Source organism: Dermacentor andersoni, chromosome 1, assembly GCF_023375885.2.
Source record: "Dermacentor andersoni chromosome 1, qqDerAnde1_hic_scaffold, whole genome shotgun sequence".
Taxonomy (NCBI): domain Eukaryota; kingdom Metazoa; phylum Arthropoda; class Arachnida; order Ixodida; family Ixodidae; genus Dermacentor; species Dermacentor andersoni.
The window spans coordinates 43,014,260-43,253,553 of NC_092814.1; the positions used below are offsets into that span (position 1 = coordinate 43,014,260).

The 239,294-nt window shown below is 43.1% G+C and overlaps 7 protein-coding genes across 28 annotated transcripts; 4 read left to right on the plus strand and 3 right to left on the minus strand.

The window, feature by feature from the left end:
- Positions 1–5,192: 5,192 nt before the first annotated feature.
- Positions 5,193–23,073, minus strand: LOC126546163 (uncharacterized). Of its 5 annotated transcripts, XR_008608471.2 has the most exons (8): positions 22,799–23,073; positions 22,196–22,700; positions 19,610–19,787; positions 19,397–19,483; positions 16,179–16,230; positions 8,898–8,945; positions 7,871–8,033; positions 7,049–7,138 (listed from the first exon to the last, which is right to left on the minus strand). XR_008608471.2 is itself a non-coding variant. In XM_055061383.2 (7 exons), the coding sequence occupies exons 1-7, from the start codon at positions 22,905–22,907 to the stop codon at positions 6,873–6,875; spliced, it is 1,245 nt and encodes a 414-aa protein (XP_054917358.1). In that variant the 5' UTR covers positions 22,908–23,073; the 3' UTR covers positions 5,193–6,872. The 5 variants fall into 5 exon arrangements, 4 of the variants coding, with proteins under 4 accessions (XP_054917358.1, XP_050050244.1, XP_054917359.1 ...); XM_055061383.2 differs by lacking the exon at positions 7,871–8,033 and having other exon boundaries at positions 5,193–7,138; XM_055061384.2 differs by having other exon boundaries at positions 7,095–8,033.
- Positions 23,074–23,165: 92 nt separating this feature from the next.
- Positions 23,166–61,021, plus strand: LOC126546165 (ras-related protein Rab-24-like). 8 transcript variants are annotated; one of them, XM_050194296.3, is made up of 8 exons: positions 23,166–23,700; positions 23,799–23,940; positions 24,023–24,091; positions 26,802–26,948; positions 36,910–37,060; positions 44,989–45,005; positions 46,521–46,583; positions 60,381–60,548. In XM_050194296.3, the coding sequence occupies exons 2-7, from the start codon at positions 23,827–23,829 to the stop codon at positions 46,554–46,556; spliced, it is 534 nt and encodes a 177-aa protein (XP_050050253.1). In that variant the 5' UTR covers positions 23,166–23,700; positions 23,799–23,826; the 3' UTR covers positions 46,557–46,583; positions 60,381–60,548. The 8 variants fall into 8 exon arrangements, with proteins under 8 accessions (XP_050050253.1, XP_050050254.1, XP_054917363.1 ...); XM_050194297.3 differs by having other exon boundaries at positions 60,384–60,548; XM_055061388.2 differs by lacking the exon at positions 44,989–45,005 and having other exon boundaries at positions 23,166–23,408; positions 23,649–23,700.
- A 90-nt stretch (positions 61,022–61,111) lies between these two features.
- 5PtaseI (inositol polyphosphate-5-phosphatase A) lies at positions 61,112–80,859 on the plus strand. 6 transcript variants are annotated; one of them, XR_007602525.3, is made up of 17 exons: positions 61,112–61,695; positions 62,429–62,470; positions 62,550–62,650; positions 63,928–64,015; positions 65,116–65,179; positions 65,268–65,371; positions 68,351–68,467; positions 68,564–68,619; positions 69,708–69,792; positions 69,969–70,064; positions 73,250–73,327; positions 75,054–75,127; positions 75,206–75,317; positions 76,272–76,346; positions 76,454–76,608; positions 76,811–76,920; positions 79,671–79,758. XR_007602525.3 is itself a non-coding variant. In XM_050194284.3 (16 exons), the coding sequence occupies exons 1-16, from the start codon at positions 61,636–61,638 to the stop codon at positions 79,769–79,771; spliced, it is 1,290 nt and encodes a 429-aa protein (XP_050050241.1). In that variant the 5' UTR covers positions 61,112–61,635; the 3' UTR covers positions 79,772–80,859. The 6 variants fall into 6 exon arrangements, 5 of the variants coding, with proteins under 5 accessions (XP_050050241.1, XP_050050236.1, XP_050050240.1 ...); XM_050194284.3 differs by lacking the exons at positions 76,454–76,608; positions 76,811–76,920 and adding an exon at positions 76,417–76,453 and having other exon boundaries at positions 79,671–80,859; XM_050194279.3 differs by lacking the exon at positions 76,811–76,920 and having other exon boundaries at positions 79,671–80,859.
- Positions 80,860–81,177: 318 nt separating this feature from the next.
- On the plus strand, positions 81,178–139,105 carry Pdcd4 (Programmed cell death 4). The gene is made up of 10 exons (XM_050194285.3): positions 81,178–81,886; positions 82,449–82,561; positions 82,772–82,885; positions 90,365–90,586; positions 90,939–91,036; positions 91,149–91,263; positions 104,118–104,225; positions 119,799–119,909; positions 124,195–124,334; positions 138,805–139,105. The coding sequence occupies exons 1-10, from the start codon at positions 81,598–81,600 to the stop codon at positions 138,863–138,865; spliced, it is 1,371 nt and encodes a 456-aa protein (XP_050050242.1). The 5' UTR covers positions 81,178–81,597; the 3' UTR covers positions 138,866–139,105.
- A 2,708-nt stretch (positions 139,106–141,813) lies between these two features.
- Positions 141,814–161,509, minus strand: LOC126546164 (mitoferrin-2). Of its 3 annotated transcripts, XM_055061387.2 has the most exons (6): positions 160,642–160,731; positions 160,192–160,250; positions 159,770–159,995; positions 148,763–148,819; positions 148,280–148,680; positions 141,814–146,688 (listed from the first exon to the last, which is right to left on the minus strand). In XM_055061387.2, the coding sequence occupies exons 3-6, from the start codon at positions 159,987–159,989 to the stop codon at positions 146,512–146,514; spliced, it is 855 nt and encodes a 284-aa protein (XP_054917362.1). In that variant the 5' UTR covers positions 159,990–159,995; positions 160,192–160,250; positions 160,642–160,731; the 3' UTR covers positions 141,814–146,511. The 3 variants fall into 3 exon arrangements, with proteins under 3 accessions (XP_054917362.1, XP_054917361.1, XP_050050247.1); XM_055061386.2 differs by lacking the exons at positions 160,192–160,250; positions 160,642–160,731 and adding an exon at positions 161,419–161,509; XM_050194290.3 differs by lacking the exon at positions 160,192–160,250 and having other exon boundaries at positions 160,642–160,934.
- On the plus strand, positions 161,045–197,677 carry LOC126546157 (uncharacterized). 4 transcript variants are annotated; one of them, XM_055061376.2, is made up of 10 exons: positions 161,045–162,569; positions 165,079–165,294; positions 165,881–165,964; positions 166,547–166,684; positions 180,624–180,745; positions 189,632–189,745; positions 189,814–189,919; positions 190,023–190,194; positions 191,711–191,931; positions 192,301–197,677. In XM_055061376.2, the coding sequence occupies exons 1-10, from the start codon at positions 161,318–161,320 to the stop codon at positions 192,372–192,374; spliced, it is 2,499 nt and encodes an 832-aa protein (XP_054917351.1). In that variant the 5' UTR covers positions 161,045–161,317; the 3' UTR covers positions 192,375–197,677. The 4 variants fall into 4 exon arrangements, with proteins under 4 accessions (XP_054917351.1, XP_054917353.1, XP_072142506.1 ...); XM_055061378.2 differs by lacking the exon at positions 191,711–191,931; XM_072286405.1 differs by lacking the exon at positions 192,301–197,677 and having other exon boundaries at positions 190,028–190,194; positions 191,711–191,796.
- LOC126545318 (TBC1 domain family member 12-like) lies at positions 197,457–227,117 on the minus strand. The gene is made up of 7 exons (XM_050193123.3): positions 226,714–227,117; positions 222,648–222,730; positions 216,337–216,788; positions 199,621–199,749; positions 199,194–199,303; positions 199,032–199,135; positions 197,457–198,976 (listed from the first exon to the last, which is right to left on the minus strand). Exons 1-7 carry the CDS (start codon positions 227,115–227,117, stop codon positions 198,789–198,791), a joined length of 1,470 nt encoding a protein of 489 aa, XP_050049080.2. The 3' UTR covers positions 197,457–198,788.
- Positions 227,118–239,294: the final 12,177 nt, after the last annotated feature.

Here is a 239,294-nt window from a genome sequence, read left to right on the forward strand (position 1 = left end):
ATGTGCTGTGACTCCAGTAGGGTGCTTCAATGTGCGAGACTCTGGGTACGGCACATTGAGGCACCCTCCCATCCTCCCTTGCTCACGCGATATTGACTCCGGGTGTGGCACATTGAGGCACCCTAGCCTCCAGGATCGGTAGCAGTGCCAGTCACTCCGAATGTTCGTCTTAACCGAAGAGTATGTCTGAGGCGGTTCGTCTTGAGCTTATATTTAAAAAATTTGGGTATGGAAAACCAATCAAACATTCCCATGTTTGTTATGTAAGAATTCGGCTTAACCGAGTTATTGTTAACGAAAGTTCACTGTATTTGCCCTTTTTCTGCAAGGAAGACCTAGTGAGGCTGCCAACCAGGATGGCATTTGCTTACTTTCAAATACATTTTTTTTTTTTTGTAAACAAAGACTGCCATGAGCAATGGAGTTAGTCATAGAAGACTTAGAGCATTATAAGGAAATTTGCAGAATAAAGATGTCTCTGAGGACATATGGGGCACTCCTATATGATGACTGGAAGCTTACTGTTGTCCTTGAAAAGTGCACAATCGTTGCAATCCCAGGGTTTGTACGCCGCCTTGAAATCCTTGAAAACTCTTGAACTTGAAGAAAGAGAAGGGCCCTTACAAATCCTTGAAAATAAATGAAGATCCTTGAAAATGGGTTGGGGACAACATCTGAACGTTCAAAGTAACAAATTGCATTAGCGGGGAAACAATGCTATATATTGCCTTTTGAGAATTTTGATAAGCCATTGTGGTGTTAGATGGAGCGGTTCAAGCCGTACTGCCATTTTCATTTCGCTGTACTTGGTTGCGGCCATCAAGGCTTCGTTTTTAAAGGCCTGGGCTCTAAAATTATATGGAGGAAAATAAGTTTCAGCCATTTGGCTTTTACATGATGTGTATTTTTAGGTGAAACTGGGCATACTATCCCTCACCGGGAAAAGTGTGTGATAGGCCACAAGGTGATTGACATCATTACTATGGGAAAGTAGACTTTGAAAAGCCACCTGAAGAGCTTGAAGCATGTGTGCAAATCAGCAGCTGCTTAGGTATAAAGATTTGAATGTCTTTTTAGCTTTTGTATAACTTAAGTTTGTTTTAAACTTCCTTGAATTATGGCCTTCAGCAACCTGGAAATCTGAATTGTCCTTGAATTTTGTGTCTGATATTGTGTACAAACTTTGCATTCTACTGGTACACAAACTATGGGGCACAAACTTGGAGAGCAACATTGAAGCTAAGGGCCATGGAATGAGGGAGGGAATTAAAAATGATCTATATACTGTTAGGAGGGAGGAAGTCTGATGTGGAATAGAGCAAACGAGGGTAGCCAATATTCTTGTAAGAGCAAGAAATGAAGTTGGGCAAACCATGTGATGTGTATAGCAGGTAACCAATTGTCTAAACAGAACTGGTGCCAAGGAAAAGGAAATGCAGTCGAGGACAGCAAAGGATGACTAGGTACATTGGTGAAATTGGTAAACTTGCAGGCATAAAGTGGAGACTGCTTACACAAGACGGGTAATTAAAATTTTTGGAGGACGCTTAAGCTTTGCCTTTAAGTGGAACGCAGTAGCATTCAAAGATCCCTGACTATTTGTTACGCTTCCCGGCAACTGCAGCATATGAAACCGTAATGTTTACCGGGAAACGCTATGCACAAAAATGGGCTTTCTGGTAGAAACGCGGCCTCTTGCGTGAACCACATTGCGGCGGAGGCGGACACCACGTGGAGGTCTTTCAAGGAACCGGGCGCACTACTCCGTCGCCTGCTGTGATTTGACGATTTGCATGCGCGAATGGCAGATGCCGTGGCCGGTCTATGAATTGTAAAAATGCTGGAAAAGGGGTCTTAGTTCTCGCGTAACAGAATTAAGTTTTCTCGTATATTCAAACTACAATCCGACGCTATCATGTCTGTAAGCTGTGTGTAAGTCATAGTTTACGAGTTTTCTATATATTTTAGCTTAAAAAGTTCAATTCAGTAACTTCCTTGCACCACATGGAGGGCCTGGGTATGCGTGGTTCGAAATTCTTTTTGCCAAAACGACACTGGACACTGGAATTTCTCTGACAAGGGGCCCTTAACGCTATCGCGTTAATATCAGTGGAACATGCCTCTGCAATGCAGTGGACGTAAATTAGGCTGATGATGATATCTTGATTAACCTTTGACAACAATCAGCATTGCAGTTGTGGAATAGCTGCGCCAAACTACGCTGAGAAGTCCTTAGCGCCATCCTGCGCTAAAATGGCATTTTAGCGGAAAATTGCGCTGAGCCTGTGTTACTTGCGTCAAAGCATGTATAAGAGCGAAACCCTTCTTCCATTGATGCTTTGCAGCTAGCAAAGCTCAAATCAAAACCAGCAGCACTATCATGTATCATCACCATAGAAGGAAGCAGAGGCCAGTCCTGTTTGCGAGTTTCTGTGAGCAGAAACTATGGGCCCATCAGAGTCGCCCAGTTCGTCACTCGCATATTTTTCTCTGACTGACATACAGTGTAGTGCCACTGTACCATTTTGCTGGCGCTTTATTTCGGTGTTCATCGAACCTGCCCGTGCGGTACTGCGGAGTTTGCCGAAGGAGGAGGTCACATTTTTGGATTAAAAGAAAGCTTTTTCTATGTTTATGGGTGATAACGGAGCTTTGCAATAGAACCGGTACAATAAGAATTGCACGTGGTGCATAGTTAAGAATGGTATTAGCTAATGAGGTCAAATGTGGTACACCGTGAGAGCCGGCACTTTGATGGGTGCCGCCATTTTCACAGACACAAAATTTTTGCAGAGCTTGGTTCGCTGTGCTATTTCGGTGAAGTAGCATCGTAGACACAAACGCAAAACGCTATTTACGTCTCGCGCATGCGCAGTGGCACTGGCATTTTTTTTTTCCGGCCCCTATTCAAGAAGTACCTATGTGCATGACATGAGTAGGTTGCATGATCAGTGATCAGTGCAGACTCGATCGGTCTTGTGGTGACCCTCTGCCCACAGGCCATGACTGTCGCACTGTGTTGCATCCTGCGTTAATAAACGTGTGTGCTGATGATCTGTCTGTGGTGCCTTCTCTGTGTCGTATTGACGAAGCCAGCTTTAGCACCCTTTGAGCGTCGCGGTGTGCAGGAGCATCGCATCCTTTCTTGATCGCGCTTGCAGGGTAAGCCTCGCGCAAACCTATCTCCACAACATATTGACTATATCAGTTAAAATTTGCTGGGTATATGGTAAGTGCACATGTGTTGGACCCCACCCCAAATTGGCATATTTGCCTGCGCCAGGCGCATTTCTGTCGTTGCCGTGATGTTCTGTATAAAGTCCAAGGGTGATAAACTTGTCACCGCGCACTGTATCTGCGAGTGAAAATGTGCGAGGGTGAGCCAGCGATTGCGACTCAGTCTCGTGTACGCGAGAGGAAAGCGGGAGGCAGAGTCTTTTGTTGCGAGCGAGGCTTTGGGGTGGGGGGGCACATTCTACTCTGTGCCACTGTATCTTGAAAGTCGTCTGTGACAGGGACAGAGTCCACCGCGTGCTGTCTTCTCGCGGCTTCGTTCGCGTTGATGCAAGACACAGCACGAAGGTCAATTAGCTCACTCCTGCTACCGCGCTTCCTCACTCCAGCGTTTCGACAGCGAGATTCCGCTGTTATCGAGTGAGATGTGTTCATGTTTGCTTGTGTGCACATGCCACCATGCTTGTTAATTGTTAGTATGCCTATGCTTACGTGTTTATACGGCCAATAAAGCTACTACCTTTACTTATAGCTGTCCACTAATTTGCTATCGCAATCGATGCTTCACCTTTCGGGCTTGCCAAGCCCCGTTTTGCAACCAGACGGGCCCATTTCTAAATTGTGTGAAATATGAAGTGAAATTGGGTGAGCTGACGTACATTAATTGCACAGCCACAAGTCTACACTTGTGCATATTTGTCTCAGTGTGGTTTGCCTTCATCATGCTATTGTTTCACGCTGATTTATGAATCTAGTTGATTAGACTGCTAATACATTATTTAGAATTTATTTGCCAGAAACGGGTTAGTTACCAGCAGTGGAAATTTAGGCCACACAGTCCAACAAGCAGACGCTTAGTAACATCTATCGACTAAATGAGGAATTGAGGTGGCATTCTTTTTTCTGGCTAGCAGCCTTTGTTCATTGCAAGTCTTTTCTCGTTTTTAATCCCAGAAGCATAGTTTGCCAATGCAGCATGACATTGTACTTCTCTTTAGTGCCCATTTGACATGAATTTATAACATAGCCAATTCACTCTACACTGTGAATGGGACATCTAGCAATTCAGTACAGCCGAGTTATATGGCATCCAGTTTAAGAAAACTGGCCATTCGTTACACTCAAAACTCGTCGTAACAAAGTTGCCTCAAACACAAAAATAGTTGTTATATCCAATATTTGTTATAAGGACGTATTCATTACACCAGTATCGGTGAGAGAGAGAGTGAACTTTAATGAGCACCAGCAGTTCAGTCGGCTGGGCCTAGGCCTCCCACAATGGGACGTTGAGGTCTTGCCTCTTCGCCGCTTCGTAGGCCTGTTGGGTCGCCCAGAGTTGGTCGTCGAGATGGGAGCTGCGCAGGGCGGCGTGCCATCTCGATGAGAGGGTCACGGGATTAAGGTCTGGGTATTGACGTTTGCACTCCCATAACATGTAGGGGAGTGTTGCTGATTCAGTTTTACAGACCTTGCACATCTGGCTCGGGTAGATGTCGGGGTATATAGTGTGATAGTGTGTGAGGGAGGGGTATGTATTCGTCTGTAACAGGCGAAGGGTGGTTGCCTGTGCCCTGTTTAACTTGCGGTGAGGGGTTGGGGAAATTTTTTTTAAATTTGTTTATTTTATCGAGGTATGACTGCATTGCGTGGACCCACCTTATGATTTATAAAGCTTTTTTGGCTAATAGCAGATGAGTGCAAGCCCATGGTGCAAGTATAACAGTGCACAAGGTTTAGTAGCAATGGCAATGGGGCAGACAGATGGAGAAGTAAACTGCTGCTTTGAAAGACAGATGAAAGCCATAGCAACCGAGTTACATGGTCACAGATAACAGAACACTTAAACATACAATTGGTGTTTTACTGGTACCATCTCTGCCCTTGTCCCATGGCAGCTGCAGCAAGCACATTCTACAGGGTAAACGAAGGTGAGTACACTTTAGACATTCTAGAGTGGGTAACTTGCTTGTACAGATTTTATTCACAACCACAGTTTCATTTTCGGAACAGAAAAACAAGTTCATGAAGTAATGCTACTAAAAAAATCTTCAAATATAGTGACTGTGTACAGCTTCACAGCATTTTACAAAACTTGGAAGAACCCAAATGGATAACTAGAAGCTTCTGGCTTGTAATGTGTGCATAATACAGTCAAAGTCTGTTATAATAAAGGCTGTTGTACTGCATACAACACTTTTGTCAGTTGTAACAAATTTTAACTGTACTGCTTATTCAGCAAGCAAACTTGCACAAATTTGATTTACCACGCAAGTGCCAAGGTCAAGAACTCCAATAAAACCATTTTTAAGGCTTTACAGCTTGCAAAGCAATGTGTTTCTTTCAATAAATATAGAAAAAACTAGGCAAAAGATGTGCCTCAAGACCATCCATATGGTCCTTAGTGGAAATAATTTGTACAAAAAGCAACACAGACCGCAACAAGCAATAGTAGCAGCCTGCATGCTATGAATGACACTTTGTTCACAAATTATTTAACCAAATGTGCAACTCTTTGCAACAGTTCACTAATAATAAACTGTAAACTATAAGCTTTCCTTGAAAGTAGCAACGGAAAAAACAAATGACAGCGACATTACTGGGGAACTTGTGCAGTTCAAGCATGCCAACTTGGATGCATATTTGTCACATAGGGCTTCAAACAGGTGTTGAAGAGACATTGGCACAGCATATTTACTCATGCCGAAGAGGTGCGCATTTGTTTCAGTGTACCTACAGAAAAGTGACATCAGTGCATGAAGACATGCACAGTATATAGAAGTTGGCGATATTTGTGTACATAACTAGTCTGGCTGATGGTCATGCAGCCAGACACAAGTCAACCTGTACAACACAATGGCACAGATGCATTACACAAGTCTGGCAGGCACGCAAACGCCTCTCAGCATTGGGTAAAAAATAAAGTGGATTGTCTGCACTGCATCCTGCTGAATGCTTGCATGAGATAATCTGCATTGCACACTGATTCATTTATACACAGTGCTGTGTATGTCTCTTCTATGTTTACCCCTGGTTATTGATGTGCTGGTACTTGGCAATTATGCACTATGTTTGGTTACATATATCAAAATACAAATAACAATTAATTGAATGTTAATACCGAAATATTCTTATGGGAATTTTACATTCTGCTTCAGAAACACGTTAGAGATAGAAGGTGTTACAGCATGCTTCTTCCTCCCTTAGCAATTTCTGAAAATGCCTGCCTTTTAATATGCTTGTTTGCAGGCCTACGGCATGCTCATTAATGCAAATTTTATTTTTTCAATGCCCGTTTTAAAAAATAACTTAAGGCTAGCAAATATGCTGTAGCATCAAGACAAGAACTTTTTCTATATGGCAGCAACTATATTCACATGTGTACAAATGTACAAAAGGCAAGGCTGTAAGAATGTTCTGAACTATCAACTCAGAAAGAGCTCTTCCTAGGTGGCAACTATATTCACATGTGTACAAAAGGCCAGGCAGCTAGCACTGCATATCTTGTGGACAATACTGAATCGGCTCTAGGTGGTGATATGGCATGCCATAGCATTTCTCTTGGCTGCGACACAGTCCCTGTAGTTAAGCCTGTGAGCCCAACACTGTTGAGCCCAAAGCAGAATGTTGCCTTCTTCTGTCTAAGCAACACCACAATACTCCTTTGGTGGCGGTCGTAGAGGTATCTTTCCAGGTGTGAAATGTTCAGCCAAAAACTGTTCTTTTTCCTCAGGTGCCAGATTTTCCACAAGTGAGTAAACATAATCAGTCTCTGCAACTTTCTGGGCACTTTTTGTACTCGTTGGCCTCGTGCTTTGCTGCGTTGAAACTTGCGACTGGGGTTGTGATGTGAAAGGGGGAAGTGCTGCTGTCAAGGCTGCAGAAGTTTGTAGCAGGCCAGCTGGAGCTGTCAAGGCAGCGAAAAAGTGAATACTGTCAATTCCTAAAAAGTACAGTACAATTTAAGCTAAGTTTCCAGCAAAATGGTTGCATGTTCCAACAAAGAAACACACAGACTTGTTCTTGCAGTTGTATGGATAAACTTCAGAACAGATGACTTAAATCAGACAACCCCACATAAAATTTCTCTGCCAGTGCATGTCTTTCCCCTACTGGAGCAAGGAGAACTCAGACGGGCGCGCGTGCACGCCTGACCTTTCCGCTCCTTGCTTCCCTAGCTACACCACGTTCGCGTTCAACGTGGCAGCTTCATTGGGCCTGTTGGTAAAACATCTGTTCTCTCTTCCGTCCCTTCTGGTGTTCTTGCACTGTTAATCAAACTTTAAGGTTGACTTATTTAATTCACTTGGAGTGATCAACAGTGGTTGAACAAGGGGTGTCGCTCAAGCCAGCATTTTGACAACGGGACTAGTCTTTATCGAGGCAACTGGCAAGGCCGATGATGAAAGCGCACAGCTAAGAAATTGATTTCCTTTGCAGAGTTTATTATTCTCCCCCACCCACAATGGCAAAATAGAATAGGTGAGAGCATAAAGCATGATGATGAGAAGTCGAAATATTAAAAAAAGGAGGTTGCTTACCGCACTTACTCGAATCTAACGCGCACTTTTTTTCCGATAAAACGGGTCCAAAAATTGCATGCACGCTAGAATCGAGTACGACCCTAAATCTGCGTTACCATATCTCCATCGGCACTTCAAAATGGCCGCCTCACATGCACTTCGAGCCTAGCTGCCGTAGCTTCCTCCATGTGCTGTAGTATGTGCGCTTAGGTTAGTGCACCGTCCGTCTTCCCGGTCTTCCCGTTTTCCACATTTGCTCTATCAGCATGGAAGTGCCGACTGCAAAGATATTGCAAGTTCATCACAATGCTGCAATTAAAAGGAAAGTGATCACATGTGCGGAGGTGGAAAGAAATGGCGCGGCATCACGGACGTTCGGAGTTCCCGAAACTTGTGCGCAGGAATGACGCAAACAGGAGGAGCTTTCTACTCTGGCGGCTGCTATGTACGGTGCGGCCGCACGGTCTCTATCTTGAAAGCAATCTGCGATGGAGACAGAGTCTACGCATCCAGGCGCACCGCACTGTGTTCTCATCGCTTAGTGCGCGGTTAAGCGAGAGGCCGCACAAAGGTCAATTCGCTCACTCCTGCTACCGCACTTCCCCACTCCAGCATTTTGATAAAGAGTTTCCACGGTCATTGCGTGAGACGTGTTCATATTTGCTTGTGCGCACGTGACACCATGCTTGTCAATTTTGCTTGTCAAGCGAATCTTTAAAAGTTTATACAGCCAATAATTTTCATATAGCTGTCTACTAATTTGCTATCGTAATCGATGCTTCGCCTTTCGGGCAAAACTGACTTTTTTTATTTATTGCAAGTTTAGTGTATTGGGAGTACCTAAATCTTTGTTTTTCCAAATGAGAGAAAGCTGTATTCCTGTATGAAAGAATGAGGTGCACGGTACTGTGAAGGATTTTACTTTTTTAGGTCACGGCAAACGGGTGCGCGTAACAATCAAGGCCGATCTTTTTTTTCCATTTTTTTTTTGTCACGTAGAACTGATGCGCATTACAACTGAGAGAACGTTAGAATCAAGTAAATACGGTAGTTGTATTAGCAAAGAGGTGCTGATTCTTCAAGTGGTAGCAAAAATGGTCGAGAATCTTTATGCATGAGGAAGTGTCAAATCTGGGGACCTACTTTTCCAAGAAAACAGGAGGTACAGTTGAAGGACAAGCAATAATGAAACTAGAAAGAAATGAAGAAGAAAAAGAAGGTTAACAGAAACTCAGTTGTATTGATAGGTTAGTAAAAATATACTAGATGTGTATTCAAAGTCGTTGCCTTCATTTAACATTTGCACTACTTGCCCAATCCGCCTAGGTGGCTATGTGGATAAGATGTGCTGCTGAGCATAAGGTCGTGAGTTTTATTCCGGGCCATGGCGACCGCATTCTGATAGAGGCACAATGCGAAAATGCTTGTGTAGCATGCTTTGGGTACAGTTAACTCCAGGAATTCAAAATTAATGCAGACCTCTCCACTATGGCATCCCTTATCTACTTTTCAGCTTCTGGGCAATAAATCCCGCAATTTATTATAACCGAATACTTTTCACACTGCTATGCACTGAAATAACAGCACAGTTTTATGGATATTTATCACATGCAGAGACAGGATAACATAGAAAAATAAAGTGAATGGTGTGTTGACTTTCTGTTGACACATACAATATCGTAAAAACAAACTCAACATAACAGAGTGAGAATAGTTAAATCACAGCCTTCTGACACTGAAAGTTGGGCATGTAAATGCAACAGACAGCACATCAGATCAATAAATACCCACAGTCTACGCAGACTCCTAAAATGAATGTGTCTCCTGCTTACACAACGGGTTCCTTTTTGAAGAACTAAGTAACCACAATTCTTCATGCTTGCCTTCATTAGGCCACAATTTCAGTTGTTTCATTAGCTGAAAGAAAAAAACTTGACTTCATGCTAAGGAATGTTTTGGTGGAAAGTGACTGTATTGGAGCACCTTTTGCCTTAGAGACATTCAAAATGTGCTAAGATAATTCAGGCTGAAAGAAGCTAAACGAAGATGTGCATGTCTCTCGTACCAGCACATATCTTTTTTTTTTTTTTCTTACCTACTCACTTCATGCCATCAAGGTGATGATGCAGGAGCTGTGCTTTCAGTGACGTATGAACCATGAAAATAATTGTCTGCGTTTTATACAGATCATATTTTGCAACAAAGCAGGTGTGGCAAACCATGCGTCATAACCTTTACGCATCCAGCCCGATGTGAAAGAAAATCAAGTTTGCACAGTGCAGCGAAACGGAGGGGGACCGTGTGCTGCACGCCGGGGCGTTTAAAATGTTTTGCTGTAAGTGGTGTTCACGACTGATGCTGTAGCGCCCCCTTGCCATGCTGTGGCTGTCCATTAAACTTGGAACAGTTGTTTATAATGCAAAGTGGAAGGCAGAGATACTGGCTGAGATAAGCAATTAATTTCTTGCAAAAAGTATGCATGTAAAAATATTCACTAGAAAATTTCAAGCTCCATCTGCCTAATAAAGCAATCCTGCTTGCCACATGTTTCGATATCGCCAGAAGTAGCTATGACGACAAGAAGCCAAGAAAAGCATATGGATAATTAAGTTCTTTTAATTGAAATGTATAAATAACCTATAAAAAGGCAAATTAGAGGTGTACCTGGTGGGAGCTGTATCCACAGCCTCTACATGACATGTGTGATGCTCTATCATTAAGAGAAAGCTTTAGCTCGGGTGCTACTTTCTAAAGACATGTAAAAGGATCATTCGTTTTTCTTGGCAACCACTGCGCGAAACTTGACGAGATTTGTTGCATTTAAAAGAAAAACATTAAATCTAGGGACTGGTGGTTTTGAATTTCTGATTTAGGTCGTCAATATTTTACTAAAAATTGGCAAAAATTGCTAATTTTCAGAAAACGGAACTATCAAGCTTATAACTCCGCAACTCAGCAATGAAAAATGACACCAAAGTTCTATGAATTGCATGTCATAGTACATCTAAAGCAGACAAAACTGATATGCCATACATGATTCTCAAAAAATTTAGAAATGTGTAAATGCAGCTCTCGCAATACCCTTGTATCCAACGTAACAAATTCACGTAATACATAAATTGACATATCGAATTTGTCCGCTTTGAATAATCTAATGGATGCCGTTGACAGAACCGCGATATCTGTTCTTGATGGAGAGCTATTAACTTGTAAACTTCGTGTTTCTATTTCTTTTTCGAACTTTAAAATTTTTGAAAATTCTTTGAATAAAATTCGCATCCTAAATCGAAATTCCGCTTCCGACAGTCACTAAAATTTAACTTTCTCTCTCAAATGCAACAAATTTCACTAAAATTAGTCCAGGGGTTATCTCAGAAAAACATTTTTGCGTTTTCCATGTATTTGAATAGGCCGCGTTGGAGTTGGGCCCCAGCTAAAGCTTCCTCTTAAGAGGAGTAAGACTTTTTTGAGATAACCGCTGGACCAATTTAATGAAATTTGCGGCATTTAAAAGAGAAAGTTAAATTCTAGTGACTGTTGAAAGCAGAATTTCGATTTAAAGCCTGAATTTTAAGAGAAGGATTTTCAAAAATTGGAAAGCTTGAAAAAAATAGAAGCAGGAAGTTTATAAATTAATAGCCCTGCATCAAAAACAGATACAGTGGTTCTGTAAACGGCATTCATTAGATCATTCACACAAGGAAATTCGATATGTCAATTTATATGTTACGTGAATTTGTTACGTTGTGTACAAGGGTTCTGTAAAAGCTGTATTTCCATATTACTCAAATTTTTTTAGATTCATGTGTAACATAAATTTTGTCCGCTTTAGATGTACTATCAGATGCAATTCACAGAATTGTGATGTCACTTTTGACAGTTAGAGAGTTGTAAACTTCATAGTTTCGTTTTCTGAAAATTTTCCATTTTTGCCAATATTTATAAAAAATTGACATTCTAAATAAAAAATTGGAAACCAACAGTCACTAGATTTTAAGTTTCTTTTTTATATGCAACAACTCGTCAAATTTAGTGCAGTGGTTGCCGAGAAAAACGAATTCTCCTTTAACATGTATTTAGATGGGAGCACCCTAGCTAAAGCTTCCTCTTAAGCTATGGCGGTGGCTGTCCCCTGTCTACTTTCTTGCGTGTATCATGTAGAAAACTTAGCCCAGGGAGTGTCAGCCAGTGCCACTCATGGCAATGGCAGCGGAACATCCTGTCAACAACAGGCGTCACATAGTACAAGAAGCAGGAAATTAGTAGGAGGAAGCTAGCCAATAAGGCATCAAGGGTGCCAGGGTCGAGGCCCTCGTTATGTGATGAGTTCTTTCTAGTCATTAATATGTCATACCAGTAAACCTCACTGGCAATTGAGTGCAAGATCATACGCACAGGCAAAACTTAAGTCCATAGTAGCAGAGTTTAAGTCTGTGTGCAGCACCCATGTCCGAAAAATCGATTGGCGACTGTACTGAGCAAAATCAACTTGAAATGGCACGTTCTTGACGTGCATGCGTATTTTGCTTAGCGGCCTGGCATGGCTGGATGGCAGCCAGCAAGCCAACATGCCAATACCGTGTGATGACAACCATTGTATGGTTGTGAATTAGTGACAGAGAAAAACACATATATGAAAATTATTGTCATTTCCGTGACACATATCAGCACAGCAAGCTGTTAATTGGCTAGCAAATCCGCATGAGACCCTTTCTTAATCTGTCAGAGGTGTTTCTTCCACATTTCTTTCCCCTAATGAAATCAGTACGTCTGCCTGTAACAAGTATCGCACATAAAGAAGGTATTTTCATGTTGAATATCGCTTGATTATAAAAACTTCACCTGTAGTTCCAGGTGGCTGATTCAATATTCAGGTTTTCTGTGCACAATGATATTATATACCAGTACTATGTGATGGCTTTACATCCTCCTGCAGAGCCTCTGCATCCTAAGAGTGGCTAGTTGCAAACTTGCATAACCAATGAACACCCATCACAGCCTTCTAGTTCCTAAGATTTAAACCCTCTAGACTGCTATGCATGGAGTGTCACTAAGGGAAAAAAATAAATAGCCACACAACCCGAAAATCTCATCCAAGGCTGATATTGTTGAAGAAAAATGGTAGACATCAACATGCACCACTTGATCTGAGCATGCAGCCATCTTTATTTATTGCGCTTAGTTGATTACTGAGGTTGAAGGTGGTTTTACTGAACAGCTTTTGAAAACAGCAGTGCAAAAAGCAGTCTATAAAGTTTTTTGCACGTAAAGCTAATTTTTTCTACAACATTGCTACTTTTTCAGAAGATGTCATTATGTTTTCAAATATCTCACGCAGCAGGTAAGTCCAATGTTGCATTACTGCAACAGTGAAGGTAGATAAAGTGAAATTGTTTCATCGAAGCAACACAAAAAATTAATATTAGAAACTACATTCACTTTATAAAATTGTGAAACATTACACTTAAACTGGCACAGCAATCACCTAGATAATATATAGGCACTTGCACATTTCAATGTAAAAATTATTACACTACATTTGATGTTCAGTGAAGCTACTACAAGTATGTGAAGTCGGGTTGTAGAAAGATGGGCAGCTGGGCCGGGTTCATTAAGATTAATTTTGCTTGCAGCACCACTGGGGACAAACACCAGAGAAAAGCACAGAGGACAAATGCTGGCCTCTGTGCTGCTCTCATGTTTTGTCCCTCTTTGTGCCACAAAGGAAATGAAGATAGGTTGTGCCACTACTTCTTTTTGTGCTACAAAAATAATAAAAAATAGAAGTTCTGGGGTTTTATGAGCCAGAACTATATGATTATGAGGCACACTGTTGTGGGCAACTCTGGATTAACCTCCTGGGGTTCTTTATCATGCTCCTAAATACAAGTATATGAGCGTTTTTGCATTTCACCCTCAACGAATTGTGGCAGCCGCAGCTGAGATCGAACATGCAACCTTGAGCTCAGTAGCGCAATACCATAACTACTAATCTACCGAGGCTAGTCTCTGTGTGCTAGCCAGCAAACACAGCAGTCGAGTATTGATAATGGCAACATATGGCAAGCTGTGTTTGGAAGTATGAACCCCTTCTAGAACAGATATTTACAAACGAACATCAATTCCCTAAAGGGCCCCTCACCAGGCCTGGCCATTCTGAGCTGACAAGCGCAGAGCATACATTGTGCGATAACGATCGTGTCTGCGAAGTATTACATTGCTACACGCCGCGGAAAGATCCGAAATTTCAAACTGAACGCCGTTTTTCCTTTTCCTCATGGCTGCTGTGCTCCAAGCCGGACAGTGACATAGTCGTGCCCCTGCGCCTACGTAGTCGTGTCCGCAGTGTGACGTCGCTGGTGGTGCCACGTGACTTCGAGAATTATTTAAGACAACATCTGTTATTTGTGTAGTATGTTGCTTCAACAGACAAATTAAAGCTTAGAGAAATAATAAAACACACAAACTGAATGTCTGCACGTTTTTGTTTTACTTCGCACCACAGCAATGGAGATGTACTTCCGTTTCGTCTACTTGTTCCCACGTCGTGCAGTTGTGCGCGCAGACACCGAAACTATGCCATTTTCTACCATGTTCCAGCGCGTGATCATGCTCTGCGATCTGCTTGTTTTGCCTCAGTCTTTGTGTAGCACTGAATTATACCACTAGTCATGTTTCCTTGTGCACAGCATGCAAAATCGTGTGCTGTGCGAACGAGACAACAGCTCGCACGCGACACCGTTGGCAGAAGTGCGTAGCTCCCCCCCCCCCCCCTCCCCCGAGGGGAAAAAAAAAAAGAAGGCGGGGCTTTTGATGTATGCGTCAAGCGATCCTCGAGGCCTGGTATGGGAGAACGCGGGGAACAACTCTCGCTTGCGTAGGCTAGACGGGGCGGGTGGATAGAGCGTCTTACTTGACAGTGGAGTGCGCCTGCTGAAATCCTGGATTCGCGGCACTGAAATATTTCAATCTCGGCTATTAATGAGCTGATTTGAAAAATTTTTGCGGCAGTACGCTCCCTAGAGGACACGTAACAACTTCCAGCTTATAACCAAAATTTGCCTGATGAGGGGCCCTTTAAGAGAAATGCAGTTGAGATTATATAAGCAAAATTTGTTGCTTATCATATATGATACACCATATAGTTACAGGGATATTTTATGACCAAACAGAAGGGCATTCAAATTGCAGAAAACTTGAAAAAGATATCTGAGCCAGTTAAAAAACTTGACACTTAGTGGTAAATAATGGAGCACATTTCTCGCAGTTTTATCTAGTAAAATTATTTAAAATTTGATGACATCATCCTTCATTGACTAATTAGTAACCCTAATATCTAGGCCAGAACTTTTAGAGCGCTTACTTTTTTAAAATTAATTTTGCTTATTGTAGCCTTTAAGAGACTCACACAAGCCTCCTTCCTACCTCTTCTTCCACATGCTCTTTGTTGCTGCTGTTTCCGTTAGCTCTTGGCACAGAGCACTTCCCATGCTATGTTTATCATAACAGTGGTAGCATTTTTATTTTCTGACATATTAACAATACTGATGCTACCAAGCAGCATAAGCTTGTAAAAACATTATGTCTTGCCATCAAATTTGTTCTCTCACGAACAAACAAATCTCGGCTGTTCTCGACAAAATAACTTATAATTGAGTGCTGTATTATATATGACACAGCAATTAATGCTTGCCTCACAGAACACAACTTGAAAGTATTTCTCATTCAAAACATTACAGTAGGTTAACAAAGAGCAAATAAACACTGCGGTATTTTTGTGCATTAATTTCGAGTGTTAAAATTGCCCAAATAACTAATTTATTATGCAAGTTGTGTGACGAACTGCTGCCATGCATTTTTCAAGAAAGAAATAACTCAAAAATCATTTCCATGGTTATGGTCACGATGTATTTCAATGCTAGACATGACACAGATTCTGGGGAAATATGTTACCTTTTGAATTTTTCTTTTTTCTGTTATGTTTGCAGGAGTTGTTCTATGTGTACCATAATGATACACCATGCGATAAGGGGTTAACACATATTAAGACAATGCAACATTTAGTAAGGGGTTGACACATTAATACAATTGAAGGAAGTTACTGCTGCTTCACACAGAAGTTAGATACACCTGATGACACTTTTCAGAAAAAGTCATTAATTTGGTGTAACTATGTGGCTAGCTCTGCTTTTGCCTGGACATAGAATTTGGGGGCACAGAGTATTCACAATGTCAAAAACCTAGGACGTGCAACATTGATGGATTAATTACGCTTCAGTTAAAGATGCCTAAAATATCTTAAAATTGACTTCATCTCTAAACAAGCAAAGCACATAAGTGGTTGGTGTTTTGACATCTGTGTTACATGCATATGGAACATGCAGTCACCAGAAAGAAAGAAAAAAATACTAAGAAATGGATTACCTGTACTAAAAGATGGTGGACCTGCTGTGGCTTGATCATTACGAAGGTTTTTCTACGAAAATAAAATGGGCAGTACAGTACAGTAAGCAGATAAACAGTACAGTAGACATCCGTTAATTCCATTTTTCAGTGAATTGAATCCTGATCGAAGGCCCCGGCCGGCACCCGTACGTTTATACGGGCCCAAACTTCTGTTATTTCGATCTCGAAATTGGCCTTCACCGGATAATTCGAACTTGACGGATCAGCTTCGCCGCAATACAGCCATGTTATGCGGTGAAGCGTACCAAGCCTAGAAAAGGGCCACTGTTACGGGACACAGTACGCGTTAGTATTACACAGGCACGCATGCGCCATCTCCAATCATAGTACGAGCACCACGACGCCTACTAAGCATACTGGCAGCCATTCAGAGCTGTTTCTGACGTTGCTGTGGCGATTTGAGTCATCGTCTTGCCCGCGATGCGTGCCTCGTATATGAGACCGTTAACGGTGCCTAGTTCCTTAATTACACGCGCGTGCGCGCACCGAGAAGAGGAAAAAAAGAAAACATCCGTGTTTTGGGAAAGCTAGCGAAAAGAAAGGCAATAAGATGAAATAACTCCGAAAGTCGAGAGATCACTTAGAGCCAAAAAAAGAGCGGGGGTCTATCTAAAAGTCTTAAGGCCTGCCAGTAAACAGTCTCGGTACTCGTACTGTGACCGAAGATAGTTCATGTGGGTGTGTAAATGAAGGAACAACATGTGCTATGCTCCGTAATAGTGGCACATTCACCCGCATGATATAATTCCTCGCACTCAAGCTTGTATTGCGGCGCAGCTAACTTTAAAGTCAAACACTGCCTAGTGGATCAACGGCGTGTGTCGGTGTTTTTTTCCGCCTCTTGTTTAATTCCACCCGCCGAAAAATTCTACCAGTTTCGACGGTCCTGTCAGGATCGAATTAACGGAAGGCGACTGTATTATTATAATTACAATAGAAAGAGAAGCGAGGAAAGGCAGGAAGGTTATTCAGATGCAACAAAAGAAATTATGTAGAAATAGCTATCCTGTACATAAACTAGTATGTCTAAGGCCAGCTGGAATAGCCTTCAGATACAGAAGTTGCAGTGATGACATGGAAGTCAACGAGGTAACAAAGAATGAAGTTACAAAGGATTTGCAAGCAACGTTCTGGGGGGAAAGACGATTGAATAAAAGTGGACATTGAAGAATAGCAGGAATATTGTGCTTGAGAAGCTTACAAACATTTATGCACAATGCTTCGCAATCTAAATTGTGGGGTTTTAATGTCTTAAAGCAACTCGCATTCTCAAAAAAAAATTCACAGTGGGGGGGCTTCGGATTAATTTCGACCACCTGGGGTTCATTCAGTGCCTCATAACCTCAGAAATACTAGACATTGATGAATGTTACAAAAAAATCGGACCTATCAGCTTACTGTCTGTACAGTACAAGATGTTCAATAAGCAATTCCTAAATAAGAATAGCGATGTGGGTGAGTTGGTTTAGGTCCATGACGCAAAATTCCTGCAGCGCAAAAAGAAAAGAAAAGAAGAAAGGACGAAGGAAGGATTGCAAGAGGATATGAGTGTTCGTGTTGTCCTCTTGCAATCCTTCTTCCTTCGTCCATTCTTGTTCTTTTTTCTGCACTTCAGTGCTTTACACTGCAGAAATTTTGCACCACGAAGCAATTCCTAATAGCATTGGGGAAATGCCCAACTACAATCAATCAATGGAACAGGCTGGTCTTTGGAAAACATATTTAATGGCATAACATGTTCATGTCACTAATCGAATTACTGAGAGTCAGAAATGTGCAGTTGATAGGTGGCCAGTGTGTTGTTTAAAGTTTGGAAACTACTTGCATCAAATTACAGAGGACTAGCACCATCAAAGTTTAGGTATAAGTTTCAAGACTACTGTGCCAAAAACTAAGGTAATGTACAATAGCCTGTCAAGGAAACAAGAGCTTATGATTGGTAGCCAGCCTCCTGTAGCAGTGATGAGCACATTTACATAGTGTTTATGCGAGACCAAAGTTGTGAGAAGGAAGTCTGAAGAAGAATAAAAAGAGAGCACATTTAGCTCTCTCAAGCTTTGAACGACAGCTCACTAATATCGTTGAAAAGTGCGCCGAGTCTTCCAAAGTTATACCTTGCCAGAGTTTAATAAAAACATGGGCTATGCAAATGCTGCTTTTGTGGAAGCTTTATGCTTTTTGGTGGACATTATGCCATGCAGACGGCAGCAACCATCAGCCAAGTAATTAAAGATTTGCACGTAAACTTTTCAATTATTTTAGGGCATGTATTGCAGTCGCAGACTTGAAGCTAGTTGGAGCTCTAGGCATTGCTGCTTAGTACGAAGCTTATCGAGTGAGAGTTTTGACAAATATATCAGCAAAACCTGTGGCAATATGCACTGCTGTTCCAGTTAATACTTATCAGCACTAAAAAAATGCAGTGCTAATAAGTGTTAACTGAAGCAGCAAATACACATAGCTGCTCATTCTGAGGACACATTTAACAGTGGTGCTAGGCACAGGATTTCTAGCAAATGGGTATGTTTTGAATACTGGCTATCTTCCTTTTGCAAATTCCATGTCCTCCATTGTTAAACATTATTTGCGAATTTAGTTATGGACTTGACGAGTGAAACTGTTTGCACACCTTATGTCTACCAAGGACCATAAAGCATAAATAAAAGCAACATGTGTGCAATTTGTAAAGCTTTCTCATTAAAAATACAATTTTGGAGGTATAGTATAGATGTTGCATTGCACCAGTACTAACTTACCGGCCCACAACTTAGAGCCTGAGAAAATTGAGAGGCCACTAAGGAGTGCACAACAAGCGATAGAAAAGAAAATTACAGGTGTAATGTTAAGAATTAGAAATCAAACTAATCTGGGATCAAATGCAAGTAGATAATATTTTATTTGAGATTAAAAGGAAGTGGAATTTAGCAGGTCATGTAATGCAGTTAATGAGTGCTTTATCAGGGTGATAGGATGGCTGTGAAGGGAAGAAAAATGCAAAGGCAGCAGAGAAGATGACATTATAAAATTTATGGTCATAAAATATGTTCGGTTCATGCATCAAAGGGCTAAATGAACTTTCCTCTGTTGAAGAGGCCTGCACTTTGCAGTGGGCTTAATTAGGCCGATGAAAATCTAGAGCACAGGTCATTTTAGGATGCAATGGGTACAGCACTTACCAAGCAGGTCCTTACATCTGGAGGCATTAACAGCAAGTGTTGAATATTCTGCTGCACATTTGTAGCAGCTTGTTTCACGTGATTGGACTGAAAAAATGCGGGACATATTTTAAAGGAAGAATACTGTGGAAAATGTGCTTTCATGTATAGTCCCCGAGTGCTCCTGCTTTAAATGCGTTAAACAAGTCTAGCAATCAATAAGCTTTCACTTACATAGTCACCAACTGCTCCTGCTTGAAATGCATTATAGAAGTCAAGCCGCAACTCTTCCATTGAAACATCACAAAATCCAGGGTACGATGCTGAATTTCCAAATGGCCCATAGCATGTGAACAGCCACTGCCCACTTGCCTGCCACTGTTTCATGTCTGATACAACAGCAGCTTCATCACTGGAAAAAAAAATATGATAAGAAAACTAACAAGCTGCATCCCAGGAGGTAGTGCTGTATGTACCAGATATGTACAGTCGACAGATTCTTCAACAGTACCGCATGAATGGCGACTGGCTGTTACAGTTAGTCAAGTGATAAGATCAGCAAGAGTAGCAGCACATGCACACCAAGTTCACTGAAAGCTGTTATCTCCAATAAGTCTGGGAGCTTGCGCAAAGTTAATCATGTCAGGGGCTGTGTCATGCTGGTGGAAAGAGCCTAGCAGACGAAACTTGCACTTCCAGTGAACTCAATGCACATGTGCTACTCTTGCTTATCTTGTCGCTTCGCGCTGTTAGAAGGCACTGACCGGCCGGCCAGTCTACGCTCGTGCACTACTATCAAGATAAAATACTAAATTCTGAGCAAAAAATGTACTCAATAGAGTACTAAATACCCAAATTGCTAAAGTATCTGAGCAGAGTACAAAACATAGACAAAAGTATTTAATTACTTTAAGATAGTGTCAAAATGCAACATACTGCACAAACAAAATAATGTTTACGCCGTTTACTTTGTCAAAGAAAGCAAAGGGTCAAATTACAAAAACATTTGCTCGCCCTCAGAAAGAGCTGCTATTAAAAGTTTGCGTAAGACAGCCTGCCTTCTTTTTGAAGATATAGCTGGCGATACTGAAAGCCACTCTTCAGCATAGCAGCATTGTGGTTTAGAAAAAAAAAATGCTGAAAGGGAGGAGTAATGCAATACCAATGTCGCATTGTGGTCCCACTGTCATAATCAAATTAGGAGTGCAGTTGCTGTGCAGCTGCACTTTCTTATGTATGCTGGCGAGTTATGGAAGGAAAGTTCTCGCCATGTGTTTTGTTTAGTGCAGAGGAAGTTGGCTGCAGAGCAAATCTTGCTGCTTTGCCCAAAACACGGTCATGCCAACACGTTCGCAAGCAGCCATCATAAAGAGCAGTGTGCCTGCTTTTCGTGTACCAATTTGTGAAACCTTTCAGACAATAGGTGCACAATGACATCACAGTGATAGTTCCTAAAATGCCTGAACACGCCACGAATAAAGTAGCAAAGCAATGCATTCCTGCATCTGCAACCAGTCAATTTTGGTTGAAGTGTATTTTAAATAAAGAGTACAAAATGCCACTAATAAGTACTTAAGTTACTGTAGTAAACACTTTACGAAAGTATTTCTGAAATACTAAAATACCCACAGAAGTATTAAAAATACAGAAATACAGTATCTTGAGTAGAGTAAATTAGGTACACACAAGACAAATCTAGTCAGCCACAAAAGCTTACAGATCGCAGGATCTGAAGAAAAAAAAAAAGGAAAGCTGAAAATCTCAGCAGCCTCGACATGCAGCCCGTTATCTGGATTTTTAGACTGTAGTTGTGCATAGGAATAACAAGGTGTTGTGGGGTTTTATTGACTATGGTCGCCAAACTGCTCATAAATTTATTATTTTCTCCGATTGTGCAGTCCATAAACTTTTGTGGTCGACTATACACAAAAGCTTAACAGAAGCCGAGACTTTGGGTGAATAAAAATGTACCAAAAGATACACAATGGTTTACGTAAATGCAATGGCACTAAAATGAAGCGATCTTATGTGCCAAATTCTCACACAAGCTTTATTTGAGCACTTCAGCAATATGGATGCAAGAGCCACGCCCCTGCGTAAAATGAGAAAGTGGCAGGACAAGTTAAATTATCAAGATGTTTTCATAGGTTGCCAGGATAAGTGGATACTCACTCATACTCATTAACCAATATTTAATATTTGTGTGGGCCATGTAGTTACTCGCACTCACACTCCTATTCATGCTCACCAACACCAACAGTAGCTTGCACTCACACTTACCGGCACCCACAAATGCTCATACATGCATCTACTCCTATTCACCAGCACTCACTCACATACATACGTTAGTGCACGCTCACGTTGAACGACACTCATTTCTGTACATACTCACCCTTAATTACTCACTAACACTCTATCTCATGCCTGTAAAATGAGTGTGAAGTATGAGTCATTGTACTCATGACTGAGATGTCGACCCATGGGTGTCTTATAGCAGAAATACAGAGAGACAACTTTATTGATACTATGAACTCTAATAACGCCAAGCGAGTTTTTTCCCGATGGCTGTTTAGTTTTTCAATAGTTTCTCCTAGCGCACTGGCCATGTGCATTAAATATATTGGCAAATCAAGCACACCAGTGGGGATCTTGTCAATTTATATATACTGCTGCAACACTCAAATCGAGATCAGTTGGGAGTTTGCATATTCCTGCGTTCTAGCCTTCGTTTATTTAGAAGACAGATGCCAACTAGTTTAAATCACATTTCTTTATCCACACGAAGCACCGAGAAATTAAATTCAGCAGCGCTTTCCTTACCTGGACAGTTCACTTGGATTCTTACGTTCTTCGGCTTTGGTCACCTCCTGGAGTGCTTTATTGAAGTCGAACTCCACTGCTGGAGCCTTCCGACTGCGGTCATTTCTTTCGGTGTTCCGAACCAACTGAAACCGGTTTTGTTGCTGTTGCTGCTGCTGCTGACTGTAATGGCTACTATCCGAGTACCGATGAGTGTTTCTTTCGGTCTCGCGAAGGGCTTGAAACCGATTTTGTTGCTGCGGCTGGTAACTGTAATAACTACTGTCCGAGTACCGACTGGAGTTTCTTTCGGTGTCGCGAAGGGCTTGAAACCTATTTTGTTGCTGCGGTTGGTAGCTGTAGTAGCTACTGTGCGTCTGCCGATTCGCCTGCGGCGAGTGGTAAGTATCAGCATATCTCCTTTGGAAGCTTTCGCTGCGGTACTGCTTCGCCTGCTCTTGCCGGCGCACATTTTGAAGAGTGGCGTTAAAATCGAAGTTATCCGCTCTTCCACCGCTTGAAGTATCTGAAATAAATACAGTAGTGACGTACTGCGCGACAAGACAATCTATTTGTAATACACTTCTACAACGAAAACGCGCAGTCAAACATAAAAACCCTTACGTGGTTCCTCGTATTCGTCGTCGTAGTCATATTCCAAAGAAGGATGCGCGTTACGGCAGCGATCGCCATAGCGGCACCTCCCTTGCATATAGTACCAGCAGACTGACATCTCTGAACCCCTCGACGAAATGCGCACTAAAGCATGAAAGTTAACTTTGAACACAATTTACAAGCTGCACCAGAAGCACTACTAAAACTGGGACGCGAAAACACGGTCCATTTGGTTTAGTTCATCCACGGCGTAAGATACTTTACCCGCCGTCACCGAATCCAAATCGACTGAAGCATTGAAGCCATAAAGCCAAGACGAAATCGAAATTAAGCCAGTAAGTTTGATGATGATAACTTATTTTGTTTGCAAGCGCAAAAGAGCCATCCGCAGCTGGAGCTGCAGCTGCAAGGAACGTCTGTAGCGTTTCTTCGCGTAATCGAGGTGTTCCGCACAGAAATAGCGGCGAAGTTTTGGAAACGGACGCGAACTGTAGCAGGGATAATTAAAATAACGTTTTTCTTGAAGGAGTTGCGTCTGGATGCAGAGATGTTTCACCTCCCGTCATTTCTTGTGAACCGATGTATCCTGGGGGTTACCACATAACCATAAGTTTCACAAGTAAGTTTTTGGTCGCGGCCGGACTTGCGGGCATGTAAACTGAGAGGGATTCAGAGTGACAACTGATATCTTGGACAGAGATGAAATAGGTGCCGTCGCTCGTGTGTGCAAACCATTGTTTTCGTTCATCGAAGCATCAGAACCGTATTTGACACCTGTCGACGTTTTCTGTCTGTTCTTTATTTCACTACACAAGTTTCGTAAGTGCGCGTTTGTTTGGTTGACTTGTCTGACATGCAGCCAAGCTAAGTTGCCATCAGTGAAAACTAGCTCGGCCACACCTTTATGTCAGGTACGCTTGCTTTCTCTTTTATTTTTCGTTCAGCAGATTGCGACATCATGCGCTCTTGTATGAAGGAGAACCTTTGCTGAGCTGACAGTGTGTTACAGGTGGCTCTCCAACCAAAGTACCATAGCCATGAGTCATGTGGATCTGAAAGTGGTTCTTCTAGGCAAAGAATACGGTGGCAAGACCAGCCTAGTCGAACGCTACCTCTACGACCGTTTCGATGCATCTACCCCGTATCAGAATGTAAGTGAATAGATTTTAGTGGGGCACAGTGGTGGCACGCAGACCGAATACTGTAGCTAAATACACGTTTTGAATTTTTCAGACAATAGGCGCTGCTTATGGTGCAAAGCAGATCGCCGTGCGCAATCGAAGGATTACCCTTGGAATCTGGGTAAGTGCACTGTGCTGTGTTGCATTTTTATGAAGTAACGTTGTTTCTGTCAACACTGTTAAGTGCGATTTCTTTAAACTTCATTGACCATTTATTTGGAATATATATATACATATATATATACACGTTGTAGTGACGGTGACAAACATAGTAGCAAAACTGTTAATAACGAAACGAACTTTATTGGGCGAACCTGCGCCCGCAAAAGCGAGTGACACTCGGGCACAACGATAGCGGCGAGCAAATTCCGCGATCGTCGCAAATCTGATCTGCGGGTCAAGCGCATCAGATTTTATATGTATACATATGACTCGTCGAACGTTCCAGCGTAATCACTGGTGCCCGCGTGCTTTCCACAAAGCACTACACAATTCGTGTCGCGCATGCAATCTGATTGCACCAAGTTCGGCGAGACCACACACAATAGAAAGAATCAGTGATAACATTAAAGTGCCAAATCATGCAATCATAAATTAGTGGAAATGAAAGTGGATGAAAAGACAACTTACCACAGGTGGGGAACAATCCCACATCTTCACATTATGTGTGCGATGCTCTACCACTTGAGCTACCGCAGTGCTGTTTTCCCATCCACTTTCTGGGTTATTTATGTGTTACTAGGAGAACTAACCCTGGGTGTGTTAGCCAGTGCCACCACCCACAAACCATGGTGGCAGACATCCTTTCTTGCGCAGGCGTCTGGACTATATATATATATATGACGCTTCAAAGCTATCATTGTTAACACATCTACACCATGTGGCAATTTTGTTGAAGTTTATGACCTCAGTGTGCACGTCTAGCCAAGAGTTGAATATTTGTACAAAGATCCAGAGCATGTGTAGTAGTGTTTCTAATTTGATACGAGGGCGAATCAGAAAGTCTTTGCCTCTATATTTTATTAGCCAAAATGAGGTACATACAGGTAATTACAAATATACGTACTATTCTACGTACCTTGTGCTATTTTCCCACGTAGTCCTCATACCAGTTCAGACCATTTGTCCCATCGCAGCACTAAATTTGAGATGCCCCTCTGGTAGAACTGCGGTGCTTGCCTCCCTGAACGCTCATTGTCATGCAAGTCCTCACAGCCTTTTGCGAACTCGCAACACCACCACCTCACACTTCTCGCAGCGAGACACCTTTCCCCATACATGGGCTGCATTTCCCTGTAGATTTCAATGGGCATTCATCTCTTGCTCCATAGAAAACAAATTGCACGTCCTTGCTCGTAAGGCGCGGACGTGGGAAGCACAGCTGCCATCTTCAACAACTGACAGCAGCGCCGTGCCGCAGAGCTACCGGCAGATAAGGCCGGGACGGTCCAAGGAAGGTCCACCGCTGGGAATGGATATGTTGGCTTCACATTTACGGCCTTCATTTGGCTTTAAAAAAAAATGGGCGAAGTCTCTTTGATTCTCCCTTGTGCATTCATTGCACATGGATCTGAAGATGTGTTTTCTTTGGTGAAATGCGATTCTGCATGGCCCTGTTGCAAAATTTTTACCATCTAAAAATTTGTCTGGCAAACGTGCTCATTTTAGAAAGGAAATGTGTCACGAGTACAGTCGAACAGCTTTATAATGTAGTGCTTGGGGCCTCCGAAATCATTCATTATACAGGTCACTTCGTTGTAGAGGGGCTCCATTGTATTAGTTTAGTGGGGGGGGGGCAAGCTCATGGAAGCTTTTCATTGATGTAATTACTTTTATACAGGGCTTTGTATCAAAGATGCTGCGCCGACTAAGCAACATTAAAATTGAGATTGCTGGGTCCTTTCAAAGTTTACCATTGTTGTGATGCGCAGTCTCACTTCGCTGTCACTGGAAAGATGCATTCCTGAGTCCGAATTGCACTTGCAACTTTTATGTCTGCACAGAAATGGGAAGTTGGCCCAGTGTGGTGTTTGTGTTCAATGCGACAAACAATGCTGACACATCGCTGATTTCATCATTGTATTATCAGACTTAGTGGTTTTGAACTATTCTGTTCTCTTGCATTGGAACTTTCTAACTGATGCTTGTTACCACTACATTTGTGTTTTGTATGTTTCAGAGCATGCACCGAAAAAATAGCGCTCATTATTTGTTAATGTCCTCATTTTAATGTACAAAAGAATGGTACTGTCAACCACACTAGACTCTGGTCTTGATGTCATCTTTGCGAGGGGCTTTAAATGCCCTGTTGGGGCTTTATTTCAGAGTATGCGACTGATTGTGACTGCATTAAACTGTAACACTTTGACAATGCAGGACCTGTAGGGCAGTGTGGGAATGTAGCACTTTTAACATGTGCAAGAATAGTTCCTCACTTCATTCTTTTTTCCTTCATCTATTCTACCCCTTTCTCTTTGTACAGGGTAACCAGATAGAGAGATGTTCTCATTTGACATCTCTGTTTGCTTGCTATTCGTCTTCCCTAATATTTTTTATGTAAACTATTGAGGACTTGCACAACTGCTTGGCCACATGCTCTTATTCCTCCCATTATTATATTGCCAAATGTGATGTTTTGGGTATCTAATGAATAATATAATTCATATTTTTGTGGACAGGTGCATACTTTTAATGCCTGCACTTATAATGTAGTACTGTTTTGATAGCTAGTAGAACATCTTGTGTTCATATCTATTGTGGTCTGTGTTGTGTTGGTGTTTTCTTCTTTCTAAAGAGGCAGTGCTGTGATGGCAGTCTTTCTGATTTACCAGGATACTGCTGGCAGTGAGAGGTACGAGGCCATGAGTCGAATCTACTATCGGGGGGCTGGTGCTGCTATTGTGTGCTTTGACCTCACTGACAGGGAAAGCTACCAGAAGGCAAAGTTCTGGGTGAATGAGCTGCGCAAGCATGAAGAGGTGAGCATTGCCTTTTTTTTTTCTTGCATTCACAATGTTAAAGGGATCTTCACATGGAGGACTTCACCTGGGGATAAGGTATGGATTCAACATTTCCAGTGAGCTTCCTCTCTCTCCCCCACAAGCAGCACATTGCACCGTCAAGTCCACTTATGAGAATCTCGGCTGTTACAAGCAGAAATGCTGTGACCGTCACAATTCTTGTGCTAGCAGTGACCATTTGTCCTCAGTATAGTGAACATGTGTGGATGCAAAAAATTTGATCTGCTCGTGCATTCATTATAGCAAATTACAAGCACACTAGACTTGCCCGGGCAGCTTCACATGAAGCCATGCTGCTTTATTTTGACGACATTCTTCAGTTGTTTCACTGTACACAACACGCTAGGTCACAGTGTTATGGGGTAGCATACTTACAAAAGTGTTAACTAAGTTATCCACATAACATAGCTACCATTTGCAACTTTTGCTTTATCTTTTTTTTTTTAACACTTGCTTACTTTCTTGCGTTTGTTAGGAATTGTTGACTGAATTCACCATCTTATTCACCTGCCTGGCACCACAGCGTACGTCTATCCTATTTTTGCCACCTAATGCAACGTCAGACTACAACTACTGGATGTCAATATTACCCACGCATGCATTCAAGGTGACTTATTGTCGTTGTGCCATTAAGCACGCACTTGCAGCAATGGAGCAACTGATTCTCACCAGCGGCCTCTGCAATGAACATATATCCTCTCTAAACTGCCTAGAAACAGCATAAATTGGTCCACACTAAAGATGTTAGCTACCCTTATTGACCGCTTTTCGGCATAAACGTTCATCTTATTTTCCGGCTTATTTTTAAGCAGGCCACCTTAGTACAAAAACTCAGATATAGGAGACACATTCTGCATTGCGGTAATGTTAATTAAAAAGCAGGCGTGACTGTGTGTGGTGTTCATTGTCTGTTTTTGTTCATGATCACTAATGAGATGGAGCAATTGTCATCTACCCGAGCAATTCCTCCACCTTGGCGGCTTCCGCAGAACTTATTTACCATAATTGCAATATATGTGTGTGTATATGGGGGGGAGGGGTTACATTTAGCTTGGCGGAATTGAAGAGTTGCTTCTTCTGTGTGGGCTCTTTTAACTTGTCCGGGTCTTTTCTTTCATGAACCAGGTGATGCTCTTAATTTGACTTCCAGATCCCAATATGGGTTGCACAGCCTTTTTTTTGTTTGTTTGCTTACAGTGCTATCGCAGCTGTCATGTACATATCGGTGAAGTTGTTGCCAGCTCTTATAGACTAAATTTTATTGTTCTTGTAACCCATGCTCACTGAGACCATCATCATCCTATTTATGCCCACTGTAGGACAAAGGTGACTCTCAGTGATCTCAGTTACCCTGTTTTGTGCCATTTGACCTCACTTCATACATGTGAAATTGCTAATTTCATCACACCATCTAATTCTCTGCCGTCTTCGACTGCAGATACTTTCTCTTGTCACCCGTTCTGCAACTCTAATAGACCGCTGGTTATCTGCCCTATATATTACATGGCCTGCTCATCTCTGTTTCTTCCTCCTAATGTCCACTAAAATATTGGCTATCCCCAGTTGCTTTCTAATCCACACTGCTGTCTTCCTGTCTCTTAACGTTATGCCTATCATTTTTCATCTCATCGCTCATTGCACAGTCCTCAACTTTTCTATCTTTGTTAACACCCGCCGTGGTTGCTCAGTGGCTATGGTGTTGGGCTGCTGAGCACGAGGTCGCGGGATCGAATCCCGGCCACAGCGGCCGCATTTCGATGGGGGCGAAATGCGAAAACACCCGTGTACTTAGATTTAGGTGCACGTTAAAGAACCCCAGGTGGTCGAAATTTCCGGAGCCCTCCACTGCAGCGTGCCTCATAATCAGAAAGTGGTTTTGGCACATGAAACCCCATAATTTAATTTAATTTTATCTTTCTTAACCTCCAAGTTTCTGCCCCATTGGTAGAATGTAGTGAATGTACACTTTTCTTTTTAAGAATAATGGTAAACTGCTGGTCATGACTTGGTAATGCCTGCTGTATATGCTCCAACTCATCTTGATTCTTCCGTAAGTTTCCTTCTCATAATCAGGGTCCCCTGTAAGTAATTAGCCTATATAAACATACTCTGGCACAGATTCTAGAAATTGACTGCCAGTTGTGAATTCTGGTTCTGCATTTTAATCTTCAGACCTACTTTTACACTTTGTTGGCTGAAGTCCTGAATCATTTGTTGCAAGTCATTTCCATTATCGCTGAACAGGACAGTGCCATCTACAAACTGCAGGTTGCTGAGGTGTTCCCCACTGATCCTTATTCATAAACCTTCCCAGTCTAAAAACTTCTAAGCATTCAGTGAGTAGCATTGGAGAGATTGTGTCTCCTTTCTTGACCCCTTTCTTGATAAGTGTTGTTCTACTTTTCTTGTGGAGAACCAAGGTAGCTGTGAAATCTCTGTAGATATATTTCAAGATATTCACGTATGCTCCCTGTACTCCTTGATTACACAATGCCTCCTCCATGACTGCTGGTATCTCTATTGAATCCAATGCCTTTTCATAATCTATGAAAGATATATAGAGAGGCTGGTTGTACTCTGAAGATTTCTCAATTACTTTTTTAGTGACATAGATGTGATTCATTGTCTTGATGCCAGCCTGTTTTCTGGGTTGGCTGAAGTGAACTGTTGTCCTTATTGCAGAAACGAGGCAGCAGTGTTCAATGCGAACGAAACGAAGATTCTTCTTTTTATTGCTTTTTTAGTGCGCGTGCCTTTTGAGCCCGCTGTCTTCTTCTTTCTTGTCTTGTCCGCTCCTATGAGTTTCAATAGCTTCCGGCCGCGAGAAGTTTTCTTCTCATCAGTGGAAGCAACCTTCAAGTGTGTAAAGATGTTGTACAGGTCTCCGAACGAGTCTTCCTTTCATTTTTAAGAGACAGGAGCGCGGCTTCGTGCCAACTCCAGAATATACTTCAATGACCTTAGCCAGGTTCCAGAAGGGTCTAGGAGTGCATGCACCGATCAAAACAATATATCCTTGGTTCACTGTCATTTATTGCTTTCTTGCGTTACACTGTTCTCTCAGTTCTTTCAGATATTCCCTGTTCCATCTTTTCCACCAATCTTTCATGATGTTTTCCTTATTTCTCCACATTTCTTCTATGCTGGCCTTTTTTTCACCTTCGGTAATGTCTCCTATGCTTTCCACCTACTATATCAGCCGGCACAATAGGTAGAGGCTCATCTGGTTCGCTGTATACATAGGTCAACGGTCTGTTATTGAGGACAGCTTCAACTTCAGTTGTTATTGTTTGTATCTCTTCTCTTGATAACAGTCTTTTTCCAATAACTTTCCTCATTGCTGATTTCATGCTTCGTACCATCCTTTCATAAAAGCCTCCCCACCAAGGTGCTTGTTCTGCGATGTACTTCCATTTGATTTGATCTCCTTGGCATGCTCTTTTGGAGACTTCTTCCTGTAGTTCTTTAATCATACGATTGATGTCTCTGTTGGCCTTCTTGAATGTCCTTGCGTTGTCACTGTAAATGGTGCAACATAGCCCTCGTCTCGCTGTAAATCTTCGGAATGCATGTAAGAATGCTTGTGTCGTCGTGTTGTCCACAAATTCGAGATGTACAGCTCGTGTAGTAGCACATACAAATATTGCAACGTACGGTGTTTTAGTGCCTTTCATCGCGTCTTTTATAAGTAACAAACCCACGAAATCCACACCGATCACTTCAAATGGTTGTCGTTCGTTGACTCTGTCAGCAGGAAGTGGGGCTGTTTCTTGGTGCAGTGGTCTGGCGTCAAACCGTTGGCAGTTGGCACTTTAGGCATCCATGAATTATCTTCTTCACCATCTGTCTTCCTTGTATTATCCAGTACTTAGTTCGAAGCTGTGATAAAGTGACGCTTATTCCTCCATGCAGCGTGAGTTGATGAATGTGGCTTTCCAGCAGCTTTGAAGTAGCAGACCTTTGTGTCTTGTCAGACCTTGCTTGTCTTCAAAGAGTTCCGTACCATGAAGAAACATCCTTGTTGTCTTCGTAGGAATGCTCTTGCTCTGTACGATGTTTTTTCTAGTGTGTAGTTGTTGTAGTTTTATTATTGTCTTCTCAGCATTCTTCAGTTCCTCAAAACTCAGATCTCCGATGATCGGTCTCTTTTTTCATATATTCCGGATATACCTGAGAACCCAAGCTGTGACTCTGAGTAATCGTATGTATGTGCCATACTTCTCCGCGTTAATCACAGCCGCGTTTGACGTGCATGTGTTAATCGAATAACTTTCACCATGCTCAGTGTCTTCTTCTGCTTCGATTTGTTCTGTAGTTTTCTTGTTCTGAAATGACCATTTTGGACCATGCCACCATAGTTCTGAGTTTATCAGACTCTCTGCGCTTACACCTCTAGTCATCAAATCAGCTGGGTTTTTTTCACTTGCAACATAATTTCACTCTGACAATTTCGTTTTTTTCCTTTATCTCCTTCACTCTGTTTTTGACAAAATTGTCACATTTTTTTCTTTCCGTGTAACCAACTTAGAACAATGGTCGACTTCTGACCCACTTCTGATATATTCAGAGAGGCGTGCAGATAACGTTGCAGCCATTAGCGCGAGTCTTGGCAAAGACATTTCTTTCATTGGAGCTATTCATCCTTTTGCTTTGAGTATCTCAGACTGTTTTTGGTTTTCCTAGGTATTTATCAAGTAGGCTGCTGTTCCGTAAGCGTACGGGCTTGCGTCGGAAAACAAATAAAGATCCGTGGGAAGAGGCTGGCTGCCTTGGTTAATATCAAACCATCTAGGTATGCTGAAGTCTTGTATTAATCTTAGCTCTTGAATCCAGTTCCTCCACGATGCCGTTTCATCTACTGGTAGTGGGTCGTCCCAAGATGTTCCTTTCCTCCACATGTTTTGTATTTCTCGCTTAGCGGTCACTGTGAATGGAGTGAGGACACCCAGTGTATCGTATATCCTCGCTGTTAGCTGTAACATTTGCCTCTTTGTAATTGGACCACTCGTATTGATGTCCTTTGTGTCAAAATATGGGAGGTACAGTCTATCTTCTTCGTAATTCCATCTGATGCCAAGTACCTTTATCTAGGTGGAGGTTTCCATGTCTCTGTTTTTCTCTTGTATGTTTACAGTTAGCTGTAATCGAGGCTCATTCGTTTTGAACTTTCTGAGTGTCATTGACGCCTCTTGTAAAATGTTTTTTTACTCTTTATAAAGTTTTCGGCTTCTTCTGTTGAGTTGGCTCCCAGTATCACGTCATCGACGTAAATGTTGTTCTTCAGCTGCTTAATCGTTTCCGGAAAGCTATCTTCCAACTTGCTTAGGTGGTTTTGCATATTTGCTGCAAGTAAGAAAGTACTTGGAGCTATTCCAAACGTTACTCTTGACATTCTCCATGTCATAACTTTTGCGTCGTTACCACTTGTAATTCTGTCCCACCAAAGAAAACACAATGCGTCTCTATCCTCCTCCTGTATTGAAATCTGCAGAAATGCTTTCTCTAGATCAACTATCATTGCTATGTGATGGTGTCGGAAGTTCACCAGCATATGAACCAAATCGCAATTGAGATTCGGTCCTGTTTCGAGGTTATTGTTTAAAGAAAACACTTTTGTTGACAATGAAGACGCGTCAAATGCAATTCTTATCTTTGTGGTTTGTCGATCTTCCCTTATTACTGCCTGATGTGGCATGTAGTAGCAGTGTGTCATCGGTCTACTTTTTTCTTCGGCCACTTCCGCTACTCCACTATTTAAATCATCTCTACACTGTCGTAACGCCGGAGTATACTTTCGCCCTTCTGTAGCCGTCGACTGAGTTGTCGTAATCTGTTCATAGCTACATTCTTGTTTTCATCAAGTTCCACGTTCTCTTTCCATGGAAATCTGACAGAATATCGCTTCTCTTCAAATTTTAAGTGCCTCTTGAAGTGCTGAATTACTTCCTCTTCTCTCTTGGTTTCTATTTCAGGGCACTTTATGCCTAGACTTTTAATATCCCAGAAATGTCCCAGTTCTGTCTGTATTTCAGAGTTATCCACGTTGACGTCAAGTACCATTGCGGTTGACTTCTCCATTATTGTTGCTGATATCTTAGCTTGACCTTGTACTGTCCAGCCAAATATGGTTTCTGTTACTGTCAACCTTTCTTCTAGTCTTCGGATCCCACCTGTCATTACTTGCTAATACTGGTCTGATCCAATAAGTAGTCCAATTTCTATGCATGACGTGCTTCTACATAAACCGTCAGCCAGCTTGAATCCGTCCTCTTCATACTTCTTTTGCAGTGATACGCTAATCTTTCTTTTGAAATTACGTCTACCTCCAGTGCTTCCAATAATACTTCTTCAATACTGTAGGCACTTTTCAGTTTAACTTCAACCGAACTCATGACTCTTTCATCTTGACCTCCTTCGAATGAGCCTACGTGAGTCTCTCTTTTCCTTTAACTTTACAGCCAAGTTTCTGAGATAGGCTTTTCAGTATGAATGATCTTTGGCTGCCAGTATACAGCAGAACACGACAATGACATGACTGCCTTCTACCTTCTGCTAATGCAACTTCAGTCTGCAGAAAAACACTTGATGAGAGGTTCATAAACTGGCAAGTAGATGTTTTCTCTTCCTGATTTTCAATTTCATCAGGAGTAGATGCTGTACACTGTGCTGTCAGTTCTTTGCTTTGGCACATAGCCGTTGCATGCCGTTTTTGACATATCTTGCTCCTAATGTTTGCCTTACATATTTTAGCAGTATGGCAAGGCCTGGTACAGCAGAAACATCTGTTTGCTTCTTCGAGCTTCATTTTCTTATCTTCATAAGGCATCGTTTTCCTACAATCATCGGTATAATGAGTACTAGTCTCGCAAAATATTCAAAACTTTGCAGCTCTGCTTTGAAAATTAACAGTTCTTGTCTGCTGCTGACTCTCGGTTCTGTTGCCGTAGCTTCCTCTCCTTTCTGTCGACAATTCTTCTCTGCACTCTGCTTGATCTTCTATGTATTTCATCAAGCATCTAAGAATATCTTCTTGACGTAAAGCCACATTCTGATCTTGTGCTGAAGATCTACTGATCACTTCTCTTTGTTTTAACTGGAATCTAATGTACATATCCACTGGCAAAGCTCTTTTCAGGATCGGAAGCAATATCGATGCATAGGACTCGCTTTTCAATCCTAAGGATTCCAATCCACGTATGTGCACTTGCACCTTTTGTGGCAGCTTTCTTAAACCGTCATGGCCGTTGCAGCTTGCCACTGTATTCAAGTTAGTCCTTTCATATGCATTTTTACCAGCACGTCATCTTTTCCGTACTTCTGCTTGAGTAGATTAATGGCATTACCATAGTTACTGTCGGAAAACTGTAGTCCCTCCATGGGGGGGCAGCGGCCGCTTTTCTGGTTAGTGATGACAGAAGGTACGTAAATTTCTGATTCTCGTTCAAGTCGATTCTTTCATGTACAGCTGTTTCAAATTACCACCAGAATGTCTGCCATTTCATTTTATCGCCGTCAAACTTCATTATTTCTAGCTTTGGTAGCTTCACTATTGTTGCTTGCTGCGATTGTCTAGCTTCGCCATTAAAGTTGGTTTGCTCCCTCGCTGTCTCCCGTATTTCTTGTCGAGAAAGGTACGCGTTGATGCTGTGCAGAGCACTTATTATCTTTAACTCGTACTCAGTGGTTTTCGCAAACTCCGAGTTAGCTGTTTCGGCTGTTATGAACTGCTCCAGCTGCTTGTCTGCTTTCTTTGGCGAGTCTGCAATACCATTAATCTGGCTGGCTATCAGCAACATCGCTGTAGGATCCTGATTTTCCTCCAGTTTCTTTTCAGCAGCGCCCACTAAGTTTGTTATTTGTGTCCTCAGCATTTTTCGCTTTTTCAGAATCACTTCTCTGTTCGTCTTGAATAACTGAGGAAACTGCTGGTCGCTTACAGATTCCAGCGGTGAGACGTCATCTGAGTCTTGGTTGCCCTCTGTGTCTGTGCCGCTCCTTGCTGTCGATGTCTCGCCTTGCTGCCATTGGTTTGCCTTCAAGCCTCCTCTTTGTCCATCTTCTGTGGCCAGTCTGTCATTCTGGTAGTCCGTGGCCAGTCGGAAGAGGAGTAGCCGCTATCCTGGTCACGGCACCATGTCGCAGAAACGAGACGAGACAGCAGCGTTTGATGCAAATGAAACCAAGCTTCTTCTTTCTATTGCTTTTTTAGTGCGCGCACCTTTTGAGCCCGCCATCTTCTTCTTTCTTGTTTGTCCGCTCCTATGAGTTTCAATAGTCCTGGTTCTATTGGAAATTACTTTGGGGAATATATTTTACCATACTTAAAGCAAGGTAATGGACCCACAATTCTGCAATTATTTAATGTCTCCCTTATGGAACTAGTACGATGTTGCCATTCTTACAAATCTCTGGTACACTTGAAGTCTTGAGGCAGTGCAACTAAAGGGTCATAAGCTTTTCGAGTAGAATGTATCCCCTCCATCTTTGATCAAGTAGAGTGTTATTCCATCTTCTCCTGCAACCTTTCCTTGCCTTGCAAAGCCTTTCTAACCTTATTGTTAGTTACACATGGAACTGAGACCTTCAGTGCAAAGTAAACATTTCTCAGCTTTTTGTGGCTGTTATTGATAGTGACAAATGGACAAAAGTGTTCCAAACAGTCCCTCACTAGCCACTGCAGTGACTAGTGTGTGACTATGGAATTTTGTTGCTTTGTGTGAGGCTGCGGGTTTCAAAGACACATTTCAATGGGAGTGGAATGCAAAAATGCTGGTGTGCTTAAACTTATGACCTCTTAAGTAGCTCCCAAATGGTCAATATTAATCTGGAACCCTTCGCAATAGTGTCTTTCACAGCCATGAAATTGCTATTGGATGCTAAACGCACTTAATCAATTGAAATTATTGCTACAGTATAATCTAGGCATACACACTATGGAAAATACATCAGAGAGGAGCAGTCTAGGTCTCCTCGGTCTGGCTTATGATCTTGTCTTGTTGTTGTTGACACTTCTTGCAAGCTGGTTCTGCTCTGGGGGACTTGGATTGCTTCCACAATGCTTGTACTGGCACCAGCAGCCTCTAGTGTATTGGGTGGGGGTCTACCCAGCATAAATTTTCATACTAAGAATACTAGAGGAAAACATGCGTGTGCCACTGGTTTGGCTGTTCATCCAGCATGGGAATAATCAGCAGTCATATATTTGCTCAAACTTAGTTCTCCTGGTTTCGAACAACATTGTGGATGCTTGTATTAACATTTTTCAAGTTCATTTTTCATAGGAAATTTTTGTATGGCAACATTTCGTCTCATTTGATCTCTTACTTTCTGCCATTCAATGGTTTCAGAACATCATGTCCATAAATAGACACTTTAAACATAAAAAATAACTGTGCATGCTGAAGGCTACTTATCTAGATTTACTGTCATGCATACTCAAAAGTTCTGTGATCTGTTTGTGCTAGATATTACACAGTGAAATGGAGTATTGGTAAAGACATTTAACTGCTTTAAACAAATGTTGTGAAGCTAGTATGCAACACAATGGAAGCACACACACACACACACACACACACACACACACGCACACACACGCACACACGCACACGCACGCACGCACACACACACACACACAAAAGCTGCCGTGTGTTATGCACATGGATTCATGCCAGCTGGTAGAAAAAAATGTTCTGTCACGATTCTCATTGTGGTTGAACAATTGCAGTGCCAAATTTTCTTCTATTAAACTTAGCAGAATACTGTGTTTACCCTGCACTTCCAATAATATGCTGTCACAGGAAAAGCCTAAAGAGGCCACTTAGTATGAATGAAATGACTGCTTTAGCTAAAATCATCATCATCATCATCATGCTGCAAACTATTCAAGTGTAGCAATTAAAATATCATTTCTTTTTTTCAGAAGTGCCAAATTTTTCTTTGTGGCACGAAGAATGATTTAATCAAAGAAGAAGGAAAGTACAGGGCAATCAATTACCATGATGTGCTCGATTATGCAGATGAAATTGGGGCCAAAATGTTTGAAACATCTAGTAAGACAGGAGAAGGCATTGGTAAGTTATGATTCTTTAGTGGGTTATTTTCCTTCTATAACTTTTTTTCTTGATTTTTCTTTTTGCATTACATTTTGAGTTTGAAGGCTCTTTGCATTCCCATAATGGAGCCAGGCAAATACAAGATTGGCTTACAGTTGACCCTTGCATTGAATTGCTGTGAAGGGGAATTAGCTCTAAAGGAAAGATGGACAACTCGAAATTTGTATTTTTACAAGATGTGCAGATTGTATATCTGTATGCCATGCATACCTTGGGCCCGAGAAGGCTGAAAGCAGTGTATTAAATGTAAGTTTTTGATATTTAGTAACAATAGATTTGGTATAATGATATCTGTGCCATAGAGATTACGAGCCAAAGCAGCCATACATTAATTTACCCACCTATTTGGCGTGCGCACAGTCATGCAATAACAGACACAGATGAACTGGACACACTAATTCAGTAAAACTTAAGCTCTGGGGAAGAGTTTTGAATTGAATAGCTAGAGCTCTTGAAACTCCATTTTCATTTTATTTGTATGGCAGGCCTCTGAACTCGGTGAACTTGCTCATTTGACTCATCAGCAAAAGATTGCCAAAACTATCCTGCACTTCAATTTATTTTCATGTTTCAATACCATACTGGGTGAAAGCTAAAAGGCTTCCTTATTGGCTGCTTGACAAGCTACAATAATTGTTATAATTTTGTTTTAAAACAAAGTAAGTTTTGAACATTTGTTGACATACTAGCGCCCAACACTACAGAATACTACTGGAAATAAAAAAGAAAAAAAATATCTTGCACATGGTGTCTGTAGAGTGGACCTGTTAACCAAACTGATTTTTTTTTTAGTTTGGGATCCCAGAACATGTGCGTAGAAAAAAATTGTACCTAATGCCCTAAATTAGTTACCATGTTTGTAGTACAAACAGAGTTCGTGTCGACGTTCCAGATATTAATCTTTTGCTCAAAACATGACTGTCTTGATGACTTCTGAGCACCTACACTAAATTGCAGTGCAGTGTATTGTGGGGGAACATGGGCAGATGGGCAAAGGTAATGGGTAACGATCACAGAGTTGCACTCAAGCATAGCAACCAAGAGCTCATATTGCCAATGGCTATGTAGCTTATTATTATTTATTATTTTCACATACTGCTGCCTTTTATGGGGCGATCACAGCTAAATGCACATGTGCACAGGCACACACACTTCCACACAAAATTACAAGCGATAAACGAAAACAGTAGAAAACATTAAAATACAAGGCTAATAAAAAAATAGCTCCTCAGGGAAGCAATTTGTGGGGAGCATTCAGCCGCATTCAGGGATTCTTTCAGGGTTAAACATCTGGTAGTACTACCAGGCAGATTGTTCCAATGTTCAAGAGTCCTAGGGAAAAACTGTATTAAGTGCATTGATGCAAGCGTAAAAGGTAATTAAATTAAGATCATGACTTTTTTTTGTAGCTAGTGGCTTTGTACATTACAGGCAGATGTTGGACAAGGTGTAGTATTGTGAGCAAAGCAGGGAGGGCAGAAGCTTTAGCGACGCGATCATTCTCATTGAGTCTCCAAAGCTGGTGGAATCTCTCTGCTAGTGAAGGAGTTAAGCCAAGAACAGCCATATGAATGAGATGATGGTGAAAAGTTTCTATCAGAATGGGATTATATGAAATGAATAGCTTTTTTCTGAGCAGAGTCTATCTTGTTAATATAGGAAATTGTGTAGGAGATTCAGATACCGGTAGTATCAGCATATTCAATCAAACATGGGTTTTATGAGAGTATAATAAGTTATGAGTGTAGGTCCTGTGGAACTACGAATAAGCCACTCTTTGCTTGTTTCTTTTTCTTGTGTGTGAATTACAATAAAGCATTGCTATAATAAAGTTGAAGAGGGAGTAAAATTACTTAGTTTTAGCCTTTCAACATTGGCTGAGGAGCAAGGAGACGGAGGCTAGTTATTATTGGGTATGCTGAAACAACTTCTGTGCACTTTCAAAAGGCTGCAGCTGGAATGGAAATAAGAGCATTTGTGTCAATTTATTCTTGTGGCATAGGTAAACAATTCATTTTGACGGTTATAGGGGATGTCGTGCTGACTGACTGACTGTTGCAATAAATTACTGCACAAGTGCAGTCAAGGAGTTTGTGGCTTTGCGTCCTGCTCTTATGTTCTTGGTGATCACCCAGCTTGTCAGGGTTGTGTAAACATTCAGGCAGAGCATTGCAGTCCTCCAATTTCATTCCACACCAATCACTGGATGTGAGAAGACGCTTCTAAACAAATTTTAAGCGGGGCATCTAGTGATGAGCGTCATATGAAAATCAGAGGCTTTTTGCACTCTGCCTGCATACTCATGAAATGCTGATGTGCTGCTGAACGATTGGTGAGAACATAAGAGCAAGTGAAAATTTGCAAACCCCTTAATTTGACTGTGTATGTGCAGCAGTTAATGACAGCCGCACTTAGGGGTTGCAGCATGTGCCGCAAGGCACACGCTCTGCTGTACGTGTTTGATTCCTGAATTGGTATGTGACATTGAATATCAACGCACTGCTTGTCTTGTGCACAGAGCGCGGGAGTCGATGTCGGTGGTACTGTGCTGTGATGAGGCAGAAGCGATAGAGTGTATAATGTGGCGGTATAGTGTGAGAGCAACCACCAACTTTTCACCTTGGCCATTTTGGTGCCTTGCCAGTTGGCCAACAGCTTTTTGCACTGCTGAATCAAGCGAGTTACTGGCAACGTTGTGTATCACCAGATTTACATCTAGTCAGTGTGAAATTAACGGTAAATCACTGTTCTGAAATAAGAAAGAAAGTTCATTCATTTTACCCATTTGTAGAAAACCTTAACTCCATTAAAATTAAATTCTAAATGCATGTGTTTCTACGGGTATTTCAAGGGGAATTGCGTTATCTTCGTGATATTCATTACTTTGTTATAAATTTTGAATTTGTCAAGCCATTATGAAAAGGCAAATTGACTTACATGAAACAATATTTTCTTGACTGAAAGGAGCTTTACTGTCACAGTTGACAAGAAATAACCGGGGGGGGGGGGGGGGTATACTGTAAGAGTCCACCTAATGGACTGTCCATTTCGGCTTCTGCTGAAGTGCTGATTGGCTGTGAGAAGGAAGCACGCACCCCCAGCCACTCTCCTCCTCGCTGGTACAGCTCCAGCCAATCAGTGGCGGCTGAAATAGACAGTCCACTAGGTGGACGCTTACGGAATAACCCCTTGGTGTCATCTGCATAAATATGTATATCACAAAGCAAACTACTTGTGTTGTCATTTACAGATGTTAGCAGAAATTGGGCCACAATGTTTCACCTTGGAGAACAGCAAATGATGTCTTTCAACTAATAATGAAGTTTTGTTGAATGATGCATATTTTTGGCTGTTTTCAAGATATTATGTGTCTATATTTAGTGCCAAACATGTATATCAAATTATTCAGACTTTTGCAGCACTAAGCTGCAAATATTGTATCAGTAGTTTTTTTTAAATCAATGACTATGCCCAATACAGAGTGATTTTGTTCAAGGTTTTGTAAACTAAACTTTTTCGTTCAGTTCAGCAAAATCTAGAGTGATCTTTTCTAAAACCACATAGTGAGTCCATTACTAAATATGATTGTCTATAGAAATGCAACATGTGAAAGAATTGCGTTTTCTTGAAGTTTTGAAATGTAGGCAATACTATATAGAAATTGGGCAGCCTGTAGTTATCTAATTTTTTTTTCACCTTTCTTTAAAAGCAACATTGACTCAATTCATAATTAAGCAGAAAAGATACTATTTGTGAAACAAAAATTAAAGGTGTAGATGAGTGGGCTGTCAATAATCTGCACTACAAATTGAACTGGCTCAGCCTTTGCACCTAAAGAAATAACAAAAGCTGCTACTCTTTAGCTTCCTAATCATCGAAAGAGCCTTTAACTCGGATAAGAAAATTAAAGAAAACAATTCCGTGCACGGAGGTTTGATGTGTCATATAATGTCATCTACTGTCATTCATGACAGGTGGGAAACGTAGAGGGAATTGCCAAATGATATTGACAGTTCACTTGCTGTGATGTTTCTACAGTGAATACTCACGTCTATGATTAACATTTCTGCATCGCTGGTGCTGAAAAGGGATCTTTTTTTTTTGTTTTTGTTTTAATTGACTTGTCATAAACGCATGGTTAGCATAATCATTCTTAGCACATTTTTGTTACTGTGTTCAGGTGAATTAGGACTGCTTAAACTTCTTTAATAGCTCTGGATAACAATGGGCAAGGAATATGATCTGCAGTGAATACTTCATCCTACTTTCCTTTTGTAGATTTTTATAGTGTATCCATAGTTTTCTAGCTTTCCAAGATTGCTTATACTGCTCCTGGTGAATTGCTTTTCATATGTAGATTTAAATTTGGTAAGGAACACATTGAAAGCTATGTTTGCAATTTGGTATAAAGGGACACTAAAGATTATTTTGTGCTTTGTTTATTAATTTCCAAAGATTTTAATCCACGGTCCATCTATAAAGCATCAGATTTGATGGTTCCTATTCTTATTTTTTGTAAAAACACCAGTTGAAAGAAGAAGAGAAACAGTCTATTTTGCAATCTTCTACCAAGACAGGAATTACACTAAATCGTGCACAGGATGCTAGTAATATTTACTACAGTGGGTGCTAAAACAGTACCAATATGTATCTTTGCCTTGACGCAGCTTCATTATGTTTCCTTAGCTAGCTAGTGTCACCCAAAATACAAGTGAATGAGGAGACCCCTGCATGCTGAGTATTCAACACACAGCTCTTTCCTTGAGCAAGATCTCTCCTTGGGTGCATATAGGAAGCCAGCATTGGAGTCTAAGTGCTGTTTATGCATGCCTAGAAAGATTCCACTTAGCAAACTGTTTCATTGTACCATATACAAATGCAGGCTCTCATGTGCATACCTCCCTGCCGTGGCTCATCACATGGTTTCGAATTCACTTCAAAGCGCTGACTAGAGGCATTATCTAGGGTTTGCATTGTATACCACAGATATAAGCGGGGGCCGATTCTGTTGAAGAGTGTGCTGGTGCTGTCACCTGTTTATTCTTGCTGCCTTTTTTGAAGCATCACAGATAAAAATACGGTACGATATAAATACACCATCGAAATGGAATGGAATTAAATAAGATTTCCCTGAATGTTGGTGTGGTCAACAAAAATGTGAAGATATCAACCAGTCAACTACCCAATGTGAAATTGATCGCTTAGATTACGTGATAAAACTTCAGTTTTATGTGGAGCTTGTAAGCAAATGCTAAATAATATAGATGGTTGGGCAGTTATTCTTGTAGGTTTATTAATAGTGCTCATTAAGCTTAAGGTTTAGATGGCGAATTTACCTGACTTGCCATGGAGGAATTTACCATAATATCAATTTTTACATCACTGCCACAAACCACGTTTAACTTGTTAATGCCTGCTGTAGTGAAAAATACCTTCAAAATAATGTACGAAAAATTACATTTCGGAGGGTGATATACTACTGATTTAAAGTAGTTGTTCAGAATAACAGACAATATCTTATACTTGTTGTCAAACTGAGTGAGTGCTAATGTCATTCAATAACTGCTCTTCCCTGGCTATGACACCTTGCAATGTGCTATTTGGGTGAATTAAATAAAATACATTTATCTAGGCAAACTACTGAAACGCTTTTGTTGTCATATCATGTACAGAATATCATAGTCATCGTAAAGGTTAGTTGTAGTAAAACATAAAAGCCCAAGAAAGTGGATGGGGAAACAGCACCGTGGTAGCTTAATTAGTTAGAGCATCGCACGCTTAATGTGAAGACATGAGATTGTTCCCCCCCTGCGGCAAGTTTTTTCATCCACTTTCAATTCCATTAATTCATCATTTCTTTAAATAAATTAGTGAGTACAAGTAATTTTCTTATGTTGTCCTTGGCGTCTTTGTTTGTTGGCTTCTCATGATATACAGTATGTATAGTACTTCAAAATGACCAAGCTATCGCAAGCTTTTTGGTAGTTCACAGGATTTCTTATGGAGTGACATGTCATAACACTGCATTTTCTCACTCTCTTCACTTCCATGCCTGTACTGGCTGTGACAATTTTAAGCATGCTTCTTACCAGACTCTCCACATCAGTTGCTTCCTTGTTTCCACTCCTGTGTCTGTGTTTCTGGTTCCTTGCCTTTTCCTCCACTTATGACTTTTCAGGGAAACCGTCCGAAGTATGCTTTTTACTGTCTGACACCTAAGAGTCTTTAAGAGATAGGTGCAACAAGCACAAACATGTGCATGCAACTTTATGGGCAAGATTGGAAGTTGAAGTTCAAGGTCTGTCTGGTCAGGATGGAATGTGGCAGAAGCAGCTACAATGATTTATTTTGAACAAGGCTCCCATAACGAAGCTTTTTGTTTTCATTAGTGTTGTATGCACTAACCATGCCACATGGGTGAAGTTAATGCCATTTAATGTCTCTAACCTTAAAGGCCAACTGTAACGAAATTTCACTTTGTATTATGCAAGCAATTGTGGCAAAGCTGCAGGGCTAGTAGTTGTCGGATTTTTGTATTACCAGCTTTTAAGTACCAGCTTAGCAGGCAATGCGTGCACCTGGTGCTTAGAGAACCCAACACAAATCCCACCACCGTGCCTCCGCAATTTTCATTGGTCTGCAGTCGCTGTCTAATCTTGGAGGTCATGCTGAGGAGCTGCACTGGTTCTCAGCATTTTATGTTCTGTCATTTCCTGCGAGTGGTAATGGTGCTACCTTGTTCTTTAAATTTTTTTATCAGAAATGTTTATTTTTGTAAGCTTTTCACGATGCATTCACAGAGACTGTTATATTTCCATACTATCTGCAACTAGGCTTTGATGCCATCCAAATTTTTGTTGCAGTTGACCTTTAAGTTACTTAATTCCATTAGATATAATGTTGGTGCTGCATGCACATTTTTAACAAAATTACGTGACACGATAATAGTAGCAGGAGTGCCCACCGTAAGCTTGTTTGCAATTGTAAATTTAAAAAAATGTAGCACGTAAAAGTGCTAGAAATATCGCTCAAAATATTAATATTCACATTTTATGTAGGATAATTTCAGTTTATTTCAGTTATGTTTTTTTTTGTGTGGAGTTGGAACTGTTAACAAATGGTCACAGTATGCATTTGACAGCAACCGAATGAGTTGTGAGAATTAAGTTATAAGTTATAAGCTCATTATGGTATGTTTGTGGGGCACAGCAGAAATATACCCGCCGTGGTTGCTCAGTGGCTATGGCGTTGGGCTGCTGAGCACGAGGTCGCGGGATCGAATCCCGGCCACGGCGGCCGCATTTCGGTGGGGCCGAAATGCGAAAACACCCCTGTACTTAGATTTAGGTGCACGTTAAAGAACCCCAGGTGGTCGAAATTTCCGGAATCCTCCACTACGGCGTGCCTCATAATCAGAAAGTGGTTTTGGCACGTTAAACCCCATAATTTCATTTAATTTTTTTTTAACAACAGAAATAGCATTAAACTTTAAGGCATTGAGTAGTAAGGTCATATCTTGTGCCCTATTACATGAGTATTATCTGTTAAGAAGATCTTTGCTTCCCTAAAATAGTACTATTTGGCTTAGATGTTCACCATTGTGCAACCATGGGAGTGGAGAGGTTCCGTTAGTATTTTCAAAAAATATTGTGGTTTACTCTAAAGTAAATACTCATACAGTGGAGTAGTTACTTTCAACTTTGTCATGCTGTTTCATTGCAGGAGTCTGCTGAGGGGAATAAACACAGAACTGTACACCATGGTCTTTTCTATAGTCGAGCTTTGCTCTGGCGCTTACCTCGCTTAACTAACATTTCTGCAAAATAATTGTATTCTTGAAAGTTTTATGATCTTTTCTTTCTCCTAAAAATGCTGTCCTTCCATAGGAATGAATGGACTGCAGGTTAGTTGGCACTGCATGAAATAATGTGCTTGAATTAGTATAGTTGCATTGTTCTTTAATTGAGTAGAGTGAGTTTTGCTAAAGCTATGCTTGTATGGCATGTAACATTCTTGCACGAATATAACTTTTTAATTACCAGCCTTAGGAACTACCTTGCTTTGTATTTGGAACTATGCTTTGAATATGACACAGTCCCCCTCTTCCAATGTGAAAGGACACTAGAGATCACCACTAAATCTCTTTGTAAGGTATTCTTTAAAAGATCTAATTTATTTTGGGGCAGGAGGCTGATCACTAGTGGAGAAAATGAAGGCCAAACAATTTCATGTTTTCATTGAGTTTCATGTCAAAACCTCAAGTGCATCAGTGTGATGTGCTAAGCTTCAAGGTACTTTATCATACTTGGGTCATTTCGGTGCAGGAAACAATCTCGAATTGTGCTAGGTTGTGTCCTTGGTTATTTTCTTTTAATGCAATGTAGTCCTCCCTTACCGATAAACAATAAACTAGACTTCACTATAGACACTTTCTAAATTCATGATGTCACAACACACTGGTACAAGAACATCGGGGTATTGTTGCCACCTCTCTTGGTCAGAGCAGCCATTTTTCTACTTCAGAATTGTGGTTTAGTAGTACTGCTCAACTTCATATTTCTCTTTAGTGTCTTTTTAATGTTTCAACTTGCAGCGAGCTCGGACAGTGGCATTTTATCTCTATGAGCCTAACTAATGATGGCAGGAGGAATGTCTGTGAACATTGAGAGGCACCAATGAGAATGGTGGGGCAGGATGCAAAGGGGTACAACTGTAGTAAGAAAGCCTACCTGGGGACTTCAGATCTAGCGGCGCAATCCTCTCGTATGATCAGCTTCCACCTCTCAGTGTAGAGGATATATAGTCATACCATGTAAACAAAGCTGCTCAGGCATATGCAATATCAGTTCAATGCAACATGCTTCTCGTAGAATGTTTGAAGAATGGCATGATAGGTGATTTCATTACTGTGATGTGCATTCCATTGGGCCTTGGCTTGTGCAGATATGTTAAGGTTATGTATTGTCCACTGCACTATCCTAAAAGGCTGTGCAACATGAATGCAATGGCGCTGCATGTCCTTAGTTCACTTTATTAGTTTAAAAATTTTCAGTCAGAAATCTTGTGTCACATTATATTGACTGCCACATTACGTTAGCGTAGTTATTGTAACTTTTATGCCTGATTATGTGAACATCATGTTGGAACTTACAGCAGCAATACTATAAATGCATGATCTCTAAAAACAAAGCCAGCACATGAACTCCTATGAAATACTTAAAACCTATGAATAAATGATTGCTATATATATATATATATATATATATATATATATATATATGTGTGTGTGTGTGTTTTCATGCAAAAAGGAAGGATATAGCTAAAATAACTGTTTACGATAGGCCAATATCTGTTATTAGTATTGCAGGTCTGTTGGTTGTACTCTTTCATAAAACACTATATTACACTTCTTTTGCAGCTGAACTCTTTTGTCAAATTGCTAAGGACCATATAGAGGCCATGTCCACGTCAAGGAACAAACGTAAGATTTTTGGAAAGTGTGAATTTAACTGTCCCCTTGCTATACTTATTTCCTTCCTGACTGCCTGACTACTGTTGTTTTCCTTGCTAGGTGAATCTCCTACACATTGGTTTGATCATGCCTCCCACAGGAAATTAAAGAAATATGGTCCCCGCAGGGGCGTCTGTGTCAGCAGGCGTTTGGTGTGTTGCGACACCACGGACCTGAGCACATGAGGATTGGAACTTCCTGCGTGTAGCCATAAATGGCTTAGCTGTGTCTTGGGAAAATGGGATCCTGGGTGTTTAGCCGATGCCGGTTGTCCAAACCATTAAGGCCCCCCCCCCCCCCCCCTTTCCCCGGCAGAGGTAACACACCTTTCTGGCCTCTGCTTCACATAGACGATGCCTCCAGACTGACCTACCTGGAGGAAATCGGCAGACCTTTTCCTGTCCTCTTCTTCAATCTTTTTTCCTTTCTCTACTGCCTTTTCATCTTTCCTATCTTTTATTCACTTCTCACTTCCGAATTTCCGGGCGGCAAGGGTTAACCTTGTCTGCGTAGCCAACCTTGGGTATACGATATTTGTTTATAGTAGTGGTGTACAGCTGGCCTTTCCAGGTGCTGCAGCGTCCCCTCGTTGGGCTCCATGGTGGGTGGCTACCATTGCTGCCGAAAAATTAACCTTTACATATGGCAAGTTCCTTTCCCCTACTCCCTGAATGCCCTTCAAAACGAGGGTGCACTGAAGAAGTTTTCAAGTTTGTTGGCTGACATGGTGACAATTTTCCCCGATTTCATGTGACACATTGTGAGAAAACAGAAAAGGCAGCGAGAATGATCTCACTTTTCCGGATTGCAAAAACACTTGACTGAAACTTTTGGCCCCGTTCATTAAGTCTCCAAGTTGGCAAGCAGTGATCTCCTTCTGGACCTACACAACAAGAAGCAACTAAAAAAACTGCCTAATATAGTTTCATTCAGGGATCTCCCAGTGACAGTGACCCAGCACTGCCTTATGAACACCATCCTTGGTGTCGTTTCTGATGCTTATTTGATGGAGCAGACCAAAGCTGAACTACTAGAGGGCTGAAGTGATCAGAATGGGATAAATGCCAAGAGAATTTAGAGGAGGCGTGATGGCAAAGAGATTGAAATAAAGCACTTAATTTTAACTTTTGGATCAAGTATGCAGCCCGAGACCATTGAGGCAGGGTACATAAAGATACGGTTCAGACCGTACATCCCCAATCCTCTCCGATGCTTTAATTGCCAAAGATTTGGCCACAGCTCACAGAACTGCCAAGGCTGCAAGACTGGTGCTAAATGTAGTGCCCAAGAACACCCATGTGACAATTGCGAGAATGCTCCACATTGCACGAATTGTGATAGGTTGCACGCCGCATACTCATGGTCCTGCCCATCCTGGAAAAAGGAAAAAAAAAATAGCAACAATTAAAGTGAAGGAAAACATATTCAAGGAGGCAGGTAGCGTACCTGCCAAAGAAGTGCCTTGTCAAAGTGGTGCGTCAGGGGGCAGTGCCACAACGGCCTCCGGCAACTGTCCTGCCCACACATAGTGAGCCGGCAGCTCACTATTTGAGCTGCCGGCTTGCCCTTTCCCCCATCCACCTTGCCCCCCCCCCCTTGCGGCTGTCGTGCTGGGGGGGGGCGTGGCATTGACTTCCGGCCAGAAGTGACAATGGCCAGAAAGGGCCATTGACCTCCGGGCTGGTGGCCTCAAGGGTCTCCTCCCCTGAGACGAGGCCTTCTTTTGAAACACACCGCTCGCAAGAGCATGTGTCCAGCACCTCGGAAGAGGCAATGGACAAAACACCCACCTAGACGACGGTGCCCTTAGCACCTAAGGACTGGCACAAATCTCTGCTCCAGAAGAAACAAACCTCGCATCACGGTGCCCAGGAAGGGCTCTGTGAGCTTACTCGTTTCTCTTACATACACAGCACAAAAACGTCGCAGGACTCTTCCACAAGCTTGATAACATTAAAGAAATCCTACACTGGTTTAATCTAAAGGTGCTGTATGTTCAAGAGATGCACCTTAAATCTTCACAAGCGAACTTTCTCCCCCAATACAAAATTTTCCGGAAAGATAGAGATGACGCTGTGGTGTCGTCTGGTTGTGTAGCAATAATTCCAGACAAGTCTGTAGCGTGTCAACATATGGCCCTTCAGATAGCCCGTGGGGCAGGCATTGTCAGTTTGGGCAATGCGTTTTAATAAATTGTAAATTGTTCACTGTATGTTTCATATATATATATATATATATATATATATATATATATATATATATATATATATATATATATATATATATATATATATATATATATATACATACACAAAGTCTATGCTTGTTAAAACAGACCCACGTAAAACAGACTTTCGAATATAACTGACCATATTTCAGCCTTAGTTTGTTCTACCTATTTTATTAATGCAACAAAGTTCACATTTAACGGACTGCAATACAACGGACTATCGACTACAGCAGACAAAATTAGAGACAATTTTTGTCAGAATCGAGCGTATAAAACGGAATTTTGCCGTGACGACACGGGGAGCTGGCAACTGTCTTATGAGGGTCAACCAACGATCGTGGCTCAATATCTTGCGTGCGAGGAAGGGAGGAAAGCAGGGTGGAAGCGCGCCGTCTTTCACGCACAAGGCACGGGAGCAGGGGGGGGGGGCTGTTGTTAATGACGTGGCCGCGCGGGTGCCCTGTCTTGAAAGCGATCTGTGGTGTGGGCAAAGTGTTTTCAAGCATGGGCGCAGTATCTTGAAAGCGATCTGCGATGTGAACAAAGTGCGCATCCATTTGGGCCTCTTCATCAAAGCGATCTGTGATGTGGACAAGGTACGCCCAGTGCCGGCAGCTCCGTATGCGCTGTGCTTTTGACATTTAGTTCGTGTAGAAGCGACAGAGAGCATAAAGGTCAATTCGCTCGCTGCTGCTGCTGCTGCTGCTGCTGCTGCTGCTGCTGCTGCTGCTGTGCTGCTGCTGCTGTGCTTATCTTGCTTAATTTCCTACTGCAATCGATGCTTCGCCTTTCAGACGAAACTGCGACTTTTTGTTTGTTTTTTTACTTTGGATGTTCATCACGCACTCTGCAATAAAGTTGTTAGACATCGCGACGAAAGTTTTGGAAGTGAGGCGTTTCGGATATTACGGACTTCGGATAAAACTGATGTTTTTGGCCGAATTATCAGGGTCCATTGTGACGAGAGTCGACTGTACTCCCAAATAATCATCTTGGTAAAACAGATTTTTATAACCTCGCTGATCAGCTTCCAGAACCCTGCATACTTGTGGGCGATTTTAATGCTCACAGCATGTGGGGAGATTCGCGATGTGATGCAAGGTATCGGCTTGTAGAAAACATCCTTGTGAACTATGGTGTGTGCCTCTTCAATAAGACGCACCAGAGGGTTCTGAGAATCTCTGGATCCGGACAGGCCGCCAATGGAAACTTACCCTGTCAACCTTCAATACCCGAACTCTGTCAAGTGAGGCTAGCTTAGCAGGACTCTTTGAGGAACTATCAGACATTGTTTGGAATATCATCAGCCTTAGTGAGATTAGAAGAACTGGAGAGGGTCAGACAGTGCTGACTAATGGCCATGTCCTCTTCTATAGAGGTCTCCCAGATAAGAAGCAGTACGGGGTAGGATTGCTAATCCATAAGGACATAGTGGGCAACATTGACGAATTGTATAGCAATAATGAGAGGGTAGCAGTAGTCGTAATCAAACTTAATACGAGGTATAGATTAAAGGTAGTACAAGCTTACGGTCCAACATCCACTCATGATGATTATGAAGTAGTTAAATTTTATGAAGATGTTGAATTAGCGATGAGAAAAATGCAAACTCAGTATACTGTAGTAATGGGCGACTTCAATGCAAAAGTGGGGGAAAAGCAGGCTGGTGAACAAACGCTTGGCAACTAAGGCGTCGATTCTAGGAACACTCGAGGAGAGATGCTGGTAGAATTTGCAAAAAGGAATAAGCTGCAAATAATGAACACCTGCTTCGGGAAGCATTGGAACAAAAAGTGGACCTGGAAAGGCCCTAATGATGAAACAAAAAATGAAATTGATTTCCTACTTTCTGCCAATCCCAGTAGAGTGCAGGATGTATAAGTGTTAGGTAGGGTAAAGTGCAGTGATCATAAGTTGGGATTCGCCTCAATTCGAAGAGAGAAAAAGTAAAATTGGTCAAGAAGAAACAGGCCAACCTAGGCGCAGTAAGGGTAAAACCAGTCCATTTCAGGTTCGCTCTTGCAAACAAATATGCATCCTTAGAACAGAGAGATAAAGATAACATAGAGGCAATGAATGAAACCGTAACTAGGCTGGCTTCAGAAGCAGCAGTTGAAGTGGGAGGCAAGGCACCAAGGCAACCAGTAGGTAAGCACTCCCAAGTAACAAAGGACCTAATAAAGAAACGACAAAGAAGGAAAGTGTCCAGCTCACGAGATTAGACAGAATTTGCGGAACTGTCAAAACTGATCAACCAGGCAAAATTAAAGGATATTTAAAATTATAATGTGAGAAAGACTGAGGAAGCTGTAAAAAAATGGACGCAGCCTGAAACCAGTGAGAAGGAAACTTGAGATAGGACAAACCAAGTTCTATGCACTGAAAGATAAGCAGGGTAATATCATCAGCAATCTCGAAGGTATAGTAAAAGCAGCAGAAGAATTCTATACTGACCTGTACAGTACCCAGAGGAGCCACAATACCTCCATTCAAAGCAGTAATGAACAGGTTGCAGAGGCTCCTCCTATAGCTAGTGATGAGGTGAGAAGGGCCTTGCAAGACATGAAACAGAGAAAAGTGGCAGTAGAAGATGGAATAACAGTCGAGTTAATCAAATATGGAGGAGACATAATGATTCAAAACTGGTGGCTCTCTATACGAAGTGTCTATCTTCTTCAAGGGTCCCAGAAAACTGGAAGAATGCAAACATTATACTCATCCACAAAAAGAGAGATAATAAAGAATTGAAAAATTATAGGCCCATTAGCTTACTCCCCATATTATATAAAATATTCATCAAGATAAATTGCAATAGAATGAGGGCAACACTGGACTTTGGTCACTTAAGGGTACAGGCTGGCTTCAGGAAGGGATACTCTACAATCGATCACAGCCATGTCATCAATCAGGTAATCGAGAAGTCCGCAGAGTACAATCAGCCTCTTTATATAGCTTTCATAGATTATGAAAAGGCATTTGATTCAGTAGAGATGCCAGCAGTCATAGCGGCATTACATAATCAAGGAGTACAGGCTGCTTACGTAAATATCTTTGAAAATATCTAAAGAGATTTCACAGTTACCATAATTCTCCACAAGCAAAGTAGGACAATACCTATGAAGAAAGGGGTCAGACAAGGCGACACAATCTCTCCAATGCTATTCACTGTGTGCTTGGAAGAAGTATTCAAGCTTCTAAACTGGGAAGGCTTAGGAAAAAGGATCGACGGTGAATATCTTGACAAGGCAACCTTCGGTTTGCCGATGACATTGTTCTATTCAGCAATACTGCAGACGAGTTGCAACAAATGATTCAGGACCTTAACAGAGAGCGCTTAAGAGTGGGGTTGAAGATTAATATACAGAAGACAAAGATAATGGTGAATAACCGGGCAAGGGAACAAGAGTTTAGGATTGCCAGTCAGCCTCTAGAGTCTGTGAAGGAGTACATTTACCTAGGTGAATTAATCGAAGGGAACCCTGACCATGAGAAGGAAATTCACAGAAGAATAAAAATGGGTTGGAGCGCGCATGGCAGACATACTCAGCTCCTGACCGGATGCTTACCATTATCATTCAAAAGGAAGGTGTACAATCAGTGCATTTTACCAGTGCTGACATATGGGGCAGAAACTTAGAGACTGACAAAGAAGCTTGAGAAGAAGTTAAGGACCGCGCAAAGAGCAATGGAACGAAGAATGCTAGGCATAGCATTAAGACACAAGAAGAGAGTAGTTTGGATCGGAGAGCAAACGGGTATAGCCAATATTCTAATTGACATTAAGAGAAAAAGATGGGCCTGGGCAGGTCATGTAGATAACAGGTGGACGATTAGGGCAGAATAAGTACCAAGAGAAGGGAAGTGCAGTCGGGGACAGCAGAAGACTAGGTGGGGTGATGAAATTAGGAAATTCGCGGGCACTAGCTGGAATTGGCTGGTGCAGGACAGGGATAATTAGGGATTGCAGGGAGAGGCCTTTGTCCTGCAGTGGACATAAAATAGGCTGATGATGATGATGACTGTTCAGCTTCCAGTACTCTGCATACTTGTGGGCGATTTTAATGCTTATAACACTTTGCGGGGAAATTAGCAATGTGATGCAAGAGATCGACTTGTAGAAAACTTCCTTGTGAACACTGGTGTGTGCCTCTTCAATGAGAAGGAAGCAACATATTACAATATTCATCATAATTCATATTTATCAATAGACCTGTTGATTGCCTCTGCTTTTCTTATCCCTGATTTAGAATAGCATGTAATCAAAAATGCATTTGATAGTGTCCTCTTCCCAGTAACTCTAATCTTAGTAACACAATGTAACTCCCCTCCACATGTCCCTCGCTAGAAACTAACCTTGGCTCATAGAAATGTTTTAAAGAATCCACCTGCTTATCACGAGATTTTATAAATAAATTTAGTATAGATCATGCTGTATCATATTGTACCGTTTTTATTATTCATGCAGCAGAAAAGTTCATCCCTCAAACAAAAGGTCATTCAAGTGGAAGACGAGCTTGTCTGGAGTCATCATTCCCTGGTGGAATGATGACTCCAGACAAGCTCGAAAGGAACAAAACACTGCGTGGGGCATTCTGTGCTGATACCCAACTGCAGAAAACCTTGTTGAAGTACAGCCTAAATCACAGGAAAGGCACATGTGACGGCAGGTTAGGAAAGCAAGCTGGGAGCGATTACTTTTGGAAATCAGTTTGTAGAGCCAAGAAACAAAAGTGTGAAATGCACTCGGAAGACTAGAGGTGCAGCAACGGCATTTGCTGCCCTTGGTAAATAATCAAGGAAACAGGTTGGAAGACCAGGCAGACGCTCTTGGTAAACATTGTGACCCATCCTTGGTAACAAGCTACCACCCCATAGCGCTATAAGCTGCCTATGCAAGCTTTTCTAAAATATGCTTGATCCCGATACCAATGTGGTTTTTGCGAAGGCCAGTCCACAACAGACCATCTTGTGCACATTGAGGCAAACATCCACGATGCATTTGCCCATAAGCAATACTTGTCAGTTTTTCTAGGTATGGAAAAGGCCTACGACACCACATGGTGCTACGACATTATCAGATACCTATTGGGAATGGGTATTCATGGCAACATGCTTAGCATAATTGAAAGCTATCTCTCACTCTGTATTTAACGTGTTAGAATTAGTAATGCTCTGTCTTGGTAATTTACACAGAAAACTGGGGTACCTCAGGCTGGCGTACTTAGCTGTGCCCCTTTTTGTTGTTAAAATGAGTGCTTTACGTCCATGTATTCCACTTGGTATGTTTTATTCAGCATATGTTGATGATGTGCAGATTGGATTTAAATTGTGTAACTTTACAGTCTGCGAGCGACACATTCAGTTCGGGTTGAACAATGTCTCAACATGGGCAAATCAGAACGGCTTTAAGCTGAACCCCCTGAAAAGCTCCTGTGTTGTCTTTACAAGGAAGAGGAGGCCTTGTGCCAGAGCTGAGCATCCAGCTCCATGGTCAGTGCTTATTTTGAACACACAGCACAAATTTCATGGTGTCATACTTGACTTTAAACTTGCATTCATGTCACATGTAAAGTACCTGAAAGCCAAATTTTGAAAAACAATGAACATTCTTTGATTTCTTGCACTCGTGGTATGGGGCAGTGACAAGGTTTGCTTAATGAACCTGTACAAGAGCCTCATATGGTTACATCTGGATTATGGTTCCGTGGTGTATCACTCTGCTGCTCCAAGTACATTGAAGATTTTGGATCCCATTCACCATTTAGGTATTTACTTGGCCATAGATGCCTTCAGAACAAGCCCTACCTATACAGATTTTATATGTAACATTTAATTAGTGGTCACCCCACCTGCAAAGAACATACATAGATTCGCATCTTTCCTCAAGTGCACTCTAATCCTGAACACCTGTGTTATACAACCATTAACATTTGAGATCTGCCACACTATTTCAAAACCGTCCTTCAATGAGAAAGCATTTCTTACTACATGTGAGGAACCTGAATGAAGAAATGAATGTACCACTGCATGTGCATCCACTAATGGCTCCAACAAGCCTGTTGCCACCATGGCTGTGGCAACTGATATAATGCGGCACATCATTTGTTGAAGTTGCAAAGCATGCTCCAAAGATGCACATTCGTATGCACTTTCTAGAACTCCAGTTGAAGTACTTCTGTCCTGAATTTTATACCGACGCATCAAAGTCACCAAATGGCATATCCTGCATGGTATTTGAGCGATACTTTTCAGAATGCAATGTTCTGCATGCAGAGACGAGCATCTTTATGGTAGAGGCTTATGCATTACTCTCAGCTATAAAACACAGAAAGACATTAAAACTACAAAAAGCTGTCGTATTTACAGTAAGAGTTTTAGTGTCTCTATGAAAACATAAGAATCTAGTAGTCAATGACTTTTACTCATCTTTGTGTAATATGTGTGCATCTAACCAATATATCATAATATGTTGGGTGCCAGGGCACAGAGGCATAGTGGGCAATATGCTTTCAGACGAACTCGCTACGTCCGTAACGAGAGCCTGCAACTCTGCCGATGCTATCCCTCCCACAGACTTGAAGCCTTTCTTGTGCATAAAGCTTAGAAATTTTTGGAAATCCATCTGGGACCATGAAGCCTCTAATAAACTTCATTTAATTAAGTCGCATCTATGAAATTGGCCTTCGGTAACAAAAGCGCGACGAACTGATGTCATGTTCTGTTGACTGAGAATAGGACAAGCATACAGTACTCATTGTCACATGCTGACTGGTGGTGAACCTTCCTTTTGTGGTAGGTGGAGTGAAAGGCTGACCGTTCTCCACGTCTTGGTGGACTGTTGGGAAGCAAAACTGAACGAAAAAGCACTTTCCTCTAGCATACTGATGCCGCATTCCCCTTCATCCAGTATTGTTTCTTGGAGCAGAACCAATTTTTGACCATGAATCACTTTGACATTTTTTACAAGATGTTGATTTATTGGGCACTATAAGCCCACGAGATTCATAGCACATCCTTTCACCAGAGGCTGCTGCTGTGATAGTAGTGGTCTGTATGGCACATTCCTCCAGGCATTTGTGCCTATGGGCCCTGGTGAGGTAGTTGTGCTACTTATAGCAACATATTTTAGTACATCACCTTTTTGTAGTACTACATCGTTTCTTCATAGCATATGTCATGTATCATTGTGTAGTTTTAATGCATATGTATTACGCACTTTTCAATGAATATTTTTCTAGGCCTATATACGGCTGTGTTTCATCCACGTCTCGTTATTCATGATTCATATACCAATGACAGCTTATTATCATGGCCTTGGCGCTCTTTGACCACATCTGGCCCTTGTGCCAATAAACTCCAATAGTCTTCGTCATCAAAGAAATATGGCTGCCACAACAGACAGGCTGACTACCTATCTGTTGCTGCTTTCACTTATGCCAGGAATTGCTCTCTATCCCTTTTTCTTTGTTGTCCACCCATCATGTTTGTTTGCGCACTAATTTTTCTCTGCATGGTGGCTATGGCATTGTGCTGCTGAGCTCGAGGTCACGGTTTCAGGCTTGGCCGTGGTGGCTGCTTTCCGCTAGGGGCGGAATGCAAAAACACTTTTATTTATTTATTTATTTATTTATTTTACCCTCAGGGTTTCCACATTACAGAGGAGAGGGGCATATTACAGATCAAAATTAGAAATAAAAAAAACAGTTGATACTGAATAAGGTGCATGAACAATCGACAAATTAATAAAAAAAATTTACAGTTGCAACTAAGAAAAGCATAGTAATTTCGAGGTCTAAAAAAAAAACTTGCTAAAAAAGAAGAACTATTTGAGTCCAAATAATTAAGCAATGTTAAGCTTGTTATTCAAAAAACTCTTAAAGCGCAATGTATCCGTAATTGAAGTAGCTGCTTCTGGCAGCTGATTCTATTCGGAGGTGGTTCAAGGTAAAAGTGTATGTGAATAGGTCACAGTTCTGCAACGAGGAACATCAACTTTTTGGAAGTGGTAAATTCTAGCTGATATGAAAGTAGGAGTTTTAATGAACTGTTCACGAAGATGATTGTTATCCTAGTAAAGTTTATGAAAGAGAGTGACTATTTTACGCCGAATGGTAAGTTCCAGAAGGTTAAGCAGTGACTTCATGGTAACACTGGTTGTGCAGTCATAATTGGATAAGATAAAGTGAATGGAACGATTCTGCACTCTTTCAAGTTCGTTTATCAGTGTAGTACCACTGGGATCCCAGATAGATGATGCGTATTCAAGTGATGGACTCATGTGAGTGATGTAGAGAAGTTTTTTAAGTAATGGGGGTGCCATATAAAAATTTCTTCGAAAGTGCCCAAGTGAACGGTTAACTTTGGGGATGATGTACCTTACATGATGCTTCCATGATAGTATACTACAGATATGAACAACGAGGTATTTGTAAGATGAAACAGACTCGAGAGACGTATTAGCAAGGTGATAGTGTGGACATGCTAATGATATACGAGATATGCACATTGGTTCGCATTTTGAAATGTTTAATACCATGGTCCACATTTGACACCAGGCAAGTATGTTATTTAAGTTGGTCTGGAGTAAGGCAACATCATCTTGGTTATCTACTTTCTGGTAAATTACAGTCATCTGCAAAAAGGTAAACCTTTGATGAAATGTTACTGGGTAGGTGATTTATGAAAATTAAGAAAAGGGTCCCAATACAATATTGGGTGTTCCCCATGGGAACACCCGATAGTACTGGTTGGACTGGGATATCAACAGTATTAGCAGAAATAAACTGAGTACGGTTAGGTGGTGTACTTTGCATTGGGTGCACATTGCAGAACGCCAAGTGGTTAAAATTAATACAAAGTTACCCACTACGGCTTGCTTCATAATCTGATTGATGTTTTGGTATGTAAAACTCCAATATTAATTAAAAATTACATAACTTTTTCCCATCTTTTGTACTTGTGTTCAGTAGAAATGCTGCATTGAAGGAGCTCTTTTACCCTAAAGGCAACGTAGCTGTGTGTGCACACATCAGCCACCATAAAATAATTTGACCTGTGCCATTTATAGGATTAAAATAATGAAAGATTTGACTTGTAAAAATGTGTTGGCTGCTGGCAGCGACTGTCCCATTGGCATCGAATAAATTGAATTACCCACAACCAGTTTAACAGATGTCTGTTGTATCTTGGTTCAACACTGGATGGGTGTGGCAATAGAAATTAACAGTGTAGTCCAAGCAAAACAGAAGAACTGGAGGGATGTTTTGAGGCAAAATACCCAGATGTCAGAAATAGGAATGCTAAGATGGACGCATGGAGTGAGAAGGAAAAATAAATATTTGAATGGCATCATCTGAAACAGAGTAAATCTGACCATATATAATTGAGTAAGGACCACACACTCGTATGAGCCACCCCCCAACCTTGGAAACCAAAAATTAAAAATAATAATAATAATAAAGTAAAAAAAAAGATAAAAGAACTGGAAGCTTGTCTGCTATTGCATTCCGAGCACATTGTTATGAAAAACTTTAAAATTACAGGCATATCTAGCGCTATGTATGACACTGAGGACAACTGAATCCATGAGTGTGCTGCCGAACCAAGCCTGAGCAGTGGTGAAAGTGACTGTAAAATTAGATGAACATTTGCCTGCATGAAAAAAAAAGTAAAGGAAGAAAAAAGAAAAGCATTAGAGGAACAATAGCATTCACTCTTTTGGTAAAAAAGTATCACGGAGATTAAGCATGGCTAGAAAAATTTAGCGGGAAAAAAGACTGCACCTCATCAAGATTGCAAAAAAAAAAAAAAAAGGTCTGTTGCATGAGCGTATACTGTATTTTAAGAGCCTTGGTGCAGTCATCTGAGTATGGTCAAAGACAGATATCAATGTGAAGGTTTAAAGAAGACTAGAGTGGGACAGCTGTCTTATGGGAAGACACAGGAGTTACATTCATAGGATTAGGGAGCTTTTCATTTGAAGAGGCGGAAAGCAAGGTAGCATTAATCTCGCTGCCAAGACGATGATGGAGTAAATGAGGGGACAAAGTGCAAGAGAAATGCAAAGCAATCATTCTATGTATAAGTAGTGTTGTGCTATGAAAGCGGCTTAGAGGGAGGGAAAACTCTGAAACAGAAGGAAACGTTACTGCAAAGTAACGTTTCCAAATAATGAAGGAAAAGGTGTACGTGCAATGCACGTGTATATATGTGTTTCCTCTGACATGGCATGAAATGAGAGCTAAGGAAGAGAAACAAAAAGCATCTTGCTTTCTGAAGTGTTCTTACAGAAAAGTGAATTTGCAGTTATGTCATTATTTTTAGGGTTTGGCAGGGTACTTTTTTTTTCTGGGATGAAATCGCTTAGTTATTTTCTGTTTTCTCCAGTAATTTGGTTGTTAAAGTTATGGCATTACGAAACACAGACGAACAGAGTCACAGCTAGAGTACCATAGCCAAAACAAATTCATTGAGGCTCTGTAAAAAACCATGGTGGTCCTCATTTTGTGCAAAAGTAGAGTATGTCGTAGCTCGAAAAGTATTGCTGAAATGTGTAACATTGGTGTACTGCTATGAGGTCTCCTGCGACACGCTTTTGAACACAAATGATTGCTGTCCAAAGTGTTCTTCATGTGGTGCCAAGTCAATCCAGGATTAGGTAAAGCAGTTGACAAGTCCGTACTAAAGTCATTGTCAGGCCTTTCGTCTATGTCTGTGGTCATCTTGTTTTGCTTCTTTGTGCCATAAGCTCTTACAACAAAATTAATGGAATATCAACTAGCTCAATTTGCCAGCCTTCTTTGGACATAACATACAATTGAGTAAATGTCCTCTCATCATCACAGTTACAATTCACAATGCAGAGCAACATCAGCGCTGCATTTGCTTCCTAGAACATTACCACTATTTGTGTGTATGTGACGTGTGGGAAATGCGATGTCATGGGACATTGTTGTATTTATATAAATGTGGCTGCTAACAAAGCAATAAGCTTTCATTCACTCAAGGCCAGCAGGCTCGGAGTGTAGCTTTGTAACTGTTGTACTTTTTTATTTCTGTTCTAGAAATTAAACTTGTCATTCTTGTATGACTGTTGCATCCACATATTTAATAGAGGAATGTTGCTGATATGAATGTACCAATGTGATATGTGAAGTGAAGTGAAGTGAAGTTTATTTCCAACACCGAGTCGGAGGTTCTTGGGCGAAAAGATGTCGCAGACGTCTTGAGAGTGCCCAAGGACCCCCCCCCCCCCTCTTCCTGCCTCTCTCACAGGAGGGAGAGTGAACTATGATCCACACACATGTATGTCCTTTGATGTGCATACTGTTGGTATTTTTTACCCATATTTGAAGTGTAACTTGTAAAGACTAAGCACAGCTTTTTATATTTGTTGTGGCAGTATGGCAGATACATACTGATTGCTTCATATATTGTTGGTTAGTGCGACATTTTGTTGATCAGGTGGTGTGGATGCAGGAATTGTAATTACATTTTTGAAAACATGTTTGCGCATTGTGGCACCATTTCTTTTCCAGCAGGCACAAACTTTAGGCTTGAAGAACCAGCTTCACAAGGCGGAGGCTGCTGTTGAGCTCTGGTTTCCTGAAGGTCTATCAATTGGTGCAAAGAGTGGAGGTCATTCATCAAGCACTATAAACATCGCCCCCCTGCACTGGTCTAGTCACAGTGGGCTCAGCAAAGGTCATTTGTGTCCTTACTCATCCCTCATGTGACTTTCTGGAGTGCCTTGATCAAATGTAGGTGTTGTTTAAGAAGTATTGCAAGAATCTTCTCGTTTAAATAGTTCTTTGTGTGTTTTGTAAAGCAGCATATCTCTGCTATGTAATTGATGTTGCATACAAAGATATGCCTTTATATTGTGTAGGTATGTATAATTGACATTATCTGCCAATAAGCCAGTAGAATTTCGAAAGTGGCATAGCTAAGCAGGAGGAAACTTTCGGATGTGGGAAGCTTTGTGATGCTGTGCATGGTTTCAATATTTGTAGGGATGACCGAAAAGTTCAAGCGCAGTGATTTTATTTTGAGCGCATGCACTTCGCTCACTATGATGTGTAGCAGTGTACGTGCATGGAAGTGCGTTTTTAATGTTCTGTACAATGAATGTATCTGTTCTTGTGAAACGGCGCAATAAATTGCACACTGTTTCGTCCGACTTGTGCTCCTTACTGGGCGTTCACGTATTGGCTGGCGGAGAGAATTCGCCACAAACAAGTGATGCGAGCAGTGCTCACGCCAGCTGAGTAGCCCAGGTACAGCGGAAAGTGCGCTTTGCGCCTTGTCAGCGAGCGGCGAGGAATGTGTGCGTGTCTGAGGCGCCGTGGCTTTGACGCGCTACGAGGCCGCGGCGCTTCATCCCGCTTCGCATAGTTGCAATCTTTCGTGAGCTACACGCTCATGCCCAATATTTCATTTACAACTTGTATCTTCTATATAAGGACTTGGTCCGGTGAAAAAAAAAAAAACGAAAGAAAAAGGTAGATCGAGTCGGTGTTTAATGCACTCTGTTTACAGCGCGATTTTGGCACAAGCCACCATAGCGTAGCGAAAGCAGACGCAGGCGCATAGTTGCCCAAACAGTCGTTGACGTCAGGAGCGGTGGGCGGGCTTGATTGTGCGCTTCCGCTAGGAAGAGGACTGTGATCATGGACGAATTCGCTCTGGGCTGATCGGCAGGCTCAACATGGGAGCTTCTAGGGGCCTCCCGTAAGCGCACCTTGTTTTCCTCTGTCCACACGGCCATACCAGGAAAGGTGAACAAGGACAGTAATGGGCGAGCACATACCGGTGCTTCTAGTCACGGCCAACGTAGGATCCATCTTTGAAGAGGTAAGGAAGGCCTGCGTGCATTTTTCCAGCTTCCAGCGCTCCGTGAAAGAGCAGCAGGGAAAAGAAGAGAATCGTTTTTGCTGATAATTTTTTTTTTTGTATTACTAAAGTGCGGAATAGTGCGTGCCTGCTGCTTCCGTAACGCTATTGCGTGCGTCGTACTGTATTCCCGTACGAGTTGCACGGATTCACGCAACCGATCGAACTGCCGCTAGTGCAGCTGAAACAGTCTGTACTAAACGTATTAGCGGGTGGACAAGGGGACCTTGTCCACCTGCGCGAAAACGCACGCTCGTCGAAAATGCGGGCAATTAAGCCAGTCCTTGCACTAGTCGACGTCTGTTGTCGGTGGGACGCCTGATCTCCCGCAGAGCAGCACAAATAAATATATGCGACTCAGTCATGCTTGCATCGTCTGAGAGCGTAGCACCCCGCCCCAGATCGTGAGATAAAAATACACTGTTGATAGCACGCATTATTATGGTCGTCAGATGGGAGAAACTCTCAACCGGTGATATTGGTTGTAGCTGCTCGTGCACCAGTAATTGTTTGCTGTCTTGCTGGTAGCATAAACACACACTGCATGCTCTTTCCTGGCATTTCGCTCCACGCGGGAATGGTCGCTAGAAACTTTGTCTTTCCCGTGTGCGGCCAAACGTCATAGCGGTAGAGCTAAAATATACCATTTCTTGCTCCTTTGCCCCCTCTGATTGCTTTCCACGTCCATTCGCAGCCTCGAACGCTTTTGCCGGGATGGATAGGCGAGTTCCTTCGGGTAGGTAATGTACTGTATAGTTAGGATGTAAAGTCATGTTTTTGAATACAAACAGTGTCCCTTGCTAAATGATATGCAGACGGTGAAGCAGTATCAGCCCAGTTTTTTGGCTCTACATTGTCAAGAAGTAGGTGGGAAAAACTACGAAAGGACCATGCCCCACGTTTCCGACTTCATCAGGTGAGAAGTGTACCACAGTAAGTGTGCTGAAAAATTTTGTTTAATGCCTCTGCTCTGGTCTGGGGGGTTCTTATGTCAAAAAACTTGTGAGCACGTTAGCTGTCTCACAACAAGGTTAGCAACAGTCTTCCTAATACTGCTCTGAAAGACATGAATTGCAAAAGCATATCAGGCTCATGTTGAGGATATCAAAAGCAAACTGACTGTTCTGACTTTTGTCAGTATTAGTTGTTTAGAGCAGCCATGAATGGAGGCCCCGAGGGAACAGCAAATCTTCAGACTTAAGTGTGTACAAACTTAATCGTATGCAAATCAGATCATTTGTAAACTAAACTACACTGTTTCAGTTTTGCGTATGATTTAAGGCTTGTTCAGTGCTTTTATAACAATGCATAAAATTTCTCTCCTTGCTGTCAGAAATCTTTACAATTCCAGCATGCAGTCCCTTGCTATCCCTCTTGGCGTTACTGTGTCATGCACTTAGAAACGAAAAAGGAATGCAAAAGAGCAGTACAGTGTGACTAGTATTGAAAAAATGCCGTGGATGTGTGTGCATGGGGTAATGTTCTTGCATAAACGAAGAAATCGAAAGGCATCTGACATCAGTGCATGCAACAATACACAAAATCAATTATCATTTACTCGTCTAATCTGTAAACATATTTAAGCACCTCAGCCTTTTTCTCGTAGATTTGTACAGTGGGTATCAGTATGTATGATGGAATGTACAAATACTCCATGCTTTCTATAGTTTCTTTTTCTGCTGTCGGAATTCTAATATTATGCTTTGTATTATGTTATTACATTGCACATATCTGCTCTCGTATTGTTGTTTTTCTTGAATATTAATCACATATACCTTACTCAACAGCAACACCAGCTCCATTCTATGTTGTTTTTTTAGACAAACCACTATTTATCTCTCAGTATTCATGACCCTCTTGGAATTCAATTCACAGAAAAATAAAAATGTAGAGAAAATGCATAGGTATTGTTGAAGTTATATTACTGGGGGATCTTTGTCCTGGAAACCTGTTGCGGAAATGGTTTTGGTTGGAATATGGTGTGTTTTTAATGATGTTATCCCAATCATGTTAGCTTTAGGGTATGAATCTCATCTGTAGAAACAGGCTTTCTATTTTCCACGTAAGGCTCTGTCAAGGCACTGTTTTCATCACTTCAAACTCAAGAAATGTACTTATATTCTATTCTGTCAAGAAATTATAGTGCTGGCAAGACTAAATTTGCAGCCTTAGATAGGTATGTTCTTTGCACAGAACTCTCATGGGCAGCGAGGAGCTCTCAAGTTACACAGCAGTCCAAGTGTTCTTGGACGAAGACTTCTCCTGTGTAGAAAAATTTACGGTGAGTTCCTTGCTGGAGAATCATGCATATGGAGCAGGCCTAAAAGCCAGGCATGTCAGTATTGAACTGAATCTAATGTTGAATTTTTCAGTGTCCTGGGAATGGAGTCTGTATTATCCAGCAGTGTGTGCTAGCTCTGTGTTTCATGTGTGTTCAGTGTTAACAAAATTAGCTTTTGATTTGAAAACACTGCACAGAATATAGACTTAAACCCCCAAAAGAGAATGATAAATTTAGCCAATTTTTGGTACAATAAGCGAGTTCAAATGAACGGGCATATTAAAAACCATGCATTATTGAAAAACTTCAGAAGAATATCCCATCTGGCAGACTAATATATTTGGAGAAGAATATACTATTTAGTGGTGTTGATGCTCCTTTTGTGGTGTTTACAAAATGGGCAGCAACATGTTGATAGGTGGAGGAAACCAAGAGAGTGGTAGAAAAAAGTACATAAAAAAAATGGAACTGAAAAAAAAAATATAATTCACATTTTCTTTTTTTTTTATAGTGTGGGGAAATGCCATGCAGCAAGGAAATCTGAAATGCTTGATTAAGGCAATAAGAAGTTGCGTTATGTACATGTTGAGAATCAACGAGCTTCAGGTTGGAGCAGGGGAACTTTAATAGTGTTGGACATGGTTAGTAGCTGTGAGGTGGCATTGTTTCTCACTAAAAATTTTGTTTTGCAGCATAAATGCTGTGCGTACCCGTTGAGTAGCAGCTGTACATTGCAGTTGTTCCAGTGGTACTGTTCCTAAAGCACACTCTCTAAAGTGTTATGTTGTGCTGCTTTTGAAGGTAAACTGTAAAAAATTTTTTTCACCAATACATAATTTTTGCAGTTAATCTTTTGCCGTCTGGGGAGGATTAGTTGTGTTAACAACCTGAACTGTGTGTCACACTTTGTTCATTGACACTGTGCCTTAACACTGCACAAAGCTCATTGCAGTTGAATAATATTAGGAATTTGTATAGGGCTATAAATGCAAGGTACTGATTTTGCAAATTAAACATTGTTTGCACTATTCAATGAATGAAAAGTACTGATATGTTATTTCAATTCACCCATGACATACTGCATTGTATCTTCTTGGTAGGCCTTGGGCAACTTGTACTTTGTCCATCAGTCATTGAGAAACCCCCAGATCTGGGATTTTCAAGGTGAGCCATCTGGTGTGCCTAGAAGATTGTTATCTTGGCTTTCATTTTGTACTGGGCTCTTATTTTTCTGCTCTCAATGCATCATCAGAGTGCTGCTTTCGACCAGTCATGGCAAAGGAGATTCATTCTGGAAACATAGAGAAGGTGTTCACCAAAGAAAAGGTTAAGTTTCCCCAGGAACTGTTTCCAGAGGTAAGTTTTTCATATAGCTTTATAGCTGCATCAGCTTGAAATTCTATTGTATTGTTGTTAAGCTGTTTATTTATCTCCTGAGCATTTACTTTTGTTTTCTATCATACTCAATTAGTGCAGCAATGAACATGCTAGCATTTCAAATAGTTGACGTAACCAATTCAATTATTAACGAAGCTGAATGTTTTTTCTTATGATAATATTATTTTGTTCGTTATTCACTGAGTGCCCTGCTTTGCCAAAAAGACGTTACAGCAGGGGGGTTACAGACTTAAATAAAACACTTCTTCATCTATACAGCACATTTGCGTCTCTTGCAACTGGTTCCAATCCCTGATATTCATCACAAAGAAGGAATTTGTAAAACATAGTTGTCCTTGCATGGTACTCTTCCACTTTGTGTCGGTGGTCATTTCGACTGGATATGTAATTGGGTTCATCAAGGTAGTTATTACAAGCAATTCCAGTGTTGCCATGAAACACACAAAAGAAAAACTTCAACCGCAGTTTTTTTCTGCGCAAAGAAAGCGATTCACAACCCAATTCCGTTTTTATAGCAGTACAGCTGTCTGTCCGCTTGTATCGCCCTAAAGCGAACCGCGCAGCTCTATTCTGAATTTTTTAAGCTTATCTATAGGCCTGGCTTGCATCCGGTCCCATACAGAGCATGCATATTCCAAAATTGGCCTAATGCATGTGAGGTAGGCTGTGTTCTTTAAATTCTGGGGTGCCCATCTTAGGTTCCACTGGATAAAGTTAAGAGCCCTTGCTGCTTTACCAACAACATAATCAATATTAGCATTTCATGAATAATCATGTGATAAAACAACACCAAGATATTTGCATGTTGGTTCGGTAGTAATCACATACATATTTATGGTGTAAGCTGTTTCTATTTGTTTCTTTTTTTTGGAAACACACATGTGCACACACTTTTTTGGATTCAACGTCATTTGCCACTTCTGGCACCACCTTGTAATACGATCCAAATCGTCCTGCAGAGAAATGCCGTCACTTGCGTTCCTAATCTTCTGATATAAAACACGATCGTCGGCAAATAAACGTATACGCGATGAAATACCCACAGAAATATCATTAACAAAAATAAGGAATAAGAGCGGTCCAAGGACGGAGCCTTGTGGCACGCCTGATGATATAATTTCATTCAGTGATTGAAGTGTATTGTGGTCAGAGTTCGGTGGTCGGTAAAATGCACCTATGGCGAATGAAGAATTATCATCTAGGGTAACTGTGCGCCAAACATATTCGACATCACATGGGATGTCAGGCGGCAGATTTCAGGGAACTTCGCACAGGTAAAAATACACCCCCCCCACGGCTCGGCCTATCTCTATGATACGCGACAAATTCGCTTGGAAACACCTCACGATCACCGATAACATGGTTCAGCCACGATTCCGTACCAATAACTATGTCAGCTCTCACCGACTCAATTAGTCCTGCCAATTCTTCCGTCTTATTCGTTACACTTCTACAGTTTATTAAAACGGTGACCAGGTTGGTGCCGTGTTACCTTTTTTCTGGCACGCATCAGTTTTTTTCTTTGTAGTGAAGGAACTACCTTCTTTTCATCATCCCATACGTAAGTTTTTTCACCAAGAGTAAGCCTATCAAAATTCAGTTTAACTTTTGTTTTCTCACCTTTGTGCACCTTACTGTATTCTCATAATTGCTTTCGCACTTCCTGAGTAGCTGGTGCATAATCCTGATCAGCTCTGAACTCTGACCCCCTAAGTTTTTTTGCGTTGGACAAAATTTCTTCTTTTTCTTTATACGAAGAGAGGTTTACGATAATCGGCCTCTTTTTTTTTTTATTCTTGGTATACGCGAATCCCATGTGCCCTTTTGTAGTGATGTAACTTCAATTCCTAGCTTGTCGCCAACGATCTTTTTAATCAATTCCTCTGATTGTCCTATGTCTCCGCCCTGTTGTCATCCACTCCGTAAAACAAAAGTTTTTGTCTCCGACCTCTGTTTTCTAAGTCAATATTCTTAACCTGCAAATCCCTGAGTACTTTCTGAAGAGTCTCAAGTTCATCCTTATGTTCTGCAACTACTCTATCAAGGTCCTGAACTTGTTTCTTAGTTGCTCCAAGGCTGCCTTTTATGTCCTCTATCATTCCTTCATGTATGGTGATCCTGGATTCAATAGAATCTAGCTTATTCAAGATTGCAGTCTGCCCTTTTTGCAGGCTCTCCAATATTTCCATTTCGACAGGAACCGGATTAAGTTTGATATCGCCAGAAAGTAACAAAAGCAGGAACATGTACACAAATCTGTTGACAAATAGAAAAGACCTACTTCGAGGCGCCCGGGCTCGTTTACGACAATAATCATCAGCAACCACCATAGTAGAAGGAGCCGACAATGCACACAATAGCCGTGAGACTCGAATAGGGTAATGCAAACCAACCTGCGTGAACAACAGGGAAATCAGCTGCATGTCTGCCAGCGTGCCGGCTCCCAATCCCACGAGGCAGAAGCGTTGCTCATCTATATAGTGTCCACTTTGGTCACGTAGGCTTCAATTTCCAGCGGCGATTAGTCGATAGTAATCACTCAAATTCCACCACGCGGCGAGCGCTGCACTGAAGATAAGGGCATTGAATTGTCGATGTGGCTTGACAAGTTGTGGGATGTGACACCCGCCGAAGATGAAAGTACCACTGAAGTTTGGTTTTGGTCATGATAAAATTATGTGCAGCCGACAACCACACCGAGCCAGAAAGTGATTCCAAGACTTGCGAAAATCTGCATGAACAACAGGGGAATCAGCTGCATGTCTGCCAGCATGCCAGCTCTATATCCCTAGAATTGCTAGACGAGTCACTTAATTTACCATTGTAGATCATAATGCAGTATTACTGAAGATGTCCACTGAAGAGAAGAACATTTTAATTGAGAGCAATCCCTTAATTTCTTTCTTAGGATGGCAGAACTTTTTTTTTTTTTTGCAGTGCAAGTGGTCAAGAAAAGGCTTTATGCGAACAAGGTGGAGCTTGCAAGGCACAATATTTGACCTAGTCAATATCCATCTTTTCCATGATGAATCAAACTTCATAGCCATGGAATGTGTGAGTTTAGAGCACATGTGGCCTGCCAATTGAAGCTTCACTTGAAATTGAAAGTTTCCTTTTTGTCAAATCTCTTTTTTTTTCTTTTTTTTTCAGTTCCCGTCTTCTTACACAAAAAATAGACAAGGAGCACTTGACTACACTCTGAACAGGTAAAGTGTATCTCATATTTCATATTTATCTTAATCAAACTGTTATATGCCCAAGTTTTTTATTTTATAAGATTTAGTAAGTAACACCTTATACCATGTTCCTATGTATCACATACAGCCCTTCCTGTTGCAATCCCTGATGGGACTCACAGTATCAATAAATGAATGAATGAAAAAAAATATTTGATTGTATTGCATTGTTATAAGATTGAACAAAAAATCAAGTTTTATGGCATATTGCAAAACTCGTGTATTGCAAAATACTAAAATCTAGTAGGCAATGTAAAGCAGAAACCTGCTTTATTGAACAATGCTGATTTTTGGACATTTTGTTCTTAGATTTCAAAAACGTTGCTCTGCACGAGGACACATACAAAGAAAGAAGATAAAAACACTCTTTCTGATGTGTGTGTGTGTGCTTGCCCCTCTTTCTTTTGTTCTCATCTGAGGCAGTGCAGTTTGACTTAGCCAAACCCCCATGGCTACATTTTCCTACAACTGTCCACAATGGCAGCTGGTACAGTACCTTTGTTGCAATCTACCAAAGTCTCTAGGGATATGGCGATCCCATTTTATGTGAATAACACAAGAATGCAGCCAGTGAAAAGGTGGAAAGAAAAATGGAGTAGCATTGTTAAATTTGCAGTGATTTCATGAAAAATATGTAAGAAGGAAAGCATACAGGATGAAACGTGGGGCTGCTAACATGTAGCGTGAACTAACCAAAGCACCCCAGTCGGCTTTCTTGCATTTTGCATCACTCTGGCACAATTTCAGCTGGTTCACTTGCTTTTTATAGCTTTACTCTTTCTTATTCATGACTTCATTGGAAAACTGCACAATTAAACACTCAAGTTCCTGGAGTTTCTGTTTATGAAGGCTGCTTTTGCCGAATGTGCATTACCATTGCATGTATTCAAGAAACACACTGTGGATTAGCCTTATGAACTTTCTTGGTTATTTTCAATTTTTCATCGAAAAAAAGGGAAAGGACTTAGCCTAACAGTAGTGCCATGTCATGCTGATCTGGTTATTGCTTGCATATTTGCATATTCATTAGACTGAGGATAAGTGTGCTTTATTTCAAGGATCCAGAATGACAAGTATGAAAATGTTCCATTCTTCATCTTTGGAGACTTCAATTTTAGACTTGACACGCAGGCCGTCATAGAGGTGATGTACTCCTCTCATATTTTATTACTCTTTATTTTACTCGTTCTTATTGCAGTGTCTGCTGCTTTTTATAACCCTGAAAGTCGCATTCACTTCATACCTTTTCTAGCTGGCATGTTTTTCCTTTGAAAAAACATGCACACTACTTCTTCTGAATGAATGTATTGTTCTTGCAGAAAGTTACTGATAAGGCCCCTCCAGTTCAAGTGAAAAGTGCCAAAAATGGAGATGTCACAAAAGTTCTCTTCAGGGATCCTAAAGATGAGAATAAGGTGGGATTGTTGTGACACATGCGTTGCCTTATTGGGCTGCTCCTGCAAATAGCTGCATTGTGATTCTGGTTCTGTTTGTTGGAAATTATACCAGAAGCACATATTAAAGGTGCCATGACATGGTTGCAAAATCAGTCACTCTGAGCTTGAAACTTTTCCTGCCGGTAGTTGAGATTCCATGTTGAGATGCAGAACATAATGCTACAAACCACAGCCCATGGGCATGTTGTCTGCAATAAACAGGCTACAATATATTGCTGATTTAAAACAGGGAGCACAATTAAGAATCACTGCTGAGCACATTCCCAGAAGCTTCAAGGAGTACTCAAGTTATGTGTTAGGTAAACATGGGACCAATGCTGCCTGAATGATTGGTCAAGTTGGCAGTACACAGCATTGCTGAAATGTTTTTTTCTTTCTTGCTGAACTGCACAGATTATGACTCCACTGCGGCTGACTCTAGTGGCAGTTTGACCAGCTTTTGTGCTGATGATTCCCACAAAAAATTTATTTGCATGGATTACACAAATGTGGTGTCAGCCATATCTGTTCTCACCATGACACAACCTAAATGCCTTGATGCCTCTTGACATATTTCAAGACTGGTACCACTTTGAACTTGTCTCATGTTGTTGCCACACTAGTTTAACCTATGACAGCATTTTGCAAGTGCATTCTTTTTTCTGCATGTTTTGATGTGTCTGTGCATGATATACACCTGTAATATGTTTATTATATGTTACCATGTCTTATGCTTACTAACGAGATGCGATGTTTTCATTAGCCTTGTAAAAGATATTACAAGAGGATCCAGTAGTGCTTGCATTTAAAGCAACAGACATGGTTGTTACACTATGACAATGAAACAGCCCTAAATGGCACCAGTAAGACAGTACGCATTGTGTTTCTGGAGTGAAAACTTCCCACCAGCAAGAAATCTGCCCTGGCACTTGACTTGTATCTATTCCACTTGGGCTCTGAATTATTTGAAATTAGTTTCCAGTGTTAAAACATGCAAACTTCAGCACTCGTAAGCTACCTGCATATAATAGATTTCTGTTGTAAGAAGTTGGGGCCTTATGTATTAATGCATGAAGTGTTACATTAGTGCAACAGTGTTACATTAGTGCAACAGTAATGACCATAGAATAAGTGATTTATTTCAGTGGAGTTGAGAACTTTTGAAGTTAAATTATAGTAATGGTAATTTGAAATAAGCCAACCCGCCGTGGTTGCTCAGTGGCTATGGTGTTGGGCTGCTGAGCATGAGGTCGCGGGATCGAATCCCGGCCATGGCGGCCGCATTTCGATGGAGGCGAAATGCGAAAACACCCATGTGCTTAAATTTAGGTGCGCGTTAAAGAACCCCAGGTGGTCTAAATTTCCGGAGCCCTCCACTACGGCGTGCCTCATAATCAGAAAGTGGTTTTGGCACGTAAAACCCCACATTTTTTTTTTAATTTGAAATAAGTTGTATATTGCATTGCAGGGGGGTACAGAAAAGGCACAAAATGTCAATACTGCGCAGTGTCACTAGCCGGTCTGTCATAGTGTTGAACCTTTATATAATGATCACAAATATAATGAAGTAAATTTAAAATTTGGTTCGCCATCCTTTATTTGGATTAGTATTCTACTGCTATAACAAAGCCGAAAATGCAAGATCCGAGACAGTTTTGGTTACAGCGAAGCAAGCATTTGTTTTCTCGGAGCTCAAAATGCATATTTTGGTAGTACGAATGTAATATACTTGGCCAGATCAACTTAAAATAGCATATTTTGGACATGTGTGCATATCTTGGTGAACAGCTTGGCTTTGCTCCATTGCAGTTATCAAGCCAATTCACACGGATCACACCAATTGCGTGGTTGCACACAAATTAACGACTTAGCAAAGCGCATTTGCAATTTAGCATTGTTCACATGTAAAGTATCTGCATGCCTCCATGCCATGCCGATATGTGGCAGCGTATTTGCAGGCCACCAAAGTTGCAAGGAGACTCTGTGCTGTCCCATTAGAGGCATCACACTCTCTTTTTCTCTTTTCTTCACATACCTGACCGTGAATTTTTTGCTGATGTCAGCTCATATGCTTATGACGAATATGAAATATAACGAAGGTATTTTCATGTCAGATGAAGTTTTGTTATATTGAGGTGTACTGCTATTGAATCTTGTTCTTTGAGTGACATGACGTCAAGCAGATGAGGGGATTTGCCGGTATTAACAAGCTGTCTCATTTTAAGTGAAGAATAGTTTTATTAATGTGAATCAGAGCTTCAAGCAGTGACCCCTTCAATACAGCTTGGGAATGTAGTTGCGAATGCTGCGAGAGCACTAAATATTATTCAGCAAAATTTGAAATCTTCACCTTTTGCCCGAAAAAATACTGCTTATATTTCATTCGTTCGTCTGATCTTGGAGTATGCGTGTTGTGTTTTGGACCCTCGCCAGAAAACCTTGATCGATCAAATCGAGAGAATACAAAACAAAGCGGCAAGGTTCGTTCTTGGGCGATACAAAGAAAGAGGAGAGCTGCACTGCAATGAAAAGTGAGCTCGGACGGGAAGCGCTCTCGTCTCGCCGAAGAAAACTGCGTCTAAAATTGCTATTTAGCGTATATAATAACAAAACCGGAATTAATAGAGACACTTATATTAAACCACCGTACTATGTATCTAAGAGAACAGATGATGACTTTAAAATTCGAGAATACCGAACTAGAACGAACCTTTCTGCTAATTCATTTTTTGCCCAAACTGTAACAGAGTGGAATCGATTATCTTGTGACCAAGTGTGCTGTACGAATAAAAATGTGTTTTTTTTTCGAAGTTGTAACCCCCCTGCTTGCACACACGCAGGTAAAGCGGGGTATCTCTGAATAAAGAATAAAGAAGCAAACCTCAACAGCCATTGCAGCAGGTGATGCATAGAATAGGTCACGGTTTACTTCAGTCACAGAAAATATGCAGCGAGTTACCAGGCTACCAAGTTGTCTACGAGTAAATAAAAAATTTCAGTTTAAAACTGTCTAACCTGTGAAAGTGACTCGAGTTAGGATGAACGAAGAAGCAGTGAGACAAAGAGCATCTGTTTGAAAATATGGTGTCATGGATGTGAAAGGGAAGGTTCACACTAAGTGCAGTGTCACTTTCTTGGGTAGTAAATTGGCTGGTGCATTGCAGGTGGTGCTTACAGTGGAAAGAAAAGTGTTCTCTCTTCAAGACCATGAGGAGGCTTTCTACCGAAATGATGGAAAATGGGTGTGTGCTCCTTCTCAGATGTATTTTGTGTCTGGTTAGTTTTACAAAAAGCAGCTGAGAGGCGGACATGACTAGAAAGTGTAAGCTTGCAATAGCATTTCATGTGCTTGTTTGTTGTTGTCTACCATAACCATATATTGAAACATGAAAAGGAAATAAGTGAGCAGTATTCCTGTTCCATGTCATTACATGAAAGTATCTGTGATCGCTCTGTAGCCGGTTTCTAAACATGGAGTACTCACAAGTATACATTTAGGAGCCTGAATTAAGCTACCGTTATAAAATCAGGTAAACCTGGAAGCAAAACGATGCATTAAAGTTATTTCCAGCTTGTTCACGTTTGAAGGTATGCTGATAGTATACCTTGCTTTTGCCTTCACATATTTTTTTGCTGAAGTGCTCTGAAAGTGAAAACTACCATGGTGTTTAGGGGAAGTATTAGAGTTTTAAGCAGTAGTATGCCTTAGCGTATCACGGTTTTAAAACATATTCCGAAGTAAATGAATGAAGTTGCCCTATTTTTACGTTGATACAAAACAGTGTGAGCTAATTAACGGCATGTTCAGTCAACAAAAAATTAGTTTTTGCTTTCATGTTTGTAAAACAAGCCAAAAAGAAACTTGGAGGGTGCTTAAGCTTTGCCTTTAATAGGTGTAATGCACAAAAAATTTTGAATTTTTAAGGAATAATTAATTTTATTAAAGTTAAAGTTTAGTTAGTAAAAGTATAGATATACATATTTTATCCTATCAAGATAATAACCTTTACTCGGGGAGTAGAATGTGATAGCATTCAGAGATCCTAGACAGCTTCGCATGCTTCCTGGCAACTGCAGCTTATGTAGCCATAACGTTTTCCTGGAAACGCTGGCGGTGAACGCTATGCACGAAGACAAGCTTTCTGGTTATTTATTTTTTCTTCCCCCAATCGCGGGCACCACGGATATGCGGAGGTGAACACCACCTGGATGGTGTTGCAAGGCACCGAGCGGGGCATGCCACTCCTACTAAGACAGACCTCAACTGGCAGTTGGAAAAGGGGTTTGTGTTTGATGGTTTCTGCGTAACAAAATGATGTTCTCTCGCATATTCAAATTACAATCTGACACTATCATATTTGTAGGTTGTGTGTAAACGCACTTCACAAATTTTCATGTGCATTTTACTTTGAGAAATTCAATTCGTTTAGTAATGCCTATGTGCCACGTGGAGGGCCTGCTTGGTTCGGGATGTTTTTACTCTAATGGACAATGCCACCGCCGCCACCAACACCCAATTTTTTGCAATGCGGGACCTTTAACGCTATTGCGTTAGTAAATGTATGTGCAAACATTATCTCTTACAAGGGTGGCGATGTAGGCTTGTTGGTGCATCTTGTCCTCGTGTTTCCCTGTGCTCAGCCACCTTTGGTCATTATCTTTGAATCAATGAAAATTTTAAGGGACTGGTTGTATTGCTAAGTCCATAGCTGTGGCACTAATTTTGCTCTGCAAATTGCTGGTTTGACAAATGAATGCAATGCATTTTCGTTACTACTTCCACATGGCTTCTCATTGTGGAGGCATGATGGAGCATGTGCGTGACGTGCAAGAAACGTCATTAAATCCAAACTGCAAAGCAAAATTGCTTACTACTAAAGGAAGTAAAACATTTGCTACTCCAAAGTTTTGTTTACTTGAAGTTTGCTAAAGACATTACCACAACGCTTGAGATTTTTGTTTTCACAGCTCCAAGAGCATGACAAAGAACCGAGCCTGTTCCAGGACCGTCTTTTTGAATTTGACATTGCCTTCCCGCCAAGGTGGGTCAGATGTGGCACTTGCACATAGCTGTACCTTGTATTGTGTGTTGTGAGCATGCCTTGAATGGTGTTTTGCAGCTATCCATTCAAAGAGGAGTCCTCGGGTCCCCGCAGTTACATGCGGACACGCTGTCCTGCCTGGTGTGACCGCATTTTGCTCAGCAAATCGGCCAAGACCCTGGTGTACACGGTGAGAAACCTATTTCTGATTTCTTTATTGGTTTGCAGTTTGTATCATTTTTGGTGCACAGTAGCCATTGACCTTATGAATTTGTGTGCTTGCTATAAAATCGTATCCATGCAAGTTTTCGTAAGTACGGTTTCGTGACATATGTAGTTGAGTGTATGAGTCTCCATGTGTAAGTTTCTGTTTAATGCCGTTCGTGACTGCCTGTCTTTTCATATCTGCACACATCCACATTGGCTTAAGTTGTGTTTGTATTGTTTTTGCAAGGGTTTCTTGTAAGTATGGCATCATGATCTGTCATATCATAAGAAGCCAACACTGACACCAAGGACAACATAGGGAAAATTACTTGTGCTTAATAAATGAAATAAAGAAATGATAAATTAATGGAAATTAAAGTGGATGAAAAAACAACTTGCCGCAGGTGGGAACCGAACCCACAACCTTCGCATTTCGCGTGCGATGCTCCACCAATTGAGCTACCACGGCGTCGTTTTTCCATCCACTTTCTTGGGTATTTATGTTTCCTAGTAGAACCCTGGGAGTGTTGGCCAGCGCCACCACTCGCAGACCTTGGCGGCGGACGTGGAACGTCCTTTTTTGCCACAGGCGTCACGAGAATGTGATCTTTTTGGGTGAAGGCAACCGGTCAATAACCCCACACATGTTACTTGAAGGCATCAATGTAGTCATTCAGATGAAGTAAGGGAAGTTCCCTGAAGTTCCCTGGAGTGTATGAGTCCCAATATCTTAGTTTCTGTTTCATGCCATTCATGACTGCCTGTATATCTGCACACATCCACATTGATTTAGTTTATACAAAATTGTGTTTGTATGATTTTTGCAAGGGTTTCTGACAAGTATGGCTTTGTGCTCCATATTCATTCCGATCAAGTAAGGGAAGTTTCTTGAAACCAGTGGGGCACTAACAGAGCAAACTTGTTTCCTGTGGTGCAGGGCCCTGACGAAGGTGGCAAGGCATCTGTGGTGTACCACATAATGGGGCCGAATGTGTGCATGGGCGACCACAAGGTAAGCGGCGGCTGCCGCTGGAGGAGCAGCCGGCCCACTGCAGTGGCGATCGTCTTCTCTTGTGTTGCAGCCTGTGGTGCTGTGGTTCCGCATGGTCCCTGCTGCAGGTACGTGCCCCCCGGGCTGTGTTGCTAAAGGCGAGGCGCACAAGGGTGCCAGCCCGCACCGGTCCTCGAGGTTGCTTAGGGGCTGCCCAGCTGGGTGCCGCCTCCTGTGACCACTTCCCACATGTGCATGGCTCCCCCGTTCTGTTGTGCATGGTGTAAGTGGATGCCCCCATTTTTTGTCGCTGGCTGCCAGCTACCGCATGCTGACGGGGGGATTCTCCTTTGTTTGCAAGACCCTGCTCTTTTCCATTTGTGTATTCAAAAAGTGGTTTTGTTTAGCCTGTTTTGAGTTCAGCACCACTCCGTAGCTGCAGAAAGCCTGACCACTTTTCTTGTTTTTGTTTTTATCTTTTACAGCATTGTGTTTGCATTAAACGTGGTAGTCGGAGTTTTTCGTCGTGTCTAGGTGCATGAGGCCTCTAGTCAACAACCCAGTCAGAACAGGTTTGACATGCCCTTTTGTGTTGGTGAGTTTATTTTTGCTCCCTTTGTAGTATACTAAAATCTAGTTGAGGTGGTGTGGTTTTGCTTGCCAAGGCTAAGCTCACAGTTGTGTTGCTTCTCTTCTAAAAGATTTATGCTCGATTCGGCTCACTGCCATTAGTAGATTATTGTCACGGCTTGTTGTCTTCTTGGGATCCTGCATAGACAATAGCCATTGGGGTTACCTGCAGCATATGCTTAGGCATGCTTTGTCATCAAGATGTGCTTAGGGATCACAACATTGTGAGTTGTCTTGCAGAAAGATGTGACCTTGGAATGGAGCTTTACATTGGCATTGTAAGGTGCTGAATTATGTTAGCCACAGTACGAAGAGTTATCTAAAGAGTTATGTGTAATACCATTAAGGAAAGATTTTGACAGAAGCATCCTAATTTTCTAACATTACCATTTTACCCTCCTTACAAGGAAGTGCTTCATTTGAAAAGTTAGCACTACTTTAAAAAAAAATGGACCCATGCGTGTCTGGTTTGCCTGCGACTATAGTCAAGTGATGTTTTAACAGTGGAGTTTTTCAGCTTTTAGTTCCGCCGTGGAGCATTACCAGAAAACTCAGCCCAGCTGTGCGCCGCCTCACGTTGCCTAGTAACCACCTGCGAGAGCACCGAGCCATGTAACCTCCTTGCACCCCACATGTGTGGGGTGGAGTTGTGAGGTCACAGGCAAGTAAAAGATTGGAACTGCTGGCACAACGACACCTCTCGCCTCTGTACTCCGTGCATACGTGCTGCCATGGGAAGACCAAAGAAAGTCTGAACGCGGGAAAAAGAAGTGGCTTACCAGAAAGAGCACCGTACGGCCAAACGAGAAGTGATGTGTCGATGCAAAGCTAATCTGGAACACCGCGCCAAAGCTGCGGCTGAGAAGAGGCAATGCTGAGTCGAGGATCCCGAGTTTCAGTCCAGGGAACGCGAGAGTTGGCGCCGGAACGCTTGACATCGCCGAGAAAGTGATCCCGGCCTGCGACTGCTTGAAAACTTATAGCGTCAAGCCCGCTGAGAGAACAACTTAGCAAAACCTAGCATAACCTCGCAAAACTTAGAAACAACTTAGCCAATCCTACCATAACCTCGCAAAACCTACAAACAACTTAGGCAAGCCATGTAAAAGCTAGGTGATCACAAGCTCCACTGTTGACTCCAGCCTTGCACCAGTAGTGCAAGCTGCGCACATTTTTTATCTACCATTGGCGTTCCACTTCATCATTGCTGCTGCCAAGTCATAGCTCTGCAGGGTTTTTATAGCTCCAACAGTGGGCAGTAAACTCCTCTCATTGTTGCTGCGTTTTTTTTTCTCACCTCAACTATTTTATAGCTTTAGATGCCTTGATCAGCACTGCTTTTTTTTTTTTTCGTACTTTTACATATTATAATTGTATTTTACAGTGTCAGCTATTAAGAGCTCATCCATGGATCTTGTTTGTACATGCAAATTTCAATTATTGCTCCAGGCAGACATGAAGACATTTTTATGTGAAACTTGGCAGGAACAGAGTATACCTTGTTAAGATGCTGGTGAGAGCCCTAAAGAATGTGTGGTGAAATCCTAAAGAACCGTAATTAATTACCAAAGTGTCAATAAACAATGGTTGCTGGAGCCTACAGGCTATTTTCAAAAATATTGTTTCAGGTAGAGTACAATATGTATCAGGATGAAACTTTCCAGGTACCATGTTGACTAAAAAGACATTTTCTCCTAAAAGGCAGCATACAAAATGGAGTATGCGCTAAAAGCTAAGAAAAAGATGACAAATATGCAGATTTGATTGCCCATATCGTGCCGTGTGGTTGCAAGGCACAATTTTGTGAGACCACCATCTTGGCCAAGTCTGCAAACCACACAACTTGAGTGTCTTTAGAAGCATTCTTCATCCATAAGAATTCATGTATCTGTATAAGCAAAGCGTCTATTCTTTTGCACAGTGCCAAACTGGACTTCTTGAACTCTATTATTTGAAAAAGGTAGCAGTATTGCTAACTTTTTTTAGATTTGTTTGTCACCTGCGCATTGGCAAGGGGGCGTGGCATTTGTACGTCGCTCACATTATAAAATTGAAGGATGTGTTGATCAAAATAAACAGTTGGTAGTAGCGCGTCTCCTTGTCTGTCTTGTCTTCTTCGTGTGTGTGTGTATTGTTTTACGCTTTATCTGGAAGTAACTATGATAGACCAACTAGCCCAACAGATGGTCCTTCTGAAGCATACAAAAAGGTGGAAGCATTGACGATGACACCTGCCTACCTTTATCTTTTTATGTGTGCTCTTAGTTTGCAAATATATATTTTAGCAAATATATTCCATGTTACAATGAAGTCACATCTGCCTTGAAAATACCTCATTATATGTTATACCTGATATTCATTGTAAGTATATAGTATTCCTTATGTGGGTAATATTGAAAAGAAACATTTTCAATACTTCGTTATGTACAATGATTCATTAGATCTGTGAGCACTATTACAAGTTTGACTGTACCAACTAGACTAAGAAGCAGTTGTCATGAACCATTAAGGCCTTTTGTAGATACTTATGAAAGCTTAGTTTTGTGTGGTAAAATTTGTAAGTGCGTAATTAATCATTAAAGTTTCACTGAACCTTGGTTGAGCGGACGGCCGGTGCATCAGCTAGCCTTTGAGCACAAGTTGCACATGTGGCCATCTGTGTGTTCTCCGTGGTGGACGTACATTTCCTCATGTGCACCTCTTTCATTGTGGCAGAGCCGTGTCAGAAGCCGGCCCTGGAGGAAGCAGCCACCCGCTACATCCAGGTCAAGGTTCCAGGCTCACCTGTGCGCATCTTCCGAGAAACCACCGTGTGAACTTGCCACTCGATAGCATAATTCCGTTTTGTTAGTGCATCTGTGACATGGCTGCAATGCTAACAGTGTGTAAAGACTGTGCAAGGTGCTGTCGAGCTGGGATTTTCTTTAAGCCATTTTAATTTTAGATCTGACATTACATGTGCCAGTTCGCTAATTCGTAACCCCAGCACTGTAGCATTGAAAGTGGTAGTAATGCTGCGCATTTTATACCAGTTTTAGTGCCACACTTTGATGTGGGGTAGTTAATTATTTTAATTCTTGACGTGCACCCTTGATTGCAAAAATACACTGACATGTACACACACAAATTTATATATACATAAATATATGTCTAATGCCACCTCGCATCTGCACATCCGCTTATGTTCACTCGTTCTCCACACAAAGCTGGCACACTTTGTTTTTAATTAAGAGCGGGCACAATATCAGTGGGGCAGACATTGCGTGCACTTAAATGGTTATGACAAGGAAAGTGATGTCTGGCAGGGTGTGTCAAAGCATGCCATTTTTCTGCAGCATTTTTCACCATCGTGGAGACTACATCAAGTCCCCCCCCCCACCCCCCCCACCCCTTTTTTTCTGCACAGGAGTATACAAAGTCATTCTACAATCTCCCGAAGTATCGTTTATTGTAGGAAGGCTGCTATTTAAGCCTCTCCCTCAGGGCCCTTTGAGATTATGCGTGTATTATCACCAATTTCCACTTCACACTTATTTACTATTTATGATCCATTTGTTGTGCCAAAATTGTTTGGTGTGCATGTGACCTTGTGTTGTGCAATGTTTGTATGGTTGATCCACTTGTGCTACACCCCATTGCAGGTGATATTCTCGTTATTTAATGCGGTGACGCGCGTTGGGCGTCGCGACTGCCGGTCGCCGCGTCGCACAAAGTGTTACACAGTGCAGTGTTCCGTCCAGTGGTCTCGAGGGCCGCGCCGTGATGCTGTACGATCGTCACAAAGTCAAGTTATGTTTTTAGCGTTGTTGCATATGTGCACATTTTTCGGTAGTCTCTAAGCATCGGCTTCTTGGACGTCACCTGCCATCGTCGATCCGATTGCAATAAATGGTGCAAACCTTTTTTTGTGTGTGCGCTGTTTTTTTTTTCTTTTTTTTTAAATCCCAACTAACCAAGTTGCGCGCCTTTGACGGCTTGCGCAACTCTGGTTCAAACACGCCTTGCAAGTTTCCGCCAGTATCGCTCTAAGCGCGCGGCGATATAGCATCGCCGTGGCGGACAGAGCGACGTGGCCATGCGAGGTAAAATAAAGACATACCATGCATGTTCGATACGCTAGCGAACTGAAATTTTGCATGCGAGAAAATATTATGAAATGCTTCAATATGTTTGTAAACAAGTCGAGACCGGGCGCCACGTGAGGGACAGGGAAGTGCTAGAAAACGTGATGCAACAAGGGCACCAGCAAGTGGCAGCACCGATGGCATCGCTTGCGCTCGCATACATCTTATTTTGCAAATAGTGTTTCGAGATTCATTCACGTGCCGAGTTTCGCGTAGCGCTCGCTAGCCTCGAAATTATCGGGACGGGAGCAATTTCCAGTTTCCGTTATACTCTGCCGTATCGATTTGTCTTCTGTTACTCTTAGCACTGTGCTCTCGGCATGCTCTCAGCTTTTCTCTCCCGCATCAGGTTTTCGTAAGGCATAAGTTTGGCTGCTGCTCGTGTTTGGACATCGTGAGAGCTCTTGAGCGTTTGTTGCACGTTTGCATCTCTTGTTGGAGGTTTGAGTAAAAGAGAGGGGCGCTGCACTAAAGCTTAAGTCAACAGTTTCAGTTTCAGTCTGACATTAAGGAGTGCCATGTCGAACGGAGGCGATATTTTCAACAACGAAGTCGTTCCCCGTGTGCACGAAGCTCCGCAGTTGATCGTGGAAGATGGGGAGTCTGTAGCGTCTGCTGATATGGACAGCGACATCAAAAACCCTTTCGACGATGGAAGGATCAAGAAGAAGGCTAAACGGCCTTCCAAGCTGATTGCGTCCGGGGATGTGAGCCCGGTCTTGCCAGCAGCCACCAGGACGCACCCCCAGTACCGCAAAAACAGCCGAAGGCCTAGGAATGGCCACGGACGCGGACAGCCGAAGAAAGGTGAAGTGCATTGGTATCGCTTCTTGACAACATATTCGAGTCCGACGTGCCGACTGAATGTGCCTGCAAGTTGTTGCAATTGCGTCCTTTCTATTGCGTCTGCGTTCCTAAGGCATGTTAATATAAATATGGCGGCTATCCAGTGGACATACTTTTTTGTTTGTTTGTTTTGTCAACTGATGCGCGTTGGATTTCTGTTACCTGCGTTCGCGTTGTTTTGGTAAATTGACTTTGTAATAATTTGCTGTCAGCAGAAACCGCAAGAAATCGTAAAGTGGTAGAACGGAAGGAGCATTGTTTTTTTCCCGTCGTTGTTTTTGAACTTTCGAGTAGTTCAGCGAACAACGTGCTTGTAGTATTCCACTTGGACCGTGGTTCGGCGTGACTGACGGGCTAGAATAGGAATTAATAGTAGCTATATTGAAACAGGCATATTAGCTCAATTTCCTGGCTGAGACATAAATTAACGGTACATTCTCGTGCCTGGATCTGCTATGTAGCAACTAGCCATAAACTAGCGTCTGTTTCGTGCTGGCAGCATCTTTTTTTGTGAATTCCGCAGGTGGTGCAGGCGGAAAGGGAACTTGGGGCAAACCTGGGAGCGAAATTTCGCTCGAGGACGATGATATCTCGGCGTCAGACGTCCGCGACCCAAACTACGATTCGGACAACCAGGTAATAGCCGGAGGCACAATTTGCAGCTTCTTTCGAGCGCTAGGATCCGTGTCACTTCTGCAATTGAACCTTGTCGCTGCTATTCCGAAGGAGCAGTAATGCACTTTTGCTGGCCTGTTAGTGCGTTACTTACCCTTCAAATCACAAAATCGTGCCTTCCCGATGCAGATTTTGCACGTTTAACCGTGAACCTGAGTTTACCCTTTGCAGGAGAACTGCGAATTTGAGTCCATTACGCCCGAGCTTACAGAAGATGAGTTTGAGACTACAGTCTACCCGTTGTTGCTGGAATACTTTGAGCATGGAGACACCAACGAAGTTGTTGTAAGTAACCAGCTTGAAATGTTTTGAATTTGCTAAGTGGTAAATCCCAAGCGCTGCATGCTTCAGTTAAATTGCACATTTGCTTGTGTACAGGTTTGTGTAGGGACATTAGATCTTTCCAGTATTGTTTAGTTGTTTTGCACAACTAGAAAATAGTTATGTATTGTGGTTAGCAAGACCATTTAGCTTACTCTTTAAGGCTTTCACATTTTGGCCTCGTTTTTATATGTTACTTCTGCTAAGCACAAGGCTGTGGATGTTGCATTCTGATATGGGGAGAATGCAAAAACACAAGTACTTATGTTTAAGTGCGCATTAGCTGCAGATGGTTGAAATTAATCTGGAGCTTCCCACTACGGTGTTTGTCATAGCCCACTGTGAGCTTCAGGCTGTTAACACAATTTTTTTGCCCCACACTTGCATTTGATCATCATTGCAAACATCAGATTCCATTGCTTTCACTGCTCTGAGAGCATTTCTTTTACACGAATGAGCAGATACACTGAGGGGCACAATTTCTGTTAGTCACAATAGTATGAAGCCAACAGACAACGAAACCGAAGGGGTGCTGATGTGATGGTGTAAGCTGAACCTATGTACACAACTTCATGATACCACTAAGCTATCTTTGAGAATTTGTTTATTTACTGAGTACTGCAACCTATGGTTTATATACCCAGCTCTAGAGGTGAGGCTCCCTATAGTGCTCATGCATTGAAATCTGTTGCCGCAAGACCGCTGATATGTTGCTACGCTATGCAGGCGCAGACAAGATAGGATTCAGACGAGACACACAATCAACGCCATGCCGAGCCTCCATCGGTATGGTGCGGCTACTAGTTCAGGTGCCTTCATACGCAGCCTCTCACGTACCATGAATTGTACATATAAATTTTATAATAGCTATGAGATCTTCCACAAAAACGTATGATATAGTCCCCCTTATAACTAGCAATGAGGTCAGAAGGGCCTTGCAAGACATGAAAAGGGGAAGAGCAGCAGGAGAAGATGGAATAACGGTCGATTCAATCAAAGATGGAGGAGACATAATGCTTGGAAAACTGGCAGCTCTCCACGAAGTGTCTATAGACTTCAAGGGTCGTAGAGAACAGGAAGAATTGAAACATTATACTAATACACAAAAAGGGAGACATTAAAGAAAATAAAAATTGTAGGCCCATTAGCTTACTCCCAGTATTATATAAAAATATTCACCAAGATAAATTCCAATAGAATAAGGGCAACACTGGACTTTAGTCAACCAACGGAGCAGGCAGGTTTCAGGAAGGGATACTCTGCAGTGGATCACATCTATGTTATCAATCGGGTAATCGAGAAATCTGCAGAGTACAATCAACCTCTATATATGGCTTTCATAGATTATGAAAAGGCATTTGGTTCAGTAGAGATACCAGCAGTCATAGAGGCATTACATAATCAAGTAGTACAGACTCCTTACATAGATATCTACAGAGATTCCACAGCTACGTTAATTCTCCACAAGAAAAAGTAGGAAGATACCTATAAAGAAATGGGTCAGACAAGGGGACACAATCTCTCCAATGCTATTCACTGCGTGCTTGGAAGAAATATTCAAGCTATTAAACTGGGAAGGCTTAGGAGTAAGGATCGATGGCGAATACCTCGGCAACCTTCGGTTTGCCGATGACGTTCTATTCAGCAACACTGCAGACTAGTTACAACAAATGATTGAGGACCTTAACAGGCAGAGTGTAAGAGTGGGGTTGAAGATTAATATACAGAAGACAAAGATAATGATGAATAACCGGACAAAGGAACAAGAGTTCAGGATCGCCAGTCAGCCTCGAGAGTCTGTGAAGGAGTACATTTACCTAGGTCAATTAATCAGTCAACCCTGATCCCATGAGAGGAAATTCATAGAATAAAAAAAAATGGGTTGGATTGCATACGGCACACATTTTCAGCGCCTGACTGGAAGCTTACCATTATTATTGAAAAGGAAGGTGTATAATCAGTGCATTTTACCGGTGCTGACATATCGGGCAGAGACTAGGAGACTGACAAAGAAGCTTGAGAAGAAGATAAGGACTGCGTAAAGAGCGATGGAACGAAGAATGCTAGGCATAACGTTAAGAGGCAAAAAGAGAGCGGTTTGGATCGGAGAGCAAATGGGTATAGCCGATATTCTAATTGACATTAAGAGAAAGGAATGGTACTAGGCAGGTCATGTAATGTGCAGGTTAGATAACTGTTGGACCATTAGGGTTACAGAATGGGTACCAAGAGAAGGGAAGCGCAGTAGAGGACGGCAGAAGACTAGGTAGTACGATGAAATTAGGAAATTCGCTGGTGCTAGCTGGAATCGGTTGGCACAGGACAGGGGTAATTGCAAATCGCAGGGAGAGGCCTTTGCCCTAAAGGGGACATAAAATAGGCTGATGATGATGATAGTTCATGCATACCTGCTATGTGTAAATGCTTGTTTTTGCATCATTCGACATGCATTCTTGTTTATCTTTACTGGTGACCGCATTTTCATTGGCTAACATTTGTTAGTGAAACACGGTCACCAGTAACGATAAACAAGTATGCGTGCCAATATTTAGATTATTCTAACGTTGCAAAAATGAGAGGTAGCAATATGATGCTGTTTTTGTGATTGTCACTTCTTTTGCCCACCTTTCCTTCTGGAGTTTGTATACTGACTGTACTGCAGACCCATCTAGGCCCAAGCAGGTGGAGTAAAAGTACAAAACAAGAAATTTTCCTATTCCAAATGTGACATCAGCACCGCTTAGCAAGAACAGGGAAGCCATTGTGAATGCTTGGTGCCCACCAACACTGGGAGCCCTTTTGCTTTGATAAATATTGCAATGTAAGCTTAGTTTCACACATAGGCTAAATACTGCAATCTACTTTTAGTGTCCCTATCATGGGTGTTGCACAGGAGGTCTACATCAGTCTTTGACCCTGGGACTTCCTCCTGTATCTGTTTTACATGTGTGTGTTTTTTACAAAGCTTGATTGTTTGATTAAATGTTTGAATGGGGATGCAGGGCAAGGCAGAGTGCTCTGTTAATTCATTTTTAAATGAAGGTATTTATGCCATGGTAGATCAATCTGCTGCCATGCAGTAAACGTTAGCCTTTGTGGGCTTCCTGCATGAAAAAAGAACACTGTGGTTCAAGCATTTTAATGTTTGCAGTGACGCTGTGCAAATTTCTCATTAATAGTATGCTGAAAAGTGAGTGGTTAAAAGGTTAGCTAATTTTAACTAATCATTAAAATGTAACAGTAGTTTGTGTTGTTAAAAGTGACTGAACATGCCCCAGTGTAGTAGCACTTAATTTAAAGGCTTATATGTAACCTTTATAATATCTGCTGGAATCAAGTTGGAGGAACTGCTGCATCATTTGCTGTTCGGTGCTGCTTTTAAAATTTTGTGCCAGCTGCTTCACAATACATGAACTGTTGCATAAGTTATTGGTAGCATCATGATGCACCTGTATCAAAGCTGGGGAACAAATAGTACAATTTATTCCCCATCCATCTATAATTTGTTCTGTCTAGCAGTCTGCCCTGGCAGGTGGATATGGTTGTTCAGGGAAATGAAGTGTAAAAATAATGGAATAAGATAGTTTGCTCTGGCATCTGGAAATGTGTTTTCTATTTAAATTTATATCTTGTTTGCTTTCTACTTGAGTGTAGCTTGGTTCTGGGCTCAGGCAGCAGAGGTAGCCTGATGCAGGGCTTCCTCCTTGGTGTCCAGGAAGCCTAAGGCACGACAGCCTTATGCAAGGTTGCCTGAATCGTTGAACAATAAGGTGTCCGTGCAGCTGTCAGTGGGAAATGAGCAGACTTCTTTGTATTGCAGAAATATTGTTTTGAAAGCAAACCTCATAGAAGAAAATTAAATTCATAGGCTTTGCGTGCCAAAACAATGATATGATTATGAAGCACGCCATGGTGGGAGATGCTGGAATAATTTTTAACAGCTGGGGTTCTTTAGTACACCCAATGCAGGATACTGTACACGGGTGTTTTTAAACATGAAATGCTTTTAGCTCCCGTTGTCGGCGACCTTCAAGCGGCCTTGAGCCAAAAGCCAGAGCTGTTATCCGGGCACTCGAATGAGAACATCCGGGCAAGTTGCGAGAACAAAACGAGATGATCCGGGCAACCAGTCAAAGCTTAAGAAAATGCGGTTTCTGGCCCCCGACCCTTTGTACATGACTGCATTACGTACGCTAGTTATTGCACGAACAAGTTGCAAGAAATATTGCTTCCGAGTTCTTCCTAATGTTTGTTCACAATTTCACTCAAGCTGTGACTTCTAGTACGCTGAAGTTTTATTTGTCATTTCCAATAGCGATGTTAAAGGCAGATACCGAGCACCATGCACTTCATTGTCATCTTTAGGTGCGAAGATAGGGTTGCCTGTGCTCTTTTGAACTCCGCAAGTTCTTTGGTGCGGGTTTTGCGTTGCCTCGAGAAATGGTGCCATGCTGCGTGGCGCCTCCTTCAGGCAATGGGCAGTGCACTGTCTCCCTGGCATCTTTCGCTGCCTGTCGTGCCGCCTTCAGCCGGTTTTCTTCTAGCTGGGCAGCGTCCATATGGACCAATGCACAGTATGGTGTGGTGGTGTGTGCTGTTGCGATTATGTAGTACACCCATTTTAAGATTGTGGCTAGTATTGGCTCCAACCGATCTGCTTTGCCAGTTGCCATTTCGTGCTTACATTTGCTCACAATTATGTGAGAGCCAGCAATTTTGCATTTCATCCCCGTCAAAATGCGGCTGCTGCCGAAATTTGATCCAGTGCCCTCGGGCTTAACAGTGTAATGCCATAGCCACCACGGCTAGAAAAACACTCACAATGGCAGTGCACATACTAAAGAGACACTTGCATGATTAAGTTGCTTCTGCTGCTTGAAGAAGTTATGCTTCCATGGTGAAAAAGTGTGTTCTGTTGTCTTGAACATTCAGAATTGGCACTTTAAAAAAATTTAAACTTTAAAGGGACCCTGAAACGATTTTGACGATTTTGTACGAATGTGAGTCGTTAGGGTAGGTACTTCTGATCATTAAGTGACATTTAAGGACTTTATGCAAAGCAGGTAATTTATCACAAGGTTTTGAAAATGTGCATCGCTACTGAACACAGTACTAGTACTGCTCCGGTGAGTTTCAGCTTCCCCATTGCCATCTACGTAGCGGGTGTGTGTGATGTTAGTTGGGTGAGCTATCCAATTGGCTGCCCACATTGCATCATCGATAACTTTTCCAACTTTATAGTCAACGTGTTGGTTAATTATTATATAAAAATAACAAAGAGAAAACACGACGGTGATTTATCACTGCACCCCCCACTTCAGCACACGGCAAGTGTATGCTTGTGTTACAACGTGCTCCATGTTGACGCGAGCCATAGAGTTAATATAGCAATCTCTAGAGGAAAAGCTCCCTGTAGCACCCATGCAAATAGCCATTTGATGTTTCCGAAAAATATAGGAATGAACTTTGGGCCTTGTCCATACGTACATGCTAAGTATAGATGCTTGTTCTTGCATAATATTATGAAAATTTTTTGGATTAAAAAAATGTTTTGTAGCAAAGTGGCAGTGCCTTTGCAGTTGCCACTTTTTTTTTTTTTTTTTTTTTGCCCAGCTTTTTCTCTACAGTTAGTCTACTAACTCTATGATGCAAGCTACATGGTCAGGGTCTGTCTCAAGGTTTCTTTTTAAGCGGACCATGAATTGCCTTGTTGCATTGTGGTCTGCAAATCTTGCGATTGGCGGCATGGGAAGCTGCGGCATCGTGTCCCTCCGCAAGGCAGCAGGTGAGACGAGTGGCTGCAGTGCATCAGGGTGTCAGTATCCAATCAGTGGCAGGATCTACGTGTTTGCGGCCGTGGCTTCACGCTGGAAGATTTACTGCCACAATAGAGTTTTAGCATGTCCGGTATTCCGGTAAACGCAGGCGGACTGGGCGGAGGCGCAAACGTGAGCAGCCTGCAGGGTGCAGCCACCTGGTGGCGCAGAGCTCAACCAGACAAATGCAGCTCCAAGACACTGGAATTGGACGACCCACGTCGCATCATGACGCAGAGCCATTGAAGGCGGGAGCTTAGCCTCGATCGCTCAGCAAACGAGTTGAGGAGGAAAAGCATGGCTAGGGAGGAGGGTAACTTGTAATCGTCTGTAGCTCTTAATATGAACAGCTTCACTTAAATTGTGGCGCAAATGTTTTACTGTAGCTGCACCCTACGCGTATACAAAATCTGTCTAAACCGTTTCAGGGACCCTTTAGACTATTTGTGTGGTGCGTGTGCACTTAAGTTTGCAGTGATTTTAGGCTTGTAGGTGTTTTATGGCACACATAAACGGAGGATGGGCATGCTGAGAAATCAAACAGCACATTGTGCTACTGCTGTAAAAGCTTTCAGTTTTGGTGTTCTTGCGTCGGGACAAGTTGTGTATTGATATGTATTACCCAGTGTTTCTCGTTTCTTCATTCATAAGTAAAATGCAAATCCAGGTGCACGGAGTAAATGTTGATGCATGCTATTAAGCCTTCGTGTTTTCTATTCTTGTGTACAGAAAATTAATTAGAAGTGCTTACTATAAGTGCCGTGTATGTGTTGCAAGAAAGTGTCGTTTAGCTGGTAGCTTCAAGGTTTAGTGGCCACTGCGTGCTGACAATTGCATATGATGACCATGTGTGCACCTGCCTTGCAATAGAAGTAGTCAGTGTTACACAATGTTAATTTATTTTTTGGGTTACCACAGAAGGAATATTCAGAATATTCTGCGGAGCTCTATGCTCTGTCAATGAGGGTTACGATTGCCACTGCAGGTGGCAAGTTATGTCATGGGCAACCCAAAAAACGACAGGAAACCGAAGCTTTACAGTGGGTGAGGGTATGCATAGCAGAACATGGTGCCTGGTGCACAGCTGTGCGAAATGGCCTGAAAATACTGCGACTCTAATTATCTCTTATGTGTCAAAATTCTTCAAAAATTTTCACTAATATTTGCCCTATAAACCACCCATATGCAACTTTGCATTACAAGTGCTTTGAGCTCCTGCTACTTGTTTCAGCAACATTATTAAGCAGTGCCCATATTTTGAAACAAGCCATTTCGTCATCCATTTTTTGCACTCTGTGATTGGCGCCTATGGCATTGTGCTGCCATTGTTGCTGAGATTGGCCACTTGGTGTGATGCGCAATAAGAACAGGATGGAAAATAAAATGCAAAGTTGTTAAGTACAGGCTGCTACATGGGATAAAGGATAAATTGTGTGCACAACATTTTGTATTTGATTAAAAAAATTTCAAGTGCCAGTATACTGACAAGATCTGCTATTTGGTAAGAGATGTTCGCTATAATTTTGTATTTGAAATGGCTTGCCATATTCTTCTAGAATATTTTTTTTTGTTTTATGTGTGTATGCTTGCCTCTGATGCTTTTTTTTTTTTTTTCATTATGTTGCAGTTGTCTTTGGAGGAATTCAACCTGCGCCAAATTCGGCCCAACCTTGTGTGCTTGGCCATATCTCTGGCTATGGAGCGTAAACCATCGCACAGAGAGATGACATCTGTGCTGCTGTCTGACATGTATGGTCGTACCCTGTCGGAGCCAGACTTCGAGAAGGGCTTTCAGTTATTGCTCAAGAGCTTGCCGGATCTGGTGCTTGACACACCAGACGCCACAACAGTAGGTTTCATACTGTACGATTATTGCACTGATACCGTTCAAAAATTCTCGGAGAGGGCTTGGCATTGGCTGATGCTCGCCCACCTTTAGTTCTTGCCATTCTCCATCTTTGACCTGTTCTTATTTGCCTTTGAAAGTGACTAGTGCCTTGCACTTTACTGCTGTCACTGACTTTTGCCGAGGGTGCTCATATAAGATATATGCACATTTGTGCCATTCGGACCTTCTTCATCATTATTTATTTTTTCATTTATGTGGTCATTTCACATCAACAGTCAGTGTTTAAAAAGCGCTATTCAGTGCTGATATCTTTAACTCTAAACACCTCATGACTGTTGCATATCTCTCATAGGTGCTTGGGAACTTTTTGGCACGTGCTGTGGCAGATGACTGTGTGCCGCCAAAATATGTGCAACTCAACCTTGAGGAAACGGATTGCCCGCTGTCCAAGTATGTAATGTATTATTAGTGGTTTATGGGAAGATTTCTCGCAAGCTTCCTGCTTATTAAATGTCAACCCCCACCCCACTTTCCCTACCCTTTCTTTTTTGCTATTGAACAGGCAGACCCTGCAACATGCCTGCACATTGTTGAGCATGAAACATGGACTGGTTCGTTTGGATAATGTGTGGGGCATGGGAGGAGGCATGCGTCCTGTCAAATATCTTGTAAAGAAGGTGTGTAGACATTGCTTGTCTCTTTGGGTAAAATGGCAGTCATATATGGTAATACGCTCGTCACAACTGACCGTACTAATACAACGAGAAAGGTCCACTACATCCAAAGTCCGTTGTATGCAAAATAAGGGCCACGGTGCATTGAGGAAATGGCAGAACTTTGCATGTACCATTGTCTAGTGCTTGCTTAATTGAACCCGGAAGTGATCGCAAGCACAAGGGAAAAAATAGAAAGTAAAAGAACGGATTTACCCAGTAATCATATAAACACTACCAGCTGTGCCTTGAGTTTGCCAGTTTATCAGACACTGGCTGCTGAAAAATGGTAGTTTCTTTGTTCAGCTGCAAATTTTTGTTGTCGGCAAAAAAGGGTTAAAATATTTCTGCCTTGACGGCCAGCTCCCTGTTGTGCTGGCCAGCCAGCCCGAGTGTGCCGCCACCATTGATGACACAAACATTGACTCCAATTAGTTTTTCACGCGAAACAAGTCTAGTATGAGCTGATGCCTTAATTTTATCTTTCATGACAAGCGATGATCACTGTCAAACCTCCACCACAAACAAGAGCTGCGATAATGTGGCAAATTCAGCTTGGAGCATGCATGTTCGGCCGATGCTGCACTGCATGCGAGACGACTCGACTCCGTCGCATGTTTTGCAGCCTGGTCGCTGCAAATAGCAGCCCTAGTTTATGTGAATTGATGGGATGAGAAAGAAAGTGTTCTCAAAACGACGCCTTTTGTGATCGTGAGCGGTTGTTTTAGAAGCGCTGTACACTGCAACTACGGAGTGAAACAGGTTAGGCCTAGTAGCACTTGTCAACACCTGCTCATCAGTGCATTTACTGAGCCGATAATAGTAGGCGGCTGTGAGAAGTTTGTTTAGTTATCCTGAAAACTCGAGCGTCACTCGGCATGGTGTTGCTGGGCGCTTGCCGCTAGTGTGTTTGTATTTTCCCACTGTCCGCTAGTGGATGGAAAAAGTTGCATGCAGTGCACTGCTTTAACAAAACATAAATTAGTCACTGACCCAGTCAAAAATATTAGACGTTTTGGTACCCTTACAGCTTCATTGTTCACTGTGAGCAAGGAACCCATATGAGTTCCGAAACGTCTAGTAGTTTTGTCTTGGTCAGGGACCATAATCTTTGTTTTGTTAAACATGCTACTGGACCAGATGAGGTTTCGTCCAATTCTTGACTAGTGGACTGCTCTACGCACACATTGCCACAGCAAGGCAAAACTTGCCCAAAATTTTGTTCATTGTAGTTGATAATCTGTTAAGTGCACAATTTCTTGCAGTAATAATATAGGTATAGATTATATATTGGTGTTATGTGAGGTTTGAATTACTTTTATCATGATTGGTCATTTTCCATCTTTTCTGGCTTGCACAGCCTCCTCTGACGGTAAGAGTGGTAGTTCTGCTATTACAGTCATAATTCACTAATACTTCTCAACTTAGTAATCCTTTTTGAGGCCTTTTTTAGATAACTTGCTAAATTTAGCAGGTAAGAAGATACACAGGTTGCTGTAGTCCGTTGGTGCAGGGTACCTCAACTGTCAATAATTTAGCACTGCGTGAAATCACAGCTTTGTATGCGAATTTATTTTGAACTACATTATAAATTATACACTATCTAAAGGGATGAGTAAACCCTCATTAACTTGAACTCTGATATCTCGAAATATCGGTGAAGTTAAAATTTTTTCTTAGCTAGGTGTCAACCCCATGCACTTTTCATCTCTTATCTCGAAATGCTTTTGTGCTTGTACTCCAGATATCTCAAAACTTCCACTGCGAGAATGTCTGGAAAATACCCAAAGGTTTCCGTACTTTGTGTGCAGCTGCAATATTCGAAAAAAAATGTCCGGACAGCAAATTTGTAACGACTTCCGCTTAATTTTGTGCCTTAACCACCGTTCATGGCTGCCTGCGATCTCCTTGATATGGCAAATCAGTTCTGTGGAAGTCCGCAAGGTGGATTAAAGTACATGAAAGGGAAAAGAATTGGTGTCCTCAGAATTATAGCATGAAGCTACAAAGGAAACCCATACGGGTTTCTCGGAAAGAAAGCCTCGCAGTTGAAAAAAAATTAATCCTGGTGCGAAGCTACAAAGGAACCTGTACGCGTTTCCTTTGTAGCTTTGTGTTACAATTCGGGTGGATGCCAATTTTTTCCTTTTATGATCTGCTTCATGTGGGTGGAATGTCACTTTGACCCCCTAGCTAGAATGTACTAGACAATGGTCGAGTGGGCCAGATGGAGCTCTCCTGCTGATGCGCCACTGCGTGTGGAAAAATTGTGCGAGGGCTTCATTGGGGTCTCAGTCCAATCAAGCAAGTCTTGGCCCCAGCTGGATTGGGGCTGAGACTTGCTTCACGGCTTATCCAACGTAATTCCGCTGCGGGCACCCACACAGACTGCACGTATACCCTCTTGTGATGGTGCTTTATTTCAACTGCAAACCTTTATTGACACCTTTTTGCTACGAATACGTATTTAAGGTATGGGTTAGACAACATGACATCTTCAATTTTGCTACCGTCAAGTGCATCGTCTGCAAGCGAGCACGCATTTGTTGCGTGGATGCTGGCGGATGCCCAGTTTTTCTCGCAGTAAGTCTGTGTAGTACAATTTTTATGGTTTTACTTGCTTTTGTACAGCCACGACTCCTCTCGGCCGGTACCAAATACAGTAAAACATAGTTAAACCGTACCTGCTTAAACAGTAGTTTCGTTTTAAAAGTAGCAAAGTCAGATCCCCGACTCAGCGACCATTGAACATAAGGTGTTTTGTATCCGCATAAACCATACCAGCTTATTGCGTACGTATCGGTTAACGTGTAGTGTTTCCACTTTTCGTCACGCAAGCACGGCGGTGCTTCGTCTCCATCAGGCGGCCCTGCAGAACAACAAGCCTCAGAGATCTGAACAACTGCCTCCAAGCGCCCTGTGCGTTTGTGCGTGAAGCCACATCAACATCAACATCATTTTCAGTTCGAGTTCACGAGGTTTTACTGTAGAGTGAAATAAACCAGGTTTATAAACTGCATGGCTCCAAGAGACACAGATGAACAATGCACTTCTAGGTAAATCTAAGGGTGCATAGATATGATATATATCAAAAACATACATGTATGAGAAAAATCAAATATTCTAAATGCACCGATTGAAAAAGTGAAAACTCTCGACAGGAATAAGCATGTTTTGGAAATCATGTGCATCTTTTAAAAGCTGTGCCAACCTCGGATGAACCGACAGACTTTCTGAGAAAAGGAATAGAGGCAATTACTGGACATTAATATGAACAACAGTGTTAGGGAAAAGGTATTGCCTATACACTCGGACTGAATTGGGGAGACTGGGAAGTCTTTGCCAATGTAATCTCCGTGGCTTGTCTGGTGATCTCCTTCAACCTTGCCAGCAGGCGAAATGAAGTAACATATAGTCTAATCGAATGGTATTTGCTTTCAGATCATATTCAACTTCAGAATTCACTATTAAAAATTATCGAATAGGCATTTCCGTTTGAATGTAATGCATAACAGCACTTTTGCAAGTCCAGAAGGTGAGGGGCCGATGCAAGTGAGGGCCCTTTATTCCTAATTATTGTGCTGTTAGAGAGTCGTGGCTGTTGTGCAGAGGTGCATCAGTTCCCGAGAGAATTAACGCACGGGTGCTAATCGGTTCTGCTTAAGTTCCTAGCTGTCATTCAATATAAACACCCCATTTTTGAGCAGCCTGTAAATCTGCTAACTTGATTCAGGCAAGGAAAAAATTTTTTTTTTACTCTCACCCTGTGTGCAACCCGTTAAAACTGGGTGCCCAATGTGGTACCACACTTCTTCAACGAACACAGCAGATCTACAAACATCTCTACGTGTATGTAAGGCGTGCTGTTCCTTTTATTGCTTCATTATTGTCCTTATGATAGTGCACTGGATAACTTAAAGCAGCTGTTCATAGTATACAGCTGCTTAGTTGAGTGTACGTACAGTTAGGAATGACATTACATTTAGGTATGAAATATAAGATAAGCATAACATGTTTTTCTCGGAAATCAGACTCTAGAATAATTTCTCTTGTTAACACCCCAGAAAAAAAGCTGAAGGTTGGAGCTACCGTCTTTTTTGTTTGTTTAATTAAATAGCAATTTACATCTGGCATTTTACATCTGGCGATGTGATTGCGAGGCTCCCTGTTCAGTTCTCGCCACCCGGGGTTGTTTAGCATGCACCTAAGCAGAAGTACACGACTGTTTTTCAATTTGGTTTCCATCTAATTCTGCGACCTGGTCTGAAACCGTGAGCTCGAGTTCAGCAGCGCAACGCCATGTCTGGTATATAGCCACTAATTAGGCTACCACGCCACTTGTTGTTGTCGTTTCTTTTCTTTTTTTTTTCGCGAGATAGCGCGTCGCAAAAAATCTGGCATCCAGCGTTGAGTCTTTGAGCGAAAAAATGCATACCCAACCACGCAGGCCCTCTGTGTAGCACAAAGATGTTACTGAACTAATTGCATTTCTGAAAGTAAAATGCATTAAAGAAATGGTAAAGTATGACTTACAACTTACAGACATGATAGCGTCCAATTGTAATTTTATATAAGAGAAAACATAATTTTGCTATGTGGAAACCCAAACATAAACCCCTTTTCCAGCATTTCTACCATTCATAGAGCGGCGTGCCGAGCTCGGTTCCTTGCAACAACACCATCCAGATGGCCCGTGCAAGAGGCCTCGTTTCTACCAGAAAGCTTGCCTTCGTGTATAGCGTTCACCGCCAGCGTTTCCCGGTAAACATTAAGCCTGCATAAGCTGCAGTTACAAGCAAGCGTGTGAAGCAGTCGTGGATCATTGAATGCTCTCGCATTCCACACCTAAAGGAGAAGCTTGAGCATCCTCCAAATTTTTTTAAGCATGGACTGTACAAAAAATTTCGCGCAGCTTAAGGGCCAAAGATTAGCATATATAAATTAAAATTAAATTGTGGGTTTTACGTGCCAAAACCACTTTCTGATTATGAGGCACGCCATAGTGGAGGACTCCGGAAATTTAGACCACCTGGGGTTCTTTAATGTGCACCTAAATCCAAGTACATAGGTGTTTTCGCCTCCATCGAAATGCGGTCGCCATGGCCGGGATTCGATCCCGCAACCTGGTGCTCAGCAGCCCAACACCATAGCCATTGAGCCATCATGGTGAGTATTAGCGTATATAGTAGATACCTAAAACTGTCTTCGACGCCCAAGGTCCGACTGCGCTAAAATAACCTGTACGAATTACTCTGCATTCTGTTACGTAAAGAAGGCAGAAACATGAATGAAAGGTTGCGTTGCAGTTTTTTTTTTTTCTTTTTTTTTTTCTATAAGAATACTTACAGTAAGTCTGAGCACAGGGTGCCAGATGGGGCAGGTATGTTTTATTTGTGTGAAGCGGCAAGCAGGAAGGTTACATATGTTTTTCTGTCTGCGTTTCGCAAGGCCTACTGATGGAAAACTATATGCACGAAAATACACATGAGAGAAAGATGCTGCTTAAAGAAAAAGAAAAATATTTGTTCTCCAAAGGGAACCATGCAATAACGTAGTAGAATGAAAGCCGACACTGCGGCCACAGTACACGTGCAATCACCAAGCAGCATTAAAAAAAAATGAAGTAAAGAAAAGAAAGAAAGCGTCTACTCCTAAGGCATAAATACATGTCATATGCAATTCTGGACACTGTTCAAGCGTCCTGAACACATTTACCAGCGTGTGAAGTAGTATGAATGACCCTTCTGAGAAATATTGCCAGAAGTTTCCAATGGCGCAACCTTCATGCGGCCCAAACCACTTTTAATCGCTGTGCTGCCGCAGTATCTTTGTTGCACGCATCATTGCAAAGCATGCGCTGCCCCAGCTGGTCGTCCCTCCAGCGCCTCCTCTATATTTTAAATGCTTGTCAGGTCGTGCGCCGAACAATGGGAGCTTGTGGGACGCCACGCTTTGCACTCTTGCTGCAGTATGGCACTACCGGCTGACACTATTGCCGGCCCGTCAGCCGGCCCGTCATCTGCTCTGGCTGTACAGACTGCTGTCGTGATAATGCTCGTGCTACTTTTTTTTTGAATATGAAAACTGCGAATTATTTTTGTATGTCGCAAGCAGGCATATTTTACGACCTATGATGAGCTGGCTCATTTGCTGGCTCACCTTTATTTCAAGAAAGGCATTCTAATGCACATTCTTTCAAGCAATACCATTTAACTCTTGACAATGATTCTGTGTGAGGTGTTGCTTTCCCCTTTTCTCGGAGCATGAGGGAGCTGATCTAACTGTGCATTGTGGGAGGCACACAGAATAAGGAGTCGTGATTAAAATTGGGAAGTTAATTTACACATGGTTCGTTCCAGCACTACGATAGTAAGTCCAGAGAAAAATGCAGCCAGTAATTGGAGTGGCCTAAGGCATGTTGTTGGTGACGGGGGGGGGGGGGTGCGAGAGCATCCTCCCCTCACCTATAATGTATGCCCATGTTTCGATATTTCTCAGGTTCATTAATGACAAATGACTTGAATGCATATTCGAAGGGAGGATTGTGTATATATTTTGCACAATTCACAAAACATTAAATGTTTCAAAAACATTTGAATAGCACCTGCTACAATTTCAGAACTTTACACTACAGTGGCTTCTTCGCGTACATTTTCATCAGAGTTCTTGTCCGTGATACTCGTGGCATGATTGCTTAGCAGTGGCTTGATAAACTTGCAGCACAAAAACACTAGGAACTATTTCCTGTGAACTGGGTCATCATTTTTGCACTTCAAGACTGTAATGTCCACCGGTACACCGACAGCATGCTCCATGGTGGTTTCCAGTGGCCTATCAATTGCTTTCTCGTAGTGGACAACAATATCCACAAACCTTTTGAGGCTTATCAGAAATGAGACGCGTTCATTTGTAGGATACTTCAGTCCCCCTTGTCCTGATAAGCAGTGATCCACAGGCGCATTGCCTTCAGGCTTTTCAACAATTTCAATGCAGCGCTGCCAGTTCAGCTTCTTCGTCATGACACAGGCTATGTACCATCCAATCAGGGCTATGCTAGCAATCTCTGGATTGGGAACCCATTGCCTGGGCACTGGTGCAGTCCTTGCGCAGCCTATTTTCTACTGCCAGTGGAAAAAATTCCTTATCTGTGCAATTAACATTCTCGGTGCCAGTGCGCGAAGCTGCTGTGGCAGCACAGAACAGCGTTGAGGCATCGACATTGCTTTGTTGCAACAAAGAAACAATGCCAGTCTTCAACATTTTTTCGGGCCCACAGAGCACACTTATTTGCATAGCATCATTCCATCCTGCTGTTCGACGAAAGCCAAATGGGGCCTTGGTTGGGTTACTAGAAAATTTTTGTGTCAGAACGATGGAACATTTTTCATTCAGTAGTAACATGATGTACATGACGTTTGAGGTTGTGGTAAGTACCAGTGCATTGTACATCTGCTTTCTCAAGAAACTGTCAGGGTGGCTTTAATTCTTAAACTTGAGGTTGTCCGAGAAAGGTTTCTCAAGCCATTCCAACGTTGAGTCATATGGGTCACTGAAATGTCAGGTGTCGGGATCATTCTTATGGATGTGTTGCTGCGTGTTACTAACATCCATAAGAACAAACCACTTGCGCATCGCTGTGATGAATTCCACAGTAGGACCCACTGTTGTAAACTCAACATCACAGGTGTGGCCAGTCTGGTGCTTCACACACTGCAGTGCAGCTGTGACAGGTGGTTAGAAAATCTGCATCCCATGCCTGACGCTCGTCTTTTCTGTTTTGTGGGTACAAATGCTTACGTGCCGGCAACATTATTTGCTTTACTGTTGACCCTTTCTGGATCCTGTAAAGCTCTTTTAAAGGACCTGATGAAATCTTTTTCCACCCATACATTTTGCAAGAAACCGAGATCTCGCATTTTTCATGATGTGGCATTGATCATATGCCATAAATAGGCGTCTTGAGGGGTCTGCAGGGTGCGGTGCTGATGTGCTTTCCTGCTATTTGCACAAAATTTCCATTGCTGAGACATTCACTTTATGATTGTCAGGTGCAAGACGAACAATTTTAAAACCCACTTCTTCAGTTTATTTCACAACATGAATGATGGTTGGAGCAAGATCAGGTTTTGTTCATGCCTTAGTTAAAAAAAATACCCATCTGGTATTTTAAAATGTGCAGCCAAGCCACAAAGAAAGAAGTATAGCGGGGAGTTCGCCAGGTGGTCATTTGTATCACTTGGCACCAGTTGATGTAAATCAGGAGTCATGTTGATGATCCTATTAAGGTGTCTCATTGCTTATTCAAGCTTCTGTCTTATGTGCATTTTATCAACAATCAGGCTGCACACTTTTGATTGATCTGTAGCTAAGCCCTCAAGCTCCGTTTTCAGTCTCAAATGCACCAAAGGACTGAAGCCAACTTCGCCAGTGCATGGTCCAGTGTACTTATTCAAAGTATTTCTGCATGGCAAGTGCAAAAGCACTTTGGAACGGATGTACTCATACGCTTTGGCAGACAAGTTCCTTAGAACTATGCAGTACTTCACAGCTGTTTCACCCCATGTAGCCCTCTTGGTGTACTTACTTGATTTTGTCCACAATGAATACAGCCTTCACACTATTTTGCTCAGCATCAGTGGCAACATCAAGGAAGATACTTGCAGTTGTCCTTCAGCTTCAGCAGTTCTTTATTTTACTATCTGCTTCAGCCTTGCAACCTGAAGCCGAAGCGCGCGCTCCTTTTCTGTGCACTTCATGTGGTGCTGAAATGAACTCGAGCTCATTCAGGCTTTGTCCGTCTGCTTACCAAATGCTCGTCTCGGAAAAACAAGTTCATTGCGAACCGTTGCCATAAACACAGACTGTTCTTTGGAGATCGTGCTACTTGAAAGCTGTGCAGATGCCATGGACGATTGATTGTTACCTGGAACAGTGTTGCTGCAGGTTACTCCGCTGGCTGGCCCCACAACACCAGTAGGGGTCTCATGAGGCTCCATGATGTTGTCGATCAGTTTTGGGTCACCAATCTGTGATGAATTTGATGTTGCACGTCTTTTTTTGGCGCTGCTGTGAATTTTGTCTGGCATGCGTTTGAGACCTCTTGGACCACTGCGCACCTTACTAGGGGCAGGCTGCTTGTACAAAGGATAACGTCGGAACACAATAGGCACTGCTCCCTTAGCTGGCGGATCTTTGAGTTTTCTTTGAAATATCATTGAACGAAGTGTTTACTGCACACAACTGAATAGTTGGATGTAGAATTAGGCTCCCAATCCTTGCGTGAAGTCACCTTGATCCACTTTTGACGCAGTTCAAGATCTGCAGGGATTTTGTGGAACGAAACACCTAGGTCCTTCTTTCTCGCACTTGACGTGCACGTAGGTATACAGCAGTACCACATGATGAAAACTGTTCATCAGAAACACCGAGGTCGACAAGTAGATGCTTTTTGTACACAGTAACCACTGCAAAACAAAGAGCACGAAGCCTTGGCTTGGCAAACAACATTGATAAACACACTCAGACGGTTGGAACGGCCGGTAAATTCAAGCGAATGGGAGAGGGGACAGGAGAGGGCTTTTGGAGCCAGCTGCAGCCTTTCTGACGGGTATCTAAAAATTGGATGCGCTGGTCCCACTGAATGTTATTCTAGTACACTCTACCCCTGACGAAGTGCAAAAAGGTACATGTGACCTCTGCAACATGTGTGTTCATATGTGTGCGGAGCATCTTCAGTTTCCGTATTCACTATGCTCTGCGTTTCTGTTTGTGTATAAAAAGTTCAGTGCCATTATTCTGTAGTGATTGTTTTTCCATACCATTTATTATCATGCTTTGTCAATGATCATAGCAATGCTCTGCCTGCGTTATCAGTAAGATAAGCCAACCGAGAATGGTGAAGGGAAGAGTGGCATATAATTGAGCAGAAAACGTGGCTGCAAAATTGTGGCCCCTGGGGTGGCATTCCTGGTCGATTACTTTTTTGGTATGCAAGCACTTTTGCAATATTTTCTTAAAGTGCTCTGTGCAAGGATTGCTGTTGCCTGTAGACACCTGATGTGTCGGGTGCCGAGTCGTAATATAAATCTCGCAAAAGTAATCTACCATAAATACCTCTCCTGGTATATTGCGCTTCTCTAGGAAATTTAGTGACTACTGGCGCCTATTTCAGAAGGCATGGCCAGAGGCTTACATATTCATGAATTCACTCACCCTGAAACACGGCGCATCTTAAAATTTTTCCTGGTTTTTACAACTTGAGAGGAAGCTTTAGCTCCAGTGCTCCTGTCTAAGCCACTGCACCACATATGATGAGGGTTGTTGGATTTAAAAGAAAAAGAAAAAAATCTAATGAATGTTGGAAGCGATTTTTTTATTAAGGCTGCCAAATCTTTAATAAAAAGGGTTAAAAATTGCAAATTTTAGAAAACGTCAATCAAGTATACTACTCTTACTCGGCGCTTAAGTGTGATATCACAAATCTGTCAATAGCATATAATAGTACATCTAAAGTGGTCAAAACTGATGTATTATACATGGCTCTTAAAGTACACCCCCCTAATATGAGAGTATGAATTTTGCAAAGCCCGTATAAAAATTGTTACAAATATGCTTATGCTGTAAATTGATATATCAAATTTGTCTGCTTTGAATATTCTAACGAATGCAGTTTATGTAACAGTGATGTGTTCTTGGTGCAGAGTTATGGATTTTTAAACTTTGCACTTCTATTATTTTTATTGCTATAGCAACTATATGGACACTCCAGGCGCATTTCTGCTGTTGACGTCGCCGTGAGGTTCCATATAAAGTCCGAGGGTGATAAAATTGTTGCTGCGCGCTGTATGAGTTGACGCAGTTGATCCTGCGTCAACTCGGTGCCAACTTCTGGCTTAGCGGTGATGGTTAGGCCTAGCAGTCTAGGCAGTGCTGCTTTAAACATGCTGACAGCTGGTGAGCTGGTGGCAAGCTGTCGCAGAACTTTGCCATCAATAAGCTCTAACCAGTAGATTACATTGGCGATCAAGCAGGAAATCACACGCAAAGACTCATTTGACAGCCATATAGGGAAGTACGGTGACTGAACTCCGCAAGAAAAACTTCAAATAGCACATTCTGCACTCTTATACATGTTTTGCCTAGCAGCTTTTTGCTTGGAGTGCAGCAAGCAAGCCCATTGTTCCTATCCCATGTGATCACACCAATCGCACTGCTGCGTATTAGTGATAATCGAAATCATTGTTCCTGTGCCATGATTTGGCACAGAAAGCTGCTGATAGGGCATCAAAATCTGCAGGAGGCACTTCGCTGACTTGTCAGAAGCATCACACTACTGTTCTTTTGCATAGACCCGATAGCATTTTCCCCCACCAAATCGGCGTGTATGCTCGTAACAAATATCAAATATAGAAAATATATTCTCACGTCAGATGCAGTTTTGTTACAATGAGGTTCAACTGTAGTATTTCAACCAGGAAATGTTTGGTGCACCCACTGCAATGGTTCAGTGGCTATGGTGCTACGCTGATTAGCACAAGGTCACGTTTTTTATTCCTGCTGTGGTGGCCGCATTCTGGCAAGAGTGGAATGCAAAAACAGTAGTGTATCGGGCTTTGGGTGCACGTTAAAATAACCCCCAGGTGGTCAAAATTAATCCGGTGTCTTCCACTACAGCATCCTTCTTAACCCACTGTGCAGAATGTTAAACCCTACAATTTACTTATTACAGTCAAACCGCGATATATAGAACACAGATATGCATACCGTATTATTGTGTATATAGAACACTTTCTATATCACCTGGAAAATCGCATGCATTTCTTATTTATTTCGAATGTAGTCTAGACGTAAAATGGATATATCGAACTCTGCTGCCCCAGACCACCTGCACTCTTTTAACAGGTGGCAAGCTTTCCCGCAACACCCTCGAAGGTAGCAGTGGTGCGACGGGCGTTCTCGTCTGCTGCGCACTATAGCTGTACACATCGATTGTGCCGAGGGAATCATTTGAACGTAGCGGCGTACGCACGCGATGCCTTGATACGCACGCGGCGGTTTGGCTAGTTCGACAACCTCAATGATGTATTGCATTTGTCGCACTAGTGTTTGTATGTAGGCTCCCTAGTCGCACCGACTCCTCCTCAGTGCTGTGCCCGGCGCCTGCCACGCCTCGCGAGGAATGGTAGTTTGCATCCACAGAGACATGCGACAGCGCGCGCTCACTGGGCTCACTCATAGATGCCTTGGCAGACGCCACTTCATACTTTCGTGTTGACAGTGTTTCAAAATGCTTCGATCGATTGATGTGGAGATCGCACCGGAAGTAGCGGCCAAATGAAGACTTTGCCGAGGTTGATCATCCCGCAAGCATCGATGTTGCCCCGCTTCCGGCTTCAGCTGAGGCTGTAGCTGCTTTGGCCCTTCTATGCCGCTAGTGCGGCACAATAGAACGCACCGGCCTATAGCTTGTAGATCGTTTAGACTATGTTGAGGACGCCGTGGTTAAGCATGCGGCTGCCTATAAGCAGCAGGCTACGCTGCTGCAGTAATTTTACCGAAGAAATATTTACTTTGTGCGAAGCTTAAAGTGAGTATTTACTGTGTCACGATTGGTTCATTGATTGATTTGTACACGTTTTTGATACATTTTTGAAGTGATTTTATATATTGAATTCTGGCTATATAGAACAGTTTCGTGATCATTGCACTGTTCGATATATCGAGGTTCGACTGTACATTAAGTTTGGTGCTCGTGTGTTTGGCTTTGTTTTCTCCACTTGTAAAGTAATCATTTGAAAACATTGGCAAATATTTTCCAGATTCAAATGTTGCTCAAGGAGTATTTGTGCTCCGGAGACGTTAACGAAGCCATTCGCTGCTTGCAAGACTTGGAAGTTCCACACTTCCACCATGAGCTGGTCTATGAGGTGAGGTAAAAACAGATTTATTGAAATAGAACAGCACTAAACTAGTAGGCACAAAAGACAGGTGGAAACAAAATGAGTGCTCATCCTGTTTTCTGTGCTTTGTTGTTTTGCGCTGTACCATTTCACTATGCCTGCATACCAACTAGTGTCACTGTTCATATGTTGCTACATCTCGTGTAGCTGGGCCTTCCCTACGTCAGGTTGCATGCAGATTAGGCTTTCTGGGTGTGTTGACACTTTCAGCATCAAGTAAAATGTTCATTCATTGCCTAATGTAATTATAATTTTACATTTGTAAGATCCGTTATGTGCTCATTTGGTGTGGGCTGTGATCTCAATATTACAAATTTGGGTTGCAATTTTAGTATACACAGTGTGATTGATAGCATTTGTTTATTGAGTTTTGGTGATAAATGATCTTGTTTTTACTATAGCATATTCTACAGTAAAACCTCGTTTATATGTACCTGCTAAATAAGTAATTCCAGTTTAATATAATCACAATGAAAGCTCTGCCCTGTTGCCATTCAACCTAATGTATTAGCTCACCGCTTAAGCTGTAGTCGGTTAGCGCATGCCAAACAGTTAGTGCGTAGTATTGAGAGTTTTAGTGTGTCTGGTATTCGGGTAAACGTAAGCGGGCTGTTGTTGATGAGCGGAGGCATAAACGGGAACAGCTTGCATGTTGCAGCCACCTTTTGATGCAGAGCTCAAGCAGACAAACACGGCTAACATTGCAGTAACCAGGTGTATTTTACTTCGCTGCTGGTGTAAATTTTTGGCCGCAACAAGATTATGCAGCTGCTCAAAATTTACACCAGCAGTGAAGTAAAATACGCTTGATATTAGCTCTATGTTGAGCTCTGCACCACCAGGTGGCTGCACCATGCAGATCCTTCATGATTGCGTTTACTGGAATACTGGACTTGCTAAAACTTGATTTACTTCATTTTTTTGGCGAAGACAAGCATGGAATTAGCTAAATGTTGCGCGCACAGATCATGGTGAAATTGCGGCGCGTGGGCCTTTCCCACACTGCAGTCACTGCTGATAGTGAGATAAAAATATGGTAGCCATGGCGTGTTTCCTGCTCCCATAGCTTGTAGCACTGCCAGATCGTTGTCATGAATGACGATGTAGATGATGGCTTTTCCATATCTGACGCAGCTAGTGTGTTGACCGTCATGAGGGCGTTCGCAGAGATGTGTGGTTTGATGGAAAAACTGGCTTGCGGCCTTGCTGAGTTTGAGGATGCCTCTGTCACTGCAAGGCCATCATGGCGGCAAGTGAAAATCGGATTTCTTGCTGCCTGCTTGCAAATAAACTTGTCTGCGTTTGTGTTTGAGTGAGAATTACATGTTTTTTAGGTCGGTAAATCTATAGCCACTCATCTGACGCTCAACATACAGTAGACCCTCGTTGATACGATCCCTTTTCGTACGATTTCCTGACACCAATGTTTGTGATTGAGAAAGCAAAATATGACCCAATTCAGTTGTGCGTCTATTTTACGGATTTAATACATTCCCGGAAAACACTTTCGGCACCAACATTCAGTATATCGCCAAACTACGGTCTTATGACACATTTTCAGCTGCAGCCGAATTCTACTGAAACCAAATGTGAATTCTACCAAAACCCATGTGAACCACAAAAGGTTTTGCGAGGCACTTGTGATCGAGAGCAATAGGCACCCCCCAATGTCAACTTCCTTGCAGTACTCGCATGCCCATGTCGCATGAAATTTGAGCTCCTATTCTGGTACAACCAAATTTCCACGCGTGTCATTGCATACAGTCGAACCCACTTATAACAGTACTCAAGTGCCACGATAATTCCATTGTTATAACTGATAATTGTTACAATCGGTTTGCATGAAAAAAAAGAAATCAAAATGTGGGAAGGCATGACTGTTCGAGAAAACTATAATAGCGGGGAGGCCAGTTCTCCTCCCCATCACCTTCCTCCATCTGGCTTCCGATTTTGTTGACTTGTTCAACTGTTTAACTCTGCTTGCTGCGATCACATGTTGTTAACCTTTTCAGGGTCAATGACGTAAATATACGGCGCCGCAAACAATTCCAAAATGGTCGATGCCGTATATTTACGCCGCCGTCTGTACGTTTAAAAAGCGTGCCAATTTCCTAACTTTTTTTGGCATGTGCTGCCACTATGCGGGAATACAGGGAAGTCTTTGCTTGCACCCCCCCCCCCCCCCTCGTCAGTTTCTGTTGCATCGATTGTTTTAGAGCTATTTTGTTTGCTCCGGTGCGCCTATACACTACTGCTTGCGCATTGGCACGTGGGCGGGCAGCGGTTACCGTAGTTTGGGTTTTGTTCCACAGGCGGTTTCGGCTTCTTGCACTTGCAAAACTGATGGCTATCTTGTTACTAATTGCTCATAGGGCGGCCGCCTGTTACTCATCGTTTATTGCTCACAGGGTGCGCATACGAAAGATGCCACCGTGCACGTGTTTCCTTTTGGGGGGGGGGGGGGGATACTTGCAAAAACTAATTGCTGATAAGATGAAGATTAGGAGAAGTTTGTCACGTTTTGTTTTTTGATGCGCACACAGCCACACAGTTTGCTTGAGTGTGCTCACCTACGCTGTTCGATTACGCTATGGACGTACAGTGGAACCCCGTTCATACGTTTTTCAGCGGACCGAGGAAAAGAAACGTAACAGCCGGGAAAACGCAACAGTGAGGAAAGCTCCGAAAATGAATGAAAAAAGTGCAGCTTCAACTATAGACAATTTATTTCCACAGAGTGCGCTTAGAACTTTAAAAGGTCTAAAATTGTGGCTTGCCGTTTCCTTCGCTCGCTAGAAATCAGCACACGTTTCTCAACAGCCTGGAAGGCCGCATTGCTGTCAGCGTCGCTGTGAGGTGCGACGTACCTGCGGAGGTCCAGAGCCGCGACGGCTTTTCCAAAGCTAGGATTTGGTAACTCCCCGGCATCATGCGGCTCGTGCTCCTCGTCGTCACCGCACCACGGCAATGGCAACGGACGAAGGAATATCCGCGGGAAATTTTGCCCTCTTGGGCGTAATCATGCTAACGTGCTAACGATTGTTTAGTATTGCTGCGCAGCGCGCGCGTCCGAGCAGCCCGGCTGCGCGCAGCGCGGCGTGGTTTCGCGAGAAATGTAAACAAGAGAGGAGAGCTGGCCCAATAGGCGGAGCAACGCCATGAGCAACGCCAACATCCGGCTTCCCTTTAGCTATAGCTTCACAAAGCGTGATGTGGGGGCCTCTCCCGAGTTTCCTTCCTCCGTGAGTCGACCCGTCCAACAAACCATGCGATGACCGTAATCACAGTGATGATAGTGAGAGCATTTTTCGCAAATGGCCATCTAGTGGTGGCCTCTCGAACTGGCGTGCGGCTTCTTGCAGCCAGTTCCATAGCCAAGCCCGGTCAAAACTCGTCAAAAGCCAAAATGGCGGTTGGAGCGTGTTGCCTACTTTAGCCCAGGCGGGCTCGGCTTGCGACGCATCATGCGGGAACGTTTTCACAGCTACGACGTAACAGCGAGGTTTCTTATACATTGGATCCTATGGAAGCTGTGCCGGGACCGGATGAAAACGACGTAGCAGCCGGGAAAACGCAGCAGTGAGGAACGTAACAGCGGGGTTCTACTGTAAGTATTACTGTAAGAGGAGGAACATTTGAGACTTACGAAATACAGTCAACGACTGAATTTTCGGACTCCCAAATTTTCAGACATGCCTGATATTTCGGACGTCTTCGCGGCACCGCCACGAGCCCCATAGAATCAATGTTTAAGGAAATCTGAAGTTTCGGACGCTCGAACCGCCCGCCGTCCAATTTTCCGGACTTTTTGACGGATGGAAGGTCTTTTGGCTCCTCGCGCAGCGCCCTTGAGAAGGAAATCCACTTGCAGCCGAAGCATATCACCGCTTTGAACCACAACTAGCCGAATCTAGTCGTCACACACCGATTTGGTCTAGCCACGCTGGCTATGTTCATCGCCGCACTTCCGCCTCCGGCGGAGTTTCCAGAGCGGCGCCATTTTGTTTGTTTGCGCAGGCCACGTTTTGGCTAGCGTGGTGTGTGGTTGTCTGTTGTGTCAAGTGTGCTCTGCGACGCTAGGCCTAGGTGCTTCGACGCTCGTCAGCGAACTCCACTGTTCGCAACTTGATTTCGCTTGCCTTCGATGGCGCCCACTCCGTCTTCGTCGTCCTCGCCGATGGCATCGAAGTGCGGAAAACAGTACCGTCGGACGACGTGATCAACGACCTCCGCTCTGCTGGGGTTTCCATACCCACGGAAATAACTTTTGAACAGTTTGTTGACACTGACAACGAGCTCGACTTCCGCCCAGAACTGACTGACGAGGAAATAGTCCGTCGGGTTGTGGGGGATTCAGAAGACTCCGATGTTGAAAATGAGCCAATGCCTGCGCCACCTACAAGCACCGAGTTGACGCGAGCACTGTTGACTCATCGGTGTACAGTGCTGACATGACCCTTGCTCAGATCGAGGCGAATATGATCGCATGCAACCGGAACGCCGTCAAAACAACAATCAACAAGTTCTTCAAGCCACTGCAGCAATAACACCGGCTGCCCGACGATGCACATGTACATAATAAACCGGCAGTCGGCTGCATACAGAGTTTTTGAACGCCTCTTTTTATAGCCACTTCACTGATGCTGTGGCAGGGTTTCGGAAGCCTGTTACTTCGCCCTTTACCTCTAGATCTGAGAAAAAAAATAAAAAGGGTGCGTTTTTTTGCATGCATTCATTTTTTCGGACTGCCTGAATTTTCGGATGTTTTTACGTTCCCTAGAGGGTCCGAAAAATCGCTCGTTGACTGTATTCTCGTGTGTGCAATTTCTAAGCCATGAACGATGTGTATAAGAATGCATCAAATTTTTCATTCTTAAAGCTTATTTCCTGCTTTTATTGTTCTTATTCATGAATTCATGAACACAGACGGAAGATGCTATTTACACGCTATTTACACTGGAGCTCTCACGTCGTTCTCGCGGCGGCTTGTCTCTTGAGCATCGTTCGATGATATCGTAATAATATATACCAATGCAAAATATTTTTTTCTCACTTTATAGTCACCCTAGAAAATTCAGGTAAATTTTTTTGGAAATAGGTCCCTCTGAAGAATTTAAATCTGCAATAAAAAAATTTACCCTGGGCGGTTGCATATCGCGAAAAAAATAGAACCTGAAAGGGTTAACAAGCCGCAGCTGTCGGCGTTCAAGAATGGCACTGTTATAGTATGTGACATATGTGCTTCGCTGAGACATTCGGGGCCACCAAAGCTGAGACATCGCCTTGGTGGCCCCAAAAGGTGCCTTTTAAGAAATGTGGGAAGGTTGCCATGGCAGTGTCTCAGCTTGAAAAATTCAGAACAAACGCTGGAGCGAGATCGCCACAAGCACCTCACCACGTACTTCCCACTGGCTTGCATTAGAAAACCGTATGTCCGTCAGCCTTGCTTGCTTTACGCAAAACTTGCCGACATCCTTCTCCAAGGCATCCAGGTGCTCCACACAGTGAAGTGGAAGGTCCCTTGCGGAAACAAGTGCATGAAGGACTGAATAATCTACAGGACCTCCTGCGGGGACAATGTTGAGGCAGCCTGCCCTACCGCATCAGCGCTGCAATCGTGGCCATCAATGTCACTATCCAGTGCAAGCACAGAAGAGTACGGATTTGAGCTGGTTGGTTAATGATTACGAGCAGTAAACAGCGCTAAAAAACTGGACAAAGAGAGGGACACAGCGTTGTTGTCTGTGTTCCTCTCTTTGTCCTGTTGTTTAGTGCTGTTTACTGCTCGTAACAATGCAAGCACGTTCACGATGATTGCTTAGAAGCACTTCGTTTCCAAATATATAGTAGTGCGCTTTCTTTTCACTGGCAACGTCGTGCATTGCAAATGGTCAGCGGGCAGATCTGCCATGTTCCGTTTTCGTGGCGAGTCGAAAGAGGCTGATAAACTGTGGCCAGGAACGACTTCGACGCAACGAACAAAGACAAATAAAAACTAATTGATTAGTTAGCATAATTGTGCAGAATAAGGGCCCAGCAAGCAATCTGGGAGCAGCGGTGTCAGCACAGTTGGGACGGTCCATTCATGTTTCGGAGGCTGGCGCGGCACAGAGCTATGGGCGCAGCCCATTCGTGCTTGGAGGGTAGAAGGGTGACGGCAGAGATGCGCGTGAGGCTTGCTTGGATCTCATGGAGAGGAGTGCGCGGCAGCAGTTGGCGTGGCAGGTGATCATGCAGCGGCTTGCATTTCACTTTTCTTCTTTCTTTTCAAGGATTTTGCACTCCATTACCTTTCGGCACGGACACCCAGCAGCCGGACTTTATTGCTATAACCGATAATGCAGCATGGGAGCATTTAAGTAAGAGGGTTATTTCTCCATAGAAAACATACAGAAGTTGACGGTGCAGCAGCTTTTCATTGTTATAACCAATATATTGTTCAAACCGGTATCGTTAGGAGTGGGTTCGTCTGTATTGCCATTTATAGCTATCGCTGCCAACTCTGTTGCTGTAAGCATCATGACTTATCTGTTTCACTGCACGCGTGGTGTTGGAAGCGCACTGCACGTGCAAAGACCCTTTAACTGCTGGCAAAAGATCCAGAACTGTATTAGGAAAATAATTTTTTATGGCACATCTGGATAGCAAATTTTTTGCAGATTCGTAATGTATGCGACATGAGAGTAGCAAATTCACAATTTTATAAATACACAAATTTAGGCAGTAGCAGAAGGTTCCATTCATCTAACTACGTTCACTACTGCACTGTACAGAACTATCGTCTACTATTCAGCAACATCAGTCGCTAGATGTGTCTATAGCACAGAAAGCACTGCCATCACTGTCAATGCTTTCATATAGAAGTGAACAATCTTTGGAGCTTGGTGGCTCAAAATCTGCACTTTTGTGACAGGCGCGGCAAGTCGCGACTGACAGCCACCATCACTATCGGACGAACAGTCTGTAGGCCCCCTAGTGGCCAAAGAGGGAACTCGCCTGAACGGCAAAATGGGTTGGAGCAGTGTGGCCTGTTACTAGCACTTAGAAAGAGCTCCCGAAGACATGTACAAAACACTCTCCCTTGGCATCGAATGCAAAAAGAAAAAAAGAAATTGTAACCGAGGAAGACTTGTTCCCAACACTTAAAGGCTTAATAGGCGATGACTCAGAGGCCACCATTTCCTGCTGTAGGCAGTGGGAAGTGTGCGACGTGCTTTGGTCTGGCAGCATCATTGCATGTTACTCACCAGCTCGATTTCGTTTGTTTCCCATCGCTTTCTTAAAACGCCGATGTGCATCTCCGGCTGCTCAGGCCCCATCAGCTTGACAAGTGTCAGCGTCTCGTCTCATGCCGCAACAATTTTTGCCGAGTGGACATGTCAAAACTTCTCGTGAAAATGCTCCACCCGAAAAAAACTGTTACCTCAGGCCAAATTCAAGGGTCGGGAACGCAAGTTTGCCGAACAGACAGACAGACAAAGAACTTTTATTTTGGTCCTGAGAAGACGATGAGTGTCCCCATTAGGGGGCAGCATCTCCGGGCCGCACCCACGACGGAGCTGGGAGGTTGAGACTATTGGCGATATCGCTGGCTCTCTGGACAGCCCTGAGTTGCTCTTCCTTGGCGGAGCTGGTGACGAGCCGGAGCCAGTCTTCCTCAGAAGAGGGAAACCCTGAGCCCCTGCTCAAGTCGAGGCACTGCCAGAGCATGTGCTTAAGAGTGCATCTGGGATGTCCACGGCGCGGAAAACCCGGGTTGATGCCACCTAGGAATTTTGAGCAAATAAATGGAGACGGATACGTCTCCGTCTGCAGCATTCGCAGGGTGATTGCCTGTGGTCTGTTTAAGTGTGGGAGTGGAAACTTCCGATGCCCTAGTTGATAGTGCTTGCAGACCTTGTTAAAAGTAAGGAGAGGGTCCCTGTGCCGTTGCCATATCCCGGCCTCCGATTGCCCACTTCCACCGCAGCAGGTGAGATCTCGCACCTGGGAGTGCGCAAGTTCATTGGCGTTCAGGATGGCTTCATGAGCATCGCTGCCCATGTGACCGGGGAACCAGATTAAGTGCCTTTTGTCTGTCCAAGATGCTCCAGAGAGAAAGCGAGCGGCTTCCTTGCATACCGAGCCTTTCATGAATGCTCTAACGGCAGCTTGCGAATCTGTGAAGATAGTGAAGTGGTTCGTGGTGGCCATAACGATGGCTACAGCCACCTGTTTGGCTTTGTCGGTGTTCACATTTTGATGCGTAAGCGACGTCAGCAGCTCCACCCGCAGCGAGTTAGCCACCAAAACAAAATGATTGGAAACTGCGTATTGCGCAGCGTCGATGAAGGCGACATTGTCCTCGATCCTAGCCGCCAGGCTAAGAAGGGCCCTGGCCTTCGCTTTACATCTGCCGTAATTGTGCTCCGGGTGCATATTTATATGTATCTGGGATACCGAATACATTTCTCTGGCTTTGACAAGGAGTGCGCACTCCCTCTGGTGAAGCTCGAACCTTGACCGATATGCGCTAGTAGCCGTCTGCCGGCTTCTGTGGAAGCCAGTCTTGCAACTTGTGCCATCTGTTGCGCCTCGACTATCTCTTAAAAGGTGTTGTGGACGCCTAGCTCCAACAGTCTTTCGGTACTGGGGCTCTGTGGGAAACCCAGTGCCTTTTTTATGCTCTTGCGAATGATTGTTTCTAGCTTAGTCTTTTGAAAACAGTATTTTCGTAATTTCCAACTATTATTCTACCACTTCGCCAAATTTTGCGCATTCTAAATCAATATTTTAGCCGTAATATAAATTTTTGGCAGCAGTGTGGGCCAAATATGAGCCAATGTTTCCGTAAAAAAAGTGCTTTTTCTACGGTGCATGACGGCCCCCGCAGTCGTTCGTTCACGCCGACCTCTATATCGTTTGAAAGAACAGTCTCTCGTATTCATTTTCCCGCCACCACCGGCTCCGTCCGCACATTGGCAGTCAAGAAATTCTGCTTCAAAAAGAACACCCAATGCGTGCTGTCATTGGTCGACAAAGGCACGTGACCCTCAGCTAGCCACGCCATTGGCTAGACTAGCGTCGTCTGCATCACTCCGCGGCCGCTCTGCACATGCCATGCGTGCCAAAGAGGTTTCCCACGCTAACAGCCATGCGGACCTTAACTCCGAAGTTCGCTAAGAAGGAAGAGGAAGTTGGCATACTGCGTTGAGAAACGACATATAGATTCCATTTTTTACAAGCACTGCTCCAGGAGGGCACATGTAACCGGCAAACCGAGGCCTCAGGAGAGCACCTGAGGTTATATTAAAGCAGGCGGCGCAGGATCTCCGGGGCACCTTAGCAGTAGCGGGGGGATCAAAGCTGGAAGCAGGGCGGCCCGTGCGTTGAGGCCACGGAGGCCGAAGCGTGCCCGGGGGTGTTCACATAAAAAATTGGCTGTCCGCGATAGCGGACAGCCGATCTTATACTCTCCTGGCACACGCAGGTCTCTGCAAGCCCCAAACCACGGACCAGTCCGGCTTCTAGCTTTGATGTCCCCGTTACCGCTTTGTTGTCCTGGAGGCGCTGCCAATAATGCGAAATAGTGACATGTTTTCTTTAGCAACCAGCACGATTGAGTAAATAAAATTGCGTCGTGCCGTCAACTTGCAATGCAAGGTTCAGCACTACCACGCCCCCCGACTTATGCCGGGCGCGCCTAGGGACAAGCGCATACAACTCGCGCTAAGAAACTCCTCCGTAGTGCCTAGGCAGAGTCGTATATTCAAGGAGCAAAAGTCCCCACATTTCCTCTCTCGCACCTGCTCTTACTTGTGCATGCGCGCAAACGTTGCGTCGTCTCCGCAAGTACCACGCCCCGCTTTACCTACTAGTAATTGGAAATACGCTGCCGGGACAACCGAGCTGCTGGCTACGTCTGCTGAGCATAGCATCTGCTGAAAGCTTTCACTGGGTGCTGTTGCGTACTCCAGGGTAGTGTATCGTACTGCTGCCGAGTTGTAGCGGCACCTGCCTATCGAAGCTCGACCGACGTTACTTATTGGGTAGCGTGGCGTTGTCGGCGGGCTGCAGGCATCCGGTAGACCATGGCGACCAAGCAAGGGCGAGACGATTTCTGGTGCGAAACTTGCGCGGTTTATTCAAAGGTTGTTGAAAGAAGATGAAGATGAGAATGAAGTGATCAAAAGTACATTTCGGAGCCCCTTAAATAGACTCTCTACAATCGTGGGCGGGATCTTGCTTCCGTGAACGTCATGGGACCGGCACAGAAAGAGGGCCCCTCCTCCTCTGGTTATACCGAGCCTGCTGAAGGGAAGAGGTCGTCCCGCTTCCTGGAATTGTAGACGCCTGTCCGCCTCTTCTGTGCGTTGCGGGTTCATGGTAGTTCTCCTCTAGGTCCAATTCGAGAAAAGGGTCTCTCTAAACTCGCACACATACATACACATACACACACAAAAGAGGCCTGTACACTGCGGGGCTTCCGGCAGACAGGCAGACACTTGAAATGGTCATGGCGAATTAGAAAGTCGCGCTCCATTTCGACGAGGCCTGGTGGAAGAAGGTCGGGTGAGAGAAAGTTCTTTCTGCACGTGGAGCGGGACGGTAACAATAGCAGGCGAAGTCACGTCTCATTTCGACGAGGCAGGGTGAGATGGTTGGTTTAAATTCCTTTCAACACGTGGTGCCAGACGCCAACCCTAACAGCATCTCCGCGGGGGAGGAAGATCCCGACGTGTAGGGGCCAGCAGCCGCTGTACGAGGGATCGGCGTTTCGGTAGCAGAATTCCCCTTAGAGGTGACGAACCCTTAGTTCGTAGCAGGTAGATTCCTGGGAGTGGTCATCAGTCCTCGTGGCGCTCTTGTGACTTTTCTCCCTGGTCTGGTCCGGTGAAATTGGTCTTGCAAGCAGGTCTCGCAACTTTTCGTCTCCTGCGTGGGCAAGCAATCACCCCAGAACAGTGCCGGTCCCACAACCACAAAGCAGCCACCCTCCCCCAAGGCCACCCTCCCCCAAGACACACCCGGCTTTAAAAAAAAAAGAAAACCCGCTACACCTTTCCCATTCCCTATGCGCGTCCTCCCCCCTGAACACTAAAAACAGCCATTTCTTGAAAGCGTTACGACGTGGTTATTAAAATTAGCTAACAATCGGCTTCACTTCGGAAAAACGTATGAATTCGGAAAAACGTATGAACGAACGTAAAAATGCCACGGAAACCTGGGTGAGCATGAGGCTTTCGTTACTCTAGGAGCAATGACTCAAACCGTCGACATTGCCGTTAAGCTTACCCTTCTTGTAGCGAATATCGAAGGTGCACTGTTGAAGAGCCAAGCTCCAGCGACCGTTTTTCGTAGACATGGATTGCAGCCATGTGAGGGGAGAGTGGTCAGTCTCTATGGTGAACTTTGAACCAGCGATATAGCAAGCTAGCTTCTGCACCGCCCATACTACGCAGGCGCATTCCTTTTCCGATGCACTGTATGCTTCCTCACGAATTGAAAGCTTTCTACTGGCGTACAGTACAGGGTGTTCGTTCTTGTCATCTCTTTTGACAGAGCACCACCCCTATACCCCCTGTCGCTGGCATCATACTGAAGAATGAATGGCTTAGAGTAGCCGGGCGCATTCAACACTGGCTGACTCGTTAGTGCGTTCTTCAGCATACTAAAAGCGTTTTCTTTTGCGTCATCCCACTTTACCGTTTGTGGTTCTGTTTTTCAGAGAGCATCCGTTTAAGGACTCGCAATCTCAGAATACCGCGGGATATATCTTTGGTAATAACCTGCCAAGCCAAGGAATGATCTGATGTCCCGCTTGGTGCATGGTTGCGGGAAGTTGTTTATTGCGGTCAGTCGGAAGGTTGACGATGACCTTGTCCTATTGCGTGACCTAGATAAGCTCCGCGCGCCCTAATTGGCATTTGGGAGCCTTAACAGTTAAGTTGGCCTCTCGTAGACGACACAGCACGGTTCGCAGGTGTTGCATATGGTCGGCCCATGATGAAGAAAAGATTGCTATGTCATCGAGATACAGAAGTGCAAAGTCCTCCATTCCTCGTAGCACCTGGTCCATAAGGATAGAGAAGCAATACGGCGCATTCTTCAATCCAAAGCTCAGGACTTTCGAACGAAAGGTTCCCATCGGGGAAATAAACACCGCAAGCCTGCTTGCCCTCTTGGTCAACGAAACCTGCCAATACCCTCTGACTAAATCGAGCGTAGAGATGAAATTAGCACTGCTCACTTTCTCAAGCCTTTCCTCGATATGCGGTATTAGATAAGTCTGGTCCTTCGAGATTAAATTGAGCCTGCGGTAGTTGATACATAGTCGCGGCTCCTTTCCTGGGACCTCAACCAAGATAAGAGGCGAGGTATAATCACTCTCTCCTGGCTCGATTACACCTAGCTCTAACATCGTTTATTTCAGCGGTCATGACTTCATGTTGATGAGGCGAAACGCGATAAGCTTTCGAAAGAACTGGGTCCGACGAGGTTAACTCGATATCGTGAACGATCGCAGTGGTCCTGCCCGGTGTGTCTGAAAATATGTTTTTAAATTCAAACACAAGTTCCTTCAGTTCGGCCCTTTGATTGGGATTCAACTCCGCCTGTTCTACTAACTTGTCAATGGTCTCGTGAATGTCTTTTGCCTCCGTCACTGCTGTTAACTCTGGAAAGTCGACAGGCATTTCCTCAGGTTGGTTATTCAACGAGGGTTTTAGGATCATTACCTTTCCCCAACTTCAAAGCGTCGCGTGCGAGCCATCCTGTCATAGTAATGCTCAGCATTGCTTTGTGCCTTACGCATTTCCTGCTCGGCGATCATTGTGGCAGGGCTTACGTTCAATAACTTTCTGCATTCTGCCTCGTGAGACATTTCAGGCTCCGCTGCTTTCCTCACCTTTTCTTTAGCTGGTGCACTTTCCGCATTATCCCCTATAGGGCTTTCCTGTTTGATGCTGGTTGACGAATCCTCCGTCAAACCTATTTTCGCCACCACAGGACATTCGTACACTGCCGTTGCCACGAGCTCCCTTGCCTTGGAACGAGTTAGGGATTGCTCTGTTCCCTCGCTAAACCCGATTCCCTTGCATCATAGCAAATCCTCTGATTTGTGAGAAAACAAATACAGATACTGTGGCGGGAGGTGTGCCGAGACGGTGGCTTCAGTGTCCACTACTCCAAAAGGGCCTTCGATACGAATCTTGGCCACAGGGAGACAAACACTGGAGGCCTCTATGGCTTGCCTTATCGAAGCGCATTCTCCTGTGAATTGGCCTTCCTCTACGTACGACGGATGCACTACGTACGACGGATGCACTACGTCCATTGTGGCTGCCGAGTCGCAAAGCACTCTGCACGGTTTGCCGTTTACCACGAGGTCTCGAATGTATGGTTCTAGCAAGTTCAGATTTTCTACGTTACTACTTAGTGACATCAATACTAGCTTGGGATTTCTGCACCCTACGGAGATATGCCCCGTTTGCTGGCAGTTGTAGCAAACTACTGGTTTCTTTGCCTCGAAAGTTTTTTCCTTCTGCCTTTCTGCACTCCGTTCGGGTGATCCTTCTCTCCCTCGCTGTCTTCGTCACTATTTTTCACCGAATCTGACGTTTCCATTGTTCTATACCGACTCGACTTTGACCATTGCTTTGGCTTGTCGGGTCTGTATTTATTCATCTTCTTCTTGGGATTAGGGAAAGTTTGTTATACGTTTAGCTTTTTTGACGGGCATACAACCACACAATTTTCTTGAGTGCGTGCACCTACGCAGTTCGATCACGCTATGGATGTACAGTCACCCGCAAAAGTTTACGAGATACAGGATTTGCGAAAGAGGCAAATTTCCGCGAAGCCTGTGCATGTAGCCTCTAATTAAAAGCTTTGATTCGTAGCAGATCTTGTGAACTACACTGTGATCCATTAAATTAGAAGTGCTGCGCCTTAACAGAGCAGAAATTCACATTTGTCGTGAAACCCGTGCCCCGTAAGCTTTTGCGGGTTACTGTACGTATTAGTGTAAGAGCAGGAACATTTGAGTCTTGCGAAATATTCTCGTTTGCGCATTTTCAAAGCCTTGCAACATTGCATCAAATTTTTTATTCGTATAAGTTTATTTCCTTTTTTATTGCTGCTATTCATGAATGAAGAGTACATATATTGACGCAAAATATTTTTTTCTCACTTTACAGTGATCCTAGAAAAATTACGGTCAATTTTTTTTTAAATAGGTCCCTATGAAGAATTAGAATCAGCAATAAAAAAATCAACCCTCAAAGGGTTAATGGCCGCATGCGATTACAGTCGCCATAAATTCCTGCTAGAAGACTTCAATCTCAGAGTAGCTGAGGTTGCTCAAGTACAAGCTTTGGAAACTGCTTCATTCAACAGGGTCCGTCATTTTATTATGGTGTTCCCTGCTATCCTACCCTAACAGAGTGGCTAATCAAAAGAAGAAGCAATTAACACACGAGAAGTCGGGTTTGCTAACTTGCAAGCATATCAGGTTCCAGCCGACTTATTGAATGACCCAAGGCGCGACGTGCAGTGGTCGCAATTAGAAAGCGTTCGAAGTGTCGACGGATCGCTCAGCTTCCACAGAATTTTAATGGTTATGCTGGGTATTTTCCCCGTTCCCTACAGCATTGCTGAATGTGTGAGAATATTCAGCACTGTGAACAAAACTTGGAGTTTCACTCATCTGTGTTAAGAAAACATTCGAAAGTCTGCTGATGGTCAAGGGGAACCAGAGTGGTACTTGGTTTGAGGAAACCTACACGAACAAGGATCTGAAGCAGGCAAATTCGGCAACAGCAAAATCATCGCAAGAGTAAATTGTGCCCCAGAGGTGTTTTATGAATTTCCAGATGTTCACGTTGGCAGGTATGCTTTCATATAATTTTAACCAAAACTTGTGGTTGGCACAAAGGTCATATTAATGAGTCTATTGTATTCCATTTTTTTCACTATACCACGACTTCGTGTCCATGTTTCATAGGCAGTGATACCGCAGCAGGCTGCCACTTTCAGGCCTAATGACACCACCACCTGCGAGCATGAAATCCATTGAAAATTTGCAGCACCTGCCAATTTCAAATGCAGGTGTCATCTAATGAATTCTTGTAATCACATTTTGTAACATTCGATGGCATACAAGGGCACCTTTCTGATGTGGCTGGTACAGCTGTTCCTTTCCTGCAATGATACGCAGTGTGAGAGAGAAATGCTTGGGCATGTGCATGTGCGTTCACATGCTATGTATGTGCTCGGCATTTATAGCTTAGTTTTGACAACGGTGCAATGCACGTATTCAATTATGTAAAATAAGTTTTATTGTAGTCATGCAAATATGGTCATTTTTTACATCTGAACCAAGAGTGCTAGGTTTGAGCTAGACAGCTTGGGCTGTAATCTTCATAACCTTTGAAATGTAGGTTTTGTGCAATGCATCCTGAATCATATTGTTTGGAGTGAAAGCTCTGATCATGTAAAACAGGTTGCTGCTGGCAACTGTAAACTGCGTACCTTAAATGACCAGAATGTTTTCTTTTCTAGGCTGTGGTTATGGTGATTGAAGACATGGGTGATATGGCCATGGAACTCGTGTGTAAGCTGCTTAGGGTTCTTGACGAGAGTGTGATTGTTACTCCTGAACAGATGAAGCGAGTAAGTAGAAGTTCTAGTTCAAAATTTGAAAAGAAATTCAAGCTTTTATTTGTACTGTGCTCTCTCACTAGTCTGGCACAGGTTATGCTGTAAACTAACGCCCCCCACCCTTTTCCTTCTTCTTCTTCTTCTTCTTCTCTTTTTTTTTTTTTTTTTTTTTTTACAACTGAGGTGTGCACTTCAAAAGGTCTGAACATGTGCAGAGCAGTGCTACCAACCATAGGGATATGTTCCTACCCTTAGGGAATAATGGGGAATGCTCACTTCAAGGCAAACTTTCTTATTTAGGAAAAGATTTATGAAAAGAGGGCAGGTTGATACGTCTCCTTCTTTAGCACGGCCGTGGCAGCACATTGCTGTTGGTGCAGCTGAGCGCATACGCAGACTGTGTGCCCTGTTATAGAGGCAGTCTGCCGTGTGTGCAAATAGTGGGCATGCTGAGATTGCGTGGCATCATGCTTGTTCTCTTCCTGTGCATGTAGTACTGGAGGTTGCGTAATATAGAATTTCGGAGGTTCGCTGAAGCGAGCGGCAGACCAAGCATTCGCACCTCGCTGCCAGCGCTGTTCATGGTTCCAGTGCGGGCGATATTATCAGTAGCAGGGACGGAGTGGATGTGAAAGCGTGGATGGCTTCACTTGATGCGTACCGCCGATGTGAGGATGTTGTTGACATGCCACGAAACCACATCTTTCGTTGCTGACTATCAAATTTAACAAAATAAATGTTTTTTCTCATTCAACTTTGCTTTTTTTGATTGCTCAATAATTTGGAAAATCTTGGGCATGTTGCTTACAAAGAAACATCGATTGGCGAATACTTATTTGCATAAAAGGCTGAATTTCAGTACAACGAAATTTTGATATAACAAAGAAAATTGCCAGTTTTACCAACTACGCTATGTCGAGGTTTAACTGTTATATAGAATGTCTGAGGTATAAACCAGTGTACGGTATTAGGTCAATTTGAACTAGTTAGACCTCATCAATGTTGCCTGAAAAGAATGCCATCTTGAAGGTGAAACTATGACTCATTAGAAAAATTTTGTGAAAGAAATAGTAAACTAAAATTGGGCGTACATACACTCCATGCATTTTTCTTTCATCAAAATTGTTTTGAAAATTCAAGGAAACACATATGAAAGCATGTTTATTGGGACACAACATATCAGATCCTATGTACTGAGTCTTATTTAAATGTAGGGTCTAAAACTCGAAAATGACAAAACTGAAAGTGTGATCTTTGGGCCAATTTATATTTTGCAGCTTCCCCCACTAAAGGTGCCTTTTTCATTCTGTAAGAAAGAGTTGGCATTTTTGCCCTTAGGCTGGGATATTGAAAACTCTTGCCATTATTAGATACCAAATGTGTGCCTGACATGCTACCTGAAACAACCTCATGAAGTTCATTCTCATCAGTTTCATTGAAGGTGCTCTTCTGTACCTAAAAGCTACAGGGCTTATTATTTTTGGGAAATGTTATATGTAGTACAGTCGAGTTCCGTTAATTTGATTCTGATGGGACCGACGAAATTGATCTAATTATACGGCGGGATTTAATCAAACAAAAGGCAGAAAAAGACTCGTAGACACGCCATTAATCCACTTTGGCAGTATTTGCCTTTAAAGTTATGTTCCTTAGAGAACTGTTATGGTATTGAAGCTCAACAAGGGGGGGGGGGAAGGTGCCAGTGTTGGCACCTTGCGTTGGCACAGCTTTTGTTCCATAATTTGCACACACATCGTCTTCGGTCACAGTACGAGTACCGATACCCCTAATAAGTTTACTGGTAGGCCTTCAACGTTTTAGCAGAACCCCGCTCTTTTGTTGGCTTAAACTCTCGCTACTGCACCTATAGAAATCGTTCAGTTTGATCGACTTTTTCCATGCGTTGCTATGCATTTCTGTTTGAATTTTTCTACTAGCAGCATTATGCACACTCTGAAATGACTGAACATTGGGTACTTGTTAGATTTCACAATTTTTGGCAGATCGGGGAGTCTGGAAAAATAAAACTTCAACGGGAGGTATCGCCAAAATTAGCCTCCAATGCTCCTGGTACACGTTCAATAAGAAGACCTCAGAATTTGTGCTTTGGTCAACTCGGCAACATATCTTTTAAATAACAGCAGCAGTGAAGCCACAGAAGCTCTTGAGTTGTCTTTTTTTTTTTTTTCCAGATCAGATGTATTAGATGTCTCAAATGGTAGATGTCACGAGTGCATGTTATTTTAATGATTGTGTTCAACTAAAGTAAAGTGAACTTCATTTTACCCCCATGGTTTGCTTTTATGCATCAGAACTTCGACAGCTTATCCACAAATTATTACAAGCAATCTTTCCCATCCTGTGGGGTTTTCCCCCACACAAAAGCATGCATTTGATTAGAGACCGACCTTTGGCCAAAACTTGACTAGCTGTCTGAGCTCTTACATTTTGAACACCGCCCATTCAAGTGCCCTTATTCATTGCTGTACAATATTGTGCATTACTCCACATTACTGTACAGGAACTGAGCAATGCATGTTGTGGCTCCAGCACCAGTTAGTGCACTTTCGACCACCTTGCTTACTCAGAAAAGGTGATTGAACAAAATATTCAAGCATGAGGAGACATGTGCATGCTCCGTGAACTGACAACCATTACTTGGTGAGCCTAAAGAATTTAGCAAAAGACAAACAAGGTGCCTGCTGCAATGAGTAACAAGTGCTCCCTGTACAATAGAACTTACCCATTTTAACCTTTGCGAAGCTACTGCTTTCCTGCATAGCATAGTCATCACTATGGCTAGTATTCATGCCAGTAAATCTTCATAATGTTTTTAAATGATCTGACTTACATTAATTGGGAACTAGGGAAAGGGTGCATATTTTGTATATTCCAATTTTTTTTTTACTCTCAGTACTTAAGTAAAAATAGGAAATTATTACTTTCATTTGTTACCTTATGTACTCCTTTTGAAGTTTCATGTAGGAATTTGCAAAAAGTTTCTGAGCAATTATTACTATGATATATCCATTCAATACACCAGTGATCAGGCTATAATTTTATGTATCGCAGTATACGTTGCGACTGCTACGTCTTGAAATGAAATGTTAAATCGTAACAGCACCAAAAATGCGCACACTTTTGTGGTAACGAGAAAGTTAAACGACCCCTTGACTTTTCGAGTTTTTTCGTCTTACTGCCTTCCTTTTTGCTAGCTTTCTCAAAACACAGATGGTTTTTCTATGCTTTGCGGTGCACGGCATGTGCACACGTAAAAATTAAGTAACGCATACTAGTCCCCATTTAACAGTCTCGTATACGAGACACACATGGTGGCGAAAAGAGGGCTTATATCGCCACAACATAAATGGCTCTGAACGTCTGCCAGTATGCTTATTAAGCATCTAGGAGCTCATACCGTGACCAGAGATGGCATGTGCGTGCCTCTATAATTCTGGAATGGTTACTATTGCCTGGGGTAATAATCTCTTTCCATTATTGGTATGCTTCACCGCGTGACGCAGCTGTACTGCAGTGAAATTGACCAGTAAAGTTCGAATAATTTGGCAAAGGTCAATTTTGAGATATAAATAATGAAAGTTTGGGCCCAGAGGAATGTATGGGTGCCAAACAGGACATTTGGTCAGGTTCGAATTAACGGATGTTTACTGTATCACAAGGCTTACATGATAACATAGTTGAAGCTCATAAGGAAAGGGAATCTTTAAAATGTTCCTTTGCAGTTTACTACATAATAATTTCATTCATTGAAGTCTTAAAGATGGGCAGATATCTGTTTTTCTACAAATGGGGTAAGAAGGTCTGTTGCTGGCCTGATACTTTGCTGCTGGGCATCAATATAGTGAAAGAAGTGTTACAATGCTCTTTGTCATGTTAGTAGCTCAGTTTGGCTTGAAGAGCCCAGCTAGTCCTCTTTCCCACCATTGATAGCCTTGGTAGATTTTTATGTAGTGTTTGACATTATATAAGCTATGGCCAGTTGTTGAACAGTTCATTTCTGAAATTTTGCCGTACTTCCTTGGTGAAATGTGCCCATTCATCCATCCACATTTGCGGAAGCATCCACTGTTATTCACCTGAACAAAATTGTTGCTTACAATTATAGACTTTCATGTTCCAGCTGTCCATTTGGTCAGCGACTATACTGCATTCAGTAAGAAAGGATTGGTAATGCATTCTGTTTTTTAGGAATTTGTGAAAGTGAACATACTAAGGGGAAAATGTAGTAGTAAAAAGTAATTTTGACTTTTCTTTACATGAGTATTTTTTGTTTCAGGGTTTTGACAGGGTTTTCCAGGAAATGCCAGATATTTGTATTGATGTGCCTCCTGCTTATACAGTCTTAGAGAAGTTTATAGGCAAGTGCTCGTGCACAGGCTTCCTGTCTCCAGATATTGCCAAGGCAATGCCTTCAAGGTAGGTGTTTTCACTAACAAGTTTTCTCGCACACCACAACACTATTGAGTGCCATATCTCATCACGGCACTTTTGAGTGCTGTGTCTTGTACTCTCGTCTCAATAATGCTTCAAAGGCACTAGTTGCGGTCGACAATTCGGACTTGACGGAGATTGCCTAAAAGTCTGAAATATTGGAATTGCCAGACAAGTGACTTTATTCTACAAGTGGCCAAGAGAGGTGTGTTCTGCAATGATCACGTTTGGGGATACCTTGACTTACGCGTGACTAGCATCAGAAATATCGGCGTCTATGAGCGATGCCACTCTTGGCACAGTGGCAATCATGCTGTCTAATCACATCAGGAAAGCCTTCATCCTTTGACGTACCTGATGCCATTCACATGAAATGTCAAAAGAAGTGTTTTCGAAGGTGATAGTCCAAGAATACAGCCCAAGTTTTTCAACGTGTTGCTGCGCATGTATGCTTGCCTGCGACCAGGTCAGTCTGTATCTTGACCATTGTCCTACTGTTGCTACAGATAGACGAAAGTACAGTCAATTTATATGCCGAACCTTGATCCTTTGGCAACTTAACAAAAGTCATAATCGCTTTTTTTTTTTTTTTGCACTGCCCACAATGTCGTTGACATAAAGATTGGTGTTGGCGCCACATGAAATTGCTTGAAAAAGTATTTAGTACTGTGTCGCTATTAACAGACTAATGAAGAAATGGTGGACTCATGGAACAAACACCGGCTAACTCTCATAACAAAGGTGCAACTTTTATCTCAGTAGCTTGGCCTGGCTTTTCATGTGGTGCTGTTGTGCGGTCGGTGCTGAATTGGTTAGGCCTTGCTCATTCTGGTTTTGAGGAAGCGCTGGCAAAATGGTGGCAATATATCAAAGCCAAAATATTGCTATTTCTGCTCAATTCTGGTCAAATTAGCATGCGGTTTTGGAGGCGGAGCTCAAATTACCGAATTACGTGCCAAAAGGTGCCCGAAATATAGGCCGTCCTTGCACAATAAGTCTATGAAGCTCGTGGTGGTGCCGCGAAGTTGTCCAAATGATCGCAACCTCTGAATTTCGTCGTCAAAATTATATAACTGCAAGCTGCACGTAATCTTTCAAGACCCTGTTGAAACGTTCCACCTGTCCGTTACTTTGAGGGTGATAAATCGATGAGCAGGAGTGCTTAATTCCGCGCTTTCTGAGAAAATCCTCGAACTGGGTAGACTTCAGTTGCGGTCCATGATCTGTTAATATCTCATCTGGGTACCCCTCTCTGCTGAACACTGCTATCAAGAATCCGATTACAGCATTACTTGTCACACTTGAGACAAAGGATACCTCAGGCCACTTGGAATAAAGGTCAATCAACGTTATTGCAAACTTGCAGCTCTCCCTAGCTCTTGTAAAAGGACCGACAATGTCCAGCGCTAGTTTCTGCCAAGCACGCTCAGGTAGCGGAATGGGTTCCAGTGGTGCTACTGCGGGCTTCGCTGACTTATCTGCCGCTTGACAGACACTGCAAGACGAGATTGCCTGCTCTACTTGTTTGTCGAGTCCTGGCCACCAATACTGCTCGCGAAGCCTCTGCTTTGTGCGCACAATTCCTTGGTGACCTTCATGCGCCGATTCCAGGAGCGTTGATGTCAATGCAGCTGGTATGACCAGGCGCTCATCCCGCAATAGAAGGCTGTCCATAACTGCCAACTCATCCCGTACGTAGAAAAAGGGCCGCAACTCAGGCTGAAGACTGCATTTCGCCGGCCACCTAGTTGTTACGTAAGTCATCACCTGCTGTAGCAGCAAGTCGGATTGAACAGCTTCCTGAAGTTGTGCCTTTGTGATGCAGGTGGAAACAAGAGACACAACTTCTTCCTCTTGTTCTTGTACGTTTGACAGAGGCAATCGTGATAGAGCATCCGCCACCTTGTTATCACTTCCACGGTGATATAGTACATCAAAATTGTAGTACAGTAAACGTGCCGACCATCTTGCAATTCGGGTAGACCGGCGGCCTGTGCCCCGGGATGAGAGGAGAGTAACCAGAGCTTGGTGATCAGTTCGTAGCTCGAACTTCCTTCCCCAAAGAAAAACGTGCCAGTGTTCACACGCCCATACGCATGCGAGTGCCTCCTTTTCTCCCACCGAGTACTTGCGCTCTGCTTGCGACAGCGTTCGAGATGCGAAGGCAACGGTGCGGAGTTCATTTCCGTACCTCTGTTGTAGCACTGCTCCCAGACCGTGGTCGGAAGCATCTGTAGTCACTACCGGAAGTAGCGAGGGGTTAAACATGTGCACGGCCTTGCTTGTTGCGAGTAGTTTCTTCACCGCACGGAAGCTTTGAGCAGCCTTGTCGCCCCAGGAAAAAGAAGCTCCTTGACGAAGTAACTCGCGAATAGGCTCCACGACGTCAGCAAAGTGAGGAACAAACTTGGCATAATAGCTGACAAGTCCAAGGAACGAACGTAGCTCTGTGGTGTTCGTGGGCGCTGGGGCATGAACAATAGCTTCAACTTTCGATTTCAAGGGTGACAAGCCGTTGTGGCTGACGACATGTCCCAAGAATGTCAGTTCTTGCACATTGAACAAGCACTTTTCGTTAAGCCGCAGGCCAGCCGCTGAGATGCACTGAAGAACATCATGAAGGTTTGCAGAGTGCTCAGCCGCAGATTTACCGTAGACGATAATATCGTCTATGTAGCAAAGTACACCCTTGCAGCCTCTCAGGATTGAAGTCATCATCTTCTGGAAAGCGGCTGGTGCAGAGGCGAGGCGAGGCCGAAACACACTCGACGGAACCGAAAAAGACCGTCATGCGTAATGAATGTCGTCAGATTGCGGCTTTCAGGCGTTAATTCCACTTGATGGTAGGCTGATGCCAAGTCGATTTTTGAAAAGTGTGTTGCCCCTGCTAGCTGATGTAGTAGGTCGTCACTATGTGGAAGAGGAAATCCGTCAACGATGATAGCTTTGTTGGCTTCCCGAAGGTCCACACAAAGCCGAATGCTGCTGTTCTTCTTTCGGACCACTACCACCGGAGAAATCCATTCAGAAGCATCCACTTTCTCGATTATGCCTGCTTGCTCAAGCCGCTGCACTTCAGCAGAAACTTGTTCCCGAAGGGCCAGAGGAAGTCGACGTAGCTTAGCGGCCACTGGGGTCACATTCACCTTGCGGTTGATGTGATGAGCAAAGCCTTTTACTAGTCCTGTCTCATCTGAGAACAAGTGGCTGAATTTCTTGCGAAATTCCAGAGGTAGAAGGTCGGAAGCAACACTTTTCATTTGCAGGCATTTCAACTCAGCCCCATGTATATGCAAGTCCAGGCTGCTGATGGCGTCCATTCCAAGTACTGCGGTTCCCTGCTGTACAACATACAGGAGAATAGGGACAGTGCGTTGCTTGTAAGCAACGGTAGCGGAGAAACATCCCTTCACTGTGATCTTCCCGTTAGAGTAATCCAATAAAGCAACAGCAGGTGGTAGCAACGCTTTCCTACTTTGAAAATGCTTCATGTAAATGTCCTCCGTTATTATGGATACCGACGACCCTGTATCTACTAAAAAGTTCACAGGAACGCGTTCAACTTGCAGTTCGATGAAAATGCTGAGGCGCGAAACGCCGGTCGAGACATGTAGCAGCGTCACACGATGCTCGGCGTCCGCTTGCACTTGCGTTACGCGTTGCTCGGCGTCCTCTTGCACTTCCCTCACGCTCTCCTTAAATTCTGAACTGCGGCACATAACCTGAAAGTGACCTGCTTTTCCGCACCCAGAGCATTTCTTATGTTTAGCCTTGCAATTCGGCGAATTTGCCAAATGTCGAGTAGACCAACAGCGGTAGCAACGACGCTGATTCGTATCCCTTGCAGACGCCGGCTGCGTCTGTTGGCGTTTCCGCGGCGAGGGCATGAACTCATTACGGCGACCGTCACGCGACTTCGACGCCGAAGCGCCTGAATGTCGTACATACTTCACCTCCTCCGCTGCGCCGAACTCTCGAAGGCTCTTCAATGTTGCTTCGTAATGTTCTGCTATTGTAACTGCCCTGTCCAAGGTCAGCGTTGCGCCTTCGAAAAGGAAACGCTCACGAAGCCTGTCCGATGCGATACCAGAAATGAGTTGGTCGCGGACAGCTATGTCGGAGGATCCCTCGAACTCACAGTTCTTTGCTAGTTCGCGTAAATTAGCAATGTAGACATCAGTAGGCTCACCCGGATTTTGTATCCTCTGTTTGAAGCGGTGCCGTTCGACAAGCACATTCGTCGTGGTTGAGAACAGGCGGTCACAAATGCACAGCGCGTCTTGAAATGAGTCTTCCGCCGCTGTAACTTGACTTGTAGAAGTAGTATGCTGATCTGGGACTGGCACCGTGGGAGTAGTAGCAGACAGAGTAGTAGCAGCGTTCATCGACGCGTTGCGGAAGTTACGTTGCCCCTCGACGCCAAGCGAATGCAGAAGTATGGCTCTCCGCCGAGAAGCAGCAAACTCGGTGGCACCCGACGCTTCCAAGTAGGTAGAAAATAGTTCCTTCCACTGCTTCCATGGTATGGGTGGCTGACCGGGGGTTTCCAGAAATGCAGGCGGAGGCGTAAGTCCCGCGAAAGTCATCGTAAGGCCTAGCTCGTCGCCAATATGTTGTATCGTAGGTGTAGAGTAGCTGGGTCAGGTGGCCAGGCGCACCGAGCCACACTCGGGGGGGCCCTCCGTCCCAAAAAGAACAACCACGACTTCAAACGTCTGCGATCACATCCCTCGCTTCTCTGTGTGTGTCCCTTGACAGCACCAGCCTTTTTATTGCCATTATGACGTCACGTATGACGTAACAACAAAACCGAAACTAGAAACAAAACCAACTGCACAACAACACAACACCGTGTAATGATCGCACCTCGATTTTGCCGCAGCGATATGTCGTGTGCCAAGTCTAGCTAATATTGATCGCGCTTACCATCTGTCGAATGCTATGTGAACGACTCTTCAAGAAAACCAAGCGGTCTGCACGCACCAAACATTTTAAGTGGATGCCTCATTTCATTACTTTCATCACTTTCCGCACTTCCATGACTAAAAGAAAGCTGCAACTAAACTTGCTTTTATTATGTGTAGGCTTTATAATGGTTGTGGTCAACAACAACAAAAAAGGCGCCTTTCGATTCTTCTCATCTGCACTCGTGGGCACGTAACAAATCGCGAGCGGCAACCATAGTAGCCATGTTTACACTGATACGTTAAAAGTGTGCCCTATTCATACGCCGACGCTTCTAACACAGCTAAGATATTCACCCACCCTTAGCGGAAACGTGCCGTATTAGGATAGTAGTGAAGACAGATGCCACAGTTTCCGCAGCATGCCGGCCATATGTTTCTATGTCACTGGCAGCTAAGTGTGCCCATCTGTTTCTGTCCCCTCAAAGTGGACATGGCTACGATATTAACGATATTATTCATTACTGATACCGAAGAAACTGTTTCAATGTAGTAATGTACTCGCAAGAATAAAAAAAAAATCTCGTTCGGCGCGTTTGGCTTGCTCCGCCAGCCACCATTTTTGTTTTGGTGTCCCGCAGCAAACGGGGGACGAAAAAAATTTTTTTTCTTTTCGCAGTAAATTTAACCCGCGTAATGATCGCACCCCTGATTTTGCTTCAATTTTTCTGACAGAAAAGTGCAATCATTATGCGAGTAAATATGGTAATATGTCCGAATTGTTAGTAAGCGACTGTGTAGGATATGTTGAAATAAGTGGCTAAATAGAAGAAATTGCATGTGTAGTTGTCATGTGCAGTTCTCCAACAGGCTCATTGTGTCGTGGGTCACATGTGGGATGTCGCAGGTATAACTGCAGTGCGAGAGTGATATGCCAAAAAAAAAAGAAGAAAAAAATTGAGGTGGGAAGTTGTCACATTGGCTTTCATATTGCATGAAGAGCACTTAGGTCTGATAAACATTGTACAGCTTATCAGTAACGAATTGTACAACATGTGAAATCCTAAATAATTTTGCTCTTGAAGTTTAGAAGATGCATCATATGCTTAATGACCCAGGTGAAATATGCTCAAGGAAAGCACCACTTGCCATTTGCGTGGGTGGTGGTGTTGTGGTCTGCATAACCAGAGCTTCATACAATGAGAGCCTCAAGTATATCAGTATTTTCTAATACCCCAGCGCTAACTGCTAGAGTGCTGGCGCCTCTTCTTTTTGGCTGTTGACTGTACTCCATTTCATACTTGGCGTGCAACGCTGTGGCATTTATGTATGAAGTTTAGTCATCAAAGTGTCTCATGCCGTGCGTTTCGTGGTCAAGTGGCTTAGACATCCAGTTCTCAATCAGAAGTATGTGGTTGCAACAACTTTGTATAATTTTTTCATTTTTCTTACGGCTGATGGAAATTTGCTTCACAGGAACATTGCTCTGCATCTGTTGATTATTGTATTGGGTTTCTGAGATTGGTACGTGCAACATCACAAAACAGGTGCAGCTATCGGTCTGTCTATGCTTTGCTGCGCACCAACTACGTGTGCTCACACGAGCGTGTGCGTGAGGTTGCTGCAATGGCCTGAAAATGAAATACTTTATTTACTCGCATAATGAATGCGCTTATTTTCCCAATATACCAAAGCAAAGTTGGGAGGTGCATTTGTTATACGGAGTAAATATCATGGAAACGTTTTCAAAACAACAAAAATTGCAAGTCTGCAATGTTTTGGAGCATGCATAAGATCACCTTTCTTTGCAGTAAAAATATATGGACACTGAAACCTCGTTAAACCGTAGTTGGCCAGAGCTCGGAAAAAGTATGTACTAAACGGTAGTACTGCTTAACCGAAATAGCATGAGTGGGCGACACTTACCAGCCAAAAATGGAACTCTGAAAGAGTGCGATGAATGGGCAAAAACATGCAGTATTTATTCACTTTGCATGACAAAAGTCTTTTCGTTTGATGCCGTGGTGGCCTAGCAGCGACGACAACGGGCTCAAACTTTCCGATTGTGATTGTCTAATTGATTTTGCACGCTGTGCACAAGGACACCTGACTAACGGTATAAGTCAGTGCTACACAAGTACTGAGGCTGACACAAGCGAATCGCAGAGCATGATCGCATGCTTGAACACGGTAGAAAATTACATAGTTATGATGTCTGCGCGGTTGACTGCATGACGTGGGAACAAGCAGACTAAATGGAAGTACATTTCTATTTCTGCGATGCGAAGTAAAACAAAAACATGCAGACATTCAGTTTGTGTGTTTTATTATTTCTCTAAGCTTTAATTCATCTGTTGAAGCAACATATTGTAGAAGTAACAGATGTTGCTTTGAATAATTGTCGAAGTCATGTGTCAGCACGAGCGATGTCACAGCACAAACACGTGTACGTAGGTGCAGTGGCACACTAACGTCGCCCTCCGGCTTGGAGCACGGTGGCCATGAGGAGAAGGGCAAACGGCATTCGGTTTGAAATTTCAGATCTTTCTGCGGTGTGTAGAGATATACTTTGCAGGCACAATGATTATTGCACATTGTATGCTCTACACTTGTCAGCTCAAAATGGCCAGGCCTGGTGAGGGGCCCTTTAAAAGGGTCCGGAACCACCCCTTGGGCTTAGAAAAAAAAACAGTCTGTGGATAGCCTACCCTACTGTGAACACCTCACCCAAATTTCACATTTATGCGCAGTGCGTGGAGCTCACAAGTGGAGTTCAAAGTCTCATTTCTCAAACTCTTTTCAAATGAGGCCTTGTCCCCGCCCTCTTCGAAGCTGGGGTGGTTTGCATGTGTCTTCATATGCAATATTCCCGTAGAGGGCTGCTATTGGCTGATAGCTGACACCAATCGAGAAGGGTTTTTGGATCAGACTTTTCCTTTCTACGGTTGCTGTGTATGTTTATTGATGCAGTTTATAAACAGGCTTAATAAGCTAAAATCTGCTTTCGAATTTTGATAAGAATAACATACTTCAGGATGAAGCTATCCTCTGCTCACACTTGGCTGCACCTGCCTGCGTAGAAAGTAAACTTTGACCACCCTGCTTTTCGGTGTTGTAGCCATTAGGTCTCACTGATTTCCATTGGTTTCGAACACTCAACTAGCCTGGAACCATGCGAAACTTGAGGTCAAACCACACATACGCTTGCCAGCGTTTGCTCACTCCTGCAGGCCGCTCCTGGGTCTGCCTTTGGTAGGCATCGCTTCGTGTTGAGCTATTGACAGCACTTCAAAATGCAAAAGTTGGACGCAGCTACTATCCGTTGGTCAAGCTGGTGCAGGACAAAGCCAGTCCACACCATGTAGCATGGCCAGACTGGAGCACACGAGTATGAGCGCGGACTCCCGTCCTGTTCTGCACTAAGCAAATGCGGCACATATGCACTACAGTTGCATGTAGCTGCAGTCTGCTAGGTAGCAATAGATACTGTGGCTGCTGCGACAAACCTGCTCGATGAGGACAACAGCGTTTGGCGTGTTGTAAACACCATAATCGAGCATAGTAGCATCTGCGTGAACATCCAAAATGAAATACAGTATGAACTTTGCATAACAGTGACGCTCAGTAGGCGGATGGTGTGGGCAAACCTCGCTCCACTGTAGCCTTCGCAGTGCAAGGCATTCAAGAAGGAACAGGAGCACCGTAAAGGGGGATCATAGGCAATTTTTGGTTACCAGTAATTCCGCTTCTGCAGAACCTATTGAAATACTTTTTGCGGCAAAGTATTTCTGAAACAGTCTACTTTAACTTTATCATTTCTCAACTTCAATAAAGTGTGGTTCAGGGCTTCCTTAAAGGGGCCCTGAATCACCCCTTGAGCGTGGTAAGCAAACACATTTCTGCAAGTACATGACAGCTGTGAACATTTCACCCAAGTTTCGTAGTTATACATGGCACGTGGAGCAGCCCATAGACAGCAGTGATTAGGCAATCATTTTTGTCACAAATTACTTGCACACACACCCTGCTAAATCTGTCAAAAATAATTGTGAAACAGGGAGCGAAAGTTCTTAGTATGTCTCTCCCATCCTGTTATTGCTCTAAGGAACGGACCTTTGTCAGACTCCCATGCAAACGAAACAAATGGGGAAGGTGTGGCATGGCCTTTGAGAAATAATAATTTAGGAGGTGCAACTTAACTCCTTCCCGCGTCCTCATAATGTAACGCAGGAGCGTGGCAGCAGAGGCCATGACTGTGCCGTGCTGGACACTTGACATATGGTCACATGACGGTTCGTTGAAGCGATACAGCAGATGCGTGGAAAGTGGGAAGCGCAGGGCGCGCTCTTGTCATCTGCTCTTGCGGGGCTGTTTGATGCCAAAACGCTGCCCTTGCATTAGGTAGCTATAGTTCGAGCACACTAGCTCCTAATAGTACTCTTAACAAGTACTGTCCATCTTCGCTCGTTTGACGCTGCTTTCGCGGGAAGCCTGTTCGGAGCTCATTTTGCAACCATTCTGCTCACAAAATGCTTTTCGCAGACTTAGTCGCTTTTTCTCAGTTCTCAATCCTCTCTTCCAATACCTCTCGCCTATTCTTGTAGTCGTTAAGGGTCATTTGGAGCTTTGAAAGTTAGAATGTGTTCCGCACAATACTTATATCCACTGTTGCACTTTGGGATGAAGCATTGACGTTCCATTGTCGATTATTAGAGAAGTTAACATAGTGAACACTTACATTGTAGTGGAAGCAGTAGAGAAACTGCAGAACTTGCGAAGTGATCATTCTGTTCTGCTGGTCCGTCTATCCATGTCTGCCAAATTGTGTGCAGGAATATAACTACATTTTGTTTCCCTGCACAGTAGGTATGTATCGCATACTCTGAGCGGCATTTTTTAATGGCACATGTTAACTAGAACAAATTCTCATCTTTCGTTAAGTTTAAAAATTTAAAAAGCATTAAGCGTAGTTTTCTATGCACCTGGCTATGATTGCATATTGTCCGCTCTTTCAAGTGTGCTAGTTTCTTGCTCTCATTGGAACATGAAAAAAATGTGATCGTAAATATTGACCCTTTTCACGGTGATCCCGTGGGCACTGTCATGTTTGATTGTGGTGACGCGTCCATTGCTTGCCTCGGCTGTCTCCGTTGCCTCTTTGTTTACAATGGATGTACATGACGCCGGTGAGGCTCTGCAAACCTCTGCTTCGGCGGATATCGTAGAGGGTGACTGGGTAGACGACACATGAAGATTTGGCTACAGCTTCAAAGGACATGTAAGCGCTTTCAGAGCTCATCACACTTCGTACAAATGGTACGAGAAGCATAAATTGAGCTTGCGATAAAAGTGGGACTAAAGATCTATTCCAAGCTATCCTAACTTTCCATTTATGAATTGAATCAGTATCACTAAGTTAAGGTTTGTTCTTTATTTATTTAGCTTGTCACATTTCTGACTCAGTAAAGTTCCCCGGGTGGTCACTATCAGATTGTTTATTTTCTGCCTGATTGCTCGCGGGTGTGCTCAGTTGTAATAGATTTATTCTTACTGGTCATAAGGCTTGTAACGTAGATGTTCTGTATGTTGTAATAGCTTGTAGCAAATACGTATTATCGCTAGTCACTAGCTTACTCTGATGACCATTACGAAACATTCAGCTTCAAACATTCATGTTTTGTCGGTGTAGTAGCCGTTGCTCATGCTTTGGCACATTGATTCAAGTGTGCACCCACCGACTCATTCTTGATATGTTGACAATGGAGTGGGCGTAGGTTTTGTGTGATTTTAGTTCGCGTGCGAGTACTATGCCAGTAAGCGGCGGCGCTACTTCCTATTGTAACAAGCGGTACTTGGTTTTAATTTTAATTGCCGACGTTCCAGGGTTGAAGTCCTTTCTTTGGAGTTTAGCAATACAGCACCGGTGTATGAGTGATCCTTTTTTCTTTTTTTTTTTTTTTTTAAAGAGAAAATATGTGCATTGCAAAAGGCTGCACAGGCAGTTCTTGTGTAGCAGTGGCCACACAGATTGATTTCCCTTTAACATACCACATTTTGCAGCGTGAATTATGCACAGTACATTAGCGAACACCCAGTTTGCATTTCCGACAGCTTGATCACACAGAAGCAGGGCAGAAGAGGTAATGTTTTCGTATTCGTGCGCTTTCGCTGAGGCAACATGCAGCACGCCGCTGAAAGTGCCATCTCGTTCCTCTAGAGCAAACTGCTTCGTGAAAAGGGACAATAAATCTTGAGGACAAATACTGGTACATAAGTGGTCTATAAGTTTTTTTAATTCCTCATGCACAAACCATGCTAATGTTAAACTTTTTTGGCGGCGTCTGACAACCTAACGCAAGCGGCCAATAGCAGACGATGCTGTGCGCCGGCAGAGACCGCAGCCACCTGCGCACTGCTTAAACCGGGAGGGACAACAAAAGTAGTTCCTTGCAGCACTGCAAGCGGCACTGCACCTCTGTTTGCCGACCCGTGATACCATGTCTGAAGCTCCGCACCTCCTCCTCACCTACTGTGACATTATCGCGACTCATGCTGGCACCTGCCCATAGTTTTGCCTCCTGTTATTCTTTGTCCGTGGGTATGGCATTGTTAGCTGCATCACCTCCACTGAGGAGAACAGATGAGTTGAAGAAGGTAAATACTGCACTCCCAATTTCTCTGTTAAAGGGGCCATGAACCACTTTTTGTCAAAGTGGAGAAAGGTATGTGAATTAAAAATATGCTATTTCAGAAAACTTTGCTGCAAAAGGTACTTCAATGCGTTCAGCAGAAGCGGAGTTCTTGGCAGTCACACACAACCTCTGCTCTGCCTTGCACTGTGAAGGCTACGGCGCAGTGGGGTGTGCCCACAACGCTCCACCTTTTATATGTCACTGTGGCGCGCAGTTCAACTTTTATTTTGGATGTTGACGTAGACACCATGACTTCCGATTTTGGCACCTACTACATGCCAAACGTAAGCCAAATGTGGTTGTCCTCAGCGAGCCGCAGTGCACTTAGCCAGTGGACCGCAGCTACCAATGGTAGTCACGTATGGGAATCCGCTTTATTACGAAATAAAGTGTAAGCCTGCCTGCAGTGAATGTGTTAATGGGACACTCAAGACCATGTTATACTTAATTTGCTTCAGAAAACTTGCATAGGATATGTTACACTATGTTGCTCAGGTTCTATATGATTTTAAGCACATGCTACCAAAGTAAAATGGGGTTTTAATGAAGGTGTAAAATGAATTTTTACATCCTGCACTTACAATGGCATACCAAGTGTTTCATGTATTAATTTGAACCAAACTTCTCAAAATAGTGTACACTTTAGAAAAATAAGAGCAGTTGCATATTTTTCGTAGTCTTCTTAAGTTACTCACACTATTTTTGAAGTATGACTTAGCTAATTATTTATGCAAATTGACCATTTGTTTTAGGGCCTAAATTTTATCTGCAATGTCAGTGCTTGGAAACACAGTTAGGTTCTTTCCATGATATCTTTTTCGCGGTTCTTTTTTCTGGGCTCTGAAGAGAGGTCATGAAATATGGAGAGAGCAAAAAAAAAAATCAATACTCTGTCACGTCTAAATTGCAGAGCTCTTAATAGGGCTTCCAAAGAACAAAACTGGCATGTGTGCCGAAAGCTGACAAGTGTGTTTGCATCCATGTTCAATGCTAGCCAATCTCATCATTTAGGTTTGTGGCCAATAAAACCCATTTATCATCATCATTAGGTTCGTGGCGGATTTTGATCTTCACAACAAAGGTGCTTAGGTATGCAAGTCACCATTACTGATCGCTTGTTTTGCGATGGACATGCAGGCTTCATTTCTTCACAGCATTATTGATAGTACTGCCATCCAGCTGCAGATAACTTCGCGCAAACAACTTTATTTGGTATTTCTGAGCGTGCTATATAGTTTTTGAAATATGACTTATTCCGTAAAATGTGCACTAAAATTTTGCATGATTAAACATAATTGGCTAACCAGTCACTTCAAAACATACTCTGAGGAACCGAAGACAATTACAAACAGTATACTGTTGGTGTCATTCGTCTAAGGTGTACCACTCTATTTTTAAAGTTTGATTCAAGTTACATGAAATGCATGATATAAGCCATTCATGAGCAAGATACTGGTGATGTTGCACTGGATGCTACCTGAGCAATTCGCCCTTCGACTTGGATCTTGCTTCGTTATGTTGGCTAGCTAGCTAGGCATCAAACAGAATATAGGTGGGCGGGGAGGCACCTTCATGAAAAGCACTTGACATGGCTCATCTGTTTACTGAAGTCTGTCACGAGTGCGCATAGGAGACCAGTTTCAGAGATGGCGCATTGTTTATTTGTGCCAAGAAAGATACAGCTCTTAAACTATTTCATTTGGCACATATAAATGCATGTCCATCCCTCCACGTTGAGACTTTGTTACAAGGTTTCAAATCCAATTCTCAGTGCAGAGTTGAGGTCTCGTCTAGCGTCCAGATTATGCACCACGGGAGACCCCATTAAAAAGGTTGGGCATCAGGTCATTCATCAGCATGCTGCTTGCAGGGACTTGTGCAGTGACTTCTTACGAGTACGAATATGACAAAGTATGTTTTCTGTGATAACCGAATTGGAAACGGTTGCATTGAATGTTGGCACAGTCAACAAAACTAAAGTATCAACCTTAGGGTATCATACTCGTACAAGCTTCTGCACTTCTAAGGTGTCAACCAGCCAGATGTGTGTTCCATTGCAACAGTTCTTAGTAGCACCAATGGAGTCCTTAGCTGTTGACTCTTTCCGGATTTTATAGACTTGGCTCTCCAATATTGAAATTCACTTTAGTGTCCCTTTAATAGTGAATTGATGAAGGGCACAGCACTAGAAGCTAATCACACGCCTGTTAGACACAGCCAGTGGTTCATACTATGTTGTGATATGCAGTTTTTTTTCTCTCCCCCTCTTTGATTTTCTTAGCTTGTGTTGGTGTTTTTTGCCTGGATTCTTTTGTGGGGAAGCAGTCCTTTATCACAAGCTGTTTACACTGTCTTTGTATCTTAAATGCAGGAAAAAATTTTGCAAGTCTAAGGTATACGTCCTAGAACAAAGAGATGCAATCTGCAATGAAGGAAACGTGATAATCTTAGGGCATAGCAAGTCTTGACTTGCTGTTAAACTTGTTCTACAGGGATAGTTTAAGATGAAAAGTTCTCAAAGTACATGTGCTGCTTACATCTATCTAACATCGAACATACTTTTCACCATTGCATAATTGTACTGGAAGCCACTTGCTGAAGTATCATGTATTCTGGACTGTACACGCAAATGTTGCATGCAGATGGCTCAGTTTGATGTGTTCACCAATGTCATGGCGTAGATACTCTCCGTAGGTTTTTGTCGCTGATAATGTATAGTTTATAGCTTATTTATGGATCTCAGTGCAGATAAACATCAAAACTTGCCATATTTCTTGTATGGGAAGCAAATTACAGAAAATTGAAAAACAGTCTTTTGTGGTGATGGCATAGGAACATTTTTGAACTTTCTCTTTTCAGGGGACGCAAACGGTTTGTTTCAGAGGGAGATGGAGGTCGCCTCAAAGAGGATGCTTACTGAAGAGGACCCATGGTCCCATTTGCAGTGTACAATACCCTCTGGAGATGTCCCCCCCCCCCCCCTTTCTTTTTTCTCTTGCATGTTGTTTTGCCTCCGGCTAGAGGTGTTTAGAAATCATTTCATGGCACCATTCTTCATACACTGCTGTGTTGGACAACACTTGTTACTGGATGGGCTTCTGTGCCATGTTGTACCCTCTCTGTACCTGCAGGCGTTTTCCATTAAACGTCTACCAAGTCACCGAGTGTCTTGTCAGTGCACAGTTGAGGCTATGAAGTTTCATGTAGATTAAGAAGTTAGCATGTATAATTTCAAGTTGGCTGCCCTCCCCGTTCTTGTACTTGTAGAACACATGTGAGCAAACTGCTTAATCAACTGGCTATGGTATTGCACTCCTGAGCTCAAGTTTACGAGTTAGATCCTAGCCACAGAGGCTGTGTTTTGACGGGGGTGGAATGCAAAACACTTGTGTGCTGTGTATTGGATGCATGTTAGAGAACCTCAGGTGGTCAAAATTAATCTGGAGTCCGATGGCGTGCCTCATAATGTCATTGTGGCTTTGACACATAAAACACTAGGTTTTAGTTGTTTCTAAACTAATGAATACATGGGGGCGAAATGCGAAAACACCTGTGTACTTAGATTTAGGTGCACGTTAAAGAACCTCAGGCGGTCGAAATTTCCGGAGTCCTCCACTACGGCGTGCCTCATAATGAAAAAGTGGTTTTGGCACGTAAAACCCCATAATTAAAAAAAAACACTAATGAATACACAATTAACACAGCAAGCTGGGCGAGTTAGTAACTGAACATATTCCTAGGGGTGGGCAGTGCAACCCGTACGAAGGACAAAAGGAAGTGCAACTGTGCTCGTATCGTGCACTTCCTTTTGTCCTTTGTCCGGGTCGCACTGCCCACCCCTAGGAATATGTTAATGAATACAATTGGCATTATCTTGTAACAAATATAGACTGTATGAAATTGTTCCAAATTCAAATGCCTATTTTCTGTCCTGTGTAAAAAAAAAATAAAAAAGTTGATGAAAGCCATTTTTGATTGTTGAAATCATTGAGAAAGAAAAAAACTACGTATATGAAGGGCCATGGCATGTATTGATTGGTGGGGTTAAATGATCCCAAAGTGATAAGTTATGAGATGCTGTAGTGGAGGGCCTTGGAATTTTAGCCACCTGGATTTTCTTAGTGTGCACACATAGCTCACTACACAAATGTTTTTGCATTCCAATCTTGTCAAAATAGCTGCAGCTTATTGAACATGCAAGCTTGTGCTTGGTAATGTAACGCCCTAGCCACTGAGCCAGCACAACAGCTTGGCATGAATAAATAGAATACTTACTTTTTAGGATTGTATTTGCTGCAAGATTTCGTGCCATAATTTTCAACCATGCAGAAGAAATAAGGTGGACAAGAAAAACGGAATCTTACTTCTGTTCAGTGAATAAAGTGCTAGCTAGTTTTGGAATTTTATTGCAAAGCAAAGTGGCCTCTGCGAATAGCTGGTGTCCGAAACATGGTGGCCATGACGTCACTTCCAACGCCTGCAGTACTCAAATATATGGCCTTCAAGATAAGTTTCCATTACTCCCGAGGGATTGACACCTGGGGGCTGAAATGTGGGCACCACCTATTCGTGAGCACTTCACCATACAGTGGCTTCAGCTGCAAACCAATGTCAAGCAACCAGCATGTCACCAGCAAAAAAGGGATGGTGATGTCCTGTTGCACTCTTGAACATTTTTTTAATGTACACGTTTCTTATGCAAAAACTGAGACTACTAACTGGGACAAACATATCCTCTCACTTCGACATTTTTGCGATTCTCAAGTTGCATAAACCTTAGTTTTCTTGTTTTTTTTCCAGTTCTGTTAGCTTTAAGTGGTTGTGGAGTCGTTTGTGGTTGCCGGGGTGTTAGTTGTGCAGCAATGGCTTACAATGGAACATGCTCCTATGACGTGACAGAGGTGAAGTCTTGAAAATGGCAAAAGTTCTGCTTTGATATCCTTATATAACCATGTCACTTCAAAAAAGTTTTGTGGAAATTCACTGGATTAATTTTCGGCCTTGCCCTTAGATTGTATTCATATGTTTTGAACCACAGTTGGTAACAACTATGTTAAAGTAACCATTTGAAAATTGGTGTGCCAGAGCTTTCATCCATGAGCACATGCATTGCAGAAGACAGGACAGTATGTGGCCACACAGCGAGCCAGCCCTGAGCACTGGCATCTCTGCTGCCAGTGAGCTCTGGTTTGAATACAGGAAGGACCAAACTGAGCAGGAGCAGGCAAGTGTGTGGCTCGAGCTTTGTTAAATGCCAATGGTGGTGGCATTACTAGAAGCCCAGGAAGAGCTGCGTCTGTCCGCTGCGACACCAGATGCTGTCCGACTTGCCAAATATGTGCATTCATTTTTGCATGCTGAAAACTGCTGGTCCTATGTGTTCCTACCCTTCAAGAACTGTACGTTGTGTGCAGAGGTAATATTTATTCTCTAGGAATTACTAAGTAGCTCTGCTCTTGAGCTGCTTCAGCAAAGCTTTCTGCTCATTGGGCTACATGTCACCTGGCACAGTAGAAAATAACTCTCCAGAAGCAGTACGTCTGTTCGATTTGTCTGCACCATATGGAGTAGTTCATAAGGTGGTGCACCCTGCCATTTGTTTCAGCAGCATAGCCTGCTGCCCTCTTGAATCTGCTATTCATTTTGAAAAGTGCAGGACAGGTTAGCAATTTTCTGAACGCTTTCTGATGGCAGAGCAGACTTGGTGCAGGTGTACAGTTGTTGAGCAGCAGTGCACTGAATTGTACAGCACACTGGCACAAGTGCTGTGGAAGCCCTGCTTATGCTGGTTTGCTGCATTCATGCAACGCTTGCTGGTGAGAATGTGCATCTTGCATCTAAACGACACGTCGCATTGCGTATTTGCCCATGATATAGCTGTCTGCGTTCGTCAAACCAATCCTACTTCAGATTAAGCATGCCCCGGAAAACAGAGAAAAAAAAAGGAAAAGCGGTATGTTCACTAATAAAGGCACGACAAGTTTACAAGGTGATGTTCTACAGCATGTTGTGTTTAGAGGTATGCTGTCCTATAGTCCATGGCACAAGGATGGTTAGCCGTTAATGGCGTGTTAATAAATATTTCTCACTGGCAGAGCCCATGTAGTTCTGTGCCCATTTGTGTGCGTTCATTGTTGCTTCTAGCACAAAAGGGACATTGCTGTCTGTAGCCTTTAAGGTCAAACACCTAGTTGGCATACCTGCAGGTGCGGGGCATTATCTGCCTCATACCTGCAGTACGGGTGCCATATGTGCAGTGTATGTACTGTGCCACTACTGGTGCCTGCATCGGGCATGAGACTGAGCTTAAGCCATGTGCTTGTCTGTGCTTGCCAAGTTTGGTCACCATGTATGCAAGAGACTTGGCTTTGGTAGGCATTCTAGGTCGGTTCAATTTACCTGCACGACCGGAACCAGTTCAGGTGGTGCTGCACCCTGTCATTAGTTTCAGCAGTGCAGCAATGGCGCCATCTCGGGTCTGCCATTTTTATACTAGCACAGGCAGAACGATGGGGATACAGAAAGGCACATCAGACAAACATGTTTGTTTGAAAGAGTGCAGGGCTTCATGATTTTGCTGCACCCTCTCTACTAGTAGTCAGTGCAGACATACAGGCTGTGGTACAGATGCAAAGCAATAGACACGGTACACGACCTGTTGAAACCCTTTATGCGCGTCTTCTGTGTCTACGCAAGTGTGGGGTTTATATTTACACCTTGGAAGCTGATCATACCAGCGGTTCAGGACCTCAAAATTTACGCACTCGGTGCACATTAGTTGAACAAAACGTAACACCTCCCACGGCAGCTGGATTAAAAAAAAGTGTGGCCTGCCACATGCATCATGGGAAACGTCATCGTCCGCCATGGCGCCACCAGTCTGGGACTGTTGCCTGGGGTTGGCATAGAAAATGCGTGAGGAACGCGCTATGAACGCTGTCGCCTGTGGAAACAGACGCGCCCTGTCCCCGACTGTTAGCGACCGAGAATGCAACTATGGCCGAGGCATTTGCTCCCATTGTAAGCCCGCCTGACATGGCAGGCCGCACATTTTTTTTTTACCATCGGCCCTGCACCTGCGCTGTGTTTGCACTTTGGCACTTGTTTCTAGTGTCGCGCTGTGCCTGCACCACAGAAATTGAGCTGCACAATTTCTGAACTCTGTGAACCCTCGTGAACTGGCTCACAGTGGTGCAGGCGAATCAAATGGACTTCATGTGAGCAAGGCTCAAATAATGCCCATGAAGACCACGTGGGCACAGGTGAGTGTCATTGTTGCTCAAGGATAAGAATGTGTTAGTTCTGGAAAAATGCTAACAAGCATGTGTACTCGAGAAAAAATATTTCTGTAGATCATACAGAACTGATAAATATATCAGATGTTACAACGGTGAAAGGGACAGTATCCAATGTTCATGTATGCAGTCAGCACAAGAGAGTTTCCGCAGTGTTCGACTTGAATGGGTCCAGTCCTCTAGCTAGCTATAGGCAGTTCTCTTGAGGATAGTGGGAATTCCTAATTTTGTGCTGGAATTGAGCCGACTGAATCGGCTTTTATATTTTCACTTTTTTTTTTGAAGCATAGAAAAACATGGAAGATTTCCGCACATAATTATATCTCTTAAGGTGCACTAAATCTTGTAAATGTTGGCACAAAAGATGTATACTTAAGCTTGCAACATAGTTCGTTTCGTATTATTCACATAGCGCACCTTGGCTTTGAAAACTTAAGCAAGCCACGAGTCGGTTGGACAGCTGTGTGCATTTTATCGATGTAGACCACTACTGTGGAAATTTCTGCGATATTGGATTGAAATGGGACAATTGCAATGTTTGCTTGAAAAGTCCTGGTCGTGAAAATGCTTTGGTGCATTTCACTGTTGGAGCAAACAGGAGCTTCATTTATATGGCAATATAGAGTTTTCAGTTTTTATACAGTGGGTATTATAACTGAGGCAAAGACCCGTGCTGTAAAGACACTGATGTATACAATTGGGTGTTTCAGTGACATCTGTGTTGGGAATGCTTATAAAATGTATTGCTTTACGAAAGTCTCCATGACATTGCATATCATTTTCGTCAGCACAGTAAACTCTGGCTACCCTGCACCATTACTGTCTAGCCATGACGGGGACATATTCCCATGTAGACACAACTAGTTTGGATTTGTTTACAACCCACTGCAGTGGCTATGATATCCTGCTGCTGAGCACAAGGTTTTGAATTTGTTTCCCTGCTGCAGTCTCTGCATTCCAATTGGTGCAAAATACATACTTGTGATGTAGATTCAGGTGCACAAGTACCCCAGGTGGTTTTGACTAAGTTTATTGACCTAAATAAATGTACTCCTGCATAGACTCTAGAGGCTGAATGGCAGTCCTGAATTCTTGTTCCCTTGCCAGGTTATTGAACATTGTCTTCTGCATATTAATCTTCAACCCCACTCTTACACTTTCTCTGTTAATGTCCGCAATCATTTGTGGTAATTCGTCCCGTGTTGCTGAACAGGACAATGTCATCAGCAAACCGAAGGTTGCAAAGATATTCACTGTTGATCCTCGCTCCTAAGCCTTCCTATTCTAATGGCTTGAATATTTCTTCTAAGCATGCAGTGAATAGCATTTGAGAGATTGCCTGGCCCTTCTTTATTGTTTCTGCTTGGGAGAAGCAAGGTAACTGTGCAATTTTTGTAGATATTTCCGAAGATATTCATGTATGCCTCCTATACACCTTGATTATGCAATGCCTCTGCAACTGTTGGTATCGCTACTCAATCAAATGCTTTTTCATAATCTATGAAAGCCATATAGAGAGGTTGATTGTACTCTGCACGTTTCTCGATCACCTGATTGATGCATGGATATGATCCATTGTAGAATATCCTGAAGCCAGCCTGTTCTCATGGTTGATTGAAGGCAAGTGTTGCCCTAATTCTATAGGAAATGAAATCTTGGTGAATATTTTATACAATATTGAAAGCATGCTAACGGACCTATAAAGGACTTGTGTTTGTGTACATGTGCAGTAAACTTGGCAGACGGAGGTTCTTGTCACTACGATTAAAAAAAAGCTTGCAAGACTATTTTATGGTCTTTGTGCACAAAAAATTTTCCCCCTTTGTTAGCCTTGCACAAGGGAACTCATTCATGGATTTCCTTAAAACATTTCATGTGTTGCATTTCTTCAGAGGGCATGCGACCAAGTCATTCAAGAAAATGGGAATCTGCGCTTCCAGAAAGCACCACCAGAAAATCCGACTTCCTTTGATATTGTCACAGTACATCTGTCTCGTTTCCAGAAGTCATATGGGCGATGTTCTTAAACTCTTTTCTGTTTTAAACCCTCAAATTCATAAACACAAATTATATATGTGATGTTTCATATATTTTCATGAGGGTTCTTTGTGAGAACATTTGACTAACAATTTATGGACCATTTCTAGTGCAAATATTCTTACCAGAGAAATTGTCTGCTCTTCCATACTCATTTCAAAGGTGGAATGTGCTAATGTTGCTGTGAAAACGAGGCATGGGAGCAATAACTGCCTCTGGTCAAACTGATCATAGTCGTCATCTATCTTCAGAAAAGAGGCCTTTGGTTTACACGGAATCTTTTGATTACAGAAAGAGGTTGTAGAACTTTCTCCATATTTTGATCCCACAATGCCTATCAGCCATTAGAAAAATATGACTAGCCATTAACTAAGGTCATAAAACTTGTGTAAGAATGCAAACATCCTTTGATTCAACTTGCAACAGCCCAAAGCTATGTCAAAGTAGCACAAGGGCATGTTATGAGCTTTGTTACAAAACATACTACCTGTACAGGCAGCACCAATATAACACACTACTGGAAGCATTTATTGTTGATATGTACACGTGGCACCATTTATATCAGCTTCTCATGTCTGTTTTCGCCATAGGTATGATTACAAATATCACTGGCAAGCCTTAACTTGGCCTGAACAATGGTAGTAACAGAAGCATGTGTATGCGTTCATCGGCAATATGCAGGGCAATTATACTCCACTAAATTTGCAGCACGGCGAACAGTATGGTTCCTTTAAAAACTCAACTACTGAATTTACTTTATTACTGTTTTCACAATCTCAACATCTGTACATAACATGTCTCGCTTAAAGCTGCTCCACAACAGGGAGGCTTAGCTACTGGAATCACTTCTCTCTTGCCCCCTTTTGATATTTCAAACAACCTAATAGGGATGAAATGTTAAGCAGCACCACAGTCTCTGGAGTCCATATCGTGACCAAGTGTCTTGGCAAAAGCCAAGCACCACACTGCAGCTTAACTGCTGCACCCAAGCAGTCTGATCCTTGTTTTGAAAGACGAAGGCGTTGAGCTTGTTCTTCATCTTCAAAGGTTGCTTCCTTGCTTATCTCGGCTGGAATGAGATAAGCACCACTCCTGTGGCAGGCTCGAACACTTTTGCCCAAGGCTTGCTGCCATGTGACTAGCTCTTCCGGGCGAGGCACAGCTGTGGTCACGAATTGTAATTCTAGCAGCCAACTGACTGCATGCAGCTCCATGTCCACGGGTCACTTGTTTCCTAGATGGTGCCAGAACGACCTATGGACACACTAGCAACGGCAGTGTCTATACTGGTTGCAGAGCCAAATTCACTTTCTCTTGGATTATGCCTGTTCAAGTTGGCTTTGAAGAACTCGTAGACAGACCAAGAGATTGCTGTACCAGGCATCTGGAACAACACTCGGGCGTGCATTCCCTGCAAATGAGCAGAGCACAAGACGTTTACAATTGCAGTCCAAGCACACACTAAAATGCTAAAGGGTCACTTCATGCATATGAACTTCACATGAGTAGCAGCACTTATACAGTAATAATTCATTAATGAGACATAATCTTCACTGATGTCATACATTACCCACAAGTTGCTTTTAGCAATTTCAGAAGGGAATGCATCCACAGCTGTAGCTCCCTTTCAAAAATAAAAGGTTTCTGTCCATGGCGAAATCAAGTTCAAGTAATGCCCAAGCTCATTGGGTAGAGGCAAAAGGTTTCCCCATACAGTTCCATTTCAAATAAAAATTTGCAACTCTAATTTTTCCTATTTATAATCAACTGGCTAATTGATAGAAAGCATATAATTTAAAACAAATATCCATTTTGCAACCACTGAACACAAATGTGAATTGTAATATGAAATGCACAAATGACCAAAGGCCTCGATTTTACCAGTGGCATGTTATAGAAAGGCTGAAGGTAGAATTGGATCTATTTTTGACAAGACTTCTCAATTTTCAGCACATTTACAAGTCTTGAAAATAAAACTTCGGGAGGAGGTATAATTGAAAATGACCTCTAGTGAGCATCAATCTCCCCAAATCAAGTAAAGCAAAATGTGCACTTTGGCTGACTTGGTTGTACAAGTTTTAATTGAAAGCAGTAGCGGAGACTTTGCATGCAAATACTCTTGGAGTGCCTGATTTACTGCTGCGACAGCTACGCTTATTTAATTAATAGAGCGTTTTACCGAATGAGTGGAGGCACTAACGTGAATGACCTGCATGGTGCAGCCATCTGGTGGTGTAGAGTTCAGCCAGACAAACGCAGAACTAATACTAATAAGATTGTAGCACCATGTGCATAGTTGGTGCTGCCATCTCTTCATAGGCCCCATTAAAGGAACTAAAGTACACAACTCCCTAGTGAATTGCAGCTTGCTCGAGGTATGCGTCATGAGGTGGGACTCCAATGAAAGAGCTATTCTGTTCATGTAGCCCTGGTAACTTCCTTCGGACTGCCACTATGCATATATGACTACCTCAGCATAATGTACAGGAAACTATAGATGGCATACCCATTAAAATACCACAGCCACATGAACTGCAAGAAATGTGCAGCCAGGTGCCATTCTGCAGTTCAAGATGTCCTGGTGAGACAACATGTCTAAAGACACATTACATTCTACTAATTAGCTCACTTTACTGTATTTTACTACTCAGTTTATTCAAGTGAACCTTCATTGCACTTTTTCCATCAGTGCTTTGGCAAAGCTTTTGAAAACATTTAAATTTTTTAGGTGGAACAAATAAAGTTGTTAAACTTCTGCATGCTTTGTCACACCTGCCCTTTTCTTTACAATTCTTAATGCCTTAATGAAGTCTTGACTAAATAGCAGTCTCACAGTAAACAATTTCTTTTTCCAATAAAATGGTCATACCTAGTCGAGTGAAACATGTCCCAATTTATTGAGCTAGAAAAGGGCCAATAATATTTGCACATTCTTTACATGTTTGTGTGAAAATTTCTCAAACAAGAAGCCAAATAACTAGATTAACTTTAGAATGACCTACCCGAAAGTAACCCTTGATGCCACAACAGCTGTAGATGGTGGTTGCTGCATTAATTAGGCCGCTGATCTGAGACTGATGGGTAGTTTTTAGTAGAGAGGTCTCTTGTGTGTTTAGCAATGTCTTGCACACATCCAGCGGTGTGGTGACAGCTGCAGCAAATGCACCAGCCACACCACCAGACACCATGTGTGCCATTGGGTTGTAGGTGCGTCGTTTGTTAGTCACCACCTGCATGAACTCATAGGTGACAAAGTGGACACACTGGAAGGGAATGTTCATGGACAGCTGTGTTGTGTAGCTCCGGTAGAAGGCACGTGCTCCCTCGTGCTGCCATATGTGCAAAAAGCAATCTGTGCATCGCCTGAACTGGCTGTTGTACATCTGCATTCGCTGCTTCACCACTGCAGGAAAAAAAATGTCATTCAAGGCATTGCCAGTTGAATAGAGAGAAAGCGCGAAAAGGCACTTGCTTTGCAAACTCACCTTCGGCTGGGTTCATTATGCTGTCGTGCATCACTGTGGCCAAGCACCCTGCAAGACCTGAAATAAAACATAAGGCCTAAATTGGCAATAGAATTTAGAGCAAAACAGAAAAAGGAATGTGCCTGTTTGTGCTGCTGGGAAGTGAGTGAGCCTAACAATGATGCCAGCAACTAGAACAAGTAATATGTGCCTGCACTTCAGTTTTATAAATAGAATATGCAGCCATGTTCACAAAGCCCAATTCACAATCCCTCCTGTTATTGACTGCTATGACACACTGTTGTAACAATGTACATGCATCAGCGTATCATAGTGCAACATTCATCCCGCCCACATGTGTAAAACAATTACTTATGTGCAACTTGTCAAGAAAAACAGTTTGTTGTTAGCAAACAATGCATCCTATTCAAACCACTGAAGACAATGATTGTGAAACTTATTCCATTTCCACCTCTTCCTCAGCACCACAGTTCACATGTAGTTTGTTTTTCAGCATTTAAGGTATTCACTGTTCATTACAATGTGCAGTCCCAAACTATTATGGATTCAGGTGTCTTAATTTTGTTGCTTGTGAAAAATTATAATTGGAATTGTGTTGATGGCAGCACTGGAAAATTTGGGGGGAAAATCCATACAAAACATTGGAGTGCCTCAAGGCTTCATGTTAGCTCTGCTTTTATTTACTTGGATGCATTACTTTTAAAGTAAAGCTTTCTTTGCCTCTTCCCCAGGGTTTGGCATTCATCATCATTTCCTCGCCTATACTTGTAGACAACTTATGTGGCAATAACAGGAAGGCTACAGAGATAAAGCGCTCTTAAATATAAGTCCCACATTCTCATTCATGTTAGCTTAAGCTGGGGAAGAGAAAACATTACTATCTTGTTAACTTACTTACAACAGCAAAATAAGACAGAATTAATGAAGGAGTGTTAAATTTAACATATCTCTTTGGTTTTTTCTTTCACGTTTGGGCAAATATGAAACTGTCCTACGTTAAGCTACACTGATTCAGTATCTGCTCCAACCAAAGGCACTGTCAAATGCTGCCGGACTACTTCGCGCAGTAACACAGTGTAGAAGCTCCGCCTCTCAAGCTATCCCTTCATTGACAGGGAAAGTTGTTCACAAGTATAGTAGGCAACAACTTGGGCTGCTTGGCATGTGCCTTTGGGTATGTGCATGAATAGACAACTTAGACTACCGGGTATCTGCCCATTTTTGGCCAATTATCTAGAAGTGGTGTGCACCACTGGGACAAAATGGGTATAAAAGCCTTAAATATATTTATGTATCTGTCGTACTTCGCTGTGCATACGCCTCTCACTGACATTCCACCCTTGACAAGCATCTTTGATGGCCTTCGTCTTGGTGACACAGAGGACTAACAGCTACAGGTGACGAGGCCTTGTGCATGCCATCTACTGTCCCCCCCCCCCCCCCCCCCCCCAAGTGCTTCCTCAATAATTTAAACAAACTTCGCTTCAATTCCAGCAGTGCGTTGAAGTGCACCACATGAATCTATGCAAAGTTTAAACTTTGAGCACTCTCCTCTAGGTTAAAGGTCCAGGACTTGGCGAGGAAGTTGGGGAGTGGGATGCCTAAATTAGGTTTAAAGCTAGGTAATAATAGTTAGCAATAATAATATACTATCCCAACAGCAATCTTTTAACACCTTAAAAATTTGATTATGTTCACAATGCCTCATTCTTCTGCATGATATTGTTACGGAAGGATGAACCAAGAGAGAGGAAGAAGATCGGAGACGCTGGCTGCTGCGTGTTGTTGGTGGTCAGCCATCTTAACTACTCTGACTCATGCTGTATATATATTGTAAATATAGTCTTTCTATACTCACAACATCCCCATAAAATCATGCAAGAATAATCAGCTCATGATGTAATGACCATCAGCAACATCAATTTGTTCACAATCTCAGAGTAAGACAATGTCACCATCTCCTATAAAAAGTACCTGAGCAAATAAAGATGGTTCACATATCTTCCAAATGTCCTCTCACTGTGTACAGCACAGTGAACACTTGTGGCACAAAGAAGCCTCTCTATGCACTGTGAAACAGGCTTCATTAGTATTTTTACACTGCTGTGTCAGAGACTTCAACACATGCTTAGTTCAGAAATAGAGGTGGCACTAGTACCTTTCTAGCCCTTGACCATATTTTTTACAGAAGAATGTACAACATTTCTCAAAATTCTTTCTATTTAGCCCAATTTTTTTGCACATATATTAATTCTAAGCATACATACATGTATGTTTTACATTTTATTGGCAGCCAAACTATAGCAACCTGAAACTTGTGCTCGAAAAATTGGCTTTCACTCATAAACAAGCACATTTTATATATAAGTGCCTGAGCATGTGATAAGAAGAATGTGAATTGCCAAATGAAATGCACTAGTACAGAAACTCGCATGTGTTACCAGAAAAAGTTGACAAGTGTGGTTAATTTCTTGAAAGTGAAGCGATGCGCAGAATGGACGATTAAGTACGTTTGTATATTATTAAACAAATCATTATCATCATCTGTTCTTCCACAGGATTGTAAATCTGCAAAAGTTGTCCCAATACATAAATCAGGCTGCAAGTACGACCCGTCCAACTTTCGGCCGATTTCGCTTATGAGCACCGTGTGCAAACTTCTGGAACACATCATCCTAAAACATATAACCGTTTTCTTAGAAAAGGAGAATATCATATCACAAAATCAACATGGCTTTCGCAGAGGCCTTTCTACAATCACTCAACTACTGGAATTAACCCACGACATATCATTTAATATCGACCAACACAATCAAACAGACCTCATCCTACTCGATTTCTCGAAGGCATTTGATCGGGTATCACACAAAAAGCTCATGAGGAAACTTGACATTACATTAGGTACAGGCCCCATAAGTGACTGCATTTTGCGACTACCTTACTAAGCATACCCAATTTGTGGAAGTGAACGGACAGATTTCCCAGACAGCCCGGGTAACATCGGGAGTCCCCCAAGGAGGCATTCTGGCTCCCCTTTTATTTCTAATTTTTATGAATGACCTACCTGCAAAAATCACAGGAAACATTAGACTATTTGCAGACGACTGCATTCTTTATCGAAATATTAACTCACATGATGACCACATAACATTAAATGACTTGAAAGCTGTGTCTAACTGGTGTGCTCACTGGCAGATGACCATCAATACTAAGAAATCTGCTGTTCTTTCAATCACCAGAAAAAAAAAGTAACTAGAGCTTTATGTATACTGTTGACGACGTGCCACTACTACGAGTTCATGAACACAAGTACCTCGGATTAACGTTAACACATGACTTCAGATGGAACTCCGATATAAATAATGTTACAGTGACTGCAATGAAATGCCTTTTCTTTCTTGGAAGACACCTCCAACTAGCACCACCCGATACAAAACTTCTGGCTTACAAAACTTTCGTCAGGTCAGTCCTTGAGTACACAAATGTTATCTGGTTCCTATACACTAAACAACTAATTAAAAAACTAGAAGGTGCACAAAGGAAAGCTCTACGGTACATATACAATAAACATAAGTTAACAGACGCGCCCACCGAACTACTTAACAAAGCCGGAATCCTAACAGTACAAAACCGAGCTGTACTAGCCCGTTCTAAACTTATGTACCAGCACCTACACAACAAGCTTAATATTGATGCCTCTAGATACATCTCCAGAAACGAAACACGGCCGACGCGACATAAACACACACAAACACTCTATGAGTTATTTTTTCATACCAATTGCTTTAAGAATTCATTCTTTCCTTTAGCGATAAGAGATTGGAATAAACTGAGTGAATCCATTAGTAACAGCTCCTCATTAGATACATTTCCTAATTCAGTGGAAAAACATCTCCTCGCCTTACAGCTCTGATTTACATACTCAGGTTTGTTACCGATCTTCATAGCCTAACACTTTAATCTACGAGTTCTTTTTGTATGATGCATTATACGCATGACTGCATCCTGTTTGTCATGTTCATTAGGTGTTTTATATCACGTGTTTTCAGGTGCTTTTTTTTTCTTTCTTGTTTGGTTTCTTCTTTTCTCAGATTATTCTTCGTTATAGTATATTGTACCCAAATATTGCATTTGTGATGAAGTATTTAATTCTTTTGTTTAGCAAAGCCAAAACCTTTGCAATAACACACTCGTGATTATATAATGTATTTATATTCTTTGTTCGCAAATACTACCATATGTACTTGCCCTTTCTGTTATAATTCCACGAGGGATTGACAGTATGTGAAATAAACAAATAAATCAAAAAAGGAACTGTGTCCTGAAGGCCACAGTTGCGTAGTAGCCATGATGTTGTGCTGCTAAGCACGAGGTCGCGGGATCGAATCCCGGTCACAGTGGCTGCATTTCGATGGGGGCAAAATGCGAAAACACCCGTGTACTTAGATTTAGGTGCACGTTAAAGAACCCTAGGTGGTCCAAATTGCTAGAGTCCCCCGCTACAGCGTGCCTCATAATCAGATAGTGGTTTTGGCACGTAAAACCACATAATTTAATTTTAATACTGAGTCGTGAAGACAAATAAGGCTTGCCTGTGGCAAATATTGGTATTATTTGATAGGGAAACTACAGCACAGGTTTGGGAATTAAAGGTTGAAGAATTTTTTCTCCCTTGGCCACACACTCTGTTATTCAAAAAGACTATTGACTGAAGCCGTATTCTGAATTAATTAGTTTAGGAGATGCTTTAACTTCTGCATGATGTAGCATCCTTCCTAATGCTTCATTGGAGCAATGGGTGTTACAGCCAATCAGCATCTACTAAAAAGTATATGACTGAAAATGAAATCAAATTATGGCATTTAACATTCTGAAACTTGTAGCCTAAGAGACACATTGTGTTGGGAAGGGCTCTAGATTAATTTTGACCACCCGGAGTTCTTTAACATGCACCTAAATGTGAGAACACAAGCATTTTCACATTCACCTCTCATTAGAATGTTGCCGCTTGCAATTAAACCCACAATGCTCAGCAGCGCAACACCGTAGCCACTGAACCACCACAGCACATAAAGTCCGCAGTCCAGAATTTGACCTCCGTCCAATGCATTTTATAGCTTGCCGAACTACAGCTCTTCCTGTTAAATGGAAGCTCCGACTAATCAAATACATGTAAAACATGGAAATGCCTTTTTGATATAACCCCTGCATTAATTTTAATGAATTTTGTTGCATTTCTGAGAAAAAGTTATACTCTAGTGAGTGTTAAAAGCAGAGTTCCAATTTATGTCCTGAATTTTTTTACAAGAATAGACGAAAACTGATAAGTTTGAAAAATTAAAGTACAAAGTTTAGAAATCCTTAAGTGCACGAAGGACAGACATCACAGTTCTGTAAATTGCATCTATCAATACATCCAAAGCATACAAATTTAATTAATTCGTATCTTAGATGACTTTGCTACAAGGTGCACAAAGGTTTCACAAAGGTCCAACTCTCATATTAGTGGTGCATTTGAGAGCCATGTATAATACATCAAATTTGTCTGCTTTAGATGTACTATTAGTTGCAAATTAAATAATTGCAATACACTTTTCATTGTTGAGTTATAGAGTTGTAAAACTTTATAGTTTCATTTTCTTAAAATTTACGATTTTCCATTTTTATGAAGAAGTTGACGGTCTACATCAAAAATCCACTTCCAACAGTCACTAGTTTAAAATTTTTCTTTTAAATGCGAGAAGGCTCACCAGATTTGATGCTGTGTTTGCAGAGAAAATTATTTCTTCTTTCCCATGTATTTAGATAGGAGCTCCCAAGCTAAAGCTTCCTCTTAATTTCAACTAGAACATCTACAAGTTGGAGGATTTGGAAGTATGTACCCAATTATGCTTAAACGACATATTTATTCTCTTGTAGATTTCCTTTTTGACAATACAGGTCTCTTTTGACTACTTCACCTAGATAAACACTCTTTCACAGCTTCATGAGGCTGTCTACCAAACATGAAGTGTTGTACTCTAACAAGACTACTCAACTTTAGTTTTCTTCAAGTAATCTTCAAGCTTATCCTTGCACTTTGCCACCTCAGGTCCTGAAACATTTGTCGTAAGTTGTCTACTGCATTGCTTAATAGGTCAACTTCATCTGCAAACTCGGGTCACCGAGATATTTACTATTGATCCTTACACCTAGTGCTTCACAATGGGCATCATGAATACTTATCATGGACATGCAGTGAATAACTGAGAGATTGCATCCTCTTACCTGACACCCTTCTTAACCAGTATTTTCCCACTTTTTTGTGAAGATTATGGCATCTATGGAATGTCTGTAAATATTTTCTGATATTCACATATGCTTTTATAACAAAATACCTTTGTTATGGAAGGGCATCCCCTCACAGGTATGCCCTCACAAGAATTTTTCCAAAATATTTTCAATCAGCAAAGTTACAACAAGCCAGAAGTTACATTTTGTCATTTCCATAGCTTCCCCTCTCCCTCTCTGTTTGTAATTCCTAGCATGCTAAAAGCTGTTGCTCTCTACTGGTGACAGTGATGCTACATCTAGTGAGAAGTCACTGGCAGAAAGGCAAAGTCATACATTGTCTGTACTTTGCAGCTAATTTGACTATAGCCAGTTTTAAGTGCGGAAATTGCCATGGTGATTATGCCGCTCTGCATTTTTTTTTTTTTCAGCTGTCCGCTACCTTCTGCACTGCTCTGCTTGGGGTTGGCCACATTTTTTGTTTTTTTCAGCTGTTTGCTGCTCTGATTGGTGTTCATGACTTGCTGTTAGTGCACTGGTTCGCAGTGGCACCAGCTCCAGCTCATGCAGCCAATGAACTATTGTGCTGCAATTTCTTACCCACACACACTCCAAGGATCGTGAGGATTCAACAAAAAATGGAGGAAGGAACAAGCAAGTTTTTTGAGAGAAAAAGCAGGTTTTTCCCGCTGCAACATGTTTATGAGCTAAGTTAGTTACAGCCTCTTGAGTACAAAGTAAAAACAATATGCAAGTTCAATATTACCATTTGTTTGTTACCAGTCATTCGCTTGAAACATGGTGGAAAGCAGTGCAATATGATAGTGCATGAGCGCAAGCACGTTATTTTTTGTGTGTGTGTGTGTGTGTGTGCATATTTTGCGGGCTTTCTTTAAATTCTGGAAAAAGGCACCACATGGGAGATACTTTGTGACAAAAGACTGGATCGGTTGTTTCTGAACCCCCTCTACAATGTAACGAAATGCACTTGACCCTAAACTGAATATTAAAATTGCTTTCATAATTCATCTAAGTTAATTAACTAATTAAGCCAAACATGAAAAAATACTCTGAAAAGCGTGACATGTTGGTAAACAATATGTTGTTGGTTGCAGCCAGCTATGGTTTACCGTCTTCTCATTTTAAATTCTTGGCTCAAGTTACATGGAACATCCAGTATTGTAGCAGTACAGTAGTCAGCAAGGTTAGTTTACACAACTGCTTTAACAGCTGTGCACAAAAATGCATGGCTGGAACACATCTGTGCAGCAGACATGCCTCATGAACATATGAAAACAGTCATTTTTAAAGAAATAAAGTAATATAAAAAATATTGAGCTCATCACTGCCACAACACCCCTTCTTAAAGGAATTAGTCATACCATGCACATGAAATTTTGCCCAAGGAATAGCCAGAGAGGGTAAGAAGAGCAGAAGCGGATTCAAAGCCTGAGGCAACATGGCACCATACATCTTCAATGTTGGTGCCCGGAGGTCATCCTCCTTCCATTTTCTCTCCATATTGTATGTATGGTTGAAATGGTTGAGCATCCATTTGGTATATGCTGGATGGTTCAAATCCCAGTATGACCACTGATTTTTCTTATGGGTAGAGATATCCCCTGGCCCGATGCTCAACCATATTTTTTTTATTTATTATAATACCTACAGCGCCATTGTCTAGCATTACAGTGTGTGTGTGTGTGGGGGGGGGGGGGGGGGGGGGAATGAAAAGGTACACAAAATACCATCGTGTGCTGGTGGCAAGAAAAATAACATTGCGATAGGAAAAACACAAACTCCTTTTACATAAAAATGTCACAGAAAGGAAGAAAATGAAATGTTTGATGTTATGAACACTAGCTCCTCAGGCACTCTGTTCCAGTCGAAAATTGTTTTGGGGAAAGAAGACATTTTAAAGAGGTCAGTCCAGCACCTATTTATAGAGGTTCTCATCTCAAAAGGGGGCCCTATAGAGTGGTTGGCATCAGGAGGTTGTTCTCCTATCAGTTTCTCTCCATCTCGCATATAATGTAAAGAGGAGTTGTTTCGCAGTGTTAAACTCTACTAGAGTGACTTTGCAACAGTGTGCAATGCACATGACAGGCAAGGGTGGCTTTGAGTGTGCACTGTGAGGCAACTATTGAGCAATGTCTCAAAAGTTCCTTGCTTAAAATTTAACAAATGTCTATAGACAATTATGCTCTGTAATTTATAGCTAATCAGAAGCTGTCTGCTTAAAAAATATTCATGAAAAGATACAACAGGGGCAGCCACCAGGGTCAGTTAGTCAGTACGTAAATAAGTTCATCGAAGTACTTAATTCATTCACTACACCTACAATCTTTGCGCACTAAAGACATTAATTACAATCCATATTCTGCCACTAGGGGTGTTTAAATAGTTGAATTTCCAACTGAATCAAATCCAAATATTCGAGATAAATACATTCGAATATGAAATTGAATACCAAAAACGTTCCAATTTTTAAATAAACTGAAATATAAAGTTTATGTGGAGTCCATGTGGTAAAAAAGGGTTATTTACATCATTTAATACCAGTGTCACATGTACACTTCTGATTGCGATCAACAATGGTCGCTGCAACAAGATTTGATCCAGATCGAGTTATTAATGTCTGCTGTTAGTTGGCAACTCTCAGAAGTGCATAATGCTTTGGTTACAAATTCAGATTTGCAAAATATGGTTAAATTTGGACAATATTTCAATGTTACAACTTACTATAGCTGATAATGCGGTTTTTAAATGTATTTTATTAAGATGACTTCACTTTTTGTTTTTAGTGTTTTCAGAATACTGCGCTAGAGGGCGCAGACACCAGCCTGCGATTGTGATTCAAGGATCACAATTGCCAGGATTCGGATACCGCAAGATCACAATTGCAAATGATTGTGTAGCAGCACTGGATCCGGATCAAGCTCAATCTGGACAGGCCCCAATTGCGATCAGAAAGTACCTGTGACACCAGTATGATACATGCACGTAATGCCATTCATAACTTGACATCTGGTCAACTGAGGACCATTTAAGTTATGTACTTCTTTCAGTTATCTAGTGCACCATGGCAATGACAGCAATGAAAGAAGAGAACAGCCTGTCACCATGTGCACATAGAGTGCTGTGTTCTTTGGTGGAGCAATGCTACGGCACTGCACGTCATTTTAAGAAGCACCTGGGAATGAGATTTGCCAAATAAAACATTACTTTATGAATAAAACGGAGGAATAAAACAAATACACAGGCTGCCTAAAGGCGTCGCATTGTCAGTGAATTACTAGCAGTTATTCTACAGGAGTTATCTGCTCCATGCATTCCCTGAGGAACTAGTGCCTCTATGTAGCATCAACGGCTGGCATTCAGCTGAATCATATGGTATTAACAGTCCCCGATTGTGTCAGTCGTCCTCCTCTGAAACTCCAATGCGTGCTATTATTAGGTGCATGTGAATATTTGAAATATTGTAATACAAAGAAAATAGCAAAGACTATTCAATTCGTATCCGAAATATTGAATATTCACACACCCCCTACCTGAGCTTCCAGTGCATTTTAAATTGTGTCACACTTTCACACTTTTCATCGTAAGCCAAAATAAGATTTGCCAATCTGGCTGCATATGCTAGGGGAAAAAAATATAAGAATCCTCCAGAAATTAAATGTATGATTGGTCTTAAAATGTGCACAGTCATGGTGAAATTCTAAAAACGACATGCAAGACTGCTTTGCTCTTGCGCATTAAAAATAAAACACGTGGGAAAACTATATGGGCAATGACTATGCAGTGTTCTTAAGAATTGACAACCACAGTTGTTAATTTTCACCAACGACAAGCACCTGCATTGCTACACAATGCGTCAAATGACACAGAAGGATAAGTTCTACAACCAAGCCCTACAACCTGACAAGTCGCCACAGTTAAGATATTATTACGATATCATCGAGCGATGCTCAAGGAACGAGTCGCCGCGAGAACGATGACGAAGTGGGTCTGTGCCCTTGGCGTGAGCGAGTGTCGGTCTGGCTCCTGTGTAAATAACCTGTATATAGCCTCTTTCATCTGTGTCTTTCCACACGTAACATTCTGGTGGAGGTCAGCGATTCCCGTCCTCATCACGAAACTCTGGAGTGGTCGGTACATCGAGCTTGTCACTATGCCTCCCGGTGACGAGACCGCCTCTGCAACGGCTTCGGCTTGTCCGACTGCTCCAAACATCACGGTTGCCCAACATCGCGACCCTGGTGTATTCTCTGGCCTGGAGGGAGAGGACGTTGACAATATGGATCAAGCTCTATGAACACGCCAGTGCTAATAACAGGCGGGACCCAACGATCATGCTCGCCAATGTCATCTTTTATCTCGGCGGCACCCCACGCGTGTGGCACCAAACGCATGACGACGAGATAACCAGTTGGGACTGTTTCAAAGAAAAGCTCAGGGAACTGTTCAGCGACCCCATTGGGCACAAGGCTGCCGCAAGAAAGGCTCTTGCGTCTCGTGTTCAGACATCTACAGAGCCGTACGTTTCATACATCCTCGACGTCTTGGCTGTATGCCGCAAAGCTGACGGTACTATGTCTGAAGCAGATAAAGTGTCGCATGTGCTAAAAGGCATCGCCGACGATGCTTTCGATTTGCTTGTTTTTGGCCATGTCTCGACTATCGACTATCACTATATTATGTTTGCTATTGTGCAGGCTCACGATAATGTCCACGCACCTTGAGAAATCGGACTGTTCGTTCCATGTTCCGTGCCACTGATGGTTCGCTTCAGCTTTTCGTAACAGGAGAAGTACAGGGCATGGGCTGGGCCGGCACCGACAACCACTGCACTCATGCCCCGGACGGGCCGGAGTGCGCCTTCGTGCCGCACCATCTTGTAGAAAGCATCAGGGATTGAGGTGTACCTGCCACCGGGACTGGGCCGCAGGCTTTGCATTCTAGTCTGCAAAAAGGTAGTCATCGAAACGTAAATAAATGGCGAAACTTTGATCACTCCTTCGAACGCATTATAGAAATGCAGTTTTCAAACGTTTTAAGCGCAATAACTCAACTATAAGCCATATGCAGAAATGTCACAGGTCAGGAATAGGTGTTGTGAACACAAAGTAGTGAACAGCTGACTTCCGAGAAGGGCTCACCTGTATAACTCGGTGCTCTCGGCGGACTCAAGTGGAGTCCACTTATATGTACTTCACGGCTGCATTGTCAATTTTGTGTCCGTGTTTGCAAAGAAAACAATAAACTTCGATTACGAGAATCAACAGAAATAGACAAACGCGAACGATGCCCTGTACCTGTGGGCAGGACATCAAGGTCGCATTTTTCAGCACCTCACCAACGTGAGACGACTGCTCTGGTGAACCTGGTAACATCTACCGACACCCTTGAACAAAGATAGCTCATGCTGCGTAAAAACTGATCATGCGCTAAGTAGGCAAATATGTGGTCCGATCGGAAGGTTACTCTAGACCAGTGTGCCCGCAGCACTCGGAAGCACTAGCGCGAAACGTGGAAAGCGCATCCCACATCGCACACTGTGAAGCACGAATCCCTGCTTTTCGGGATATGTGCGTAAGTTTTCAACTCACCTTGACAGAATCCAAAGGATACATAACACAATGTTCCATGATTCCAGCCGCGGCACCCGCAAGCATGTGGGTAACCACATTGGTCGTCGGTAGACATTCATAGTCCTCGAACTCCATAAGATCAAGCGCTGGTTAAAAGGCCACCCCAAGGTTTACGTGTCTAAATATACACTAAAAGACTACGGTGCGTGAAACTGTTTGATATCGCTACGTTTTTGCGAAGAAATACATTGTCGTTAGGATAACTCGTGCACGTAGCCAACAGTTTATGGTGGCGGCAAGCGAGTCGTGCAGCCGCTGGCTGCGCCTGGCTGCGCGCCTGTCTAATGAGCATTACGATAGTCGGCTTCGCGAAGCACCGACACGAGACACTTGAAAGTTGCCGAGGGCGCGCTTATCGCCGCATGTCGTCACTTCCGTCATTCCTGACACCACGAGCCCACGATGTTTATATGCTGCTGCGGTTGCTTCGCGACAGCCGACCGCGCATGAAATGTGGGTGCACGCCATCGGGTATTTGTTGCGGATATGTCATTTCTGTGGAACCAGCCGAACTGTGCCGGCATGTCGTTGATAGGGTGTCGGAAGTCAGACGCTTCATCGGTACTAAAAACAAAATGTTTTAGAGAGCTCGTATTATCTCCAGCCTATTGTTCAACGCATATTTCATAGCACGATGGGAGAGGCCGAACTTCCACCTGTCCAGCGGCGTCGTTTTGCCTCGGAACGTCGAGAGTGGAAAAAAATGGTAGAGATTCAGCAACACCTTCTACTCACGTCATCTAGGTCTTCCAAGCACATTGTTTCTGGCTCCAGTTCCGAGAAGGCATCTCACGCTGTTCAAAAACAACCGGCTGGACCGAAGCCGAAAGTACCACCGATGGCACCCGTGGCCAAGCCTCCGCCACCTGAAGATCAAGCATGCAGCAGCGCACCAGCGTTGCTTGGAGAACAGAAGATTCTCCTCCATACTGCTGAGGTCATGGAAACGCTGAGTATTTTGCTTCAGTCTGATTCTTCGGTATGTAGCTCGTCATCTGGGACAGACGCTCGTCAGGAGTTGTGCTCCGCGCGCGAGAAGGAGCGTGTGAAAGCCCTCCACGATCAAATGAAATCGTTTATGAAGGAACGTTGTTTGTTGGTAATTAAGAAGGAGTGCTGCCACCAAGTTGCCGTAGTGACAAAGTTGCGCGATCGCATCAAAAACCTAGCGCTGGCTGAAGACACTTTGATTGGGCAGCTGCTATTGTCTGGGCATCCCATCCTACCCAAAGATGTCCTGCACTTGTCATTTCTTCGAAAGTCGGTGTTTCTTGATAACTTGCAAGCGGTAACCTTTGCTTGGCCTTGCCTTCTCAAATTTCTTGGTCATACGTTTAACAGCTTTGATGCGCAATGGCACACTTCTCTGGATGTTGTGTTACGTTGGACCCAAGTTCGTCTCGACTCACTGGCCGAGCAAGCGCTGCGGTGGGCATGGCTAAGTTTGCGCAACGATATCCTGTTACTCTGCCGGATGGACGCAGCTGACTTGCACGCCGACTGGATTGGTGGAGTGTTTTCTTCGTGTCACTTCTTCAACCAGCTGCTCAGCGCCTACGGCCTATCGGCCGGCGTGGCTCCGCTGCCCGTGTCAACGGTGCTGTACACGCTTGCAGCGCGTCAGTCCGAAACTTCTGCGGATAGGCTCGCTGCGTTCGTTTGTGGAGAAATTAGAAAGAGTCGCGAAGAGTCTGTGCGAAGCTACACTTGGAGAGATATCGCCAGTGCAGAATTCTGGAGTGCGGCGGCAGCTCGCGACGCTGCCGGCACAGCTGCTCTCCTGACCGCCCTCGTTCAGTCTGGCCAGACCTTGCTCCTGAAGTACCTCTATGCTGCTACATGCATCGATCACTCTGCGCCACCCCAAGCTGTTAAACAGAAACAAGGTGCCTTGAGTCAAAATTTTACCCTTTTATTATTTTTTCTTCTTTTTCCTTTTAGTGGACTCTGGGAAATCCGTTTCGAAACCTGTCATGAAGTTATTGGTGTAGTTAAGATAAGTTGGTGAAAATAGGCAGACATACATCTTGATGCTTGTTCAGTAAACGATGCTACAGTGTACTAGATACACTGTAACGATGCAGTGGATGTCAGCTAGCTAGCAAGATCTAGCAGGCACATGCTTTTTTCTGGAAGTTGTGAATGATGTGTTAGTCTAGAGCATGTCACCACACAATTTAGGTAATGATGAAGAGGAGTAAACTGGTAATCTGGTTCTGCAACATTAGTTCATTGTCTTTTGTCTACTTCCTGTCGTTTTGCACCAATAATACATTGCGCTAGTCATTAAACCTACCTCTTAATAGCTATAACAATAATAAGCAATACTTAGATATGTGCAGCCTGTATTGCTTCTGGAAGTTTGCCAGCCATTCATACAGTTCACATGCAGTGTGCAGGCTGAATGCTGAAACAAGAATGAGTGTGGTTAATGAACCTATAGATTGCAACTGTACAAGATATGCAATTTCTTTGTAGTACACATATTCTTCTGCCTAACAGGGACTGCATCTTGTAATGGTCCGTTTCAATTTCCATTCTTTGTTGCCCAGCACACGGAGTGGCAATTCCCTACAATAAACAGCAATGCAGTGTTGTGCGAGTGAGTGATAAAGTGCACAAAAGCTGGCAAATGATATGAGTTGTTACAAAATAGAGCCCCAGATCTAATTTTTTACTATAAGTGGATAAACTCGCTCTCTTTTTGCTTCCACCTATTGATTTGACAAATGTAACAGCGCTAACATGCAACCACAAAAGAGCAAGGACGAGGCACAAGCACTGATGTTGCACTATCACCACCTATGTTGCAATATTACACATATAAAATACAGCCCTTGTATTTAACAAACTCATTTCTTCAGTTTGAGTGCGTTTTTAACTAATTTCTTTGTTGCACAATGTTAGCAGCATGCGGTCAACTCCTGTTTATATTCACTGGGAAGACTTTTTTTTTTTTTTATGCTCTCTATAATGCTTTCTGCCTATCTATGTGTATGATGTTGTTTTGCTCCCAATGTTTTATGACCCAAGCCCAGATTTGGCAGGAGTAGCATGTGTGGCTTGCCCAAATCAATGCACTAATTGCACTTGCTTTATGTGGGTGGAGCACACTGAGATTTCACTGCACATCAAAATGGACCACACCCTCAAGGGGTGTGCCTTTATTTCTTTGTGGAAAAGCGACGTGCCTGTTGTCTATAATTAAACCTTTTTGTAGCCCCTCCATTAGGGCATGATTGCCATGGCTGGAGAGAATGACCTCTAGCCTTTCAGGAGTGCTGTACAGACTATGTTTTTTGTCAGTTTGACCTGTTCGACATGCCTCATGTACTGGCACCTAGAAGCCCTTTTCTTTTTATCGTGCTGGCATGTGGGAATTATTTGGATTCACTTGCTTGTACATTTATCTGCCAGGACAATTGCATAAGGGCAATGAAATGCACTGTTGGTTGGGCACCACAGGAAAACGACAGAGCAAGTAGATGTGAATGTGTGTCCTCACTACACTCTTTGTGTATTATAGGTTGCTTAATGTTTCTGTTGTTACTATCATTACTGCTGTTGTAATTATTACGTTTATGTGAAATGGTAATCATTTTTATTCCTTATTTTGCTTTACAAAGTGCTTGCATTCTGTCTCCCGAGTCGTCGTCATTCAAAAGTTTGTTCTAACCTGGTAACAGCAAAATGTCTAAAAAGTCATTCTACCAGCTTTCTGTATCCACTAGATGGTTATTTTTTAATAATGAACACAGCGTGTGCTGCAGTACATTGTACTTTGAACCTTTGCCGTGTAGAGGTTTTTTGTGTGCTAAGTAGTGTGTCATTTGTTCCTTTTAATAGAAGTTGTGTCTTAGCGTAAAGATCCCTAAAGTGTGTTGAACAGAAAGACTACAATACAATCCAGCTCCTGTGCAAAGGCTGTTTCCTTTATGTGTGCTAAAGCTAAAAATCATTGGATGACCATTTCAAGAAGTAACAAAGGTATGTGAAATACAATGTTTTAATGCAGTCACACAAACTATGAGAAGCAGTGCAGTGAGTCTGTGGAATAATTTATACTTTTTGGCATTCTTAACAGTGCTGCAGTATATCTGCATGCAGCATTTTAAATTTCTCCTCCATTGGGATTGTGGTTGCTGCATCCATGACAGTGGCATCAAAAGTGGTGGGGCAGTGGCTGTCCCAGTAGTCTGTAGTCTGAGTGACTGCACATAGGCTATGGCTGGAGAAAGCAGTGGTATGCAACAAGTGACCGTTTTTACTGATTAATCAGTTTCAACAGCCTCATATTTACTGCTTTGCCATATAAGACCCTAGTTAAATGTCCATTCAATGGTTGTGTGGTAGCTGTGATTGCTGCCACCACTGATATTGTGCTGATGCATGCAGGTAGGGCACATTGGCAGAAGCAGCAGCCAAGGGCAACCCGTCCCAGCTGCTTCGAAATGGAGAGGCTTTACTGGGAGCACTACTGGGACTGCTTTGCAAGCCAACTACTTGTCAGGCTGACAACCCTAGCACAGAGCACAGAGATTTACAACCTTTCAGGTGTGCCAGCAGTATCCGACGTCTCGCTGCTCCTGATGCTGGCCTGCCAAAGTCAGGGTATGCGCTTCTAACTTATTGGCTGTCTACCAGGTGTGCCCGAGGAACTCAATCCACTGTGCTTTGTTCAACTGCTAATACTTCGCTACAAATACTTGGTCTTTGTTCCACCTTTTATTCCTGTAATGCATGTCAAAACTCATTCTTCTTCATAGAATGGCATTGACACGATATCAGAAATGCCAATTGAACCACGCTGAGCTTTTAAAGTACTGTTGGAAATCAAGCTAGGTATAAACTGGTTAGATAATTCAGCTTTTCGTTGTGCTGCTGGGCACAGCCACCACAATGATGCTAGCACAAGCCACCAACGGGCTGATGGCAACAGACTGGTACATGTGACGTTGTTGAAAGTTAGGTACAATGCGAGAAGCTTGTGAAGCAAGTTGTACAGGTGCATTAAACCAAAGATATTGCTTTAATATATGAATTTTGAGAGCCATCTAGGGAAATGTTACGTGCCTTTCAATTGTAAACACTCATTTTTTATTGCTATAGCTCCTAATATGATAAGATGCAGTGTTCAGGCAGTAAATATTGGCCTACCATACCATACAAAAAGGCATTTTTTCTGAACACGTTTCAGATTTGCCGGCCGCTGCAGTGACCTCAATGAAGTGTGTCTGCCATATGCTTCTTGCACAGCTCTCACTGGTGGCTTGGAGACGAGGTACGCATGGCGTGCTCAAATTGTTGACTTTATTTTACTAGGTTCTTTCATGTACCAGCATTTGTGTGCACTGATATAGCATTTATTTATTTCACAAGATATTGTATATCATTTGATGCAAGTTTTTGTGCAAAATAATCCTGAGGAACACCATTACATTAATGGTCACCATTCCATTGCATATTATTTTCTGTACTGAGCAGACTGTGTGCCTTGAGGAGCTTACTGTAAGCCCTCAAGGATTTTAACTGAAGGATTGTCACTTGCAGCTGGTATTGCATGGTGTCAGCTTCCTCCTGCAAGCACCCAGTTGTTTAAGTGTGTAGGCTAACCACTAGCAGACCCAACATTACACATTATATGCTGAATGACTTTTATCACAATACTTGAACCTAATATGTAGATCTGAACACGCATACATTGATAGAGTAGCAGTTGGACAAGTAGTGCTGGACAAGTGCCAATAGAGTCTCAGCCAATGTAGTCTGGTTTAGTGCTTCACTTTAAGGTCTACAATTTTGAGGGAACTCCATGTATGTGGGCTCCTTTCTTAACAAAAAGTTCTGCTTATATTATCTACAGCCCTGAATGCAGCCTTGTTTGACTCTCATCATGGAACTACCAAGGATGCCATCAAGAACCTACTGCTTCATGCTGTTCAGCCTTTGAGTGCTTCCTTGGCCACTCCACCAAAGGAAGACTACAAAGGCACTTCTCTAGGTGCAGGTGATTTCCATCTATATTGGCCACTTCCTGGCCCAGATGGTTTTTTGTGGGTCACTGATATCAAGAACTGCCAGTATGAAAATGTTGCATTCTGAATTCCCTTGAATTGTGCATTACTCTTTTTTCTTTTTAATCGTAACCATTGATACCTTTCTGGCAGCACTTGACCAGGAACATTCTTTTTTCTGCTATGAGCTATATGTCTTGCTGTACCTCCCTTTCTTTGTTGTCATCTGTTTCAGTGCTGTTTTATCATGTATGAGTGTTCACCAATTATCCCAAGTTTCCCAGCTACTGAAGAAAGAAAGTTTTATTACCTAAATGCTGTAAAGCCCTGCATATACAGTCGAAGCTCGTAATAATGAAGTTTCATCTGACATAGTTAAAATAGAACATAATAGTTTCTTTATATATGAGAAAAAAGGGAACAGAGGGCCCAGTTCGAAAGTCACACACCCATAAAGCCAACAGACAATGACAACGAGGAAAGCATGGGGGAATTACATGTAGCATGGAGCTGGGAATCGCACACTTAAGCTGCTTGAAAACGAGTTTGAAGGTCGGGAAACTGACATCATAGACAAAATTAAAGAGATATACGTAGGTACTGTACCGACCAGGAAATCCACCAAACCCGTTTACGAAGGTCAGGACCAACCGGAACTGGACGCCCCCGTAACCTTTGAAGAGGTTTACGCAGCGGCACACTCCTTCAAGAAAAACACGACCCCAGGGGTAGATCAGGTCACGAACGCAATGATTCGCAATCTAAGTGACGACACGCTAAAGAGCTTGACCAAGTTCTTTAACGACATGGTCTGGACAGAGGACGGCGTCCTTCCAAAAGAATGGAAGGAAGCAAAAATTATTCTTATTCCAAAACCAGGTAAGCCTCGTAACATCAACAACCTTCGACCCATCTCCCTAACGTCGTGCGCGGGGAAACTCTTTGAAAAGGTTGTGCAGGTCCGGCTCTCGAACCACATAGAGCTAAACAACATGTTCCCCTCCAACATGTTCGGTTTCCGACCCCACGTGTCAGCGCAGGACATTTTTCTACTACTAAAGCACGAGGTCCTGCACCCCAACAGAGGGTCGGAAGATAAATTTGTACTGGCATTGGACATCAAAAAGGCCTTCGACAGCATCTCCCACCACGCTATTCTGGAGGGACTGGAAGCGGTGAACTGCGGATCGCGAATTTATAACTACGTGCGCTCGTTCCTCAGCCACCGCACGGCCACAATCGGATTAGGCTCCACGAGGTCCGACACCTTCAACTGTCCCGACAGAGGTACCCCTCAGGGAGCTATACTCTCTCCACTGCTATTCAATGTAGGGATGAGAAAGCTAGCCCTGGAGCTCGATAAGCACCCGAATCTCGGTTGTGCGATATATGCCGATGATATCACGTTCTGGGCTCACCAGGGGTCCTACGGGGACAAGCAAGAAACCCTTCAAAAGGCCATAGACGCAGTCGTGGAATACGCGAGGGCGGCGGACATGGCATGCGCACCCGAAAAATCGGAATTCATTCGGGTGCGTGCGAAGTACGCAAGAAAGAAGGACTGGGTGCCAATTCGTGAAGTGGAGACACTCAGAATATTGGGGATGTGGATACAGCAGAATGCTGGAACATCTCACACCCTACAAAAACTAAAGGCGGTCACAGGAAATGTGGCCAGAATGATAAGGAGAGTGGCAAGAAGCAGAGACGGCCTAACTGAGGGAGAGACCATCAGCCTGGTTCACGCATTCGTAGTTAGCCGACTCACATACGCCCTTCCGTATCAGGCCTTGACAAACCAAGAGATTAAACAGGCAAACGCAATAATAAGAAAAGCCTTCAAAGCCGCCCTTGGTCTTCCCGAATGCACTAGCACAGAGAGATTCGAGGGACTGGGCCTGCACAATACTTTTGACGAGTACGCAGTCGCGACGTTATATGCCTAGAAAGAAAGACTTTGTTCTTCAACTCAGGGCAGGGAAGTATTGGCGAAGTTAGGCTTTCCCCTGAGACCCCAGTATTGCGGAGAGGAAACGGCACAGATAGACCGCAATGTTCGATCACACATCGCGGTGGCCCCAATTCCCAAAAACATGCACCCCAAGTACCATCCCGGACGACGCAGAGCAAGGGCAAAGACCCTTCACAAACGTTTCGGCATGGGACCGGGGGTGTATTATATGGATGCCAGTCGAGCCAGCTCAGACACTTTCAGCATAGTCTCTACATTGTGGGAGATATGGGGTTCTCCTCCGTACTCTTGGGACAAAGGAACGACAACACAGTAGTGCAAAGAGTCACAAGGGCATTTATTGCACCTTTCATAGATCAATGCCTGCTAGCCGAGTTCATATCCCCAAAACATGCCGATGGGCGCGCGACAAATCTAGAAGTCAGACTTACCGCGATCGCATTGCGAGCGAATATGTTCGCCCCATGCTGGATCCCAACGCCTGGTCGTTCGCGTGTACAGTCACGCCAACGGTGTCCAAGGCGGCCACGCGAGACGGTCTCGCAGAAGCATGGTCGGCGCGCGCGCGCGGTACGTCCGGCGCGGTTCGCCGACCCGCCGGGAAAGAGCGTCGCTCCACGCGCGGCACGGCACGTCCGTGCTGCTTGCTGTCTCGAACCCAAGAGACGAAGCGCCTTCCCTTTTGGCGCCCAAGTAACCCCGCAGCAGCGCGACAGTCGCGCCATCTCTCGCACCGCGCTTGTACCACGCCGACCGCCAGGCCACGCGAGCCGTGCGGGAAAACAGCATATCAGGGGATGCGCTATGCGGGAAAAACATCAGGGGACGCGCGAGAGTCGCGCATCCCCACATCCCCCCAACCTTAAATCACTTCTTATTCCGGCGAAACATGTCACACGGTCTAACATTAATCCGTGCTTCGCGAACAAGATAGTAGTACATGCAACAGTGGCCGCTGAGGAAATGTCCACACGCTGTCCATAGCGTGCGAGCCGACTGTCCTTGGGGTACACCGCTGGCGTCCGCCGGTCACAGCAGCAGCTTTGCAGACTCGACGGCACGATCCCAGGCCAGGACTCCGGAGACGACGACGCAGTAGTCGGTACGAGCAAGCGTCGCTCGCGCCGACGCGCCCTGCTGGCAAGAGCCGTCGTAGCTGTCTGTGACTGCCGGCTCTTTTGTCCGCCGCCGAGGGTTGTGAGCTGGATGCAGGAGGCCGCCGAAGTCGCTGCGCCGAACTGGCCACAGCATCACCATCGCCCGGGGTGACTCCAATGACGCTGCGTAGACTCAACACACTCGGCAAACACTACAGTAGTGCAAGGGAGAGGAATTCTGCATGCGCATCGCCCACGTGGTACGATGTTCAACTCAGCTAGCAAAAGATCGGGCAGCTACTCAGTTGCTAAGTTCACGTGAACGAAGCTCGCTTTCTTGAGTCGCACGAGTAATTTCAATTCGTGCGAGGCTAAATAGAATGAGGGAAGCAAATTGCAACGCCTCAACGCCACGGTCCACCAGGTTGTGTCCCTCCACGTGCGACAGGCAGCTTCGTAAAGCCTTAGGCCTAAAGCGTCGCTACTCTGACAACAACCGGCATCCAAAAACAACACCCAAAATGAGCGCAAAACAGGCAGCCGCGAGGAGACGTTAGCTCTGTGAGGTGGTCCTACTCCGCTCGGTGCACACAGCATCCGAGTTGACGGCGCCCACCGTCCCAGACGGTGTCGGAGCGCCCGGTGCCAGGCCGCAATACCAGTCAGCCCGTCGTGGCACCCGTGGCCCGCGGCCACCCGGCTCCCAGAGCCGCGACTTCATCCGAGTCAAAGAGATAGAAGAAGCTATTTACATAAGAAATTCGGACCACCCACGAGGCTTCCGTACTCACTCGCTTCAGGCTTGCCACTGCTCCGCGGGCGCTCAGCCTCGCTCTCCCAGGATGCAGACCACGTGGCTCTCGTACTGACGAATGTCATTAAAAAAAACACTTGCGAAAAGGCTTAGCATGTTGATAAGTTCAAACACACCACAGCCACCGCCGCCTCGCTCAAGAAAGCACGCCGCCGACGCTAGCGATCAAAATCCACGCTAGGCCTACGCTTCGGTTCGAACAAAGGTCTCGAACGAAGCAACACTTAAAATTATCGTCCGATGCCCCAAGAGGTCCACGTTGGGCAGCCAGATGTGGGAGATATGGGGTTCTCCTCCGTACTCTTGGGACAAAGGAACGACAACACAGTAGTGCAAACAGTCACAAGGGCATTTATTGCACCTTTCATAGATCAATGCCTGCTAGCCGAGTTCATATCCCCAAAACATGCCGATGGGCGCGCGACAAATCTAGAAGTCAGACTTACCGCGATCGCATTGCGAGCGAATATGTTCGCCCCATGCTGGATCCCAACGCCTGGTCGTTCGCGTGTACAGTCACGCCAACGGTGTCCAAGGCGGCCACGCGAGACGGTCTCGCAGAAGCATGGTCGGCGCGCGCGCGCGGTACGTCCGGCGCGGTTCGCCGACCCGCCGGGAAAGAGCGTCGCTCCACGCGCGGCACGGCACGTCCGTGCTGCTTGCTGTCTCGAACCCAAGAGACGAAGCGCCTTCCCTTTTGGCGCCCAAGTAACCCCGCAGCAGCGCGACAGTCGCGCCATCTCTCGCACCGCGCTTGTACCACGCCGACCGCCAGGCCACGCGAGCCGTGCGGGAAAACAGCATATCAGGGGATGCGCTATGCGGGAAAAACATCAGGGGACGCGCGAGAGTCGCGCATCCCCACAACATGCAACAACAACATAACAACGGCATCCTTCAAAACCTCCTCGGCATGCGTGGCAGAGGCTGCAGCCATCGCCTTGGCCATTCAGGACGCCGAGCGCCAAACCAATTCGGCTGTCATATTAACCGATTCACAAGCGGCCTGCCGCCTGTTTTTACAAGGAATGGCACCCAAATCAATAATCAAAATTTTAGGCACTCAACTAGAGGGGCACCACACTATCGTCTGGTGTCCGGCACACGAGCGACTGGCAGGAAACGCTAGGGCAGACCGTATTGCTCGAGGTTTGAACGTCCGAGCAACGGCATGGCCTAGCGACGTCCTTCCACCGAATTCTCGTGACATCCTCCTACAGCAAAGGCAGGAGCGGAGACGTTTTGGACATCCTCACTCCGATTTAAACAGCGAACAGGAGAGGGACTGGCGTCGTATTCAGACGAATACATACCCCAACCTGCACCACCTACACAGAATACACCCCACGAGGTTCACTGACGAGTGCCCGTGGTGCACAGACACACCCACACTAAAACACATCACATGGGAGTGCCCCAGGAGGCCGCCGCACATAGACAGTCCCATATTACACCAACATTCACTAATGAGGAATAGGCAGTGGGAGGCATGGCTTGCGGACGAGGGTCGGGAGAGCCAGTTGGCTCTTCTGGACCAAGCCCAGCGAGCCGCTCGTGCCAGTGGGGCCCTGGAATAGGGGCTCCAACCATCGTGCCTTATTTTATTTAGATTGAATAAAGTTTTACTCTCTCTCTCTGGGTGTCACCTCCACTTTCACTGAAAACTTTTTTTAGGTTTACTTCCATCACCCCCGCAGGGGCGTCTGTGCCAGCAGGCGTTAGGTATGTTGCGATACCACATACCCGAGCACATGAGGGTTGCACCCTCCCGCGTCTAACCATGCGCAGCATTGCCATGTTCTATAACCTCGTCAATCAGCTTCCAGAGCCCTACACACTCATGGGTAATTTTAACACTCGCAACAGTATGTGGGGAGACTTGCGATGCGACACGAGAGGTTGATTCGTAGGAAACTTCCTAGTAAACTCCAGTGCACGCCTCTTCAATAAGAAGGAGCCAACCTGTTATAATCTTTGTCATAATTCATATTCATCAATAAACTTGTTGGTTGGCTCTGCTTCCCTGTTTTCTGACTTAGAAAGGAATGTAATCAAAAATCCATTCGGAAGTGGCCACTTTCCAGTAAATCTATAAACTTAGTAACACAATATCATTCCCCTCCGCATGGCCCCAGGTGAAAACTAGCCACCGCCAATTGGAAGCCGTTTAAAGAACCAGCTTTCTTATCATGAGATTTTATCAGCAAATTTACTATAGACTGCACAGTAGCATATTTTACCACTCTGCTGCGTCAATGATAAATCATTGACGCAGCAGAGAAATGCATTCCACAAACAAGTGGCAGCTCACACAAAACACGAGTGCCTTGGTGCAATGAAGACTGCCAGCAGGCGTGAAAGAAACAACAAGCGTCGGGCATACCCCATCAATCACCAAATGCTGAAAATCTGATCGAGTTCAAACGCATTAAATCACAGGGAAAGTGGATGTGACGGCAAGCTAGAAGAGCAAGCTGGGAGAGGTTCCTTTCAAGCTTTAATTGCTATACAAAGGAGGCAAAAGTATGGAACTAGTTACAAAGTCTTCAAGGGTAACAAATCGATATGTTGCCCTTGGTGGATAAAAGAGAAAACAAGTTAGAAGACCAGGCTGACGCTCTTGGCAAACACTTTGAGCATGTGTATAGCTCAATACACTTTTCAGAGTCTTTTCATAAATACAAAGAAATAGTAGAACGGAAGCCAGTCAACTGTCAATGCAGCCCAAGTGAGCCTTATAATCATCCTTTCAAGGTTGCCAAGCTTAGAGCTTCCTTGACTGCAGGTCAGAGCTCTGCACTGGGGCCTGACAGAATCATGTACAACATGATTGAACACTTCCACCCTACACAGAAATTATGCTACTCACACTTTTCAATACTATCTGGGCTGCTGGGTATCTGCCATCTAAATTGAAGCAGGGTGTTGTCAACCTGGTATTGAAGCATGATAAAGATCCTTCATCGGTGACTAGTTACCAGCCTATAGCACTTATGAACTGCCTTTGTGTTTTGAAAAAATCATCAGTGGCTGTCTCGTACATTTCCTCAAGTCCAATAAAATGCTTGACCCATTTCAATGTGGTTTTAGATAAAGCGGGTCTACAACCGACCATCTTGTGTGCATCGAGACAAACATCCAGGATGCATTTGTCCACAAGCAGTACTTCTTGTCCATATTCCTCGATATGGAAAAGGCATGTGTACGATATGGCGCTACGGAATATTCTGAGACCTCTCGGAGATGGGCATTCGAGGGAATATGCTTAACAATGTAGAAAGCTACCTGTCCAACCACACATTCCGAGCCAGAATTGGCAATCTATTGTCGCTCTTATTTGCACAAAAATATGTTGTACCTCAAGGAGGCGTGCTCAGCTGCATGCTCTTCATTGTTAAGATGTCCTCGCTCCATGCATCACTACCTCCAAAAATTCTCTATTCTGTCTACGTAGGCGATGTGCAATTAGCTTATAAATCTTGTAACCTTACAGTATGTGAGCAATAAGTACAGCATGGCTTTAACAATGTGTCTAAATGGGCAGAAGAAAACGAATTCAAACTTAACCCCCCAGAAAAGTTGCTGTGTTCTTTTCTCAAGAAAAAGAGGACTAGTTCCGGATCCCAGCATTGAACTGTACAAGCAACGAATACCCCTAAACAAGGAGCACAAGCTCTAGGTATCGTGCTTGATGCAAAACTGACCTTCAGGGCAAAGTGCCTAAAAACAATGAACTTACTGAAAATTCTATCTTGCACAACATGGGGCAGTGACAGGAATTGCTTACTGTGCTTGTACTGAAATTGACCCTTGCAACGTTTAACACCCAAACCCTCTCGAGTGAGGCTAGCTTAGCAGGACTCTTTGAGGAACTATCAGACATTGTTTGGAATAGTATCATCAGCCTTAGTGAGATTAGAAGAACTGGAGAGGGTCAGACAGTGCTGACTAATGGCCATGTCCTCTTCTATAGAGGTCTCCCAGATAAGAAGCAGTACGGGGTAGGATTGCTAATCCATAAAGACATAGTGGGCAACATTGACGAATTGTATAGCAATAATGAGAGGGTAGCAGTAGTCGCAATCAAACTTAATACGAGGTATAGATTAAAGGTAGTACAAGCCTACGGTCCAACATCCACTCATGATGATTATGAAGTAGATAAATTTTATGAAGATGTTGAATTAGCGATGAGAAAAATGCAAACTCAGTATACTGTAGTAATGGGCGACTTCAATGCAAAAGTGGGGGAAAAGCAGGCTGGTGAACAAACACTTGGCAACTAAGGCGTCGATTCTAGGAACACTCGAGGAGAGATGCTGGTAGAATTTGCAAAAAGGAATAAGCTGCAAATAATGAACACCTCCTTCGGGAAGCATTGGAACAAAAAGTGGACCTGGAAAAGCCCTAATGGGGAAACAAGAAATGAAATTGATTTCATACTTTCTGCCGATCCCAGCATAGTGCAGGATGTAGAAGTGTTAGGTAGGGCAAAGTGCAGTGATCATAGGTTAGTGAGGGCTAGGATTCACCTCAATTTGAAGAGAGAAAGGGTAAAATTGGTCAAGAGCAAACAGGCCAACCTAAATGCAGTAAGGGTAAAAGCAGACCAATTCAGGTTGCCACTTGCAAACAAACATGCAGCCTTAGAACAGAGAGATGAAGATGACAAAGAGGCAATGAATAAAACCGTAACTAGGCTGGCTTCAGAAGTAGCATTTGAAGTGAGAGGTAAGGCACCAAGGCAACCACTAGGTAAGCTCTCCGAAGTAACAAAGGACCTAATAAAGAAACGACAAAGAATGTGTCTAACTCAAGAGATAAGATAGAATTCACAGAACTGTCAAACCTGATCAACAAAGCGAAAATAAGTGATATTTGAAATTATAACCTGAGAAAGAATAAAGAAGCTGTAAAAAATGGATGAATCCTGAAATCAGTAAGAAAAAAACTTGGCATAGGACAAACCAAGATATATGCACTGAAAGATGGAACTGTCAAAACTAATCAGCAAGGAGAAAATAAGGGATATTCGAAATTATAATGTGAGAAAGACTGAGGAAGCAGTAAAAGATGGACACAGCCTGAAAACATTGAGAAAGAAACAAGGCTTCGGACAAACCAAGATGTATGCACTGAAACATAGGCAGGGTAATATCAGCAATCTCGAAAATATAGTAAAAGCAGCGGAAGAATTCTACACTGCCCTGTACAGTACCCAAAGCAGCCACGATACCTCCATTTGAAGTAGTAATGAACAGGTTACAGAGGCTCTTTCTGTAACTAGCGATGAAGTTAGAAGGATCTTGCAAGACATGAAACAGCAAAAGTAGCTGGAGAAGATGGACTACCAGTCGATTTAATCAAAGATGGAGGAGACATAATGCTTGAAAAACTTGTGGCCCTTTGTACGAACTGTCTACTGACTTCAAGGGTCCCGGTGAACTGGAAGAATGCCAACATTATACGAAGTCACAACAAGGGAGACTTCATAGAATTGAAAAATTATAGGCCCATTAGCTTACTTCCAGTACTATATAAAATATTCATCAAGATAATTTCCAGTAGAATAAGGACAACACTAAACTTTAGTGAACAAAGAGAACAGGCACATTTCAGGAAGGGATACTCCACAATAGATCACATCCATGTTATCAATCAGGTAATCAAGAAATCCGCAGAGTACAATCAGCCTCTATATATGGCTTTCATAGATTACGAAAAGGCATTTGATTCACTAGAGATACCAGCAGTCATAGAGGCATTACATAATGAAGGAGTACAGGATGCTTACGTAGATATCCTGGAAAATATCTACAGAGATTCAACAGCTACCTTAATTCTCTACAAGAAAAGTAGGAAGATACCTATAAAGAAAGGGGTCAGACAAGGAGACACAATCTCTCCAATGCTCTTCACTACGTGCTTTCAAGAAGTATTCAAGCTATTAAACTGGCAAGGCTTAGGAGTAAGGATCAATGGCGAATATCTCGGCAACCTTTGATTTGCAGATGACATTGTCTTGTTCAGCAACACCGGGGACGAGTTACAACAAATGATTGAGGACCTTAACAGAGAGAATACAAGAGTGAAATTGAAGACTAATATGCAGAAGATAAAGATAATCATCAATAGCCGGGCAAGGGAACAAAAGTTCAGGGTCGCCAGTCAGCCTCTAGAGTCTATGGAGGAGTACGTTTACCTAGGTCAATTACTCACAGGAGACCCTGATCATGAGAAGGAAATTTACAGAAAAATAAAAATGGGTTGGAGCGCATTTGGCAGACATTGTCAGATGCTGATTGGAAACTTACCATTATCATTAAAAAGAAAGGTGTACAATCAGTGCATTTTACCGGCGCTGACATCATCAGCAGCAGCAGCCTATTCATGTCCACTGCAGGATGAAGGCCTCTCCCTGCGATCTCCAATAACCCCTGTCCTGCGCCAACCGATTCCAACTAGCACCCGCAAATTTCCTAATTTCATTGCCCCATCTAGTCTCCTGTCGTCCTCTACTGCGCATCCCTTCTCTTGGTACCCATTCCGTCACCCTAATGGTCCAACGGTTATCTAGTCTGTGCATTACATGACCTGCCCAGCGTCATTTTTTTCTCTTAATGTCTATTAGAATATCGTCTATACTCATTTGCTCTCTGATCCAAACTGCTCTCTTTCAGTCTCTTAAAATTATGCCTAGCATTCTTTGTTCCATCGCTCTTTGCGCGGTCCATAACTTGTCCTCGAGCTTCTTTGTCAGCCTCCAAGTCTCTGCGCCGTATGTCAGCACCGGTAAAATGCACCGATTGTATGCTTTCCTTTTAAATGATAAGCTCCCAGTCAGGAGCTCACGATGTCTGCCATGTGCGATTCAACCCTTTTTTATTCTGTGAATTTCCTTCTCATGGTCCGGGTTCCCTGTGATTAATTGACCTAGGTAAATGTACTCCTTCACAGACTCTAAAGGCTGACTGACGATCCTGAACTCTTGTTTCCTTGCCCGGCTGTTGATCATTATCTTTGTCTTCTGCATATTAATCTTCAACTACACTCTTACTGTCTCTGTTAAGGTCTTCAATCATTTGTTGTAACTCTTCTGCAGTGTTGCTGAATAGAACAATGTCATATGCAAAATGAAGGTTACTTAGATATTCACCGTTGATTCTTACTCCTAAGCTTTCCCAGTTTAAAAGCTTGAATACTTCTTCCAAGCATGTAGTGAATAGCACTGGATTGATTGTGTCTCCTTGTCTGACCCCTTTCTTTATAGGTATCTTCCTACTTGTGTAGGATTAAGGTCGCTGTGGAATCTCCGTATATATTTTCCAAGGTATTTATGTAAGCGGTCTGTACTCCTTGATTACGTAATGCCTCTATGACTGCTGGTATCTCTACTGAATCAAATGCCTTTTCGTAATCTATGAAAGCCATATATGGAGAGGCTTATTGTACTCTGTGGATTTCTCAATAACCTGGTTAATGACATGGATGTGATCCATTGTAGAGCAACCTTTTCTGAAGCCAGCCTGCTCCCTTGGTTGACTTAAGTCCAGTGTTGTCCTTATTCTATTGGAGATTATTTTGGTAAACATTTTATATAATACTGGGAGTAAGGTAATGGGCCTATAATTTTTTAGTTCTTTAACGTCGCCCTTTTTGTGGATTAGTATAATGTTTGCATTCTTCCAGTTTTCTGGGACCCTTGCAGTCGATAGACACTTTGTATAGAGAGCCGCCAGTTTTCCTAGCATTATGTCTCCTCCATCTTTGATTAAATCGACTGTTATTTACTGACATATGGGGCAGAAACTTGGAGACTGACAAAGGAAGGAGGAGAGAAAGAGATAAGTAGAAGGCAGGGAGGTTAACCAGAATAACGTCCGGTTGGCTACCCTACACTGGGGGAATGGGAAAGGGGAAAAACAATGATAACTGGGAGAGAGAGGAGGGAAGGAAAGAAGGAAATTGCGGTGAGTTCGCTGACATGTGTGGTCTTACAGAAATTGCATTAATAGACTGACAAAGTAGCTCAAAAACAAGTTAAGGACCGCGCAAAGGGTGATGGAACAAAGAATGTTAGGCCTAACATTAAGAGACAGGAAGAGAGTGGTGTGAATCAGAGAACAAACAGGGATAGCTGATATTCTGATTGAAATTAAGAGAAAGAGATGGAGCTGGGCAGGTCATGTAATGCGTAGGTTAGATAACCAGTGTACCGTTGGGGTTACAGAATGGGTGCCAAGAGAAGGGAAGCGCAGTCAAGGACGACAGAAGACTAGGTGGAGCGATGAAGTTAAGGAATTCGCAGGCGCTAGCCGTAGGAATCGGCGCAGAATAGGGGTAATTGAAGGTCGCAGGGAGAGGTCTTCGTCCTGCAGTGGACATAAAATAGGCTGCTGCTGCTTAACGTAAACCAGCACAAATATCTTGCCGTTATAATCTCGTCTGATCTCGGCTGGACAGAGCATGTGGAAACAATAGTCGTGAAATTGAAGAAATTGTTTTTCCTCAAGTGGATGCTACGACATGCTAACCATGACACTAAACTTTTAGCATACATCGCACATGTCAGGCTGATTCTAGAAGTTTATATGTACTGATGCATTTGTAAGCATATCACATTTATGTTTTTCCTATCCTTTTATATAATATATTTTTCCTAATGGCATGCTTCACATTATTGTATTTGTGCTTACTGTTGTATTTATTCTCTAACTTAAAAAGTAGTTTATCTATATTATGCGAACTACTACGCTAACACTAGTACTATGCATTGTGCGTGCCTTCTCTTCCTTCTTTTTTTGTTTGCATTTGTGGGGTTCTCACCCGTGCTCTTGGGACAAAGCAACAACACAGTAGTGCAAACAATCACAGGGGCATTTATTGCATGCTTCATAGATCAATGCCTGCTAGCCGAGTTGCTATCCACAAAACATGCCGATGGGTGCGCGACAAATCGCGGAAGTCCGACTCACCGCGACTGGATAATGAGCGAATATGTTCGCCCCATGCTGGACACCAACACCTGGTCGTTTGCACGTATGGCCACGCGAATGGTGATGCGTTCGAACGATCGTGTTCATCCATTTTGGGGTAGGCTTCGCGAGACAATCTCGCAGAAGCATGGATCGGCGCACGCGCAGAACATTCGCGCCGCTTGCCGATCCCAAGCCAAAGAAAAAGAGCCTTCTCCTTTTTGCGCCCAAGTAACCCCGCCGTTAGGTGGCGTTAGCCGAGCAACACTCGCGCCATCTCGTACTACCCTGCAAGCGTACCGACTGCCGCAGTAAAGCAACACGGCGAAGCCGGATTAAAGGAGACGGGAGCTATGCGAGAAAACAACATATCAGGGGACGCGTGAGAGTTGCGCGTCCACACAGACTTAAGCCAACTGTTTTCTTGCTCCTGCCAGTTGTTGTTTATGGGTGTGATGTTTTGAAAACCTCACTCCTGTATGTATGTATGTATGTATGTATGTATGTATATATATATGTATATATATTGCATAATGCCGTACAAAATATAAAATTTAACATAGTACCCAAATAATAATCATCTTTACTAGCGGGAACATGGTGCTGTAGATGGCTTGCCAGGCTAAGCATAAAGGCTGAGGCCCATATGCTAGAGCGTCTGATAGGCAGCCATCTAGAGCAGGAATTTGCAGGTTGTGGAAGATGCACACACTCTCTCTAATACATACACACGCACTCATGAAGAGCATGTGACATACAGGGCAAGAACCGGGCAGTCAGTGGCTGCACAACGGACAGTTCCAGCGTTCCGTTTTATTGCCGTGCACTATTAATGTAAATCAGTCTTAACACAGTCTCAAATAAATTCACTGAGCGTTTGAGCAGTGCCTGAGTGCACAGCTCATTCATTAAAAAGCTGCAAGGTGTCCTTGATGGCCGAGTTTATTAACCACTATTTAGGGCTTATACTTCGTCAGAATTGCCACAGTACACATAGTTAAGTCACGATTTCTCTGGCACAGCTGCACTTAATGAATCAATTTTTGTTTTTTGTAATACTGTGTGCAGCTAAGGTCTATCTGGCGCTGACCCTTTGGCACATATTGCACTGGGCTGAAACTAGTCTACGCAGCAACCTGCATTCATGGGCACCACCTTTGCTGCCCCAAGTTGTTTTCTGCGATCTCCAGGCAAGTGTGACAGCAATTCTTTTGTCTTTCACGAAATACTGTGCAAGTTTTGCCAATTTTCTATTCTTTTCTTTTAGCTTTCTGTTTAATCAGGGTGTCTACCAACCAGGAAAACCGGGAATTCTCAGCGATTTTGAGTAGTCTGGAAAAACTCGGGGAATTTGTGCCTGTATCAGGGAAAATTAGCTGTAATGTTATTGAAAGGGCGGAAAGTCGCGGTAATGCCGACTCGAGTAACAGACAGGAAGCGTAATGAATCGTCTTTGACGTCCTGTCGTCGGCTGGAGGAGTTGCCAGTGTACAGTCAACGACTGACTTTCTGGATTCCCAATAATTTGGACGGCTTCGCAGCGCCACCACGTATCGCATAGAGTCAATGTATCAGAACGTCTGAACGCAAGAACTCTTCGCCGTCCGATTTTCAGGACATTTTGCCGTGACCGCAGGTCCAAAACAGCATTAATCAAAGCCACCACTGCTGCCATTTTGATTACCTCGCCGCCTCAAACCGGCGCTCTCGCACGCAGATCCGCTGGCAGCCGCAGCCACCACTGCGGCAAGGCGAGGCCTAGCTGCTTCTACATTCACTATTCAAGTTCTTGCCGTGCAGTGTCGTGTTTTTCATTGAAAGAATTCGTCGCTGTCAGTAATGGCACCAACTCTGCCTCTGTATTCCACGCAATTGGCTTCGAAGCTTAGAAAGCACGGCTTGTTGCATAATGCCGGTTACTGAAAGGCAGGTTCGCCTTAGCACAGCAATGTTATGCGCTGAAGCATACATGAAGTACTATTGCCAAGCCCGTGACATTCCCGTATGACCAATGGGGCCGTTTCTTGCAGGCAACACTAGCGCCGCCTGGATTCTAACGGTAGTTGTACTGATACCAGAAAAATGTTCACCTACTAATATTAGATGATGTTTTGAATATTACTCACTTATAACCTAAATTTAAAAACGACAGGTGACGACTGAATAATTTCTAGTTGTTAAGAAAGTGACGTGCATCGAAAGCGGAATGACACATGTGAGGAGTACCACACAGCAGACGACCGACGCCGCCGTCGTCTGCTTCTGCTATTGCGCTGCCCGCTTGCTTTGGCCATATATATATATATATATATATATATATATATATATATATATATATATACATACATACACACACACTTCTTTTTTCTTATTGATGACTCAGAATTAGCTTGTACATTTACCTTTGAAGGTTGGCACTGCTGCATAGGCCGAGCGAAATCACGACGCTAATCGCACCAACTTGCTGCAAATAAAGAGCTTTATTGTAACGGCATCGATGTTTAGATAAAATAAAACACACGCGAATAGCATTTCAGAAGATATACTGGTGCGCAACATGCATAGTTGTTTATTTGGAAAAAGATACTATGTACAGTCTCGCCACACATTTCTGGTGAACACAAGCTGTCCGCCGTTGAATGAAGAAATACATCTGATCGCAAAGAGCCACCGCAGGCTGGTACATTGCTAAAGTTCCTCCACTTTTGTAGCTGAAGATGTCAGACCACTTCGTTCACAATGTCCAACAAATTGCAGCTCGATTTGCACATAAACACATAGCTTACACAAGAGCGAATTCTGTCGCGACTGTTCGTCTTCTGGTCCAGGCTCCTTGCTCTCTCTCTTGCCGTTACCCCTTCGGGAAGTTCTCACAATATAAAACTTTTCAGCGTTTAAGCTGAATTTGCCTCAAACAGCTTAAAATTTAAGAGAGAAATGTTTTTCTGTATGTGCTGGTTTGAAGCATCATAAATAAAGTTTACAATATAAAGGCTTAGCTGTTGCTTCGATTCTCGCTGCCGGCAGTGCACTGTTGTCGCGCCACCCCAAGGCTTGGATGCGAAACACTCCACATGCCACGGGCTGGGTATTGTGGTGAAGCTTAACAAGTGGGAAGGGGCAATTGCCACGGGACACGGTATGTATTCCCTAATTATACACGCATGCACCTGCCATCTCCTGTCACAGTACAAGCACTGATATGCCTAATATGTGTACTGGCATGTCTTCAGAGCTTTTCCGAATGTGCCTGTGGCGTTTTGAGCCCTTACGGGCAGTAAAAGACATGCATTCATTTTTTCGGATGTTTTCGTGGCTCCTAGGGGAGTCTGAAAAATCGGACGTTGACTGTACAACTGACCAAGAAGATGCTTCAAGTGGTCCGTGGGGCAAACATGCGGCAGAACGAGGAAGAGAACAGAAAGGACCATCACAATGAGGAATAATTGGGAAACAAACTGTGCTGTCTCTTCTTTGAAGGAGCTTGAGCTCAAAAAGCAAAGTGTTGGCTGACGCTGAGGTGCAGGTGACCCTCATCTAAACCAAGATAAACTCTTTAAAGCAGTGAAATGCAACACTGAGGCATTGTGTGCTGGTTGAGAGTATGTCAGGACAGTTGAGATTGACTTTCCAGTGGCTGCAAGAATTTCACTTACGACAAAGTTCAGGCCTAATACTGATGAGCTTGCTATCAATTGATAGAAATAGCTCATTTTCGAAAATATTTGCTTCTGTATACACCTCTTTTTATTCGTATTTGAAAATGTTCGACTCTATTTGCAATGGGCTTTACCATTTTTTTTTTCCGAATATATTTTATTCACTGTGCATTTTATTACCCCTCCCTTCAGTTTTCTATTGTAAATAAGATCATATAAGATAATAATAAGAACACTACGCCTTACTATTCAAACTGGAATGTCTTTTTTTTTAACATGCTTACTAGAGAGTGACAGCACCGGGTGACATGGTGTTAGCCCCCCCCCCTGACATAAAACAATGTTCCGTGTCACTCAGGGAATATTGCAAAGGCTCTCAGGAAAAACCTAGAAAACTCAGGCAACTTGGAAATGTCAACTTGGTAGACACCCTGCCCAAGTTTCTTTTTCTTTCCTGCCATTGTCCACCTCACATAGAGTGCATGGCCGATGTCTCTAGTAAGCAGGCTCTTTGATTTCTCATGTGGTGCCACTCATAATGCAGTAAACCCACGTTAACTCGAACTTCGATATCTCGAAATATTGGTAAAGTCGATTTTTTTTTTTTTCAGCTTGGTGCCAAACCCTTCGTATTTTTCACCTCTTATCTGGAAATTCTTTTGCGCTGCATTCCAGATATCTTGAAATCTTGACTGCAACAATGTTGGGAAAAGGCTGCTACACAATGGTTTCCATAGTTTCTGTGCTGCTGCAGTATTGCCATCTGTAGCGAATTCTGCTCAATCCTACGCCACTTTTATCATCTGCCATTCGTAGCTGTCTGTGATCTCATTGATAATGGACAGTTTTGGTTGAGGGCTGCTTACGTTCCACTCCACTCAAGTTTCACATGCTGAGACACTGCAGGGAAGTTTGTAGGTTTCGTATTTGATAAGCACATCTAGCGGAGACATGAGTGACATGTTATCAGCTTGGTGGTCTACTGAAGCTACAGCTCCTGGTACACCGAGTTTTTGTGAGAAATTTAGCGGCTGCTGGCTCCTATCTTTAAAGGGTCTATGCAAGGCCAGGGGCTTACATTTTTGTGAATTCGCTACATTTTTGTGAATTCGCTTATCTCGAAACTCCGCTTACCCAGTGGCGTAGCAACACGGGGGGCCAGTGGGGGGGGGGTGTCATGTACGTCTGAAGACACCGGAAATTGTTGATATCCTCGCCTTCCTCGACTACACCCGGGGGGGGGTGACAGAAGACCTATGGGCCCCGGGTGCCAGACGACCTAGCTACGTCACTGCGCTTACCACTTATTAAGATGAAGGCCTTAGATGGCTCACGAGTATAAAAATTGGCCGTCTGGCATTATGGCACCAAAATTTGGGGTCGAACCCTCGACCTTTGGTGTTAGTTATGGCAAAGTGAAGGCACAGGGAATTAAGATAGAGTTAAGCATTCGAACCCACGACCTGTGGTGTTAAGTTGAAGTTAACTAAGGCAAAGTTAAGATAGAACGAATTGAGGCACTTGAGCCCACGACCTTTGATGGGAGTCGTACCCATGACATTAGTGCTAAGGTGAATTTAATTAAAACACTGTTAAGATAGAGTTAATTAATGCAATCGAACCCACGACCTTTGTTGTTAATTAGGCAGTGGTGGAACAGCTGTGCCAATTGCACCAGACTGCACTGAGAGTGGGCATTTGCGCCATTGGCACCAAAACGACATTTTAGCGGAATATTGCGCCGAGCCTGTGCCAAAGCATGCATAAGAGCAAATCTTTCCTTCTGTTGATGCTTCGCAGCTAGCAAAACTAAAATCAAGATCAACAGCCTGCTATCATCATCATCATAGAAGGAAGCAGAGGCCCGTCGCTAGAGTATCGCACTATATAGTGAGAAACTCTGTGGGCCCGTTGCAGCCGTTCGGTTCATCATTCGTGCATTTTTATCTGATGGAAGTACAATGTAGTGCCGCTGTACCATCTTACTGGCGCTTTGTTTCGGCTTTCATCGAACCTGCATGGTGCCACGGAGTTCGCCGAAGGAGGCTGTCGCATTCTAGGATTAAAGTTAAGCTTTTTCAATGTTTATGGTTGATAGCAGGGCTTTACAATAGAACCACTGTGATCAGAATCGCATGCATAGTTCAAAATGGTATTAGCGAATGAGGTCGAATGTGCTACACAGCACTACACAGCTGCACTATTTTGGTGAAATAGGCGCCGACACAAACATCAAACCCTGTTTGCGTCTCGTGCATGTGCAGTGGCACTGACACTATTATTATTATTATTTTTTTTGCGGCCTCAAAACCTTTGCGGGCCTATTCGAAAACCCCCAAATGTGCATGACATGACATGAGTATAATGCATGATGTCATGTTCAGTGCAGGCATGCGTACTGATCGGTCTTGCGGTGAGCCTTTACGCACAAGTCGTGACTGTCTCGCTGTTGCACCCTGTGATAATAAATGCGCGTTTATGGACAATCGTGCCTTCTCTGCGACGTATCAATGAACCCAGCCATAGTGCCTTTTGTGCATGGCAGTGTGGAGGAGCGTTGCGTCCTTTCCTGACTGTGTTTGCAGGGCAAGCCTCATGCAAACCCGTCTGCACAACATATCGACTGTATCAGTTAACATGTGCATGGTATATGGTAAGCACACTTGCATTGAATGCTGTGGCAAAAGTTTTTGCTGCTCCACCAAATTGGCTTTTTGCATGCACCAGGACCTGCACCGAAAGGTGAAACGACTGTTCCACCACTGTTTAGGGGTGAAGTTAATTAAGGCACAGTTAATGGACTTGCGCTCAATTCCTTTGGCGGGAGAAAACAAGTATAATAGGAAGTAACAACGCATCTGTTTGAGAATGTCAAGTAATTTAATGAATGTCTCGCGAGCGCGCAGGCTTTCACTTTTATCCTCTCTAGTGTATGGTAGAGTAGCTGTCAACTTTTTTCTAAATTTTTACCTGTTTCTACAACTTCGAATTAACGGGGCTTTTGTGTACTTTTGACACACCAATGCAGTTGAGTTCTTTTTAATAGCATTTGAATACATAACAATTTGACCACCTGTAATAAATTACAACAGAATGGAAATACTAAATACATATTTTTTCTTAAAGCAGTGGTACTGCTCTGACTGGGAATTAGAAATATTTGTTGTAGCTACTCTATGTGCAGTGCTCAGCGATTCAAACGCGATAATCGGTCTGCATGGCAGTCGTAGCTAGGGACACAGAGCTGATGCATTTTGGTATAGGATGAATGTGAAGGCTTTTGCGATGCAATGTGACTGCATTTGGCCCCCCAGCAATGCCAAAAGTTCTGGCCACCATGCAGGTAGATTATCGCACTTCAGTTGCTGAGCACTGTATGTGCTGTACGTACATGCACGTGTTTGCACATGTTTGTGCGTGAAAGACAAGAAGTGGAGCATTTAGTTAATGTGTACATCCTTGAAGCTGCAACAGTGGCTTTGCAAAATAAGAAGGTACTGCTGATAAGAGCGCTGCTTTTTTGTGAGCTGGTAATTCATACTGTGCATTGGATGCAGTAGGAGACAAGGAATTTCTCGTGTAGACTTATCTTTGTGAGAACTGATTATGCTACAATTTGGAAAAAAAAGTAGAAAATAACCACAGTCATTAGATCATTGCAATGTGCTGACAGGGGCCCATCCTTGTAATGCATCATGTTTTGCTTGTGCTGTCTGAGCTGGTTATTTATAGAACAGCCTTTGTTTGATTTATTTCGGCCTCGTGACAGTGATATGTTGTATACCACTCATTCCATGCAAGGGTCTTGAACATTGCATTTGACAAGGTGTGAATGCGATTTCACACTGAAGCCAACCGGTACCTTGACTACCATTGCAGTATGTTATCAACATTCTTCGTGAGCAGTCTTATGGGATCACTGTCCATTTATGAAGAAGGTGGCTTTGTCGTCCTTTCCAGGCACAGTTTGGATCTAAAGCACATGAAACCATCACATTGAAAAGTTGTGCTGCTAAAGTTAAAGGCCAAGGGAAATAACATTTGCATTTCAATAAACCATAGCCAGTTTGCAAAATGTGTAAGCAACAACTGCACTGCATTACAGGCAATGCTCAGTGTTAAAATGCACGGGGCAGTGTGTCCTCTAAGGTTTATCTCAAATAACAGGACATGGCAGAGCATTGAAAGGGAAGAGAGGGAGCATTGCAGGGCAAACTAGCTGCTTCCAATTGACAGCCTTTTCTTGATAAGAAAACTGATGCCATTGTGGACTTTTTAAATGCAGACCTTGCGTAAGGGCTTCATAGCGTGGTCGATAGACGTGAAAGACCTTTGTTCGATGCAGAACGCATAGATGCTACCACATGATTTATTTGTAGCTTCAGGGTAGTGGCATTTCAACATGACACCACCGGCAGCATTTTTATTATCTCGCTGCTTCGAACTGGCGCTCTCACTCGCAGATCGGCCGGCAGCCGTAGCCACCGCCGCTGCAACGCTGGGCCTAGCTACTTCGACATTTGCTGCCAAGCTTCTTGCTGTTCAGTGCCTTGTTTTTCATTAACAATGCACCGCTGTTCGCAATTGCGCCAACTCCGCTTTTGTCATCCTCACCAATGGATTCGAACCTCGGAAAGCACAGTGCGTTTCATAATGCCGGTTCTTAAAAGTAAACTTCGCCTCAATACAGCATTGAGGCGCGCTGAAGCATACCAAGAGTAGAAAGGGGGCAATTGTCACAGGACACGGTATGCATTTCTTAATTATACGTGCGTGCACCTGCCATCTCCTATCGCAGTAGAAGCACTGATATGCCTAATAAGTGTACTGGCAGAGCTTCAAGCCTTCAGAGCTATTTCGGATGCGTCTCTGGCGATTTAAGCTCTTGGGGGCAGTAAAAGGCATGCATTCATTTTTTCAGACATTTTCAGTGCCGCTAGGGAGTCCTAAAAATCAGACCTTGACTGTATAATGAATTTTTAGGTACATTGACAATTTTTAATCATTCAGGGCATTCATTACCTATGGTAGCCTTGACCAGGAAGCCAAGATTTTAGAAATATTCCAGAGTTGTTTTGTACCCCTTTTGTTAACTTATGAATCAATAATACCTTGCAGTTTTTGGACCTTCAACTAACATGTACAGAAAAACATGTCTACTGGGCTTTTCGTTGTCGAGCTAACAAACCATTTTTGACATACAACTCTTACCACTCAAAGTTTATCAAGTGCGGTATTTTCAACTTTAGTTCCATAAATGCTGTCTTGTTGTCACCCTGTAAAGCCTAGACTACAAGAACAAGCAGTTTGTCTGTTGGCGGCAGGCTACCCAATGGATCTGATTGTCTGAGTTGCAGGTAACCTGTTGAAAAAATTGTGGAACCCAGATAGCGTCCGCGTGAATTTATCTGGAAGTAAGCAGAAGCTAGCATTCGTTCCGTATCTACACAAGGTTTCACATGGACTGAAGCAAGTGACCAGTCAGGTTGGTTTAAAGTTTTTTTTTTTTTTTTCGGCACCACAAAAGCTAAACTATCTGTGCTCACTGACCAGAAAAAGTGATAGGGTGCCAGAAAGATCAGCACCCGGTCATCCCGGGTGCTGATGTCCCGGGAACTCCACCCGGTAAGTTGTATACAATGTGCCATTGTCAAGTGTCCAAAAATACATCAAAAAGAAAGGCTGCTGTATAAATGACTGGGTAAGGTAGTCGACGCTAAACATTATGTGTTACAAAGACAGGAATTGACTGGTTGTTTTCGACTTTTTCCAAAATACAGCATAATCGGCTCTCTCATAGATAAGTGTACACAAGAAATTATAGAACGAAAGCCATAATCAGCGAAGGTTCCATGCTTTTAGTACACCGTCCGTTTTGTTGTCAAGAAAAGAAATGTGCTTCCTGAACTCGGCAGGAAGATAGGCAGTGAAATTTTAATAACGATAAGTTGCTAGTGCAGTCTTTTATGTGTCTATGTGTGCCTCACTCAGTCCTAGTCTTCTACTGCACCCCCTGCATGGTATTAAGAGCTGCTGTATCTTTTCGTGATGTGAAAACAGTGCTAACTTTTTGTTCTTAGGGAAATAACATAGAAAAAGATGTAGAACTGGGTTAATGATTACGAACCAAATATTGAATGCCACCACCACAATAAACTGTGGGTTCTATTCTGCACATATTGAGAACAGGAAGTTATAAATATGCCTGCACTTTCATTCACAATAAATATAGTAGGAATGTCTTGTCTAAAAGATGCATATTTCCACAATTCAAATGGGGACATTTGAATTTTGAGGGAATAATCACAGAAATATTGCAACTATTACACCAAATAATGATGCCTAAATGAATTGTAGCCGTGGGCATGCAGTGAATGTTGTATGTACTGTAATTTCATGAGTGCATCTCACTTTCAGCCAATTATTGCTTCTTCAAAACGTGCACAACCTTCCTGGGACAAGCCTGAAAACACAACAAATCTTTCTTTCCATGTGAACTCGTTGTGTGCATCTGCTGTGGATGCACTAGAGGTACGGCAAAATGTTGCTTTCTTGGGGGCTAAGCTCAAACATTTTTTTTTTTTTTTTTGCACATTTAGTGCTTACAGGCCTCAGTTGCTGCACGTTACCAAGATAACTGCTACAAAGCTTGCCTGCAAAGTCTACAGGCAGTGATGCCAACAGCTAGACAATTTCATAAGCAAGGTACTATATTCTTGTTCTCTACACACAATAGCCAAGCTAAGGATAGTACAGGCACATTCTATCTAATGCTTAATCCCCACCTCCCGCTCCTTCTACTTGGCAGGGCAGGACAAAAATGTTCCTGTATCACCCATTCTGGATCGAGTTTTAGATACAGTAATACCAGTTCTTTTGGGATTGCCTGCTCATGCACAAGAACTGTATGCAAGACTCACGCTAGAGGCAATTTTCAAGGCCTGGAAAAAAATGATTGTAATCAGGCACCTGAAATTTAGGTAAGCCATTTTTTTGTCACATTTGACAGCCACTGGAGCTTAAAGGGCCCTCACTTGGTTCGAGCATTCCAGACAGACAAGTGTGGAGCTTAGATTATGCTGCGACATTAGTGTTTGCATAGTATTGCACTTATGTACGCCATTCTTGAAGGAACTACTCATTCTACCATCAGAGATGACGTCATAGCTAGTGCCTCCGAGTCACATGCACTGAACAAATGGCTAGTACGAATGGAAACATGCCATGAAATGCAGAGCACTAAAACAACCACTGCAAATGCATTATGCAGCAAGATAAGAATGAGGAGAGACAGATAAAAAAAGAAAGAGAAAGAAGTGGGAGTCATGACAAAAACGTCATGCAGGCCCTCGGCTTCAATATCGGAGGAGGCAGGGAAAGGAATTCACTTGCAGGCACTGGCTGAATTAATGGGAGAAAGCCTCTGCTGTGGGGACTCACCTTCTCATACTGTCACCTCTCAACTTTTCATCTGCTTCTAGCTCCACTACAGTCGACTCCTGTTAATCTTACCTTGGCTAATTCGACTTTTCACTTCATTCAAATGCACTCTAAATTCCTGGCTAGAAACCATGCATTAATATGGAAGGAAAACTTGTTTAATTCAACCCACACTGGCGCCACATGTAACGCTCACCAAAAGCTTGAAAATACAAAAAATTCAGCAGACGGTGCTACTGCTTGTATAAGCGACGACAACCTGTGCTGTACCCATGGACATTGTCTTTTATTGAGGATTTTGTCAGCACCGACGACAATGTTGAGGTCTGTGGGTCGCTGACCAATGATCACATGTATAGTTATCGTAATACTGTATTGAAGTTGTCTGTTGATGACAACAAACTACTTCAAGCAATAAAATATATTGGAATTCATTCATTCTGCTGCTATTGCTTAATTTAGCCTTTTGGATAATCCGACCAAATGTTGCAGTCCCTGTTGCACATCCTCCATGTGGTGAGGAGGACTCCCTCACCTAAAACAGCACTGCTGAAAGTCGCTGTGGCAGAAGCGCCAGACACTTATCACCTCTCGAACTGCGGGCGCGTTCCATGAACAGCGACAGGCAGTGCGGTTGTGCCCTTCAGGTTAGGAGCGAGTCGCTTGCATGTGTGGGGTGCAAGACGAGAGCAAAAAAGCCTGTTTGGCACAGTGTATCGTTACTCTCTCTTTTCTCTCTACTCGAGTCCCCTTTCCCATACCCCCTACTCAAAATGAAGGAGTCATCTTGATGCGCTCGATGTGAAAGGACGTCTGTCGTTTTTTCATAAGTGAAAAATCTCAGTGTCTTATTCTACAAGAGTCCCGTAAGGGTCGACTGTATTACTAAATTTTTATAAAGAATGTATGCTCCCAGACGGCACTTTATGTCGCTCAGTGTAAAAGCAAAATTTATAATAAGGCCTGGTGAGAAGCCCTTCAAGTGTGGATGGTGTGCACTTTCTGCATATTAAGAAAAAATTGATTTGCCTATCTTCACTCCTTTCCTGCTTTCAGTGAACAGGAATCAGCTCAACTTACTGATGCTGCAGCTATGTGCCTAGCTCGAGTAGAACACTCAGACTTACATGAAGTTGCCAAGAGTGGTTTGTGGAACCTCAATGCTTACCATGAGCTGCTGGAATGTGTCCGTCCTGCACAGCGAACTGTGCTAGCTGCTTCTGCAAGGAGGAGGCTTTTCACCCCAAACAGGGTGTCTCCTCTGGTTGGAGCCAGTGGTGAGTGGTATACCAAAACAGCCTGCCAACAGTGGCCGTAGCTGCTGCCTGAGAAGTGAGCTTGCAGCCGACTTTTGTAGCACATTATCAGATTGAGCAGACCATTGCCTTGTGCGCTTTGTTACGTTTTTGTTGCTTTTTCAACTCTACGCCCAGTAACAAAGAACATTAAGAGGTCAGTCTGCTGTTGCTGACAATGGCCTTTACATTTTTACAATGGGCTGTACATAAAATTGATTTGCATACTGGTTTTTGATGGGGATATACACAACTTCTGATGTGGTATGGTGAGCCAGAACAATGTTCAGCACAAGACTACCAGAATGTTGCTGGGGGAACGGTTGTATTCACAAATTTTATCTGTTGCAGGTGCCCAAGAACTTGTATGCACACCAGTACGCATGGAAGGAAAGCTAAGGCACAAGCTATGCTGCAATTCATAGCACCTTGGGCAAGTGATGAATTCTGACATTATAGCTGGGGTCTCGTGAACATGCCTATGAAGAAAAAATGTAACGTCTAGTATACTGCCATAGCTTTGGTGCACACAAATCAAGTCCAAGGTACAAAAGAGCCAGCTCGTAGAGAGCTGTTACAATTCAAGTGGCAGAATGAGTAATATTTTTCGGAGTGAAAACACATCAATAAGCACAAAGACGATAGTGTAGACTTCATGCAGCACTTACAATCGAGAGCTAGAGAAGTGCCTGCATCTCTTTTATATGTCAGTGCACACACCAAAATTATTAAAGGTACAGCAGAAGAAATCCTTGCATTATATTTTTAACTTCATTCAGCCCTCATAATCAAATGGCACCAATATTTTGTTGTAAAACTGAATTTTCCCTGAACTCCGTGGTATGTCGCGACGTCTGGCACACACATATCGCAAGAAAAACAGATGAGTCTTAGGCAGTTCTTGGCTTAACTTGTGCAAAGCTGTTTATTTTGTATGCTGCTGCGGTAAGCAGTGCGAAGCACCACTGCAGCAAAGGCCACCCAGACACGAGTGGAAAGGGAGAGGCGTAGGGACGACAGAAAAGGTGAATGCCTGCACAAAGCTGCCAGGGCACACCTGAATCTTCACAAGTGGTAATGCAAAAATTAACTGTATTCTCAAGCTCACTACATACCTGTCATAATCTGTAGGATGTAAACAATGCAAAAAAATTTTTGGAAGTTTCGAGTGACATTGTTTATGTTCACAAAAACTGTAGAAAATAATTGACATTGCACGTTTGAGCACCTTGTTGATCTTGACACCAAACAATAGTTGCCAGCCTCTTGCTATTGCTCCTAAATGGCACTGCATACCAGCACTGGAAAACATTGTTTGTCGCGAGTGCACAACATATCTTTTGCCACACTTATTTAGTATGTTGAGAGTTTGCGGCCACCAATGTTAAGGGCTAATAGAAAAGAAAAAAAAGATTTTTGATAAGAAATGACTAAATAAAAAAATAATAAATAAATAAGTAGTAATAATAGAAAAAAACGAAAAAAAAGGCAAGGGGTTCTCTACTGCTGTATGGTGCTAAAAAGCTGTGCAACATTGTTACATTTTCTTACAGCAGTTCGTGGCACATACGTGAAGTCCCTCCATGACGTTTATATCGATTAGATTAAAGGGGCCCTAAAGCACTTTTCTAATTTATATCGATTAGGTTAAAGGAGACCTCAAACACTTTTCTAATTATGGAATCGCCTCACTATTTAAGGATGTCTCGCAAATATTGTGCCGTAAGAATGTTCCGAATCCTTCAAGTATAAGTTGAGTTATTGCAGCCCTACGTGGTTTTCACTCTCTCTCTCTCTCTCTCTCTCTCTCTCTCTTTGTCTCTGCTAGAACATTGGAAGCTATGCAGAAGAAGCCAAGGGGGGCAAACCCCACCCAAAATTTCAGTGCATTGGCGGCGAAATAGAGTCACTGGAAAAAGTTACTCTACGGCGAAAGGGCTCGTCGTGGCACTGCGTGGCAACCGCGGTAGACTACACTACGCAGCACACCGCAGCTATTTCGGATGCCATGCGCTGCAGATACAGCTATGCAGAACTGTCGTGCGTACCGGCTGTGCAAAGATGAACTAGTCTTTTTGAGATTGTATATGTTTAATTTATTTAACTCAGAATTAGTCATTATTAATTACTGTGAATGTTCTCGCAGTCAAAAAATCAGGCAACAGCTGTTGGTGGATCTAGATGCTTATGAAGACAGAAGCAAGAGCTAGCGCTTGTTCACTGTTTTTGACACAAGATTGTGAATTCCCTGCTGCATGCAGTGCAATAATGTTTGACTCACATTTAAAGTGTTTTGGGGGCTCTTTGGGTGGCATCAGCCTACCCTTCTTCCATGCTACCTCCTTGTTTATGCTCTCAGGTTCTGGTGCCAAGTGCAACTTCCATCATCTCAGCTTTCATGCTGAGGGGAAGCTGCATTAGGAAAGACAAGTGGCAAGTAATGGTCAAAGAAAAATTCTGAAAGCAAAAGATTGTGCAAGTGAAAAATCTGAGGGTAGTGGCACACATAGTTTTTTAATAGAGTGGTCTGCAGCATAGACTGACAGGCTACATGCTCACTACCTCCATGTGTGTCCGCCTCAGGAGCTCCATCTGAATACATAGGAAAGGATAAACCATTTTTCTCAGCAACCACTGCACTGATTTTGACAAGGTTTGTTGCATTTAAAAGTTACAATCAAGTGACTAGCATGGTGGATTTTCAATTTTTGCCATCAATAGCTCTAGAAAAATACTCGATAACTGCAAAACTAGCGGCGAACTGCTGTGGCAGTCACGTGACAAGAAAATCTCGGCCCCTTTTGTTTCTCTGCGCGCAAGTGCGAGATGGCGCATACTTTTTTCGTTCGTCTGCTGACAGATCAGTGCTGTTTTTACATTCTTAATGCAAGTCATGTCTGATAAAAGATGACGACATCGTTGCCACTGATCATAATCGGCTTGGTGCTACCTTCTGTTGCGGCGTCGCAGCTTTCAAGAGACAAGAATGAGGTACTGGATGTCGCCTCCGCGTCCATGTATTCAGAGTCCGTCTTGTCATACTGAATCGCATAGAGTTTCTCACCACATTACCTAGAGGGAAATCTGGCGCTGCTGCGCTGTGGTATGCATGGGAATCCCGGTATATTGTGACTTCGGATTGGCATCGTTCTCGAAGAGACGCGCTTGACAAGTACCGTTCCGTCTGTCGCAACGATTCATTTTCTACTGAAACAGCATGTGAAAAGCTGTTTTAGCTTTATTATTACGCGAAAACATGTTTTGTTTAACTATGAGGACTTGTTATTGCGCGTACGACTAAATGTTACGTAAAAAGTATCAGCGAGCCCCTAAAGTTGGAGGGCAGATGACAAGGTTCACGCTCGCTTTGAAACAGTTGGTCGTCTGTTCTTGCTTTTCTTTGCTTGGTCATGCATTGTGGGTGAGTAAAGATGTAATATGCATGAATGGAAACATTTTATGAAGATTTTACTTTTAGAACGCGTTATTTGTGTAGCCATATCCACGTTTTAGATGAAGCCTCTTACGACACCAGCCAACACAAGCCTCGCAGACACATATACAGTCATTCCCATGACGGCACGGTGCCCCCTTAAGAAACTCCCATAGACGGTGGCGCCAGATTTCCCTCTAGGTGTTATAGTGAGAAACTCTATGCTGATTTGGATATGGTGCATTGTCTCTATCTAAAAACCTTTCCATTGGGACGTCTCAGTTTAGTCTCTTCATAATAAAAAAAAGAGAGAGAGAGAGAGAGAGAATCACAAACCATGACAATCAAAACAAGCGCAAGTGAGAGCCGACGCGAACTGACGACAGTGTGAAACTAGCAGTTGGGCGGGTCCGCTCTCATTGGTCTGGTCACTTCTGTTCACGGCTCGCTGGACTGCAACAAGCCACGAAAAGTTGGTCTCAGACTGATCCCTCCCATGGCACGGAAAAGCTGCCACGAGGCAGCTTCTGCGGCGCACATTCTTCTGCTAATGTGGCTGGGGCATAAGAGTTATGAATAACAATGTCAGAATTTTGCAAACTGCACCTAATAATGCATCTAATGTGGACAAAATGTATGTATTTTATATGGTTCTGAAATATACCGCTAATATGCGAGCAAAACTTTCGCAAAACTTTTAAATATTGTAACCTGTAAATCCATATCAGATTTGCCTACTTTAGATGCTCTAACAGATGCAGTTTACAGAACTGCAATAGCTATTGGTGCAGAGCTACGGATTTGTAAACTTCGTGCTTCTTATCGGTTGTCAGTTATTATTAGACAATGTTTAAAATTCTAAATAAAAATTCTGTTTCTTGGAGTCTGTAGAATTAAGTTTTCTCTCTAATGCAACAAATTTAATTCAAATTGGTGCAGTGGTTGTCTTATAAAAGCATTTCTCTTTTAAACTTGTGTTAATTGGAAAAGTAAGGTTGTACAATGTAACTATCACCAACCAAGAAGGTTTATGAAAAGTTTAAACCCAGTGTTTCGGAGTTTGGCTGCTCTCTGTCCTGCGGATATCCCTTGCATGTTGGCAAGGGACATGCAGAGTACATTCTACAGACATATGCCAGGGCCTTTTGCACAGCGTTTGTCATGTTTATTACGGTCGCAGCACAACGCTGTGTGATGGATGCAATGGGCACAGCACCCATGAATCACGAAGAGATTTGTCACACTGAAGTGCAGCATATTGTGTTGTCCCCTACATATATGGGCTTTTGCAGGGTTGCCTCCCGAGGGAACTGCCGTCAGGGCTGCAAGTCGAACACATAAAAAGCTGTTGCAGCTTCCCAAAGCCACCCCTGATAGAGGGAGTCTGAATGACTCCGAAACATTGGGTTAATTTTTAATAAACCTTCTTGGTTATCAATTTTTTAGTTCGCCCACTTTTGTCTATATATTTGCCTGCAAACCTGCCAAAGTGTGTCTTACATTATTCACAATACTGCAGTGCACGATGCCGATCTGTCCTTGAAAATTTTTCTACTCTTGAGAAATCTGTTTACTAAATTACAGCTGCAGGTATTTGCTCTTTAGCACCCCTGGCTGCATCAACAAGTTGCTGCAAGTTTAGATTATTTTGGCAGTGGCAATTTTGTTGCCGCATTTCAAAGAAATTATAAACTTGCATGTCTTTTCGTGGCTTGTAAGAAGGTGTGGGATCTACAAATGTCTTTCAAGGAAATACATAGTGCATTAAGTACATACCTCGAAGTGGGCGCTGTTCTCGAGTAATTCTGTGACAAAATTAAAAGCAACAGCTGCCAAAATGAAAATGGCATTTGTATGAAAAGTTGAGGCATGAAGCTTTGTTTGGTGTGTGTACACACACATACACCGTAAAATCCCACACAAGAGTGTGTCCCCCCCCCCCCCCCCCTTACTTTCGAGTGAACCGAGTAAGCTTCCACCTTGGGGCAAGGGGGCATGGGATTTTACGGGATGTGTGCGTGCACGTGCGTGTGTATATGTACACATGCACACACACATTCAAGAAAAGCAGAACTGCATGTACAGAAGGCCTATTTATTTTTATACATATTTGTACATTTCGTCCATATGCATCTAAGCATTTCTGTACAAGTGTGTCCTGTTTGTTTTTAACTTTAGAAACAGTCTGCAAAATCACCAGAACTTACACATTTGATTGCAGACTACAGCTATACACAGATGAGACAACGCATATCCACTTCATGTGAAACTGCATAAAATCATTTGAACCAATCATGTCTTGTTTCCTGTTCTTTAAAAGAAAATGGGTGAATTTAGCATGAAAACAGACCAATTTTTGCCTGCCCACACGTGGGGAACAGTAATATTTAACTAGAGACAACATGTGATGTGGTGACAAGAGAAATGTTGTATAGGGCAGAATACTGCTAAACAGATTCAACAACTCCAACTAGCTCCACTGCTCAGAGATTAAACCTCCTGTACATCAAGCTGGATGGAAGACTTTTTCCCACCTTAGAGGGAAACATTTCTTCCACCAGCTAGATTGCATACCATGGTATGGAACAGATGCAGCCTTGCTGCTTACAGAATCTGGCCTACTGGCAGCAACACAACATACCCTGCCACATATGGAATGGTATAAATACTGAAAAATTGTATGCCAGGAGTTCCTTCTGAAGGAAACCCTAGCAACAGTGGCCTTTACAGGCCCAGAGGTTAACGGCACTGTTCTCTAGTTGGAACCATCCGAAACTTGCATTATGCTACTGGCCCGCAAGCATCACATAACTTTATTGATATGCCCCCACAGTACGTCATGTCACCAGAAGCAAAGGTCAGCAATAGAAAAATAACTAGTTATGATGGAGAGCCCACATTTTGCCAGAAACTCTTTGCACAGACGCAGTCTCAAAGAAAAGATGCTGCACACACTGAATAGCACTGCCCATGTGGCCATGTTCTGCTTCGATGTGCTCTGGGCAGTGCCAGGCAAAACACACCTACTAACACTCCCCAGCTCTAGCCAGCCTGCACCCCTTCCCACTTTTCACAGTAAACGACAAGTTTCCATTACACTCAGCAGTGGTTGCCACAACACACATTTGGCGAGGCTCTGGCAACCTCTCACTCAAGATTATCCTCCTCCAAAGTTTCAGCTGGTTGTGAGTATTGACTAGAACTGGACCCTACACAAAAGCGAGCCAGCCGACATCTACCTCAATGAGAATAAACTTGCACGAAGTAGAAAGAACAAAAGGGTGTATAAAGAAAAAAACAGGTGTGACATGCCACTTTGTGTCCCTCTCGAGTTTGCAAAGATCTATCAACAGTGCAATACTCTGCAACATACTCCAAATTGTAAATGTACAAGTCGTTGTCCGCACTACCCAGCTAACTCTCTGTGTTTGGCCAAGACCTGGGCGAAACTTCGCTTGTTGACAGTCATGCGAATGGCAGCAATTGCATCAAACAATACATCGGAGCTCATGTCTTCCGGTAGCTTGGTCAAAAACTGAGCCAGGTTGATGAAATCTAGTCGCAACAGCACGTCCTCATACAGCCGCAGAATACCTGTAACCAAAATGGGTATTTAGTGACTGCAGTAGCCAATCTGAAGAATGCTCACCAAGGGCAGACCTGAAGAGGAACTCTTCCCCGTCTCTCAAGAAGACGTCCCACACTCGGCAGGCCACATCCAGGGGCAGAGATCGGCTGTAAAGCGTATATATCCTGCACAGAAGGCATGGCCTGATGGCCATCTGAATTCACTTATGAGAGCTGAGCCTACCAGTCAACCAGGTACAGGTCCGAAGTGAGGTTGTGCTTCTTGAAGTGTGCAAACAGCTTGGGCAGGTTCTCATGGAAAAAGTCGTCGTACAGGGTATAATAGGCATTCATCTGCATTAAAACAGGAACTGGCATTAATTTCCTTATGTATTATACTTATTGGCTATGTAGTGAATGCATACTGCCCAACTGCAGTAGTATTGTAATAAAATAAAATGTGTATATACATCATACAGGATTATTACATTTTGGACAGTATTTTACACAACAAAACCCATTATCTTGCAAATGTAGCTTAAGCACAGCAGTTCTGAAATAAAATTAACGAAAATGTTAATGCTGTAGAAGATTCTCTACATTTACGTGAAAGATACAAAGCATGCTTGTTAACTGGAAACATATAGAAGTGTTACAATACATAAACTTGCCTGTGGCTGGTCTACACGAAAAAATGCTAGTTGACAGGGTCTGTTGAGCAGGTTTGCAAAGCAGATGAACGCATCAGCTACCTCCAGGTTGAGCAGCAGCATGGCAGCCAGGAAGGACATGCCTTGCACCTGCAGCACAGAAAGCAGCCACAGAGCAGGTAAAATGCAAACTTTTATAAATGAAGACAGGCTAAACAGTGTTTACAAGCATCACAGTGAAAGTAAAAATTTACAAAAACCTTTCTGCAGAAGCTACACAGGATGACGGAAGTGCCCATAGATTCCAGGATAAACATACATGGCTGTAGCTTTACATATGCTGGCAACATTGTAGCCACATAGATGAGTACCCCCATCTCATTTGTGGTTAAACCATTTCACCAATGTAGCCTCTGAAAGGCACTTCAAACCACGCCAGATTTCACCACGCCTGTATTTTTCGCAGTCTTTCTCGGGAAAGTTCCATGTTAAATAATCTTCTTGTGGTGGCCCTTTCTTTCATTACTTTCTTTTTATTTTTTGCAGATCCACATCTTAATCTTAAAGGCAGTGCTACTAGTTTCACTATATTATATACACAGATTTGGCATTTCTTGTGCAAGCTACAATGTTCTAATTTAGGGCTTTCAATAGGACGGATTCAAAATTTTCTCGAGTAGCTGCAACATTAAAAAAAAATGCGATTAGCATTCTTAGAATTTTTTGCACATTTTCTGGTATGTTTCTGTCTCTAACCCCCTTTTTCACCACCTTGGGTCGCTGGGTGGTCCATGGTCTAGTCACTATCTGTAGTGGGTAGGGAGAACTGGGCTGCTATGCTGAGAGAACCATGTTCGACACCAACTGTCGGGACTAATTTGGGTCATTGAGTATGTGACAATTTTCAATGAACCTGTGATGCTAAGTTGGGGGTCACTGGGTATGTGCCAATGCGTGTGCTGCATTTCAACAAGCTTCTTTGATGCCAACTTGGGTCACTGGGTATTAGGCTTGTACACATTACAGAAGAAAAAAAGGAGCCTGTTGTAATTACACAATTTTAATATGTTACGAACTACAGTGACCAATTACTGCCCCAAAAAGTAAGTGAAATGAACAGATTACTCCTACATCACTTTCCTCCCAACTTTTATTAAAGGGACACTAAAGAGAAAAAGTAAGTTGAGCTGTACTAATACATTTTCTTCCTACAACTCTGACCATTTGAGGAGGCTTGGTAGGTGACAACTCAAAAACTAAAGACAGGTGGAAACACCACATGCAAGTTCCTGCATCTGTTTGGGCCTAGTTTAACTTATCAATAAAGATGGACTAGATTGTATTCCAAAAAAGTGCCACAGACTAAACAAGTTGTAAGAAATTTCATTGAGCCACAATGGCTCAAGTATGAGAAAAACTTTGAAATCCATGACATCACACTAACACACCGGTGCTCAGGTAACAGTGCAAAATTTAAAAAATGGAAACAACCTTCCATTTTTCTCCTGAAATAATCAACCTCTTACCAAGAAATTGCGAAAATAGTTTTTAAGTTTACTTTGTCGGTCTAAACTGATTAACTGTTTCTCTTTAGTGCCCTTTAACAATTCACAAATACAATAGAATGAGTTGGCCTGGCTCTTTCTGTGTGCTCTCTGCAGCCCGCCGACAATTGCCACTCCTCTCCCTCCACCTTTTTTTCTCTCTCTTTCTCCACACACACACGGAGGTTGTACACCGCACAAACTCTTAGCACTCACGGATAAGAATGCTTTAACAATGAGGATGCACATTTCTGCATTGCCAAAGCAACACTTAGCTTAACTTCTGATAAGCTTTTCATTACTAAGCCGTGCAACCACTTCGCATCAAATTATGCTATCATTCTCATGCTATATTTAAAAATTATCATCTTAAAAAAACTAAAATTTCGATTACAAATTATGCATTTAAATAATGCATGTTGATGACCTAGTTGGTAGTTGGAAAAACAGCGCTAAAAACTGGGCGAAACAAAAATAAGACAGTGCACTATCGTGTGTCTTGTTTGCAGCCCAAACTTGTTGCAGCCCAGGTAACAGTGGAGATGAGCATTCTTTTTTCCAGCCAGATCTTCTAGTAAGTCGTTCGACCACGAATACGTATGGAAGAGAGCAGGCACCATTTTGCAACTCGCCTATCACTCAATCGTGCTTTTGTCATTGTGAGCATGCTATATTATTCTACATTTAAAAATTACAAGAACGAAGCTTCACGCTAGAACTTCGATAGTATCATATGATGCAAGTTTCACGCACTTTCAGTGACCTGCTGTCTGACTTGAAGAGGTGCTTGGAAGTAGTAACTTGTGATCATGGTATTGTAGTCGTCACGCGACGCATACTGTTATTTAATCACACTCAGGAATTGATGAGCCAGACAGTTTGAAGCAGGACTGCTTCCTGCTTAGAAGCCTTCGTGAAAATTACGGCATCTACAGTTTGCAGTAAATTAAGGGCTAGTAGCTCCAAGAGATGTCTCCCAACACCCAGTTATTCTGAAAATTGCCAAGACATTCAGTTGGGATGGGCTTGGGAGGGTGCGTCTGAAAATTTCAGTGGGGAGGGGTACTCCTTCACCCACCCCCCTCCCCCGGCTACGCCCATACTGCGATGCCACGTCACGAGCACACCTCGTACACTCGTGTTGCTGGCTTGGGCCTCGATGGAGCCGAGTGGGCAAAAAGTAACGCCTGCTGCCGCAGTATTACATGAGGGGAGAGGGCATCACTGATACCACGTTGCCCTCGCTCTCTGAAGCCTGTGTTATCCATGCATTCCTTGTCTGCGCAAGCTCTCACCTGCATTCTAATTGCACCTCAGTAAGGCTAAATCAAAACGCACCAAGCGTCGTAATGTGCTCACTTGCCCGTGAGGCGCTCGTAACACAAAGGTCCACTCACTGGACATTAATGCTTTCGCATTCAGAACTCATAAGAATTGCTTAGGTGTCCCGAGATTTTGTTATGATGTGCCATGCATGGACTTCGCAGCAGAGCCACTAGATGATGCAGTGTCCAGAAGGATTTAGAGAGGAGCCCAGTTGCATACCCATCTCACACGCAACATCTTTCAGCAGTGGCAATATGGTGTGTCGCTACAATGTTTCAATGCTGATCGCATTAACGTTCATCTCCAGAACTTTCTGAAGTGCAACAAAAAGCACATTGTCCTGTTTTTTTGTCTTTTCGTTGAGTTTCAAGATGTTCTGAAGATGAATGTCAACCAATTAGCATGTTTGGCCACCTTGCACATAACTTAGACATTCATCATAAGGAGGGTTCTGCTGCAATTTTTTTTTTTTTAACCTTGTGAATGCCATGCCCAAGTGTACTTGCCTGGCCACCGATGAAAACTCTTTGCCTAAACATTCCCTAAATAATGACTCAGAAGGGTTTGGGTGCGAGCTAGTTGGTACGGATCATTCATATTTAAAACAGCGCCAAAAAACACGGACAAGGGAGGACACAGGACCAATCAAGTCCAGCGGCTTAAAACAAGTGGCTATCCTGAACAACTGCTGTCATCCTTGGCGGAAGTTTTATTGCAAGAGGCTCGTCCCCCCAAGAAACCGCGCGAGGCGGGTGATGTCTTAACCAAGATTGTTGCGATCCCGTATATACATGGTGTGTCCCATCGCATCAAGAAAGCCGCAGGCCGGGCTGGTATAAAGGTCGTGTTCACTGCGCCTAACAAGTTGGGAAGGATGTGTAAAAAAATAAACAAAAGCCGGAGAACACCTGGACCGTGCAATAAGCAACATGTCGCCAAGCCTGTACATTGCAGTACCAATGTAGTGTATTCCATTCCCACCTCTTGCGGCTGCACTTACATAGAAGCAGGACGCTGTATCAATGAACGTTTGCGTGAGCATGCTCACTGTGTCAAGATTAAGACTGGCAGCAATCTGGCTGTTCATTGTGCCAAGTGTGGCTGTACTCCACTCCTTGACCACACACGTGTGTTGAAAAGGTACAGCGATCAGATGGCCAGAGAAATCTTTGAGGCATTTTCAATGTGTCAGTTAGGAGCCACCTGTGTTAGTTCCCCTTCTATTGCAGTTTGCGATAAAGAACTTAAGTTCCTTAGAAGTTAAGCAGTTTGGCCTGTGTCCTCCATGTTATGGTTTCTTTTATTTTGTTTAATGTCATTGACGCATGCGCAGCAGTAGTTGACCGACGATGACTCGCCTTCCCCTCCCCTTCTTTCACTCTCTTTATGCCTGTTGCAAACTGTATATATTTGCGCAGGCTCCAATAAAGGTGTTGTTGGCAGTCAGCGCTCGTCCTGTGTCCTCCCTTGTCCATGTTTTTTGGCGCTGTTTTAAATATGAATGATTCCCTAAATAATCTGTGAACATGCAACATCTGTAGACGATTGTGTCATCTAATCAAAAGTTTGTTAAACTAAAATTTTATGCTTGGTTTCTAGATGAAAAGTTTATAAATGCTCAGAAACATTGCTAATAAATATCACTTGAATTTAAAGCCTGCTAATGTGTTACCTAGACTGCAATTGAATGTCTTGCACTTTGGAAAGACACCCAGCTCTCCCCAACCCCCAATGTGTTAAAGGTAGGTCAAACATGATGATCTGCATTACGCTTATCTAACAACCCAAAATTCTAAAGATGCTGCTAAATGTCACTCACACGGCCTATCGCACAGGATGTGCCAGGTCGTTAGCTAAGACTAAACGTTCCCAACTGCCATGCAGTGTAGCTGGGGGCCTTATAATGCAGTCACTATTACATATACCCCTGTCACACGGCAAATCTAATGTCATTTCCAAAGAATGACATTTCTGTGGTTAATGTCATTATCACTGTGTGCTGTCACATCGCGAAAACTAATTTAATTTGAAAATTATTTGAAAGAATAAGTTTGGCGAACTCATGTAATTTTTGACGAATGTCATTGCATTTTACCATGTGACAGCAAGCAAATCTCATTAATTGTAAATGACATCAGATTTGCCGTGTAACGGGTATAAATGGCTCGTTAGCCCATCATGACTCATGGTGAAATTGCTGGCACAACTTGATCCCAAATTTGTGAGAAATACACAGGCAAAGTATGTTTACCGCACTGGTCACTTGGGGCCTCACTTCCCTGTGCAACAGAACTTTTGCATATAGTTGCAAAAATGTGTGAAACCAAACTCCCCATATACAGGCTAGGCAACTTTTTGTGTGTGTGGATTGCTAGCACAATGCAATATTTTAATGAATAATAATTTCTCATTAGGAAAATATGACATTCATTACATCTGCCTCCATATAGGAATGAGTAAAATTTCAGTATTCATTTTAACCATTGAAGCATGAGACGTAAATGTCCCCCCCCCCCCCCCTCCCATACTATTTATTTTCTATCTAAATGGGCTAAGTGCATCTGCAATAACTATACTCAACAGAAAGACAAAAATATTTTGTGGAACCTTTTTTAGTAATAGGGGAGGCAACACTAGGAAGAAAACTGGAAGTCAGCTTCATCTCAAGCCACCAGCTCTAGTCATATGCTAACCAGAGGTGTAGACGGCATGTGCTTTACATTAAGTGAGCGATATACCACTGCAGCTGGAAATCTGGCATCTGTGTATTCTTTCTGACTGTGGTTAAAAAAAAAAAAAAAGAAGAAGCTCAAGTCGCAGGCCAAACTTCCTCGAGCGGTGTTTCTACTCTAAACAAATGACACTTGCTGCCTGTCATTTTGTGTTCGTCGAAGACATGTAGCTAGAAACTCCGTACTGAATACCGAAACAAGGTTTTTTTCTTTTTCGCTTTTTCTTTTGTTTTTTGCGGGCAACACTTGTTGTCCATAAAGGGTTAATATGAGAAGCAAGGCAGTTCATGAAACCTCCACACACTTAGAACACAACGTTCACTACCTAAATGAACACTACTAACCAGCATTTCTTGAAACATATCTGCAATCCACTCAGGAGCAAGTGAAGCCAAATACATACATTCAATATACACTGTAATAAACAAAGCCCATTGTTAGAACTACGGCTGTACATATCGTATTAGGCAAAGCTGCCTAGGCAACTAAAAACTGCCTTGATACAATAATCCAATAAGCATGTCCCAGTTCTAAAAAAACCTTGCCTATTCACATTTCAGAATGCAAACTATAACATTTTAATTGTCTGAATTATCAAATCAATAAAACACTATGAAGAAATGTGCCTTTCAATGCACACAATCACATCACAAACTATTACATCTAAAACAATGCCACATACAGTAATATCCTGCTTAAATGTATCACTACCATGGAGATGTCAACATTTGTAGTGACCGTAAAAATAAACATCTTACAATATGATCAACATCGCATATCGGACGAAACAACCAAACTCTGCCTTCAGACAAGCTGCTTTCTAATTGACTGGGTATGATATGAAGTGCAGTAAATTTCTATTAAGTGAACAAATGCAGACAGCTGCAGTCAAACGAATCTACACGAGATTTCGATTTGCAGGCTGATTAGTCCCATGACGTAAGGGCTGCGCATGGCATGTCTGCAGGCGGTGTTCAGACAGACTAAGACTGAAGTAGACAAAATAAATACTAGGTGGTGCTTTACGAACAAACAAGTGCACACTGGCTATTACCCTTTGCCCATGCCAGCAGTTACCGACCACTATCAACACACCACTACAGTATTCAAGATTGATGCTAAATAGAAAACAGTCTCCTTGGCAAATCCTTACATGTTCCCCACCAAAATTCTGGCAACTGCTCCACGCGTACAAAAATGTGGTGGCACACTACGCTGGTATAGTTTTAAGCTTAGGTGGCCAAGATGCACAAGCCACAGTTGGCTGTTGAACGCATTATCTCGATCAAGAAAGTAAAAAATGGGCTTAGTTCTTCGGTCAAGTGTGTCGAGGGAGCGGCCTGCCACGAAACTTAAGCCCACACGCACATGAAAAAGTCACTACACAATTCATGATCTTGCTGCATATTTTACAAACTGGAAGCACAGTAGCATGACACCACGTTCACAGGACATAACAGAAATTTGGTCTGCCATGTCGATTTCAGACGCACAACTTCATGCAGCACAAAGGACTGCCATTACCTTATATGAAGCTACTACACACACAGTACTTGCAAACTTGATTTTTGTAGAGCCTACTAAATATATTTTTGACACAATGGTATGCTAAATGACCCACATCTTAGACTTAGGCATTTCTAAGTCCTGTGTTTTCTTGTAGAATAGTTTGCATGAGTGTTTGTTATACAATCAATGTGTTTAAAAAGGTTGATAGAAGCAGTCTAGCTAATGATCAACCAATCTAGTACTCTACCCATATTTTCAAAGTTGCTCAGAAACATTATAGTACTTTCTCACTCTACAGGCCTTGAAGAAACAGATCAGATACTCAGATTCACAGTCCAGTTCTCACAAGAAATCTGTTGACACGAGTCTGCATTCTATGTTACTACATGAGCTTGAGCGTAACACAACTGTGAGCAACATTACTGTATTTTCAATTAAAACGTTAAAACTTTTATATCATGAATTGCTCATAAGAAAACAAATGTTCAATTTCCCTGGCCACGCTGCTTCCCTTATCACATTGAATCTAAAGCACCACAAACAGGCAGTATCGGGGAATGGTTTTGTCAGACATGGCACCTACTATTATTCAATGCGATGTTCCACAGAGAAGCATATTAGGTCATTTTCTTTTTAATAGCTATATTACTGACATCGCACACATATCATGCCATGCAAAGTTCACAAGACTCTATGCACAAAATACCAGCACATTTTACCAGAGAAAACATAGGTAATCTAGTTTATACTGCAAACTGTACAGTGGAACAGCTAGAGCTTCTTGTCTTTTTCATTACCTATACAGTCGATCTTGGATATATCTAACTTGAAGGTGATCACAAAATAGTTTGAAATATCCAGAATTTAAAATATAAAGTATGCATATCTGAAGCTTATCTCAAAACTATGCACATCTCGGAGTCTCCTGAGATGGTGAAAAGTGGAAATTTACCTATATTTGTTTTTCCGAGGCTGCGTCGAATGCACAAAAGCTAACTTTCTTTTTCCCCCACAAGAATTTTGCAAGTCACACACAATGCGAAATAATTTTTGAGGAACTGATCACAGTGTTAACCCTAAAAAGCCTGCATGAGCCAGCCGCAAGAGTGCAATTCGCTCATATCTAAGTACTCGTTATATGTTATTATGCAGAATAAGGTAGAAATTGACACAGTGCAGAAGCGAACCATCCATATGAACATGCGCCGTGCCGCCTTCAGTGCACTTGTACTGCGGATCGCATGTGAAAGTGCCCAGCCGCATGTCAGTTGCAATGCGCCATTCACCATCAACAACTAATTATCACAGGTTGACAGTAAGTCGACCAGGCAGACAATGTCACATTTGAAAATAGCTTTCAGCTTGCAGATCTTCCGAGTCCATTCCCAGTCGCAACACTGCGAGCACAAATGAAGTGTGCTCTGCCTGAACTGTGGGCCCGCGAATTGCACAGCAGTGCATCTTTTGTGCCACTGCCACAATGGTCTCTCACAATATGCATATGTGGCGTACGGTGGTTTTAAATTAAATCCAAACTACGTAATGTAAAAATCTGTCCAAGTGGGTGTTTGGGTCAGATTCGTCTTGGCCACTTGCGGAACCCTAAAATTCCTTTCACTGAAATTCTACAAGACAAACCTGGCGGCCCAGGCATCTCAACTTTAGCATCCCATGTCCGGAGTCACTTAGTGAAAAGATCCGTGTGCCATCCATACTTTCTTGTGAAATGTCCATTTCGAATCCAGAGGCGTTTTAAGTTCTTGAAGCAATGTGGCGATGCTCTTTCTGATGATGAACGGCTGCATATAGTATGCTTCACTTCATTGCAATTAGTTTTTTTTATTATCAGTATGCTTCATCGCATTACGTGGCTGCATTTTGGCGATGCTTACTAAAGCAAATCCACCATTATGGTGCGCAAATAAGACCCTTGCTACACAAGCCATCCCTATTTTGAGACAGGCACCTTGTTTATTTTTCCTCTATACCATGTACTGCCTTTCATATTCAATGCCTTGTTTGAAAGCATCTGCCAAAACAGTGCCGTTTTGTCGGCATGAATATTTCCGATGATGGGAGAAGTGATGGCGATGCCTTTAGAAGCGCACTTGCAAAGGTGCAGTGTTCTATATACAGTCAACGACTGAATTTTCGGACATGCCTGATATTTCGGACGTCTTCGCGGCACCGCCACGAGCCCCATATATGTATAAGGACATCTGAAGTTTCGGACGCTCGAACGCTCCGCCGTCCAATTTTCCGGACTTTTTGACGGACGGAAGGAATTTTTGGCTCCTCGCGCAGCGCCCTTGAGAAGGAAATCCACTTGCAGCCGAAGCATATCACCGCTTTGAAGCACAACTAGCCGAATCTAGTCGTCACACACCGATTTGGTCCGGCCACGCTGGCTATGTTCATCGCCGCACTTCCGCCTCCGGCGGAGTTTCCGGAGCGGCGCCATTTTGTTTGTTTGTTTGAGCAGGCCACGTTTTGGCTAGCGTGGTGTGTGGTTGTCTGTTGTGTCAAGTGTGCTCTGCGACGCTAGGCCTAGGTGCTTCGACGCTCGTGAGCGAACTCCACTGTTCGCAACTTGAGGATTTCGCTTGCCTTCGATGGCGCCCACTCCGTCTTCGTCGTCCTCGCCGATGGCATCGAAGCGCGGAAAGCAGTACCGTCGGACGACGTGATCAACGACCTCCGCTCTGCTGGGGTTTCCATACCCACGGAAATAACTTTTGAACAGTTTATTGACGCTGACAACGAGCTCGACTTCCGCGCAGAACTGACTGACGAGGAAATAGTCCGTCGGGTTGTGGGGGATTCAGAAGACTCCGATGTTGAAAATGAGGAGCCAATGCCTGCGCCACCTACAGGCGCCGAGTTGACGCGAGCACTGTTGACTCTTTCATCGGTGTACAGTGCTGACATGACCCTTGCTCAGATCGAGGCGAATATGATCGCATGCAACCGGAACGCCGTCAAAACAACAATCGGCAAGTTCTTCAAGCCACTGCAGCAATAACACCGGCTGCCCGACGATGCACATGTACATAATAAACCGGCAGTCGGCTGCATACAGAGTTTTTGAACGCCTCTTTTTATAGCCACTTCACTGATGCTGTGGCAGGGTTTCGGAAGCCTGTTACTTCGCCCTTTACCTCTAGATCTGAGAAAAAAATAAAAAGGGTGCGTTTTTTTGCATGCATTCATTTTTTCGGACTGCCTGAATTTTCGGATGTTTTTACGTTCCCTAGAGGGTCCGAAAAATCGGTCGTTGACTGTATATCAAATGTCGCAGTGAATGAGAGTTCGATATACACATAGTACAGTGCTATACTTTTGCATGGGATTTCCAAGGGGATGTTACTATGTACTGCTCAATATAGACAATAATTCAATATGTTCGGGTTCAATAATTCGGGATCGACTGTATTAAGGACCTCATACACACATTACGCCATGCAAAGTTCACAGCATGTGCAGAAGACACCGACATATATTTCACTGGAAATAAGTGAAAGAAGGAAAGAAGAGATGATACTCGAACCTCGCTATAACCAATTTGAAAGCGTTACGATCGACCTGCAGGCATACTGCTCTTCAAACCTATCTCAGCCCGCTGCAGTTGTTTCGATCGACCCGCGGGGGTGGCGTCCTTCAGAGAACCGGCGACGGCGACAGCGCTAACCGACCATGCACTTCCTTCGGAGAACTGGAGATCACAGCAGCGTTAATCCACCATGCGCTTCCTTCGGAGAGTCGGCGACGACAGCAGGGCTGGCCACGTTTGGCGGACCGTGTATTGTTGGTTGATTTGCCATGGTCTTCATGGTCTATTTGCAGCAAGAGAGCTTCTCTAACAAAGGGTGTTTTGCGGTGCGTTCCTCGGGCCCCAGGATTCGTCACAGTCTGCTGACACTCGTGGCGGCTACCGGAGAAGTCAACTCTGGAATTAAGAGGCGCCGGCTGGGGTGAAGCTTGACAACCTGGCTACGAGGACCCGCTCACCTCGGTGGGTTCTAGGAATCCAAAGTGCATATGTAAGTGTGTGAGCCCTCCCCCTTCAAAGGTGGGTCCACTATGCCCCAACGACTGTGGACGGTCCGACTGGACGAAGGTTGGACAGCAGTTTTCCCTCCCCTAGGGATCTAGGGAGAACAGAGGCTTTTTAAGCAGCAGTTTGTCGGCTGCTAGAGAGGTGTGCTAGGTGCTTGGAGCTCCTGTGCTGTATGCTTCGTCTTGCGTGCTCCATGTGGGAGTCATTCTACACTGTTGAAATGTATCTCGTGTTTTAATGTAAATATGTATATAAGTTCTGCACTCCTAGTTCCCGAAAGTTCCTCTCTACAACCACGTCCCAAGCGTGGGTGAGTTGGACGACGGCATGGGCCAGCTACCACATAGTTCATGCCCGACTACAAACCTAACAACTGGATGCCAGCGGTGAGATAGTCCTACAACTCTTACAAAAGGGAAGCCAAAATTGCTTGTTATATCCATTACTTCGTTATATCGACAACTGCCGCTTACTGCAGTATATGCCCAGCGGTGTGCGCAAGTTTAAACATGCAAAGAAGACTACAGCTATGCGGCTTAACAAACTGCTACGCGGTGGCGTATGCAATGAAATTTCAATACAACAGCAATTACGCTCCGGCGTGTGCAACTCCTTTAGAACCTAAAGTGACAGCCTTTACAATAGCATCCTTATGTTGCAATTGAAGGTCTTTTGCTTCCGTTTTCCACTTGACTCGCTCATATTGTCATGAAACTGGCAAAACAGTGATGTGGTCGACAGGAACAGCTAGCATGCTGCATTGCAAACAAGTCTGTCTGTCATGTTGAAGCAGCATGTAACAGTGCGCCGAATATGAAGCTGGGCCAGTATTCTCTGGCAACCTCCATGACTTTCGAAGATAGATTCACTTTTGCGTGATGTTGTAAACCCTTCGAAGTGTACAGCTGGCACAGCTTAGCACAGTGCCAGAAATACTGTTGGCCGTAAACGCGGACACAGTTGGCCCATGAAAGCGAAACTATCTGATCCGTCGCTCTCCCATGACCCTGCGGCTCTACTGTCACAGTTATCTCTATGTCTGCTACGCTGACTTGGCTTGGCCGGCTCGTGCTGGTTTGAAACCATTTCAGAGGTCATGCCTAGCTGCATCAGCCAGTGCGCTGCGCTGCAGTGAGAGAAAGAGAAGTGGAGGCACTGGTATTTTGGCATGCCTCGCGCAACAATTATCATGGATGTATGGCGTCGTGAAGCTAGGCGTGGCTTCCGAGATTGCTATCTTGAAGGGTGCGCTTAGCGACCTAGCTTTGCCAGCTACATGCCGCAGCGAGAGAGAGGTGGGATAAGATAAGTGCTGCTCATGTGCAGCCACCGTGCATGTGGCAGTGAGAACGACCAGTGTTGCTCAACGGCGAGCGCAGCGCCGTTGAGCAACACGCAGCTCAGCGCCGAGCGAGCGCAGAACTCGGCGGAAAGCAATATACTCGGTGCACAGCGGCTGGTACTTTTGGTTTCGGAGACAAATCTAGTTCATTACGGTAAACTCTTGATGATACGAATTTCATGGGGTCGCATAAGATATTCTTATCACCGAAAATTTGTACCACCAAAACACATAAAATCAAGAAAAAAAAATTAATTTACTTTTAGCAAGAAAATTCCTATACAGCGGAATGTTGTTGATATGTTCCTCGCTACGACGTTGTCCCGGCTGCTACGTTGCATTATCACGGTTCTAACCTAAATCCCATTGACTTCCATGTATTATGTTCCCGTTGATATGTTAGCCTAGACCTGAGGAGGGAACAGAAGAAACTGGTGCATAAGAAGCCGATCAATGAGTTAGCAGTAAGAGGGAAAATAGAGGAATTCCGGATCAAGCTACAGAACAGGTATTCGGCTTTAACTCAGGAAGAGGACCTTAGTGTTGAAGCAATGAACGAAAATCTTACGGGCATCATTAAGGAGTGTGCAATAGAAGTCGGTGGTAACTCCGCTAGACAGGATACCAGTAAGCTATCGCAGGAGACGAAAGATCTGATCAAGAAACGCCAATGTATGAAAGCATTTAACCCTACAGCTAGAATAGAACTGGCAGAACTTTCGAAGTTAATCAACAAGCGTAAGACAGCTGACATAAGGAAGTATAATATGGATAGAATTGAACATGCTCTCAGGAACGGAGGAAGCCTAAAAGCAATGAAGAATAAACTAGGAATTGGCAAGAATCAGATGTATGCGTTAAGAGACAAATCCAGCACTATCATTACTAATATGGATGAGATAGTTCAAGTGGCTGAGGAGTTCTATAGAGATTTATACAGTACCAGTGGCACCCACGACGATAATGGAAGAGAGAATAGTCTAGAGGAATTTGAAATCCCGCAAATAACGCCGGAAGAAGTAAAGAAAGCCTTGGGAGCTATGCAAAGGGGGAAGGCAACTAGGGAGGATAAGGTAACAGCAGATTTGTTGAAGGATGGTGGGCAGATTGTTCTAGAAAAACTGGCCACCCTGTATACACAATGCCTCATAACCTCAAGTGTACTTGGAATCTTGAAAAAATGCTAACATAATCCTAATCCATTAGAAAGGGAACGCCAAAAACTTGAAAAATTATAGACCGATCAGCTTACTGTCCGTTGCCTACAAAATATTTACTAAGGCAATCGCAAATAGAATCAGGAACACCTTAGACTTCTGCCAAGCAAAGGACCAGGCAGGATTCCGTAAAGGCCACTCAACAGTAGACTATATTCACACTATCAATCAGGTGATAGAGAAATGTGCGAAATATAACCAACCCTTATATATAGCTTTCATTGATTACAAGAAAGCGTTTGATTCTGTCGAAACCTCAGCAGTCATGGAGGCATTACGGAATCGGGGTGTAGACGAGCCGTATGTAAAAATACTGAAAGATATCTATAGCGGCTCCACAGCCACCGTAGTCCTCCATAAAGAAAGCAACAAAATCCCAATAAAGAAAGGTGTCAGGAAGGGAGATACAATCTCTCCAATGCTATTCACAGCGTGTTTACAGGAGGTATTCAGAGACCTGGAATGGGAAGAATTGGGGATTAGAGTTAATGGAGAATACCTTAGTAACTTGCGATTCGCTGATGATATTGCCTTGCTTAGTAACTCAGGGGACCAATTGCAATGCATGCTCACTGACCTGAAGAGGCAAAGCAGCAGAAGAGTGGGTCTAAAAATTTATCTGCAGAAAACTAAAGTAATGTTTAGCAGTCTCGGAAGAGAACAGCAGTTTACGATGGGTAGCCAGGTACTGGAAGTGGTAAGGGAATACATCTATGCACTTAGGGCAGGTAGTGACCACAGATCCGGATCATGAGACTGAAATAATCAGAAGAATAAGAATGGGCTGGGGAGCGTTTGACAGGCATTCTCAGATCATGAACAGCAGGCTGCCATTATCCCTCAAGAGAAAAGTGCATAACAGCTGTGTCTTATCAGTACTCTTGTACGGGGCAGAAACCTGGAGGCTTACAAAAAGGGTTCTACTTAAGTTGAGGACGACGCAACGAGCTATGGAAAGATGAATGATAGGTGTAACGTTAAGGGATAAGAAAAGAGCAGATTGGTTGAGGGAACAAACGCGGGTTAATGAGATCTTAGTTGAAATCAAGAAAAAGAAATGGGCATGGGCAGGACATGTAATGAGGAGGGAAGATAACCAATGGTCATTAAGGGTACGGACTGGATTCCAAGGGACGGGAAGCGTAGCAGGGGGCGGCAGAAGGTTAGGTGGACGGATGAGATTAAGAAGTTTGCAGGGACGACATGGCCACAATTAGTACATGACCAGGCTAGTTGGAGAAGTATGGGAGAGGCCTTTGCCCTGCAGTGGGCGTAACCAGGCTGATGATGATGATATGTTGCCTTATCTTACATTGCGTTTGAATGTGGTGGTCATGTAAATTTAGCAATGCAGCCAGCTTGTATGTTGCAACAAGTGACCGGTGCGTTGCAACGAGCTACCAGCACATTGCAGTAAGCGACCAAAGTTTGCAATAGGTGACCAAAGTTCCACAAGCCAGGTGCTGCACATGTGCACATAGCAGTTGGCAAAGCAACTGAAGCAAAGTGCACATCAGTGAAAGCCTACCGGGAACCATGCCCACTGGGCCAGATCCACCGAGTGCAGCATTACATTTATTTTGGAGCTGGCAAGGGTCTTACATGCGTAGCATAATCGCTGGTTCTTTTAACTCAGCTTCCCTGCAATGGAGCCGTGTGATGCAGTGAAGCATAAGCAACATATTGCAGTCAAGCATATTAAGAGTTGAAAGGGGCCACTGTCGCAAAACATTGTATATGTCTCTTAACTACAGATGCGCACATGTACCGTCCTCGTTAACAGTACAAGCGCTGAGACGTACTGTACTGGAAGCGTTTCAGAGCTGTTTCTGAGATAGCTGTGGTGATTGGTGGCCTTCCTCAGTTACGTTTTCCTGGCTGTTAGATTTTCTTCCCCCCCCCCCCATTCCTTTGAAAGACGTTCATGAATGGGGTTCTACAATCCGTGTGCGTTTTCTTCGTGCCCAAATCATCAACAGTCGCCTTCTGGAAGGTGTAAAAGTGTGCGCATGTGACCTCACAAACGTTTTCGAATGCCACTGAATGCCTCAGCACGTTGAGTGCAAGGAGCATTTTGGTTGTGGTGGGCTGCCTGTCGTGGCTGCTGACACAGTCGTCATTGCTGTAGTAGTCCTCGTCTTCTTCCTCGCTGGTCAAAGCATCAGGCTGTGGTGTAGCCCGGTCCGCTCGACAAGGGACCAATGAGACTGTGCAGCTGCATGACGTAGCCAGTCGCTTGGCAACTATGAATCCCACCCAGATCCTGCTGTGCCAGCTTGTCTGTGCCGGCTGCTATGCTGGCTCGATCGCCGCCACTTCTGTTCCTCACACATCCATATGATCCACAGCAGCGCGACAATGAGTTCAGAACAGCCAATGTTTTTTGTACTGTAAGCAATGTATTTTGGCCGGGGAATGTTATAAATTCGTATCACACCGAAATTCGTACCAGCTGTGATCGTCTCACCGGGGTTCTACTGTATATCCATTTACAGAACAATTTCACTTAATTAAAACGAGGTTTTAAATACACGGATCTCTATGGAGATTTCAAGGGGAATTACATTTACTTCATTACATCCCATCTCATTATAACAAGGTTCAAGTGTAGGATGATTCTAGCTCCTGCATTTAGGATTGGATAAATACTGCAGGTAATTTGATCTTCAAGCACATTTCATCATCATTTCTGCACCAAGTAAGCATGAGCGCCACCAATTTACAGTTTGAACCCCATAGTAGCTTCAAAAGCATTTCACTTCAAAAATAAGAACCACTAAATACCTTACCAGCTACAAAATGAAATTTGTGACAGTTCCTCAGCTAGCACCTTCCACAGGCCTGCAGAAAACCCCTTTTGTACTGAGCTCCTTTGTAAACTTGCAGCAAGCCAATCTTAACATATCACCCAGTGAAAACAAGCAAGCTTCCATTAATAATAAACACCGACAAAACAAGACAGAGTGGGAAAACAATGTTAAATTAAAGAACGGTGCAGCTGAACACTCACGTAGCCAATGTCTGGTCGGTAGACCACATAGGCACCGAGGATACAGTGCAGGACATCAAAGTAAGGGCCTGCCTCCTGAAAGATGCCCAGCTGTGGGAATGTGCGTGACACATCCAGTCGGATGAGGTGTGCCGACTGCTCGCGTGTGTGCAAAGCTGAAGGTTCCTCAGGGAGGGCCTCGCTGCGCCAGATTTTACGCGAGCGTGAGGCACAGATTTCATATAGCTCAGGTGTGATGTTTAACTCATTGCCAATGGCCAGCTTCCAGACACGACCTCGCACGCTCGGTGGAAGGCCCTGCCACCACAGGTCCCGTATGCGTCGCTGGCTACGTGCCACTTCCCAACATGGTAGCACCTCTGACACCCAAGTACGTGTGGCCTGCGCCAGCTGTTCCTCCTGCTTCCACTGCTGCTGCATCTGCTTCTTGCGGGCACGGGCATCTTTTAACTCTGCATATAGTGGAACAAGAGCTGCGTGAATATAAGTCAGAAAACAGTATACAGCTAAACCGCAATATATATCAGTAGCGCTTAACTTCGTTACGTTGAAATAACGCACGTTCTCACAAAAGGGCTGTACTCTCGTATTTTAGAAATTATCCATGCATATGCTGCAGCCCCCTTCCCTGAATGAGCATCTTTAGAACCATGTGATGCACTGTGCTATCCCTGTGGTGTTTCGATGTGGTGTACAGAGGCATTTAAGTCTCTTTTTCCATTGCTTCCACAGTTAGAAGTGTTGGCTGGAAACTCATCAAATGAAGCATTGGTGTCACGAAGTTCATTTCCCGAGACCCCGTGGCTTACTCTGTCGTGCTTTCCTCCTGTGCTGGTTTTCACCAAAGGCACCTGTTAATGCCCTGAATGTGCGTGCACTGCAGACCCCATACACCGAGGCTTTCTGCGCTTTGTGCAAGCATTTGGGCAATGAGATTTCGTCCTTCTCTTTTGCCATATTGAAAAGTACAGAGACATTATCAATTGCAACATTCCAGTCACGTTTCCAGTGAAAACCTCGGTAGTTCTTATTGTGCAACCTTGCACCTTAAAGGCAGCTTGTGTCTAAGGATGGCTTCACCTTTGAACAGCACAGTATTGGTGCTGTCCTCTTCAGTTTCTACAGTTGATTGTTAAGAGGGAAGCTGGTCAACTAAGCATAGTCAAAAAATTTTTATCCCAGTATTCTTGTACGATTTTTCATAGGTAGTGCCGTCTGCTTTGCATTGTGCACCAGACTCTGCACTACATACTGTACACACTATTACATACTGTACATGCTGGTGGAGCAAACTTTCATTGTTACTGATTCACACACAGTGTTTATTTGGCGATGTTTATTTACATAATGTTTATCTGGATATAAGCTGACAACCTATTGCAAAATGACTGACAAAATAAGGGTGTAGGCGTAGAATCAACAATGGTTCCAGAGTTGCAATGCTTTATCCTAGCTTTAACAATACACTTGCTTGAAGTAATTAATAAAGGGAAAATCAGACATCCACCCAATTGTAGCAATTGCTACAATGTTCGCGCGTATGGGTTTCCATTGTAGCAATTGCTACAGTTGGGTGGATGTCTGATTTTCCCTTTATTAAACACACTTGCTGCTGCATCATGCCACCGAAAATCTTACCGAGCAAGAGCGACTGGTAAACCTGACTGGTTATCATTGCACCAACTATGCATCATTAAACAGTGATGGTGCATTCTTTAGTGGGCTCATAGAAAAGCCACCCTGCTAAGCTGGTCTCAAAACCTTTCTGAAACTGATGGACATTAAATGTTACAATGTAGATGACAATGGCAGATGAGCTTTTTATGTGTCATACGCAATCACCCAAAACATTTGTGACTAATGTGACAGATAAAAATATATACCATTTTACTTTTGACAATATTCTGGTTGGTTTACATTTGAAAGCACCTTTATTAGTTTCAATTTCAGGATTAGCATCTTTTATTTGAAGCCAGCTTCGAGTGAAATAAGTACGGTAGGTTGCCAAGTGTCGTCTGCAAACAACTGCACATAATTTAACCATTTGACCACTATCGCTCATGGTACAGTTTCCATTTAATGCCTTGGTCTTCCTTCACACCAGCTGGAGTTACACTGGGGTTACATTGAAGTGTACTCTGGAGGGGGAGCTCCACAATGAAGCAAAGAAATGCAAAACTACCTCTCCCTCAAGCCATGCTATGCCCTTTGATAGAAGCTGCAAATAGTGTTTGGTGACCAACAATTTAAAATACTTTTTTTTTTCTTTTTCAGATAAAGCTCGAGTTCACTACCTCCAGGCATAAGGTGCAAATGGCCAAGGCTGTTGTCCTTTTGCACTTTATGCCAGAATATGCAAAAAAAACTTGCCTCAGTTCCAAATTTAAGTTTTAACACCACCTCCAGCACTGCCAGTCAACTTGCAGATCACCAAGCAATTGCAATTAATAACATTTACTCTGTTTTGTTGGCTCTTGCACACACTATGTTGTAAAATTTTGGTCCTTGCTCCAAAAAGAGAAAATGGAAGAGGACACACCTTTATAGCCGTGTCACATGCCTTCCTGCTTTACAACAAAAAATGAACCGATGTCTAACGCTGACAAACAGTGCCAATTTGAGACCTTTAAAGGGACACTAAATGGCAAATATTAAATCAATCTGAAGTAACATATTAATGCTCCAAATGTTACTGGTACCAAGAAAAAGAGGTTTCATAAGCAAATGAAATAAATGGGGGCCAGGATTCGCACTGCCACTATAAAGATATGGTAGCAGCACCCGCGACATAACACTCAGACTCAGAGTATAAATGGTAATTAAAGTAAGCCAATAATGATAAAGTTATTGCAATACATTTCAACAACACAAAACAACATAAAAGGAAATTTGGCTAATTTCATAGGATTTTTTTGACAGGCATACTCGATTATTCTACTTCTTAAAACGGCTGTCAGCACAATATGTGAAAGCATAGTGCCTTCCCTGTGCGGGCCTCTTACTCAAAGCAAACGATATCACCCAGCAATGCATGGCCTCCGAGACCCCCAGCATAGTTTAGGATTCCTAAGAAGTGACCGGATTCATTGCAGGTGATTTGAAATCAATTGTGCAGCCCCTTCTGTCACTATTTTCTTACAAACAAATCATCTTATTGCATCCAACACTGTGAAGCTTCTAAAAAGACCCTCTAATATGCCACATTAATTTAATGTTCACCTTTAAAGTGAAATAACTCAATGCTTCTCATAGTAACCCGAGTGTCACACTGGGATTAATAATGGTATAACAAGGAATAAAGCTGACCAACAGTTCGACAAGGGGACTTGTCTTCGTCAGGGCAGCAAGAAAAGCCGCCTTGCCTAAACACTGGCTCCAGCAACATTCTTTGTTCTACCACTGTTGATCCCTTCAAGCCTCCATCTTTCTGTTAGTTTCTCGTTCACTCTCACATTCCTTATATTCTGCAGCTCACAGTGAGTGGGTGTAGTTAATTTTCCTGGTTTAGCTGCATCTGTGGCACTGCCTGTTTGTGTTTTAGGTAGGAAAAAAAAAAAGTGGGGCATAGAGTGACGAGCTTCGCTCATAACAGAGCATGGGGAAAAAAAAAAAAAAAACTCTGACAAGACTATGTAAAACCATTCTTGTGACACACAACATGACAAGCAGCACTCCTGCTTAATGTGCTTTCCATGAAGTTATGAAGGAGCCATGATAAAGTCTAGCTTGTCTATCAGGAAGTGCACCCTCTTAGCTCCCCATGAAAATGGGGAACTTTTCATTCAGCAGTCACACCAGGTTTCCTGTGGCCACAGATGGATAAGTGTACAGCTTTCAGAGATGTACTGTCTGTGGTGCACAGCCTTACTGCTTGGGGGGATGGAAAGAAGCTTCACCAAAAATGACATCTTATTAATCCCTCTCCTGACCCCAGCCCTATTCAAGGACGATTACTACAAGCTATGGTGTTAACAGGAACAGCATATGTCAAGTTCATGCTTATGAAATTCGGTTTTACAACTAAGGTTTTAGTGATGACCAGTGGAAGGCATAGCATACAAAGGGTCAAGCAATCTGACACTATGCGGGTGCCATATGTAGCAAGGGCACACTTTTGTACATTAAAAGCTATAGAGGGGCCATATTTTTAGAAAAACTTGATTCAATTGAACAAGGCAATAATGCTTGGTGGATTTGACATAACTGTATGCAAATGAAACTGTCTCTGGGACTCTCGACAGCAGATTCAAAGCAGCAGCTAAATAAACCACATGGGCCGGTATAATGTAAAACTATTTCAATCTGTGTTTATCCCAAATCAGCCGTTAGCCCTCCACGATAAGTCAGAATGGTTCGGGTCTAGCCCATATTGGCGGGCGCATTATACCAGCCATAGTGAACATTGACAACTCTACTCAACAGAAGAGGCTGGATCATGGGACTGGCAAGCACAGGTCCAACAGACAAAACATCTGCAAGTTCTGTATGTGCCAACCTTCATGTGATCGCGTCACGACGTAGCTGTGACACGTTGTGGCAATTACACCACGTTTATTCATAATAAGCTAGTGTTCATAACAGTAAACAAGCTCTAGACAAGTACTTTGCAAGTAAGGTTGAATTTACTGCACAGGTGCATTGTTAATTTTGATGATAACTATGATGCAGGCCTTGACCCCAAATATGCTAATCTGAACTTAGATTTTATAACGCAGCACACAGCAGATGTAGACACAAAGTGGCATGCTTCTTGTACATCGTTTACTGTGTTGTAGAAACTGGACACCCCCCTAAATTAACAGTGAGATTTTTACAACAGCGTACACTGGGAGTTAAGATTCTTTTCAAAGGTAAGCCACTTGTGACCTATATCATTTGTTCCTGACCTCTGTTAAACTGAACCATACATTCATACAAGTCTTTAGACAGTTTCTGCAGATACTGCACACAAATTCTAATCCAGGTGGGCACAGTGTAACAAGAGCAGTATCTAGTAACAGTAAAACCTTGTTATTACATAGGTGATGGGGAACGTGGGTCAGGTATGCACTAAACGATGCACTAATTTATTTATTTTTATTTATTCCGATACCTCAAAGGCCCCCAAAGGAGTTTCGCATGAGGGGTGGGCGTGTACATTTTATTTAACACAAGTTAGTTCTTCGATGATGCATTTAAAACGAAGAGGGTTCTCATGAAGAACAGCTGAAGTGGGAAGGTCATTCCAGTGTCTTGAGGTACGAACAAAAAATGAAGATACATGAGTGGTGGTTCGGGCTGAACGAGGATACATGGCTAATTAACCAACAATGGCTGATGAATGGCTATAGACTTACTGGCGAGAAAAGAACTACGTTATAATTATCACTCAAACAAACACAGAGACAAGTTTTATTTGTGAGCAGGTGGCAAAAAATCTGTTTTTCCACTTGTCGCTGTGGTTGCCTTACGACGACGGCGGCGTCCTCAAACTCAGCAAGGCCACGAGCCCATTTCTCCATCAGGTTCCACTTCTCTGCAAATGCCCTCATGATGGTGAACGCACCCGGCACATCAGAGATGGAAGGGCCATCAGCCACTTCCACGTCGCTGTCGTAAACGATGTGGAAATGCCTAGTAGCTATGGGAGCGGGAAACACATCATGACCACCATGTTTTCATGTCACTACTGGTGAGGTCTACTGTCAGTGAAAAGTCCTTGCACTATTTCACTATCTATTGTCTACACGCCGAAAATTTCCCCAATTCCAGGCTTGTATGCACTGAAAAATGAAGTAAATGGTACACACTAACCATCTGGCAAGTGATAAGTGACTACAGCTTAAGCGGTCAGCCAATACATCAAGTTCAATGGCAACAGGGTGGGGGATTCATTGTGACTATATTTAAACAGGAATTACTTATTAATCAGATAGGCATTAACAAGGCATTAACTGTAACAATTGCTGTCTCTGTTTCACCATCTGGATAATTTCATGAAGCACAGCACCTGTCATGAAAAGGTAGCCTAAAAAAATTAAATTCTTGGGTTTGACGTGCTAGAATTGCAACCTAATTGTGACACACGTCTTCGTGGGGGACTCCAGATTAATTTTGACCATCTGGGTTCTTTAATGTACACCTAATGCACGGTACAGAAGCATTTTTGCATTGCACCCCTATTAAAATATGGTTGCCGAGATCTAACCCGTGGCCTTGTGCTCAGCAGCACAGCGCCATAGCCACTGAGCTACCTTGATCGGTAAAAAGGTGCCCTTGAAGCAAAGGCACAGACACTACAGAATGCTGATGATACTGGTCAGATAACTTGCCTTTCTTGCGGGCAGCCTTCACCATCTCCTCGTACTCCTGCTTGTGCTTCTGCTCTTCTTCTGGATTCTTGGCAGGCAAATTTCTGCAAGAACAGACATGAAAAGAAATAAATGCAATGATTCAAGAAAGCATTCCTAATTGATACAGGAACAGAATGTGCATTGACATCATACAAAAGCTGGCACAGTGTGTTTACAGTGTGGACACAGGGGACCCCAGCTATCATACACCAAGTTATTAAAGAAAAAAAAAAAGTGAACTTCTCTAGGCAAATAAAACCAATTGCAAGTTATTAGCATCCTCTTAAAGAAACCTCCAGTATTTTGTGTTTTTAATAAGCTTTCATGAAGTTCTTATCCTTCCTCCGTGTTTGGTGCTCGTTCTCAATGCAATTGACAGCAAATATGGATGTCAGTAGTGTCACTGATGAAAGTACACATCTGAATTTATGGCAAGTGGTGTCACAGACAAAACTCAAACAGCATGTATATATTTGTGAATCATTCACAATAAAAGTTGTCTGAAGTTCAGTGCTTGTTTATGTCATCTTGTCTCCGTCCGTGTCTTTCATTGCGCTGCTGCCTTTTAAGATTCACCTGGTTAGGTTCAGGCCAACTAAAACGCATTCACACCTTCAAGCAACACTTATTGCATGCAGAGTGCAAGTGACAGTGCCAGTGTTGTACTGCCATAAGCTACTCGGACGGCTGGCGACTGGACAAGTGTCAGGACTTTACGGAGATGGCTACGAAGAACTGATCGCATAACAGACACCCGAGCGCCAGTATCGATGAGGACTTGAATGGGTACATCCTCAACAAAAATTTCGACAAGGTTCGGTCGAGCAGTAGGGGTCAGCAGAGGTTTTGCAGTCCGAGTCGTCAATGCAGCCGCACCTCAGGGGGCTGCATTGCTTAGTTTCCCAAGAAGCGGCCCGCGTAGGACGGGGACAAGGGACATTGAGGTGTAGGCGAATGGGACTGATGGCATTGCGGCAAGGGCGGTATATGCGGTGTGCGGTGTAGTGGTGTATCCCCAAGGTGGAAGGCCAGCATGTCCGCGTTCAGAGAGGGACAACAGAGGCCGAGGGCCTCGGTCGAAGCGGCAATCAGCATATGGTCGAAGCGAGGAGTACCAGCGCCTACTATGGCAGTGGCGGGAGATGTCACCGACCCGGGAGCAAGCAAAGCAAATTGGCCAGTCAACCGGTGTTCGCCACTCAGAGGGGTTCTGATATCGATTCAGGAACGACTGTCAAGGTGCAGCAGAGGAAATGACAGGAGCGGTAGGGGTGGGACGCGGGCGGACGGCAGACTGGATGTCTATGTTTGCAATTTCTTGGCGGACAACAGCTTGAATGAACGAGACGGTCATGTTGTCATGCGTATAGGGGCAGTGAGAACTTCGAGCCATAGCCTCAAGTGCGCGACGGGTGACCTGCATCAAGCTTGCCGTTGTAGGCGAATGTGACGCCGGAGGGTCGTTGCAGGAGGAAGTGGCAGCCTTATTCGGAAGTCGGTCGAAGCATTGTACGATGTGTTTGCTCTTCGCTTGCTCAAAATTCCGGCATTCCTTAATGACAGACTCAACCGCTGAGCAGTTTCTGCAAAGCAGGAGGTTGAATGCATCGTCCACGATGCTCTTCAAGATGTGTCCAACCTTATCGGCCTCCAGCATGTCCGCGTCCACTTTACGGCAGAGAGCCAGAACATCTTGAATATATGCGACGTACGATTCGGTTGATGTCTGGGCACGAGACGCTAGCTCTTGCTTGGCCTCCATTTGACGTCCCACAGGTCTTCCAAAAAGATCGCGTAGCTTTTCCTTGCAGGAGTCCCAGCTTCTAATGTCAGCTTAATGTGTCTCGAACCATACCTTCGCGGTTCCTCCCAAGTAAAAGATCATGTTGGCCAGCAAAAGTGTGGCATCCCACTTGTTGTGCTTACCGACGCGTTCATACGTCAGCCAGTCTTCGACATTGACCTTGCCAGTGCCGATGAAGATTCCCGGGTGATGTAGCTGGGTTAGCACTACTTCCGCTGGTGTCCAAGCGGCGGAGGTAGCGTCAGTAGCCATAACAGCGGAACCGATGTGACGCCCGCTGCGAAGATCCAGGGCCGGTTTGCGGCGAGAGTACCCCGGCACAAAAACCAAAATGTTACAGGGGAGAAAATATATGTATTTACAATATACAGTAGAACCCCGCTGTTACGTTCCTCACTGCTGCGTTTTCCCGGCTGCTACGTCGTTTTCATCCGGTCCCGGCATAGCTTCCATAGGATCCAATGTATAAGGAACCCCGCTGTTACGTTGTAGCTGTGAAAACGTTCCCGCATGATACGTCGCAACTTAGCACCCCGAACCCGCCTGGGCTAAAGTAGACAACGCGCTCCAACCGCCATTTTGGCTTTTGACAAGTTCTGGCTGGGCTTGGCCGGGCTTGGCTATGGAACTGGCTGCAAGAAGCCGCACGCCAGTTCGAGAGGCCGCATGAGGCCGCCACTAAGTGGCCATTCGTGAAAAATGATCTTACTATCATCACTGTGATTACGCTCACCGCATGGTTGTTGGACGGGTCGACTCACGGAGGAAGGAAACTCGGGAGAGGCCCTGACGTCACTCTTTGTGAAGCTAAAGTGAAACCGAAAGTTGGCGTTGCTCGTAGCGTTGCTCCGCCTATCGGGCCTGCTCTCCTCTCTTGTTTACGTTTCTCCCACGCCGCGCTGCGCGCAACCGGGCTGCTCGGACGCGCGTGCTCCGCAGCAATACTAAAACAATCGTTAGCACGTTAGCATGATTACGCCAAAGAGGGCAAAATTTCCCGCGGATATTCGTTCGTCCGTTGCCATTGCCGTGGCACGGTGACGACAAGGAGCACGAGCCGCATGATGCCGGGGAGTTGCCAAATCCTAGCTTTGGAGAAGCCGTCGCGGCTCTGGCCCTCCTCCGCAGGTACGTCGCACCTCACAGCGACGCTGACAGCAATGCGGCCTTCCAGGGCATTGAGAAACGTGTGGCGATTTATAGCGAGCGAAAGAAACGGCAAGCCACCATTCTAGACTTTCTTCAAGTCTTAAGCGCACTCTGTGGAAATAAATTGTCTATAGTTGAAGCTGCACTTTTTTCATTCATTTTCGGAGCTTTCCTCACTGTTGCGTTTTCCCGGCTGTTACGTTTTTTTTCCCCGGTCCAGAGAAAAACGTATGAACAGGGTTCCACTGTATACAGTTATGAGGTTGTAGCTCAGTAGTCAGGGTAACACCATCTACCGATCGCCGAGACACTTCAACCTCCTCTTCACCTCACAACATCCTTTTGTCCAAAGCGGCACAAACTCATACGTGACATTATCAACGTCGATAGAAGCCAAGTGCAAACAGAGTTACTTATCTGGTTCTGAACAAAAAAACAAAAACCCACTATATGGTCATATGATCAGTGTGGACACTTGAAAAGTGCTACAGCATGCACAAGAACAGTAGAGGGTTAGCACGGGGCAGTGCCTGGCTGGTATCTTTGCCAGCATGGGGAAGAACAGCCACAGTGTGTACCAGAACACTGAACGGCACAACATAGCATTAACTGCACTTGAAGTATGCTTTCTGGTGTCGCATCTTTGCGAGATAAGGTTAGCACAAATGGCCAATGGTGTTCAAATCCTGAATCATTTTACCTCAATAAAATGAATACAGCTCTGAGGGGACCTGAAAGTCAGCTTGAATTAAGCAATCTAAAGTTATTGGTCTTCTAGTGTATACATAAAGTAAAAGCAATTAGCAATGCCCTCATGGCACATCTAGTACCTCAAACATTTAGCAACAGAAGTTCCATAGTCCATGAGCTTTTTCAGTCCAGCTTGCCTTATGCTATATTATGCACTTGCTTGAACTGAGAAATTAGTCACAAATGCCATCCTCAAAATGCAATAGCTGAATACTACGAAACATTACGCACAGAGTAAGGTGCCCATGCTTAAGAAGACTAGCACCTTAAATACCCTGTTGCATTTTTCATGCCCCTGTTGTTCAACAGTCACCACCACCATGAGCTTCAGAAAACACTTACGATGGCCGCTTTTCCAAGATGAGTGCAGTAGTTGAGCTTGGCACACAACCGTCGGCGCTCTGCTTTGATGGAGTGGGTGATGGGTCCCTAGGTGAGGGCACCCGCTCATCCCCAGCACTTTTGGACTTCCATGACAACAGACCCTTGGTGAGAATGGCAGAGAGGCGGCCATGTTGCCTGGCACCCTCATCAGAGGCAGACAAGTCGGTGCTGACTGAAGAGCCACTGGTGAGGGAGACGGAGTCGGATGGTCCGTCAGGTGGAGCACGGCGCAGCAGCCGCGTGGAAGGCTCATAGACCAAGGCCAGGCCGTCGAGGGCCCCGTCAAGGCTGGCCAGGCCGCTGCCGGCCGGCTGCCCGGATGGGGGCAGGCCGCCGCCACTCAGGGCCCTGCACGTAGTCATGCCAGTAGTATATTTTACCTAAAAATACTCAAGCTGGAGTGGCAGGTGGAACCCACTTAACATTATTTCAGTGGGAGAGGGCTCATTAAAAATATTAAGTCAAGGGTAAACATCAATTTCCCTTGAAACCAAATTATGAGACATGAATCACACCATTGTGTGACATCACAGAATCGGTCATCTGTTCACAGATTTGTGTCCTGCAAGTTGCAATGTCCAAGAGTAGGCAGTCATTCTATTTTTCAAGTAAAATGTAAACCTTTTAATGTGTTAGAATCCTTAAGGTACTTCACACACTTATCAGGGGCTATCGATCTATGTTTGTATCTAACTGTTTTCCTGGATCACTAGGTAGTCAGTGGTTGAATGGTTAGAGCATCGGGCTGCTGTGCTGAGGGAACAGGGCTCAAAACTAACCAGAGGACCAACTTGGGTCACTGAGTATGTGGCAATGTGTACATACATGCTGCTCTTCAACGAACCTCTTTCACACCAACATGGGTCACTGTAAATGCAGGACTAGGTAGGCACCGCTGTTCAAAGAAACTCTTTAATGCTGACTTAGAGCACTGAATATGTGCCACTCGGTCTGTGCTGGCCTTCAATGAACCTCTTTGATGTAAACATGGGTCACTGAGTATGTGCCAGTAGGCGTGTGCTGATTTTCAATGACAGTCTTTACGCCAACTTGGGTAACTGGGAATGTGCCACTCGACAATGACGAAAAAGATCCCTTAAATTTTTTTTGATGCTGAGCGGAATCTAGCCAGCCCACATCACAAGGGTTCCTTAAGGACAGCAACCCAACGCAGTAGCAGGCTGCGCCATGAATGCGCTGGGTTATGTGCCGCTCCTCAACGAACCTCTTGCCAAGTTGGGTTACTAAGTATGTGCCACTGAATGTGTGGTAAGCAAGGGAACAATTCTCAGCGTAGCAGGCACCGGCCCGTCACACTTTTTGTCTGGGAGGAAATGCGCAAACTTTTTGGCAGTGCCACTAGATGGCGCAGCGTGTCCGGAAAGAAGCGCGAGAGAGGAGACCAGTTGCCACATAACGCGTTTCTCAGCGTTTGCCATGCACCGGACCACCATGCATTTCAGAGGCCATGCGCAGGCACCACGGTGGCAGTGCTAGATGATGCCGAATGTTCTCATGAAAGCACAAAAGAGGAATTCCACTGCAGTACACACTTCATACATAACTCATTTCGATAGTGGCAACATGTTGTGTCGCTATAGCAATTCAATTCCTAACGCATTACCGTAGACAGTCATCGTGAGGTGGGTTCGGCCAATTTTTTAACTATTTCGTTACCGCGCTTATAGAAATTGTTCAATCTGATTGACAGTTTTTCTATGCATTGTTAATTTCCATTAGACTTTTTCTACAAGCAACAACATGCACCATCTAAAATTACGACTGAACTTTAACTATTTGTCAGATTTCACAATTCTTGGCAGATTGGGGAGCCTGGAGAAATAAAACTTCGTCTGGAGCTATTGTCAAAACTATCCTCCAGTGCTCCTAGCACTTCTTCAATAAAGAGACACAAAAGTTGCGGTTTGGTTGAATCGGCAACATAATTTTTAAACAACAACAGCAGTGAAGACACAGAAGCTGCTCTCAGGTTGTTGATTTTTCGATCTGACATATGAGCTATATCAGCGATGTCTCAAACAACGGTAGATGCTCCATAAGTGCATATTATTTAAATAATTGTTTTCAACTAATATCAAGTGCAACTTATTTTCATCACCGTGGGCTGCTTTTACCTATCAGCACGACGACAGTGTACATGCAAATTATTACGAGGAATCCTTCCCATTGTGTGGGGTTTTCACTCGCACAAGGGCATGCATCATAGTTTAGTGAGGGCCAGGATTCACCTCAATTTGAACAGAGAAAGAGTAAAATTGGTGAAGAAGAAACAGGTCAACTTAGAGGCAGTAAAGGTAAAAGCAGACAAATTTAGGCTGCTACTTGCAAACAAACATGCAGCCTTAGAACAGAGAGATGATGATGATGATGATGACATAGAGGTAATGAATGAAACCATAACGAGGCTGGCTTCAGAGGCAGCAACTGAAGTGGGAGGCAAGGCACCAAGGCAACCAGCAGGCAAGCTCTCCCAAGTAACAAAGGACCTAATAAAGGAACGAAAAAAAAAATGAAAGTGTCCAACTCAAGAGATAAGATATAATTCGCGGAACTGTCAATCAAAACTGCTTAACAAAGCGAAAATAAGCGATACTAGAAATTATAATGTGAGAAAGACTGAAGTAAAAAATGGACGCAGTCTGAAATCAGTGAGAAGAAAACTTGGCATAGGCCAAACCAAGACGTATGCACTGAAAGATAAGCAGGGTAACACCATCAGCAATCTCGAAGGTATAATAAACGCAGCGGAAGAATTCTATACTGACCTTTACAGTACTCAGAGGACTCAGGAGCACTCTATTCGAAACAATAATAAACAGTACACAGAAACTCCTCCTATATCTAGAGATGAGGTCAGAAAGGCCTTGCAATGCATGAAACGGGGAAATGCGGCAGGAGAGGATGGAATAACAGTCGATTTAATCAAAGATGGAGGAGACATAATGCTAGGAAAACTGGCAGCTCTCTATACGAAGTGTCTATCGACTGCAAGGGTCCCAGAAAACTGGAAGAATGCCAACATTATACTAATCCACAAAAGGGCGACGTTAAAGAACTAAAAAATTATAGGCCCATTAGCTTACTCCCAGTATTATATAAAATATTTACCAAAATAATCTCCAATAGAGTAACGACAACACTGGACTTTAGTCAACCAAGGGAGCAGGCTGGCTTCAGGAAAGGTTACTCTACAATGGATCACATCCATGTCATTAACCAGGTTATCGAGAAATCCGCAGAGTATTTGATTCAGCATTTGAAGCATTTGATTCAGTAGAGATACCAGCAGTCATAGAGGCATTGTACAATCAAGGAGTGCAGACCGCTTACGTAAATACCCTGGAAAATATCTACAGAGATTCCACAGCCACCTTAATTCTACACAAGTAGGAAGATACCTATAAAGGGGTCAGACAAGGTGACACAATCTTTTCAATGCTATTCACTGCGTGCTTAGAAGAAGTATTCAAGCTATTAAACTGGGAAGGCTTAGGAGTAAAGATCAACGGCGAATACCTCAACAATCTTCAGTTTGCCGATGACATTTTTCTATTCAGCAACAATGCAGATGAGTTACAACAAATGATTGAGGACCTAACCAGGGAGAGTGTAAGAGTGGGGCTGAAGATTAATATGCAGAAGACAAAGATAATGATCAACAGCCGGGCAAGGGAACAAGAATTCAAGATCGCAAGTCAGCCTCTATTGTTTGTGAAGGATTACGTTTACCTAGGTCAACTAATCACAGGGAACCCTAACCATGCGAAGGAAATGCACAGAAGAATAAAAATGGGTTTGATCGCATATGGCAGACATCGTGAGCTCCTAACTGGGAGCTTACCGTTATCATTGAAAAGGAAAGTATACAATCAGTGCATTTTACCGGTGCTGACATATGGCAGAGAGACTTGGAGGCTGACAAAGAAGCTTGAGAACAAGTTAAGGACCACTCAAAGAGCGATGGAACGAAGAATGCTAGGCATAACTTTAAGAGACAAAGAGAGCGGTTTGGATCAGAGAGCAAACAGGTATAGACGATATTCTAATAGACATTAAGAGAAAAAAATGGCACTGGGCAGGTCATGTAATGCGCAGACTAGATAACCGTTGGACCATTAGGGTGACAGAATGGGTACCAAGAGAAGGGAAGCGCAGTAGAGGATGGCAGAAGACTAGATGGTGTGACGAAATTAGTAAATCTGTGGGTGCTAGTTGGAATCGGTTGGCACAGGACAGGGGTAAGTGGAGATCGCAGGGAGAGGCCTTCGTCCTGCAGTGGACATGAATAGGCTGATGATGATGATGATGATGATGAAGGGCATGCAGTCGATTTCAGATCGACTTTCGCCCTAAGCTTGACCAGCTGTCTAATTTCTCACATTTTGAACACCACCTGTGCAAGTGCCCTTACTCATTACTGTACAATATTGTGCAACACTCCACGTTACTGTACAGGAACCGAACAAAGCACCTGGAGGCTCCAGTGCCAGTTAAATGCACACTAGACCACCTCGCATGCACAGAAAAGCTGATTGAACACAACAATCAAGAGGAAGTTTCTGCATGCTCCCTGACATGACAACCATTGCTTCACGAGCCTAAAGAATTCAGTAAACAGCAAACTGGGTGACTGCTGCAATGAGTAAAGACAAATGCTCCCTGTAAAATAATAACTTACCCTTTTTCACATTTGCAAAGCTGCTGCTTTTCTGTACAGTAGCATGGGCATCAAGGCTAGTACTGCTGCCAATAAATCTTCATAATTTGTTTTGCAGGATCTGACTTATAAAAGTTGGGAGCTAGGAACCAGGTGCATTTGTATATTTCAGATTTTATTTACTCTCAGTACTTCTACTTCATTCATGTTTCACATAAGAATTCTCAAATATTATGTGAGCAATTATGACTGCTATACATTCATTAAAAGAAGCAGTGATCTGGCTATAATTTCATGTATTGCAGTGAACGTTGCAACCATCATGCCTTGAAATAAAAATGTTAGAACATGAGCACTAATAATGAGCGTTAAAAATACTCAGCAGTGGCAACTAGCTCAAAGATTATCAAATGAACCTCATTGGGAAATTGAGCATGATGTCACCACTTATATTTTTATATAGTTTCTGGAATATTGTTCTTCTATTAGCACTAAAAGTGACATTTAATACACGCACTCTACATTTAATGTCGTGTTACGGCTTTACACTTATGCAGGACTCCGGCAATGCAGCTGGAAAACAAGTGGTAAACAGGACAGCTCGCTGTCCTGCCATTTTTGTTGCCGTCCCAACTCAGCACTGTTGCTTTTCATCTGTTATGCACCAAGTTCACCCTGTATATACCTTTCGAACTCCAGTAACACCATAATGGTTGACCAAACAAAAATGCTGAGACTTCTCATGCTTAGGCAGTTTGACAATGATCACTTAGCAAAGTATGTGTGCAACTTGAATTACAATGCTATAGAAATTTGGTAAGCTTTTAGTGGAACTTTTTTTTTTTTCATATACTCAAGAACATGGAACTACTTATTTTAACTTCCTGCCAAGCACATGTGAGTTACTAGTTTTCACAATTACACCTCCTTATCTCTTGGAAATTTCTGCAGTCTTAACACTTTCCTCCCTGCACGTATTGCAGCCATGGCATGACATGCTATATTCAATGGGGCCATGACATAGACAGTAGACATACTGGGGCTTTACACAGCGATGATTCAAAAGTTCAGAGTCCAGCATGCATAAATTATCCTAAATCAGCAACTCAAATTATTAGCTTGAAGCTCCTCTCACAGGCAGCAACTGCCACATTGACATGCAGTGTGTGATGTCTAGAACTGCAGCAAATCAGTACATCGTGTGCAATGCACAGACCATCTAGCTACACTGATGTGTTGACATAGCACGTAAGCAGATATCAATTGATTATTGCTACCAAGTCTTTCCAACAGCTGCCAAATGCTTGTGTGACTGCACTCATGCTAAGCAAGCATGGCACTAATGTCAACACGACACTGACACCTATTTTTGGCAAATTCATCAGTCGAGTGCTGCTAACATGCACCTATTCCGCACAAATATACTCAACAAAGCATTATTTACTGCAAATGTAATATGCAAGTGAGACATGGGACCACGACCAATTAGGGAGAGTTTTTTTCACAACCTCAGCTGAAAGGTACTTTTTTTTTCTCATACAAAACATCAGGAGGAAAGGGCAGTGTCACACAAACGTTCAAACACGGTCTACAACTTGTGATGGGATTTTCCCCATGAACAGTGCTGCACTGAAAGCAGAAGAAATTTTTATCAGAAATAACCTGCTGTCTCATACAGTGAACACACTTTATTTTAATCAGTTTACACCACTATTCCACGTTATTGTAATTACATTCATGGATTTATTTTTTCAGTATTTTTCACCATCATGGGGATAAGTGAAGTGACACAGCACCCTGCATGGACACACTTATCAAAATGTTGGCCACAAGAGGCTGTAGACAATGCATAATTAAGGCAAGCTTTTTACTTCTTAAAAAAGCTGCAGTGGCGTCATCGGAAGTCTCAGTGTAGCAAAAGAGATTTGAGAACCACATTACATCATGTGCATGTATGAATTGCGGGAGTTAATGCACAAGTCCTGTTATGCAAGTTGTGATGAGGGGCGGAATAAATATTACGAGGCAAGCTTTCAGGCATCTAGCCAGATATATTAGTAGTAGTCGTGCTGGATGGCGCAGGAGGACTGAATGCCTTACCAGATACATGGCATCATAGCAAATTTTATGAAAGCCAAACTTATGCCTTTATTTAAACTTTGATTATAAATTTGTTACCAACAGAAGACATGCCGCGTTATTTCCAGACACTTATAGAAAAGAATAATAATTTCCATATTTTTTTATTGACTAGCACCTTAAATATCTTGTTGCATTTTTTATGCACTTGTTCAAAAATATTGCATTAACCTGACTTGATCTATCCAGAACCGATGCCAAGCTCTGAACAACTGGCGCCAGCTGGGTGACTGTAGAAAGCCCCCTTTTCAAATCCAAGCGGAAAAGGGGCAATATATTGTTATTTAAAAACTTGCGTTATGCAATTTCTGATGACATGTTCCAGAAGTTTACAGCATGATGTTTTCAGAAAGAAAAGTTGATAATTTTCCATTAATGTGGAGTCTACTTTCTCGAGGACAGGAACGATTCGAGCAGTTTCCAATCGGTGGGAATGCTATGAAATGATAAGGATGCACGGAAAATTAGAAGGAACTTAGCCAGTATTTCAGCATAACAGCAAAGAAAGAGGATTGGTATATCACCAGGTCAAGGTGACGCTTTTACTCTTAGATTGAGTAGCACAGAAACAATGCCGGGTTCCGATATAAGGGTACTAACTTCATGGTAGCTGCTATGGTTGACATATTAGTTCAGTCCATTTTGAAAAAAAAATAACACTGTGAAAGCATTTCACTGAAATATTCAGCAATACAATGTTTATCATCAATAGTTACACCACCATACTCAATCCAATCAACTGCTTTCTTTTTCTTTGAAAGGTGCCGGCAAAATTTCTCACGTGAATCTTGATTAAGGTTAGGTAATGTGCAATTGAAGTAGTGGTGTTTGGTGTTAGAAACTGCTTCGGTCAAGATTGTCTGCATTGCTTTGATTGTGTTTTTATTGGTGTTTGTTCATTTAAATTTCTTCAGTTTTCGCTTTGGGTACAAAATGTCTCTAGTTATCCATGAGTTATTTTTAAGTGTTTATTTGGTATGAAGTTAGCCAGACATTATGTGCCTAAGTCCTTAAATGTGATCCACAGAAAATTGGCATGATTCCCTTGAAAGTTGCCAAGGCTAAAATGCAAGTAATCTGCAACGCTTTCATCCCTAGCACGTGAGAAGTCTTTGATTAAAACTGGAGCAACAGATGTTTTTTGCACCTCAATGGAACATGTAAGACACCATTTTATGGTCAGAAAGACCCTTTTCAATGATTTTGCAGTAATTTTCAATTGAACGGCTAATGAAAATAAGATCCGGCATCGAAGCAGTATTATCTTAAATGCAAGTTGTTTGGTTTACAATTTAATGAACGTTAGCATTCAACATAATATCTGTCATGCAAGTAACATGAGCACTTTTATCTACATTCAAGAGGGGACAACCCAAATTACCATTTGCAAGGTTAAAGTCACCAGCTATAATAACATCAAAGCATGCCAGATGATCACACAGACAACACGAAAATTCAGGAGGTGAATCTAACACGTGCAACACACCGCAAAGAGGGAGAGAAAAAAAAATGCTGCTAACAAGACATCTTCAGTGCGATACTATTGTGATTATAAATTTGGTGTGTTAGAAAAGCAGGTATGTTTTGTTTTACTAGCGCTGGAACACCACCTCCCCGCGACACTTTGTCCCTCCAAAATACTTTATACGAGGATGGAGAGAAGTTTTTATTGTCAATATCATTGTGTAGCCATGTCTCTGCTATTACAACAACGTGCGGAGCATGACTTGGATAGATTCAAGTTGCACAGTTTTGTTAACAATGCTCCAAGCATTTATGTTTAAAAGACGCAAATCCAAAATAATTGATTGCGCGTGTCACATTTAACATGAACATATGAGGAGACTCTGCAATTTTAGTCAACAATACTTATTTTCATCCCAGTAATCCAGTTCACCGTCAATTCGCACTTCGTCATGTATACGTTGCCTTCCTGCCTTGCTGTTTCTCGTTTTTAGCACTATTCCAGAGAAGTTCCTTTCTCTTCAGTGTATTAGGCGAGTAGTCATTCTGGATAGATAACTTAATTTCTTTGAGTTCATGTGCATTTTTGAGTATTTGTTCTTTTTCATTATAATCCTGAAAATATACAATACAGGTCTCATTTTACCAGGTTTTCCAATGTGCTGAAACCTTCCCACTGAACCGCAAGAAGTGTTTAGGTTTTCGCACGAGAGCTCAGTCATAACTGTCTGCTCGAAATCCTGTTCTGTCTCAGAATGTTCAGGTACGCCAAACACAATCAACTTAAGATGTCTGCTTCCATCTTCGAGCTCAGCAACCTTCTTGCAAAGGAAACCAACAGATATTTCGAGGTTGTCAACACGAGCAGCTCTGTTCCCAGACCAGTGAAATGTCAGTTGAATTCAGTAAATACATTTTGCAAAACAGTCTACTGGGTTTGCAGAGCTTCAACTTCAGTAAATAATTTGCTCTGGCAATCTAGTAACTGTTGCAGCATTTCCTGCGTATTAAAGCCGGTACTTAATTCCACGTCCCCTTACAAAAGAAGCCTTCACAATCAAAACACTTCGCAAATAATATCAATACATTTCATGGGGCACGGCAAGACCACAAGATCGTGGGAGTCTCTGCAAATAGTGAAACCAATTTCACCAACCTGTGTTTACCATTCATGTTCACCCGAAATATTAAAAAAAGAAGTCATGAAAAAAAAAAGAAAGAACTTGCCTTGACACACTTGCTTTTATACAACTAAAGGCATCTAAGCCACAACATAATTCTATGGGTGACTAAATGATACACTTGACTCACCTTTGGCAATATTGGTATAAACTGTGAGTGCAAGTACAGCTCAGCTTTTGCAGACAGTAAAGGAATCACCTGACCCTACTATAAGCATTCCGAGATTTTCAAGGATATGTTAAGTTCTCATACGTCTAACAAGCTTAATTTAGCAGGCCAGAGAACCACAAATGCTTTTGCAACACATTTTCTTTCTTGGATACAGAACTTACCGAAAGTTTGAGATGATATATGCTGATTCACTGTGTATGCCCACGGATGATGCCAGTAAAACTGCCACACACAACATACATGAAGCTTAGCATGCCGAAAGAGCGCAAATATAAGACAGAAGACATTTGCAAGGAGCACAAAATGCCAAAGCATCGAGGAAAAGCTTTTATCGAAACTGCACAGAATTTAATTGAAAGAACATCTCATGCTTCACTTTTTTGACCTGCACACGCTCATTAATTTCTTTTTATGCACTGGTTTAAGGGGCGGGGGGACCACTAACTTGATTCTGATAAAAATTGGCAGATGTGTTCAGGACAATATTATAAGGTCAGTTACCAAATTTTACTAGTCTAGAAAAATTTTCGTAAATGTTACTAATTTTCAAATGTTGAAGTGGCTATGGCTGGCTAGTGGCAAGAACTATCGTTCCAAAATGACAAAAGCTTTTGGAATTCTTGCGCATAATATATTAGAAGGGCCCAAACTATGCCACTGTGCAGCAGTTTTATTCAATTTCTGCAGTATTGATTGAAAAAATATTGCATAATTGGCTTCACCAGGAGTTGAACTTTCACCTTGAGGCCAAAATTTCAATTTTCATATAACAAAATTGTGGAATTGAGTGCAATATTGGATTCTTAATCAAATTCTACCCCAGTACACACCCTACCAACAAATGTTTCTTATAAATCTTTCTTTTCTTATAAAATACTATTGTTTTCGCAATCCCGAATTTTTGTGAAAAAATACAGAGAAATGGTTTCAAAAGTTCTGAAGTATGCCATCTTATTCGAATTGAATCTATCACAACTAAAACTCTCCTGCAGCATATGTTGGGCCTTCTTCAATTCGGCTTTGCTCTGTTGGAATAGCTGGAAGCTTTTTTTTTTTTCCCCCGAGCCACTTCTGAACTGTCAAGCGCCATGGCTTTTGCCTGTGACAAGCAGTGCCTGGTGCTCGCTCCAGGTGCTCCAGTGCCGAAGGGCAGCTCTGGGTCCAGTACTTCGAGGTCATCTTCCGAACAAAAAACCGCAGACCTAAAGAATTGCGGAGCGATCACATAACCAGTGCATAGGAAAGCTAAAGAAGGTCTTCAAAAGTGGAGCTTCGGTGAGAGAAGAATGAGCGCCAAGAGAAATGGCGCGAGATGGGCCCTGGGCGAAGTGGTGAAAAAATATTGTGGCAGCTATATATATATATAAAAAAAAATATGCGCTATGCGAATCACTGTAAGCGAAGCTTTCTATGCTGTTTGCTTTGATTGACAATAATTAGTAGTGATGTTGACGGCAAATGCGTAATTTATTCAGCGTTTAGTCCAATACGAGAGTGGCAAGTTGATGTTAAGGGGGGACGTGGGTTCCAAGAGAGAGAGAGTGAACTTTAATGAGCACCAGCAGTTCAGTCGGCTGGGCCTAGGCCTCCCACGATGGGACGTCGAGGTCTTGCCTCTTCGCCGCTTCGTAGGCCTGCTGGGTCGCCCAGAGTTGGTCATCGAGATGGGAGATGAGATGTTCTTCTTTATTTTTGCCTCAACCAGAACTAAACTTCACTGCTTCGATCAGTTTTTTTCATGTCAATTTCAAATCTGTAATTAGTTTTTTTGATAGCTACTCTGGTTCAGAAAGTATTATAAAGGTTAGAAAGCAGGCCAACGTTTACTGTTTTTTCTTATTTTCATTCATTTTTTATTGTAATCTGCAAAATGATGCTAGAGTGACAGAAATAGCACCACCCCTTAGATCATTTCAATATGAATACACTGATACCAAATTTGTTATTGCCACTCAACAACAGCATATAAAAAGGCCCTGCAAGACTGAGTGGGGTGTGTAAAAACATCAAACTGAGGAAAAGGCACTTGAAGTTTAGACAGCTGTAACTTTTCAGGGTGTCTACCAAGTTGATATTTCCAAATTCCCTGAGCTTTCCAGGTTTTCCCCGAGTGCCTCTGCAAAATTCCTTGAGTGATGCAGAACTATCTTTTATGTCAAGACGAGCTGAAACCATATCGCCCGATGCTGTCACTCACTCTCTAGTAAGTATATGAAAAAAATGAAAATAACGACTTAATTCAATTTGAATAATAAGCAGTAGTGTTTATGTTATTCAAAAGGAGGATAGAACGGAGGGGTTAGTAAAATGCATAGCAAACAAAATGTATTCGAAAAAAAATTGCAAATCGAGTCGGACATTCACAAATATGAATAAAAAAGGAGATGCATAAAAAGCAAATATTTTTAAATATGAGCTATTTCTATCAACTGATAGCAATCTCAGTGGTATGAGGCCCGAACTTTGTCACAATTCAGGTTCTCTCTCAACAGCTCGTAAGTCAACCTCAACTATCCTGACATACTCTCAGCCCACGCACGACACGTCAGTGTTTAGTTTCATTGTTTTAAAGAATTTGTTTTGGTTTGGATGAGGGACACCTGCATCTCGGCATCAGCCAACACTGTTTTTTGGGCTCAAGCTCCTTCAAAACGGCGGCAGCACGCTTCTTTTCCCATTCTTTCCTTAATGCGCAGGTCCTTTCTGTTGTTGTACTCCTTTCGCCACTTGTTTGCCCCACGGACCATTTGAAGCACCTTCTTGGTCAGTAGCACAGTCCATGTCTGAGTTTTCAAACACCTTAGGGGCCACGAGAACATCCGAAAAATCAGCCAGTTGGGAAAAAATAAATGCATGTAATTTACTGTAATTAAGGGCTCAAATCGCCACAAGCACATTTGAAAAC

Coding starts and splice junctions, on each gene's coding strand:
- LOC126546163 (XM_055061383.2), bottom strand. CDS start 22,907: ATGTCAGTCTGCTGGTACTATATGCAAGGGAGGTGCCGCTATGGCGAT. Junction 19,788..22,195: donor AATCCAAGTGAACTGTCCAG/GTAAGGAAAGCG, acceptor TTTTTTTTCCAG/TGATGAAGCTGCTGTTGTAT. Junction 8,946..16,178: donor TCCACCATCTTTTAGTACAG/GTAATCCATTTC, acceptor ATTTCTTTCTAG/TTTCATTATTGCTTGTCCTT.
- LOC126546165 (XM_050194293.3), top strand. CDS start 23,827: ATGAGTCATGTGGATCTGAAAGTGGTTCTTCTAGGCAAAGAATACGGT. Junction 24,092..26,801: donor GGATTACCCTTGGAATCTGG/GTAAGTGCACTG, acceptor CTGATTTACCAG/GATACTGCTGGCAGTGAGAG. Junction 26,949..36,909: donor AGCTGCGCAAGCATGAAGAG/GTGAGCATTGCC, acceptor TCTTTTTTTCAG/AAGTGCCAAATTTTTCTTTG.
- 5PtaseI (XM_050194279.3), top strand. CDS start 61,636: ATGGGCGAGCACATACCGGTGCTTCTAGTCACGGCCAACGTAGGATCC. Junction 64,016..65,115: donor CCTGTGTAGAAAAATTTACG/GTGAGTTCCTTG, acceptor TCTTCTTGGTAG/GCCTTGGGCAACTTGTACTT. Junction 73,328..75,053: donor ACCGAAATGATGGAAAATGG/GTGTGTGCTCCT, acceptor TTGTTTTCACAG/CTCCAAGAGCATGACAAAGA.
- Pdcd4 (XM_050194285.3), top strand. CDS start 81,598: ATGTCGAACGGAGGCGATATTTTCAACAACGAAGTCGTTCCCCGTGTG. Junction 81,887..82,448: donor ACGCGGACAGCCGAAGAAAG/GTGAAGTGCATT, acceptor TGAATTCCGCAG/GTGGTGCAGGCGGAAAGGGA. Junction 82,886..90,364: donor GAGACACCAACGAAGTTGTT/GTAAGTAACCAG, acceptor ATTATGTTGCAG/TTGTCTTTGGAGGAATTCAA.
- LOC126546164 (XM_050194290.3), bottom strand. CDS start 160,758: ATGGAGTTCGAGGACTATGAATGTCTACCGACGACCAATGTGGTTACC. Junction 159,996..160,641: donor ATCCTTTGGATTCTGTCAAG/GTGAGTTGAAAA, acceptor ACCTTTTTGCAG/ACTAGAATGCAAAGCCTGCG. Junction 148,820..159,769: donor GAACAGTCCGATTTCTCAAG/GTGCGTGGACAT, acceptor GTTTTATTTCAG/GTCTTGCAGGGTGCTTGGCC.
- LOC126546157 (XM_055061376.2), top strand. CDS start 161,318: ATGGGAGAGGCCGAACTTCCACCTGTCCAGCGGCGTCGTTTTGCCTCG. Junction 162,570..165,078: donor AGCTGTTAAACAGAAACAAG/GTGCCTTGAGTC, acceptor TGATGCATGCAG/GTAGGGCACATTGGCAGAAG. Junction 180,746..189,631: donor TTGTTTTCTGCGATCTCCAG/GCAAGTGTGACA, acceptor TCTCACTTTCAG/CCAATTATTGCTTCTTCAAA.
- LOC126545318 (XM_050193123.3), bottom strand. CDS start 227,117: ATGACTACGTGCAGGGCCCTGAGTGGCGGCGGCCTGCCCCCATCCGGG. Junction 199,304..199,620: donor TTCGTGTAGACCAGCCACAG/GCAAGTTTATGT, acceptor GTTTTAATGCAG/ATGAATGCCTATTATACCCT. Junction 198,977..199,031: donor CCTCTTCAGGTCTGCCCTTG/GTGAGCATTCTT, acceptor TTTTGGTTACAG/GTATTCTGCGGCTGTATGAG.